Source organism: Mustelus asterias, chromosome 2 (assembly GCF_964213995.1).
Source record: "Mustelus asterias chromosome 2, sMusAst1.hap1.1, whole genome shotgun sequence".
NCBI lineage: Eukaryota > Metazoa > Chordata > Chondrichthyes > Carcharhiniformes > Triakidae > Mustelus > Mustelus asterias.
The window spans coordinates 96343818-96578050 of NC_135802.1; the positions used below are offsets into that span (position 1 = coordinate 96343818).

The 234233-nt window shown below is 41.9% G+C and overlaps 1 protein-coding gene, 1 non-coding gene and 1 pseudogene across 5 annotated transcripts; all 3 read left to right on the forward strand.

The window, feature by feature from the left end:
• The first annotated feature begins 28395 nt into the window (after positions 1 to 28395).
• LOC144482022 (U2 spliceosomal RNA) lies at positions 28396 to 28581 on the forward strand. Its single transcript, XR_013495842.1, has one exon. It is a non-coding gene; the product is annotated as a U2 spliceosomal RNA (small nuclear RNA).
• A 57497-nt stretch (positions 28582 to 86078) lies between these two features.
• On the forward strand, positions 86079 to 222168 carry LOC144509870 (protein PALS2-like). 4 transcript variants are annotated; one of them, XM_078238808.1, is made up of 13 exons: positions 86079 to 86287; positions 117073 to 117157; positions 176949 to 177067; positions 180866 to 181018; positions 188190 to 188342; positions 190642 to 190869; positions 195884 to 196015; positions 204721 to 204829; positions 204942 to 205010; positions 213200 to 213361; positions 217223 to 217425; positions 218434 to 218562; positions 218928 to 222168. In XM_078238808.1, the coding sequence occupies exons 2-13, from the start codon at positions 117154 to 117156 to the stop codon at positions 219102 to 219104; spliced, it is 1638 nt and encodes a 545-aa protein (XP_078094934.1). In that variant the 5' UTR covers positions 86079 to 86287; positions 117073 to 117153; the 3' UTR covers positions 219105 to 222168. The 4 variants fall into 4 exon arrangements, with proteins under 4 accessions (XP_078094934.1, XP_078094953.1, XP_078094924.1 ...); XM_078238798.1 differs by having other exon boundaries at positions 86175 to 86287; positions 176946 to 177067; XM_078238827.1 differs by lacking the exon at positions 117073 to 117157 and having other exon boundaries at positions 86088 to 86287.
• LOC144482244 (U2 spliceosomal RNA) lies at positions 93152 to 93330 on the forward strand (annotated as a pseudogene).
• Positions 222169 to 234233: the final 12065 nt, after the last annotated feature.

Sequence of the window (234233 nt, forward strand, 5' to 3'; positions counted from 1 at the left end):
TCCAAAGATGCGTAGGTTAGGTGGATTGGCCAGGATAAATTGTCCTTTAGTGTCCAAAGGTGTGCAGGTTAAGTGGATTAGCCGTTAGATACGTGTGTTTTTTTTCACAAATGTTCATTTTTAGAGGTCACAATTCTCACATACTTGCTAAATAAATGCCGCCTGTTAACACCTTCTGTCAATTTGACATCACTTTTATACACACTTCCACTTTTTCACTAAAATTATTGAAAAGAAAATGTGATGCAACTATTTAAATGAATAAGCATCCTTACCACCCTCCCACAATGCCTCCAAAACAGGTAAAATAGATAAACTTCTTATCCGCAGGCGAGTAAATTAAAGGAATATATTAAAGATACAAATCACAATAAAAATTCTATGATAATACTACTCTGCTATCTGCTCCACACTGAATGCTTTATCTGTCTCTCCCAGACCTCCTATTCAAATAATGTTGCATACACAGTGTTGAGCTTCCTCCTCTAGTCTGTTATTCAATATTTATTCAGCTTATAAATTTCCACATTAAAACAAAAATTGAAGGTTGAAACAAATTCACTATTCCATCACATGTTCATGTTGCATACTAGTAGTCAATGATCCTGATATAAAAATTCCAGAATTACTTTGATAGAGCAAAAATGTATGATTCTTAAAATTAAACTTTTAGTTCCATGTCAAAATTAAAACAAGAGGTTTGATGTATTATAAAGCATCAGCTCTCACAACTGTTCAAGCCCTAATCTTATGTTCTTCCTCCGTATTGGTGTCTATGACAGTATAGCCATGTGCAAGACTGATGGAAAGGAGCCATTCTGAAAATTTCTCTTACTATAACTTACAAATATGAACAGACGAATTAGGTGCAGGAGTAGGCCACTCGGCCCTTTGAGCCTGCTTCACCTTTCAATAAGATCAGGGCTGAGCTCCACATTTGTGTGCCTACCCTAAATAAACTCCGCCCCCCCCCCCCCCCCCCCCCCCCCCAATGCTTATCAGGAATCTATCTACCTCTGCTTTAAAAGTATTAAAAGACTGCTTTCACCTTTTGAGGATCTAAAGACTCACAACCTTCTGAGAGAAAAGTATTTCTTCTCATCTGTTTCCTAAATGGGTGACCTCTGATTTTTAAACAGTGGCCCCTAGTACTCTAGTACATCTCCACATCGATCCTGTCAAGACCCCTCAGGATCTTATATATGTTTCAATCAAGTTGCCTCTTACACTGCTAACTCCAGCGGATTAGTACAAGCCTAGCCCATCCAACATTTCCTCATAAGACAGTCCACCCAACCAAGTACTAATTTAGTAAACCTTCTCTGAGCTGCTTCCAAAGCATTTACATTCTTCGTTAAATATGGAGATTAATACTATACACAGTACACCAGATGTAGTCTCATCAATGCCCTGTATAACTGAAGCACAATCTCCCTACTTTTATATTCAATTCCCCTCACAATAAATAATCACATTCTATTAGCTTTCCTAATTACTTGCTGAACATGCATACTGGCCTTTTGTGATTCATGCACTAGGACACCTAGATCCCTCTACACCTCAAAGCTCTACAATCTCTCACCATTTAGATCATGTATTGCATTTTTATTCTTCCTGTCAAAATGGACAATTTCACATTTATCCAAATTACTCCTGTCCCATTCACAATTTATTATCCTACCTATATATGTGTCATCAGCAAAATTAACAAGCATGGGTGTGATCTTACCGGCTCGCCGCACCAGTCAATAAGGGAAAATAATGTGGGAGGACAAAAGTTTTTATCTTCCTGGCCCTTCTTTATCAGTGAGAACAGCTTCGCGTCCAGAAAGGATTTAAAAGAACTTACCTGGTTCGGCATAGCTGCTTCTGCCCTCCCCGGATGCTTCCGCCCTACTATCCTGCAGTAGTGAGGACTAGGCACCATGGCCATGCCAGGGGATTGGAGGTCATTGAAGCCCCCAGGCAGTATGCCAAGAGGGTGGGGCCTGAATGAGGGTGGAGCTTTGATGGGGGCTATGCATAAAGAAGAGGGGTTTATGTGGGAGGAGCTCTGAAAGGGAGGTGGTTGTGCAGGAGTGCGAGCAGGTACGGCGTGCAGGGGTGAACCATGGAGGGGATCATGATGGGCGGGGGTATGTCAGGGGTCCACCAGGGGACTCATCAGGTGGGTCGTGATGCCCTGATTCTAATGGTGTAGGTGTGGAGGGTAGCAATACTGCTGGCGATGGTGCGGGGAGTGGGGGCAGGGTGGTCTGATGTCTGTGGAGGGGATGTTGGGAGGAGGTCTCCAGGTTCAGTAGGTGATTGGGGCGTCCTGCGCAATGGTGCCCAAGCATTCTGAATCTGGCTTCCCCGGTGCACTCAGGCTCCGCTCCCTACCCCTGCCGACGCAAAGCTGTCAGAAAAACTGACAGAGTGCCAGAAGATTGCAGCGCCAAGCTTGCCTGAAAGACCGGCCTGGATCACTCCTGTTTTCACACTGTTGTGGCACTTAGGCCACAATATTACTGGTGCAATGCGCCTGTCGAGCAGCGTGGCGAATCGCTAGGATCATGTGCAGAGTGAGAAATCACGCTCGTGTCCGTTCTCACACCGCACGCAGAGTTACCGGCACTGTTTTGTCGCTGAGAACGGCTTCCCGCACAAAAAGGGCACAAAGTCGATTTGCATATTAATGACATGCTTGGCGGCCATTGAAGCCCCTCAGGGGCATGGCCAGGCAGTGCCCACCGAGCACCATAACCGTGCTGGGGCAGTGCCAAAGGGGCGAGGGCTGAGTGGGATTGGAGCCTGTGGGGGTGGGGCTATGACCGGGGTGAAGCAAATGGTGGAGGTGAGGGGGAACTCTGCGGGGGGCAGAGGGTGGGCAAGCGGGGAGGTCTGCAGGGGGGCAAGGGGTGATTGACGGGGACGTGTGCAAGGGAGGGTGATCAGCAGTGGGGGGTGGGGCGATCAGCAAACAGGTGTGCAGGATAGGCTGCAGGTCTCATGCGGAGGCCGTTTAGCGGGCTCCCCACTGGGTGTCACGGCCTCCGTGAGTCTCCAGCGCTATCAGTTCCGTGCCAGAAATTGGCACAGAAATTGGGCTGCACCAGTGGGAATCTGCCCTGCCCCCCGCTTTTCACCACGAGTCACGCTGGGGCACTCTGCAGTGCACAGAGTGTGGGAGATTCATTCTGAAAATCCTGCTGAAAAATCCAGCTGGACCTACTCCAGTTTTTACGTGTATTCAACACTTAGAATTTTTTTGGGAGAATCTCACCCGTGATTTTTGTAGACCTGCTGAACATCGATGTGGTGGCATTCCTTTCAGTTGATGATGAGTCCTGGGTAAGGTGAGGGTGCCTTGATTGCCATATGTGTGCAATCTATGATTCCCTGGAGCTGTGGGAAGATAGCCAGAGCAGCAAATCTAAGGGTCCTCAGTTCGGACTGAATTCATCCGTAGCAAAATGCATATAAATGTTGGTCCTGTTAAACACGGCTTCCATCACCTGTAAAATACATCTAAGGCCATCAAATGATGAGATTTGACATAGGTCATTCACAGATCCCTGGAAAATGGCAGTGATGATGAAATAAGGGCTATGATGAATTTGACCATCACTGGCAACGTGGGACACTTGGACTATGACACCTGCGACAGGAAGCCTTCTTCCAGGAGGATGCTACCTGAAAGGAAAATCTGAGCTTCCAGAGGCACTTATGCTCAGAAAGATTATCCTTTGTCTGTACAACCTGTGTTGCAGCAATCAGCTTCTGCAAACTGGAGCTGTGTATTCATTCATTCTGTCTTGTGGAGAGGCAGGCGGTTTGGGGGAAAAGCAGCTGCTGTTCCCATTGGTGCTGTTTCTGCTATTGGGATTGCTGCTGCTTGCCTTGTTCCTCAGAGGTTCAAGGTAGTGGTGCATAAGTGCCTCCCATGCTGCTGTGAATGTTGATAGCCGGGAATTACAGAACAAGGAAAGAAAAGCTCCAAGGAAACAAAACAGCTGTCAGATGTCAGTATTTAAAACTTCTTTCGCCTGTCAATTGTCGTCCCACGTCTTGATTTATCTGGAGAGCTCCAGGAATCCTGAGACACTTGGTGCTAGACACCCAGCAGCCCCTATGGGACCCTCCAAACATTTTCTTGAGTTGGCTAGCCTGACTGCAACCCACACCCATACGCCGCCCCCCCCCCCCCCCGCCCCACCCCCCATCCCCACCACTACAATGAATATCCTGTCCTTGTGGGCACATTTTTTTCTCCCAAGGTGGGTGGGATGGGCCGAGAATTTTCCTGCCTCTCACTATCCACCTCGAGGATGAAAATCCAGTCCCAGTATTTCTGACATCAAGGCCTGGATAAATCAAATGTCCTCAAGCTCAATGTCATAAAAATGGATGCCATCACAGGTTATCCAACACTGCTATTTGTTTTGACCCTACTCCAGCTCTGCTGGCCACTGGATCTGCCACTGCACATGTCTACCTTCTGGAAAGCCAAGTCCATAAATTGGTTTATCTTAGCATGGTATTGTCCCATAGTTAAATGGCCCAATTCCAACACGTCACTTGTTTTTTTAAAATTCATTCAGGGGACATGGGCATCGCTGGCCGTGCCAGCATTTATTGCCCATCCCTGATTGCCCATTGCTGTGGATCTGGAATCACATGTAGGCCAGACCAGGTAAGGATGGCCAATTTATTTCCCTATAGGAAATTAGTGCACCAGGTGGGGTTTTACAACAATTGACAATGGTTTTATGGCCATCATTAGATTTAATTCCAGATTTTTTTAAATAAATTTAAATTTCATCATCTGCAATGGCAAGATTTGAACCTGGATCCCCAGAGCATTGCCCTAGGTCTCTGGATTACTGATCCAGTGACAATACCACTATGCCACAACCTTCCCTGTATTAATAATAAATATTAAATGTAATGGGGTGGGGGGGTGTGAAGAACAGTATTAATAGCAGGAATGTATTTCTGAGGGTACCCTGTTTCCGTGACAATAATCTTCCCAATTTACAATATGACCTACCATTGTTCTTGTGATAATTCCTGTGAAAAGCTGGATCCCTCTAAATAATTAAACACAAAACATGTCATATTAGGACTACACTTCACATTTTTTCAGAATATCATTATGATGCAAGGTCATTACTCATGAATGGAATGAGCAATTATAATAAAGTGATAACCAGTGATGCATTGAAGAATTGAATGAGACTTACAGGCTGCTGACACACCACAAATGAGCTATTTATTGTCTTTCATCTAAGAGTAAATGAAGGGCTTTACGCTAGTACCCAATTACCATAACATAAATTGCAGATTTATATAGCTTACATTCGTTATCATGGGACATTAAAAGATTTTTTTTGTCTCAATTAGCTCTAACTCACATTGCAGTTTAACTTTACTGAAATATCAGATTCTTTGTATGAATCCAGTGAATCATTCTCTAGAACTAGGAGCTGTAACTTTTAATTGTGTAACCTCTCATAAAGGGAAAGAAATAAATGACTCAGTATGCACACGTAAATGCTTGTGCACTTTTTATTTTAAACAAAATGCTGCACAGAATGAACCCAGTGTCTCAGAGTGAGCTAATCTTGAGGAGCCTGTACATTTCCAGCATATACTGAACCTTGGAGGAGCTAAAGCAGATTTAAAACAATTCAAGTGATGCCTTTAATCAGTTTTTAACCAGGTTATTGATGTGGCTTCACACTCTTTCCTCAGACCTCATTGCAGCTACTCGATCATACATCAATGTGCCTATATGGTGAAGTGATGTCGCGTGATGTAACACAGCCAGCTTCCTTTCTTCCTTATTGCTTATCTGGATAGACCCTATGAACTTGCAAAGCCAGTACGTTGACCCACAGGAAATAATTTAGACTTTAAATGATTCTCTAGAGGCTGGCCAAAAGGTGCTTTAAAAATATTGGACAATAAGATGTACAGTTCAAAGCAAAACAGGGGATAGCCTACTTAAAACAGGGACAGTTTACCTAAAATCCGGACTGTCCAGTATAAAACCAAAACCTATTTAGTTCCCCAGCCATGCAATCTGCCTTCATGTGAAAATCTCCTTTTTGGTCCCCAGTCAGCCCATTCTTACCACCCTTTCAGAATTTAAAAGCCTATAGAAGACTTTTGGATTCCCTTTCATGTTAGCAGCCAATCGTTTCTCATTCTACCCCTTTGCTCCTGTTATTTATTTTTTTCTCTTCCCATCCAAGCACTCTAGATTTGACTTGGTTCTTACTTGTATTATGAACCAGGTATCTGTGAAATTCACTTTTTTGCTGCTAGATCTGACTCTCTTTCATCATCTAGGAAGTTCTGGTTTTGTTTGTCCTACCTTTCCCCCTTCTTGGGAATGTACCTTGACTGTTCCCTAATCATCTCTTTATAGGCAGCCCTTTGACCCGAATTCTCTTCTCTCATCCCATTTTTCTCTCATCCACAATCTCTCAATCCTCAACTGACAAGGTGCTGATTGTTTAGGCATCGTCTCTCCTCCACCTCAGCACAACCCAATTCTAGTCCTTTTCTCATTTTGGATTCTCAAGAACTGGAACCTGCTCAGGCAGTGGAGGAAGAGCCAGAAGGACAGTCAAGATGAAGAGATACCTTGACTCAGTTTCAGGACTGTTGTGCCTTGCCACACAATGTGTTTTTAACCCTTATAAGGTTGGGCAAAGAACTGCAAGTCGACTTCTTATTAATACAATAACATTTATTCATTCACACAATTTAATATTAGTTACGGTAGTTATTTTTACAGAATAATCAGAAGTTTCAAACTTAACGTTGGACTTTGACTTAACTTTGAGTGACTGACAAGTACCCAAGCAGATATTGGCCTGTATCCACGCGTTGGTCTCTGCAGTCACCTCAGTATGGTCAGGTCTTTGGTCTAGTCTGATTCTCTTCTTCTGCGTCTGGTCTGTTCTTCCTTCTTCTCCTCTGGATGGTCCAGAGTCGTCCTTCATGGTGGTTGGTTTCTACAGTCGCTGCTGCTGCTAGTATGTTGCATAGCACCTTATCCTTGGATTATTTTGTGCCCTTCAGGGCGGGCCCTCGATCAACCATGATTGAATGGTGGAGTGGACTCGATGGGCCGAATGGCCTTACTTCCGCTCCTATGTCTTATGGTCTTATTATCGATCAATCGGTCAGGGCTCAATTACCCTGATCAATGGAGTCCAATCAGGTGCTGCCACACCGATTTTGGGTTGTGTACCAAGCAGCCATGCCTGTAGGTGCTGGAGGCATGTACCTCCCTTCCAAATAAGGGGTTAAGGCGCCCCTTTGTCTGGTAAACAAGTATGTTTAACCAGAGTGTCCATTGTCTTTGGGATGGCCTACTTCCTATGTATTCCCGATGTCTAAGGTTGTGGCCCGCTTCTCTCAGTCCAATATTCATTTAGGGCTGCAGCCTGTTTGTCTCAGTCTTTACACACACTTGGCCAACCTATCCCGTTATGCTTTGCAATCACCATCTTTGGTGGCTTGTTTGGCCACGGGATGCAGCCACCAGCTCGGACACATTGAGGAAGCTCTCCCTTGAACTTTTATGCCATAGAATCCCGATAGTGCAGAAGGAGGCAATTCAACGCATCAATCTTCCCAACTGTCCGAAAGAGCATCTTATCCAGCACCCTCCCCCACCCTATACCCACTTACTAATCCACCTAAGCTATACATCTTTGGACTGCGTGCCTACCTAGTGCCAGGGTATTGTCTCCTTTCAGCTGGAACTCCCTGTCCATCTACTCTACCCTATGGAGCAACATGTAGCTGCTGAGAAGGCAGCTGCTGCTACTGCTGGAGTTACTGCTCTGTCATTGCTATAGCTGCTGGGATCCTTTGAGGTCCAAGCTACTAAATAAAGACTCCAAGGATCTTGGAAGCAAGTTCACAAAGTTATAATTGCCTCTGAAACTAGTGAGTTTAGGATGACAGACCTAATCCTGACAGCACCAACATTCCACTGTGTGGGACCTCAGGCTTGTCAATTTCACAGTTTGTAACCTGGTCAATTTCAATCAACAATCACTCTGTGCTGTTCACTCGCTTCCTGCAACCTGGAGAGATGCAGAGAGGTCATGAAACCTGTGTGCTGACTGTTCAAACCATGATGCAAAGTTAAGGGCAGACTTAATTGACCATTTCCATATTTTAATTAGTTTCCCAACAGCTGGATAGGATCTCCCCACTCACCTCCAAATACGTCCCATTGAAACCCAGAAGATGAGATGATGTCCCAATCCAATGTCACTTTTGGGAGAATTGCCTTCCTGTCCACACTCAAAGCTGCCTCTCCTTGCCAGGGAAAACTGCCCCCTCTGCGTGTGTGCACAGTTTGCAGAATGCCACAGCTGTGAAAAGTTTTTTATTCGTGTCACAAGTCGACTTACCTTAACACTGCAATGAAGTTACTGTGAAAATCTCCTAGTCGCCGTACTCCAACGTTCGGGTTCACTGAGGGAGAATTTAGCATGGCCAAATGCACCAAACCAGCACGGCTTTCCGACTATGAGAGGAAACCGGAGCACCCGGAGGAAACCCATGCAGACACAGGGAGAACGTACAGACTCCGCACAGTCACCCAAGCCAGGAATCGAACCCAGGTCCCTGGTGCTGTGAGGCAGCAGTGCTAACCCTGTGCCACCATGCTGCCCCATTTGAAAACACATCTTCTTTCTTTCCTAAAACACACAACTGTACCTGAGAATGCAGCTCGGATATTTGCTCCTGGGTCTGATGCACAGAGCCAAGAAAATTCCTGGCTCTGCAAACTTGATCATTAAAACTGGCACCCCGCAGTTGTGATTTTCATTCAGTGAGGGGCGGCCTGGATTAGAAGTCAGGTCCACCAGCCCCAGAATGTGTGTAGAGCGGGCTGGGCAGAAGGCCTGTCTCTGTGCTCTAGCACTTTGTTGAATTTAATTTTTAAAATGCTACAACAAAAATCAGTCCTCAACTCCCTCATGCCCCATCCTTTGCCACCTCATGCTCGCCATGGTCCTTTGCGGCTCTTATACCAACTTAATGTCAACTCAAGCCTCTTCACCCACCACCCTTTACCCTTACCACCTCCATGCCAACTCAATCAGTATCCACCATGGACAAACTTCAGGAACTATGCCGACATTGAATAAAGTTATGTATCTATTGATGTCATAGAGTCATACAGCACTGAAACAGGCTCTTTGGCCCACCGTGTCTATGCCAACCATCAAATACCAATCTATACTAATCTCAGGTACCAGCACTTGGTCCATAGCCTACTATGCCTCGGTGATTTAAGCGCTCGTCCAGATGCTTCTTAAATGTTGCGAGAGTACCTGCCTCCACCGCCTCTCAGGCAGCGTGTTCCATATTTCCACCATCCTCTGGGTGAAAAATAAATTCCTCAGATCCCCTCTAAACCATTTAGTCCTCACTTAAACCTATGCTCTCAGGTCTTAGACATCTCTGCCATGGGGAAAAGATTCTTATGATCTCGTCTATCTCTGCCTCTCATAAATTTATATACCGCTATCAGATCCAGCCCCTTCAGCCTCCTCTGCTCGAGGGTAAACAAACCCACCCTATCCAGTCTCTCCTCATAGCTGAAACTTTCCATCCCAGACAACATCTTAGTGAATCTCCTCTGCATCCTCTTCAGTACAATCACTTCCTTCTGATAGTGTGGCAACTAAAATTGCACACAATACTCCATCCGTGGTCTAACCAATGTTTAATAAAGTTACACTAAGACCTCCCTTCTCCTATAGTCTATGCCCCGGCTAACAGAGGCAAGCATTCTGTATGCCTTCTTTATCACCCTTTCTGCCTGTGCTGCCACCTTCATGGATTTATGGACCTGTACAATGTTGCATTGGAAGAAATTTCTGCTCATCCAGCAATGTATGTTGGACAGGCATTGTGACAAATTGGAAGCAGTGGATCGATTGAGGACGGCGGCGTTGAGGTAAAGCTGGGTATTGTCAGGATAAATGTAGAACCTGACTCTGTGTTCTCAGATGGTGTCCTCAAAGAGCAGCATGGAAATCAGAAGCTGAAGGGGATCAAGGATAGATCCTTGAAGGGTTCCAGAGATAAGGGTATCCCTGAGACCCACACAATGGGCAGGATTTTACGGGCTCGCTCATCCCAAAACCATAAAATCCTGCCTGAGGTTAATGGACCTTTCTATGGTCCGCCCCTCTGATTCCACTCTGATTCCCACAGTGAACAGGACGGTAAAATTCAGGCCAATGTAGCTTAGAGGTCACCTTGTATATGCTGTATTTTAGCATTTACCTTATAATGCACACTCTGGATGCTACAATTCATTTGCTAATAGCCAAGCTGTAGCATTATTCTTTTATGGGATCTTCAAGTCTACAAAATAATTTCTGCATGGTCCTGTTGGATTTCATTCTAGGATCTTAAAAGAAGTGGTTAGTAAGATAGTTGATAGATTGGTTTTAATTTTCCAAAATTCCCTAGATTCAGGGAAAGTTCACTTAGATTGGAAAAGAGCAAATGTAACTCCTTCATCAAAAAGGGAGGGTCGGAAAGCAGGAAACTATAGGGCAGATAGTTTAGCATCTGTCATTCCGAAAATGTTAGAAGCTATTATTGAGAAAAAAAATCACGGTTATCAGGCAGAGACAACATGGTTTTGTGAAAGGGAAATAATGTTTAACCAATTTATTGGAGTTCTTTGAAGATGTAACAGATGCTGTGGACAAAGGGACCTGATGGATTTTCAGAACGCATCTGAAATGGTGCCTCATCAAATATTATTGCAGAAAATAAAAGCTCAAGGTGTAGCGGGTAACATATTGGCATGGATAGAAGATTGGTTGGCTAACAGGAAACAGAATAGGCATAAATGAATTATTTTCTGGTTGGCAAGATGTAACGAGTGGCATGTCACAGGGATCAGAGCTGGGGCCTCTACTTTTTTCAATTTATATAAATGACATGGACAAAGGGATTGAAGGTAAGGTTGCTAAATTTGCTGATGACACAAAGATAGGCAGGAAAGGATTTGTGAAGAGGACAAAAGGAGGCCACAAAGGGACAGATTTAGGTTAAGTCAGTGGGCAAAGATCTAACAAATTGAGTATAATGCGGAAACTTGCTAAATTGTCCATTTTGATGGAGAATAAAAAAGAAATATTATCTAAATGGTGAGCGATTGCAGAGCTCTGAGATGAAGAAGGATCTGGGTGTCCTCGTGCATGAGTCACAAAAGGTTAGTATGCACTTTACAGCAAGTAATTAGGAGAGCTAATAGAATGTTATTATTTATTACAAGGGGAATTGAATACAAAATAGAGGTTATGTTTCAGTTATACATGGTATTGGTGTGATTGCATCTGGAATATTGTGTACAGTATTGGTCTCTTTATTTAAGGAAGGATGTAAATGTGTTGGAAGCAGTTCAGAGAAGATCCACTAGACTAATACCAGGAAAGGAAGCAGAAAGATTGAACAAGCTAGGCTTGTATCTGCTGGAGTAAGTGCCGATTTGATTAAAACATAAGATCCTGAGGAGTCTTAACAGGGGAATGTGGAAAGGATGTTTCCTTTTGTGGGAGAATCTTGATCAGGGGGGGTGGGGGGTGTTCGCTGTTTAAAAATAAACAGAGATGAGGATTTTTTTTTCTCTGAGTGTTATGAGTCCTTGGAACTCTTCTTCAAAAGGCGTTGGAAGCAAAATTTTTCAATCTTTTTAAGGCATAGATCGATAGATTCTTGTTAAGAAAGAAGGTGAAAGGCAATAGGGGCAGTAGAAATGTAGAGAGGAGGTTACAATTAGATCAACCATATTCCTATTTAATAGCAGAGCAAACACAAGGGGCCGAGTGGCCTACTGCTAATTTGTATGTTATCAGTTCGCATGTTCGCATTATACTCAATTTGTTAGATCTTTGCCCACTGACTTAACCTAAATCTGTCCCTTTGTGGCCTCCTTTTGTCCTCTTCACAATACTGCATTTGTGATGCAATCTTTAAAGTAATTCACTGTGTGTGAGATCCTTATTTTGTTATTAGATGCTTCATAAATGCATGTTTTTCCGAGTCATGACCTGCAGACTGTTGAAAATCAGTAGAATGTGTCAATACATAAGATCAGTGATATTTCTGAAATAATTATGATTGATGTGAGAACAATTAGACAATGACATTAATACAGGTATGATCATTATGCCATTAATGTGAGGCAGACAGTCAAATAAAACACTAGACTGCTCACCAAGGCTGTTAAATGACTGCTTGTCCTCCATTCCATGGTTTCCATACTAAAATCTTTACTATTATTTTCTAACTTCTTCAATGTGCTTGAAAAAAATGAAGGTTTGGCTGCAGAAACCAGCAAAACAGATGTTGTGCCTGAGATTCAAATACAGTCTATTTATGCTGAAGAGTAGTGTCTTACACAAGTTAAGGTATCCTTAATCTGGTGAAATGAAGGTCAGGTCCTACCAGAATGCTCAATTATTAACTTGGATAATTGAATTTCTTTTAATGATGAGGAGTTTTAATTAAGCTTCTATATTTTGTGTTGACTTTCCTTTGTACTAGATTGGATTGGAAAATTGCCAATGTCACTCTATTATGTAAGAACTGTAGGAGAGATAAACCAGAAAAATAATAAGCCTATTAGTTTAGTGTCTGCCGTGGAGAAGTTGGAGAAATCTATCATTAGGGACAGGGTGACACAGCACTTGGACAAACATGAGCTTATCAGAGAGAGTCAGCATGAATTTTTAAAGGGTTACATCACATCTGACTAACAGGGCTGATTTTTTTGAGGAGCTCACTGAAGGGGTAGAGTGGAATCTTCCATTCTAGAGTCAGGAAGATTGGTGCGATTCCTGCTGGGCAGCCAGACGGCTGAACGTGAGCCATCTTCCTCTGTTCACCTCATTAAATGTGCATCCATGAGGAGCACGGTGAATCTCATGCAGGGTAGGCAGAAAGTCACTCACATCGCCATTACCTCATGGGGTCAAAGGTCCTGGTGCCATGACTCAGTGCCAGGAGCTCTGCGCTACTTCTCCAGAGTCCTTGTAGCTGCAGATCACGCTGGAGAAGCTGGCAGTGATAAGCAACTGCACCCAGGGATCACACGAAGATGCTCCAGCATTGCCTTTTGCTCATTTCCAGATAAGAACACTGCCAGTGATACACACACGGTCAGGCCAATGCCCACCATTGCAGTTGTCCATGTTCTTAAGCATCTTGACCCTCTTGAGATCCCACTGCATTTTGCTGTACAGCCCTTGCTCTTCCTGGCCCTGTGCCATATTGCGAAGGGCCTTACTTCTCCTTATCTGGATGAGAGCCATTACCAAGGTAAGGTTGCTGCAACCTGCATCATCGACATCTCAGTGAATGTGTGAATGAATTTAACTGATACATTTAGTGAGCATGTCCTTCACAGGTTTCCCTCTATCTCAAAGCCAGCAGGCAATTGCTAAGCCCTTCACCTAGCTTCTTTCTAAACATGGCATTTCCATCCCACCACTTCCAGATGAAAGACATCTTGGAGGACCAGAGGTGGATGTTCTTCCCATACGTACATGACCGTACATGGTAACAGAAACACCAAGTAGCGTGCCTCAATGACTATCGTCCAGTGGCTCTGACATTCATCATTATGAAGTGCTTCGAAAGGCTAGTCATGGCACGAATCAATTCCAGCCTCTCAGACTGCCTGGATCCACTACAGTTTGCCTACCACTACAACAGGTCCACAGCAGACACCATCTCCCTGGCCCTGCACTCAACCCGGGAACACCTAGGTAACAAAGACACCTATGTCAGACTCCTATTTATTGACTACAGATATGCCGTCAACACTATTATTCCCACGAAACTCATCTCCAAACTCCATGGCCTGGGCCTCGGCACCTCCCTCTGCAACTAGATCCTGAACTTCCTAACTCACAGACCACAATCAGTAAGGATAGGCAACAACACCTCCTCCATGATCACCCCCAACACCGGTGCCCCACAAGGCTGTGTTCTCAGCCTCCTACTATACTCCTTATACACCTATGACTGTGTAGCCAAATTCCCCTCCAATTCGATTTTCAAGTTTGCTGACAACACCACCGTAGTGGGTCAAATCTCAAACATTGACGAGACAGAGAACAGGAATGAGACAGAGAATCTGGTGAACTGGTGCAGTGACAATAATCTCTCCCTCAATGTCAACAAAACAAAGGAGATTGTCATCAACTTCAGGAAGTGTAGAGGAGAACATGCCCCTGTCTACATCAACGGGACAAAGTAGTAAGGGTCAAGAGCTTCAGATTTTTTAGGTGTCCAGATTACCAACAACCTGTCCTGGTCCCCCCATGCCGACACTATAGTTAAGAAAGCCTACTTTCTCAGAAGGCTAAGGAAATTTGGCATGTCAGCTACGACTCTCACCAACTTCTACAGATGCGCCATAGAAAGCCTTCTTTCTGGTTGTATCACAGCTCCTGCTCTGCCCAAGACCGCAAGAAACTACAAAAGGTCATGAATGTAGCCCAATCCATCATGCAAACCAGCCTCCCATCCGTTGACTCTGTCTACACTTCCCGCTGCCTCGGCAAAGCAGCCAGCATAATTAAGGACCCCATGCAACTCGAACATTCTCTCTTCCACCTTCTTCCGTCGGGAAAAAAATACTAAAGTCTGAGGTCATGTACCAAGCGACTCAAGAACAGCTTCTTCCCTGCTGCCATCAGACTTTTGAATGGATCTACCTTGCATTAATTTGATCTTTCTCTACACCCCAGCTATGACTGTAACACTACATTCTGCACTCTCTAGTTTCCTTCTCTATGAATGGTATGCTTTGTCTGTATAGCGAGCAAAAAACAATACTTTTCACTGTATCTTAATACATGTGACAATAATAAATCAAATCAAACATCTTTGCCCAGGGTGATGAGAGCCATGTGTGGGAACTCTCACTCTCATACTATTCCGCTTGCCTCCACTAACCGCAAGACTCTATAGGGAGACCATTGCCTTGGCAACTTAGAAAGGCTAACCACATGAGTCCCTGTCAGCTATGACCATTCACCCAGGAGGGTGGAGGTTTGGAGTAGGCAGTTGGCTGCTGTCTGCCAGTTATACCCCTGGGAGGCTTCCACCTCCCCCATCTCTCTTCATTCATGCCTCTGACAGCAGCGGATGACAAATGACACTGAATGAATGGCAGCACCACATCTTGCTGGGATCTTCATGTTGTGAGGCCCATGAGTTGGGAATAAACCTGCTGCCATGGGATTCAACATAGACAGGAGAACACAACTGAGCATGGTTGACATCAAGTTGCCTCAAAGTTATTAGCATGTCCCTTTAGCTGATCTTGAACTCCACCCACCAGAAAAACCCTCCACCCACTTTGAGTGATCTCACTCACTAACAGCATTAGAGTCATAGAACGCTACAGTGCAGAAAGAGGCCATTCAGCCAATCAAGTCTGCACCGACCACAATCCCACCTATCCCCTTAACCCCATGTATTTACACTTGCTAGTCCCCATGACACTAAGGGGCAATTTAGCATGGCCAATCCATCTAACTCGCACATTTTTGGACTGTGGGAGGAAACCGGAGCACCTGGAGGAAACCCACGCAGACACGACACGGAGAGGACGTGCAAACTCCACACAGACAGTCACCCAAGCCGGGAATTGAACCCGGGTCTCTGGCGCTGTGAGGCAGCAGTGCTAACCATTGTGCCACCGTGCCACCAGCTTTGTCAGGATCAGATTTTTTTAAAGTGGCACATGTCACCTTCCAGACTCAGTCCACCACTTTCTACTCTCCTTCTGTTACCCACTAAATTCCCCCATCATTCTTGGTACACCCAATATCACCATTCCTCTCCCCTCCGTCACCATTGAAGCTTCCTATGTTACTCTCAATCCTATTATGATCTACCACCAAATGCCTTCCCTGCCTTCAGAGCCAGCAGCCGTTACCATCCTCATATCCAACCTGATGCTGCACCACTGCAGCCCCCAAATTAGATCTTCACCTAATGGACACTCAGCCAGGATCAGCCACCCTACCACCTCTGACTGTGGCTGTTACCCCCTAATGCCAATACCAATAGGTGAAGCTTGCCAAATGCACGTCACTTTTACACATTTCTAAATTCTCGCTAGTAGGGTACTTAATTTTGAGGACAAACTTAATTCTGGAGAGGTGGCCTTTTAATGAGCATGTATGAGATGCTAGTGAATGCAAAAGTGGTTCCTGATGTTGTTCGTCAGGAAATTCGATCCAACCTTAACCTGCCTTGAGAGTCAGGAGAACAAAATTCACACTAACTGTACATTTATTTTTTAATGTCATTGTTACACTTATCCTCTTTCCATTCTGTTGTGATTATATTCTGAGTGGTTAACAGGACGCAATATGGGAAATTGTGATTTGAGCCTTCATTGACCAAAAGTTTTATTTATTATGAGGTGAAAAAGGGGCCAAACTTCAGCAGGAATCTAGTAAAGCTGAGAACAGATGACATTCAATGTGGGAACAGCTCCCAGAAGGCACAGAAAACAAGAACCTGAGTTTTTTTGCCCATTTGACATGCACAGTTGGTGTGCCTGGAAATGGCTGTGTAACACATTCCTGGTGGCAGTCAGTCCCAGAGTGCAAGTTCACACTGGTTGGCCTATTAATGGGCAGTCAGCGTGAAATGCGCTCTGTGAAAGGCTGAGCACTGCCGTGGAGGCCAAGTGTCAAGAAAAGGGAGTCTGCGCCCTGGCACTTCCAGTGTGCTCCTTCAGGGGACAACAATGGCAGAGCTATCTCAGGGAGCTGCTGACCTGTGAAATATAAATAGTGATGGAAAAACTATGCAAAGACACTTCAAAACAAATCGCAGTCTCCAGGGATGTGGAGTGGACTTTCCCCGTCCCGCCTGCCACAGGAATTGTAGTTGGCAGGGGAGGACCATGCAAAGGTCCGTTGACCTTGGATAGGAATTTCCGGCCTTGGGCCAGCATGGTCGGAAAATCTCACCCGTAAAGGCTGCTAGGCCAATCAGCCTACCCGCCAAACATAAAAGCAGATGGGCCACATAAAATGCATTCAATTGACCCTTCAATGGGCTAAGTTGCCTGTTTGATTGTTGACGGCCGTGCTTCCGACTCTCGCATGCGCCTGTGTGTGATGACATCGGGACACGCACCCGACATCTTATCGCATGATTTCGCGCACTTCTGGGTCGTGATATTCGGAAGGGAGTTCCAGGATTTTGATCTAGCTACAGTAAGGGAATGGTGATATCGTTCCAAGTCAGGATGGTGTATGACTTGGAGGGGAACTTAGAAGTGGTGGTGTTCTCATGCACCAGCTGCCCTTGTCTGTCTCATGGTAGAAGTTGTGAATTTGGAAAATGCTGTTTAAGGAGATTTGGTTGAGTTGTGTGGTGCATCATGTACATGATGGTACATGCTGCTCCCATTATACATCATTGTTAGAGGGAATGAATGTTTAATGTGGTGGATTGGGTGCTAATCAAACAGGCTCATTTATCCTGGATGGTGTTGAGCTTCTGAGTATTGTTGGAGCAGCATTCAGCCTGAAAGTGGTGAGTATTCCATCGCACTCCTGACTTGTGCCTTCAAAATTGTTTAAAGACTTTGAGCGGTCAGGAGGTGATTTTCACCTCAGAATGCCTGGACTCTGGGTCTGCACGTATAACCACTGTAATTATGTGGCTGGTCCAACTACATTTCTGCCCAATGGCCCCGGATGTTGATTGTGGGTAATCAGCTATTGAACATAATTGGCCAAATGGAGTGGTGGAGAAGCGATTCATCAGCAGAATGGGATGGTAGTTGGTAATCAGCAGGAGGTTTGCTTGCCAACGTTTGGCCTGGTGCTCTGAGATTCACGGTGTACAGAGCCAAAGTTGAGAGCTCCCAAGATCATTCCCTCCTAACCAAGGTTCCTCTATCTGCTGTTTGCTATGAGCAGCCACTTTGCTGTACTGCATGGTCCCATTAAGCCTGATGTGTAGCTGCTTATGCACAAATCTTAAAGGAAACATTGCTTGTGTTTGGGCTGTTTGTTCCCTGCACAGTATATCCCTGATGGCTGCATGGCCATGAACATGCACGGCTTAGTGGGAACATTGCCCCAAAGCACTTTTCAATCAATGAAGTAGTCACTGTTGCAATGTGAGAAACATGGCCACCAATTTACATACAGCAAGCTCTCCCAAAAAGCATCTGATCATGTTTTTCTGATGTTGACTGAGGGATAACCGTTGGCCTGGACACCAGGGATAACACTACTGCTTTTCTTTGAAACATTACCATGGAATCTTTCACATTCACTTGAACAAGTGGATAGGGTCTTGGTTTAACATCTTACCCAAAAGACAGCACCAGTGACTACAAAGCATTACCCCCTACAGTAGAATTGAAGTCCGTGATCTCTGAATTTAACTGAATTTAAATTAACTGGCTGCAGTGGTAGAATTTGAACTGAGACCTCCAGGTCACTAATCCACATCTCTGGATCACTGGGCAACTAAACATAACCACCGCACTACCACACCCCTAAAACTCAGTCCTTCAAACAGCTGTTTGAGTTTGGTCAGTTGAAAATTTTAAAACTGCGATTGATAGATTTCCATTTGGCAATTAAGGAATATGGAACCAAGACTGGTAAGAACGGGCTCGAGGAGCTGAATGACTTCCTCCTGTTGCAATGTTCCAACCTGAATTTGAAAGCTTTGCTTTTATAGAAAATCCTTAAAGTAATTCATAAAATGTGTGACTGCTGTTATGCAAACACAACAGTCATTCTATGCAAAGCAAGATCTGCCAAATAAGTGTTGAATACGTAGTTTAATCCATATGTTGGTTGTGGGTGAAATGTTGGTTGCAACAGTGGAGGACTAAGGCTGATCATATAATATTACATGTTTTAATGAGGTCTTAAAGATGCAGTAACTGGACTACAGTTACTGAGTTAACTCTCAGGCCTCTCAGTTTATCATTTATGTTTTAAAATTGATGATCAAAGAGAGTCTAGGAACAGACATTTTCCTTTTTAATTACATTGAATCCTTATGAAGGGATGAATTGGGTGAATGGGTTCTCTTCAACTCTGGTCATAACTTTGACAAAGGAGTGACAAAATTCTTGGAAAAATGGTGCCAATAATCATTTTTGACTGTTTATACTGCTCTCCCCACCAGACTAACCCCACTGAAATTCCAAATGATTACTCTTTTAATTTTCCAAAATTATCAGAGCTTTTTGACACATCTTTCCTGATATTCAAAACCTCAGCTCGACTGGAGTTGTTTCTAACTATGTTATTTTTGTTGCCTAAAGACCTGACTCCAATTGTGATCTACTGCTGCTGAAAGAGTAAAACATAATGGAACTAGAAAAGACTCTTAAGAATCATTTCAAAGTAATGTCATTTCCTTGCTGTTTCATTTATTGTTTTAGCTTTATTTCCTTTCTTCATGGTGAGCTTGTCTTAGCCAGGCTGCCTGAGGCACTAACAATACATGGAAATGAGCTGCAGCAACACAGAAGGGAGCTAAGAAGAGCTAGCTAACCTGGCTCTTGGGTATATCCTAGTGTCTGATTAGGGAATAGCACTGACAGAGATCTGGGAAGACTTACTGGGTAAAAAAACAAATAAACTTTATAAAGGAATGAAATTAATATTCTACTACAGAAAAAAGATGATTGTAGTTTGTAGTTTGCTCTTCTGCATAGGCAATATCTCAATTAATAAAACATAATGTTGAATTGTGCCGGGTACAGTACTGGATAAATTTATCAATAATTGCTGAACTGAATTGGATATATGTCTAGTGTGGAAAACAATATCAGATGAACCATGGACAAATTTTACATCCCACCCACAGGTGGGAAAACAGAAAGGTGAGTGCATAAATTAGAACACCATGCCATCAGCGACATACCCACCATTGGTCTGTCCACCTCTATCCCAACATGATTTTATGGGCAGCAGGGGGTTGGATCGTGTGTAGAATTGGTATTGTGTTTAATGGTACAGATTCAGAGCAGTTCAAAATTAGACATCCATGACACATTTTGGGCCACCCAGAAAGTAGAACTATGTCCAATCACAATCTGTAACCTCATTGTTTGGCATATCCCTCACTCTATCATTATCCTTAAGCCAGGGGACCAATCCTGGTTCAATGATGGGATAGGAATGCAAACATATCTCAAACTCAGGTGCCAATCTGATTAAGCTGCAACTTGGGTCTACATGCATGCTAAACAGCAGCAGGGATAAACAATCCCACAACAAATTACTGTTGTTTCTCTTCCCACACCTAGTGGTGCAGGAGGCAGACTTTCACCGTAGCGAGGTTTTTCCTGGGACAGGTCGTTAGTCTGTTGCCAGAGGCTTATAGCTTGATGAGCTCCTTATCAAGCATGACTGACCAAGAGTCTGTCCCACTCTTACCACCTGCTCTCTTGGTGTGTGTTGAAAGGATTTTGTAGGTTAATACACAACCTGTTTGGCTGTATTATGACGCACCTTCCTTGGCCATTAGTCCTGCAGTAGGAACTTCTGGCTCAGAGGCAGTAACACTACTCACTGTGCCATAAGACCTCCCCTCCACAAATCAAATCTCTTCAATCCTACCACATCTAGTTGTAAATGATAGTGAAACTCAAACAACCAATGGGAAGAAGAGGCTCCATGAACATCCCCATCTTGCATGATGGCAGAGCCCAACATGTGAATGTAAATCACATGAGAGCATGCTCCTCCTGCCAGATGTGGGAGATTAGGGAGCTTTCTAGCATCCCTGACGGCTATGTCTATGGGAAGTGTGACCAGCTGCAGCTCCTTATAGACCGTATGGTTCAGGTGCAGCAGTAGCTGGACACACTGTGAAACATACAGGAGGCTGAGAGTGTGATAGACACTAGCTTCAAGGAGTTGGTCACACCACAGGACCAGAGAGGTAGATGGGTGACTGCCAGAAGAGGCAGGCAGGTGAGGCAGGAGTCTCCTGTGGCTATTCCCCCTCAAACAGGTATATCGTTTTGGATACTGTTGCAGGGATAGCCTCTCAGGGGAAGATACCAACAGCAGCCAGGCCTGTGGCACCACAACTGGTTCTGCTGTAGAGCAGGGTCTGGCTAAATCCAAGCGAGTGATAATAGTAGGAGACTCGATAGTCAGGGGCACAGACAGGCATTTCTGTGACCACAAATGAGACTCTTGGATGGTGTGTTGCCTCTCTGGTGCCAGGATCCTGGACATCTCTGAGCAGGTAGAGGGCATCCTGAAATGGGAGGGTAAACAGACAGCTGTCGTTGTCCACAATGACATTGGCAGGAAGAGGGAAGAAATCCTGCAAAGACAATTCAGGGATTTAGGCAGGGAGTTAAAAAGCAGGACCTCTAGGGTAGTAATCTCAGGATTACTCCCCGTGCTGGTGAGGTTTGGAACAGGGAGATAGTACAGTTGAACACGTGGCTAAAAAGCTGGTGTAGGAGAGAGGGCTCTAGATACATGGATCACTGGGGTGTCTCCTGGGGCAGGTGGGACCTGTACAAGAAGGATGGGTTGCACCTGAACTGGAGGGGCACCAATATCCTGGGTGGGAGGTTTGCTACCGCTGTTTGGGAGGGTTTAAACTAGTGTGGCAGGGGGTTGGGAACCGGAACAGCAGGTCCGTAAATATCGAAACTGGAGGCAAAAGTGAGACTGAGATAAACATAGCACAGAGTAAGAGGCAGGGGGAAGCTGCGGGACTCGACGGGACTGGAGGTCTGGAGTGCATTTGCTTCAATGCAAGAAGAAGTATAACAGGCAGCGGCGGATTAACCATTAGGCTGAGTAGACTTAAGCCTAGGGGCCCGGAAGGGAGGGGGGCCCGAGAGCAAATAAAATCACTAACTGTTCAGGTGAGCGTTCATTTTCGGCACTGAAGAGGATCAAAATCTATTTGCGCTCAACAATGAGCGATGAGAAATTTAGTCATCTGGCACTCATGCACATTGAATCAGACATGCTTCGATCTGTTGACTTACATGCTGTTATTGACACTTTTGTAAACCAAAAAACAGGGAAGCTTTTTAAAGTACAAATGTAAAGAAAATGAAAAATAAATGAATAAAAGGGCTGTAATTGATTCATATAACTTTATGATATTATACATGTAGTACATTATACATAGTACAACGATATAAGTTATCTAACGTCACTTTATGATATTATACATGTAGTACATTATACATAGTACAACGATATAAGTTATATAACGTCACTTAACCTCACTTTATTCTATTCAACGAAGGGTGGGGCAGGGGGCAGGGGGCAAGGTCAGGGGGCCTTACTAAAGCTCAGCCTCTGGGTCTGGGTGGTAGTTAATCCGCCACTGATAACAGGTAAAACAGATGAACTAAGAGCCTGGATTACTGCATGGAATTTAAATGGTATTGCAATTACAGAGACATGATTAAAGTAGGGACAGGATTGGCAGCTTAACAGTCCAGGATATCACTGTTTTAGATGGGACAGAAGGAGAAACAAAAGGGGTCAGGGAGTTGCATTGCTGATCAATGAGCACATCACAGCTGTGTTGAGGGAGGAGACATTGGAGGTCTTGTAGTGAGGCAATATGGGTGGTGCTCAGGACTAAGAAGGGTGAAATCATAATGTTGGGGGTGTACTACAGACATCCCAACAGCCTGCAGGAGACAGAGGAGCAGTTCTGTAGACAGATACTGGAAAGGTATGAAAAAAAGCAGGGTAGTTGCGGTGGGTAACTTTAACTTCCCCCATGTTGACTGGGACTCCCTTACAGCCAAGGGCACGGATGGAGAGCAATTTGTTAGATGTGTTCAGGAAGGCTTTTTGATACAGTATGTTGACAATCCAACCAGGGAGGGGGTCAAACTAGACTTGGTATTGGTGAATGAAGCGGGCCAGGTGAGCGATGTTTCAGTGGGGGAGCATTTTGGGTTTAGCAACCATAATTCCATAAGATTTTGGATAGTCATGGATAAGGACAACAGTGGCCCTCAGGTGAGGGTGCTTAATTGGGTGAGGGCCAGTTACATCCAAATTAGACAGGAACTGGGGAATATGGATTGGGAGCGGCTCTTCGAGGGCAAATCCACATCTGGCATTTGGGAGGCTTTTAAAGGCTAGCCAATTGAAGTGCAGGATAGGCATGTCCCTGCAAAAATGAAGGATAGAAATGGCAGGATTCGGAACCATGGATGACAGGGGAAATGTGAGATTAGTCAAAAGGAAAAAGGAAGCATACAATGGGTCTTGGCATCCTTGAGGAATACAATGAAAGTAGGAAGGAACTTAAACGTGTAATTAGGAGGGCTAAAAGGGGCTATGAAATGGCTTTAGCCAACATGGTCAAGGAGAATCCCAACGCTTTTTATGCATATATTAGGAGCAAGAGGTTGGCAAGCGAGTTGCAAGAGAAAGAGTAGGCCCACTCAAGGACAATGGAGGGAAGTGGATGAGATCCTTAATGAGTACTTTGTATCGGTATTCACCAAGGAGAAGGACATGACAGATGTAGGGGTCAGGGATAAGTGTGTGAACGCTCTAGAGAATGTCAATATATCGAATGAGGAAGTGTTGAGTATCCTAAATTGCATTAAGTAGACAAGCCCCTGGGGCCAGGTGGGATCTATCTCAAGTTACTGCGGGAGGCAAGGGGAGAAATAGTTGGGGCCTTAACAGATATCTTCACATCCTCTTTGACCACAGGTGAGGTTCCAGAGGACTGGAGAATAGCCAATGTTGTTCCCTTGTTTAAGAAAGGAAGCAGGGATAATCCAGGAAATTATAGGCCAGTGAACCTGACATCAGTGAAAGGGAAGCTTTTGGAGAAGATACTGAGGGTCAGGATATATGCACATTTGGAGGAAAATGGACTAGTTAGTGACAGGCAGCATGGTTTTGTACAGGAAAGGTCATGTCTCACCAACTTGATTGGGTTTTTTGATGAGGTGACAAAGATAATTGATGAGGGAAGGGATGTGGATGTGGTTTATATAACCTTTAGTAAGGCATTTGACAAGGTCCCACAAGGCAGACTGGTACAAAAACTAAAATCACATGGGATTCGGGAAGGCTGGCTAGATGGATACAGAACTGACTTGGTCATAGAAGACAGAGTGTAGCGGTGGAAGGGTGTTTTTCAGAATGGAGATCTGTAGCTCATGGTGTTCCGCAGGGATCAGTGCTGGGACTTCTGATGTTTGTAGTATATATAAATGATCTGGAGGAAAATGTGGGTGGTCTGATTGGTAGGTTTGCGGATGACACGAAGATTGGTGGAGTTGCTGATAGTGCCGGGGATTGTCAGAGGATACAACAGAATATAGATAGATTGGCGACTTGGGCACGGAAATGGCAGATGGAGTTTAATCCGGACAAATGCGAGGTGATGCATTTTGGAGGATCAAATTTAGGTGTAAATTTTACTGTAAATGGCAGAACCCTTAGGAACATTAACATACAGAGGTCTCGGGGTGTGCAGGTCCAAAGTTCCCTAAAAGTGGCAAAACAGGTGGAAAAGGTGATTAAGAAGGCATATGGCATGCTTGCCTTTATCGACCGAGGCATTGAGTACAAGAGTTGGGAAATCATTTGCAGCTATATAAAACCTTGGTTAAACTGCATTTGTACTATTGCATGCAGTTCTGGTCACCACACTACCAGAAGGACGTGGAAGCTTTGGAGAGAGTGCAAAGAAGGTTCATCAGGATGTTGCCTGGTCTTGAGGGTATTGGCTATGAGGAGCGGTTGATTAAACTAAGATTGTTTTTACTGGAAAAATGGAGGCTGAGGGGAGACCTAATAGAGGTCTACAAAATTATGAGAGGCATAGACAGGATGGATATTCGAGGCTTTCTTCAAGGGTGGAAGTGTCAATAACAAGGGGGCACAGGTTCAAGGTGAGAGGGGAAAGTTTAAGGGAGATGTGCAGGGAAAGTTTTTCATGCGGAGAGTGGTGGGTGCCTGGAATGCGCTGCCAGAGGAGGTGATGGAAGCAGGTACATTAGCAACATTTAAGAGGCATCTGGATGGGTACGTGAATAAGGAAGGAATGGAGGGATGCGGACCAAATAAGGGCAGAAGATTATTTTTCGTTTAGTTAGGGCATCATGATTGGCAAAGGTTTAGAGGGTCAAAGGGCCTGTTACTGTGCTGTATTTTTCTTGTTCTTTGTTCTTGATCTAAGTGACGGACTGGAACATTTACATCCAGTTTCAGCCAGAGTTTCAAGTGAATGATCCATCTTGGCCTCCTTGGTCTTCAGCCAATTTAATTCGCTCTGAGAATCAGCTAAGTGCACTGGATATGACAAAAGCTATGGACTATGAGAATATCTTAACTGTAGCACGTAAGACTGGAACCCCTCCCAGCGGCCAGTAATTGGTTAATTGTCATGTTATACAGCAGATGACAATGGAGAGGGGCGGGAGTCAACAAGCCACCCGTTTTCCAGACTGATTCCTGCCCACAAAAATGCTACATTTCATTTGGCCCCATATTTATTTTCCTCCAGATATTCAGAGTTTTTGCTTTGTTAGGATTAACCTAGTTCCTGAAGTCAAGAAGTACTGATGTCCAACTCCTTTTTTGGACGTTTCTCTGTATTTCTCCTAGAATGTGAAAAAATTTCGATAAGCAAACCTCCTAGTTTGTGATTTAGTTCTTTCCCTATCATTTGTATATATGTAAATGTTTGCAAGTTACATTGCCATCCGGAATCAGCTTAGACATCATTCAGGCCAGAGGAAGCAAAGCCAAATTTTGGAATGCGACACCACAAGCTGCAATCTGTGCGATACACTGGGCCCTTACTGACACTAACTCAAAATATTCAGGCTTCCCGTTGTTTACAGCATTATCTGTTCACAGACCGGAGAGCTCGGAGAGAAGCAGAGAAAAGTCAAAAGAGAGCATGCTGAGAAAGAATTCAGCCTAGCCTTCTGAGTGCTCCCACTGTTTTCTGGTTGAGATCTCCAACATCTGCATTAATTTTCTCTGTTAATTTATCGGAAGTGTTTTGCTCTGACAGGTCTATGTAATTTTATCCAGGCTATGCTTGTATTAAGCATTTCACAAGTTAATGCTCAGGCACTGCCGACTTATACCTTCAATGGATTGAATAACCCTTCATTAAAGAAAGTCAAGATGTTACATTATTGAATCAGTTAACAAATTAATCATCAGTATATTCATCTTGCTTTGTGCTTCACCCTACATTTCACTTGCTGACATCTGGCTTAATTGTAACCTACTGACGGCTGCTTGGGTAAAACACTTCACAATTTCAACGGCATTTCTTCAAATTATTCCTGATTAGTTACTTGCAGAAACACAATCATGTCTATGAATTATTTCATGCTAAACATCATTACAGATTTATTAATTGTCCCTACTCAAAAACTTCATCCTGTTTTCTTACTGATTTAAGGCTCTTAATCACTTGACTGCCCAAGATCTCGCTTCTCCAGTCTGAAGGTTATAGCTTTTCACATCTATGATATTAGTGTACCTTTAAGAAAGCCTTTTTTAAAATCATGATTTCTGCAGCTCTCACAGCTTCAGTGATGTCATTGTTCCCAGCTTGACTGTAAATATCCTTTTATTGCTACTTAAGTGGCTTAAATGGGGTTGTTTGTGTTTAGTCTGGGATTAGTTTTATGATGCTGTATTGTTAGGAGGATGGTTATCTGTTTTGGGACAGTGTTTTTTTCATTTTCAGTTTGGAGCTACAGTCTTAGTTTCTAGAAGGGACAGCAAGCTAAAAAGAAGTGTTTTCCCTCTCTCCCTGTTGATTTGGAAATTCTGCTGGTGATCTTAAAGCAAGATTTTGCCTTCCTGAAGGAAATAATCTGCTGTTAGGCAAAAGTCTAAAGCCTAAAGTCCCTGATGTTCTTTCTGGGAAGCTGTTCTGACTTCAACCTGTTCTGAGTATATCAAGACTGAGAGCTTTCAATTCTCCAACCAAAGGACTCAATTTCCAGTATCACATGAGCATTAGTCTGTGCTGTGTTAAACCTGTGAAAAGGAGTTTTTTTTTCTTTATGGAATTGGTTTGATTGGGACATTGTAGATATCTTTGTTAAGGGTGATAGATTATCATGATTGATATAAGCTCTTGCCAATTTTTTTACTATATGTGTTAACTATATTCTTAAGTAAACTTTGTCACTTGAATCACACTTGAAGTGAAACATCTCATGCTTATCCTAGCCAACTTCAAGATGCAAAATTTATGATTCAGGCAGGCTCCATAAAACACTTTGAACCATAACACACCCTGCCCATCCACAAGAGACCACATGCCTTTATTTTCAAATCCTTGCTTTATAGACAGCTGATTATGTAGTATTTACCACAAGTAATATACAGTTGTTTACAATCAACAGAAATAACATAACCTCTTCTGGATTAAAGTCAATTGAGTTGTAGCTTCATTCATCCTATGAAACACCTCAGTTAAATAAACGTAGCATAGTAGTTTCTTTGGTCAAACTAAATATTCTGTGAACCACCGACCAGGTTCATTATTGTGATCCTGGAACCAATAGCTTTATATCTTGTTTACTAGCAGAAATTCATACAGTTTTCTATTTAATTTGCACTCTGTTCCACAATCCGCATCAGTAATCTGTACTACATTTCTATCACCTTGTTCCTAAACATTATGCCAACAATTTTTATTTTCCTTTGGCAATATTCTTAACTCGAATCTGTGCTCATTAGTCCTTGAATCTTATACTCGACAAGAGATTTTCTTGAAGCGAGACCTCCACGTGCATCTGGCAGTAGGGATACTCCAGTTGCAAGCAATAAAGGAACTAACTTCACAAAATAAATCAAAGAAAAATTTTAATAAACTTCAATATATCACCGCCTGGGCCACAAATACTCCCCACAATCTCCATCTGCTTTCTCGTTTTACTGGGTCAGCTGACCACCACATTATGTTGCCATTGGTTACATTGTCTACCTGGTCAGCTGACCCTCACAGCACATTACCATTGGTTACATTGTCTACCTGGTCAGCTGACCCTCACAGCACATTACCATTGGTTACATTATAACACTTCATACCAATGAATTTCTAAAGATCTCCATCAATCCATCATCCTTTTGCCTTCTCTCCATTTAGTGAAGACACAGATAGATAAACTTTCTTCCTAACTCAACCTTTTAAGTTCAGGAATAAGTCACCTCTCTGCTCAGTGATTCACACTGTCCAAATGACCAAAAAGCACGTTTTCTCAACTCTCAATTGGCCAATGCTCCGTGGGAGAGCAAAGAGAGTGCTTCAAAGAAACTGCAAAGCTCTTCTTGAAACACTTCTCTGCCTTTTGGCTAAGATCAAGTGTAGTATCTGTTCTTATCAGTTGCGTCTTGGCCTTTTGGCTAAGATCAAGTGTAGCATGGAGAGGATGCTGCACTTGGTTGAGGACATTAGGTTACGCTGAGGCTTCATATGTTTCATATGAAGCAATTTTTAAAAGCGGCATCTCGGCCTTTTGGCTAAGATGCAAATGAGCCCAAGTCTTGGAGGAGGAACCTCCCCCTTCTCCAATCAGCTTGGCTTATGTAGATCAGGCCCAGGACAGGGTGGCTTAGTCACCCGTCCTGTCTTGTCAGCCTGGATCGGAAGTGTCTCAACTTGTTGAGACTCTGAATTGGATTTGATTTGATTGAATTGGAAAAGTATTAAAAAAAAATCTCTTCTTGAAACACAGCAGCATTGACATGACTGATTTGGGAGGAGCTTGCTACTAATTGTTTAGAATGGCAACAACTTTTCCATCAAGCTGCTTCACGCTTTGAGTCACAATGCCTTAATAAGTTCAAGCAGTGGCAGAGAAGAAAACAAATATCTTCGTTTGGATCCCACTACCTTGTGGGACATCCTGACCCATGTGCCCAAAGATCTGCTGGTTGAGAATGGATCTGCTCGGCCACATGAAGATCCATGGCAACCCTGAGTAAATGCTATTCTCAAACCAAGGGTTAGCCGACGATGACTTGTTTGTAATGTCCAGGATTCCAAATGCTTTTTTAATTGCTTTCTCAACCTGCCCTGCCACCGTCAACAATTTGAATACATATAACCCAGATCAATTTGTTCTTGCACTCCCTTTAGAGTACCCTTTAACTTCCTGCCAAAAAGCATCACACTGTTTCCTTCACTCAGTTTTAAGTTGGTAGCATTGACTATCATGTAGCAAAGAAACTTTAGGATGTTTTTGCTAAGCTACCCACACTGATGACAGTATATTGGCCCAAAGCGGGTAGGGGATGGCATGAGAGTGGAGTGGGGGGAGGGGGGGTCATACAAGGTGCTCAAAGCCAGCTGCAGAATATACCTTCGAGTACAACACCACAACATAAAAGGCAAGAGTTGCTCTAGTAACTTTTGAGCAATCCTAAACAAAAAGTGGACATTTGTGGTCTGTCCAGACAACGATTCCTTCTAGATGCACTGACTCTAGCACTCCTGTTTTATATGGCAGGAAGTCAATTCAAGGGTAGTATTAGTGGGATTTGTGGTGGATAGGGTCATCCTACCACTTCCATGGGATCACCATTCTGGAGGTAGCTGCTACTTCAACCAAATTTTTTGCTGGAATGCAAAAGGGGCAGAATTGTGCTTTGGTTGAGTCCTGCCCCATTTTTCTGCCCTCCGCTGCCAGAAATCTGTTATATTTAAACAATTCCAATCATCTTAATTCTGAGTGAATAACTCTAATCATTTCCCATAAACCTGCACATTCACACTGAAACCACCAGAGGTCAGCAGTGTAGCACTATATAATGCAGTAAGAAGTTTAACAACACCAGGTTAAAGTCCAACAGGTTTATTTGGTAGCAAAAGCCACACAAGCTTTCGGAGCTGCAAGCCCCTTCTTCAGGTGAGTGGGAATTCTGTTCCAAGGGGCTTGCAGCTCCGAAAGCTTGTGTGGCTTTTGCTACCAAATAAACCTGTTGGACTTTAACCTGGTGTTGTTAAACTTCTTACTGTGTTTACCCCAGTCCAACGCCGGCATCTCCACATCAGCACTATATAATATCAGACTATATGACGGATTCCATTCTTCAATGCTTAAATATTCTGATTAAGATTGCCAGTGTAGTGGTGTTGATATATTAACATGTCAACTGAGAAGCACTTTGTATTAAGCATCTAGTAATTCAATGCAATTCAATCCAAAATAAGAACCTTCTCAATGGAGCATCAGAATAGAGATGTCTTAAGATAGGAATTGGGTAATGTGGAAATGTACCATTCCAACAAGTAAAAACTAATGTTCAATATTAAGAACATGCAACCTTCAGGCCATCTTTTTATCAGTAATTGACCCCTCTAGGCTGATTTACTGTCGTCAGCTGATTCAAGGATGATGTCTATGAGGGTGGCTGTGCTTTAGCCATGGATCTTCATATGACTGAACAGGCCAAATCCCAAACCCACAGTTCTTTTAAGCACATGGGACAGGACATCACATGTTGTAGAGCGCAGGAATTGCTTCCTTTGTTTTCCTTGTCAGTCTGCCTCTTGATTTACCATCCTCCCCTTGTCAGCTGGAACCTTCTTATGGGCCAGAAAGGGACAAGTTTAATTGGTTTTACCAGAAGTGACCTGGGTTGCATTGTCCAGGACATACCCACCCCCAAATAGTGCGTCAATATTGTCCTCCGGTCTGGCTGAAGAAATATCTTTGCTCCTAGAATTATGGTTCACTGGGTGAGATGCCTGATGTGGAGATGCCGGTGTTGGACTGGGGTAAACACAGTAAGAGTTTTAACAACACCAGGTTAAGTCTGGAGACAATACACATCTCTTTAACCTGTGCTTAATGCTCCCTCCACTCACATTGTCTGTATCTTTAAAACCTGGTTGGTTGTAGAGATTCGCATTCTAATCAGTATTCTGTAACTTGATTTTGTGTCTTTGTGCCCTGTTTGAGAGCAGATTTCCACTCCATCTGACGAAGGAGCAGCGCTCCGAAAGCTAAAGGCATTTGCTGCCAAATAAACCTGTTGGACTTTAACCTGGTGTTGTTAAAACTCTTACTGAGATGCCTGAGGCAGAAGGTCGATAATTCAGACACAACCCTCGACTGCACACCCAACTTGTGATTGGGATTTTTGTGCCAAAATGGCACAGATACACAGGTCTTCAAAGATAGAGGACAGGAGAATATAGCTGTAAAAAGGGAAGATGCAATTTCTAGATTTTCTGGTCCCACCTGCCCTGTATTGGAAATTCCTACCCGAGGCCAATGGAACTTTCAATGGTCCGTTAAATTGTCCATCCCGCCTGCGAGGATTCCCGCAGCAGGAGGATTGGAAAATCTACTCGCAGAAGTGCTGGCGAATGAGTACAAAGCATTGTTTAAGACATACACAGAGTATCAGGTGGCAGATTAAGCTGCGATGTTACAGAAAGGATTTAGAGTCACCAAAAGGGTGCAGCATAGGATGGCATTGAGGATGACAGAAGGTTGTTATGATGGGAAAGTGGGAATATGTAATTTTTGAAGAAAAAAAGGTTAAAATGTATAAAAATGAAAAGAACAGAGAAATAGACTAGATAGCTTGAATTGCTCACAAGCAAAGATATAAATCAAATGGTCTCCAACTGTGGCAACATTTATATTGTCGAGAATTGACTAATATTCACCTTGCTGGCCTCCCATGTTCTACAGTCTGTAAACCTGAGTCCATCCAAAACTATGCTGCCCCTATCCTAATTTACACAAAGTCACACTCACTCACTGCTCCTGTTCCCACTGACCCACATTGGCTCCTTATGAAGCAAAGTCTTGATATTAAAATTCTTACCCTCACTTTTAAAACCCTCCATGGCCCTTCCCTATCTCTGTGATCTCTTCTCGTCCTACAACCCCCACGATATCTGTAATTCTCTAATTCTGGACTCTTGAGCAGCCCTGATATTAATTGCTCCACTCACTGGTGAGTGTGCCTTCAGCTACTAAAGTCCTGAATCTGGAATTCCCTCCCTGAATTTCTTCACCTTTCCATCTCTCTTTCCTCCTTTCAGATATTCCTTACAACCAACCTCTCTGACCGAATTATTGGTCATCTGTCCTAATGTCACTTTACGTGGCTCCATGTGAAATAATGGGGGCGATTCTCCCATCGCGACCTGCAGCTTTTCTGGCAGTCAGTGGGGCTGGGGGGTCCCGCTGCCACTCTGCATAGTGATCGGTCTGGAATGGAGGGAGGGCAGTGATTGGGGCGGACTGGGGTGAGGGGTGGTCTGCCATGGTGGGGGTCTGCCGGGGTAAGGGCGGTGGGGGGATTGCCACTGCTGGGTACGGGACATTGGGGTGCTCTGTGGCAGGGATGTCAGGGCTGGCCTGGGAATTGTTGTGGGGGCCGCGATCGGGCTGTCGGGGTAGGGTGGGGGGGGGGGGCGGGGGGGGCTAGAGGGGCAGCACTGTGTTAGTCCCGGGCTGGCCAGCGATCGAGCTGGCCAGCAAATGGGGAGTCTGACAGATAGGGGCCACTGCGCATGCGCAGAGTTCCAGGCCCCGCCCCCCTGGGTTTTTAATGAGATTCACGACTGGGACCTCTGCATTGCACAGAGTGCAGAGATTCAGGTCTGAAGTTGAACTGAGAAAACAGTCGTGATCTAGAACAGTTTTCCCACCAATTCAGCACTTTTGGGAGAATCGCCCCCAATGTTTGTAAATGTCCCTGTGAAGCACCTAGGGGCACCTTACTATGTTAAAGCCACGATATAAATATAAGTTGTTATTGTCATGTTGTTGTCGATATGATGGAAGTATGGCTCTGGCTTACTTCAATGTATAAAATTTCATGACCCCCGTACTTTGGCAGGCTGTCATCTGGTTCTTACCTCACGATTGTACCTGTCAGTATCTTCCAGTACTGACATCGTCTACATATACAGATGGGGGGAGCATAACATTGACCAGACAGGTGCAAGCATCAATACATGTATCTTGGGTACTCACATGCTACAAGCTGTCAGGTTTTACAGCCTTGCTGCCAGATCTGGAGAGGAGGATGGAGAGGGAATATTGTTGCACCTCCCTCTCCTCCCCCCCGCCCTCCCCTCAGTACTGAAAATTTGCTTCTGCTGAAAGGAAGCCAATTGGCTGGCTGAGTCTACGATTATTGAGAATCTGGCTGAATTTCATCCAGGGAACTGCTGGAACAGCCGTCAAATGTTGCCACCTTTCCACATGAAAGTTTAGATTGGTCATTACAACTTATTAAGATAAACTTATTAAGGTACTTAAGCAATTGGGGCTCGTACTGGGGAAGGTGTGACCTCTATGAGAAGGATGGTCTACACCTTAATCAGAAGGGGACCAATATCCTGGGGGGTAAATTTGCTAAGGCCATGCAGGGAGGTTTAAACTGATTCGGGGGGGGGGAGGGATCCTGAGTAGTGGGGCTGAAAGTGAGGGATGCATGGATGGGGACTGCAATGCACGGCATTGCAGAGGTGGGGTGGAGCAGGGTTTGAAATGTGTATACTTCAATGCCAGGAGTATTCGCAATAAAGTGGGTGAACTTGCAGCGTGGATCAGTACCTGGGACTTCGATGTTGTGGCTATTTCAGAGACATGGATAGAGCAGGGGCAGGAATGGATGCTGCAGGTCCCGGGGTTCAAATGTTTTAGTCGAAGTAGGGAAGGAGGTAGAAGAGGGGGAGGGGTAGCATTATTGGTCAGAGATTGTATCACAGTGTCAGAGAGGAGGTTTGATGAGGACTTATCTGTTGAGGTAGTATGGGCGGAGATTAGAAATAGGAGAGGAGAGGTCACCCTGTTGGGAGTCTTTTATAGACCTCCTAAAAGTTCTAGAGAGGTTGAGGAAAGGATTGCGGAGTCAATCCTGCTTAGGAGTGAAAGTAATAGGGCAATTGTTATGGGGGATTTTAACTTGACTAATATTGACTGGAATTGTTATAGCTCTAGCTCGTTAGAGGGGTCAGTTTTTGTTCAAAGCGTGCAGGAAGGTTTTTTGACTCAGTATGTAGACAGGCCAACTAGAGGTGAGGCTATATTGGATCTGGTGCTGGGAAATGAGCCAGACCAGGTGCTAGACTTGGAAGTTGGTGTGCATTTTGGTGATAGTGACCACAATTCGGTTACGTTCACCTTAGTGATGGAAAGGGATAGGCATGAACCTCGGGCCAGTGGTTTTAGCTGGGGGAAGGGTAATTATGAGGCTATTAGGAGAGAATTAGGAAACATAGGTTGGACTAGGAGATTACAGGGACTGGGAACGTCCGACATGTGGAGTTTTTTCAAGGAGCAGCTACTGCGAGTCTGTGATAGGTATGTCCCTGTCAGGCAAGGAGGAATTGGTAGGGCTAGGGAACCGTGGTGCACCAAAAAAGTTTCTTTGTTGGTTAAAAAGAAAAAGGAGGCTTATGTTCGGATGAGACGTGAGCACTCGGGTAGTGCACTAGAAAGCTTTAGATTGGCTAAGAGGGAGTTGAAGAGCGAGCTTAGAAGGGCTAAAAGGGGACATGAGAAGACTTTGGCGGATAGGGTTAAAGAGAATCCTAAGGCGTTCTATAGGTATGTCAAGAACAGAAGGTTGGTTAGGGCAAGTTTAGGGCCAGTTATAGATGGTAGAGGGAAGTTATGTGTGGAACCGGAGGAGATTGGTGAAGCATTGAACCAATATTTCTCTTCGGTGTTCACGCAAGGGGACATGAATATAGCTGAGGAGGACACTGGGTTGCAGGGGAGTAGAATAGACAGTATTACAGTTGATAAGGAGGATGTGCAGGATATTCTGGAGGGTCTGAAAATAGATAAATCCCCTGGTCCGGATGGGATTTATCCAAGGATTCTCTGGGAGGCAAGAGAAGTGATTGCAGAGCCTCTGGCTCTGATCTTCAGGTCGTCGTTGGCCTCTGGTATAGTACCAGAAGATTGGAGGGTAGCGAATGTTGTCCCATTGTTTAAGAAGGGGAACAGAGACTTCCCCGGGAATTATAGACCGGTGAGTCTCACTTCTGTTGTCGGCAAGATGTTGGAAAAAATTATAAGGGATAGGATTTATAGTTATTTGGAGAGTAATGAATTGATAGGTGATAGTCAGCATGGTTTTGTGGCAGGTAGGTCGTGCCTTACTAACCTTATTGAGTTTTTTGAGAAAGTGACCAAGGAGGTGGATGGGGGCAAGGCAGTGGACGTGGTATATATGGATTTTAGTAAGGCGTTTGATAAGGTTCACCATGGTAGGCTTCTGCAGAAAATGCAGATGTATGGGATTGGGGGTGATCTAGGAAATTGGATCAGGAATTGGCTAGCGGATAGGAAACAGAGGGTGGTGGTTGATAGTAAATATTCATCATGGAGTGCGGTTACAAGTGGTGTACCTCAGGGATCTGTTTTGGGGCCACTGCTGTTTGTAATATTTATTAATGATCTGGATGAGGGTATAGTTGGGTGGATTAGCAAATTTGCTGATGACACCAAAGTCGGTGGTGTGGTAGACAGTGAGGAAGGGTGTCGTAGTTTGCAGGAAGACTTAGACAGGTTGCAAAGTTGGGCCGAGAGGTGGCGGATGGAGTTTAATGCGGAGAAGTGTGAGGTAATTCACTTTGGTAGGAATAACAGATGTGTTGAGTATAGGGCTAACGGGAGGACTTTGAATAGTGTGGAGGAGCAGAGGGATCTAGGTGTATGTGTGCATAGATCCCTGAAAGTTGGGAATCAAGTAGATAAGGTTGTTAAGAAGGCATATGGGGTCTTGGCGTTTATTGGTAGGGGGATTGAATTTAGGAGTCGTAGCGTTATGTTGCAACTGTACACAACTCTGGTGCGGCCGCACTTGGAGTACTGTGTGCAGTTCTGGTCCCCACATTACAGGAAGGATGTGGAGGCTTTGGAGAGGGTGCAGAGGAGGTTTACCAGGATGTTGCCTGGTATGGAGGGGAGATCCTATGAGGAGAGGCTGAGGGATTTGGGATTGTTTTCGCTGGAAAGGCGGCGGCTAAGAGGGGATCTTATTGAAACATATAAGATGATTAGAGGTTTAGATAGGGTGGATAGTGATAGCCTTTTTCCTCTGATGGAGAAATCCAGCACGAGGGGGCATGGCTTTAAATTGAGGGGGGGTAGTTATAGAACCGATGTCAGGGGTAGGTTCTTTACCCAGAGGGTGGTGAGGGATTGGAATGCCCTGCCAGCATCAGTTGTAAATGCGCCTAGTTTGGGGGCGTTTAAGAGATCCGTAGATAGGTTCATGGACGAAAAGAAATTGGTTTAGGTTGGAGGGTCACAGTTTTTTTTTAACTGGTCGGTGCAACATCGTGGGCCGAAGGGCCTGTTCTGCGCTGTAATGTTCTATGTTCTATGTTCTATGTAAAAGTGAAATACTGCAGATGCTGGAATCTGAAACAAAAACAGAAAATGCTGGAAAATCTCAGCAGGTCTGACAGCATCTGTGGAGAGAGAATAGAGCCAACGTTTCAGTGTTATCCAGACTCGAAACGTTGGCTCTATTCTCTCTCAACAGATGCTGTCAGACCAGCAGAGATTTTCCAGCATTTTCCGGTTTTATTTGCAAATCAAGTTGTTGTGTGAGACAGCTTTTAATTTTAATGGTGGGCATTTACCTCAGTTAGCAAGGCTCATTATCATTTAGGATCTTATTTCAGGATCAGGATCAAATTTCCTGGGCTCCAATCGCAAATTGTTGAAGTTATATAGTGTGTAATTTTGCTCTGGTGGAAGTTGGTGGAACTCATTGATTTGTTAGAACTATTCAGGATGTGGCCAACTGTTAGCTTCTCCTGCAAAAGGCCATCACAGACTATCCTTTTGGGAGAAATGTCAGTGTTGTTGCCTAATCATGTGTGTACTGAACCAGTGAAAGCATGGATTGGATTTTCAAGGTGCAATGATGGAGATAGCATTGTCTTGCTACCACTACCTGGTACAGATGTTATGTAGTCATGTAGTTAGCTGCCAAGACTCAGCCGGCGAATGAATGATGAACAGTTACATGCTCATTATCCCATCCACGTGCGATCTGGCCGCCCATCTATCAGGATATGCCCACACAGTGGACTCTTGGCCAAGTCCCTCGTATTTGCATACTGTCAGGGCATAACAGTATGACTAAGAGGATGTAAAGCAGTAGGGCTGTTGGTGGTCCCAGAGAACATCATGCTACCTTGGAATGTCAGCCAGCACACACACGACACCAAGCACTTGTGCAGAGCTATTCTCTCCATCACACTTTGAACAGTAATCATTGATAAGGTGAAATTGATTAGTGTATGTAAGCAAACAAAAGTGAATGAGAACAACATAATCTGAATTGCTCATGAGCCTTTTCACCTTACATTTTAATTCATAGAATGTCTATAGAATAGAATAGAATCCCTACAATGAAGAAGGAGGTCATTCAGCCCATCGGATCTCCACCAACTCTCTGACAGTGTATCGTAACCAGGCCATCTCCCCCATCCCTATCCCTGTTTACTATGGCTAATCCATCTAACCTACACATCTTGAGGTGCAGAGGAGGACATCAGTCCTTTACCCTGCTGGTTGGTGTGATGTCTATGCAGCAGCCAAGAGGCTTGAATACAAATTTTCTTTTGGGAGCACAGCAAGAGACCACTGTTCATGGAGTCAGTGGCAGAAAAGGTTCAGTGAGCTGCTGTGTTACAACTAGGTGAGTAGCTTGGCTCATCCACACAGAACAACATGAGCAGAGTCATGCTGCAGCTAAGGTGAAAGACCTGGCACAAACCTCTGCCTCAGCTTGTATGTTTAAGCAGCTCATACAAGTGCACACAGAACACACGAATGAACAAGCACTGTGATGCACAGACTCTGTGAAGAGCAATATCCCTCCATGCACTATATATCCAACTAACATAAATTCATATTGTCATTTCAGACCAAATGGACAAAGAACATTAAAGAGCTGATTCGGACGGGGGTGTGGGTTAGCCTGGCTGAGATGCATCCATCCTGTGGAACAGATGGCCATGGAGAATGCCAGGGTGCTTGATGAGTTGTCCATTAGTGATATTGAATTGCTGGAAGCAGGTGATAAAGACATTGTTGAAATCACTTTGGCACATGGTGCCACTTCACTGAGCACAATGTTGGCATAAGAGGGAGTGCAAGGATGGGGTTGCATCTGGGGCAGTGTGAGCATAATGAAACACAACGCTGTGCTTCAGAGCATGAGAATGGTTGTACCTAAATAACTCCTTTTGTGTCTCACACAGGTCCCAGCTCTGCTCCATCATGAGACTGCCTCCACCACCACCACGCCACCCCCCACCCAACCCCCAGTCCCCCCCACCCAACCCCCAGTCCCCCCCCCCACCCCCAGTGCTAGATTATTCCTTAGGTATCAGATCTAGCAGATACACCAGCTCAGATACTAGCATATCCAGGGGATGTAGTGCACATGTAGATGAAAGGGCACAGGATGAAAGTCACCATATCAGTGAACAGGAGGAGTTGTCAGAGTCAGTGATATCAGTGCATAGTATCAGTGCAGTGCAGAGGAGGAAGGAAAGTCATGATGATGTTCCAGTGGACAGGAACGTGGAGCTTTGGGAGCCACCTTTTGAGGTCAGTATTTCATAGAAATTTCATAGAATTTCATAGAAATTTCATAGAAGAATTTCATAGAAACCCTACAGTACAGAAAGAGGCCATTCGGCCCATCGAGTCTGCACCGACCACAATCCCACCCAGGCCCTACCCCCATATCCCTACATATTTTACCCGCTAATCCCTCTAACCTACGCACCTCAGGTCACTAAGGGCAATTTTTTTTTAGCATGGCCAATCAACCTAACCCGCACATCTTTGGACTGTGGGAGGAAACCAGAGCACCCGGAGGAAACCCACGCAGACACAAGGAGAATGTGCAAACTCCACACAGACAGTGACCCAAGCCGGGAATCGAACCCAGGTCCCTGGAGCTGTGAAGCAGCAGTGCTAACCACTGTGCTACTGTGCCGCCCCCAGTATTTGGATAATCAGTTGCAGATGCGTGGACATCCAGCAGAGTTCCCTGAGGCAGTGAAAACTCTTGGACTATGAATGGAGGAGCCAGTGCTATCAAGAGATCCACATTGTCCTCAGGGCTCAACCACATGACACTGGCCAATCCAATGGAGAGATGCTTGCACTAACACTTGGAATGGATATATGAGCAACATATTGGCCTGGATAGGGTTCAAGCCTTCCTCAGTAGACTAAATAAGTGCGCTCAGAGTATGAGTGCTGACATCCAATATATGAGGTGCTGCATATCCTTAACAGAACAATCACACTGTTAACACAGCGGTTTCTGGAATACACAAGTGCTGAACACCAGCAACCAGCCCTATCAACCTCAGCTGAAGATCAATCAGGGCTGCATAGGTCACTGAGGAGGGTAAAGCACCAAGAGCTCATCAGCATCCCCATCTCCCTCCATCTCCCAAGTCCTTCCCTCAGAGCACTCATCTGCTCCACATGTGTCAGTGACGACTGCTAACCAAGGAGGTACCTGAACAATGAGGCAGGCCACCACAATCCTCAATGCCATTTAGACAGAGAAATGAACAGCTTGCCTCCATCTCATCCAAGGCTGCGCAGGGGCCATTTTATAAGAGTGTGCTTGAAGGCAGGGTGCCATCTTGCCGAGGGCACGAATGGATTCACCATGGTTGCACTTTATACACGGTATATATCACATCTGAGCACTTCATGAATATTTTTGTTTCTGCTTGAACATGACTCAATGTGTGTTTATATATTAGAGAGCTCAAAAAGAATGGTAAAATTATGAAGGCAGTTCTTACAAGTGGCATGCTGAGATCCATCTCGATGTGTCAACAATAAGAGCAAAGATTTCAACTGATTTGTGATGCTTTGGAGGGTTTGTTCCTTCTCTGCTGCATCATGTAAGATTCCAGGGTTCAAATGCTCTAGCACTGAGATGCTCCTGAAATCTTGCATTGTCCATCCAAGTTTGACTTTAAGGGAGACTCAGTGATCAGACTCCACAAACAGATGCTGGGAAGCAGGTACATCTCAAAGCATTCATCACTCAGCAATGTTTCACATTGACCTAGGTGTAGCCATCACATTGTCATATATTGTCCAGGTAATACCTGCTGTGCCCACTACTTAGGCTGCATTTGCATTCCAGGTGTCACAGGATGTACAGGAAGAAGAGGTATGTGGGGGCTCGCAATATTGCATGTGGCACCCAAATCAGAAACTGAACCATTGTCGGAATGGGTGATGTGCAAATTCTTTCAGAGCGGCTGTTGGACTGTTGTGGGTTGATAATGCACTATATATCTTATCTGCATGTATTCAACATACAATTCTATCACAATGTTTAGGGTTGTCACTCTCAGCATTGTGGGCATGATTGTGGGTTAGGTTATAGGCAATTTACTGACATGGGCCCTTCAGTCATAGTCACTGGTGTTGATGTGAGGGAGTCATGCTATGAATGACTTACTACCATGTATGTTTGCATTATGATTAAGCACATGGTGATAATGGTGAGGGTTTCAGCTATATAAATGTGACTGAGTCAAATTTATTGATGTTGACTCTCTGTCTCTCTCATGGGGGATGGGAAGTAATTGTGGAGTCAATGTACAAGGTTCTTTAGGTGGAAGTATATCACCAGGGATTGGCTGATGATAATTCTGATGTGGGAGAACCTTATGAGAAACTGTTTTGCACAAGGGCCTGTCTGGCGATGATCTTCTCCTGCACAGAGCCAGCCCTGGCTACATGGCCATGCCTCCCAGCTGCTCGGTCATTAGTGGCCTCTCCATTTTGGAATCAATCTTTAGAATGGACAAAGACTTCCTATTCCTCATCGTCCTTCTCCTCATCGTCCTTCTCTTCATCGTCCTTCTCCTCATCGTCCTTCTCTTCATCGTCCTTCTCCTCATTGTCCTTCTCCTCATCATCCTCCTCCTGAGGTTGGAGCTCTGCCCATGGTGTCATTATCATCAATTAGTATGCCCCTCCACTGCGCAATGTGGTATAGCATGCATCTCACCATTACTTTTCCTGATACTCTTGCTAGGTCATATTACAGAGATCCACCTGAATGATCGAGGCACTGGAAACACATCTGTCAAATGCCAATTGCCTGTTGATGGTACTTCTGGCGATGACATGGCTGTTGTTCTACTTGTACCCTGTCTCCATTTGTGGTCTCCTAAAGGGAGTCATTATCAAATTCTTAGGTGGTAGCTTTTGTCCCCAGAAGATAACCACAGATCAGCATTAGTGGCTGAAATAACTGAAGGAATTGGGAACTCCTTAGTATGAAGGAGCCAAGGCAGCTGTCGAGGAATATTACACACATATGAAGGACAATCTTGCTGTGGTCAAAAACCACCTAGACATTGCTGGAGTGAAAGGAGCTCCAGTTGACGCACATGGAGTTGGGGCCTTTAACATAGAACATAGAACATAGAACATAGAACATTACAGCGCAGAACAGGCCCTTCGGCCCACGATGTTGCACCGACCAGTTAAAAAAAAACTGTGACCCTCCAACCTAAACCAATTTCTTTTCGTCCATGAAGGCAACATTGGTTCAACCAATGACACCCTGCACCTGAGGGAAGTCTGCTAATTTGGCAAAGGCTGTGCTTCTCTGTGTCTGAGACATTAAATCTATAGGGAAATTGATGTGATCCCCCAAAAGAGCAAACAGGCCATTAGTTATGGCCTTAATGCAGTTGTGTGCTGCTAACTGGGATATACCAGTAGAGGTCTCCTGATGGTCCCTGGAAAGATCCTAAGGAAAAGAAGTTGAGAGTGATGATTGCCTTCATGGCCACTGGCAGGTCATGGGGGTGGATGGATTGTGGCTCAAATTGCTGCTGCATCATGTGACATGTGCCTGTCATCACCTCACTGCTTAGCCCTTGTTGCCTTCAGCGCTGATTCTCCAGCATAAAGTTCTTCCTGGCACGTGGGTGCATGAGTCAATAGGGGCAAGAAAAAATATTGTCCAAATATTGAAAAAATATTGGCGGGTGTGCAGCAGACCCGCCTTCCTGCACACTTGGATAAAGGGAATACAATCGAAATTGATTTTGTGCCACTTCTGAGGCAGTGCATAAAAGTTTAAAGTTAATTCCACGGGGTACCTTACATCTCCTAGCTTTCCGGACAAATAGACCAAATTCAGATCTGTTCCTATAGGCCTGCTGTGCATACTTCGGCCGAATGTTATCACTATTCATGCCGGCGGGATTTTCCCATCCCACAGCAGTGAACGGAGATTTGGCTGGCTGTCAAATTATCCAACCTTGCTGCAGCGGGAGTGTGGCATGAACAGCCGGGTAGATCGTGCCCTTTAAGTTTCACACTTCTGGGCTACCAAAATCCAACTTGAGTGAAAGCAGCTGATGACTGAAATGGCCATCTGCCTCCATGAAACAGCATGGACGGACTGCAAACTACCCCCATTCCTGCCTCCACAGAAATGGGAAATGCCATGTTCATGGGCAGGATTTACAATTGTCTGGCAGATCCACCATTTTTATCATGATGGAGGGTGGCACAGTGGTTAACACTGCTGCCTCACAGCGTCAGGGACCTGGGTTCAATTCCCGGCTTGAGTCACTGTCTGTGCGGAGTTTGTACATTCTCCACGTGTCTGCATGGGTTTCCTCCGGGTGCTCTGGTTTCCTCCCACAGTCTGAAAGATGTGCTGGTTAGGTGCATTGACCATGCTATATTCTCCCTCAGTGTACCCGAACAGGCGATTAGGGGAGTTTCACAGTAACTTCATTGCAGTGTTAATGTAAGCCTACTTGTGACAAATAAATAAACTTTAACTTTAAGCTCTCCACTGTGGCAAAAATATGACCTAATACTCAAATTAGGAGCCTATTAAGAAAGAGAACAGGTCAACCAAAAGGAAATATGCCTAGTGTAGGAGAATTGTATTGAACTGAGTATCAGAAGATGCCTTTAAACAACAGATGAACTGTTAGTTTTCTCTCTCCTGGCATTTCTCCATTTCTGCCGATTGTTTGCACACTGCACTACAGGATGGAAAAATATGCTCATGTTACGAATTTTAATGACTCAGATCCTTCTAAGGCTTTGGATATTTTATTGTTTTTCAGACAGTTCAAGTATTTTCTAAGTCCAGCATTGTGTAATTAATCATGTGTGGTTGAACTAAATCCAAACATCTGAACTAATGATTCAGAGAATATGAGTTCAGTTCCCACCATTGCAATTTGAAATTTAAAGTTCAGTTTTAAAGAACAATCTCAAAATTTTAAAAAGTACCAATAAAATGTGATAATCAAATTGTCAGATTATTGTAAAAGAAATCCAACGGGTCTATTGGTGAAGGAAATCAGCCATATTTGCCCCATACCAATGTGCAGACACTAAACAGTCTGAAAGACGTGCTGGTTAGGTGCATTGGCCATGCTAAGTTCTCCCTCAGTATACCCGAACAGGCGCTGGAGTGTGGCGACTAGGGGATTTTCATTGCACTGTTAATGTAAGCCTACTTGTGACTAATAAATTAAAAAAAACTAAAAACACTAAACTGCCCTTGGAAGTAACCTGGCCAGATATGTAGTTGTAACAAACCACTACAGAAGAGGGCCGACAATCACCTTGTCATGAAAACTGGTGATGAACAACAAATGCCGGTCTTGCCAGCAACTGTCCATATCCCAAAAATAAATAAACAAATGATCTGTTATATGCCACTGGCATCTATGTACTTAAAAATTATGTGAATGATTGATATAATTTGTTTAGAATTAACAAGAAACAAGGTATATGGCAGGCAGCCTGTGGAAAATGAATCCCTTTGCACTTTCTCTCTTCTACATAGTAAAGGTAGGATGTAAACCCTGCATCATAAATGATGAAGAATGGAAACTGGGTCCTGTATGAACAAAGAGAACTGAGAGAAGCTCAAATTGCAGCAACATGATTCACAAGAGTATGTGCAATTCTGATGTGTTGAATCAGCCTTAACACCATTATGAAGCATAATGTCAGTTATATTGTTTTTAGATTTTCAACACTTCCAGATACTACAGGGATTCTTTTTTACACAAGATTCTTTTTTACACACAAAATCCTCCTCCCTTTGGTTTACATAAAGTCTCTCCATTTCAAACTAATGATGTTCATTTAGTGTGCAGGGTAAGGATTTTTCATGATAAAATAGTTATGAGTATCCATCAAATTATGAAGCAAATATCCTAAATTCTCTTTTCCTATTAGTCTATGCCATAGCAAGTTGCAATACCATCGTGCAATTCAAAAACTCACATGTACCTCACTCTTACAATGTATGAAGAGACAATGCAAGACTACTTGTGTGCCAAACAGCATAAGCAGCAAATGGTAGACAGAGCTAAGCAATCCCACAACCAACAGTTCAGATCTAAGCTCCGCAATCCTGTCACATTCAGCTGTGAATGGTAGTGGGCAATTAAACAACTCACCTGGAGGAGGAGGGTCTACAAATATCCCCATCCTCCATGACAGGGGATTCTAGCGCATCAATGTAAAAGATAAGGCTGAGGCATTTGCTACAATCTTGAACCAGAAGAGATGAGCAGATGATCCATCTCGGCCTCCTCTGGAGATCCCCAGCACCACAGAGACCAGTCATCAACCAATGTGATTCACTCCAGGTGATATCAAGAAATGACTGAAAGTACTGGATATGGCAAAGACGATAGGCCCTGACAATATTTCAGCAATAGTACTGAAGACTTGTACTTCAGAACATGCTGCTCCCCTAGCCAAGCTGTTCCAGTACAGTTACAACACTGGCATCTGCCTGGCAATGTGGAAAATTGCCCAGGTATTTCCTGTACACAAAAAGCAGGACAAATCCAATAACCACCCTATCAGTCTACTCTCAATCATTTGTAAAGGGATGAATGGGGTCATTAACAGTGCTATCAAGTGGCATTTTTGCTTCGCAATAACGTGCTCAATGATGCCCAGTTGGGTTTTGCCAGGGTCACTCAGCTCCTGACCTCATTACAGCCTTGATTCAAGCATGGTCAAAAGGGCTGAACTCCAGAAGTGAGGTGTGAGTGACTCCCCTTGGTATCAAGGTTGCATTTCACCAGGTAAGGCATCAAGAAGCCCAAGCAAACTGTAGTCAATGGGAATCAGGGGGGAAAACTCTCCAATGGTTGGAGTCACACCTAGCACAAAGGAAGATAATTGTGGTTGTTGGAGGTCAGTCATCTCAATTCCAGGAAATAATTGCAGGAGATCCTCAGTGTAGTGTCCTAGGCCCAACCATCTTCAGCTGCTTCACCAATGACCTTCCTTCAATCATAAGATCAGAAGTGGCAATGTTCACTGATGACTGCACAATGTTCAGTACCATTTGTGACTCCTCAGATACTGGCACTGTCCATGTCCAAGTAGGAACTTGCAATGGGAACTGAGTCATGACCTGTTGTGGGGTGGGAGTAGAAAGGCACCAATGTTTTTTTATTTAGCTATGGTGGTGGACAGAGAATGAGCTTGTCTTCTTTATTACAAACCATCAGCAGAAAAGAATACCTCCCTGAGTTTGAATGGAGATCAGGTGAGTCCATGGCATGGGTTACAGAGATAGACTTTTCTGCTGCTGTCACACCTTAACTTTACAGTAGGGAACATACGCGTCCTGTAAATCAGAAACATTGGATTCAGTTACTTAAAACACAGCCTCAACTTTTATAGCTGGATTAAATAGATCCCACCCTGGAAGGGTGAGACCTTCCAGGGCTGCTTCTTTTGCTAAATTGTTAGTTTGGTTGTTACCTTGCATGTGTTGCAAGGAATCTTTTCTTTCCCTGATACCTTAATCCCAATTCATGGATCATATTCCTAGCCTGTGTCATAGTTTTCATGTCGTAAAATTTTGCCATTTGATGAACAGTACCGATGTTTGTGATCTAGTGGTAATGCCAAGATTGCATTACATACATATCCATTATCAGACCAGATGTTAGTTGAATTTGATGAGATATAGTGGGTGGCAGAGGTGACTGTAGTTCATTCAGCCAAATTGACCAGTAGACAGGAACTTGGAATACCATAGATTGATCAAGATTCGCCATATCCACTATTGCACATCTGTTTTCAGTGTTCCATAAGCATGACATGATGGTCCATCGACATAAATATCTCAGGCTTTTGGAATGGGATTCCCTGCTGTTGGCCTCAGTTCCATCTCTAAACATGGTAGTGGACACTGATGAGGACTCCCATTATAAGCCAGCATAAGAGGTAGTAATGTCATTCATTTGGGGGTTATATCTAAGTCACTCTGTAACAGCTCGAGTGTCCATTTACCAATTCGCTGAGAGGACAATGGCATGTCTCCTGGCCTCATCAGGAAGTTAAGTGGAGTTTGTGTGGAGAGTGGAAGTCGCTGGTTGAATAGGTATTCTCTGCCCCCTGTAGGAACCAGGAGACATATGCAGTAAAAACAGAAAATGCTGGGTAAACTCAGCAGGTCTGGCATCATCTATGGAGAGAGAAACATATCAAGTCCCTATGACCCTTCAGCAGAACTACATATGCATTAGTCTCAGGGATTCTCTTTCACAGGTTTAAGAGATCTTTGAGACTGGATCCCGTGTAGCCTACTGTCGGTTGTCTGGGTCTGCTGTAGCCTGCATAGTCACTCTTCCCAAGTTCTCTACAGTTTATACCTGTTCTCCGCAACTGGGTTGGACATTCTCTCCTCGGTTTTCTTTCAACAGTTCATGCAAAGGTTTAGCCATCTCCAAGAAATTAGATATAAAATTTCTCTCATTCCCCACTAACCCTAAAAGGGATCATAATTTCTTTTTGAGATACAGGTAGAGAAAGCCAGAGTGGCTACTTTTTGCCGATCAGGTATGAGTCCGATGACTGAAATCTTAATGCCTTAAAAGGTAACTATGTCCCGCACCAAATGTGCAATTTTCAGATTCACTTTCAGTCCTGCCCACTTTAGTAAAGCAAACTGTTCATTTAAGAGGATAAAGTGCTCTTCCACGTTCCTGGTAGCCAATAATAGATCATCTTGGTATTGCAGACTGCCTCTGTCTTACAGAAAGTCTTAATTGCTTGTGCTATACCTTGATGCCGTATGGAGATAGAATTATGAAATTGTTGTGGGAGACAGGTCCATGTCCATCCCTGACCCTCAAACATAAAGGTGAGTTTATACTGGTCTGCCCAAGCTACTGGAATGCTCCAAAAATCATTCGCTATGTCAAATGTGAAAAGGATAATGGCACATGATGGGATCGCTGACAATAAATGAGGGACCTGACTGATCATTGGGATTTGTTTAGGTTTTACTTTGTTAAGAGCTTTGAAAGCAGAAGTCAGGTGCCAGGAACCATCTGCCTTCCCAATGGGCCCTATTGGGAACTTAGTTGCAAAGGACCCTGCTCTTTATTGCATTAATGAGGCAGATCCACAGGCAAGGAACACTTTCCCGTGATACAGGATACTACTTAACAGGATTGTGTGGGTCTCCGTTTATTCAAACCTCAGTATCTATTGTCCACAATCAAGTTTAGTAAAACCCACAACATTGTGTTGGAATAGGGTTCAAACTGCCGGCAGCCAGTGATCAGAGACAGGCAATGCAAAAACTGAATGGACATCCAAAATCTGAACCACACCCTCTTTGAGAGTATTAGTCACAAACAACTTTGGGTGCAATCAATAATAACTCCTGCCTCCTGTAAAGCATAGCTTCCGAGGATTGTTTTGTGTCAGGTGCAGCCAAAAACAGCAAATATTGGAAAATTTCATCAGGAATTCCAGAGATCTCAGAAATAGCTTTTTAAAAGAAGCAGACCACACCTGTTCATTGTGGTCAGCCTGGTCTCCCTGCAGAACATTAAAGACTGGATACAATCTTTCTGCAAAAGTTGTCGGGCTCTCGTGTAGGCTTGGTGTAATTCTTTTAAATCCTCCGTCATGGCTAACTCTTCTCAGCTCAAGGTCCTTTGTAGTCCTGTGTTAAAATCTTTCGATTGCCCCTCAGGAAGTTAGCTCATTCCTCCCGCACACCACTTTAGCATGCTGACAGAGTGACTCAGAGTGACTCAGAGTGACTCATCAGTCAACTAGAGTAATAGTTCTTAAAGGTCATTAAATGCAGTGCTAATTCCAAACCACACGATTTGGTTGTGATTGACCCAATGGATGAATTAATTCTTTTAAATCCTCATAGAAAAGGACACGAAAGTGGTGGACTCAGTAACGTCCACCTCAGCGGGAATAGATGGGTCTGTCCTCTTTGCCCCTTCTCTAGGGTCTGTCCCATCTCCTCCGTGTTGTTGTTAACTTAGCAGGACAGACTGGCCAAGGCTTCCCTTTCCTGTCGTCCACCTCTCTGAGAACTCCTGTCCTGTCTCAATATACGTGATACTCTGTTTTCAGGCGTGAGGCTGCTACAACAACCTGCTGTCTCCCCATGTGGTTCCACAGCAACTGAATGGTGCACCTGTGTTGTGTATGGCCTGCCCTTGGTGTACACTAGTACTGTGCATGATGTGTGCCTCGGTGTACACTTATACTGTGCACAATCTGCCTTTCAATGCACACTTGTACTGTGCACAGTCAATCCCTTGGTGTTCACTTGTACTGTACACGATCTGCCCCTCAGTGTACACTTGTACTGTGCACCGTCTGTCCTTCGGTCTACACTTGTATTGTGCACCGTCTGCCCCTCGATGTACACTTATACTGTGTGCCGTCTGCCCTCGGTGTTCAATTGTACTATGCACCATCTGTCCCTCAGTGTACACTTTTACTGTGCATGGTTTGCCCCTTGGTATACACTTGTACTGTGCACTGTCTGTCCCTACTGTGTACAGTCTGCCTCTCAGTGTACACTGCATGGTCTGCCTCTTAGTGGGGTAGCTCCTGTAGCTCCCAAGGGCATCCTGCAAGTCCCTTAACTTCTAGATAAATTGGGCCTTTTCCTGCGTGTGTGTGACAATATGTCTGTTTGCCAACTCTGACCACTGCTGAGCTGCACCAGCCACTTTTATTCTTTCATAGTATGTGGGCATCACCAGTAAGACCAGTATTTGTTGCCCATCCCTGATTGCTCCTTGGACTCAGTGACTCGCTCGGCCATTTCAAAAGGCAGTTAAGAGTCAATCATGTTGCTATGGGTCTGGAGTCACATGTAGGCCAGACCAGGTATGGATGGCAGATTTCCTTCCCTAAAGGATATTAGTGAACGGCATTAAGTGCATGTTACTGGATAATGGCAGTAGAAGATGTTGGCCGATTGTATAACTGTGTGCATGGCTGCTGGCTCTCTTCACTTTGAGCTACCATCTGTTTCACCTGTGACTGTATCATTTCCTCACTGCACTGTGCATAGTATGATGCTGAATATGCGATTAGATTTAAAACCTTCTTCTCGCATTTATCCTGCGCCTGGATTAACCCTCTTTGAACAAAATGTGCTCATGCGTCCTAACACACTCTTATAACAGGGACTGGATATTGTTCATATTACATTTAGTGTTTAACTTTCCCTCATGTTTCCCAGAGACCCTTCATTACACCATTCCTTAGACACATACCTTGTAATTTAAAGAGACTCCACTGGGCCAGTATAATCTGCCTCCCCCTCAAAGAGGTTATTCCCCACAGGAATTATCACTAGCCAAACACAGTACCTACATTCAGGAAATCTGCTTCAACACACTCGATTTTAGTACTAGTCAAAGTCCCAGGTTTCAGAATCACTTGTAAGGTCTGAGATTTGCTTTAATTGTTAGACTTGGATCAATTATAATTACAATTACAATACAGACTAAGCTGGGACAGCTGACCTCCAGTTCAGACTGGCTACAGGTCATGTTAGGTACGAGTGTGATTTCATAAACTTCACAGACTTTACATGTATCACAATAAGTACAAATCATGATATTTAGCAAAAGGCAGTGATAAGCAATTGTACTCACAGTGGAACACCGGTCCTCGACGTTTGGTTGACTGCAGCGTTGGTCTCTTGGGTTGATGTCTACTGTTATGATGGCCATGAGGGATCATCAATAGATTGCCCCATGGGTCCCATAGGATATGAGTGGAGGCTCGCCCAACAGGGAGGGAACAGTGCAGCAGGGTGGTGGTTTAAGGACAGAAAAAAAGTTCAAAACTGGCAACCCTGTCCACATGAGCAACTTTGGAGACAGCCTCAGTTTGTATCTTGAACCAGGTGACACACTTATTCTGAAAAAGAGAAAATAAGCAGTCCTCAGCTTGTTTGCTATTGACTTTCTTGACACAGCTTGTGTCACTTGCAATCTCTCTCGTCACTGGCAGCCCTGCATTGAAATAATTCACCCATTGTGTATTTCAAAGATGTTTTGGGTGTGTCTGTCAGTGGCAGCCATTGTTTGAGTGGTAATCTGCATTTTTAATGTCTCTTCCTGAGACAGTTATTAGTTTCAATGGGTTTCTGGATTTTAGGGATTATAGGAAGCACATTCCCCCGAGGGTGATTTACTGGTATCTTACCTGCACCTTGAAATGTTGCCTTGCGTTTTAAGCAGTTTGCTCTGTCTCAGTTCAAAATCTAAAATTTCTATCTGTTGAAAGTTGAAAACTCACAACACCAGGTTAAAGTCCAACAGGTTTATTTGGTAGCATGAGCTTTCGGAGCGCTGCTCAGGAGCAGGGCTACAAAAACTTGTGCGACCAAATAAACCTGTTGGACTTTAACCTGGTGTTATGAGACTTCTTACTGTGCCCACCCCAGTCCAACGCTGGCATCTCCACATCATGGAAGTTGAAAAAGCATGGGTGGGATACTCCCAAAAAAATTCGAAGTGTCGAATTCATGTAAAAACTGGAGTAAATCCTGCTGGGTTTTTTTCAGCGGGATTTTCAAAATGAATTTCCCACACTGTGCATCACAGAGAGCCCTAATGTGAATCGTGCTAAAAATCAGTGGTCAGGGCCTATTCCCACTGGAGAGGCTGGCAGCATAGCGCTGAGTTACTGCACATGCGCTAATCTGTCAGCGCTGGGATTGGCACATGCGCAGTAGCCCCGCACAGCCGGCTGCCCAATCACTGGCCAGCCCGATCGCTGGCCAGCAGAGCAACCCCCCAACGGTGGCTGTGCGACCCCCGCCCCCCCCCCCCCCCCCACACCCCAATCACTGGCCAGCCCGATCGCTGGCCATCCCTGTGACCCTGCAATGTTGGCTTGCAGAGCCCCCCACCCCCTGATCACTGGCCACCCAGACGTGTCCAGGCCAGTCCCAACCACCCCTCTCCCCCCCAATTGGCTCACCTCAATACCACCCTTCCCGCCCCCCCCCCAATCCCGGCAATTCCGATCTTCCAATCCTCCCCTCCCCCCACCCCCACCCCCCCCCCCCCCCCCACCCACTGGCAGCCCTGACCCCCCACCGCAGTCCTGACCACACACCCCCACAACTCCTCCCCCTCCCCTGCAGACTGACCACTCCTCCCCGTGATATCCAGTCCCAATTGCTGGCCTTCCTTGTTCTGTCACTGATCCCAAAGTGCAGAGTGGCAGCGGAACCCCCACCACCCCCACCGATCTCCCCCTAGGAGGCCCTGCTGTCTATAGGCCCTGCCCCTCTGGCGTGGCCCCCTTGGCCCAATCCCCAATCGGCAGTGCGAAGGTATCCCCTGGGCATTGCCACTTTGCCCCTTGGGCAGTGTGAGGGGGCCAGGCTGGCAATGCCAAGCTGGCAATGCCTAGGGGGCACCCCCCTTATCCCCAACCCTCTGGGGGACCTCCATGGCCTCCCTTCACTCCAGTAAGGTCAGGCTGCCAGCTCCCTGCAAATGACATACAATGTACAGTGCAGAAGGAGACCATTCAGCCCATCGAGTCTGCACCGACCACAATCCCACCCAAGCCCTATTCCCATAACCCCTCATATTTACCCTGCTAATCCCCCTAACACTAGGGGTAATTTAGCATGGCCAATCAACCTAACCCACACATCTTTGGACTGTGGGAGGAAACCAGAGCGCCCAGAGGAAACCCACACAGACATGGGGAGAATGTGCAAACTCCACAATCACCTGAGGCCAGAATTGAACCCAGGTCCCTGGCACTGTGAGGCAGCAGCTCTAACCACTGTGCCACCATGCTGCTACATATGCCATGGCACCATATGCCATGGTGTTTTTATTCCAAGGAAAAATGTGCAACATCTTCATACATTCACAGGTATATGACACAAGACAGATAGATATCAGTCCCAGTAACAACAACTTTCATTCATACAGCACCTTCAACCTAAGAAAATATCCCAAGAATTTCACTGGAACATTATCAAAGAGAATTTGACATCAGGTCATAAAAGGAGATACTAGGCCAAAAAAACTGAAAGCTTGGTCAAAGAAGTAGAATTTAGGAGTGTCTAAAATGAAAAAAGCAAGGTAGAGTGAGGATGGATTTGAGGAGGGAATTCTGGAACACGGGGCATAAGCAGCAAGTGGCCTGGCTGACAATGGTGGTGAGATTAAAATTGTGGATGCTCTGGGGTGTGGGGGGGGTGGGGGGGGGGGGGGGGGGGGGCGCGGGGGGCGGAGAGGGTGGAGCATGGAGTTGGTGCTGAGGTGGTTGCAGAGATAGGCAGGGATGGGGCCATTGAGGAATTTGAAAACAAGGTTGCACATTATAGAGACATAGAACTAGAAGCAGGAGTAGGCCATTCGGCTCTTCAAGCCTGCTCCGCCATTCATTTTGATCATGGCTGATCATCGAATTCAATATTCTGATCCCCCCTTCCCTCCATATCCCTTTAACCCCAAGAGCTATATCTCATTTCTTCTTGAAATCCCACAATGTTTTGGCCTCAACTACATTCTGTGGTAATGAATTCCATACATTCACCACCCTCTGGGTGAAAACATTTCTCCTCACCTCAATTCTAAAAGGTATATCCCTTATCCTCAAACTATGACCCCTAGTTCTGGACTCCCCCACCATTGAGCAATTCTTTCTGAATCTACCCTGTCTAACCCTGTTAGAATTTTATAAGTTTCTATGAGATCCCCTCTCACTCTTCCAAACTCCAGTGAATATAATCCTAACCGACTTAATCTCTCCTCATATGACAGAGCTGCCATCCCAGGAATCAGCCTAGTAAATCTTCGCTGTGCTCCCTCTATAGCAAGGACATCCTTCCTCAAATAAGGACACCAAAACTGCACACAGTACTCACCAACAACCTATACAATTGAAGCAAAACATCCCTATCCCTATATTCAAATCCTCTCGCTATGAAGGCCAACAAACCATTTGCCTTCTTTACTGCCTGTTGTACCTGCGAGCTTACTTTCAGCAACTGATGCACAAAGACACATGTCTCACTGAGTATCCATCTCTCCTAATTTACACCCTTTCAAGTAATAATCTGTCTTCCTACTATTGTTACCAAAGTGGATGACCTCACATTTATCCACATTATACTGCATCTGCCATGCATATGCCCACACACTCAGCCTGTCCAAACCATGCTGAAGAACCTCTACATCCTCCTCACAGCTCACCCTCCCACCCAACTTCGTATCATCTGAAAATTTGGAGATAATACATTCAGTTCCCTCTTCCAAATCATTAATATATGTGAACAGTTAGGGTCCTAGCACAGATCCCTGCAGAACCCCACTTGTCACTGACTTGCCAATCAGAAAAAGACCCATTTATGCCAACTCTTTGCTTCTTATCTGCTAACCAGCTTTCTATCCATCTCAAGACAATACCTGCAATTCCATGTGCTTTAACTTTACATAGTGATCTGTTATGTGAGACCTTGTCAAAAACCTTCTGAAAGTCTAAATAAACCACGTCCACTGGTTCTCCTCAGTCAACTCTACTAATTACATCCTCAAAAAATTCCAATAGATTCGTCAAGCATGATTTCCCTTTTGTAAATCCATGCTGACTTTGTCTGATTATACCACTGCTTTCCAAATGCTGAGTTATGAAATCCTTGATAATGGACTCTAGCAACTTTCCCAGTATCGATGTTAGGCTCACTGGTCTATAGTTCCCTGTTTTCTCTCTACCTCCATTTTTGAATAGCAGGTTTACATTAACTACTCTCCAATCTGTAGGAACCAGTCCAGAGTGCAAAGAAGTTTGTAAAATAACCAACAATGGATCTACTATTTCCAGGGCCACTTCATTAAGTACTCTGGGATGAAGATTATCAGGATACAGAGATTTATCCACCTTCAATCCCATCAGTTTCCCCAAAACCATTTCTCTACTAATGCTGATTTCCTTCAGCTCCTTACTGAAAATTGTTTCTCTCAGACCTTCTGGCACATTATTCATGTCCCCCTCTGTAAAGACTGAAGCGAAGTACGAATTTAATTCCTCAGCCATTTCATTATTTCTCGTTATGAATTCTCCCAATTCTGACTGTAAGGGGCCTACATTCGTTTTTGTCAATCTTTTTCTCTTTACATCCCTATAGAAACTTTTACAGTCAGTTTTTATGTTCCCCACTAGCTTACTTTCATACTCTATTTTTCCCTTCGTAATCAATGTCTTGGTCCTCCTTTGCTGAATTTTAAACTTTTCCTGATTATCAAGCTGATTGCTTTGTCTTGCCAATTTGAATGCTTCTTCCTTGAATCTGATACTATCTGTAATTTCCCTTGTATACCATGGTTTGGTCACAATTCCCTGACCACTCCTACACCAAACAGGAATAAACAACTTCTGGAGTTCACCTATATGGTCTTTAAATGCCTGCCATTGTCTATCCACTGTCTTTCCTTTCAGTAATGTTTCCCAGTCCATAATGGCCAATTCATGCCTCATATCATCGTAGTTACCTTTATTGAGATTCAGGACCCTGTTCTCAGAATGAACTACATCATTATCCACCTTGACAAAGAATTTTACCATATTATGGTCACTTGTCCCCAAGGGTTCTCTCACAATTAGATTGCCAACTAATCCTTTCTCATTGCACAACACCCAGTCTAAGATGGCCTGTTCTCTTGTTGGTTCCTCAATGTATTGCTCCATCACATATGCATTCCAGAAATTCCTCTTCTATTGTACTGTGATTAATTTGACTCTCCCAATCTATATGCAGATTAAAGTCACCCATAATCACAGACGTTTCTTTAACACATGCATCTCTGCTTTGCTCAACATTACCACTACAGTTTGGTGGTCTGTATACCATTCCCACCAATGTTTTTTGCCCCTTATTGTTTCTTAACTCAACCCATAGAGATTCCACATCACCTATGCTAATATCTTTCCTCAATATCGTATCAATATCATCCTTAATCAACAATGCAACTGCACCACCTTTTCCTTTCCGTCTGTCCTTCCTAAACATCGAATAGCCCTCAATGTTTAGTTCCCATCCTTGGTCACCTTGGAGCAATGTCTCTGTAACGCAACTATACCATTACCCTTTAACACTATCTGTGCAACTAATTCATTCATTTTGTTTCAACATGTGGCCTCTCATGCGATTCTCCGTGTTCCTTTGCCATCTTGCCCGTTCCAGCAGACTCCACAAAATCTGGTTCATGGGAGCCAAAAATGTCTCAAGCAGGAATTAATGAGATTTGAGTGAGGGAAGAATTAGGCTCATTTGTGATGCTTCCCAGTGCTCAATAGGCTGACACTCAGACATAATGAGAAATAATGAAATGGCTGAGGAATTAAATTCGTACATCGCTTCAGTCTTTACAGAGGAAGACACGAATAATGTGCCAGAAGGTCTGAGAGAAACAATTTTTAGTGAGGAGCTGAAAGTCAAAGCGTAACATCAGAGAGTGACTCCTTCTTAAACTACATCTTGGCAAGTGTCAGCATATTCAGGAAAGCAACAGGGGAAGGAAGAAGCTGTTGTGAAATCAAATAGGCACAAAAACATTGCTTAGCTCCTTGAATTTGACTGAAGTGAACTTAGTTGTTGATCTCATATGAAATATTTTATAAGGTATTGATTAATAACAATTGTGAAAGCAATTCATAGTACCAGTATAATTTTTGCACATGGTAGAAATGTGCAAAGAAAATCTAATCCTGCCCTTGTAAAAACAGGAGACAGTTATTGTTTATAAAATAATGAACAGGTTTACATTCTGAATTTCTTAGAATTGTTCATCTGTACTATTGTTGGAATTCTTTTGGATGTGCAGATATTAGAGGGGGTGTAGAAAAGATTTACAAGAATCATTCCGGGATAAGGATCTTCACTTATGAGGATAAATTAGAGAAATGGGGGTTGCTCCCCTTTGAGAAGTGATGGTTGTGAGGAGATTTGATAGAGGTGTTCAAAATTATGAAGGTCTGGACAGAGTAGATAGGGAGAAACTGTTCCCATTGGCAGAAGAGTTGAGAGGATTTAAGATGAATGGCAAGAGAATCATAGGCAGGATGAGGAAAAATCTTTTTACACAGCATTTGGTTGGATTTGGCATGCTCTGCCTGAATGGTTGCTGGAGGTAGGTTCATTGGTGGCTTCAAATGGGTAGAAAAAAAATGCATGGCTATGGGGAAAAGATGGGGGAGTGAAATTACCTGGATAGCAGAGAGCCAACACAGTTACAATGGCCTGAATGGCCTCATTTTATGCTGTAACCATTCAATAATTTTATAAAACTAAACAGAATTTCAGAATCGTTAAAATGAAATTGTAGACAATACACATCGATAATTGCCTTCCACATTCCACTCGGTATTGATTTTTAATACACAGTGGCAAGGTAATTCTATAGAAAACAATACTTCTTCCTGCATGTTTTATGTTTCACATTCTGTTTTTCTGCAGTTACACAAACACAGTTGGCTTGCATAAAGCAGCCCTGTGCATCTGTTTAATCCAATTAACAAATTGACCCAGTTTTTTTACAGCACTGCAAAGCTGTCACAGTGTTTTAAAATGAGCAAGGAGTTCAAAACAAAAACATTCTCAGTTTAAAGGTTTGATTGCTGCCTCTGCGTAGGCAGGAATATGTGCTTGTTTTCTACAGCATACATGAATATATCACGCTGTTCAGTGTCCTCCTTCCCTGAATTTATTTATTTTCCACAAATTCTTCTCATGCATTACATTTATAATATGCTGCTTCATTGTATTTCTTCTGAAAGCAATGTGGCAATGAACTCATCAAAATATTTACACATTAATTTTATCTCTTTACATAATTATGAATGTCATTTAAAAATTCTGCACAAAAATAAACATTTATTTCATGTAAAAGATTGTTTTTGTATTTAAAATCAAACCCCTTGATCTCAGATGAGGTCCAAAGATGTGCGGGTTAGGTTGATTGGCCAGGTTAAAAATTGCCCCTTAGAGTCCCAAGATGCATAAGTGAGAGGGATTAGCGGGTAAAATATGTGGGGGTAGGGCCTGGGTGGGATTATGGTCGGTGCAGACTCGATGGGCCGAATGGCCTCCTTCTGCACTGTAGGGTTTCTATGATTCTATGATTCTATGAGCAGCATCAGGAGCCCTGGGCTTGAACAACGCTGAAATCCTGACCATTTGGACACAGTAGGTCAGGAGAAAGTTGACATACTGCCAAAATTCAGAAGCTGCATGATGACAATTGAAGGCAGCTAACCAAAAACAGTAAGAGATTGTTGCGAGGGTAATTCACAAACAGGGATTGCAACAGATGAATGGGAAACAGCAGAAAGATACAAATAGAAAATATTTTCACTTGTGCATTTTTTTCATGCTCTATTGGAAAAGGAAAGCAATTTTTAAAAAAACAAGGTGCCTACTCTTGGAATTAGATTTTTGGGAAACCATGAGAGTTGTTATCTGCAAAAACTGACTCAAGTTTCTTGGAAAATGAGCTAATACCTCAGTATTGAGTTCCATGCTGTAAGAAATATACTGTGGCTTTAGGGAGGGTACAATGCAGATTCACTGGGATGCTGCCTCGTATAAATAAATACAATGTGAAGGAAGCATTTAAAACAATTCAATTATAAGAACACAATGCCATGCCAATATAGATGTATGTGTATCAACCTGGCTACTCCATAAAACTTTTATTATTTTTTAAATATACTGGACAAAGGCTTTACACTGACCGAATCCATGACTGGCTGCCTTTCACACAAAAGGAATTTCTAGCCCTCGGAAAACCACAGCAACATTGTTATTTCTAAAATTGCACTAACGCCCCCTGCTACTGCAGAAACCAATTTCCAAGGAAATGCACAAGGGCCCATTTACATTTCTGAGGCAAAGCCCTGGCCAATGGAGATGATGGGCCGGATTTTACGCCCTTGCTTGGGCGAGACCGGAAATTCCCACCTGAGGTCAATGGAGCTTTTTGTTATTGGACCCTTGCCTGCGCCAATTCTGTGGCGGGCGTGGTGGCAGAGTTCCGACCGATCTGTCTGTGAGGACAAAGGACCGTAAAACCTCTGGTAAACTATCTACATCGTGGGGGTTACCATTGACCAGTAACTGAACTGGACAAGCCATATAAATACTGTGGCTCCAAGAGCAGGGCAGAGGCTAGGAATCTTGCAGCGAGTAACTCACCTCTTGACTCTCCAAATCTACAAGACACAAATCAGGAGTGTGATGGAATGGATGAATGCAGCTCCAACAAGACTGAAGAAGCTTGACATCATCCAGGACAAAGCAGCCCGCTTGACTGACACCCCATCCACAAACATTTACTTCCTCCATCACCGACGAAAATTAGCAACAATGTATATCGTCTACATGATGCGCTGTAGCAATGCACCAAGGCTTCTTAAACAGCACTTTCCAAACTCATCACCACTGCCATCTAGAAGGAAAAGATCATCAGATACATGGAAACACCGCCATCTGGAAATTCTTCTTTAAACCTTTAAGCCACTCACCATCCTGACTTGGAAATATATCGTTGCTGCTTCTTCATTGTCTCTGTGTCAAAATCCTGGAACACCCTCCCTAACAGAACTGTGGGTGTATCTACACTACATGGACTGTAGTGGTTCAAGAAGGTGGCTCACCACCATCTTCTCAAGGGCAATTAGGGATGGGCAATAGGATGGGCAATAAACTCTGGTCCAGCCAGTGACACCCACATCCTGTAAATTATTTTTTTTAAAAAGTAGTTTAGGCACTCATGTATAAATCTGATAACCAAGGGCCAGTGAAACCTCTTTACAGTAATTTGGGCAATTAGTTTCCAGTGTTAGTTGTTGAAGTCAGTTGGACGAAAAAAGCTATAAAGAAAAGTAAGATGGATTATGAGAGAAAACTAGCTCAGAACGGTGTTACAGGTAATAAGAACATAAGAACATAAGAAATAGGAGCAGGAGTAGGCCATCTAGCCCCTCGAGCCTTCCCCGCCATTCAATACGATCATGGCTGATCTGAAGTGGATCAGTTCCACTTACCCGCCTGATCCCTATAACCCCTAATTCCCTTACCGATCAGGAATCCATCTATCCGTGATTTAAACATATTCAACGAGGTAGCCTCCACCACTTCAATGGGCAGAGAATTCCAGAGATTCACCACCCTCTGAGAGAAGAAGTTCCTCCTCAACTCTGTCCTAAACTGGCCCCCCTTTATTTTGAGGCTGTGCCCTCTAGTTCTAGCTTCCTTTCTAAGTGGAAAGAATCTCTCCACCTCTACCCTATCCAGCCCCTTCATTATCTTATAGGTCTCTATAAGATCTCCCCTCAGCCTTCTAAATTCCAATGAGTACAAACCCAATCTGCTCAGTCTCTCCTCATAATCAACACCCCTCATCTCTGGTATCAACCTGGTGAACCTTCTCTGCACTCCCTCCAACCACTATATCCTTCCGCAAATAAGGGGACCAGTACTGCACAGAGTATTCCAGCTGTGGCCTCATCAATGCCCTGTACAGATGCAGCAAGACATCTCTGCTTTTATATTCTATCCCCCTTGCGATATAGGCCAACATCCCATTTGCCTTCTTGAGCACCTGTTGCACCTGCAGTCTGGGTTTTTGCGTCTCATGCACAAGGACCCCCAGGTCCCTTTGCACAGTAGCATGCTGTAATTTTTTTCCATTTAGATAATAATCCAATTTGCTATTATTTCCTCCAAAGTGAATAACCTCGCATTTGTCAACGTTATACTCCATCTGCCAGATCCTCGCCCACTCAGTCAGCCTGTCCAAATCTCTCTGCAGACCTTCTACGCCCTCCACACGACTCACTTTTCCACTTATCTTTGTGTCGTCTGCAAACTTTGTTACCCTACACTCAGTCCCCTCCTCCAGATCGTCTATATAAATGGTAAATAGTTGAGGCCCCAGTACCGATCCCTGCAGCACGCCACTAGTTACCATCTGCTAACCAGAAAAGCACCCATTTATTCCGACTCTCTGCTTCCTGTCGGATAGCCAATCCCCAATCCACGCTAACACCCTACCCCCAACTCCGTGTGACCCAATCTTCTTCAGCAACCTTTTGTGAGGCACCTTATCAAATGCCTTTTGGAAATCCAAAAACACTGCATCCACCGGTTCCCCTCCGTCAACCGCACTAGTCACATCTTCATAAAAATCCAACAAGTTCGTCAAGCACGACTTTCCCCTCATGAATCCATGCTGCGTCTGCTTAATCGAACCATTCTTATCCAGATGGCCTGCTATTTCTTGTTTAATGATGGATTCCAGCATTTTCCCAACTACAGACCTTAAGCTAACTGGCCTGTAGTTACCGCCTTTTGTCTATTTCCTTTTTTAAACAGCGGCGTAACATTAGCCGTTTTCCAATCCGCCGGCACTCCCCCAGAATCCAACGAATTTTGATAAATAACCACTAACGTATCCGCTATTACCTCTGACATTTCTTTCAGTACCCTGGGATGCATTCCATCCGGGCCCGGGGACTTGTCCACCTTCAGTCCCGTTAGTCTACCAAGCACTGCCTCCCTGGTAACATTAATTGTATTGAGTACCTCTCCTCCTACCAACCCTCTATCGTTAATATTCGGTATTTGTGTCTTCCACCGTGAAGACCGACACAAAAAACTTATTTAAAGTTTCAGCCATTTCCTCATTTCCCACTATTAAATCCCCCCTCTCATCCTCCAAGGGTCCAACATTCACTCTTGCCACTCTATTCCTTTTTATATATTTGTAAAACCTTTTACTCTCATTTTTTATATTTAGAGCTAGCCTAGCTTCATAACCTATCTTTCCTTTCTTTATCGCTTTCTTAGTTGTTCTTTGTTGTTTCTTAAAGTTTTCCCAATTTTCCGATTCTCCACTATTTTTGGCCACTCTGTACGCATCGGTCTTTAATTTAATACTCTCCTTAATTTCCTTCGTTATCCACGGTGGGTTATCCCTTTTCTTACAGTCCTTCTTTATCACCGGAATATATTGTTGCTGAGTACTGAAAAGGATCTCCTTAAAAATCCTCCACTGTTCCTCAGCTGTCCTACCTACCAGTCTGCTCTCCCAGTCCACCTTAGCCAATTCAGCCCTCATCCTATCGTACTTCCCTCTGTTCAAACAGAGGACAGTGGTATGGGACCCTACTTTTTCCTCTTCCATTTGTACCAGAAATTTGACCATATAGTGATCACTTGACCCAAGAGGGTCCTTCACAAGAACATCCTTAATTCTACCTACCTCGTTACACATTACCAGATCTAAGATAACTCGTTCCCTCGTCGGTTCTATAACTTACTGTTCAAGGTAACTATCAAAGAACAAAGAACAAAGAACAACACAGCACAGGAACAGGCCCTTCGGCCCTCCAAGCCCGCGCCGCTCCCCGGTCCAGGATTGAATCCTGAATCCAGGATCCCCGCCCAATTTTCCAGCCTATCTACATCCTAATATCCTATCCACCGAGCTGTCCCTCACAGCAACGATGCTTTGTTCATCACAACTATTAACTCACCCCCACCCCCCCATTCCAGACCATGTGATCTCCAGGGAGAGGCGAAAACCCAGAGTGAAAACCCCAGGGCCAATATGGGGAAAAAAAAATCTGGGAAATTCCTCTCCGACCCCCTGTGGCGATCGAAACGAGTCCAGGAGATCACACTGGCCCTGATCAGAAAATGCTTCCCAACCCTATTCATTTCCACTTCTGCTTTACGAACACCATCTGAATTCCCTGCCCCCGAGACAGGTTCCCAACTATCCGCAGTCTCGCTCTGTACTGGCCCCAGCAAGATGATCATAGAATGAAGCCTTGAAATGAGAAACAAAGAACAATTAGCCCGCGCTGCTCCCTGGTCCAAACTAGACCACTCTTTTGTATCCCTCCATTCCCACTCCGTTCATATAGCTGTCTAGATAAGTCTTAAACGTTCCCAGTGTGTCCGCCTCCACCACCTTGCCCGGCAACACATTCCAGGCCCCCACGACCCTCTGTGTGAAATATGTCCTTCTGATATCTGTGTTAAACCTCCCCCCCTTCACCTTGAACCTATGACCCCTCGTGAACGTCACCACCGACCCGGGGAAAAGCTTCCCACCGTTCACCCTATCTATGCCTTTCATAATTTTATATGCCTCTATTAGGTCACCCCTCATCCTCCGTCTTTCCAAGGAGACAGCATTCTAAGAACTCTTCCTCCATCCCACCCCTTCCAACTTGAGTCAGCCAATCAATATGCAGGTTGAAGTCCCCCATGATTATTGCCGTTCCGTTTTTGCACGCATCCATTATTTGCTTGTTTATAGCCCTCCCCACCTCAACATTATTATTTGGGGGTCTATAGACCACACCTACTAGTGTCTTTCTCCCCCTACTATTCCTTACCTCGACCCATAACGATTCCAAATTTTGTTCCTTAGAGCCTATGTCATCCCTCACTACTACCCTGATATTATCTTTTATTAACAGAGCTACCCCACCACCTTTTCCTTCCTGTCTATTCTTCCTAAATGCCTGATACCCCTGGATATTCATCTCCCAGTCCTGGTCTCCCTGCAGCCACGTTTCTGTAATGGCCACTAGATCATACCCATTTGTGCTGATTTGCACCATCAACTCATTAACTTTGTTCCGAATGCTTCGTGCATTCAGGCAAAGTGTCTTTATTCCAGCTTTTATCTGGACCCGATTTGATGAAACGCTATCAACCTCTCCCTCACCCTCTATTCCTTTAACTACTTGAATGCCCTCATTCACTTGCACTCGCTCCCGCTCCTCTACCATTGATTTCGTAATTCCTCTTACCTCTGCACCCTCCCCCCCATAAATTAGTTTAAAGCACTATCTACAGCCCTAGTGATACGATTCGCTAGGACTCTGGTCCCAGCACGGAGACCATCCCATCTATACAGGTCCCATCTGCCCAAATACTGGTGCCAATGCCCCATGAATTTGAACCCATTCCTCCCACACCAATCCTTGAGCCACGCATTCGTCTCCTTAATCCTATTAACCCTGCGCCAATTCGTGCGTGGCTCAGGTAGTCATCCAGAAATTACCACCTTGTTGGTTCTGCTTTTTAATTTGTTCCCCAGCTCTTCGTACTCCCTCTGCAGAACCTTAGTTCCTGTTTTGTCTATGTCATTGGCACCTACATGGACCACGACAACTGGATTTTCACCCTCCCACTCCAAATTCCTCTGCAGCCCAGATGATACATCCTGGACCCGAGCACCAGGCAGGCAACACAACCTACGGTATTCCTTATCCTGGTCACAGAGAACAGTGTCTATGCCCTTAACTACACTGTCACCAATTACTACTACATTTCTCTTTGATTCTCCGTTGCAGCAGCACCCTGCACCCTGGTACTGCCGACAGTTTGCTCGTCCTTCTCGCAGTCATTTTTCCCATCTAAACTGGAGGTAAGAACCTCAAATCTGTTGCACAGATTTAAGAGCTGAGGTTCTTGGGACTTTACCTCCCGCAAACTAATTCCTTTCTTCCCCCCACTGCCCGCCTCACCCGCAGCCACTCCCTGTTGTCCCTGACCCCCAGCTAAGTTAGTCAGTCTAAGGGGCGTGACTTTCTCTTTATACACATTATCCAGATAGCTCTCTCCTTCCCTGATAAGCCTCAGTGTCTGTAGCTCAGAGTCCAGTTCATCTACCTTGAGCTGGAGATCCTCCAGCAACCAGCACTTACTGCAGACATGGTCCCTGGGATCCACCTTGGGGTCCACTTGCTCCGACATCATGCAGAAACAGCACATTACATATCCCTCCATACCAATTTACCTTGTATAAGTTGGTGTAATTTAAAAGTGAAACCCTACCCTGCCTCTGCCTGTCCTCGCCAAAGCCCTGTGAGCCAAAGCCCTTACAGTTCACACTCTACTCCCCACTCACTCTGCTGCCCACTCCCGACGCTACCCGCTCAAAACTGCGGCCTGCTTTTAAACCCTCCAAAAACCTTCCCAGGCTTCTCCTGGGCCTACTTCCTGTTTTGGAGAAAAAAAACCTCCGATTTTTAACACACATATAACTGAAATATAAATAAATCAAATGCAGAAACACACTCCCTTACCCTCAGCCTGCTCCTGTAATGTATTAGCATGGATAGAGGATTGGTTAACTAACAGAAAGCAAAGAGTGGGGATAAATGGGTGTTTTTCTGGTTGGCGATCAATGACTAGTGGTGTGCCTCAGGGATCAGTGTTGGGACCACAATTGTTTACGATTTACATAGATGATTTGGAGTTGGGGACCAAGTGTAGTGTGTCAAAATTCACAGATGACACTAAGATGGGTGGAAGAGCGAAGTGTGCAGAGGACGCTGAAAGTCTGCAAAGGGATATAGATAGTCTAAGTGAGTGGGCGAGGGTCTGGCAGATGGAGTACAATGTTGGTAAATGTGAGTTCATCCATTTTGGTAGGAATAACAGCAAAATGGACTATTATTTAAATGGTAAAAAATTGCAGCATGCTGCTGTGCAGAGGGACCTGGGTGTCCTTGTGCAGGAATCTCAAGGAGTTGGTTTGTAGGTGCAGCAGATAATTAAGAAGGCAAATGGAATTTTGTCCTTTATTGCTAGAGGGATGGAGTTTAAAAACAGCGAGGTTATGTTGCAGCTGTATAAGGTGCTGGTGAGGGCATACCTGGAGTACTGTGTACAGTTTTGGTCTCCTTACTTGAGAAAGGATATACTGGCACTGGAGGGGTTGCAGAGAAGATTCACTCAGTTGATTCTGGAGTTGAGAGTTGGCTTATGAGGAGAGACTGAGTAGACTGGGGCTATACTCATTGGAATTCAGAAGAATGAGGGGAGATCTTATAGAAACATATAAGATTATGAAGGGAATAAAGATAGAAGCAGGGAAGTTGTTTCCACTGGCGGGTGAAACTAAAATTAGGGGGCAGAGCCTCAAAATAAAGGGAAGCAGATTTAGGACTGAGTTGAGGAGGAACTTCTTCACACAAAGGGTTGTGAATCTGTGGAATTCCCTGCCCAGTGAAGCAGTTGAGGCTACCTCATTGAATGTTTTTAAGGCAAGGATAGATAAATTTTTGAACAGTAAAGGAATTAAGGGTTATGGTGAGCGGGCGGGTAAGTGGAGCTGAATCCACAAAAAGATCAGCCATAATCTTATTGAATAGCGGAGCACGCTCGAGGGGCCAGATGGCCAACTCCTGCTCCTAGTTCTTATGTTCTTATTATGTTCTTATGAAGGTAAAGGGCTGAAGGGAGAATGGCATAAGGTGCATAGAAATACATGCACACCTGGAGTGTAAATGCTGACAGGCTTGCTGGATTGAATGGCTTGCTCTTATATATATAAAGAAACAGAGGTGAAGGTGTCAAACTTTGTGAAGTGTTCAAAGAAGGAAATAGTGCCAGTGGAGCAAGAGGAAAAGGTGTTCCTTGGTGATCAGGACCATACTAACACCACAATGGTGCAAAGTAAAACAATGTGTCAAGACTTTTAGTACTGGAGTCAGGAGCCAAGTTTCATTCAAAACCAGGATGTCAATCTCTAATAGGGTGTTGAATGGACAGGATGTCGTTCATTGAACATTCTGGTGTGGATGGAAATTCAAAAAGAACAGTAATTGTTCATTATTTGGCAGTCTGAATGGGTAATGGTGGATGAGATCTGTCCAAGGCAAGCATACTTTTCCCTATGCACATACCATTCTAAGCCATTATAGTGGATGAATGAGTAGCAAAGGGGGAGAGGCGGTTATGGATGAAGGAGTGAAGCAGTCTTTGAGGATGGATCTTGTCAGATATTCCTTACATACTAACCTGCACCCTCCAAAAAATGGGTTGCTAGGTTTCTCACTGCAGGAAAATATTGAGACCATAGGCCTGTAACAACCTTGAGTGAGATGTGCATTAGTAGTGTGCTTGAACAAATAGTCAATAGGGGAGCTGGGCCATCTGTTGCTTGAAGATCTGTAGCCAATCATCTGCTTTGGCTGTGCAGATGATCACTGTACTTAGCCTTTATGGCACAAGGTCATTTCACACACCATTGGTGATGTCTGTAATAACAACCAGGCTCTGGCACAGGCACACATCAGTCAGCTGGCTCCAGAACCTTACGGGAGATTGAGATAGTTAATAGATATTGACCCAGTTTAACAAAGATCCTGCATTTCACAAGGTCCAAGGTGAAATACCCAGCCCACATATTTTTTTCAAGCTTTTACAGCTAACTGCCTTGACAAGAAGGGCTTCACTCCCTGAATGGATAGTTCTGCAAGCAAAAGATCTTGTATGTCAATGTCAGGGTTTTTTAAAAATTTGTTCTTTAGATGTGAGCATTACTAGCAAGGCTAGCATTTATTGCTCATCCCTAATTGACCCTCTGAAAAGCTGGTGAGCTGCCTTCACGAAGCATTGCAGTCACGGGGTGTTCATACACCACAGTGCTTTCTATGATGGTTTGATACAACTGAGTAGCTTGCTGGGCCATTTCGGAGGGCAGTTAAGAGTCAATCACATTGTTGTGGATCTGGACTTTAATGTAGCTCAAACTGGGGAAGGATGGCAGATTTCCTCCCCTGAAAGGCCTTAGTGAACCAGATCATTTTTATGATAATCCAGCAGTTTCATGACCATTATTAAGGAGTCTAGCATTCGATTCCAAATTTCCTAATTAATTTAATTTTAATTTCCCCAACTGTCATAGTGGGATTTGAACTCATATTTTTAGAGCTTTAGTTCAGGCCTTTGGGTTACTAGTCTGATAACATTACAACAACAGTAACAATTTAAATTTATGTAGTAACTTTAACATAATGAAACATCCCAAGGAGCTTCACAGGTGTCATAGAGTATTGACTTGTTCATTGAAACTTCAACTCCAAATGTATTATGCTACCTAAAGTGAAAAGAATTGGCTATAATTTGGAAGTCGGGGTGTAGTTACAATCATTTCTCCAAGCACCCTCCTCCAATCTCTGATATATTTTAGTTTTGTTGCCACTGTACTAAAGAGCAATTCATTTGCTATCAACATTTTAATTGGCTGACTGCCATACAAGATGGCATAACCTAATGGTACAGCTCCCAGTTCTTGGGTAAAAGCACACATCATGCTCTGGCATCAGTATCAGTATTTGAAATCCTTGAGCATCACATCATAAATGTGGATATTTATTGGCAATCAATAATAACAACATATTTTGCACCGTTGTCTTTTCAGATAGTTCTTTTTAATCTTTTTTAAAACTTTGAAATGACATACAGCAAAGTAAACTTATTTCAGTAAAATAGATTTTTAGTTGAGTTTGAATTTTTAAGCTTACTTTATCTGCCTAAATGTTTAAGAACTTAATTTCATTGGTATAAGTCTGTACTTAAATTTGAACAAGCAGCATTATCGCTTAACAGTTGGATTGTTACTTTCAATTTCTGTTACTTTGGATTTTTGACAAATCACGAATTATGTTCTTATGGCATTTTGTGAATTAGGTGCAGTTCATTAAAAAAACTAGCTAAGTTTTCAGACCATTTTATTCTTCAAGCATCTTTCAGTGAACAAAATGCTCTGGCAAAGGGCTGAAGCTTCTTACTTCTTGGTTGTGGTTGAACCCTTTCAGACGCTGCACAATAATGGCTAGTGTATGTACTGGTATGCAGCTCTTCATCAAAATAGTGGTTTATCAATTATAAACTTAGCTGCTCATTGCCAATTGAAAGATCCAAAAGATCAAATATTTATGAATAATTTCAGTTCAAAACAATTGTGTCAACTGATTATTCTCCATATGTTTTGGTCTGAATAATAACTTTTGACAAAATAAGTAATTTTAAAAGTTGTTTGGAAATAGGACTATTTCTTCAGAATTTAGAATCATGAAGATAAGACTCTCTAAGGTTAGTTTTTGAGGTATGTCAACAACTGATAAAAATTTATAAAATGACTAGATGACAAAATAATGCTAAAACAACTTAGAATACATAATGGTGGATGCAGCACAGCAGGAAGCCATGCATCCTATTATAAATTGCCGGTTCTTTGGTAAAGCTATCCAATTAATTCCAAACCCCATTTTTTCCCCGAGAGCTTTCAGCCTTTGCATCCTAGACTATCACAACTTGCTACACTAATAAACTCTGCATTTCTATTAACAAAACCAAAGGCTCCATTTGGGTACATGCATCCCCTTTAAAATTGCTCCAGTTAGTCGTCATTCTTCCTGCCAATGTCTCACTTCACACTTCTCTGCATTAAATGTCATCTACCCATTTGAATCACTCAATGTATCTCAAATAGGACTTTATTTAATGCCATGAAATTTATAATTCCCAATATTACTTTGAAAGGTAAACGCAAATATCCAAAGTAGGTGTGCTAAGGGACTTTTGCCATGCAATTTAGTTTAATTTTTTGATTCCTTCCCCAAATAATTGGCAGGCAAGATGACTTAATTAGGGGGGGAAGAGTGGCATGTACAATTGGAGGGTAGCCATGATGTGGAGATGCCGGCGTTGGACTGGGGTAAACACAGTAAGAAGTCTCACAACACCAGGTTAAAGTCCAACAGGTTTATTTGGTAGTAAAAGCCATTAGCGTTCGGAGCGCTGCTCCTTCATCAGGTGAGTGGGATTTCAGTTCACAAACAGGGCATATAAAGACACAAATTCAATTTACAAAATAACGGTTGGAATGCAAGTCTTTACAGGTAATCAAGTCTTAAAGGTACAGACAATGTGAGTGGAAAGAGCGTTAAGCACAGGTTAAAGAGATGTGTATTGTCTCCAGCCAGGACAGTTAGTGAGATTTTGCAAGCCCAGGCAAGTCATGGTGGTTACAGATAGTGTGACATGAACCCAAGATCCTGGCTGAAGCCGTCCTCATGTGTGCGGAACTTGGCTATCAGTCTCTGCTCAGCGACTCTGCGTTGTCGTGTGTCGTGAAGGCCGCCTTGAAGAACGCTTACCCAAAGATCAGAGGCCAAATGCCCGTGACCGCTGAAGTGTTCCTCACAGGAAGAGAACACTCTTGCCTGGTGATTGTCGAGCGATGTTCATTCATCTGTATATTCAAATACTCATACGGATGTGGTGGGTGGAGTTTTAGTTGTTGACAATGGAAGAAGTTGAAAATCTCACTGCTCATCATCACTTCTATGGGTGAAATCCATGAACACATGTTTCGATCACATCAGGGGAAAGTTTGGGGGAGTTAGGAGTTGCTGTGGGAGGTTGAGATGGAAGGGCTGGGATAAGGGGAGGTTGGGGGTGTGGGGTGGGGGTGTTATGGGGTGAGGGTGTCACTTTTAAGCTTTAGTACTAGAAAACAAAGTACTGTATAGTCTTTAAAATTCTCCTTTGAATTTAAACCATGTAAATAGTAGTCTAAATTTTCATCATGCCCTGAAGTAGGTACAGTTCTGATGACAAGCTATGTTGATGTACCGGAGGTTTGAAAATCCTGGGCCTCATCAAAACAAATGTAAGAAACTGAAAACCCGAAAGATGCAAAACATAGCTTGTTGATGCATTATTATGCCTGCTTTATTACCCTTGTAAAATCTGGGAATGAAACACCTATTTGTCACTAAGAAATGGTTTAAATAAGGATTTACCAATGCCTACTCCAGCTAGGTTCACCCCTCCTTGCACCATCCTGTTTAAAATCTAGCAGAAGATGGTCACACTTTTGCCAGAGTTGCAATCAATGATGGGGGCATTCCCAGTCATCCATTGCAACTTTGGCAAAAAAAACAATTAAAATCTCAGCGAAACAGCATAAAGGTCTTTTACCATGAAAACCTTTATAGAAACCCAATCCTATGATTTATTGATTTTAGAAATGATTTATCTTAGGACATTGCTATCACACATTTTTTGGCAGAGGAGTTTCTTAATTATTAATTACATTTTTCTTTTGTAGGCTGTAAATTCACAGTGTACAACACAATTTGTATGACAGCTTCTGGGGGAAGGGAAAACAATCCAGTTCTTGAGTTAAGGCTGCACTGAGCTTTTGTACCATGCATCATTCTTCTCTGAAAATTCAGATCAACAATTCAATCTGCACTTTTCCTGAGCCACTGGTTGATGTCTGAATGACAAATCTTGGGGATAGTGTCACTAGAATAAAAGGGGCAGATGCCATTTATGGCACATTCTGGGTTGGCACCAGAGAAGTCAGAATGGTAAAGTTGTACTGGCTACAGGGTAGAATTGTTTTGTAAATGTAGTGATTTATTTGTAGCCATTTCCCTAACATTAGTTGATTGTGATTAATTATTACTAGAGAATCAGCATTAGGCCTTCAAAGTCACCATTGCTACAGCCACCCTGCCTACTGCATGCAGGTGTAATGAAAGAAAGACAAAATATGCAATTAAACAGCACCTTGTGCAATTTCCCAAATCACTTTATAGCCAATTAAATACTTTTGAGCTGTATTCAGTGGTAGAGTGTAGCAATGTTATCAAATGGTGGTGCAGGCTCAAGGGGCCGAATGGCCTACTCCTGCTACTAATACATATGTTCACATGTCATCCTGGAATGGATGAGATGAACTGGACTCGACAGCCTTTGTCATCCATAATTATCTTATGAACAGGGGGTGCAATCGTGGCTAGAGTTCTGTTTATTTTGTTGCTAATGGAAGTTTACTGTGAGTGTGCTTTGTGGGGTGAGATTGCCAGGACACAAGTGTGTAATAGGCTCACAGTGAATCAGTAACCTATTTCATGCACTTGATCCACAAATCTTTTCCATTGACTTCAATCTTGTGCTTTTGTCTATTTGCCTATTATCCGACCTTATCTTTGTGCTTTTATGAGGTTTTTGAGGAATGAAATATTGTGATAAAGTTGTGGCATTGTAGATATTGAAAATATGTTGAAGTGAGAAACAGCAATCAGCAGAATCTTCAGACTTGCCGATCAAGAAAACACAGATAAATTTATGAATCATTCAGTCTTTGTCTTCTGGCCTCTTAAAAGTTGTGTCACGCAGAGACACCTGAGAGCTCCAATGCTTCTCACTGAAAGTGAAAACCCATGTTGTTCAATCATTCCACTTCATTGCGTAGGAATAATTTCATCTTTTACCCCGTGATATTACTGATAAAATAGAACTCAATTACACCCCTTCTATGAAATAATTATATTGAATAAATATCATGCCCACAGGCAGGAGAAATCTTCTAATTCTTCCACAAAATGGAAAAGATCTTGTGCAGGATTTCTAGGTTGCAAGTATTAACTCTTTCCCCCAAATATGAATTTACTGTCAGCGTGTTCATTTGATGGAATGTGCAGAGCATGTTAATGATGCAGTCAATGAAATCAGTGTTATCAGTCTGCACATTGTTTTAAATAACTAATGGGATATTTTTCTGTCAAATTAACAATATTGCACAATGCTTATCTAAGGAAGGATGTTCTTGCTCTTGAGGGAGTGGAGAGAAGGCTTACCAGACTGATTCCTGGGATGGCAGGACTGACATATGAGAAGGGATTGAGTCGGTTAGGATTGTATTTGCTGGAGTGCAGATGAAGGCAGGGATATCTCATAGAAACCTATAAAATTCTAACAGGACTAGATAGGGCAGATGCAAGACAGATGTTCCTGATGGTGGGGTGTCCAGAATCAGGGGTCACAGTCTAAAGATACAGGGTAAAGCTGTTTAGGGCAGAGTTGAAGAGAAATTTCTTCACCCAGAGATTGGTCAGCCTGTGGAATTCACTACCACAGAAAGTAGGTGAGGCCAAAACATTGTAAGAAACAGTTAGACATAGCACTTGTGGCGAAGGGGATCAAAGAATATGGGGTAAAGGCGGGATCAGTCTATTGAGTTGGATGATCAGTCATGATCAAAATGAATGGTGGAGCAAGCCTGAAGGTCCTCCTCCTGCTCCTATTTTCTATGGTTTCTATCTATACACTGGAGCAGCTTCCAAAGGGCAATTAAAATCACTAAGTTAAAGGCTTTTGTGAGATCAAAGAAAGCCATGTACAAAGGGATATTCTGCTCTCTGTACTTTTCCTGAAGTTGGCAAGCTGTGAAGATCACATCAGTTGTTCCCCTGCTGAGTCAAAAGTTGCTCTAGCACCAGAGAAGGGCTACCTCTAGAATTAGCAAAGGCAATTAAGAAATAACCTAGTCAGGAGTTTGCCAACAGTTGAGAGCAATGCTGTGCTCTTGTGATTAATCTCCTTTCTTGATGATTGTGACCATCATTGTATCTCTAAGGTCACTTGAAATTTCACAAATAGGTTGCGTATCTGAGAGAACAGTATGTCTCCTCTATGTTTAAGTACTTCTACAGAGGTATTGTCTGGATTAGAAGTTTTACAGTTTTCCATCTGGTTGACAGCAGTCATCACTTTGTTGAGCATTAGTTCATTGTCTCGTTCTCTTTTGATTGCTTGTTGTGGGAGGTTCTCCAACAGGTACATACCCACCATTGCGGCACGGTAGCACAGTGGTTAGCACTGCTGCTTCACAGCTCCAGGGTCCCGGGTTCGATTCCCAGCTCGGGTCACTGTCTGTGTGGAGTTTGCACATTCTCCTCGTGTCTGCGTGGGTTTCCTCCGGGTGCTCCGGTTTCCTCCCACAGTCCAAAGATGTGCGGGTTAGGTTGATTGGCCAGGTTAGAAATTGCCCCTTAGAGTCCTGGGATGTGTAGGTTAGAGGGATTAGTGGGTAAATATGTGGGGGTATGGCCTGGGTGGGATTGTGGTCGGTGCAGACTCGATGGGCCGAATGGCCTCCTTCTGCACTGTAGGGTTTCTATGGTTTCTATGATTGCTGATTCATCTTCAAAGCTGATGCCTAGGCCTTCCAATAAACAACAGCCACTGAAAGAGAACAGCAAGAGACACTGAAAGAGAGGTCATCTGATTAAGCCAATAATTTACCACCACCTCTACCCTCTGACAACCAATGTCCTCACTATGGGAGAACCATAGGCGAAGATTGGACCCATAAGCCATCTTCTTAGCCATGCCTAACACTGATACCTCACTCACAGCCGGCCAGCTACAAGAAGTAATCATCCTTAACATGAGAGATTACAGATAGATAGATTTGTAATTAATTGCGTTTTCAGTAAGGACTGTTAGGAAATGTATGTCACTGTAGACATTGTAGCATTTAATGTACAGAATGTTCCAAAACTTTTAAAGTGGTTCCTGCCTAGTTACAAGGGTAGGACCCACAGTGAGTAAGTTGATAGGTTTCCCAGATCAGTTCAAGGGTCAGTCAGAAGGGCAGTTTGAGACAGTCAATATCAGGGAGCCAGCCTGCAAGTGTCACAGACAGAAATCCCAGTTAAGTTAAAGAAAGTGCTGTGAACTGGCTTAGCAGTTGGGACTGAGGAGAAGACCCAGTAGCTGCTTGGTGGCTCAATGCGGTGGAAAAGGTTTAGGCTAAAAAAAACCCTGGGAGCCACTGATTTTTTAAAACTACTTTTCCAATTCAATCAAATCAAGTCCAATTCAGTCTCAACAAGTTGAGACATTCCCGATCCAAGCTGACAAGACAGGGTCTGAAACCCCTGTCTTGGGCCTGATCTACATGAGCCAAGCTGATTGGTCTTCCTCCTCCAAGGCTTGATCTCATTTGCATCTTAGCCAAAAGGCCGAGATGCCGCTTTTAAAAATTGCTTCATATGAAAATGAAGCTTAAATGTAACCTAATGACCTCAACCAAGTGCAGCATCCTATCCATACTACACTTGATTTTAGACAAAAGGCCGACGGAACCACTGATTTTTAAAAATACTTTTCCAATTCAATCAAATCAAGTCCAATTCAGAGTCTCAACAAGTTGAGACATTTCCGATCCAAGCTGACAAGACAGGGCATGCAATCCTCTACCCTGTCTTGGGCCTGATCTACATGAGCCAAGTTGATTGGAGTAGGCGGAGATTTCCTCCTCCAAGGCTTGATCTCATTTGCATCTCAGCCAAAAGGCCGAGACGCCGCTTTTAAAAATTGCTTCATATGAAAATGAAGCTTAAATGCAACCTAATGACCTCAACCAAGTGCAGCATCCGCATAACTACACTTGATCTTAGCCAAAAGGCCGACGGAACCACTGATAGTTCAGTGCAGCTGAGAGTGGAGTAAAGGAAGCTCACAAGTGTGTTTGTGTGTGCCTAGGGAACTGTGGTGAGTGTCCCTTTAAGGGTGACATGACCCAGGAAATGAATCAGGGACCAAGTTGGGGGTTCATCCCAGAAAAGATGGTTTCTGAAAAATACAATTAATTACAAATCTATCTATCTGTAATCTCTCATGTTAAGGATTATTACTTCTTGTAGATGGTCGGCTGTGACTGAGATATCCAGAAACATCTTGGGAACTGGCTACAGCCATAAGGCTGCAAGTCTCTGTATAGGCTTTACCTGTAAATAAATGTGTTGTTTTTCTCTTAACTGGTGAACCAGAATTATTACATTGGCGATGATGGGTAAAAGCGAGCATTTAACTGTGAGTATACAGTTTCAGCTGAGTGAAGTTGAGACAAAGAAAAGTAATTATGAAAATGCCCCTATTTTGATGGATGGATCCTTTAATGCCACCACGGAGGACTGGACACAATACATAGAGAGGTTGGACTATTACTTTTAGACCAACAGAATAGAGGAGGGGAAGAGAAAGGCAATAATTCTGAGTGTGTGTGGCATCCAGGTTTACAATTTGATTTGCAGTCTCACAACCCCAAGCACGCCTGACTCCAAGTCATTCCGTGAGATAATTGAATTGGTAAAGTCACATTTCCATCTGAAACCATTGGTTATATTGCAAAGCTTGAAGTTTAATTCAAGGGGCAGAGCCTCAGGGGAAACTATTCTGAGTTATATCACCAAACACTGCGACTTTGGTACCATTTTGAATGATATGCCATGGGGCAGATTAGTCTGTGGGGCGAATAATGAGGCATTCAATAGAAGTTATTAGCAGAGGCAGATTCAATTTTAAGTGAGTGTTGGAGATATTGCTAGCAATGAAGAGTACTGAAAAGGGTACACAAGAGTTACAAGGCACACAAAATGGTGATGTTCACCAGTTAGGGCAACAACCTGCAGTCAACAATGGCACTAAAAATGAAGATGTAGTATTGAAATGGGAAACAATTCAGCCACAAATAAAACAAGAAAATTTAGAAGAGGAAGTCAATCGGCAAAGATTGAAGCAGAATGTTATCATTGTGGGGGTAACTTCTTCCCTGAATCCTGCAGATTTAAAGAGGTGGAGTGTTTTTCTGTTATAAAAGGGTGCAAAAGCAGGTCCAATCTACCCAGTAGCTGATTAAGTAGAGTGCCACAAGTATACAATGTGGAAGAAGCTAGCACCAACGATTTAGGTGTTCACTCCCTGTTTAACGGAACACGTGAAGTCAGTGTCTGATAATGGAACAGCCTTCACAAGTTGTCAAGATGGCATCATACTTTAGGGTGGAAGTGTAGTTTCCCTGTACCTGAAGAAAGTTGCTCCTAGCTGAATTACACAGCGCCCATCCGGGTATATCTAAGATGAAGATGCTCCCTGTTTAAAAAGCGGGCGGAATACCCCCCATTACTGTAATGCTCCTGGTAAATAGGAAGCCTCTTAAGATAGAAATAGACACTAAGACATCTGCTACTGCCAAAGGTCACCAGATGTTTTGGTACTTGAGAGAAGGAGCCCACCCAATTTAAAAGAGCACTGCAGCAAAGTTAACAACTTACACAGGAGATGCCATAAAAAATAATGGGTACAATAGAATCTATAAGCTATGGGCAACTGTCTGCCCAGCTCCCAGTAATAATAGTGTCAGGTAAAGGATAAAGCCTTCTGGGGCACAATTGGCTTAAGGAAATCAAGTTAGATTAGACCTAGATTTTCCAAGTGCAGGAAGGAGGACTGCTCGAGCTGACAAAATAATGTGAGAGCATCTTCAGTGACGAGTTAGGCAAGATAAAAGTCCTGCAGGCAAAGATCTATGTGAATCCCGAGGTGACTCCTCAATTATTTCAGGGAGAGACCAGTACCATATGCCATTCAAGAAAAGGTGGATGCTGATTTTAAAAGATTGGAAAAACTGGGCATTATCCAGGCAGTTGATTTCATGGAATGGGGAGAGCCTATAGTCTCCGTGTTGAAGCCAGACAAGACATCAGCAGTTGTGGGGACTACATGTTATCAGTTATTCAGGCTGTCAAGTTGGATAAATATTCAATCCTGAAGATGGAAGACCCTTATGCAAAGCTGGCTGCAGGTGTTTCCACGCATGGAACACGTGAAGTCAGTGTCTGATAATGGAACAGCCTTCACATGTTGTCAAGATGGCATCATACTTTAGGGTGGAAGTGTAGTTTCCCTGTACCTGAAGAAAGTTGCTCCTAGCTGAATTACACAGCGCCCATCCGGGTATATCTAAGATGAAGATGCCTGCCAGAAGTTATGTCTGTGGCCTGGCAATGATGTCAACATTGAGAACCTAGTCAAGCACTGTGAACAGTGCCAAATGCAACAAAGGTTGCCTACTGCAGCCCCATTGCACCCTTGGGAGTGGCCTGGCCACCCATGGGTATGAGTCCATATTGATTATGTTAGTCCATTCATGGGCACAATGTTTTTGTTTCTTGTCGATGCACATTCAAAGTGGACGGAAGCGTTTGAGGTGAAGTTTCTGACATCGCACGACACAAAATTATGCCAATGTGTTTTCACGCATGGAATACGTGAAGTCAGTGTCTGATAATGGAGCAGCCTTCATGACTGCTAAGTTTCAGAACTTCACTGCCCTCAACGGTATCAAGCACATTAGAACTGTACCTTACCACTCAGCATCCAACAGACTAGCTGAGCAAGCCATCCAAACCTTTAAATCTGGCCTAAAAAAGCAATCTGGAGGGACCCTGGAATCCAAAATTTCATGATTCCTTCTGGGTTATAGGACCACTCTAAATGTAAAAACAGGAGTCCTGCCAGAAGTTGTTAATGAACCATCGTCTCAGAATGAAACTGAGCCTCGTGTTTCCAAATTTGCTGAGCTAACCAAAAGTCAAAAGACAAGCCATGGTCTATGCAAGTCAATGTGGTCATTTTCAGTGGATGAAGGTGTGTATGTGAGAAATTTTGGGAATGGGTCGAGTTGGGTCCCTGGATTCGTTATCTCCAAAACTGGGCCCCTGTCTTATCAAATAGACGTAGAAGGAAGGATCATCTGGAAACATGTAGACCATATGAGAGAGTGAGAGTTCCCTAGCAGCCAGTACTGCCATCAAGAGTTATATTCCCATCTGGAATGTTGGCGACTATCTAAGTATTGAAGTACCAGGTCATCCTGTTACAGGAACAACTGATATTCCCATGGAAACAGATGGAACTGAGATACCTGTACCTGAAGAGACACCTGTGATTGTGCTATTGACAGCACTCCAGTGGAAACACTCTTTTCTTTTTATTTTATTCCAGTGGAAGCACCCCGGACAGTGGAATCATACCACTCCAATAGGAATCGGAAACCATCTGAAAGACTTAATTTATAATTGACTGGATTCATGTGTTAAATGTTGAATTATCAGGAACTGAGAAAATTAATTAGTGTTACTTGTATAAAAGAACTTAGAGGGGAGAGATGTGGTGATTGTCCCTTTAAGGGTCACAGAACCCAGGAAACCAATCAGGGACCAGGTGACAGGGGTTTCTGTTCCAGAACCATCTTGGGAGCTGGCTGCAGTCACGAGACTGCTAGCCTCCATCTATAAATAAACATGCTATTGTTTTTCCCTTAACTGGTGAACAAAGAATTATTACAGGAACAAACTGTGAAGGAAGGCTGCTTCTCTCTCTCTCTTTCCCTCCCCCTGTATTTCCTACAGCCCAGCAAGGAATGTTCACCTTCATCTGTATCTTGAAAGCCAATGAAGCTGCAACAAGCAAGAGTTAACAAAGACCATGTTTCAGTGAAGATCCACCTCAAAAGACTCTCAGTCAACTATTGTGACCAGTCCTGTCAGATCGACAGCGTCAAGACCTTTGTGAACTTTATTATTTTAATAGTGTTCCTTTCACCAATCTCTGCAGAGACCGTATTTGTCTTGTCCTTTGTTTTGTGTTTGTGTTTTGGGATTTTTAAAGTGGTTAAATTGTTATTCTTCCTGATAAATTGTATGTTAACCAGTTTTGAAACATCTTTAAAAAGTTTTGTTTCATAATAAATGAGTTATTCTGAGTTTATTCAAAGAAACCTGTTAAAGTCTCATTTATTCTGGGTATAAGAGTAGAGAAGGTACACAATTGGCCATTTCAATGAGTAAATTAAACACTTACACAATTGCTGTACTGCAACCTGTGAGTAGTGAGGCTGGAGAATCTGTGCACTTAATTAAAAGATATTCGATCACCATTTTTGTAAATGATGAAGTCCATAATGACACATTTGATGAGTTTATACTTGTTATAACGTTTGCAGTAAAACTGAAACATTTTAATTTTGAATCTAAAGAAACAATTAAAAAATACAAAGAAGTACCACCATCAACATATTTTGAAATGAACATTAATTCCTTAACAAGGTAACATTAAGCAATTAGGAGAAGTGAAAACTCTTGCATGCAAATAGTTTGAAGTGAGCGTGCATAAATTAGCAATCATTCTGTCACTACTACTATGAGCAACATACAAAGATATAAAAGTAAAATGAACAACATTGATGTAAAGAAAATGGAAATGCTATACAGGCTAAATGGGCTCAAAATAAATAAATCCCCAATATTTTAGAATTATTCTCATTGAGAAAACTGATGTATATAACTACAGAAATAATTTCCCATTTCAATTAATTACCAGGAGTAAACTTGATTTTCTGTACAACAATAACTTAGCTGCAGCAGTCACTTAGCATTTGGAAGAGGAAGATCCTGTCTAGTCACTTTCACTTTTTTGAGGGAGTGACAACCAAGGTGGCCTGTGGCAAACCCTATGATATTGTGCCCCAGAATTCCCTGAAGGCATGTTTTGCATGAAGGGCTATAATCCAACCTCAAGGCTAAAATGTGCGAATGGACAAGAAACTGGCTAAAATTTAGGAAACTTGTGTGCATCAGAGAAATATGAGTGGGGTAACTCATGACTCAGTGCGAGATAGGACGACTATTTCTATTTCACATAAATTCAGGACTTCAGTGCAAAGTACCTAACATGCAGTTGGTACAAAACTAAAAGGGCAGTGGAATTAGATGAGGCTCATCAGATTGCACATTGGATACTACATTCAATTTTTGTCACCATGGTTCATTCAATCATTGTAGGGAATGCAGAGAAGAACCATGAAGCAGATCACTTGAGTCTGTGTTATGAATAAGATGGAAAAAAATTGGGTTTTCCATCTTTAAAAAAGGCTACCATGGTGATCTTGTAGCAGTTTGAGGTTCTTAAAATTATGGCAAATGTTAGGTAAGAACATCATCTTACCTCAAATGGAATTGGGCAATACCAATTTAAACTGAGAATGGATGAATATCGGAACTTCTTTTTGCAAAGTGATCAACATGTAGAACTGACGTCTAGATAGAGGCAAAAAACCTTGGATTAATTTAAGACACTACAATGAAAAATGTTTAAAGCTCTTTGGAAGAAATTTATTATAAGTTTAAGTTTAATTTAAGTTTTAAGTTTATTTATTAGTATCACAGGTAGGCTTACATTAACAATGCAGTGAAGTTACTGTGAAAATCCCGTAGTCGCCACACTCCGGCGCCTGTTTGGGTACACTGAGGAAGAATTTAGCATAGCCAATGCACCTAACCAGCACGTCTTTCAGACTGTGGGAGGAAACTGGAGCACCCGGAGGAAACCCACGCAGACACGGAGAGAAGATGCAGACTCCACAAGACAGTGACCCAAGCCTTTCTAATTCATAATTGTATCATTACTTTAACATATTTATTAGACAGCAGTTAAAGTTAATAAAGCTGTTAGTAATATGGAATAACAATGTCTTTTGTAAAATCCTTTGTGCTTCTTCTGAAAACATTTCATTTTGGATCTTTACAGATTTATTTGTCGAGTCAAAATAATAATTTTCTAATTTGCTAAAACCACATCTTACAATTGTATATATTGCCTTTCATATTATAAATATTCAAGATGCTTGACAGGAAACCAAGCAGGGAATGGGACGAGAGTACATGGGGATGGATGAAAGCATGGTCAAAAGGATATGTTTTAGAATAGAATAGAATCCCTACAGTGCAGAAGGAGGCCATTCGACCCATCGAGTCTGCACTGACCACAATCCCACCCAGGCTTAATCCCCATAACTCTACTTATTTACCCTACTAACCCCTTGACACTAAGGGGCAATTTAGCATGGCCAATCAACCTAACCCGCACATCTTTGGAGTTTTGAAGGTAAGTGGCTCAAGGCTGAAAGCTAAGGGACTTCAGTGTGCAAAAGATTACTGTGCGGTGAAATGAGAGGTGAAGAAGACAATGACCAGGAGCAGAATGTTGAAAGGCGTGTATCAGGGTGGAACAGGCTATGAGGGATCTGAAGAGGACATTTAAAGTTGATGTGTTTAACCAGCAATGGTATTAATAAGTGCTGGATCTATTACATGGTAAAGAACTTTCCTGGCGTAGAATATAAATGTTATACTTTGAGCTGAGTTGGAACTTGAAAAGCACCAGCAGAGTGTTGGAGAAATCAGGCAGCAAAGTAAGAAACCATGGATAAAGGTTTCAGTCATGGTGAGAGTGAGATCAGAATGTGGATGTGTTAAAGGTCAAAATTCCATTAGCTTTTAAAATATTCTTTGTACCTACCCATAGCTATCCGTGATGTCAGAACTTGAACCTCAAAATCTCTCTGCTTAACTACAGTTCTTGGCTTTTTGCCATTCAGAAAATACTCTATCTTTATGAGATAGTTATTACAACAGAGTGAATATGAACTCTGGTGTTCGCCTTAAATATTTGCAAATAAAGAATGCAAATAATATTACTCTATCTGAACTGAAAATACTGGAAATAGGAACATCAGTGATTATCTGTCTCACTTAAAACTTTTAACATTTTGAGTTTTTTCAGTTTCTGGTATCTTGAAATCTATAATGAACGTGGACTTTTCACATTTTAATTTAAAAAGGAAGAGATGATTATTATATTTTATTGAAAACTATTCCCTAAGTGTCATTTGGAAATCAAATATTTTTTTTAAAGGAACTTTTTACTCCCAGTGCCAACAGATAATTTATTACTATGAGTGTCTATTTAAGTTATTGAATAGCAAGGAGATTTAAACTCAATCTGGTTACTTCCAGACCAAAATACTTGAATGTGTCTGCATACTGTGTGTGAAATGAAATTCCAGATCTTGGGGTGAAATTTTCTGTTCTGCCCGCCACAGTAATCATAGTGGACAAGGGGCGGACCACGGAAAGGTTCATTGACATCGTGCAGGATTTTACGTTTTCGGGACAAATGCGGCCGTAAAATCCCGTCCTTTGAGTCATTCCCACCATATCAGTTGCTTTCAGAGTAGCAATAGTCATAGGAATAGGAGTACGACATTCATCTCAGTAAGCCTGTTCTGTCATTCATTTAGATCATGCATGATCAGCAGTCTAACTCCCTCTATCTGCCTTGGTTTCGGAAACCTTAATGCCTTTGCTAACAAAGTTCTATCAATCTCAGTTTCAAGATTTCCAATTCACCTAACTTCAACAATTTTTTGGAGGAGAGTTCGATTTCCGCTACTCTTTGTGTGAAAAATTGCTCTCTGACATTGGTCTAGCTCCAATTTTAAGGCCATGCACCTTTGTTCTGTACTCTCCACCAGCGGAAATTGATTCTCTTTATCTAATCCTTTAATCATCTTAAACGCCGAGATTACATTACGTCTTAATCTTCTGTTTTTAAGAGAATATAAACAATCTCTCTTCAACCTGTTCTCTTAATTTAACCCTTTCAGCCCTGGGGTTTATCGTCCTGGTGAACCTACACTGTGACTCCTTCCAAAGCTAATATATTATTTCTGATGTGCAGTGTCCAGATCTGAACATATTCCTCCAAACAATCTCTAACCAGAGCTCTGTACAGCTATAATGTAACTCTCAACCCTTTGCATTAAAGCCTGCTTGATACAAAAGCTAATGTTCCATTGGCCTTTTAAATGATTTTTTGTACTTATTCACTAGCTTTTAGTGATTTCTGTACTTGGATCTTGAAATATTTTTATTCATCCAATTTCTAACTTCTTTCCACTTAGAAAATACTGTTACATTCTATCTTGCCACTCAGAGAGCACCCTATGCAGGTGCCCTTCCTATTCCTTTGGGGATCGGGCATGCAGAGTCCAAGGCTGCCTGCAATTTTTGTGATCTGCATGAGTCCATGTTACATGCGGTTTGGAAGGACGCAGTTCCCCCATGCAGTATTTGAATGAGTTGCTAATCAACAGCTGTCTGCATTTCAGTCTCACGCTCCTGATCTTTGGTCATTCAGTGTGAAGTGGGGCAGGCAACTTAGAGGAGCTCTTTGTGGTACTATTCCAAGGTCTGGTCATCCATAGGTCGTCAAAGTAAGAAGTTTAACAACACCAGGTTAAAGTCCAACAGGTTTATTTGGTAGCAAAAGCCACACAAGCTTTCGGAGCTCTAAGAGGTCCATAGTAATAAATTCATATCATCACTCATAGTAATAAATTATCTGTTGGCACTGGGAGTAAAAAGTTCCTTTAAAAAAAATATTTGATTTCCAAATGACACTTAGGGAATAGTTTTCAATAAAATATAATAATCATCTCTTCCTTTTTAAATTAAAATGTGAAAAGTCCACGTTCATTATAGATTTCAAGATACCAGAAACTGAAAAAACTCAAAATGTTAAAAGTTTTAAGTGAGACAGATAATCACTGATGATTAGGTCCAGGCAGCATTCAGTTGAGGAGGGGTTTGATCAATATGGATGCCAGCTGTGCCCATGGAGAAGTTGTAGGCATTGCATGCTTGAGTCCTTGTGCGCCCAGTGAGCACTAAAGGGACAGGAATGCAGAATTGACAAAACTAATAACTTTTTAAAAAATTTGGCAAGTTTGCTTTTGTTTCACTTATAATTTGGGGTTTATGGGTTGTCTTCCATTAAAAAGGGGGCAATTTTGTTAATTTGATTTCTTTTGGCAATGCCTGGCCACTCATGGCTTCCTATATTGAACTTCGTCTGGCACAGGTTTTCCCACTCAATTGATCAATGTTGCTTTGTAACTTTTTGCTCCCATCTACAGTATTTATGTTGTATCTAACTTTGTCAGTGACCGATATAGGTGTTCAGTTCTCTGTTCTTCATCTGGGTTATTTATAAATATAGTGTAAAGCTGCAGCCCCAGTACAGATCCCTAGAGGACATCATGGTTCTGATTTTTTGTTTGTCTGATATGGCGGGACAAGTGACGGAGAACACTGCAATTTCATGTCCCAAGTATCGTGTCAGCTTTCCAAAGCAGTCCCACCTCTCAGTAATTTTGGAGAGCTCTTTGAGGTCTTAATTAAAGACCCTGACCAGATTTTCAACCCAGCACACGGAGTACCAATAGCATCAGGGTGGCTGCCTGTGAATCCATGATGGTCTCCCAGCAGCAGGGTGGGTAGACATTGGAGACGGAGGCACTGCTCTGAAAATTGGCTGCAACCATTGCAGCACCTATTGCATTGGGGGGGGGGGGGGGGGGGAGAGGGGAGAGAGGCTTCCCTAGATGTCCAAAGACCCTAACCTTCCTGACCCTCTTACTTATCTAATTTGTAACCCAGGATCAGGAATGTAGGCACCTCACTGGGAAATCCAGAGATGAAGGTTAAAATAGTTGACAATGAGCTTCTTTATGACCACTTTATCTACTACTTTTTAATTACTTACCCAGCTTCCCCTCTCTCCAATCCCAACCTCAGGAAAAGCCAGAAGAGGATCACATTGTAATCCTAACACAACATTAGTTTCTGTGACCTTTCCAGCTTGTTCACTTTTGAACCTGTCCCCACTGTATTGGGAAAATTCTGCCCAACATTTTGGGGTTGATGACCTTGAATCCAGACCGGGCAAAGTTAGAGACGTAACAAGTTTTTAAGCAGTTACAGAGTCAAGGAAAGAAAAAAAAGGGAAGAATCTATGATGGTGTGGAATACAGGATAAATTAAAGAAAATGGAAGGGATGATAGTGCAAGAGAAAAAGAGATGTCAGCGGAACAGCTAAAGCAGCAAATAATGAGTCTGGAGGATATGCAAATAGGAGTAAAATCAGTAACAGCAGCTGACAAAAAAGGGGCAGAGGTTATGATCTGAAATTGTTAAATTTGGAAGTCTGTAAAATGTCTCTGTCCTTTCTTTGTCAGCTGCTACTGCTGCTTCTACTCCTATTTGCATATCCTCCAGACTCATTATTTGCTTCTTTGGCTGTTCCATTGCCATTTCTTTCTCTTGCACCATCACCCCTTCCATTTTCTTTAATTTATCCTGCCTTTCACTCCATCATAGACCTTCAATTTTGTTCTTCCCTCTTCCTCCTAAAATGCCTATGATGAGATGCTGTTCTGAGTTTATGTTGAGTTTCATTGGAACCATGGAGTTTGAAAACTGTTGGGAGTGGGGTGGAGAACTGTAATGACAACCAATCTGAAGCTCAGGGTTATGCCTGTGGTCTGAAAAAAGGTGTTTCTCAAAGTGATCAACCAACTTCTGTTTGATCACCTTCAGTAAATTCAGTAAACGAAATTGAAGTACAAATTGCTGTTTGAGCTGTTGGCTGATGTTTGGGACCCTGGGAAGGAGTTAAAAGGGCGGATTTTTAGAGCAGGGCAAAATGCATTGCCACAATGAGATAATAACTTTATTATTGATTGTACAATTATCAAAATGGTCAAAGTTGAACTAGGTGAACCTTAGAACAAAAGCAAAACGTGCTGGAAATTCACAGCAGCTCTGTCAGCATTTGTGGAGAGAGAAAAAGAGTGAACGTTTAGAAAGAGTCTGATCGAGCCGAACTTTTCTTGAACTCTGGAGTGAAATAAAATATGGCAATTGGTAATTTATAGCTGGAAACACCCCAAACAGGTCAGACCCTCTACGCTGTTTCATCTCCTTCAGGCGGTCTAAGTTCCATCATCAACAACGACTAACTCACCCAAGCGCTAAACAGACACTCCCCTTACTCCTGACAAGATTCAACCCCTCCTTCAGGATAAGAGAGATTCAGTACCGGCGGGAAACCTGTCGGCAAGGGGGGTTGTACCAGAATGAAGATGCGAATGTGAAAGCGGGCTCTCTGTTGGAAGGTCATTGACCTTAACTCCCGCCTCTCTCTCTCCACAACTGCTGCCTGACCTGTTGAGCGCACTCACACCACCTCATGTTTTTTTAAAAAAATAAAGTAAACCGGTGCAAGGTGTCTGGGTGACACATTGACCCCCATTTCTGACAGTGACATACCTCACTTTATAAAGTCAGCCCAGCAGGAGCAGACTCAGCAGCTGCTCCGGGGAGGAGGGGGTGTTTGACGCATGCGCGCTGCGCACTCGGCGCTGGCCGCCACGTGACTGTGCCAGTTGCCCCCGCGCGCGCGCGCGCCGCTGCCTCCTCCTCCTCCATCTTCTGTCAAACGAAAGCCGAGTGCAATTCCGCCGCCTGCGCGAGGGGAGGCGAAGCGCGGCGCGAGCTGCGGATTGGAACGCGCCGATTGTCTCACCCGTTGGACCAGCGGTTCGCGCGCGTCCTATTGACAAGCCGCGCGCGCACGCACGCACGCACACGCACCGCACGGGGCGAGAAAGGGAGCCGCTCGCGCACAGGTTAGTGCTTTCTACACTCGCGACTTTCACCCCCCCCCCCCCCCATCATCATCCCCACCACCCCCAACCGACATCTCATCATCGCCTGTCTTTTACATTTTGATGTATGGATTGTAAGACGATATTTTTTTAAATTGAAAACACAACCCAGAAAAAAAATTACCGCAGCTCGTGTTTCTGATACGAAAGTTTGTCAGCACGTCTCTGGGGGTAATGTCTGCTGTTCTGAATCGCGATTCGTCCGAATATGTTTCAACTGCGTTCTTTAATGGTCTTACAATCATTGTGTGCAATGTACAGTTAGTAATACTGGTGTCCGTCACTAGGGCAGTGAAGGGGGTGTAAATGGCCAATTGCTAGGCGGGCTTCTTCATTGAGGAAATAGATTGCACTGTATCTCCGGACATAATCCGTGTGCAGGGGATTTATACACGTGTAAAACCAACGCTGGTGTTAATTCGTCTTGCCCGCCTTTTATACTTCTCGCCCTATTGTATGAAGTGGCCAGGCCGTGCCTTTGCCGGTGTGCTTGCTGAATGTGTCTTTGTGATTTCACAGTAATAGAGTATTTAGAGATGTCGCCAAAATATGATCCGAACACCTCCTTGGTCGCTTTGCAGGGTGGCCACATGTAGTCAGATTGCTTTCTGTGAAGAGAATCTTGCAGGTTTTGTTGATGGTGAGGTGTTGTGGCATCAGCTGTTTAGCGATAGTAGTAACATTTCTCCTGAACTCGTGAAATGTCTAACTGTTTTGTTTGTAATCTGTGGTGCTGCATGTTGGATGATATCCTTGTCCTGTTGCATGTAGTAGAATGTGAAAAAGAAAATTCGCCTTTGCCTTTGAATGGCCGTTTAACTCGAACACTTTAACCGGTAATTCGATAACACTAATAACCACATTTTACAGTAGTCAAATTACTCTTGAGGCTTCTTCTCTTTCTCTTCTAGAAACCTAGACAGCTCAATTCGATATGAACTTACCTCCTTTGGCTTGTCCTGTTTAAATTTTTGAGGACCTGATTTATTTGAAAATGTCACTGCTGACATTGTAACACGCAGTCTGCCATGTGGGACTTTGCTAAAGCCTTACTATATAGACTATATCAAGTGAATTATTTCATTGACCCCCCTCCTTCCTTCCTCAAAAAATCCAATCAAGCTCGTCAGGCAAGACATTCATCTAGTATCCATGCTGGCTGCCCTTAACTAGAGTCATAGACTCTAGTGTTTCTAAATGACAACTAATATTGTCCTCCTTCAAATTTTTTTTACTCATTCACCTACCACAAATTAAGCTGACTGGCCTGTGATTGCTAAATCTATACTGTTCTCCATTTTTAGACAATGGTACAACAATAGTAGCTGCAAGTCCTCTGTAACCAAACCTGTAGCCAGCTATGATTTGAAAATGGTAGTCTCTTTTATTTCCTCTCTTGCTTCTCTGAATTGCCTGGGATACCTGACATTTTGTTCTTTGTCACCTGATAATTGGGTCCGATAAATGGAGGTTGGTTTTATTGAGGGTGCCACTTCCCAATGAAAGATGCGTCCACTTTACAAAGTTTGACTTGTGTGCAGGAGCGGACTCAGTTTTGGATGTAAAGATAGTTTTATGTTTTCTTTATATGTAAAAACTCCCTTTTTTGGGTAAAGGGGGATGCTGAAATTTTCTTAGCTGCAATTATAGATTGTACTCTGAACTCTTTGTCAGATGATACGCAGCTTGACTGTTTCCAGATCTTTCCATTACCACCGTTAGCATGATGCTGAAGGTGTCCAAGAGTGACATCCCTGTCTGTGCACATTTTAGTTTGCCCCATTTAAAGCTACAGCCTTTACACAACAGTTGCCTAGTTGGCAATGGTTAGGAATGACGAGTCAGGCAATAAAATGATCTGTGTACTGTCGTGCTCTCTATTAATGCTTCAAATACAATGCAAACCAGTTGGATATTTCATAAATGACAAGTTGGTTATTTTGAAAGAGTGGAAATTGCATTAGTGAACTGATGGGATCGTGCTTTAAAACAATTTTTTAAAAAGGTCCGATTTATAATTAAGTCTACAGGTTGCATGAGAGCAGTGTTGTCCAGTGCACTTACCAATTGGCTACAAGCTTGCGATGAATTGATGCAGTTTACTTTTAGAGCCACACAATATTGAATTGTGTTAAAGTTACAGTGATGGGTATGGGTGTCACTCATTGGACATCTATTTGTCTGTCCCTAATTGAGCAAGGATGGATCAACCATGTTGCTGTTAGAGAGAAGTCACAAATCTGTCAGACCGCAACTTTGTTTATCAGCGTATAGTTCAGGTTTTATATAGTTGTAATTCCGAACCTGAACATAGTTTGAGTTTTTAGTGACCTGGAAGCTGAAGGACTATTTGCTCACCGAAATAAGAAAAATAGTTTACTGTTTGTTACCACCTTTGTTCATGTGCTCACTGAGTCCCTCTAAATGACGATACATTTAGATCTGCTGGACTGCTATGTGTAGCTGTGAAAACAGGAATGGCCTTTGGAAGGAAAACAATCTAATTGCTCTTGAAATTTTCTAGGAGAAATCTAGTTACACAGGGGATGTTAACTGAAGTGCTTGGTTTGGTTTAGTTGATAGTTGGCAGCTTTTGCAAAACAGTTGGGGTGCATGAGTGACGGGCAACACTGCATGCTGAAATATGTAATTATGGAAAGCTTGGTGCAGCACCATCCAAGTGTGTTCATCCTTCATCTTGATAGATCTATTGAAAGGATAGGGTGCTGTTCATGTTACTGGATGTTGGCCGTGAGCCAAAGATGTGTTAAATGTCTGGACACTGTATTTGGCAATGACAGGTGACAGAGTGTAAGCAAGCTAAGCATCTAGAGCGCAGAAGCCAATGTGTAGAGATTTGTTGATTCTTTTCTCTTCCTGCGTCTCCTAATATGTCAATTCTGATGAAATAGAGACAGTCTGCACTTGAAGCAAACTGTCAGAAAAGAGAGCACTCAGTTAACAGATGTTATGACCCTTCTTGAAAGTTTATACAGTGGACTTCATTTTGTGGAACAGTTGGATTGCAAAACCTGTTTGAAGTTGTTCTGGCTCTGGCAGTGGTGTATTGGTCTTGATAGTTTTAAAACGTCAAACCTGTTTTCAGAGAATTGTTCATTTTTACTATTTGTTGCACATATTTAATAATGCATTTTCTTGTATCATGTGGTAAACATGGTGACTAGATCATCACAAGTTTGGTTTTGACATCCTATTGAACAGCATTCTGCTCGATGTATGAAAGTTGCACTTATGCCCTTGTATTGGAGTTGGAAGATTGTTCGCATCTATGTGCGAATGTTATCCTATAGTGGTCATTTAAAGGTTTGTGTAAGTTTATACGTGCAGTAGGTTGAATGACATTTGTTTTAAGACAAATGTTTCGTTCTAACATAATGATAAAGCTTGTATGCCAAATGGGTTAATTTAATGTTGGAAAGACTATAGTTTATCCCAACCTGTGGAAATATAATCAGTCATTAGAAATACTAATGATTTTCATTCTTTAAAAAAAATTAATGGAGTTACAGAATGAGCTTCCCAAATATTTAAAATCTTAGTATCCCTATAGTGCAGATGGAGGCAATTTGGCCTATCAGACCTGCACCGACACCAGGCCCTATCCCCGTAACCCTGCTAATCTCCCTGACACTAAGGGGGAATTTATCATGGCCAATCCACCTAACCTGAACATCTTTGGACTGTGGGAGGAAACCCACGCAGACATGAGGAGAATGTGCAAACTTCACGCAGACATGAGGAGAATGTGCAAACTTCACGCAGACATGAGGAGAATGTGGAAACTTCACACAGACATTCACCTGAGGCCAGAATTGGACCTGGGTTCCTGGTGCTGTGATCCTGGTGCTGTGAGGCAACAGTGCTAACCACTGTGCCATCGTACCGCCCTCAAATCCATTCTCTTGTATTCAATATTGTACTAAATGTTGTTCTCAATGGACATCAGATTGATGGAGTAGAATATTAATTTTATGTAATATATACTTGTAATTATTTTATTCCATACCATGGAATCTCTTAAAGATTTAGGAAGGCAGAAGTGATGACCAGGAATAGTGGGGCAGTTTCAAACTGTCCCTATTATTGTGTCTATAATGGCAAGTCCTTCACTCTTCATTTTGTGGTCTCTGAAATGCTCCTTCTAAACATTTCTGCCTACTACTTATCTCCACTTTCAAAACCCATGCCTTTTGTGACCTCTTCAATTTTTCTTCCATTTGTGTTTTGGCGTCTTTCCTTAAACTATTGAGTTCCTTAAAATATTTTGCCACATAAATGCTATTGCTCAAACTTGGGCCATGGATTTTATTTTTCTTACTTTCTGTTGCATTATTAGGTATTTTAATGAGGTGACCAGACTTGTTCCCTGCTCTTTTGCAGAGATGCTGTATAATTGTGAAGTAGGGCTTATTCAAGAGCGTTGTGTGTTGATGGGCTTGGGAATTTTCTTCTGCCCACCCAATCCCATAACCTTGCTGTCTGTTTTCTATAGGAAAAGATCCCACAAGCTCTCAATTGCCCATTATTTAAATTTTTACTTAATTGCTCTTTTTTTCCTGAATTGTGACAATGATTCACATAGTAGTTAAATCAAATGTCTTTGTCTTTCCCAAAGCCCAGCCTTTTTTGTTTGTCAATCTTGAATATATTATTGAAATTCAGTTTCCATTCTTAAGTAGTTTTGAATAATGTTTACTGAGCTTTCTCTGCAGTGTAAATAATTTAGCTCTTAGTTTTTCCTCATAGCTCAGGTGCTTAAACTGCTCTCCCTTTTCTGCACAGCCTGCCTTACACACCACATGACCATCTCTCGGGACTTGCTCAGTCTCTCTGCTTGCTTGCCTCCAGTTAATTTTCCACTCTCTTGCATGTTGATTTGTGAAGTACCCACCACTACCCTCAAGCCCCATAAATCTGACCAATTGGTTTATTCGCTCACTTTATTTTGTTCTCTTGTACTTTTTCCTTCCGATATCAAAGACCATTTGCACGCACCAACCTACTTTATCAACCTATCTACCTGTCCCTCATTGCTTGACACCCAAGATATTCAAGGTCTCCATGCTTGGTTAGGAATTGCATCTCGCAATGAAAGATATGTTTTGCTGTGGTTGAGGGAAATCTTTGACTAGCCTGGACAAAAGGATAATCAGCCAAAGAATAAATGTGATTTGGTAATTAAATAATTCTAAATGAATTATTTGTCTTCCTCTTTACACAAGATCTGCTCCTACTATAATCCCAATTTCTGGCTCATAAAAACATTAAAAAATAATTCCAGTTTGTTTGAATAGTACTAAGTCTACTTTATCACTTTCACCTTCTTCAAGGACCACCCTGTGATGACACCCTGCCCATCTGACAGGAAACCATACATTTTTCAGGTGGAACACGTATCTCAGTCGGTACCATTGCGTCAATTCCATCTTCTTCCTTTGGTATTCACTTGGGCTCAACTAACTGCTGTGTAGCTTTAACCCTGAACTGAACTTCAAACCCAATGTTCAATCCATAACATATCTGCCTCCCCAGCTAGCTGACTGCCAACACTTCTGAACTCTTATCCATAATTCTGTTACTTTATCCTTGACTTCACTGTTGCCCTCTTCACTAACTTCCCAAGGCACACTTATTTTTCTGCACTGACTCTCTGACGGGAGAGTCCTTTCCCAGGCCCTTTCCCCCACCCTATCCCTGTAGCCCCACACGTTTACCATGACTAATCCATCTAACATGCATATCTAAAGACATCCCTACAATACTGCTTATACACCTTTGACTGTGTGGCCAAAATCTCTTCCAAATTGATTTTCAAGTTTGCTGAAGACACCACCGTAGTGGGTCGGATCTCAAACAATGATGAGACAGAGTACAGGAATGAGATAGAGAATCTGGTGAACTGGTGCGGCAACAATATTCTCTCCCTCAATGTCAACAAAACGAAGGAGATTGTCATTGACTTCAGGAAGCGTAAAAGAGAACATGCCCCTTCCTAAATCAATGGGGATGAAGTAGATAGGGTCAAAAGCTTACGTTTTTAGGTGTCCAGATCACCAACAACCTGTCCTGGTCCCCCCATGCCGACACTGTAGTTAAGAAAGCTCACCAACGCCTCTACTTTCTCAGAAGACCAAGGAAATTTGTCTTGTCAGCTACGACTCTCACCAACTTTTACAGATGCACCATAGAAAGCATTCTTTCAGTTGTATCACAGCTTGGTATGGCTCCTGCTCTGCCCAAGACCGCAAGAAACTACAAAAGGTCGTGAATGTAGCCCAATCCATCACGCAAACCAGCCTCCCATCCATTGACTCTGTCTATTTTCCGTTGTCTCGGCAAAGCAGCCCACGCACCCCGGACATTCTCTCTTCCACCTTCTTCCGTCGGGAAAAAGATACAAAAGCCTGACGTCACGTACCAACCGACTCAAGAACAGCTTCTTCCCGGCTGCTGTCAGGCATTTGAATGGACTTACCTTGCATTAAGTTGATCTTTCTCTACACCCTAGCTATGACTGCAACACTATATTCTGCATTCTCTCATTTCCTTCTCTATGAACAGTGTGCTTTGTCTGTGTAGCATGCAAGAAACAATACTTTTCATTGTATGTTAATTCATGTGACAATAATAAATCAAGTCAAATGTTTGGACTGTGGGAGGAAACTGGAGCACTCGAAAGAAACCCACCAGACACAGGAGAATGTGCAAAACTCCACACAGACTTAAACTGTACCCCATTGTTTCCTGAGTTTTATAGATTTGAATGGGCAATATTTTTAGGATTTGGCTAAGATCAAGTGTAGTATCGCTTCTTGGCCTTTTGGCTAAGATCAAGCGTAGTATCGATGTGCTGCAGTTGTAAGAAGTCATGATGTTACACTGAGGCTTCATTTGAAGCAATTTTTAAAAGCGGCATCTCAGCCTTTTGGCTAAGATGCAAATGAGATTGAGCCTTGGAGAAGGTGCAATGCCTGTTTCAATCAGCTTGGATCATGTAGATCAAGCCCAGGACAGGAAGTGAGAGCCCTGTCTTGTCAGCTTGGATCTGGAATGTCTCACTTGCAGAGACTCTGAATTGGACTTTGATTGGATTGAATTGGATATACAGGACCTTGGTGAGACCACATTTGGAATATTGTGTGCAGTTCTGGTCACCTCACCATAAGAAGGATGTGGAAGCACTGGAAAGAGTGCAAAGGAGATTTACCAGGATGCTGCCTGGTTTGGAGGGTAGGTCTTATGAGCAAAGGTTGAGGGAGCTAGGGCTTTTCTCTTTAGAGCTGAGGAGGATGAGAGGCGACTTAATAGAGGTTTATAAGATGATGAGGGGGATAGATAGAGTGGACGTTCAGAGACTATTTCCTCGGGTGGATGTAGCTGTTACTAGGGGGCATAACTATAAGGTTCATGGTGGAAGATATAGGAGGGATGTCCGAGGTAGGTTCTTTACTCAGAGAGTGGTTGGGGTGTGGAATGGACTGCCTGCTGTGATAGTGGAGTGGGACACTTTAGGAACTTTCAAGCGGTTATTGGATAGGCACATGGAGCACACTAGAATGATAGGGAGTGGGATAGCTTGACCTTCGTTTCGGAAAAGGTTCGGCACAACATCGAGGGCCGAAGGGCCTGTACTGTACTGTACTGTTCTATGTTCTATATAAACAAAAAAAATGACATTCTAGATAATACGATGGAGGATGATCTGAAACTTGAAACATCGTGAATTGTGAGGAGGATGGTATAGAACTTCAACAAGACAAATTGATGGAAGGGGCTGATAAGTGGCAGATGAAGTTCAATTTGGAGAACATAGAGAGATAATATGAAACACTGCACAATTCTAAAGTGGGTGCAGGAACAGAGGGATCTGGGTGTATATAAGTCATTGATATCGCTAGGACAGGTTTATTTGTTCTTATGATGTGGGCATTACTGGGAAGACCAGCATTTGTTGCACATCGCTAATTGCCCTTGGACTGAGTGGCTTGCTTGGCCATTTCAGAGGGCCAGTAAGAGTCAACTGTATTGGTGCCGGTCTGGAGCCTCATCGAGTCCAGATCAGAAAAGGATGGCAGATTTCCTCCCCAAAAGGACATCGGTAAGCCAGATGGATTTTTGCAACAATTAATGATGATTTTATTATTGAGACGGGCTTTCAATTCCAGATTTATTAATTGAATTCAAATTCTACCAGCCACCCGGTCCCCAGAGTATAACCTGGGCCTCTATACTACTAGTCCAGTGACATTACCGCTATGCCACCATCTCCATGAAGAGAGAACAGTAAATAAAACAAGTTATGTCTATAATCAACCAAAGAATAACTGTGGTTTGGTAATGCAATTATTCTCAATGAATTATTTTTCTTCACCTTTACACAGGATCTGCTGCTGCTATAATCCCAACCTCTGGCTCATAAAAGCATTAAAATATTTCCAGTTAGTTTGAACAATACTAAGTCTACTAGGATACAGTATCCTAGGCTTTATTAATGGGGGCATAAAGTAAGGAAGTTATGTCAAACTTGGATAAGGCGCCAGTTATTTGGTTGGAATACTACATTTGTTCTGGATGCTGCACTTTAGGAACGATATGAAGCCATTAGAGAGAGTTCCAGGAATGAGAATCTTCAGGTCAATTAAAAAAAAAAGCAAATTACATGATATGTTTCTAAATGTGTGGGTCCACAGTTAAGTAGGTTTTGCAGTCTATAATTTGCAGTCTTTTTGTTCTCATTGATTGAAAGGAAAGCTTATAGTTTTACGTTAATTAAGTACAGAAGATCGTGTTCCTGGAGGGGCGGATGTGCCAGGATTACAACAGAGAAGCTATCACCTCAATAGCACACTTTTGGGTTATTTCTCTCTAGTTATTGGGTAACCAACTTATGGCAGTGGGAGTTTCTGCTCTGAGGAACTGAATTCAAGCAGTTTGTCTCCCATTTGTTTTTCCCGCTTATAAAAAATAGAATGGAATTATATTCAAGGCCTTTGGATAGAGAATGTCTTTCGGTCTTGATATTACTCAGCAGGGGTTTGCTTATTCAGCTGAATGAATACTCTTTTCCTGCATCATGTTGCTATAAACATTGAATAACATGAGTCACAATTCTACTGCAATAAAAATGCTGAAATGCACAGACTGAATAACTGTCTATTCTTTTTGAAGTAACACCTCTGCTTTCTTTAGTTTGGGATAAAAACAGAAAAAGCTGGCAAAACTCAGCGGATTTGGCAGCATCTGTGGAGAGAGAAACATTTCAAGTCTGTGTGACTCTTGTTCACAGCTGCTGCCAAATGTACTGAGTTTTTCCAGCATTTTCTATTTTATTTCAGATTTCCAGCATCTGCAGTATTTTGCTTTTATTTTATTTCTTCAGTTTGGAGGCAAGTGGATTTTAAACTCAGTATCAGAGATTAAAAAAAGTGCTATGTATGGGTCGTGATCCACCAGCTTTGCCTTGTGTTCAAAATCAAACACTTAAAAATGCATTGTTCAGCTATATATCACGCTAAAGAAAATAAAGCTATTCAATAGTGAATTATGTAAACTCATTAGTACAAATGCAAAGTATGGCAGATGTTGGAAATCTGAAATAAAAACAGAAAATGCTGAAAATGCTCAGGCCTGGCATCTGTATTTCTCGAGTTAGCAATTTAAATAATTTCCTGATTTCACATGCTGGTTATTTGGATGATGAAATAGTGAGAGATTGAGGTCATGCAAATTGTGAGCAGTGCTTCCAAAATTACTTGGAAACAAAATCCTCTAATTTGAGCCAGTCAAAATGGCTTTAGGTGACTAGTCCCTTCTGTTTCCTCTTCTCCTTTCTCTTCTCTCCACTCCACAATTTTTGGGTGCACCAGATGCCCTTTTAATCTGTAAAGCACGATTTTAGCATTAACCAAGCTGGGTCATTACATTGCCTATGTTTTTGATGAAGATTGGATGATGCATCAGAGTTGTTATTAATTAATGCATGTTCTTTGTTATTATTAAACCACAAAGATGCATTGTGTGCTATTATATATCGGTCTTCTAAAGGCATTTTTCAGGAACAAAGTGTCCAGCTAGAAGCCAATTAATTATTTTAAAAGAAGAATTATGTTTTCTATTGGACAGATGGAATTTGTTCTTTATCACAAGCTGCATGGTGTTCAGTAGGGCTGCTGCACAACCATAATTATATTTTTGCGTATTTCGCAGGCTGCGTGCATGCAGGGCGCATATAACTGCAAGTCTGTTTTTTCTTGGGTCTAAATTAGTCTTGCTCTGAAGCTTATTGCTGAGGTGCGATTACTGGAATGTCCAAAGTGTAGAACTTGGGGATATGAAAGTTGCTCTTTGAGGGTTTTATTTCCAGTTTGATACAGAATCTTAGAATCCTTCACTGCAGAAGGAGGCCATTCGGCCCATCGAGTCTGCATCAACCATAATCTCACCCAGGCCCTATTCCCCATAACCCCATGCATTTACCCTAGCTAGTCCCCCTGATACTAAGGGGCAATTTAGCATGTCCAATCTACCTAACCTGCACATCATTGGACTGTGGGAGAAAACCAGAGCACCCGGAGGAAACGCACGCAGACAGAGGGAGAATGTGTAAACTCCACACAGACAGAGTGACCCAAGCCGGGAATCAAACCTGGGTCCTTGGTGTTGTGAGGCAGCAGTGTTAACCACTGTGTCAACCGTGCCGCCCCAATATATTTCTGGTGAGCAGTATAGTTGGGTGTGATTGGAATTAAAGGACTGATTATAATCATTGTACAATGAATCATTCTGAAGACTTGTCATTACAAATGGAAATGTGGTTGCAAATTTGTACACACTAAGAGGTAGATACTCATCTTGGTTAGTAGTGCAAAGCAGGGAAGACATGGATAGTCCATTTTACACTGCCTAATTTTCTTTATTGCATCCAGGCCAAGTGTAAAATGAGCTGCCGATTTGCTGATACCTGATTTGCATTACTGCCCAAGATGAATTTGTATACCCAAGATCCCACAATCAGAAATTGAGTGAATGGTTAATTAACTAAGTGATTATTGAGGAAAGAAAATTCACTGACCAGGAACTCCTTACAACTCTTCATAGTAGTGTTTCTATGATACCTGGATTACAACACTTACCCAGAATTTTTATTTTTTTGGCGCTTTTACCTGCAACTTGTCCCCTTTTTTTCATAAACTGCAAATAGAAAAATAAATTGGTGGCCTTGGTTCAGGTCAACCCTGCATCTTCTGTACCACTGCTTGATTAGAGCTGCACTTGAAGTGCAATTGCTGTCATGATAAAACTGGGCTTGTCTACAAATGTGTATAGACTGTCTTTGTGCAGAATGACATACATAAGTTAATGAATTTGTAGTGCCGAGGTTGTTTTTGCACACCTGTGAAGCTGCTTTCTAAGAAAGGGGTTTGCACTTTCATGGTTTGATGGATCAAAATTGAAGGATTGAAAGGAGTTTGAGGAAAAATGTAAGCAGAGGTATGGGGAAAATACACAACATGTTGGGATGCCATCTATTTTGGTGGGTATCTTGACCAATAAAGGCAGTTCCTGTTGGAGGTATATTTTGATGTACCTTTTTACAAATCTGTTTTTAACAAATATTATGTGCTGCTGGAGGTTCACCATTTCCCTTTAAACAACACTTGACAATAGGATTTGAAACATTAATTTTCTTCTCTTTCCTTCCGCCACCCACAGCACCCTGCGGTGTGTAGTTATTTTAGAAATTAATTGAAGTACATTGCGTACATATTTCTATTTGCCGTAGACTGCTACTCCTGAAGCGAAATGCTCTCAAATTGGCTAGACTTACTGGCTCTTTCAAGTTGCTTATTAATGGGAGATTAAAGTATTCAACTGTCAGGGGAAGTTTTGGCAAGATTTGTTAATAACTGGACTCAAAAGTTGGGTTTTGTAGGGACAATAATTTGAAGTGAAGGCGAGTTTAAAGCTTTTTATTATTTCTTTAATTGACAAAGTAAGCAAGTGTTAATATCCCACTAGTTTTTCGAGTGAAAGGTGCATGAATGAGTTCACTAATATTTTCCGAAGTCCATCCACATTAATCAGCTCTTGAATTGTGTAGCTTTCACAAAGTATAGAGATTTGAATTTTTCATCAAAACTAGGATTGATAATGCTTAGTCTATTCTTGACGCCTACTGTTCTAGGAATTTTAAAATATAGAATGGGGCATTCTCCAGGATGCAAATGATTATTTAAAAGAAAATTGTTTGTTGTTTGCAGAAGAATAGTGAAAGCAGATGTGACTGATATGATGTACATGTGATATGATGTTTTCAATAAAAAGTTGTTCTTTCCATGCTTTCATAACACAAATTTATGTCTGCCACAGTGGTAATGAACTTCTAGTTAGACATGATCACAGAATTGTTGCAGCACTGCAAGGCGGCCATTGTGTCTGCACTGTTTCTCCAAATGAATAATTCACTTAGTGCCATTCCCTGCCTTCTCCCCTTAAACCCTGCACATTGTTCCTTTTCAAATAATAACCCAGTTCCCTCTTGAATAGCTCGATTGAACCTGCCTCCACCCTTGGGCAAGAAATTCCAGGTCTTAACTATTTGCTGCATGAAAATGTTTCTTCTCATGTCTCCATCATTTTGCCAATTACTTGAAACCTGTGCCCTCTCATTCTTGATCCTTCCACCAATGGCAACAGTTTCTTCCTATCTACCCTTCATGATTTTGAATACCTTGAACGAATCTCCTCTTAACCTTCTTCTCCAATGAAACAGTCCCAACCTCTCCACTCTATCTGTGTAACTGAGCTTCCTCATCCCTGGAACCATTCTCTGAATATGTCCTGCGCACACTCTGTCTACACATCTTTCCTAACATGCGGTGCCCAGAACCAGTCACAATACTCCAGCTAAGGCCGAACTAATATTTTATACAAGTTTAACATAACCTCCTTGCTTTTTTACTTTATACCCCTATGAGTAGAGCCTAGGGTACTGTATGCTTTATTAACTGCTCTCAACGTGTCCTGCCACCTTCAATGACTTATGCACATATACACCCAGATCCCTCTACTCCCCCATCCGCTTTAGAATTCTACCCTTTATATTGTCTCTTCATGTTCTTCCCCTCAAAATGAATCATTTACACTTCTCTGTATTGAACTTCATCTGTCACTTGTCTGTCCCTTCTACCATATTATCAATAGTCTTTTTTGAAGTTCTGCATTATCCTCCTCACAGTTCACAAAGCTTCCAATTTTCCTATCATCCGCAAATTTTGTGCCCTGTACATTGAGGTCTAGTTCATGACTATATATCAAAAAGAGCAAGGGTCCCACCATCTTGGAAAACTCCACTACAAACTTTTCTCCTGTCCAAAAAACACCCTTTAACAACTCCTGGTTCCTGTCATTCACCCAATTTTGAATTTATTTTGCTACTGTCCTTTTTATTCTGATAGAATCCCTACAGTGCAGAAGGAAGCCATTCGGCCCATCGAGTCTGCACCGACCAAAATCCCACCCAGGACCTAATCCGTAACCCTCATTTACCCTGCTAATCCACTGATGCTAGGGTCAATTTAGTGTGGCCAATCAACCTAACCTGCACATCTTTGGACTGTGGGAGGAAACCGGAGCACCAGAGGAAACCCACGCAGACACGGGGAGAATGTGCAAACTCCACGCACAGTGACCTGAAGCCGGAATTGAACCTGGGTCCCTGGCACTGTGAGGCAGCAGTGCTAACCACCGTGCATCCCATTCTATGAGCTCTAACTTTGTTCACAAGTCTGCACGGCACTGTATCAAATACCTTTTGGAAGTTCTTGTACACCACATCAAGAGCATTATTTTCAACCCTTTGTACCTCCCTAAAATCTCCAGCAGGTTAGTTAAACACACTTTTCTCTTGATCATACTGCTTTCCTTAATTAACCTGAATTTGCCCAAGTGACTATTAATTTTGTCCTGAATTATTGTTTCTAAAAGCTTCCCCACCACGAAAGTTAAATTTGCTGGTCTGTAATTGCCTAGCTTATCTATGCACCATTTTCAGAACAACGGTGTAACATTACAATTCTCCAGATCTCTGACATACCCGAATCTAAGGAATACTGGGAAATTCATGACTAGTGGCTCCACAATTTCAACTCTCACTCATCTCTGTATGTGTGATCTATCCCATCAGTCCTGGTACCTTATCAACCGACCCAATACCACCCCCTCATCAATTTAAAACTCTGTTAAGTGACCGAATTACCTCCTCTTCCACCATTACCAAAGAAGAAAATGTTCCCAGGTAAAGATGAATACAAAATATTAATTTAATACTTCAACCCTTACCACCATGGATAAATCCCCTTTTTGGTCCCTAATTGATCCCACTCCTCCTATCACCCTTTAACTATATTATATATTCAGATAATATCATGAGGGGTCTTGACAGGGCGGATGTGGAGAGATTGCTTCCTCAGTCTAGAATTGGCAGTCATGGGTTAAAAAAATAAGGGGTTGTCCATTTAAGACTGAAATGAGGAGAATTTTTTCTCCTGTTATATATTTTTTTCTTTGTTTTATTCACTTCCCCTCAGAGCCTTCTATATTTGCCTGGTTCCTCATATTGTCCATCTGACGTCATATTTTTCACCTTAATCTTTATCTCTTTTGTCATCCAGGGAGCTCCGAATATGTTTGTTGTACCTTTTCCCTTTATGGGAATATGCCGTGATTATGCCTGAATTATCTTCTTTAAAGGTAGCCCATTGTTCAGTTTGCATTTTTGCTGCCAGTCTTTGATTCCAAATTGATCTGGTCCTGATCCATTTTTACCCCGTTGAAGTTGGCTTTCCCCTAGTTAATTATTCTTAATCTGGATTGTTGTTTGTCCTTTTCCAAAACCAACCTAAACCTTATGATATATAAAACACAGTCTCCTAAATGTTTCCCTCCTGACAATTGATACACTTGGCTCACTTCATTCCCAAGAACCAGGTAAGCAGTCCCTCCCTTCTTGTCGGACTGGAAGCATACTGATATAGAAACCTTTCCTGAACACGTTAGGAACTTTTTCCTCTTTCTGACCTTTATTAGTATCCCAGTCTATTTTGGATAATTAAAATCCCTATTATAACTACGTTTGCACCTCTCTGCAATTTCCTAGCAAATTTGTTACTGCATCTGTGTTCTGAGAGCCTTTTGCATTTCCCATCTTAGTAGTAGGAATAATTCATAGAGCAGGACACAAAGTGATGCCCCAACATGTGCATAGCCATAACTAATATAAAAATAGGGCAGAAAGCATATGTCCAATTGTTCCTTATTCTTGAAAGTAAGATTCAAAATGAATGGGTGAAATGCCAGTGGATGCTCAGGAAGTATTAATCAGATAAATAAAATGCCTCAGCAAAGTTAGTTTTGCCTGAATGTGCTGGCAGATGCAGGCTGCACAAAATGTTCTTTAATATTTGTCAATGTTTGCCATGTAGTGACTTATAATTTCAATGCTTAAACTAGCATTGGTGCTTAAGTCCTAGTTACAATCCTTGCAGTGTTGTCAAAAAGCCAATAAGCAATCAGGATCAGACTATTTTTACTTCTGGTAGTTTCATCAATTCAGGTAGAACCTGAATTGAATTTTACAGGGTGCTGCAGTCCCCACCTCTCTTCTGTTGGCCCCAGCTAAAAGTGGCTGGGTAGCAGAATTAATTGATTTTAGGTGAACTTCAGCCCCTTTCTCATGTGGAAGTCCAGCAGTTACAGCACTCGAGATAACAGCTGGGACTCCAGTCAGTCCCACCATGCTGAGGAGCTCCATGTAAGTTGAGGGATGGGCTCTCGGCAAGAAGGAGGGCTAGAGGAAGAAGGGGTAGCGAAGGGGAAGACCTGGTTGAGGGTGCCTCAGAGCCTGACACATTCTTCTCTTCCCCTGCCCCCCAACCATAAACTTACAGACAATAAGAAAATGGGTATGTGGGAAAGTCACCTGCTGCATTTTACAAGCTCCATGTTGTTGAAGTTTTTTGGGCAAAAAATAAGACCTTCCAATCTCAATAGTGATAAACACTGAGACCTTTGCTGCGATTGAACTATGGACTACATCATAGACTACTCTCCAGAATTAGTTGCATTCTTGGACACACACATGTCCATCAAGGACGGTCACCTCAACACTTCACTGTACCTCAAGCCCACGGATAACCTTACGATGCTCCACTTCTCCAACTTCCACCCTAAACACGTTAAAGAAGCCATCCCCTACGGACAAGCCCTCCATATACACAGGATCTGCTCAGATGAGGAGGATCGCAACAGACACCTATAGATGCTGAAAGACGCCCTCATAAGAACAGGCTATGGCGCTTGACTCATCGATCGACAGTTCCGATGTGCCACAGTGAAAAACCGCACCGATCTCCTCAGAAGACAAACATGGGACACGGTGGACAGAGTACCCTTCGTCATCCAGTACTTTCCCGGAGCAGAGAAGCTACGACAACTTCTCCAGAGCCTTCAACATGTCATCGATGAAGATGAACATCTCGCCAAGGCCATCCCCACACCCCTACTTCTTGCCTTCAAACAACTGCACAACCTCAAACAGACCATTGTCCGCAGCAAATTACCCAGCCTTCAGAACAGTGACCACGACAGCACACAACCCTGCCACAGCAACCTCTGCAAGACATGCCGGATCATCAACACGGATGCCATCATCTCACGTGAGAACATCATCCACCAGGTACACGGTACATACCCTTGCGACTCGGCCAACGTTGTCTACCTGATACGCTGCCGGAAAGGATGTCCCGAGGCATGGTACATTGGGGAGACTATGCAGACGCTACGACAACGAATGAAGGAACACCGCTCGACAATCACCAGGCAGGAGTGTTCCCTTTCAGTTGGGGAACACTTCAGCAGTCACGAGCATTCAGCCTCTGATCTTCGGGTAAGCGTTCTCAAAGGCGGCCTTCACAACACACGACAACGCAGATTCGCTGAGCAGAAACTGATAGCCAAGTTCCGCACACATGAGGACGGCCTCAACCGGGATCTTGGGTTCATGTCACACTATCTGTAACCTCCACGACTTGCTTGGGCTTGCAAAATCTCGCTAACTGTCTTGGCTGGAGACAATACACACCTCTTTAACCTGTGCTTGGCCCTCTCTCCACTCACGTTGTCTGTATCTTTAAGACTTGATTACCTGTAAAGACTAGCATTCCAACCATTATCTTGTAAATTGAGTTTCTGTCTGTATACGACCTGTTTGAGAACACAAGTCCTCACTCACCTGATGAAGGAGCCTGAGACTCCGAAAGCTAGTGCTGCCAAATAAACCTGTTGGACTTTAACCTGGTGCTGTGAGACTTCTTATTGTGCTTATCCCAGTCCAACGCCGGCATCTCCACATCATGGCGATTGAAGGTTGCAGTGGCATTGGAAGTTCCTAAGAGCTGATTTACATTGAAAACAGGAACTTTGGATCCATCAGAAATGGGAAGTCCTCTGGAGCTGGACCACGCGTGCAAATGTGGGCAGCTTTCCCTGTACTTAGCCTGGTTTTTGCACTTATTGACTCAGAGCTGCTCCTCGCAGGTGTAAAGCCTGCTCAGGAGCGCAGTTCCAAGTAAGTCAGGTGGAATGTCAGGCACCACAGTACAACCACAACCCCAATATTGTTCACTCCTTCTCCCCAAGTCCCTCCACCACTGCTAATCACCCCCTTCCCCCACCACCCTGCATTGCTCACTGACTCCCATGTCTCTCGGCACTAAGTACTCCTGGCTTAACCCTCAGAAGTGCTCACCATTCTTCCTGCAGGCACTGTTCACCACTGTCTCATGATCCCCCCCCCCCCCCCCACTTCCTAGCATTGCTTACCACCTGGGGCCTGGAGTTTAGCAGGTCTTGCCTGTTTGATAACACAAGTCAGAATTTGCAGTTAAGTGTTAGGCAGCTTTCATATCAGGGATTTTGTTTCCATTCAGCTGATTCCGTTTATTTTTTCTAAATGTAGTAATGATCCATGTATAGTGATCTTTGGTCAGTGTCATCAGAAACTCATTAGTGGGGTAGATTTCTGGGCTTTGGTAAAACCTCAAATTTGAGCTCTATCTTTTAGTCTCTTTTCATTGCAAATTATGCTTAAACCGAATGCAGCACTGGCTGAAACTTATTAGTTTTGAGTGTCTGCTGTGGCTGAGTGGTAGAACTCTCCTCTTGAATTACTGCAGAGATTTGAGCACATAACCTAGGCTGACACTTCAGTGCAGCACTGAGGGAGGTCTGCACGATTGGAGGTGTTTTCTTACCGATGAGCTGTTAAACCAAGGCACTGTCTTAATTGGATGTGAAAAATCTAGTGGCATTATTTGACGAACAGTAGGTGAGTTCGCCCTGATGTCCAGGTTAACGTTTACCCCTCAACCAACATGGCTAATTGATCATTATCTCCTAGCTCCTTTTGGGATCTTGCTGTTTGCAAATTAGCATCCTGTATTTCCTATATTCCAACTGTAACTACACTTCATTGTAGTTCATTGAACGTCTCACAATATTTTCCAGACGGTGGTCATGAAAAGTGCTGTATAAATGCGAGTCAAAGCTCCTCCCAACCTAACTAGCCTGATGCCTCTCTTGTTGGTGATGAAGCAGTTATGATATCATGTTATCAGTTTGAAGCTTTCCCAGAGAATGGGAAGGTTACTGGAGGAGCTAATTTTATCTTTTCTAAATAACTGCTATAACGTGTGGGAAATTGGTGGATTGTTACTAAGTCTCTCTTTGTTGCCAATAGTGACCCATTTTCTGGGGAAGTTCTATCCTTGTGAGTCATATTAACAAGGTAGTGGAGTATGGAGTGGAGCAGAAATTCAGTACTCTGAAAATGATGTTATAATCCAAATCTAGTTTATACTGGTCAAAAATGTAGTTCAGTTGAACTAGTTTTAGTCCGAGTAATGCTACTCGTTTTACAGAAGGCTGTTTTTAACTAATGCGTCAGACAAGCTTCTTATAATTCCATTTAATGCCAAATTTTAATTCTTTGAAAGAAACTACAATGAAGTAAAAGAAGATGCATTTATGTAGCAGTTTGTGCATGCTTAGGACATCAAAAAGACTTCGCAACTAACGGTTGTTGCCATTATAACTGTAGAATGATAAAATGGTTACGCACAGAAGGAAGCCTTTAACCAGTCATGCCACTGTCTGCTCTCTGCGAGAGTAACTCTGCTAGTCTCACTCGCCTGTACTTTTCTCTGTAGCCCTGCAAATTTGTTCTCCCCGGATGTTTATCCAATTCCCTTGTGAAATCAACACTTGAGAAACTGTCTTCGTGCTCTTTGGTGTGCATTCCAGATCCTGCAACGTGCAGTGTAGTTTTTCATCATGTCACCATTGCTTCTTTTGTCAGTCACCTTGAAAAATAGTCACCAAATTTGTGAACAGCAATCTCGCCAAGGAAACAAATGACCAGATTATTGTTTTGACGCTGTTGGTTGAAGGCCAGGTAGTAGCCAGGCTAACAATGAATTTGCCTGCTCTGCATCGAGTGATGCCATTGAGTTTAATGCACCAACCTAAGTAGGTAGATGGGATGGATCTCTGTTTAATGTCTTATCTGCAAGATGTCATCTCCCAGTATTGCAGTGCTACCGTGCAAACTGAGAATTGCATTCAGTAAATTTTGAAGATTCTATATTTGTCAGGTGTAGAAAGTATTTTGAAGGAGTTGGAGTCCAGTGATATGAGGAACTGCATAACTAAAGCAACATTGCTTAATTGGGTGTTAATTCAGTCTCCTCATTTAGAATCCCTAAATAGCTGAATACCAGTGACGCTGGTCTGTATTTTAGTCTTGTATGTACTATTTCTGTAAGTGTCACACTTCCTGTAACATTATTTGGATATGTTACTTATGTCATGCATGCCTTTTGTGCTTAAACATGTAATACACTTGCTGCCAATGCGTCTACAGCATCACTCATTCCTGCCTACTAACATTGGACTGGTCACATCATGATTTCATGCTGTCTGTCCCCGTCTCTCTCTGCCGTAGCCTACGATTTGTCGCAAGGGACCCATCTTCATTTTGCTACGTTCTTGGAATGACCTTTAAACACTATTAAATATATCATATCCAACTCCCAGCACTCCCTTGTCTGAACATCTCCCCAAGAACATCTACTAACCAGCTATTCATAGATTCTGGAAATGAAATGTTTGTGATGGTCTTTGACTTGGAAGCAGTGCGGTAAGGAACATTTGTGGAATCTGTAATTGTTTTTAACAATAGAAATTTATGCCCCCCCCCACCCCCTCCAAGGTGGATTCGCGGGTGGGGGAGGAGTATGAAATTGAATGGATGGGATTCTCCCTGGGAACACTCCTGTCCTGACCCAGATAAATTTCACAGTTGGATGGACAGATCTTCAGGCAGGAATCACACCCTTTCATCTATAAGGCCCTTATATCATCACTTAATGGCCTTTGCCCATCTATCCTCACTTTTTATGCTGGTGGGTGTGGATAGGGTGGGAGTGTGACAATACAACATTCCCCCATCTCGAGCGGGAAGGTGGGGGAATGCCTGACCATAAAGGCCCCCTCAAAGTTGGGGTGTCCTCCCCTCAGGATATTGGAGCACTGCCCCCCCCCCCCCACGCCTTTATTCCCCCCCTCCCCCGCTCCTGAATCCCCAGGGCATCTCCTGCTCTGCCAGCCCCAGGACTCTGGGATTTAATTGAAGGTACAACACTGCAGTACTATTTCTGACGTGGAGATGGCCGGCGTTGGACTGGGGTAAACACAGTAAGAAGTCTCACAACACCAGGTTATAGTCCCACAGGTTTATTTGGTAGCAAAAGCCACTAGCTTTCAGAGCGCTGCTCCTTCGTCAGGTAAGTGGGAGTTCTGCTCACAAACGTTCATCTCGCCAAGGCCATCCCCACACCCCCACTTCTTGCCTTCAAACAACCGCACAACCTCAAACAGACCACCGTCCGCAGCAAACTACCCAGCCTTCAGGAGAATAGTGACCACAACACCGCACAACCCTGCTGCAGCAACCTCTGCAAGACGTGCCGGATCATCAACACGGATGCCATCATCTCACGTGAGAACACCATCCACCAGGTACACGGTACATACTCTTGCAACTCGGCCAACGTTGTCTACTTGATACGCTGCAGGAAAGGATGTCCCGAGGCATGGTACATTGGGGAGACCATGCAGACACTACTACAACGGATGAATGAACACTGCTCGACAATCACCAGGTAAGAGTGTTCTCTTCCTGTCAGGGAACACTTCAGCGGTCACGGGCATTTGGCCTCTGATTTTCGGGTAAGCATTCTCCAAGGCGGCCTTCACGACACACAACGCAGAATCGCTGAGCAGAAACTGATAGCCAAGTTCCGCACACATGAGGACAGTCTCAACCGGGATTTTGGGTTCATGTCACACTATCTGTAACCCCCACGACTTGACTTGGCTTGCAAAATCTCACTAACTGTCCTGTGTGGAGACAATACACATCTCTTTAACCTGTGCTTAACGCTCTCTCCACTCACATTGTCTGTACCTTTAAGACTTGATTACCTGTAAAGACTCGCATTCCAACCATTATTTTGTAAATTGAGTTTGTGTCTTTATATGCCCTGTTTGTGAACAGAATTCCCACTTACCTGACGAAGGAGCAGCGCTCTGAAAGCTAGTGGCTTGTGCTACCAAATAAACTTGTTGGACTTTAACCTGGTGTTGTGAGACTTCTTACTGTACTATTTCTGGCCACTGCAGTGCTGTATGTGGCTGGGTTGGAGAGCTGCCAACCATTCAGATTGGCTGACAGCTCTCATGGGCAAAACTTCCTTTTATGGGTTGACTGAAGTCCTGCCCACTGCCAGTCAATGCTTAAATGAGCGTTAAATGGCAGTGAGAGTTCCAGAATTGGCAGATGTGCACTACGCGCCGACGCTCAGGATGGCGAGAGTCAATTGCTTGCCATCCTTAACGTCCTACCCTAAGAATATTTGAAAAGGATTTTTCTTCAATTGTAAGGAGATAAATTGTAATTTTCTTGGATATTAATAAATAGTGGTGCATATGACATGGCGACTGTTTACCTGAAATCAGTAGCGAGAAGAGAGTGATTAAGATGAGAAGCTGTGTGGCTGGCTGACAAAAAGCAGCAGTAGAGGTGAGAACAGAAAAAGCACTTTAACAAGGACCTGCTTGTGTGTAATACTGTTAACCAGGATAGAAAACCAAAGATGTTGTTACATAGAAAATAGAATTTGAGCCTGCTCCACCAACCATTTTGATCATGGCAGATCATCAAATTCAATATCCTGATCCTGCCTTCCCCGATTATGAATTATGAAGTGTGAATTCTGTTCACAAACAGGGCATATAAAGACACAAACTCAATTTACAAATTATGAATTGGATAATTTTACTTTTGCTATAGTTTTGCCAGAGCAGGTCAGACTGTTAACAGGGCTTATTAAAGGGATGGATAAAGGAGTCTTTGGGAACCTGTGTTATCAAGATTGTTGTGAACCTAGCTGAGGAAGTTTGGCAGGAATGTGCTGTTTAGGTGAAGACAGTCTCCAGGTACCTCTAATGGAATATGGCTCTTAGTAAATGTGACTTGAAGATGAATTGAGTGAAATTAAGAGATCCTAGAAAGCAGAGGCCAAGTTAGAGAACTTTGGAATTGCTGAGGTGCCACAGCTCTGCAGGGAGTGACGTGCTGTTGTGTAAAATGTATCATCAATTTAAAGTGAAATTTACCTTTTTTATTTGAAATATCATTTGCCTGTTAATTCATGTTTATTGTTGGTTCTGATTTGTGTCAAAGTCATAAAAAGCGAGATTTTCGTAATTTATTTGGGGGGCGGTGGTCATTCAATAAATTTTGTTATTTTGGTTTATGGCCCCTCACACTGGGATTGTGACACGTTTCATTATTGAGCTAAACTCGAACAGTGAGTTGCTGATTCACAATTTCTAGAAACATCTGGGCACAATTGCATCATCCTAAATCTACAAATACTGGTGCAAAACTTTGAAATAAAAACACATTTTCACTTAGTAAGTTTCCACTAGTCTGTCTCTGTTGTGCTTGACCGGGACGGACAATAAATATGGGTCTTGCTGGCAAAGCCCACATCTCATTTTAAAAAAAAATCAAACCGGGGAGCCTGCTATGGCGGGATCTGCTGTATAACATTACAAATGTTGCACTTTTCCTTCTTTTGGGAAGTTTCTCAATCCGAGTTACTTTGAGGGCATTGAGTCAAATGCATCGCGTGGGATTGAAGTGATGAGTAGGAATGGGGTTTGAACTCTCAATGCCTGGGTTTCTAGTCCAGGATCAGTACTACTAGGTGATCATACCCATTAAGCACTTTGCCTCCCTGTTACAATTCATGATCATCCGATATCTGACTCCGTCTTTTATTTGGCAGCAATTAGGTTTCTTGGTCTTTAGGGACGCAAGCAGTTTAGCAGAAGAATAATAGTGCTGCAGTATGCAGTGGGTGTCAGCAAGTCAATTAGCTGATCTATTCCAGGATTAAGGAGTGTTCACGGCAACAAAGGGATCGTAAAATCAATTCATGGGAGCATTTAATTCTCCTTCCATGTGGTCAGGTAGATTTTCTGTGGGCAGGTCTAAAAAATGTAGTAAGTGTTGGCAGCTGAACTGATTGACTGATTATTGAAAATTGGAAAGATTCTGGTAGTGCTACCGATCATATTGTTGCATATATGACATGGTATGTCAGCTTCAGTCATCCTTGCCATATTTGCATGTGCCCAGCAGGATCCCTGTGTTGATGACTGGTATAATGCCCAGAAAAACCAGTTCAGGGCTTCATATTCCCATATTTGTTCCTTTTGATAAATGTGAGCATCCTCTTAATGCTAACATCATTTGAAGTCTTTCAGATTATGTTTTTCCCTGTCACTTTTGCATGACTTAGGGAAGTCATCCCAATGCGCTTGGGGAGGAAGCCTAAGTTGGCAGTTTAATTTTGTGCTTTTATACTAATAAGAAAAATCTATGACCGTGTAACGTTTTCCTCTCTCTCAAACAAATTCACATGAGATCAAGGCTACAATGCCAGCAAGCAGACCTCCCCTGCAGCCGTTCTTTTCCGGATTTTTGGAAAATCAACATGATTATAAGACATTTCAGGCATATTGAAAAGAAAACTTGATGTATATAGCTCCTTCAATATTCTCATGACCTCAAAAAGTGCTTCACAGCCAATAAAGTATTCTGTTTTAACGAAGGCAAATGAGGTGACAATTTGTGCAGAGCAAGATCCAATGAGCATATGTGAAAAATGGCCATGGCCATTTTTAAGTGGTAGTGAAGAATAAATATTGGCTGAATCATAGGTGAACTCTTCAGGTAGTGCTGTGAGATCTTTTATGGCAATCTGAGACGGCAGATGTGGCCTCAGTTTAATATCTTATTTGAAAGGATAGCACCTCAAACAGTGTAACTGTCCCTCTGTACTGCGCTGAGGTATCCTTTAGATTAAGCGCTCAAATCTTTGGAATGAGTCTGCTGACAGAGCTGTAGAAGAATGGGCCTCGGAGAGAATACAGACACTGGAGAGAGCTAGGAAGGAGTGGACATGGGAGAGAGCGCAGAGATTGTCATCGACTTCAGAAAGCATAGTGGACAACATGCCCCTGTCTACATCAATGGAGACAAAGTAGAAATGGTCGAGAGCTTCAAGTTTTTAGGTGTCCAGATCACCACCAACCTGTCCTGGTCTCCCCATGCCGACACTATAATTAAGAAAGCCCACCAATGCCTCTACTTTCTCAGAAGACTAAGGAAATTTGGCATGTCCGCTACAACTCTCTCCAACTTTTGCAGATGCACCATAGAAAGCATTCTTTTTGGTTGTATCACAGCTTGGTATGGCTCCTGCTCTACCCAAGTCCGCAAGAAACTACAAAAGGCCGTGAATGTAGCCCAATCCATCACGCAAATCAGCCTCCCATCCATTGACACTGTCTACACTTCACGCTGCCTTGGAAAAACAGCCAGCATAATTAAGGACCCCACGCACCTGGACATTCTCTCTTCCACCTTCTTTCGTCGGGAAAAAGATACAAATGTCTGAGGTCATGTACCAACCGACTCAAGAACAGCGTCTTCCCTGTGCCATCAGACATTTGAATGGACCTACCTCTTATTAAGTTGATCTTTCTTTATACCCTAGCTATGACTGTAACACTATGGGCCTGATTTTACCAAAGCTTCGCGCCCGATAACGGGCCCGCACCCGAATCGGGTGGCCCGACGATTTAAATGCATTTGCATGCATTTAAATCGACTTAATGAATCACGCGCCCAACTCTACCGCCAAATCCCACTTTACCGTCTTCTGGCCCGATCCGCGCCTGCGCTGTTACCGACCTGCAAAATAAAAGTCTGAAGTTGCTGCTGCAGCTTCCGAAGAGCGGGATCAGAGACTGCAACGGCTCTTTGACCCAGGTCATCCTCTGGTCAGGAGGGGGGGGGGGGGGGGGCAGGGAAAGGGGGTGTGTCGTCTCATCCTCTTGGGGGGGTAGGTAGGTGAGGGGGTGTGACGTCTCATCCCCGGGGGGGAGGGGGGGGTGACGTTTCATCCTCTGGTCGGTGGGGGGAATCGGCTGCCTGCCTGCGGCCGATCTCTCCTGCCGGAGTGGACGTGCGGCCGTGCCACCCCACGAAACCTTCAGGATGAAGCGATTCCTCGCTAAGAAGATGAAGCAGAACCGGCCGATTCCACAGTGTAAAGGGATACACCATCACTGGTACACTACCAGCCACAGATTACACTTCCCTGCAGGGGCAAGAGAGTGGGAGAGATGGCTGTGGCTGATAGTGTACCAGTGATGGTGTATCCCTTTACACTGTGGAATCGGCCGGTTCCACTTCATTATCTTAGCGAGGAATCGCTTCGTCCTGAAGGTTTCGTGGGATGGCATGGCTGCACGTCCACTCCGGCAGGAGGGATCGGCTGCAGACTGGCAGCCGATCCCCCCCACCCCGACCAGAGGATGAACGTCAGAGAGCCGCTCTCCGCTTTCTGTTTTTTTTTTCGCGCCCGGGCGAGCTCTGTCAGATTTTTTTCGAACTGCGCATGCGCAGTTCAGAGCTCCGATCGGTCCACCAGCACTAAGGCACGGTGCAGATCGGGCTGGAGCCAGCAAAACGCGTATGGGCGTGCTGCAAAGAGGATTCCGGGCGCGCTGCAAAGAGGATTCCAGGCGCGGGTCTATTTGACGCCCAGATTCGGCACTTAGGCTCAAAATGGTAAAATTCTCCCCTATATCTTGCACTCTCTTCTTTCCTTCTCTATGAACGGTATGTTTTGTCTGTATTGCTTGCAAGAAGCAATACTTTTCACTGTATACTAATACATGTGAAAATAAATCAAATCAAAGAGAGACGAGAGCTATGAAGGAGTAGGATGGGAGAGAGTACAGTGACCAGCGACAGCTGTGATGGAACGGGACTGGAGAGAGCACAGGGGCTGATCACAGCTATGAAGGATCAGGCTGGGAAATAGCATAATGAAACAATCAGAGGATTCAAAGTATTTGTAGGGGGAAGGGTGTGAGCCAGAAATTGTGGTACACATTGCTATTGAGGTCCTAAGGTCTTATTTTCAGGAGGGAGAGTGTAAGTTTAAAAAGTAGAACCTTGAGGGTAGTAATCTCTGGATTACTCCTGTGCCATGTAGAGATAGGAAGATAAGGAGGATCAATGTTTATTTGAAGTATGGTGCAGGAGGGAGGGCTTCAGGTTCATGAGAAATTGGAACCAATTTTGGGATAGAAGGCACCTGCTCAAAAGGAACAGGTTGCACCTTAACAAGACTGGTGCCAATGTCCTTGTGTGCATGTTCACTAAAGTGCTTGGGAGGGTTTAAACTCAGTAAGTTTTAACAACACCAGGTTAAAGTCCTACAGGTTTATTGGGTAGCAAATGCCATAAAAATGAATGTTTGACAGTCCTAGAGAAGGAAGTAGGAACATCTACATGATGTGCTGCAGGAGCTCACCAAGGTTCCTTTGGTATCACCTTCCAAACCCACGACCACTACCATCTAGAAGAAAAGGCAGCCGATACTTGGGAACACCACGACCTTGAGGTTCCTCTCCAAGTCACTCATCATCCTGACTTGGAAATATATTGCCATTCCTTCATTGCCGCTGGGTTCAAAATCCTGAAATTCTCTCCCGAGCAACACTGTACATGTACTTGCACCTCACGGACTGCAGCGGTTCAAGAAGGCAGCTCACTACTACCTTCTCATGGGCAACTAGGGATGGGCAATAAATGCTGGCCAGACAATGATGCCCACATTCCGTAAATGAATTGTAAAAAATAGATAGGAGGGGACTGAAAAGAACTACGAGGAATGCAAAAGACAGGACTAGAATACATGAATGCAAACACAGTGTGGTGAATAAGGTTGGTGAGTCGCATGCAGCCGTGGGGGAATATGATGTATTGGCAATAACGGAAACGGGAATTAAAAATGGTGAGGACTGGGCAATTCATATACAAGGACATAAAATGTTCAGAAAATATAGAGAAGGGAAAAAAGGAAGTGGACATGACAGTAATGATTAGAGAAGTCATTGGTTTTGGAAAGAGGATTTCCTTGAGGGGACAAGGACAGAATCTATTTGGTTAGAGTTGGGGAGCAAATCACTCTATTTGTGATATTCTATAGGCTTTCAAGTAGTGAGAGAGAGATTGAGGAATAAATCTACAGGGAAGTCAGGGATGTCCAAGATCTATATAGTGATGATACTGGGGAACTTTAATTACTGCAATATGATTGGGATAGGAATAAAGGGCAAGGAGTGGGGAGGATCTTCCGTGATCATCGTGTTCTTGGGCCAGCTAGAAGGGAGATGTGGTTAGATCTGATGTCTGTGGGGAAACATTTGAATAAGAGTGATCATTGTATAATAAGGTTTAGATTAGTAATGGAGAATAGCAAGGAACAATCTAAAATAGAGTTGCTAAATTGGAAGAGAGCGAAGTTTAATGTGACTAAAAGCGATCTAGCCAGGATAAAATGGAACCAGAGGCTGACAGGAAAAAGTGTAACAGAACAATGAATGATCTTTAAGGAAGAGATGCTTTGGGTAGAGGCTAGGTGCACTCCAACAAGGGCAAAAATTAAGTGAGTCAAAATTGGGGCTGCTTGAATGACAAAGGAGATTGGGGGATGATGAAACAAAGAAAGGAGGGTATAAATCTTCAGCTGAAAACCAGGTCAAATATAGTAGGTTGAGAGGGAAGATGACAAGGAAAATAACACTGGCAAAGAGAGAGTTTGAGATTAGATTGGCAGTCAACAAAAAAGGGAACCCAAAAATTGTCTACGAGCATGTAAATAGTAAGAGGTACAGTGGGTCCTATTGAGAAAGAAGGCAATTATATGCTTAGAAGTGTGGGCGAGGTCACAATAGTTGATAAGTTCTTTGCATCGGTGTTTACTAAGGAAGAGGGACCTTCCAATAAATACTTTGGAAGTGGAGGCAATGGATAGTGTGAAGATTGAAAGGGAGGTGTTACTGCAAAGGCAGGCTGTACTTGGGGTAAATAAGTCGCCTGGTCTGGATAGCTTGCATCCCAGATTGCCAAATGAAGTTGGGGTAGAGTTAGCAGCAAGGTGGATTTTAATTTTTCAAACCATCCCTAGATATGGGGTAGGTGCCAGAGGATTGGAGAGTGGCAAATGTGACACGTTTATTGAAGAAAGGGTGTAAGGACAGTCCTAACAACTACAATTAGTCTAACATCAATGATTTTTACAGTTCTAGAATCCTTAATCGGGGGAATGTAATCAAAAGGTGCTTGGAGAGGTTTGAGCTAATTAAGGAGAACTGATTTTTACAGGGGTTAGGGGATATAGATTTATGATTTTGGGCAAGAGGTACATATAGGGGGGAATATGATGACCTTTTTAATGCAGTGACTGGTAATGACCTCGAACTCGCTGTCTGCGAAGGTGGTAGATACTGAAACAATCAGTGCTTTCAAAAGGAAATAAGATGATAAACTTGTAGGGCTATGGGGACCAAGCATGGGAATGGGACTGACTGGATCACTGCGGGAAGCCGGCATAGACTTGATGGGCGGAAGGAACAGCCTCCTCCTTTGCCGTGAATGACTCTGAGGTACGAGGTCCATCATTGAGCCAGGGCTGGCACTTCCTGAACTAAAATACATCATCTCATCTCCCAGGGGAACGATCATGCCTCAAAGATGAAAATCATATCAATCCTTGTTCTCAATATAATTAAAACCAGGTTGGTATCACAATTTTTCTGTCCAATATGGTAAAATTAATGTAGCACTTTATTCCACATGGATTAAGCAGAATTACCTTTATAGTCTCAGCTGTGAGTGGGAGATGAGGTTATAAAATTAAATTGTACTTAATAGATTTAACGAGGCACTAGCATCTTCCAGCTAGAGCATTGACATTTAAATACAGTTAAAGTTCTCCTGTGGTGATGAGACAAGTAATAACTATGTCAGATGATTGCTGTGCAGGGAGTACACTTGGAGTACATGTGCACATCCAGAGAGTTTCATTTCATCTAGAAGCTTGTGATTTTACTTCAAAGAGGAATTGGAAATTTTTGATAGTGCGTAAGTTTTGGCAAATATTTGATTGTGGATAAGGTGGTTCCCAAGCTTAGGTTTGTTCTGAGACAGTGGCTGAGATAGCTAAATGAGATGTCAAAATTATTCATTATGATTTCAATTAAAACACAAAATTAAAGCACAGATAAATCATTTGGATTAGTTGTCTTGTGTTGGTGCAAATTCGAATCATAGAATGGTTACCGCACAAGAGGAGGCCATTCAGCCTGTTGTCTATGCTGGTTCCCTGCATGAACTACTCAGCTGGTTCCATTCCCTTTCCCTACTTCATAACGTTACAATTTTTTAATCTCTTCAGGTAATTGTCCAATTCCCTTTTGAAAGCCACAATTGAATCGGTTTCTATCATACTGACAGTCGATACATTCCAGTTCCTGACCGCACAATGACCCAACAGTCCATACAGCTTTCACCCCACCAGTTTTTGACTAATTAGAGAAGCGTACAAATAGCTTCTTCATTCTCTGGGACAATAACTTAATTTAGTATGTTAATTGCCTCTTGTTATGTCTTTTTTAAAACTTGAATACTTTTGTGCTTTCTTTAAAAAAATTATGACTCTGATTTTCAAATCTATTATGACAAAATGAACAAAAACATCTTAATGTGGAAACCTCTAGGTTGAAATCTCCCTTTTGTTTTAGACTTTTGTACCTGCACTGAGTCCTGGATCTTGTTCCTTCACTTTGGAAATTATAGGAAATCTATATTGTACATTAAGACAATGGAATGAATACACTGAACATTCGCCAGAGTAGTTATACTTCCTTCATGTTTTTGACATTGTAATTATTTCCTATTCTCTGGTGAGCAGTAACTGTTGTTCTCCTGCATTCTTCCCCTCTTTGCTATGATGCCGAATTTTGGTATCTGAAGTTTTCTGTGTCTTGTGTCCAAATAATTTAAATGAATAAAGTTTGAAAAGTCCCAACACAGGTGACACCTACCTGATCACTGCCTACATGGAGCAAGTGCTGAACGCCATTTTCTTTTGTCTTTTCTGCCTTCCTCAATAAAGGTGGATGAAATTGTGAAACAGTCTGAATTTGGAGTGCATTTTGGAAATCCACAAGTGTAGGCACATCAACCAAGAACACAAATGGGTAAGTGCCTTGTATTGGGAGTGTGCTACGGATTCCCTTTTGGAAGTCTTTTAAGATCAGAAATTTTCTGTTTGATACTGTATAGTGAAAGTGTATGTGAGAAGCAATTATGGGTTGATGTGGGGTTGCATTTGGATTAACATTCGTGTTTAACACTCAAGACTGCTTTGCTACTGTACCCACTCTGGCATTGTTTAGACTCAAAAAGCCTCATGCCACTGTGTTTTAGATAGAGTATCCTTTTTCCTATTTTAGCAGAAATTTTCATTGGGCCTTTTACAATTTTTGCTGAATGTAACAGCTCCTTAAGAATGTGGGGTTGGGGGGGGTGGGGGAACAACAGGTATGTAAAAATCAAATGCAAGATGTTTATAAACTTTACCTGGTTCTGGGCGCTGTGTGCCATTTATTCAGTCTTCTGGCTAGAATGCTTTTCACACATTTGTTTTTCCAATTTTCTCTATTTTCCTGAAGGTGTTGACTTATGCTGGATAGCGTGTCACTGGTAGCAAAATTCTGTACTGCTTTACCCAAGTGGTCATTTATTTTGTGCTTAATGTTGAATGACTGGCGTGGGCAGGGGCAGTGTTCTGTGTAGATGTTGAGTGAGGAAAAGGTCTTAATGGATAGCAATGTGCATTAGGAATCTTTTGTCCCTCCAGCCCAGGGTATTGAGGTAAGTTGTAGTACCTCACCAATTCTATTATCTCCCAGGCCACTGTCTGAGACAGTTAGCAACCTTGGAATTCTGTTTGACAATAGGATGAGCTTTTCACCATATATTTGCTCCATCACTAAAGCTGCTTACTTCCACCTTCGTAGCACTACAATCTCTGGCCCCACCTGAGGTCAATTGGTGGTGAAACCCTCACCTATGCCTTTGGTTTCCTCGAGATGTGACTGCTCTAATACACTCCAGGCCAACATCCCATTTTCCACTGACCATAAACATTATTTTGCTCAGAACGTCCATTCTCCTATCGCCCCTGTGCTCACAGAAAAAAAATGGTTCCTAGTTTGGAAAAGCCACAATGTAAAAAATTCTCATTCTTGTATTCAAAACCATCCATGACCTCAGCTTTCTCGATTTCTGTAACCACCCTCTGGGACCTTGTGCCTCTCCAATTCTGCCCTCCTGCAAATTTCCAATTTGAATTGCTCTACTATTTACTGGCTGTGCCTTTAGCTGTCATGGCACTAAGGTTTGGAATTTTCTCCCCAAATCTCTCTGCCTCTCTAGAACTCTCTCCTCATAGAAACTAGAAGCAGGAGTAGGCCATTTGGCCCTTCGAGCCTGCTCCACCATTCATCTTGATCATGGCTGATCATCGAATTCAAGATCCTGAACCCTTCTTCCTCCCATATCCCTTGATCCTTTTAGCTCCAAGAGCGAAATCTAATTTCTTCATGAAATCAGACAATGTTTTGGCCTCAGCGACATTTGATGGTAGTGAATTCTGCACATTCACCACCCTCTGGATGAAGAAATTTCTCCTCGCCTCAGTTCTAAAAGGTTTATCCCTTATTCTCAAACTATGACCCCTAGTTCTGGACTCCCCACCATTGGGAACATTCTTTCTGAATCTGTCTAACCTTGTTTGAATTTTATAAGTTTCTATGAGATCCCCTCTGACTCTTCTAAATTCCAGTGAATATAATCCTAACCGACTTAGTTTGTCCTCAATTGACAGACCTGCCATCCCAGGAATCAGCCTGGTGAACCTTTGCTGTACTCCCTCTATAGCAAGTACATCTTTCCTCAGATAAGGACACCAAAACTGCACACCATACCCCAGGTGTGGCCTCACTGATGCCCTGTATGATTGCAGCAAAACATCCCTATCCCTATACTCAAATCCTCTTGCTATGAAGGCCAACACACCATTTGTCGCCTTTACTGCCTGCTGTACCTGCATGCTTACTTTCGGCGACTGATGCACAAGGACTTCAAGGTCTCGTTGAGTATCCATCTCTCTCAATTTACACCTATTCAAGTAATAATCTGTCTTCCTAATATTGCTACCAAACTGGATAACCTCACATTTATCCACATTATACTGCATCAGCCATGCAGATGCCCACACGCTCAGTCTGTCCAAATCACGCTGAAGCATCTCTGCATCCTCTTCACAGCTCATCCTCCCACCCAACTTCGTATCATCTGCAAATTTGGAGATAGTACATTCGGTTCCCGCTTCCAAATCACTAATATATAGTGTGAACAGTTGGGGTCCTAGCACAGATCCTTGTGGAACCCCACTAGTCACTGACTGCCAACCAGAAAAAGACCCATTTATGCTAAATCTTTGCTTTCTATCCATCTCAAGACGTTACCTGCAATCCCATGTGATTTAACTTTACATAGTAGTCTGTTAAGTGAGACCTTGTCAAAAGCCTTCTGAAAGTCTAAATAAACCACATTCGCTGGTTCTCCTCGGTCATCTCTACTAGTTACATCCTCAAAGAATTCCAATAGATTCATCAAAGATGATTCCCTCTTGTAAATCTATGCTGACTTTGTCTGATTATACCTCTGCCTTCCAAATGCTGAGTTATGAAATAATTGTTAATGGACTTCTGCAACTTTCCCAGTATCGACATTAGGCTCACTGGTCTATAGTTCCCTGTTTTCTCTCTCCTCCATTTTTGAATAGCGGGCTTACATTACCTACTCTCCAATCTGTAGGAACCAGCCCAGAGTGCAAAGAATCTTGTAAAATAACCAACAATGGATCTACTATTTCCAGGGCCACTTCCTTAAGTACTCTGGGATGAAGATTATCAGGATCCAGAGATTTATCCACCTTCAATCCCATCAATTTCCCCAATACCATTTCTCTACTAATGCTGATTTCCTTCAGCTCCTTACTGAAAATTGTTTCTCTCAGACCTTCTGGCACATTATTCATGTCTTCCTCTGTAAAGACTGAAGCAAAGTACAAATTTAATTCCTCAGCCATTTCATTATTTCTCATTATGAATTCTCCCAATTCTGACTGTAAGGGGCCTACATTCATTTTTGTCAATCATTTTCTTTTTACATATCTATAGAAACTTTTACAGTCAGTTTTTATGTTCCCTGCTAGCTTACTTTCATACTCTATTTTTCCCTTCTTAATCCTTTGGGCCTCCTTTGTTGAATTTTAAACTGCTCCCAATCCTCAGGCCTATTGCTTTTTCTTGCCAATTTGTTTGCTTCATCCTTGAATCTGATACTATCTCTAATTTCCCTTGTAAGCCATGGTTTGGCCACAATTCCCTTACCACTCTTGCGCCGAACAGGAATAAACAACCTCTGGTGTTCACCTATTCGTTCTTTAAATACTTGCCATTGCCTGTCCACTGTCTTTCCTTTCAGAAATGTTTCCGAGTCCATCATGGCCAATTTATGTCTCATACCATCATAGTTACCTTTATTGCGATTCAGGACTCTGGTTTCAGAATCAACCCCATCATTATCCATCTTGACAAAGAATTCTGCCAAATATTATGGTCACTCATCCCCAAGGGTTCTCTTTCAACTAAATTGCCAACTAATCCTTTCTCATTGCACAGCACGCAGTCCAATATGGCCTGATCCTTTGTTGGTTCCTCAACATATTGCTTCAGAAAACCATCCTGTATGCGTTCCAGTAATTCCTCCTCTATTGTACTGTGACTAATTTGACTCCCAATGTACATGCAAATTAAAGATGCCCATAATCACAGATGTTCCATTAATACATGCATCTCTGATTTCCTGTCTATTGCTTTTCCCAAAATTACCACTACAATTTGGTGGTCTGTATACCGCCCCCACCAATGTATTTTGCCCCTTGTTGTTTCTTAACTCGACCCATGCAGATTCCATATCATCAAACTTTCATCAATAGCGTATCAAGATCATCTTTAATCAACAATGCAACTGCACCAGCTTTTCCTTTCCGTCTGTCCTTCCTAAACACTCAATAGCCCTCAATGTTTATTTCCCATCCTTGCTCACCTTGGAGGCACGCCTCTGTAATGCCAACTATATCATACTCCTTTACATCTATCTGTGCAACTAATTCATCTATTTTGTTTTGAAGGCTCCGAGCATTCAAGTACAAAACCTTAAGGTGGGCACTTTTAACTTTCTTTTCCCTTTCCTACTATTTTTTATTTGGTCCTTATCTGACTCTGGTCCTTGATGGTCCTAATGCACTAGGAATCTGAAACCCTCCCCCTTACACCATCTTTTCAGCCACATATTCATCCTATGTATCCTGCTATTTCTACTCTGACTAGCAGACGGCGCAGATAGTAATCCTGAGATTACCACCTTTTGAGGTCCTACTTTTCAGCTTGTTTCCTAGTTCTCTATATTCTGCTTTGAGGACCTCATCCCTTTTTTTAACCTTTGTCATTTGTACCAACATGTACTACGACCACTGGCTGTTCGCCCTCCCCCTTAAGAATGTCCTGTAGCTGCTCCGAGACGTCCTTGACCGTACCACCAGGGAGACAACATACCATCCTGGAGTCTCGTTTGCGGCCACAGAAACGCCTATCTATTCCCCTTACAATTGAATCATCTATAACTACTGCATTCCTGCACATTTTACTCCTCCTCTCTGCAGGAGAACCAACCATGGTGCAACGGATTTGGCTGTCGCTGTTTTCCTCTGACAGGCCATTCCCCCCAAGAGTATCCAAAACTGTTTTGCAGGGGAATAGCCATAGGAGATTCCTGCACTTAGCTCTCTTGCTGTGCCTGGTGGTTACCCATTCCCTTCCTGCCTGTGGAGTCTGAGCCTGCAGTGTGACCACCTCTCTATACATACTACCCATGATACTCTCTGCCTCGTGGATGTCCACAGTGTCCCCAGCCGGCGCTCCAGTTCCAGGCCCTGCAGCTGGAGACACTTCCTGCACATATGCTGGCCCGGGCACTGGAACGTTCCCGGCCTTCCACATGGAGCACAAAGAGCGGAACACAGCTTGGAACTCTCCTGTCGTATCTTACCCCTTTAAATTAAACTTTTGAAAGATGTTTTGTTTGAGAATATATTCAATTCTCCTGCTCCTCGTTACACCGAAAATAACGTTTACAAACTATAAACCACTGAAATGCTTGAAGATGCTCCTTAAAACCTACCTGACCTAATGTCTCCATCAATGGCTTAGTGTCCGATTTCGTTTGATGAAACACCTTGGGATGTTTTATTATATTAAAGAAGATGTTTAAAAGCATGTCACTGTTACTGTAGCTGGGCTGAGTTAAATCAGCACAGACATAAAACGCTTGATCTCCCTAGTCTGTGGCTCAACATTGTGCCAGTCATTACACTCAACAATTAGTTGAGCTGTGATGAGTATTAAATTCACTTTATCCATCTTTTAATTCAGGTAATGGGCATTGTGCTGAAATCTAAGTCATGTCCATTTTTAAAATGATAAAACTGAGCTTTCAATTTAATTTTATAACAAAATATGAAAGGGGAAATCTGAATAATTCTGAACTAGGGTTAAGATGGAAACTTTATTTCCCCGTAAGGTTTGAGCTGAAAATAATGTTAGCCTATCTATGAGAAAGTAGAACAGATATGTGTTTAGATCATCTGACGAAGCAGATGATCAAGCACACATCAGCATTTGTGAGAGAGCAAATTAATATTTCAAGTGAAAAATCTTTCTTCAAAATTGAAAAATGAAAACATATATTTTTCTCAGCATTTCGCAGTTCTTGGGCATGAGGCCTGATTTTGTGCCTCTGTTCTCCAGTCGCTCATTGATTTGAGCCACCATTTTGTATCGGGAAATGCATCTGGCTGAGTTAAATATGAAAATGTTTGCAGATTTTGCAGATCACGGAGATCAACCATGTTATGGTGAGCACAAAAGGGTGTGCTTACATAAAAAGTTCATGGGAGGAAGACTTTTTTCCAAAAAAAATTGTTGCATTGCAGTCAGAAATTTATTGCATAGGTGTCAAATGTCCAGGAGCGTGGGACCAGATCCGTGTGTTAGAACCTGAACAAGCTGTGCGTGAAAATATATTTTAATTTCCTTGTGTGACTCTCCAGTATTGAACAAAACATTCTGAAAGATCCCAAGTTGGAATCTTTAACATTCCCTGTGCTGTTCTTTGACACCTATAAATTTGACAGAAATATCCAATGCCCATCCTGCCTACTTGCTCATTTCTTCCTATTTAAGCTGGTTAGTGTTCCTGGTTCTCTAGACTTTATGTCAATTGCTACTCTGTCCCTCTGCTCTCTACACTGCTCACTGCTGCTGCGTTTTGTGCCACCTTAAAATGCTGTGCCGCCTTCCTGTATAACCGTTTAATCCACTGATATAATTTATCTGGATGTTAACCTTATAAGTTAACCTGAAATATGTGGTCAGACTGCTCATTTTAGCCAGTGGCGCAACTGAAGTACTGTACACCGTGGGCTGCCCATACTTATCTGCATTTTTACCCATGGGTTATAGTATATCCCCGTTCAAGAGATCTTTTCGTTACACATGAACAGTAAGTTTTGAGTTATCAAAGTTCTGCTTAAGAAAAGTTAAATTTTTAAGTGGCAGCTTGAATTATAAAAAGCTACTCCAAAGATGGCACTAATAATTTTGCTATTCAAAGAGGAGGAAGTGTGGGAAATGGTTAGTTTTGTCACCAAAGCTGGTGACTGCATGAAGCTTTCAGTGCTCAGACGTGGTGTCATGGAACAACTGGAAACAAGGATGCAATCAGTCTGGGAGAGCTTAAATGGCTGGGTGAATAATAAATTGTCCAAGGTGGACGGACTGGAGTAGCTAAAAATAGGTTTTAAAAATGAATTCAACTGTTTGATTTGTGGAATTAGTGGTGAGCATGGATTAATCAACATTGTTAACCACATTACAGACTTATAATGCAACAGCCAGATTTTTGATTTATGCATACATCTGCACCAAAACTGCTTGATGCTGGGAAAGCCTAGCTGCAGGAAACTGACCTGTTCTTCCAGAAAATAACTGATTGTATGACTGCAATGACCTTGAAGGGAACATTTTGCTTCCAGCACATTATTAAGACTTGCAGTGAAGCAGGAGTGTAAAATTATACAACTGTGGAAGTGCTTTTTAGTTTCCATTGTATTAAGAAGGAATATGGATTTTCTGACACTGAACCTTGCTGAATTAGGTGATTTTATTTGTATTCAGCAGGTCTTTATTGGCTTTGGCACTAGTAACGTTGATGAACTAAAACTATCCTTTTAGACTGGTTGAATGTATATATGGGTGATGGTCACAGCTGCTGAACAACTAATTAAAAAGAGAGGAGCAGTTTTCAAGATGACTTGCAATTTCTGGAATCTGGATTTGAATCCAGCTTAGCCTGATGGGATGTAGATCTCTCTCATGTGATTGTGTAATGCATATGTGGATAACTAGTATTAAAAAACTTTAAAGATCATCCTTTTGAGCTCCATGGGTGCCCTGTTACTGAGGCAGAGTAAAGGGAGCTTAATCCTGCATCTGTCTATTCTGTATTTCAGATGAGATATTGCTGACAAAGCATTCCCAAAAGTGGGAAAGCTTCCCAGTATTGCTGTTTACCAAGAGCACTCAAGAACATCAAAATGGTGGGCTTAGTAAGCATTTAAGTGAGCTGTCTTACATTGTGTTTCTGCATGGTTTCATATTTTTAATAAACCTACAATTAAAAATAGTACTGCAAGCTCTAACAAAACTTTGTTTGCCTGAAAAGTTGCCATCTGCCACAAAAATGTCCTGTAACACTCATAATTTACTATTTTTAAACTTAAGTCCTGCCCTTTATGAATGCAGTTTTTTTTAACTAAGCAGTAGAATGTTTTCACACTCCTTCTTTCTTCCTGAAGGAGATTCACATACTTAGCAAACTTGCATCTGGAAATAGAATAAATGGCTCAAAGGATTGGTCAGCCAAACAGTATTGACAGAGGTGGTTTCAGTTTGGAATGGTACAGTTTCAAATTCATTACAAGCAGTGTTAACCACAGCCTTGGTTGATTTAGCCAGGTACAGAACAAAGTGCTCTACTGTGCTTGAGCAATGTGCCTTATTTCCAGCTTAAAAGGATCCATTTTCATACCAGTCATTATTGCATCCTCAGAAAGTCTGCCTCAAACATGGAATTCAGTCAAGATTCTTTTTTTTAACCTGTCATGAGAGCAGTATAAAGCTTTGTTCATAGCATCCCTACAGTGCAGAAGGAGGCTGTTTGGCCCATTGAATCTGCATCGACCACAATCCCACCCAGGTACTATCCCCATAGCCTCACATATTTATCCTGCCAATCTCCATGAAACAAAGGGGCAATTTATCATGGTCAATCCACCTAACCCGCACATCTTTGGACTGTGGGAGGAAACTGGAGCACCCAGAGGAAACACAGACACAGGGAGAATGTGCAGACTCCACACAGACAGTGACCCAAGCCAGGAATCGAACTTGGGTCCCTGGCGCTGTGAGGCAGCAGTGCTAACCACTGTACCGCCTATGAGTACTAAACCTTTTTTAAAAGTCATGTAGTAGTCCTGAATGTTGAAAGCTGAGAATCCTCTAATATATCAGTAATATTTCCTTTACACTAAACTTGATTTCTGGTTTCTGGAGCTGTTAAGATGTTCCATTGTCTTTTCCCACTAAAAGTTCTACTAAATTCAGTAAAAGCTTTTGCACTTGTAGGTTTGTGACAAATTATGCATTGCTGTTGTTGTAACATTTGTCATTACATATGACCTAGGTTTCAAACTCATTGTTATTTTTATAATGTAACCAGTGATAACATGCTGGGAGCGTCAGCTGACCGGTAGACAATGTAACCAATGGCAAAATGATGTGATGGTCTGCTGACCCAGTATAAAAATAGAAAGCAGATGGGGATTACGGAGAGCATTTGTGCCCCAGGGTGTGGTCTAAGTGGTGCTGTAGTGAAGTTTCTTTATTAAACCTTTTCGTTGATTTACTTTGTGAAGTTAGTTTTTTTTCTTGCACCTGGAATATCCTTACTGCCGGATGAACTATCTGTGGTCTTTGTACCTTGGATGGCCCATGATGTGTAATGTCCTTTCATTTCTGCCTGGAGTTGAGAATTTGTTTACAACATTAGTAGTGTGTTTGTGTTTATATTTTGTACTGTTTTCCTTTGGGTAACTCACTATCTTTTAGCAGCTGCAAATTTCCAGGCAGTCTTCTGCAGGTTGAAATCACTGTTCTACAATGCAGGTCTTGGAAGTTTAATAAGTCTCACAACACCAGGTTAAAGTCCAACAGGTTTATTTGGAATAATGAGCTTTTGGAGCGCTACTCCTTTATCAGGTGAGTCACTCACCTGATGAAGGAGCAGTGCTCCGAAAGCTTGTGATTCCAAATAAACCTGTTGGGCTTTAACCTGATGTTGTGAGACTTCTTACTGTGCCTACCCCAGTCCAACGCCAGCATTTCCACATCTTGAAAGTTCAAGGTATTTTATAAGTGGAACCATCAAGTGAGTTTTTTCATCTCATAAAAGGAAGCTTGGAGCCTGCAAGGCTGGTGACTTGGGGTTGCTGAGCACCAGTTGAGGACTTGAGTCTAGCCAGTGGACAGTTATTTGGAATGTTGGGGGAAGAGGCTGCTAATCATGAGAGGTTAGTTGTCTCATTGCCAAGCTAGTTCTTGGAGCCCTCCCTTTTTGAAATTGGACAGAGAGCTGGGGGCAAGGCCTTTCTAAAGCTGCCCAATCTCCTTTTGTATTAATATGGGAAGACTTCCCATTCTGTATCATTTATAAAACAAAATAATTTACTTTTCAATTTGTGCCAGGCTAGAAAATGTCATTATTTGGTATAATCACTTTTAGCTATTATGGAACATCTGTTGGAGATGCAGCAGATCTTCCTCTTGATGGAAATTCAGCCAACTCTTAATTATATCCAGAGAAATGCTTAAATACTATTGGTGGTAAAACAGTCACTATTGATAGAGACTGCTCTGATACCATGGGGCGATCTTGAGCCCGTGCTCTCCATCCACGGAAATGGTGGCAGGGGCTCAAGATCTGGTGAAACTCAGAAGTTGCAAACCTCGCTGGCGAGATCATGATCTCTGATCTTCGCTGCCGCTCACCATGTGAACCTGATTTTAATACCTTTAAATATTATCAAAGATTCTCCTTGCCATATATTTTCCCCCATAGGCTTATTTTCAAAAGAGATGCTGGCTCTGATCATGGGGGAAGGTTAATTTTTGCTTTGATTCGGGCGCCATTTTAAAAAAGGCGCCCCGATCTCACTCCAGTCAGGCTTTGCTGCCGTGTTTAGACCCCGTCTCTCAACATACAGCATAAAACACTTTTTTTTAACAAAGTATCATAAGATATGGAAAGAGAACCTGCCTCACATTAGTTTTCAGTCAGACCTTTAAACTGCCATTTATTGGTAAGTTTTCACCCAGTCTCTTGAAGCAGCATTTTTAAATTGCTTTGTTGTATTGCTTAATATATTGACCAATTTATCCTTGTTCATGAAAATAATCTGGAGTTATTTGAGGAAAAATAGTAGAACCATACTATTAGTATTTCTAGCTAATATTTTCTGGACCTTATGACAAACGTTTTCGCTTTTTTTGATCTCTGGTTATAGGTGACACCAGTGGAACTGCATTTACTGTCCATGCCTAGTTGCTCTAAGAAAATGGCAGAGACTTTTTTCTTAAACCATTCTATTCTTGTAGTGATGATGCCTTGCGATGGTAGAGAATTCCACGTTTTTGAGCCAGTAACTATGAAGGGATGGTGGTCTGTATACAGCTGGGCAGTGATCGTGTTTTCTACAAGTGCAGGGCTGTGAGGTACAGTTGAAGTAAGTTTGGCAAGTTTCTTGCACGTAGTGTAGATGCAGTACAGTTGTAGTGGTTATCATCTAGTGAATGGGAAGAGGTTAAATGGCCTGACTAGCTGCATAATTGGTGAGTCTTCTGAGGGAATTATGAGCAATTGCTCAGTAGATCCGTTTTAGAGTACCCAACCTCTATCCTGTTTTACAGCCATTGGGCGGGATTTTACGGCCTCACTCGAGCGAGACTGGAAATTGCCGCCCGAAGTCAATGGATATTTCCATTGTCCACCCTTTGCCCACTCCGATTCCGTGGCGGGCGGGGTGATAGAATTGCGGCTATGATAATTTGATTAATCCAGTTTCCAAGATGTTCATAATGGTGTATTGACATTGGTGCTATTAGCTCATTAATTTATTTTTTGTAAACTTACAATGGTTATGATGAGGAAGAGATTTTAGTAACCTTTGGTGTTGCTGTTTGCAAATGTGTTTATTCAATCAAAATCATCAAATTTGGGTAATTTTACTTATTGTCCATTCAATATTACTTTCCATGGAAAGCTTTACTAATGAAGGAAAAAAGCTTGTTGAGAGAATTGCTATTAAAATCCTACGGCAAAACATTCGAACAATTACTTTTAAAAATGGCCTTTGGTAAAATAATTAAATGTTGTGTTTGTAAAGTTTACATCATAGCATAATCTGTGCAAAAACTAGTAAGACATTGCTTGTAGAAGTTGTGACTGCCTGCGGGGGTCAGCAATCATAGAACCCCTACAGTGCAGAAGGAGGCCATTCAGCCCATCAAGTCTGCACCGACTCTCCGACAAAGCTCCCACCCCGGCCTTATCTCGTAACCTCATGTTTTTATTGAGCAAGGGCGCTCTCTGAGCAAACGTGGACTGCAGAAGCTGTCGCCGGTTTCAAAAATGACAGCGATTACTTTTGTTTTGTGTTGCTAAACGATGTGTTCCACAGCTATAATTTTGGTTAAATTGAAATACCTCTAAGAAAGCTGCCTACAAAGATCGACTGATGGATTTCTCCTTCTCCCAGTGACAGTTTAGATCAGGCAGCAAGCGAAGGGGATGTCTTAGTGTGCAGCAGCAGCAGCAGCAGCAGAGGTCAGCAAGTAGATAAGCAGCTAGTCACATTAATAAATTCACGCATAGCAGAGCAAACCAGGAAATCAAAAGCACTTAATTCCAGTTAAAACTGAAGGATATTTTCAAACACTGAAATAAATGAGCATGATTGAGGTAAGTTATAAGCTAAAACAAAGATTAAAGTAGAAACTAAGCTTATTTTAAAAAATGGGGAACTTCTAATAATTTATGGCGAAATTTGACATTCTGCAAATATAAAATTAGCTTTACAGGGCCAGTTAGGATATTTAGCAGTAATTATGAAGTGAGTATGCTGTTTTAAAATCTAGTTACTTTTACAGCAAGACTACCAACATGAAAATGGAAGTTCTCATCGATTTAGTTAATTTCCATTGATTGCAGTCTGGAGGGGCTGCAGCAGCAGACACTCTGGAGAAGAGTAGAATCACTGATAGCAATTCCATGTTCCAGTTATTCCTGGATTTCCACATTATCCTGAGCATTTGTGGACTCCAGAAATTGCTGCCTGTTTCAGTGGAGTAACGGCAGCGAATGCTGATGGTTTCGGTGCAACTAACATTTTGCTTTTTTATTGATGATAAATGGCGTGTTCCACAGCTATAATTTTGGTTGCGTTAAAACACCTGCTGTTTAACCACCGAAGAGAAACAAAATGCAGAAAACGTGGGTTTTGGATGTTTGCAGTTGAGAGTCCATGAAGACTCAAATATAGTTGTTAAAAGCCTTTTTATGTTTGCTGAATACAATGCATTTGAATAGCACCTGATCTGATGACCCTCCCCGTTTTCTTTTACAGGAAATTATATCTCTGTTTTGCTCAACTCACCAAATCGGATCTAATTTGTTACTTGCATGCAAGAACTTTGTCTGTGATCTCTACTTCTTTCTGAAATGTTATTAGTTGTTTCTGTAAAATGCAGCAAGGGAAATAGAGGATAGTGGTTGACACCTGAAAGGATTGTCAGGAATAAACCAAATTTCTTTTTGATCATTTAAAACTAATCAGATGCAACTTGTTGATGTCTGGAACAATATCATTTTAAATTAAAACTTGACAGCATTTCTGATGAAGGTAACAATTTTACATCGATTTAATTTGTTTGGAGAGATCTGTCTGTCTCTATTTTGAGATTGATATTTTTTGATAGGTATCATGTTAATGGCTCATTTTACAGGCTGACTTTCCATTTGCCCATCTGAGACTGTGGATCATAGATAAGTAGAATAAGTACTCTTGAGCAGATGTTCACCTTTATTCAAGCAGTTTATTTTTAGAAAGTTTGGTGTGATATATGTTTCTTCAGAAATGCTTCTGTATAAAGTTAGATTTAGACCATCGTTTTCAAATTGTAATCAGCACTGGCCAAAAATTACAAATTACTGTAGGTACTCATATAAAAAATGATCTTGCTTAAAAGTGGCCCCATAATGTTTGGTTTAATAATGTCATTTTTCATATACCTAATGTGAAAGTCCACCCTAGTTTTTCAGGAATCGGGCTATGTTTTGATTACCAGTTACTTACCAGTAATTACTACAGTCATTAATTTAAAGGCACATGTAGGCACGTTTTCTCTGCCAATTCTAACAGCAGTTTCCCAGTCAGACTAATGTGTACCACATGATCTATCACGATGTCTTCAAGAAAGAATAAGAAGTACGTAGCTCAGTTTGAACTGGAGAAAAAAAGTGGCAGAATGGGTTAGAGTGGCAGCAACGGCAAAATAGTCACATCACCCACGAAACCATCTGACTTCTTGTGTTCAGAGAAGTGAAGAAAGGTTGGATTTCAGAATTCCAGGTCAGTGCCAGGTGTTAAATAAGATTCATGAAAAGGTGGAGCTTAGTATTTGTTAGAAAACACAAATTTCACAGTGTCCGTCATTTGAACTTGACAATAACAAAATGGTGGAATTTGATTGTTTTATCTGACATCAAGAGCAAAATGTGTGATTGCCCTGCATTGGAAATCTGGGTGAAGCACCACTTGACATTGACATCCCAGCAAGCAAGACAGTTACCAAGATTTGTGGAAAAACCATCCTTGCAAAGATGACTGGCCATGAGGTGCGCTCCACAGTGGTTTTACCTTGTATGGCGGATGGCACAAAATTAAAGCTGGTGGTGAAATTCAAGTGCAAAGCTCTCCCCAACGAGAAATTTCAGAAAGGTGGTGATCGTCCATAGACTGGATGGATGAAGTTGGTTGCAAGAAATGAATCAAAGAAGTTTGGAATTTGAGACCGGGGCACAATAACATAGTGTAACATAATAATTACCCCAAAAAATCAATGTTCAAACCATACACTCTTGTGTATTCAAATTCAGACTATGCATCTTCAGAAGTATTTTCTGTGCTGTGAGTGTTACCTCAAGTTTCCTAAGGGTTTCTCGCTCTCTACCACCTCTTTTGCATCTTTGCGCTGCCCCTCCACAACATGTACAGGCACATGGTCAGCTTTTATATGTATTGTGGATGGCACACACATCTACTCCTGCACCATCCCTTAATCATATGCTGTCAGACTTTCTGTCTAGCCCAGACCTTCTGGTCAGTGGCAGAGTGGCTACACCACTCACTTACCACTTAATGTTGGAGCCTTTGCACCTCCTGGTCCTGGCTCCAGTTTAAATCCAGCAATGAACAGAATAGGGAGGCCAAGTGGCAAGCTTAATTCCAGCGAAGCAAAGCGCCACTTTTTTGTCATAAACTGAAGGCATGGTCCTTTAAAGTCAATCTTTAGTTCATTGACTTGCATTGTCTTTAGATGAACCTGTTGACCTCAAACTGCATAATATCACCACCACCCCTCCATCCCGACAATGCTCATCTCCTCCCTTAGTCCAGGTGAGGTATGACTGGCAATTGAAAGATTAAACTTCCCAGATAAGTATTGTGCGTGTGCGCGTGTTGGGACTCCTCACGTTTCCAAGGCACATTCACAACTTATGCTAAGTGATGAATGACCCAACCCCCAACTTATCGGAAGAGTCAGGCTCTATCACATCTTAATGGATGAACCACGGCTTCCTCCAAATCAGCATTGTGAAGATTGGCACTAATACTTTTGTCCTTCACTATATAATTCAAATCCTTTTCCACTTTGTTTGTTGTTGGAGCTGCACTCATCCTGGCTAGTGGAGAGTATCACAACCATTATTTTGTAAATTGAGTTTGTGTCTTTATATGCCCCGTTTGTGAACAGAACTCCCACTCACCTGACGAAGGAGCAGTGCTCCGAAAGCTAGTGGCTTGTGCTACCAAATAAACCTGTTGGACTTTAACCTGGTGTTGTGAGACTTCTTACTGTGTTTACCACATTACAGGAGAGGTCCCAGAGGGTTGGAGAATAACCAATGTTGTTCCTTTGTTTAAGAAGGGTAGCAAGGATAATCCAGGTCATTACAGGCCGGTGAGCCTTACGTCAGTGGTAGGGAAATTATTGGAGAGGATTCTTCGAGACAGGATTTACTCCCACTCAGAAAGAAGTGGATGTATTAGCGAGAGGCAACACGGTTTTGTGAAGGGGAGGTTGTGTCTCACTAACTTGATTGAGTTTTTTGAGGAAGTTATGAAAATGATTGATGAGGGTAGGGCAGTGGATGTTATCTACATGGACTTCAGTAAGGCCTTTGACAAGGTCCCTCATGGCAGACTGGTATGGAAGGTGAAGTCGTAGGGGATCAGAGGTGAGCTGGCAAGATGGATACAGAACTGGCTCAATCATAGAACAGTAAGAAGTCTCACAACACCAGGTTAAAGTCCAACAGGTTTATTTGGTAGCACAAGCCACAAGCTTTCAGAGCGCTGCTCCTTCATCAGGTGAGTGGGAGTTCTGTTCACAAACAGGGCATATAAAGATACAAACTAAATTTACAAAATAATGGTTGGAATGCGAGTCTTTACAGGCTTAAAGGTACAGACAATGTGAGTGGAGAGAGGGTTAAGCAAAGTTTAAAGAGAGGTGTATTGTCTCCAGCCAGGATAGTTAGTGAGATTTTGCAAGCCCAGGCAAGTCGTGGGGTTACAAATAGTGTGACATGAACCCAAGATCCCGGAGATCCAAGAACCCAAGATTAGTCATAGAAAACAGAAGGTAGCAGTGGAAGGGTGCATTTCTGAATGGAGGGCTGAGACAAGTGGCTTTCCTCAGGGATCAGTACTGGGACCGTTGCTGTTTATAATATATATAAATGATTTGGAAGAAAATGTAACTGATTTGATTAGTAAGTTTGCAGACGACACAAATGTTGGTGGAATTGTGGATAGCGATGAGGACCGTCCGAGGATACCACAGGATATAGATCAGTTGGAGACTTGGATAGAAAGATGGCAGATGGAGTTTAATCCAAACAAATGTGAGGTAATGCATTTTGGAAAGTCTAACACAGATGGGAAATATACAGTAAATGGCAGAATCCTTAAGAGTATTCATAGGCAGAAGGATCTGGGTGTACAGGTACACAGGCCACTGAAAGTGGCAATGCAGCTGGAGAATGTAGTCAAGAAGGCATTTGGCATGCTAGCCTTCATCGGCCGGGGCATTGAGTTTAAAAATTGGCAAGTCATGTTACAGCTTTATAGAACCTTAGTTAGGCCGCACTTGAAACATAGTGTTCAATTCTGGTTGCCACACTACCAGAAGGATGTAGAAGCTTTGGAGAGGGTACAGAAAAAATCTACCAAGGCATTGCCTGTTATGGAAGGCATTAGCTATGAAGAGAGGTTGGAGAAACTTTGTTTGTTCTCACTGGAGTGATGGAGGTTGAGGGACGACCTGATAGAAGTATACAGGATTATGAGGGGCATGGACAGAATGGATAGACAGAAGCTTTTTCCCAGGGTGGAAGAGTCAACTACTCAGGGCATAGTTTAAGGTGTGAGGGGCAAGGTTTAAAGGAGACATACAAAGCAAGTTTTTTACACAGATGGTAGTGAGTACCTGGAACTCACTGTCAAGGACGTAATGGAAGCAGATACGATAGTGACTTTTAAGGGGCGTCTTGACAAATACATGAATAGGATGGGAATAGAGGGATATGGTCCCCGTAAGGGGAGAGGGTTTTAGTTCAGTTGGGCAGCATGGTCGGTGCAGACTTGGAGGGCTAAAGTGCCTGTTCCTATGCTGTGTCTTTGTTCTTTGTCCAGCTACTCATTCAGGTTCATAGGATCATCTAGCACAAGGAGACTATTCGGACCATTATGTCAATGCTGACTTTTTGCTGGAACTATCCAATTAGTTTCCCTCCCCTGATTTTTTTTTTCCTATCGCTCTAAATCTACTTCAAAGTATGTAAATTATTTCCCTTTTGGTACACTCGGGAAACTGTTGATGGATGATGTTTTAGTGCATGGAATTAATTTTACTACATCAATTTTTTTTACTATTGATAAATACTTTGTTGATATAGTCATCGAGCAATTGCAGTGGAGCCCTTACCATAATGTTAAAAATATGATTTCAGCATTTGAAATTATTGTACTAGATGTATCATAGCAACTCAAACTCTGCTTTCGGAGCTAATGTGTCGAATGAGCCATTCGCGCATAGTAGTCCCAGCCATTTTATTAATCATTAGTAACAAATAATATATTTTCTGCTTATGACTTGAGCTATTATTTAAAAAAAACAACCTTATTGTGACAAGCTAATTTTTGTTAAATAACTTAGGAGATCTGCCTAGTTTGATTTAGTTTCGTCATCACCTTTCAGTTCAATTCTCCAGCCACAGCAATAGCTTTTCAGTACTCAACAGCTATTGGATTAGAACTGAAGAATCTAGAAGTGTTGGTATAAAGGGCAACAGGATTGCAGATTTTGGATGTCGAATGAATCAACTAATGCTTGCAGTGCATAAATCCATGTGTGCATATACTACACTTTCAATAAAAACTTTGTCTGGATGTTTAAAATTATTTCTATGCATGCAGTACAAAAATGAAATCTGTTGTACTTCTAAATGGAACAAATTGTTATCAATGTCACTGTAGTTGGGACTAGTGAAAAATGTGTTCATCTGGAAAGCTGGTTGCATCAAAGTAAATTTTATTGCATTAAAATAATTCTTCTGTACTTGTATGTATTAAATGTCTAATAGATCTCTTTGCACAGTTTGATGAAAGATATTCATAGTATTCCAGATCCTGCCTGTGAGCATTTATGCCGAGTTACTCTTAAGGGCTTTGTGAATTTTGTTTCAGCTTGGTATTGTGATGTTGATAGAATATCCATAATTTAGTAGGGCACGTTGCTGTTGAAAGAGTTGGACTTTGTCCAATCTTTTGCAAACAATGTAGGATGGCTCTATTGATACTTTTAACTAATGCTTTGCTGTGGGAGTTTTTTTTTTGTTCATTAATGGGATGTGGGCATCGCTGGTTGGGCCAACATTTATTGCCCATCCCTAATGCCCTCTGTTACAGAGGGCATTTGGGAGTCAACCACATTCTTTGTTATACTTTAACCAATCCTTTTCATGTTTTGGTTATTGGATCGTTTATCTGCTTCTGTGTTTAATGTTTTTTCCTTAATTTGCTTTAGGGGAAGAATGATTGGGAGCAGTCATGTGCACTTGTGTATAGCTCTACAGGTAGTAGTAGCCATAGTCTTGTACCACCTATCAAGTTCATGGCAGCTTTCTGTAGAGGAATCTAATCAGCTCTATCCCTATAGACCCACAAGTTTATTTATCTTCGGTACCCACCCCATTTCCTTTTGAAATCATTCATCATTTCTGCTTCCACCACCCTCAAGGTACACTGTCTGCATTAAAAATATATTCTTCCTCACATGCCCCCTCTATCTCTTGCCCAAAACCTTAAATTTGTAACATAAACTAATGCGAACAGCTTTTCTTTTTCTACTTTATCCAAACCCCTCATAGATTTGTGCACTTCCATTAAATCTCTTCACAGCCTCCTATGCTTCAAGGTGATAACCCTAGTTTCTCCAACCTAACGTTGTAGGTGAATTCTTTTATCCCTGAAACAATTCTGGTAAATCTCTGCACCTCTTGAGGACCGTCACATTTTTCTTAAAATGTGGTAATCAGAAATGGATGCAATACTCGGCCTAATTAGAGTTTTATAAATGTTCAGCTTGACTTTCTTGATTTTGTTCTCATGACCTCTATGAAGCCCAAGATCCCACACACTTTGCTAACTACTCTCTCAATATGTTCTACTACCTTCAAAGATCTATACATGTGAACCCACAGGTTTCTCTGCCCCGGCATACCTTTTAAAACTGTGCCAATAAGTTAAAATAGCCTCTCCCTATCCCTTCTGCCAAATGCATCACCTCACTCTTCCTCTGCGTTAACTTCCATCTGCTTTTAGTCCAGTTGCAGTTGAATTTTGTCATGCTTACTTTAGCTACATCTTCAAATTTGGTAACATTAGTAAATTTTACTCCAGTTCAATATCCAAGTTATTTATATTTACATCAAAAAAGACTGACCCTTGAGGGAACTCCACTGTCTACCATCCTCCGATCTGTTTTCTGTCTGTAAGGTCAATTCTTTTTTACAAGTTGTCACTGGTTATCCTGTTCCAAGTTTGTGGACTAGCCTTTGTCAAATGTCATCTTAAAAATTTGTACAGATAAAATTCATATCGATAACATTATCTTCCTTGACTTACTTCATTGAAAAATGCAGTTAGATTTGTGTCATAAAGCAGAGGTGGATCCCCCCTCCGAAAACTAACATCTAACCACCCAGAGGAGTACCTCGCCCAATAATCTGTAAAAGTGAGTGTGAAGTGATATGATCTGCTCTTTTAGTGATTAAATCAAAATAAAGCCCTGACACTGTATCTCTCTAAAATCAACAAGTAACAATTTACTTATCTAATTAACAGTGAACAAGTTAACTAAATTATTAACAAACTGAATAAAACATGATTCTAATGGAATGCTGTTCAGATAAATACAATTCCCACTTCTTAACAAAAAAATTAGAATTTTAATGACTTTCTAAATTACAACCAGGTATTGTCTTTTGGAATATTCTGGGCCTTCTCTGTTGATTCTTCTTTCTTTGGCACCTTCGCTATAGAGATGGCGCTTTCTCTTAAGACATAAATGAAGCTAAGAGCTGTTACTTTGGCAGTTGCTCTCTGCTTTTGTGTCTCTGCCCTCTTCTTTTTATACCTGTGATGACATATCAATATCCCCCACAATAGGATTGGTCCTCAGTTTCCAAAACCAACAGATTTAAATTTAATAGATTCTTGGTATCTTAGTGCATAATTCAAATTGGCTGAATTCAAAATAATTCAAAAGCTTGTTGCCTTGGTAACACTGTTGCTTGGCCTTTTGATACAAATGTTTCATTTTGGGCATTCTATATGTACTTGCATTTTTTAAACTTTCCAAGAACAGAAAAAGCACCATCTTTTTAAAGGGACCATGCAATGCTTTTTCCCTAGCATTTTACAATTTTACAAATACCAATCTACAATTAATCTATTCAACTTCGCAACAATTAGTAAAGCATGATCTGCCTTTTACAAATCCGTGTAGGTTCTCCTTAATTAACTCCCAAATGCCTGTTGAATTTTTTTTTAATACCTTGATTATTGTTTCTAAAGCCTTACCCCCCACTTATGTTGAATTAACTTACCTGTGGTTACCAGGATTGTCCTTGCACTTTTTCTTGAGTAAGGCTGTCCACTTACTGCTTTCCAATTCTTTGGCACCTTTCCTGTATCTAGGGAAGATTGTAAAATGATGGCAGCCCCTCTCATGACCTTCACTCCCACTCTCACCAGCAACTTGTAATGCAAGCCGTAAAGTAATTAATCAACAAGTTTGCCATTTCTGTTTCTGTATTTGCAATATTAATCTCTTTTTTTCTCCCTGATTTTAAAGGGCTTCCATTGCCCTCAAGTTCTCTAGCAGACTCCAGCAGGGAGTGGCACCCACAAGGTCAAGACACCTCCTTGGTCAACTCCGTCATCACCTTCCTGTGATATCTACCGCCCTGCAGTAGATGGGGATTGGTGCTGTTCTAGCCAGCAACACCCACATTCTGTGAAAGAATAATAAAAAAAAATACTTTAGCCGAGAGGCCGGTCAGCTGTAACTTGCTGAGATGGGGTTTGGATTTAAACTCTGGGCTTGGACTCGCCACTCTGTTGTCCCACTTCAGATTTTGATCCAAAAGTAAGGTGCATCCATTTGGAACAAGCCTTGTTTTGTCCCTGTACACCTTAGCCAGCCCTGATGTTAACCGTGTGGCCGGTTTTTGTGTGGGGGCTTGTGAATGGTTGGAGCATTGGAGATAAATTGAGACAATTCCACCTAGGGTCTATCCCTGTAACCCCACGTATTTGCCCTGCTAATTCCCCTAAAGCTAAGGCAATTTAGCATTACCAATCAACCTAACCTGCAAATCTTTGGACTGAGGGGAACCGGAGTACCCGGAGGAAACCCATGCAGACATGGGGAGAATGTGCAAACTCCACATAGACAGTGACCTAAGGCCAGAATTGAAACCGGGTCCCTGGCACTGAGACAACAGTGCAAACCACTATGCCACCATGCCGCCCTGTTCTATTCTGTTTTTTTGCAGGTATTTGGAATAGATTGAGTCAAGCTACTTCATTCAAATGCAATCATCCTGCGAAACAGTTGACAGTAATTTCTTGTTTTTCACGTCTGTTTGCGCCAGTAAGTTGTTTAGAATCATATGAATGCTTTGCAGTTTTAGTGTCACAAAAATTTGGAGATATATCTTGGCTGGTTCTGCACTTGGCTGGTTTTGCATCAAGACAGTGGCAAGCCTGAAGCCATTTGAGTGACAGGTTAGGCCAGTGATTGCAGGGTGGATTATAGCCAAAATGGTGTATAAAAACCAGATTTTAAAGGCCATTTTACTATGGGGTGTTGCTGAAGGATTTGTTTTTGACAATATGAGATATTTCAGAATAATCGTTCCTGCTATAAAGAAAAAATCTAAAAGGAGAAGCCACCGCCCCTGGTTAATAAAATGGATTAAGGAAAGCATCAAACTAAAGGAAAAAGCATACGAGTGTAAAGATGAGGGGCAGGTCAGATGATTGGTTAGAATATAAAGAACAGTAGAGAATAGTTAAAAGGTTAATCAGGAGAAAGAAATTAGAGTATGAGAGGAAGTTAGCTCGGAATGTAACAACAGATAACAAGAATTTCTACAGGTATTTAAACAGAAAAAGAGTAAGTAAAGTGAGTGTTGGTCCTCTAAAGAGTGAGAATGAGGTGTTAATAGTAAATAATAAGGAAATGGTGGATGAAATGAATAAATATTTGGCTTCTGTCTACTGTAGAGGATACGAGAAACATTTCAATAATAGTTGTAAATCGGGAGGTGGAAGGGAGAGAGGAACTTGGTGAAGTTACAATCACTAGGAAAGTGGTATTGAGCAAGGTGATGGAGCTCCGGATGACAAGTCTCTGGGTTCTGATGGACTTCATCCTCGGGTCTTAAGAGATAACTAATGAGACAGTAGATGCATCGGTGTTAATTTACCAAAATTCGCTAGATTCTGTAAAGGTTCCATCAGATTGGCAAATAGCAAATGTAACTCTTTAATTCAAGAAGGGAAGGAGGCAGGAAACTATAGGCCAGTTAGCATGATATTTGTCATGGGGAAGGTGCTAGAATTGATTATTAAAGCAGTATTAGATGGGCACCTCAACAAATTCAAGGTAATTGGGAAAACTCAGCATGGTTTCATGAAAGGAAAATAGTGTTTAATAAATTTATTAGAGTTCTTTTAAGGAGCAGCATGTGCTGTGGATAGAGGGGAGCATGTAGATGTACAGTACTTGGATCTCCAAAAGGCATTTCAAAGGTTGTGTAAAATAAAAGCTCTTAATGTAGTGGGGGGGGGGGGGGTGGAATAGAAGATTGGTTGTCAGCATGTATGCATAAATGGATTTTTGTCTAATTGTCAGGATATGATGAATGGATTCCCGCAGGGTCTCAACATTTTACAACTTCTATTAAAGAGTTAGATGAGAGGAGTGTAGGCATAGTAACTAAATATGCAGATGACACAAAGTTAGATAAGAAAATATGTTGTGATTTGATTTATTATTATTGTCACATGTATAAGTATACAGTGAAAAGTATTGTTTCGTGTGCGCTTTACAGACAAAGCATACCATTCCTGGAGAAGGAAAGGAGAAGGTGCAGAATGTAGCTAGGGTGTAGAGAAAGATCAATTTAATGTGAGGTAGGTCCCTTCAAAAGTCTGATGGCAGCAGGGAAGAAGCTGTTCTTGAGTAGATTGGTACGTGACCTCAGATTTCTGTATCTTTTTCCCAACGGAAAACGGTGTTAGAGAGTACATCCGGGGTGCGTGGGATCTTGATTATTATGGCTGTTTTTCCAAGGCAGCAGGATATGTAGACAGAGTTAATGGATGGGAGGCTGGTTTGCATGATGGACTGGGCTTCGTTCACGACCCTTTGTCATTTCCTGCGGTCTTGGACAGAGCAGGAGACAAAGCAAGCTGTGATGCAACCAGAAAGAATGCTTTCTCTTGTGCATCTGTAAAAGTTGGTGAGAGTCGTAGCGGGCATGACAAATTTCCTTAGCCTTTTGAGAAAATAGAGGCGTTGGTGGGCTTTCCTAACCATAGCGTGGTGTGGAGGGGCCAGGGCAGGTTGTTGGTGATCTGGACACCTGGAAACCACCAGAGCTCTGGCAAAGGGTCATCTAAACTCGAAACGTTGGCTCTATTCTCTCCCCACAGATGCTGTCAGACCTGCTGAGATTTACCAGCAGTTTTGTTTCAGATTCCAGCATCTGCAGTATTTTGCTTTTAATTTGAAAAGGAACCCCTGATCCCCACTCGCTGTTCCCTGCCCATTAGCCAATTCTCTATCCATGCCAATATATTACTTCCACGCCATGGACTGTTATTTTATGACTTAACCTTTTGTGAGGTACCTTGTTGAACACCTTCTGGAAGTCTAAATACAAAACATCTACTGGTTCCCCTCAATCCACTCTGGTTGAGACTTCCTCAAAAAAGTATTCAGACACGATTTTCCTTTCATGAAATCATGCTGACTCAGCTTGATTAGATTATGATTTTCCAAATGTGCTATCATTACTTCCTTAATAATTGATTCCCACATGTTTCCAACAATAGATGTTAGGTTAAACAGCCTATAGTTAACCGCTTTTTCCCTTCCTCCCTTTTCTCCGAGAGTTGTGTGACTTTGGAACTCTGTGTCAGAACGTGGTGGAAGTGTGATCACTGAATATTTTTAAGGCGGAGGTCTAAAGATTTTAGTTGGGCAAGGGAATCAAAGCTTATTGGGGGGGTAGATGGGAATGTGGAACTCAACACAAATAGATCAGCCATGATTATATTGAATGGTGGAGCAGGCTCAAGAGGCTGAATGGCCTACTTCTCCTATTTCGTACGTTCAACACCTACATTGAACAGCATTTTATCTGCTAAATACCAGGCAGATCATGGTCAATTTCCAAGAGCAATTCTACATCCATGGAGAAATTTAGTGTAAAAATCCACAAAAAACAGGATAGTATTCTGATTCATGTGGCTTTTTAACAACAGCACCCATGTCATTATAGGATATTTTGATTTTGTAAAAAATGTTTTTGGTTTGAATTTCAAATTTACATCCAACTGCCGCTTTGTGGAAAACTATCTGTGATGAATTAGTGCTGTAAATGATTTTCATCTCTTAAACTTGAGGCGTCTCAATCCAATCACCAGAAAAGTCATATAGTCATTGTTTGTGGGAACCTGTTGTGTTTACCTGCAAAGCAAGTGACTATCTTAGAAAACAAATACATTAGTGTAAAGTGCTTAGGGATATCCTAAAGATGTGAATGACAGTATATAAATATACTTTTAATGGAAAAACCTGGAGCTGGTATCATAATTAAAACAAAAAATGCTGGATAAACTCAGCAGGTCAGGCAGCATCTGAGGAGAGAGAAACAGATTTAATGTTTCAAGTCCGTATAACTCTTCTTCAGAGCTGAAGAGAGGTGGAAATGTGATGGATTATATAGTTGAAAGGGGAGGGGTTGTGGAGGAGGTGGAGCAAAATTGAAGGTCGGGATAGGTGGGAGCTAAAGAGAGATTGACAAAAATGTAATGGATACGACCAAGGGAGTGTTAAGGGTAGCATTAAGAGCTAAAGAAGGTGCTGATAATGGCATAAAAGTAAGATAGCAGAGCAAAGGTCAGTGCTCAGTAAAAGTAAAACTAAAGAACAAGCGACAGGGCGGCACGGTGGCATAGTGGTTAGCACTGCTGCCTCTCAGCACCAGGGACCACGTTTGATTCCTGGCTGGGTCACTGCCTGTGCAGAGTCTGCATGTTCTCCCCATGTCTGCGTGGGTTTCCTCTGGGTACTCCGGTTTCCTCCCACAGTCCAAAGATGTGCGGGGTTAGGTGGCTTGGTCATGCTAAATTGCCTCTTAGTGTCAGGGGGATTAGCAGGGTAAATACATGGGGTTATGGAAATAGGGCCTGGGTGAGATTGTTGTTGGTGCAAGCTCGATGGACCAAATGGCCTCCTTCTGCACTGTAGAGATTCCATGATTCTGTGACAGATGGCCCTGTGGGAGAGGAGGAAGATAGATAGGTTCTTGATTAATAAGGGGATCAGGGATTATGGCAAAAAGGCAGGAGAATGGGGATGAGAAAAATATCAACCATGATTGAATGGCGGAGCAGACTCGATGGGCCGAGTGGCCTAATTCTGCTCCTATGTCTTATGGTCTAATTTGCATTTGGAAAAACAAAGAAAACAAAAAGGGGTCAAGATGGAGGGGCAAAGTTCACAGTCTAAAGTTGTTGAACTCAGTGTTGAGTCTAGTGCTTAATTGGAAGAAGTGGTGATGCTCCCCCTGTTTGCTTAAGACTTTCACTGGAGCCTTCCACCAGGCCAAGGACAGATGTAGGTTTGAGAGCAAAATGGTGAGTTGAAATGGCAGTAGACAGGAAGTTTGGGGTTATCCTTTTGGACTGAGCAAAGGTGTTCTGCAACAGGTGTTCAGCTGTACCTGTAGTGTGATTCATCTTTTTAATATCTTGTTTCCTTTTACAAGGCAAACAACATGTAATTAAGACATTGGGTATGATTGCCAATCTGTTTCCAAACTTGGATTTATCTGCAGGCTGTAAACCATGACCTTTTGTCATGTATTTGAAAACTATTTTTTCAGTATAATTTAATTGTTAGCTGTAAGATCAAAGATGTTAATTTTGTCTTTGCTCTGTTCTGTAGTAGATTTTTTAAAATTCCTGAACCAATGAAAGCAATGTATTACAAAATGTCCAATCCCTTCAAACCAAGTTATAAATCTGGCCCATACTAATCTAATTCTTCTTGCTATTGAGGAAACTCCTGGGAATCATTAATTCATCTTGTTTTGGTGGACTTGCTATGGCATAGCAAAGGTCCACTGCAAGACGTGTATAGAGTCAAGAGAATATAGGCTATGGTTTATTATGTTCGGTTCTTTAGCTTAATAGATATGATATTAAAAGCCACATTCTTTATAGCACAAGCTGGATTTCAACCAATAACCAAATAATTTTTCTATTTAAAATCTTTTTGAGCTCTATAACTTACTGAGGTTGCAGAAGTATTGTTGTAGGCCTTCACAAACTGAAAATCTTTTCAGAACCTTCCAATACGATTAATTTTTTAAAATGCCTGTGGACAATTTCTGTTCAACCTATGGGTATGTTCTGGAAGTGAAAACAATTGGCTGGCATTATATTTTGTGAATGAATAGGTTACTCAAACATACGCCACAGCAGAATATTTTGCAGGACAGAAGAATATTTACTTATCAACATTTTATTCAATTGTAGCTGAATTATCACCAAAAATGTAAAACAAAACCATTCTGGGAGGGGAGATGCTAAATTTGCTATGCAAAGATAAGTAAATAAGTTTTGGAGGCATCATAAGGAGGAACATGGGAACCTAGTAAGTGAGCAAAGATCTGGAAAATGGGACAATGTAAGAAAATGCTAAATTGCCTATTTTGACAGGAACCATAAAAAAGAATCATATACAATGTGAATTAAACTATTATAAGAACTTGAAACTTAGAAACTAACCGAGGACAAGTAACCTGGCTCTTCAATCAAAGTGGTTGTCATCACTGTATTCATTAATGCTTAAATGTTTAATACTCTTCCACATAGTTGTGTGATGAGCAAAACAATTTGAAAAGGTACAAGAACAGTTGCCTTCAGATCACCTGGGTGTTTGGTAAATAATTGAATGATGCAGCTTCTCCTGCCTGCCCACTTGTGGGATGTTTTCAAGATGCACACAGTCCATGGTTTTTCAGATTTGGAATTATTTCAGCTGACCTTTCTGTTTTGAATAAATTGATACTATAAAAATATTGAGTGATAACCTGAAGAGGTGTTTCTTTGTTTTGCCATCAGGTTAATTTGCATTTGTTATATTAATAAGTACGCTGTTGGATATAAACTGTTTTATCAAAAATGAGAAGGAAAAAACATTATTTAGACTTTTTGTTGCTAATGCTGAAGTTCAAACTTTGCTGCTTCATCTCTTGGCTACATACATTGAGCAGTGGTTTTCTCTAACTTGTGTGGAGGTGTGAGTGACCCAAATAACTTCATTTTAAAATTACTTTCCCGTGGGTGAAAGTCAGGCCTCTGTTTGGTACCTTTTCCTGACATCTTTAATAAGGGACAGAAATTTTCCATTGGAGGTGAGAAGCTGGAGTGGGGATTAATCCCAATGTCGCAATCCTGCCTCCGAGTAGTGCTGGCAGGAGGATTTTCATTTCTTGGAGGCGCTGGGCTGAGGCGTGCTGATGTATAAGCACCAGGTCAAAAGGCTTACTACTGTTCCCAAAACATTGGCCTAGTTATTTAGATTAGTGCAAAGCCACTGTCACCCCTCCAAACCCTCTTTCACCATCCTACCCGTCTTCACTCCCCAACTCACTCAACAAGTATCTACTTCCACAGAACATAAGCCCTAGAATAACATTTGGAAGTTATTAAAAAACTCAAACCTGTCAGAATAGAGGCCATTTAAAAAGGCATTTGGAAAACCATTATTTTCTTCAAAATCTCACAAATCTTCAAAGCCATGAAATGTACATTCTGAGGGACAGTGTCTCGACAGTGCTGAAGGAGGCCATTTGGCCCATCAAATCTGCACTGCCATCAATCCCACTGAGCTCTATCCCCGTAGCCCCAAACACTTACCCTGCTAATCCTCCAGCTACTAAGGATTTAGCATGGACAATCCACCTAACCTGCACACCTTTGGAGTGTGGGAGGAAACCGGAGGAAACCCACTCAGACACAGGGTGAATGTACAAACTCCACACAGTCACCCAAGGCTGGAATTGAACCCATGACCCTGGTGCTGTGAATCAGCAGTGCTAACCACTGTGCCACTGACACCTGAACGAACACAATTTGCACTTCCGGATCCATCAGTGCTTTTGAAGGTAACCGTGCCATCAGTCGCATATTCCCCAGGGGCAGTTGTAAAAACAAACTCTTCACTTAAGTATCCATGCGTGTTTGTACATTTGTCAAAGCATGCAAACAGATGGTTAAGCTGATCAGCATAGAATGAATGAAAGTTGATACAACTGAAATGATTTCCAAACCATTAAACAAATAACTGTGCTGATTGCAAAGAATGAAAAAACCATGGGGAGAGTTTATACGTTAGTTCTGGATCTTATACTGGGCTTCCCTTTCAATAGTGTACAATGGAGATTAGCACTTTATTCGATGTCACATCTATTGCCATATCTCCCTCAACCTCTTGGCCTTGCAGGATAAATGGATGCACAACAGTTGTGATATGGAGCAGACTAGGGGTGGGAGACACTTCTGTGGGCTGGCAAGCCTGTGGAAGACAGTGCCATGGAAATGGCAAGGGTCCCATTGCAAGAGTGCGTTGTTAAAGACAAGGGCCCCAGTTCACATGCACATATCTATGAAAGAGGCTTGTGTGAGAATGGAGTGTAGGTGAGGTCTTTAGTAGTTGCAAAGTGTCGGTGGTGTGGTGGAGGGTGTGGAATGGTTTTGTGCTGCACCTTGTCCAACAGCATGCCAAGAACTGACTGGTGTGGTAGGCCTCACCCTTACAACGTCTTCAGGTTCTCTTAAGGCTAACTCTCATGAATTATTTGTGTCTGAGTTCCCAGTAGTGTGAGGCCACTCCTACGAGCTGAGTAATTCCTCAGACATCAGTAGGAGGAAGTGTTGTCCGAGGGTGCAGTGTCACTTCATGCTCATGCATCATCCAGCTCTGTAGATACTTGACCTCGGTCCGTGCAGAGTTGGTGGCACTGGGTGAGGAGCACAGTATTAGCGTGCAGGAGGAGATATCTTGAGGTGGAGAAGTCTATAGACATTTCCCCTTGGAGGAACGAGGACTGTCGCAGCGATGCTTGATTGGGCAATGAGGAAGGATCTCAGGGATTGTATGAGAGGTGATCTCATTGAAACATGTAGGATTCTTAAGGGGCTTGAGAGGGACTGTCCTCCACAGGCTTGCTGGCCCACAGAAGGGCCTCCCACCCAAGTTTGCTCCATACTACAGCTGGTGTGCACCCATTTATCCTGCAAGGGCAAGAGGTTGAGGGAGACATTGCAGTCGATGTGGAAGTATATGTGACACCAGATAAAGTACTAAAGTGAGAGGATATTTCCCCTCATGGGGGAGGGTAGGACCAGCGAGCATAGCCTCAGAATAAAGGGACGCTAATGTAAGATCGAGATAAGGAGGAATATCCGATGAAGTTTGAGAGTGTTTGCAACTCCCCGCCACAGAGAACTGTGGAGTTAAGGTCCTTGTGTATATTTAAGGCTGAGATAGATTCTTGGTCAATAAGGGGATCGAGGGTTATAGGGAACGGGCAGGAATGTGAACGTGAGGAATGTCGGATCAGCCATGATCCTATTAAATGGCAGAGCAGGCTCAAGGGATCGAATGGCCTACACCTATTCCTATTTCTTATGGTCTTGTGCTGGGTCTCGGTATTTAGATCTACAAATATGTGGCCACATGTCGGAGTTTCCTAAGGCTGTGTAAGCTCACACCCTGTGATGGAGTCCATTGGGCAATGACTGTGACTATGCCTAGGGACTTGGAGTTCATGAGCTCATGGAAAGCACATGCAGCAGTTCCTGGAGAGTATATTAAAGCAACGTCATGTCCTGTGGTGCACAGTGCTCCCAGTCAGGTCTGGCTCTGGGGCAGATGACCATGGAGTACATGAGCTAAGGATATTGAACAGGGTATGTGCCTGTGGCCCAGCAGTGGCTGGAGGGGAGACCAGCTACACCCCAGCAGAAGACTTCCTCAAGCCAGCAAGAAAAACCACAAAGGGCTAAGGGTGTTCAAGAGGAGGATGCAGGTTCCATGCAGCTTGTGGTACCCACATTTTGCTTGGTTTCCCCACTCCTTTGACAGAGGGGACATCTGTGATGTAGGTCCCTGAAAAGTATAGGAAGTGCAGTCAGGGGAGAGGCCCTTATGGGTCCCTGCATGATGAGACTGATGCGGTGGTCCTCATAGCTGCAGAGCCAAAATGTGAGCAGGCTTCTTCCACCCCCTCCCAGGCAACATTGGAGCACTGAGTGTCAAAGTTGTGTAGAGCAACAACTGGGTCACTGTGGTGTCTTCTCTATGTTGAATGTAAGTAATTTCAATGACAATGTAAATAAGCCACTTTTTTATAATGGTTAACATACTCTTTATAGCTCAATATCAAACAGCATTTATAATGTGCATAGATATCAACAGATTCTCACTGGTGCTAGTGGAAACTGCAACCATCTGTCTGACAGAAAGGTTGTAAAGACAACGCATGGTTGAGCTCCTAATGCAAGCTCGGGCATAGTGTTTTGCCTGGCATATGTTCTGTTATTTGGTCAGCAGGGTCCCTCAGCTAAATCTTCGCTGAATCAGTAGAATCCTTCCAACAGTGGCACCAGAAAGAGATGCTGGCCAACACCTTGCCTCTCCAGTCCACCCTACTCATCTGAAGACTCTCCCACTGATTCCCAGGCCTTTCATTTTTTTTGTCCTGCTCTTCTCAACCTCAAATGATATGGGGCCCTCCTGGCACTCTGCCTCTTCACTTCCCTTTGCCATGCCGTGTTGTGCAGCATGTGACAATCATGTCAGAATCCAACTGTGTACTTTGGGGATTGGGTGAAAGAGCTGTGAAAGGTTTAACTGATGTAATATGAATGAGTTGTGGCAGCTGCCAGGAAAATGTGCACAGATATGGAGCAAGTTATCCCTGTGGTCATATGCCAGCTGTACATTGAGTGAATGGTATGTCTTCGTGTTTATGAATCTGTCATGTCTATTAGTTGGTGCCCTGATGGCCAGATGAATGCAGTCAATAATACCCTATGCTTGAGGGAATCCACTGATGGCAACAAATCCTATGATCCTCTGTGATTGGAAGGCTGTATTTGTGCTGAACTTGATGTGGTTGCCTAATTTCACAAACAGGGTATCTATAACTGGGAGGATACGTTGATGTGCGGCCGACTGTGAGATCCCTCAGAGGTCAGCAGCTGAGCCCTAGAAGGATCCTGACATGAAGAAATTCAGTGTTACTGGCAGGGCTTGTCTGTGAGTGGTGCCAGGTGACAGCCTATCATTGAAGGCATGGATGTCCATTACCAACTACCAGGAGAATCACAATCTCCCTCTGCATTGATTGACACCTGTACCCAAGTCCAACGCCGGCATCTCCACATCTTGATTGACACTTGATCAGGTCCAAGTAACTGCACCTGTTGCAGTCTATCTTGTACTCTATGGTCCTCCTCTTTGGCTCTTGTGCATGCCCACTGCCCAGGTAACCGATTATGCGTCACCTGTGGTTGCTGTGCTACCTTGATGCTTGAATGTATGAGGGAGCTGGGCCCATTTCCAACTGCAGTCTTTTTGTTGGTTGTTTTACTGGCAGGGAGGCTGGATGAGTGCCATAATGCCCTTTTGGAGGCATTTTGTACACCGCCTTTGAGGTAATAAGGACTTTACTCCTGCCTGTTTTCCCCCAATCTCCCCCCCACCCCCCGCCCTGCATCTTCCTTGTCAAGCTCCTGCATTCAAGCAATATTCTGAAGATTTAAAGACATTACAGTGATTGATGTTAAAGTTGCACAAATTTTGCCCTTCTGACATGCCACCCGTAATGTTCACAACTCAGCTGTGCTAATGTTATTGAAAAGTAAAGTTTATTTATTAGTCATAAGTAGGCTTACATTAACACTGCAATGAAGTATTGTGAAAATCCCCTAGTCGCCACATTCCTGTGCCTGTTCGGGTACACAGAGGAGGAATTTAGCATGGCCAATCCATCTAACCAGCACATCTTTGCACTGTGGGAGGAAACCAGAGCACCCAGAGGAAACCCACATAGACACATGGAGAATGTGCAAACTCCACACGCTCCCAAGCTGGGAATCGAACCCGGGTCCCTGGCACTGTGAGGCAGCAGTGCTAGCCATTGTGCCACCGTGCCACCTCTGATTTTGCAGGGCTTTGACGACATGGCAGAATTTCTAAACTTTAACATGGTGCTTTTGACTTACAAAGCAGAGCATGTCGGGTGTCCACCTACTCCCTTTCCAGCTCAGCTGAAGATGGCCGGATATGGAAACAGGCAGGATTTCAGATGCCATGTTTTCTAAACCCTCACTCCACGCAGTCCTGTTTTTAGGACTGAAAAATTACAACCCCAAAATGTTTTATCCTAATGTTGCACCATCTCCAATGGAGCACAGATCTTATAGTTTCATTTAAATTTTGTTAGATTTACTTTTTTCCTAATCATGCCTGATTGGTAGCAGAAAGTCTTAAACCTTTGAGGACTATGTCTAGGATGGTTGATGGATTTCAGGCCAGCTCTGTGTACCTGCTGGTTGGAGCTGAGAAGATGGCTTATGTTTGCCTAGCATTTTAATGGAGAACTTTGGGAGCCCTCCTGGTTTTTCTTTTATTTGTATACTTATTCCGACTCATCATCAAACGGCAGCACTAAACCAATTGTCTGCTCATTTTCTTTCATTGTGGCTAGGGGAACCTTGTAGTATGTAAACACATGTATTTGCATACATTGCAACAGTTTGTTGGCTGTACCTCACTTTGGATCCTGAGGATGTAAAAACATTGCTATGTAAATGCACGTTTGTTTCTTCCTTCCCAATTTTGAAGCAGACATTTGGAGATGCAAATATTTCAAACAGAAAACAAAATACTGGTACTGGAACTCTGAAACAAAAACATAAAATTTGTAAACACGTTTGTGGAAAGGCCAAATGTTTAGAGTGTGTGTAAAGAGCAGTTCATCATGCTTCATTCATAGAAGAACTGTAGGAAAGGTTGGCTAATTTGCATTTTGGTTTACTTCACAGATGATGTTTTACCCAACTGAGTTTTCTAGAATTTTTTGAAAAAAATGGTTTGATATCTGAACTGTTTTTATTCTGTTTTCCCTTCTCTCCACCACTATCACCCCAGAGGGTTGCCAGTTCTGTTGAAATGTATTCATGGAAGTTTTATCACATAACATCCTTGCTTTAATTATCCTGCCCAGTCAAACAGCCTCCCCTCACTCATCCTCCACATCTCTTAACACATTGTTAGTAAGTTTACGTGTTTCAGAGAAAATATTAATTTTTTTAATGCCCTAATTTTCTTTTCACTCTGGTTGCCCATAGCTGTATCCAGGATCTTAATGTTTAATTGCTAGAGACTCCAGGGCAATCCTGGAGAGTTGGCAATTCTACTCTTATGCTGCATCCCACCCTGCTCCCTACAGTATTTCTCTTCTATCCATGGTCATCTATCTCCCAGTTATTATCTCTTGTCTGGCACAGTATTTGTCTCATTCTAATGAACATATGGGTATTTTCTGCACTATCTACTTGAGTTGCATCAAAGATTCCAATTTGATGCTACGAGTAGTAAATAACAGCATGATCTGAAATGAATGATCACAACTTTACTTCACACTGTTACATTGTTGTGATAAACAGGAAGCTAAGCTTTAAGAATACTTGGCAGCAGTGAAAATTCACTGGGTCTTTCTGCGTGGGAATCCTCTGAACTGCTGGTCAGTTGTATTGTAATGGTTACTGGGTAGTGCTTTGGTCATGACTGAGCTGCTGTGAAGATTGTCTAAAGTACAGGTTGGAGATTTCCTTTCCAGAGATTCTCAGTGGATTTTCATTACAGCTCTGTCAGCGTTGATGACAAGTGCCTATTACTATTTGAGCTGCTAAGTTCCTCCTTGGCCCGTTGCACCAGAATAGTGGAGCCATTCAGATTTTCTACCCATACAGGCCTCCCACAGAATTCTCAATGTTGTTTTAAATCCTATTTCATTCGTGTTGAAATTGCTAAAATCTTGGTGAATTAATGAGATTAAACAATTATGCTTCTTTATTACCAGATTATAGGTGGCTTTCCATATGTAATTTAACTTTCATCTTGTGTGTAATCATTGAAGCAAACCAATGAATCTAGGTAGCAGTTTATGCTTGCCCTTGAGAATGGAAGTTACTTTAAAAGCTTCCTTAGCTGTTGCAACAAAGACAGTACAACAAGGTTCAACTCTTGAACTGCTGTTCTTGCCGCATCTTAAGATGCATGCTTAATGCCATGTACCATGACATGCACAGCTCTTAATCTCTTTAAGCAACACCAACTCACCTTATCTCCAAGGTGGCCTGGTCCACAGTTCCATTTCATACTTAGATGATAGAACTTTTTATCATCTTTTTCAGGTGTGAAAGATTGCAGGCTTTACTAACTTGAGGGTACCAACAACCACCTGGTTCCTTCCTCCCCTCCTACCCCATCTCTTGAATTTCACCCCTTGTTGGATATTCATGATACCTTCTGACCATGTGCTTCTGACTATGAATGTGCTGTTGTTAACAAAGGCTTTAGCTTCATCCCCTTGCATCCCCACTAAAATGAATTTTGAGCTCAGCATGATGCTGAATTGTTCTTCCACCATTCTTGCTTCTGTGCCCACTTTTTTGACCATAAGTCTTTCACCCACTTAACAGACCCTTGCACCTATTTCCAATATTCTCCCTCCACCTGGATTCCTCCACCTGGTGTCTTGCCCTCTCTTGATCTTTTCATTTAGAAGTATTGGCATGACATTGGCCATCTTAATTTCCCTGTTCCCCTCACTCACTCTAACCTGTTTCCCTCTCCTTGGAATTTTTCCTTTCTCATTGGAATTTCTCTATTGTGTGTATTCTGAAATATCCTTTTAAAAGTCTGCCACTGCATCGCTTATTGACTTCATTTGCCAGTTCATTTTAGCTAGTCTGCTTTCATGCCCACATAATTGGGGGGGGAAGAGAGAAAGTAGGACTTGAATAATGAACATTGCATATATCCCACAAAAAGGCAGCTATGAACTGGAACCTCACCTCTGAGTATCCGTAGCAGCACCTTTTATTTGAAAGGAGTGAGTGAAGTTGAAGGGGAAGTTATTCAGAGTAAGAATAAGCTCAGCCTGGCGGGGAAGGGTGGTGATGGACAGGAACTGGCTGGGCCTATTTCATGAAGGAGCGAGAGCTTTGAGACCTTTCTTGTGGGAGATGAAGGTGTAGAGGAATTGGACACGCACAATGATGAGGTGGTGGTTCAGGGCAGATAACTGGAAACTGGAGTGATGTGGGGAATCAAAAGAGTCACAGATGCTGGTAGGAAGAGGCTTTATAAGGGGAGGCATCAACTTTTACAATTTGTCTAAATGATTTGGATGAAGGGACCAAATGTATGATTGCTAAATTTGTTGATGACACAAAGATGAGTAGGAAAGTAAGTTATGAAGAGGACATAAGGCAGCTACAAAGGGGCATTGGCTAAGTGAATGGGCAAAGATCTGGCAATTGGAATATAATGTGGGCAAATATGAAATTGTCCTCTTCCCTCCCCACTATCCAAGTCCCCAAACACTCCTTCCAGGTGAAGCTGCAATTTACTTGCACTACTTTCAATTTCCTATACTGTATTCGCTGTTCACAATGTGGCCTCCTGTGCAGTGAGACCAAATGCAGACTGGGGCACATTTGTGGAACACCTTTGTTCAGTCTGCAAGCACGATCCTGAACCTCCTGTCAATTGTCATTTTAATTCTCCACCTTGCTCTCACTCTGACCTTTCTGTCCATGACTTGTTACATTGTTCCAATGAAGATCAACGCAAGCTCAAAGAACAGCATCGTTATCTTTTGACTCGTCAATCTGCAGCCTTCTGGATTCAACATTAAAGTTTATTTATTAGTGTCACAAGTAGGCTTACATTAACACTGCAATGAAGCTATTGTTAAAACCCCTAGTTGCCACACTCCAGCACCTGTTCAGGTACACTGAGGGAGAATTTAGCATGGCCAATCCACCTAACCAGCACGTCTTTTGAACGTTCAACAACTTTAGATCATAACCTTTGCTTCCATCTTGTACTATTGTTTCTTTTGTTTTGCTGGGTTAATCTTGTCTGGTTTCTTTTATTATCCCTTAAAATTTCATTTAGATGTTTTTTAGGTAGTAACTTGTGCCTCATTTGGACGTAACATTTGCTTCTTTACTATATCTAATACCACTTCCTTTGGCTGTTGTTATTTAATGTCCCCTGGTCTCCACCCTGTCACAGACCCTCTCCTTTGTTATTCCTACCCACTCTTCCCCCCACCCCACCCCCGCCTGCCTGCCCGAACTCTTAGATTTCTATCTTCCATTCTGATGGAAGGTCATTGACTTGAACAACATTGTTTCTCTCCATAGTTGCTGCCAGACCTGCTAAGTTTTTCCAGCACTTTTTGATCTTGGTACAAGGTTTGCCCTCTGTAAAGAATAGGGCTTTTAAGCATTTGGTTTATTTAGATTAAAAGAAGACTTTTTCCCCCCCAATCTTCAACTGAAATACTTGGTGTAAATGTCTAAAATGAAACCTTCAAACCAGTTTTTTATGATAGAAATCTAATTAGAAAGCGGAGGATCCAGGAAAGATTTTCTTGGTGGCACAGTGGTTAGCGCTGCTGCCCCTCAGCACCAAGGATCCAGGTTTGATTCCCGGCTTGGGTCACTGTCTGTGAAGAGTCTGCACGTTCTCCCGTGTCTATGTGGGTTTTCTCTGGATGCTCCGGTTTCCTCCCACAGTCCGAAAGACGTGCTAGTTAGGTGCATTGGCCATGCTAAATTCACCCTCAGTGTACCTGAACAGTGGAGTGTGGCGACTAGGGAATTTTCACAGTTCCCTCATTGCAGTGTTAATGTAAGCCTACTTGTGACACTAATAAACAAATAAAAAGAAATCTTCATACATTGTGTAACAAAAGTCCTAAATCTGTTCTTTACACAATGCTTCTAACTTTATCGTGAACATTGCTCCCAAGAGCTAATCCTCTGGTCCAATTACATTTGTTTTCAAGGACTTGATGTTCAAATTGTTTTAAAAAAAAAATAAAATGTGTACCCTGATTACTTCCTATAAAAACTCATGACTTGGATTGAGAAGAATTCTCAGCTTACCTGATAGCACAATATAAAATTACAAATCTCAAACTTGAAGGCAGTTGTTTAAAGCCGAATTGAAGACATTTCAGTCATTCATGTTAGAGCCATAGTCAGGGCATGGTATATTTGGAGAAGTTTAAGAACAAGTTGAGACAGTCGACCATTCAGAAGCTGATTGGAGCGTAGCAGTTAGCCCTTCAGCCTTTGAGCCTGTTCTACCATTCACGGAGATTGTGACTCATCTGTACCTTAACTCCATCCACCTGCCCTTGGTTCCATAATCCTTTCAAATCCTAGTTTAGTGAAATTCTATCTAACTTGGAATTACAATTATTAATTGAGTTAGTGTCGACGCTTTTTGTGGGGGTGTGTTCCATACTTGGGGCTTCTTTCCTGAAATAGTCTTGATCTGAACAGAGATTATGTCCCCTTGTCCTAGACTCTCCCACCAGTGGGGGAAAAAAAATACCATATCTTCCTGATTTATTTCTTTTAAATCCTAAAAACTTAAATCAAATTATCAACTAATCTTTATCTAACTTTGACATGCACATCGTTACTTTGTCTCAGGAATTCTAAAACACCTCATATTGATGTAATACCCTTTGCACCTACTATATTGGGACAATTTTTGTTCCCTCCCTTGGCTGTGAACTGAGATATATATATAGAAGCTGGAATGCAGATTGACATAGAAACGTTTTGAAACACGATGCACTGTGAAACTTTAAATGAGAAAGCTGCAATGGCAAGAGACCAAAGTCAGAAATATTGAAGGAGCAGTGTGAAGTGACATGTTCTTAATTCTTGTATTTCACAGTCCGTTGAAATCTGACCATAAATGTTGTGTTGTACTTTTAGCTGTCTCGCCAAGCGCTTGCTCAGTTTCCAGTAAAATTTTAAAAAATACACATGTAAAAGACACATTAAAGTGGCCCAAAGATATGTTGCACAATTCTGCAGCAATCAGGAAATACACCAGTTAGTGTCACATCCTTGTTCAAAGATTTGGAATGGGAATCACTAAAGCAAAGGAGGGAAAAATGGACTGACCATGTTCTATGTAATGGACTGGTGTGAATTGACTGAAACAAGCACCCGGTGTTCTCCAGCAATGGCAAAATACAAGGCAGTTATACACACAAACTGCAAAGATCATTTGTTTTCAAGACAGTGCATCAACACCTTTCTTCCACAATGGAATAAGTTGCCATAGGAAATAGTCACAGCCCCATTACTTGAAATCTTCAAGACCTATATTTATATTATTTGCATTTGAAAGTTTTCATTAGCATGATTACCATCTCAGCAGGTCATGCCTGGTTTAGTTAGCGATACCCATATACATGTTGGCAGAATACCGTTATTAGTCTGTGATGCCGACACAACTAAAGCAGAAGCAGCAGGCAATTAAGGGTTATTTTTGGCTATTTAGCTTTCTTAGCCTTGCTAGAATTTGCCATACTAATTTATGAACTGTGTATACTGTACTTACATACAGTCTCAGGTTCAGATTTTTAACTATCAGATATTGAGGATAGAAAATTGGCTCTGGAGGTTGAATCATCTTCAGTTCAAGCCAAATCTCTTTTTGTGTTTCTGTGGCACCAGGCTACATTTTGTTCTTAAGCCCTCCTTCATATAGAAAAAAAGAAAATGGGAGCAGGAGTCGGCCATTTAACCCTTTGAGCCTGCTCCGCCATTCCGGTATGATCATGGCTGATCCTTTATCTCAACGCCATACCACTGCTGTCTCCCCATGCCCCTTGACACCTTTTAGAGTCTACAAATCTTAAATTTATTCAATGACTTGGCTTCCATAGCCTTTTGTGGTAGAGAATTCCACAGCCTCACCGCCCTCAGTGAAGAAATTTTTTCTCATCTCAGTCCTCAACGGCCAACCCTATATCCTGAGACTGAGGCCTTGTTCTAGACCCCAGCTCCAGCCATGGGGAAGTCATTTCTCCATTCAGTCCATCCAGCCTTGTCATAATTTTATATGTTTCAATGAGATCCCTTCCCATTTATCTAAGTTCCAGTGCCTTTGAAGTGGCCTCTCCAGACTCATCTGCTTTGTCGCCTCTATCTCTCTCCTCAACAAGTGTGTTTTCGGGAACCAGATTAGCATATGGAAATATGCTCTACCATTTGTAATGGGCAGATGCTTCTATTCAAAATGATGTATTAAATTAATTGTTGCCTGTGGCGTGGATTGGGAAGGTGGTCACCTCAGCTCATGGTACTTTTAGGATCAGCTGTTATCCCCTTTGATAGTTTAATGTAACTGAGTGTTGTAATGATAGTTGAAAAACAGTTTGCTAATGTGTGAATATAGAATTTCTGATCTGGTAGCTTTTGGGGAGAAAGATCATGTTGAACTTGTAAATCTACGGTCAGGGTAAGTCTGATCTATCCTGCTGTAGTGGCTTGTGTTCATGTCCTGTATATTATTACAATATGTAAACAGTCGCTAGTAGATTGTGACAAATATCATTTTATATTATGCATATTGTGTAAACTCTGTAATCTTTCGGAATGTTATGTCCAATTTAAAACTTTTTTTTTAGACCAAGTTGAGGCCAGGCAGTTTCAAAGTTCTTTTGTTTTATTCTCACCAGAAAGATTGGCACAGGATGCCTGTCCTTGCTCATAGAATGAGCAATTGGACTTTGTTCTGTGCAGTAGTTTAAATGCTAAATTCTACTCCTAACCTTCAAAAGGTTTTGTACTTGGAGAAATTTGTAATATGTTTTATATTATAGTACCGCTTTATGGAGAACATGTTGATTTGTCACAGATATGATGTAGCTGACCTTGTTGAGAGAATTAAACAGATGACAAATTGCAACTGAAGCAGAAGCTAATGACAATCTTCTCAGGAAAAATACTCTCGAGTTAATCAGCTTCCAGATGAAATGGAATTGTGATGTCTCAGCATTATATCGGCTCCCCACAGTAATAACACATGTCACTATCTGGCTGGTTGTAACAGCGATTGTACAAGTAGTTACATAGGTGGTTGCAGTAGGACTTCTCATCATTGAAAATAGTTGGTTCATTTTACACGTTGTGTTTCAGGCCCTGCAGTGCAATCCGGCAGGAAATAATATTCAGAAATTGATGTTGCAAGAATTACTGATCATAAACTTGATCTGTTAAGTTTAAGATTGTTCTTTCTTTGCTACTTTCTGAATCCAGGAGTGCAATTTAAATCACATGCAGTCAATTCATTTTGTCACTCTTGTCTAACTTGCCCTCTTCCTCTTGGTGGGTGGCCATCTTTTCTTCTGATTGAGGTATCTCTGTCTTTTGGTCAGAGAGTGTCTTAACTTTTTGTATCTCAGAATTTCTCTTTTGTGCAGTCTTTCCTATGCGTTTCTGTTAACCACTCATTCCTTGAATGTATTCTTGTGCACAAGATGTTGCTGCATTTGAAAAGACTTGAAAAATATTCCCAATTCAATGAGAGGCTTCTGGTGTGTGGATGTGACAATTCAAGACCTACAGCCTTTGTGCATTTCTTTCACCAACTCTCAACCCACAACGTTTCTGATATCATCAACAGTACTACCTCCCAATTCTTTCTGACTGTCTTGTCTATTGTTCCAAATTCTCTAACCCTTCACTATTCTCTTATAGTTATGATCCCGCCATCACTGGCTGCAGGCTTCAGCCTGGCATCCATTTTTGTTCTTCCTCAACTCTACTGTCCATCTTCCGTAGTGCTCAGATTCTCCGACATGCTACTCTCATTTCCCCAGACCCCACAAACTTCTTCCTACAGTTGCCGTCACTAAAAACCTCCTCCTAATACTCGCACCAAATAGCTTTCTCTCCTTGAGCCCTCATTTGTTTTTACACCCCAAGATTCTTCTCACAACTGCTACATCCCAGGACCTCATGTCCCCCACATCTGCAGCTCCACAACTCCCTCTCATTACAGCCAAGAATTTCTCTCCTATTCCAGCTCCTCAAATCTTTCTTTTCTCAACCATGGGTTAACCATCCAACATTACCAAGCCAAATTATTCTTTCTACCTCGCCCCAGTACTTAAATATGCTTTCTTGTTTGTAACCAAGAACGTTTTCCCACTATTTCTTTGTGGGTGTTAGACCAGTTTTTTGAAAAGTTGACAAGTAAAATTGAATACAAAAAAAGCCATTTATTTTTAATTTTCACAAGTATAAGAGAGATATATTGAACATAAAAATAATACTTATAATACTGCTTTTGCATTAAAATTATTTAGATCAAATGTGATGGTTCATATACTTTTGGGGAAAAACCTATATTTTGTTTTGAGATGATGGTCCCTTTAAGAACTAAGTTTCTCTGGAAGTTTCTTGTATAAGGCAACTTGCTTCCAGTAGGTCAGTATGTGATAAACCATTGAGAGATTAATCTTAAAAGTGAGTAAACAAGAATTCTGGGTGTGGTTCTGTTTTCAAGCAGAGTTCTGTTTGGAACAAGCTGACGGCAGGGAACATTTCTTACCAGCAGAATTCAGTTGAAATTCTGTGTGCTCGTTTAAACTTTTGGTAACTGAAGGATTCTCCAATAGTCAGTTGAACTTTGGCTACGATCAAGCCCAAGATCAGGTGCAATGCCTTTTCTTGTCAGCTTTGATCTTGTAAGCCTCTCTTGTGGGGAACAGTTTGAATTTGCATTGGTTTTTGGAGCAAGCAAGAAGGTGGATTAAGGGTTTGCCCCCTTCAGTCTGCAATTTTGCTTTGTAACTTTATAAAAAGATATAAAAACAATCTGGGATAGCTAAGCTGAGAAGACTCTGTGGGAGAGTGTTCCTAGAATCAAGGCTCTATGGCTAAAGAACATTAGAACCAGGACAACTTTGACCTCCGGTGCCTACATTGTGATGGAGTCTTGGCAAAGCTTCTATTTTTTGAGACAGATCCTAATTGAAAAGGGAAAATGAGAAAGAGAAACTGACCCTCTGAGATTTGGAAGAAATGAAGACTGGAACTGAGAATTCAAAACCAATAACTGTAAGTTTAAAAATATGTTCATGAGGCAGAGGTATCAGATGATGTGTCCAGTAGATAGCAAGTCCAGTGGTGCAATATTGCCAGGCTAAAGAAGACTACTAGATCCAGAAGCTGAGAGTAAGCAAAGATAATAGTTGCTGCAGCTGTTTCTATTACTTGAAGGTAATGTTGGTGGAGCTATGCCATTCAGACCATTATGAGCAGAGTTGAGGAAGTTCTACAGATGTGTGGTAAAGGCCATGCCTGTGGAATTCTGGCTGTGCTCTGCAATCGGCTGAGGATCAAGTTAAATCATAGAAGAGGAGCTAAAATTCAAGAAGACGAGCTTTGAAGGACTTTGTGAATGAGATGGATGATTTATATGATGACTGGACTGCTGAACCAATTCACAAGATCTGGCTTAGCTGTATCTACCATTTGGTTTGTAATTTATAGTTTATAATTGACAGTATTTTGCCTGTTAATACATGTTTAAATTGAGTTGATTCAGGGTTTTTGAATATAATAGGCTACCTAAAACAATATTTTATGTTTGGCTTAAAAAAAACTTTTGTTTTAAACTGTGAAATCTTCTGGCTTCATTCTTTCAGTAAATAACTGGGTTTTCAGATTTCTTCTATTTAACATAAAAGTTCCTGGTCTTATCTGGGATTGTAACAATCTTTAAGATACTAGCGATACCTGTGTTGAACTGGGCATCTGACCATGGGATGGTTGGATGTAAATGGAAGGCCCAAGAAATCTCAACCCTTATATAAATCTTTGAAACAGTATTCTGTGGTTACTCTTCCAATTTCTGATGATCAGAGATTTTTGGAGGTTAAGGCAAATGAATGTAGAAGGAAATTCGAGAGTATAAATAACTGTGATCATTGTACTTTTAACATCTTTTAACATAACTGACAAGATATAGTTATTAGTATTCTTGTTCTTTGATTTTGTGCAGCAAAATTCTTTTGATTTAGACACCAAACCTTGTGGAACGTATCACAAAAAGACTAGCATGCAGGTACGGCAGTAAGTAGCAAAGATAATAGAATGTTATCATTTATTGCGAGGGGAGTTGAATACGAAAGTAGGGAGATTATGCTTCAGTTGTACAGGGCGCTAGTGAAACCATATTCTGAATACTGGGTGTTGGAATGGATACTTTGTTTAAGGAAGGAAGTAAATTCTTAGAAGCAGTTTAGAGAAGGTTTACCAGATTAATCCCTGGATTGGGTAGGTTGCGTTATGAGGAAACATTGGAATAGCTAGGCTTGTATCAGCTGAAGTTGAGAAGAGGTGAATTGATTGAAACATATAAGATCCTGAAGGGTCTTGACAGGGTGGATGTGGAGAGAATGTTTTAGCTTGTGGGGGAATCTAGTTCTAGGAGTCACTGTTTAATTTTCTCTGGTTGTGAGCCTTGGATCTCTCTTCCTGAAACGATGGTGGAAGCAGAGTCTTTGAATATTTTTAAGCCTGAAGTGTATGGATTCTTGGTAAGCAAGTGGTTGATAGATATCTGGCATTGGCGGGTTGCAGATTTGAGGTTACTATCAAATCAGGCTTGAGGGGCTGAAGGACCTACTCCTGTTCCTTGTTTGTATGTTCATTCTTTTAGTAAAAACCTGGGTTTTTGGATTTCCAAAAATATTAAAACATTACTGGTCTCTCTACCAAGAGCATAATACTAAATCTTTATAGGAATATTTGTAGGGCCAACAACTATTGATGTGATGCATTCACAGAAAACTGAGGAAATATTATAATCAAGTACTTATCCAATATCCTTTGTTTTATTTTCTGCTAAAACAAGAGTATTTCCGATAAATATTTCAAGCTGCCCTGTTGCTACACAAAAATCAATATCCTTGAAATTATGATGTGTTAAAAACCTGTTCTTGATACTGAGATTATTCTCACTTAGTTATTTTTGGATACTTTGCGACAACATTTCCATATTCATTCTTTGGATTTGGGTCGGCTCTTAACTCGTACAGGTCGGTTGGAATAGTCGCACACTCCAATATCTCAGCAGACAATAATAAGGCTCTTGGCAACATATTTTATCATCTTAAGGGAATTAAGTTGATGCAACTTGTCTTCCTACATCCCAGTTTTTAATTTTAATGGAGATGAGAGGTGTGTCTTCATTGGCAAGCGAGTATATTCATTGGATAAAAGCAAATTACTGCGGATGCTGGAATCTGAAACCAAAAGAGAAAATGCTGGAAAATCTCAGCAGGTCTGGCAGCATCTGTAAGGAGAGAAAAGAGCTGATGTTTCAAGTCCAGATGACCCATTATCAAAGCTGAAAATTTAACTCAAATTATTTTTCAGTAAATTCCGTTTTAATCAGATTTTCAACCTAAGTATTCCTGTGATTTCATTTTTAATTTTTCTTCACTACAGCCTTTTGTTGTTTCTCTACTTTCCCCAAATGGCTTTGCTTGCTTTCAGGTATAGGAATTAATTATAACTATAAACCATACAAAGTCAGTAATTCTTTTGCATTGTTTCTGCAACATCAGCTCACACGTTAAATAGTTATTTAATGTAGAGAAACATCTTAAAGCACTTTAGAAGCAAAATCAGATTAGGGGAATGGAGATATTTGAGGGAGGTTCTAGGAGGAGCGCAAGGTGGAAGGGCTTAGATAAATAATTCCTGAATATATGATAACTGAAGGCTTGGCTCCCAAGGGCATAGTGAAGAAATTGGCTTGTACAAAAGGTCAGAATTGGATGATCAGAGTTTGAGAGAGGGACTGTAGCTAAAGAGCAGGTGAAGGATGAGAATTGTAAGCTAAAGGACTGGTAGAATGGAAGTTAATGTAGGGCTGTAGTGACTGGTAATAGATGAGCAGGGTTTGATGCAGGATAGGGTACAGATGTTGGAGACCAGCTGGGACATGAGGAAGAAAATATGGCATCTTTCATGACCTTGGGATGTTGCAAAGCACTCTACACTTCAAGTGTTTTGTTTATAATCACATTATAATGTAGAGAAAGTGCTTTACCATTTGTACATGAATGAAGTTCCACAAAGAGCAATAAAATAATTAACAGATCATCTATGTTAGATGTTGGTTGAGAGATGAATTTTGGCCAAAACACGGGGAAAGACCCCCGTCCCACCCCCTCCACTGCGCTTTAAATAATGCCATGAAATGTTTTACATCTATCTGGAGGTCAAATGAGGCTTTGATTTAACGTCTCATCGAAAAGACAGCACCTTCGACAGAGTACCGTTCACTCGGTAATGCACAATGCAAGTCTAGATTTAGTCTTCAAGTTGCTAGAGTGGAGTTTGAATTCAGTCTTCTGATTTGAAGTTGCAAGAGTGCTACCATTTAGTTATAGCTGACAGTATTCTAGTCTGAAGATAAAAATACATGCGTTGGGGTTTTGGTGACAGAAAAATTGAAATAAGGGTGGAGGAGGAGGGTTCATAATTGGAAGTAGGTGGATTTTGTCATGGAGGTAATATGGGGTTGAAAGTTTAGCTCTGGGTTGAATTAGTCAGCTAGATTGTGAAGATTCATGCTTCACGTTGAGTAGTGGTTAGGGAAGAGAATGGGCTAGCTGATAAGTGAGGCAATGTAGGGGTTGCGGTAAAGAGGTTAGTTTGGTGTATTTATGGGAGATGTAATAATGTTGCCCAGTGGCAGTTTGTAAATGAGTGGAAGGAAGAGACCAAGGGTAGATCCTTGATCAACTCTGGAGATAACAGCAGTAAGAAGCTTTTGCAGTGCTCAAGTAAACAAGTGAGGGAAATCCCACGAAACTGGAAATGGCGGCAAACTGTTGAAAAAGGATGGTATGGTCAGCCTCGTCAAAAGTTGCAGTGAAATCGAGGAGGGCAAGTAGGGAGGAAGCATCTTAATTATAATGGTGGAGGATATTGTATGTGCCACTTACCGATATTAGTGCTATTTTGATGCTGTAACAGGAGCAGAATCTTGATTGAGTAATTCATATTTGGAGTTGCAGGAAAGATGGGAACAGATTATGGGAGGTGGCATGTTCAAGAGCTTGGAATGGAAATGGAGGTTGGAGATGAGGATGTAAGAACAGTAGAGCTTCTGAGAATGGGGGGGGGCGGTTATGTTAATGGCAGGGGTATATTAATGGAGGAGAGGCCTTTGTTTAGAATGCCCAACTAGCATTGATTTTCTTTTATTGAAAATAACTTAAAATTAACGTGACAGAAGCAAAAGAAAGTGAACTTGATGACTGGATTCTAAGCCAGTCCCTCTAATCTAAGAACTGAACGGAACACTCTAAAACCAAAATATATTTTCACCCTTATCTCATTATTGGAAGTGTTTTTCGCATGCTGTCTCCATCTAGAAAAACAGTCCTTGCAGCTACTGTTATGGGAAATTATTGCTTGCCTGCATTGTGTACCCTTTAGAAATGCAGTCAATTTTTAGCTAACCCATCATGTCTACATGTAAGTTAGCTACAATTGTTTAGCTTAGCAGAGTTAGTTAATCCCTACAGTGTAGCATTTAAATGTAATTGTGCATAGGCACAATTTTTCATAGAATGAAGCAAACAGGGCTACGCATGCACAGGATCCCTCAGTCACTTCCCTTGTTGCCTGTTTTGCTGATCAGCCAAAGAGATTTGTGTCAGTGGGGCAAGCTCCTTAAAGCTACTGAGAGCTCCTTGTTTTCTCCAGGAGTACTTTATCCCTTGCTGTCTATTTGGAAACCCTTTGGTCTTTCCTTTTTCATTTGATGTTCTTGCATCATAAAATATTACAGTTCAGAAGGAGACTATTTGGTATTTGCCCGTACATGCTCTTTGATTCATTTTTTTGTATGATCAGACATACCCGCGTTTTACATGCAGGAAGAAACCTGTGGAAGAAATGGGCAATCTTGCACTTAGCGATGCAACACACATCAGACAACCTTAACATTGATGGTTGTTAGTGCCTAATTGATCAAATCTGCTTCGGCTGAACTCTTTGAAAGGACAGTAGATATATAGCAAAGTTCTCTCCATTGCAGAGTTCCATCAGCCCAGCCGAAAATAGCCTGTTTGACCAGGCTATCCATTTTACACAATTTTCACAATTTAACTACAATGTTATATCCAACATTTTGAACTCTGTTAAACATCAGATAAGAAATTTGATTGCTGGTCTTGATTTGAAATATAAATGAACTACCCAAAGACTGACCTGCTATGTAACTGATTTGTTTTCTCTCCACATTTGGGATAATGGGGAAACATATCTTAGGCAATTGGTAAAGATGGTTTTCAGTCAGTGTTGATAGGCAACTGTTCTAACTTAACCGAGCAATGAAAAACAGTTTTTCAAGGGTAGGTTTAACTGTAACCCTCAGTGATTAACAACTCAAAGGGAAAGTACACCAAACTCCATTAATGCAGTCGTGAGAGCTTTCCCCATTTTCGTGCCCCTCCCAATCATTCCAGAAAGAGTTCTGATGAAAAGTCACCAACCTGAGCAGTTTCAGTTTTTAATTTAGCTTTTTTTTTGCATCAGCAGTATTTTGCTTAAAAAAATGTGTTGGAATCGGAGCAGATTTAGCAAAAATGAATGGGCCAATTAACTTTGTGAAATATAGCTTGAGTGTGGGCTTTGGCATGGATGGGCAGTCGGGTTATGTCTTTATTGCTTTTCATAGAATGTGGGATGATAGGAAATTGTGTGGTGAGTTCAGTTCTGTAGGACTAGCATGCAGAACTGTGGTACACTAGTGCCATTGTTTATTCTGGCTGCATCCCTTGTCGGTGATGAGTTGTGTGATCTTATCACTGGTGTGTTAATGTTCTCTGGCAACACATTTATCTATCCAACACTCTAAATGTGGCCAGTATGCTTCCCCACTATCCTTATTAAAATCCCAGCAGTGAAATTAAATGAAGTTGCCAAAGTCTCAGAAAACCATAGGCTGCTCTCCCCTTTTTGAGAGAGAGAGAGCTGACTGGTATGATTTTATCTGAAGATCACCACAGCTTAGGCAAGGGGCAAGATTGAGGAGGTGGGCCTTCATGGATAACCTCAGCTGGTGCAGGAATTGAACTGTGCTGTTGGTGTCACTCCACATCACAAACCAGACACCCAGCCAACTGAGCAAACTGACCCATTGGTACACAATTCTGAGCCGGCTCTCGTTAGTTTATAACTTCTCCTTAAAGACCCCTCCCCAGGTTTATTCCACTGAATTTCAGGTTTATTCAAATAGCATATAATTGGTTTCCATTTTGCTTCGTTTAAATAATTCATATTTTATTCTAGTGTCAATTATTTTCCTTGCTGTTGCAGATTCCACCCACATAATCTTCCTCCGTTTTGGGTTAAATTCTCATTCTGTCAGATGTGCTCATTATCATTGCTAACCCTCCCACAGTTCTCATAAATGTTTATTATTCCTTTTTGATACCAATCACATTCCTCCACTTTCCTGAAGTTGCTGACCTTACTAGGTGTGGTTTTGTGGGGACAAGCTGCTCTCCAGTAAACAAGCATGCGTTTATATAATGCTTCAAATGATGTCTGATGCCCTAATGCTCTTTAGTCAATGAAGCAACTTGACCAGAGACTTACTTGGACCAGCCATATGAATGTTCTTGAGCAGAGAGCCGATCAGAATTCTGCAGTGAGTAACTCACCTCCTGACTCCCCAAAGTCTGCTCATCCACAAGGTACAAGTCAGGAGCGCAACAGAATATGCTACACTTGCCTGGATGAGTGCAGCTCCAACATCACTCAAGGCTTGACACTATCTAGGACGCTTGACTGGCACATCAGCCACGTGAAACATTCACTCCCTTCACACTGCTACACAAACCCTCAACCTCTGGCATCTAGAAGGACAAGGGCAGGAGACACATGGGGACACCATCACCAGCAGATTCCCTTTAAAAGCCACACACCTTCCTGACTGAACTGCATCACTGTTCCGTCACTGTCGCTGGGTCAACCCTTAAAAGCACTGGGTGTATGTACATCAGATGAGCTGCAGTAGTTTAATAAGGCAGCTCACTACTACCTTCTCAAGGGCAACCTGCATTCTATAAACATATTTTTAAAAAGTCTTGCACTTTCACTGCCTTCCTGTTCATATCTAGGGCCCCAAACACCCATTCAATATGAATGCAGTAATATACTTATTTTCAATTTCATTCTGACATTGTAAACAACCAATATAATATTGTGGAGATTGGGTGATTGCTTTACTGAACACCTCTGTTCAGTCTGAAAATGTGATCATGAACCTCTCTTAATTCTAGTTGACCACTCTTTTTTTAAAAAAAAATGCATTCCTTTCTCAGAATTACAAACCCAGCGCAGAGTCGACAGGGCACACCCTTAATCATTCTCCTTGCTTGCTCCATAAACCAATTCAAATTCAATCCATTTTATGGTCCTCACAAAAGAAACAAACTAGATCCAAGCTGAGGAGCATAAACATTGCACCTGATTTCATGCTTGATCTTAGCCACTCTGTCCTTGACCTCCAACTACATAAGCTCAAGGAACAGTATCTCTTCTTCCAATTCTGCATGTGGCAACCTTTGTCATTCAACATTTGAGTTTAACATACACCCTGCTTTCATTTTTCACACAACAGGCACTTGTCATTTATACCTCCCCCAGGTTCACCTTTTTGCTTCTTTACTTCCATTACCATCCTCTTTTGTCTATCATCATCATTCTATTAGTCATTCAATCACTTCTGTTTTCCACTCCATCGCAGACCTTCTCTTGTGTTCTCCGTGTCCTCCCCTCCCCCTACCTGCCCACTTTCTCTGCCTCTGTACTGGCTTAAAAAGGGGTACAAAGACAGTGGTCCCTATTTTACCATTTTGATTTTAAGTGCTGGGCGGACTTGAGACTGGGAGTGTTTCAGATCCGACTTTCAGACCTGTTCTCAGGCGCCCCCATACGCACTCTACCTGAAAAAATATCAGCAATTCCGAATCATGCCACAGAAGCCTGTGGGCGGGGCTTAACGTGCCAAAATTCCTACAACTCCGATCGGCGCCCCCAACCGCACATGCGCAGAAAAATGCGGCTGCCCTTCCTCATCACTCCCGGGCCAGAAAATGCCTTCCCCTGGCCTCCACAGACATTGCTCCACCCCCACAACATTACTGACCCCCTTATCCCCCCACCCTGTCCCGCCACCCAGACTAGTCGCGGGCATTTAAATGGCCGTCGCGCCCATTTTGGACGTGGTCCCGATCGCAGCCATTTTCGGGCCTTGGTAAAGGGGGAACTGGCGCAGAAGCGGGCGCGGACCGCGCTACTCGCCTCCACCCGACTTTACCAAGCTTCTGCGCAACTTGATGGTAAAATCGGGCCCATTGAATTGAAATGTTTACTCTCTGCAGATAATGCCAGGCCTACTGAATAAATGCAGCATTTTCTGTTGTCATTACAATGTTTTGTTTTTGTATTTTTGGATCTTTGTTGCTTTCCCCATTTCCTTGCTTGCTGAAGTTTGAGCTGTGAGAGGGTGAAAGGTTGCGAGTGGGTGGGAGTGGAACACTTTGATTTATACAGCTCATTGTGCAACTAGTATTTGCTGTAGTGTTGGGTGCATTTATTGTGTACACATCACATGTTCAGTCCCAAATCCATCAAAGTATATGAAATGGAAAGCAGTTTTGTGCTAATGGCATTTGAAAAAATTCAGACTACTGTCTAAGTAAGGACTACAATCCACTGGTCACATTTTCTTCAATATTAAAGTTTTCTATTGCAACATTAGTCACCAGCCATACAATTCAGTTCAGGAAAGTTTGGTTCCTGTTTCAGATGCAGAACTGATGCCTGTTATTTTAACTGCGACTTTTTAAGATTTGGGAAACCAGTGTAGATATGGACTCTGAGCCACCTTATTTTTTTTCCACTGTCTTGTTCTTGACAACACTATAATTACGTTTGAAAAGTAGCGCACGTTGTGCAATTTATTAGATATTGCATTGCACATAGAGACAATAAAGGTTCTGAGTCATTTTAATTGCATATTGTGGAGCATGAGTAATAGCACATGCACATACACAGGAATAACTTAAGCTTGTCCTTAACGATGCAAGAGATTTAATTGTGTGCAACCATTAATGAGAGATTTTGCAGACTTAAATCAAGATGTGGAAGTTTAGCTGTATATGCTTGTTATTTTTGGAATTGTTTCCAGTATCACTGGATCCAACATAATTAATTCTGAAACTCTATTGCTTCCCTGAATGGAATTCTACATTAATCAGAAATTTGAGGAAAGTAGGGTTATGACAATTTATGTAGCCATTGGATAGGGTTGTCAGCCTTTCCAGAATGGCTGAGAGTCTCCTGGAATTAGCATTAATCTCCGGGAGGTCAAAGAAGGCCAGGAGATTTTAAGTCGCAACTAGCAGTGGCGAAGGGAGCAGATGGGCATACCGGATTTGTCATCTGTGTTTGTTGGTCTTGTGCCATCTTTAATGTAGCTATCTGACACTGATGTGCATGTGTGGGGCCTGCGGCTGAGCCCTCTGTGCTTGTTGAACGTCTAAACACTCCAGCTGATTAGATGCGGCCACTTTGCTTCTGAAAGTGCAACATTGAAGTGCTGCGATTCTGGTTACAACAGCGGTCCAACCAAGAACCAAGTCAGCTGGAGCTGGCAGTTGAGGTTGGATCTTCTTTTACCCAGGACATCTCAAAACCAGGGGAAGGGAGCTTACCTGAATAATGTGCATTTATCATGTTAACTTCTTTAGGCAGTGAGATATTTTAGACAGAGATGATTTTAGGAATGAGTTGTTATCTTTAAACGTTCTAAGACCTGTGCCCAACATGTCACTGGCTTTCCGTAATATCACCTTCCACCAATGTCTCCCAGAATATGTCCACCTTTGGACTGAAACTTAAAGGACTATCTTGGTGTAGGGACAATAGGATATTGTTAACCTGGATAAGCAAATACTTCCACCGATTTAGTTTTTTTTCCCCATTTGAGAGGGCATACAGTACAATATGTTGGGTTCATTTGGATCACATATTTCTCCTGAGATGAGATTATGGGGATAAGACTTTTGGGCATCTGCTAAAACCATTCTTAGACCCATTGCTGTGAGGTGTAAACCGTACAATTTACTGGGTGGTCACATGCACATTAGGATGATGGCGACATGTTGGTAGTGTGGGAGTTTTCCCCCAGCATGGACGGATACGCAGCATGTAAGAGCTGCTAAGATTGTTGAGTAAACCTTTCTGCTTGTCATCTCCCGTCATCAGTCTATATAACCCAGCAACTCCTACATGGTGTCAGAAGCTGGCCAAGAGGGCACAGGTACTTGGCTGGATTGATCTGCTCGTCTTCAATGAAAACGTTATGGATAACAGGAGCAAGTTCAAAAAGGAACAGCGCACCTACTGTGTAGCCAGCCTCTCTGATAAATCAAAAACGGAACAAGCGTACACACTGTTAAACTTAGTGGGCCACAAGGTGGTTGAAAAATTTGAATTATTTTTCTTCCAAAGGTGGAAGAGAAAGAGGACCTGGAAGTATTGTTATAGACATTTGAACAGATATGCATGCTGGTGAAAAATATTGCATTGGACAGATATGTATTTAAGCGACTAAAAACCCGAATCTTCATGATGCCAATGTCCTCCTCGAGTACTGTCATCCCGTGGAATTGACAAACTCATAGCTCCCTATGGGTGGATCTCACATGCAGGCAGCTCCATGGTGTCACTTTGAAAGGCTGGCCCGAGTTAGCAAAGGAACTTCCCCATGAGCCCCACACCTTTGTCGCTATGAAAGGGGAGAGTTAACTGTGCAACTGTGCAAGACAGGCTGATTCTGCCAGTGATTTGTCATTCCCACCTCTCTGTAGAAGTACTATATGATGTGGAGATGCCGGCGTTGGACTGGGGTAAGCACAGTAAGAAGTCTCACAACACCAGGTTAAAGTCCAACAGGTTTATTTGGTAGCAAATACCATAAGCTTTCGGAGCACAGCTCCTTCGTCAGATGGAGTGGATATTTGTTCTCCAACAGTGCACAGACACAGAAATCAAGTTACAGAATACTAATTAGAATGCAAATCTGAGGTGACCGTCCTTAATGGAGATGCGTGTGTCCAAGAATGCAACCGATTCCGGAGAGTAGTCCATGGTGAGTCTGATGGTGGGATGGAACTTGTTGATGTCATCATATAGTTGTTTCAGTGATTGCTCACCATGACTCCAAAGGAAGAAAATGTCATCGATGTACCTCAGCACCTCACTGTACCGCAAGCCCACGGATAACCTCATGATGCTCCACTTCTCCAGCTTCCACCCTAAACACGTAAAAGAAGCCATCCCCTATGGACAAGCCCTCCGAATACACAGGATCTGCTCAGATGAGGAGGATCGCAACAGACACCTCCAGACGCTGAAAGATGCCCTCATAAGAACAGGATATGGCGCTCGACTCATCGATCAACAGTTCCGACGCGCCACAGCGAAAAACCGCACCGACCTCCTCAGAAGACAAACACGGGACATGGTGGACAGAGTACCCTTCGTCGTCCAGTACTTCCCCGGAGCGGAGAAGCTACGACATCTCCTCCGGAGCCTTCAACAGGTCATTGATGAAGACGAACATCTCGCCAAGGCCATCCCCACACCCCCACTTCTTGCCTTCAAACAACCACGCAACCTCAAACAGACCATTGTCCGCAGCAAACTACCCAGCCTTCAGGAGAACAGTGACCACGACACCACACAACCCTGCCACAGCAACCTCTGCAAGACGTGCCGGATCATCGACACGGATGCCATCATCTCACGTGAGAACACCATCTACCAGGTACACGGTACCTACTCTTGCAACTCGGCCAACGTTGTCTACCTGATACGCTGCAGGAAAGGATGTCCCGAGGCATGGCACATTGGGGAAACCATGCAGACGCTACGACAACGGATGAATGAACACCGCTCGACAATCACCAGGCAAAACTGTTCTCTTCCTGTGGGGGAGCACTTCAGCAGTCACGGGCATTCAGCCTTGGATCTTCAGGTAAGCGTTCTCCAAGGCGGCCTTCACGACACACGACAGCGCAGAGTCGCTGAGCAGAAACTGATAGCCAAGTTCCGCACACATGAGGACAGCCTAAACCGGGGTGTTGGATTTATGTCACATTATCAGTAACCCCCACAGCTTGCCTCCTGGGCTTGTAGAATCTCACTAGCTGTTCTGTCTGGAGACAATACACATCTCTTTAACCTGTGTTGAATGCTCTCTCCACCCACATTATCTGTACCTTTAAGACCTGGCTGGCTGTAGAGATCAGCATTCTAATCAGTATTCTGTAACTTGATTTCTGTGTCTGTGCACTGTTGGAGAACAAATATCCACTCCATCTGACGAAGGAGCTGTGCTCCGAAAGCTTACGGTATTTGCTACCAAATAAACCTGTTGGACTTTAACCTGGTGTTGTGAGACTTCTTACTAGAAGTACTATACCCAGCAACTCCACTAAGGGCACCCAGAGTTGGAAGCAATGTGATATAGGGAAAAGGAACCCTTGTACTGGCTCTATGTATGCAGACATAGAGAAGGATGTGTCCAAATGTGCACTGTGCAATGCGCTCGAGCCTCATGAAACCAAAGAACCACTGCATCTACAAGAGGTCCTGGACCTCCTATGGTTGCTCACGACAGCAGACATATTTGAATGGAATGAAAAACAGCACTTGGTCCTGGTTGACTCGTACTCCAGTTGGTATGAAATCGACCGATATGAAAAGTAACAGTCATCAGTTTGTCTCCAGGCAGTTCATGGACTTTGTGCAAACATGGGACTTTGAGCACATCACAAGTAGCCCCCTCTACCGACAATCTCTCGGACTAGCAAAATGGACAGTATAGTATGGTCAGCAAAGCATCCCCCTGAGGAATGTGCCTGAGATAAGACCGACTTTAATGCTGAACTACTGAACCTGCAAAATATGCCAAGACAGGATCGCCCTTGTAAGCACATAGAATGTTTACCAGGTATACCAGAACCATGAATCCTGTCACCAAGGACCTTGTGCTACCAAAAGTGGGAGAAAATGTTGGTGCCAGTCTCATGAAGTGGCAACAGAGATAAAAAGTACTATGACCACAATGCCCGCAGACTCTGTTCTCTAGAACCAGGCTAAATGGTCTGTTATCTATAGAAAAAATATTATTGATTCCTAGCATAATGAATGGACTTCGTTCTGGATGATTAAAAGAGCTTTAGCTAAGCAAATGAATAGAGCCAGAAAGAACTTGTTGATAATGTAATTAGAATTCCTCTGACCAATTAATGAAGCATGTTGGTGTTCTCTCTTTCTCGTTCCCACTCTGACACTTACTAATAAATTAATATCTTAATTCTGAACTAATGGTCTGCAGCTATGAACCCACAGGATAACCCATATCCAAATGTGTAAAAGGTAGATACCAAATGTTGATTAGTTTATGGTGGTCTCTGTCCATATTTATGAAGTACAATATGCAAAACTTGTCAGCGTTTAAACCTTCTCTAAAAGTGGCTGCTGTAATACTCCTCTTGTTGCTTTGGTAACATGCAATGTTTATATTGTAGAAGCTGAATAAGATGCAGATAAATATGCAGTAAATTAATAAAAGGATTAAACTGGAACATGCAAGGGAAAAAGGCATTTTTAAAATAATTTTTGTATTTGTCATTTTTATTCAATAGAAACTAAATGGTTCAATCTGATTGAAATGAACTGTATATTAATGACAAATTAGTTTGAATTTGGTATTTTAAAACAGTGATAACTGAAAAAAGACACTGCATGGTTCACATTTAATAAAATTGCACTGGCCAGCTATTTTCAAGATATTCTGAGAAATATTTAAGCCAAAAAGCAAACAGAACTGGATGGTATAGTGGGCTAGATGAGGTCTTTCAGCTTCAGGAGAGTAACTTGTAAAACTTGGCTACAATTCCGAAGGGGGAGAATAATTGCAGAGCTATGGGGTTAGAAAAGGGCAGTGAGACTAATTAAATAGCTGTTTCAAAGAGCTGGCACAGGTACAATGGGTCAAATGGCCACCTCCTGTGATGTGTGATTCTACGATACAAAGGAGATCCGAAGGCTGCAGTGGAAAGTCACATTGGTGCAGTAGAGGGTACTTTTTTGAAGGGGCTACGTTGGGACATGTAAAGCAGAGAGAAAGGAGCTCGACATTGCATTTGGATATGCTGTACCTGATTTGAATGTGCTTGCTGGTGACAATGGGTATCTGCAATGTGAACAGTTAATTTCCTAGCTTCATCTTGATGAATACAATTTTTTTTAAAACCATGGATATTTAACCATACCTCGCACTGTAAAAATGTTATAACTAGTGATGATATAGTTATCCAGTTTTTAATCAGATGATGTATTTCATCACATTAGAGGTGATATTTAATGCTCAGCCAGGTGTAGAGTTGAAATTACCCCTAATGTAGAGATGAAATTGCATTGGAGCATTTCCAACCCTGTTCCAATGTACGATCATCTTAAATGCACAAATTTTATTTTGGATGACTGAAGCAGTATGCGCAACAGGTAGGAACCTTGTTGCCACATGTGTAATGTAAATTGTAACATTATGATCCTGTTACAGTTATAGCTGGGTCCACTCAGCGAAATCTAATGAAATTAGATGCTAATTGACCCTCCACTGATTGTGCTTGTCTTGCTTACACAGTGGCCATCTTATCCTATAGAAAGAGGGAGAGTTGGTGAGCGACTTTTAAAAAGGGATGTGCATATGTGTGGGGCTTCCATGCAATGTTTGAGAATATAAAGTGGAAATTTGCAAACAGGAAGCGGAGGTGCGCAGTGGAAACGTAGAAGCCAAACTGTGAAATGAGGGTATTTATCAGAGGAGTGCAGTGTTCAGCATTTACACTCAAGTGACGACAGAATGCTGCTTGAGCCTGTTTTGAAGATGGCAAGCACCAGGTGTGTGTCATCTTGTGAGTGGTGGAGTGGATTTGGTGCAGGGAGGTATTCTCAGTGGTGGATGAGAGAGTTTGCATGGATTTGGTTATCCTTCTTAGTTTTTTATCTCAAACTTTATTTTTCCAGTTCTCTTGCTGTACATTCTTCTTTACTCACAGATTTTGTTGCAGTACATTTTTATACGTGAATAGGATGGGAATAGAAGGATATGGTCTCCGGAAGGGTAGGGGTTTTAGTTCAGTCAGGCAACATGGTCAATGCAGGCTTGGAGGGCCAAAGGGCCTATTCCTGTGCTGTAATTTTCTTTGTTCTTTGTACAGCTTATTTGCAGTACATTAACACCTCCAGCTAAACTGTTCAAGTAAGTTTAATTTATGTTGGAATTTTTTTGAAGATGACATTGAGTATAGCTAATTGAGGCAATTTCTGAATTCTAATATCATTAAAGACTGCATGATTTGAAATTTGCACTGAAGCTTAATTTCATATGTACTGTGGTAGATTGACATTTACTTGTTTCCAACATCTTTCATGTATTGCGGGTGGTTAATGTAGAAAATTCCAGTTTTGTGCATGCCTCCACGTGACCCCTTTTCTTGAATTATATTGATGCACTGCCCAGGGCAGATGGGAGATGTAACTGGCCACCAGACACTTTTCTAAAAAAGGTTGTTTTCCTATGCACCAAAGCATCAAATGACTGTAAGTCTTTGATACTGCAAATGCATGTTCTCAAGATACGGTTTAGGACTCCCATTGGTGAACGTGTGCATTAGGGTAATCTCCATGGCTACAAAACATAGTATGGAGTCTAGGGAGAATTGATCCTTGCCACACTTGATGAATCCAGCGCAACAGGTTCTGTTAGGCGCATAGCTGTGTGACTTTGTCAAGGATTATTGCCAATAAGGCAAGCACCCATTATTGTTCTCTGTATAACTGGCTCAGTGTCAACTTTACAATCCAGTTGGTACTCATTTTGTCCATGAAGGTGATTGCAGTAGATCCCATGGTACCTGAAAGAGCAGGGAGCTCTGCATCTTAACCAATATTTCTTTCTCAGCCCTTGTCCAAAACAGATTAACTGCTTTTTCACCTTTATTGCTTTTATGTGAGATCTTCCTGTGTGTAAGTTGGCTATAACCAATTTTAGAATAATTATTTTGCCATGAAGAGATTTGCGATGTTCTGACAAGAAAGACCCAACACAAATGCAAATTTTCTTGTTAAATTTTGGGAATTGTATACTTACTGTAGGGTAGAAACAAATAAGGATTTGATGGTGGAGTGGCATTGGGTTGGGAAAGAGGGAGAAAATGCCCCAGAGATAAATGTTTATACGTTACGTCAGTGATGTTTAATTAAGAAACACTAAGCATGCAGTTTAATACATCCAGTAAATGTGCCTTTGTGATGGGTAAAAGTAATGCGATTGATATCTTAACAGCAAGATTTAGGGTGGTGGGTGAAGAATTGTGAAGGAGTCTGTTATGTTCTCATTCTGGACACGCTGCATGTGCCGCCATTAGACTCTCCTCATGTTCCCTTCCCTCTTCCACTCAGAATAATTAATGCAAAGTTGATAATTTTGCACTAAAAATACATATAATCCAATAATTCATGTTAAACTATTGAAATAAAATGGCATTGGAAGCATTCAACTTTTTCTATAGTTTAAATTATGTGACTCATGGACTGTATCCTGCTTTATAATCTTTGACTTTTCTCTTCTCTGGGCTGCTCAGTCTTGTTTGAGTCCAATTCAGTTATATTTTCTCCTCTCTATGTCAATGCCACGGTTAATCAGAGTCAACTTGCCAACCAGTCAGTAGTACCCTTTTCTCCTGCAGTATAAATTGGGATAGTTTGAAATTTGGCATTCTTGAATTTGTCCTGATGAAAAACTTCGGCAACATGTCTCCGTTTTCAGCAGAATTCAATTTCTCATCTGGTTACTTTTACCATTTTCTCCCCCTGCTTTTCTGTCCAATGCAGGATGCTGAATATGTAGTAACTTCATGCTTCTCTTGTCCGTGGGTTTCCATTTGTAGGCTGAATATGTGTGAGACTTTGCACTTGTATTGAACCTGTGAAGCAGTGCAATTATAATTAATCAGAAAAGAATGTGTTTTGGGAATCTCCTTGTGGTTGTGGATAATTAGAATCAATTTTGAATTTTTAAAAAGCCTGTCATCCACTAATGAAGCCTGATATCTGTATAAAACAATGTGAATAAATACAAGGTTTAAAATTGTAATCGTAACTGTGGTTGCTTATGGCAGCTTCATAAATTGGTGCTGATTATTTTCCTATTTCCTCAGCAGCAATGCAGCAAGTATTGGACAACCTCAATGAGTTGCCCATCTCTACAGGAGCTAAGGAGATAGACCTCATCTTCCTCAAAGGAATAATGGAAAGTCCTATAGTCAGATCTCTTGCCAAGGTACTGTGCTTGCGGTTCTTTTAACTGTTTTATCTTCATGGTTTTGTATTTCATTAGGATGTATTCGCTGCAGTGACATTAATTTATGTAATCAACATAAAAATATCCATTAATTTATATAATCATAAAATATATCCACAGGTGCTTCACAGCCATTGTAGGAAAAACTGACAGGAAAGGCGATAGCAGAGGTGATGAAAGGCTCTCTTGAAGAGATGAATTGCGTTAATTTTTTAAAGGAGAAATTTGGGGGACAGATATGAGAATAGGCTCTGCTGCAAGCGATGAGTGGAGAAAAAGATACAAAAGGGGTCAGTGTTAATGAATGGGTTTAGGAGTTTTAAAGAGGGTGGGGCAAAGCCTTTTGGAGGGGTTTAAAGCTGAAGATGGAGAATTCTACATGTATAATTTTTAAAGATTTATTAATTCCTGGGATGTAGGCATTGCTGATAAGACCAGTATTTATTTCCCATCTGAAAGATGTTGCTGAGCTACTTCATGGTTACAACTAAGTGGCTTGCTCATCTATTTCAGAGGTGAAATAACTCCTCGGAGGCCAGTGCCCCTTCATCAAATTCCCTTTATTTACAAACTTATCTCTACTCCTAAGAGTGCTTCAGGTACAAAGTTAGAATCTGGAGTGGCAGTAGACACGATACTCCTTATTATGTATGCAGGTGAGACTCCCTGATTGAGCAGGCAATCATTACCTCAATCAGGGAGCTCATACTTCAAGAGGCCCACCATGGGCATCATTGAGGTCATTATACCCTTCCCCATTAAATCTAAGGAACCTCGGCAGCTCACGCCAATCACTGGTCTCTTGTGACATTTCGGTGCCAGTTTCTCCAACGCTGCGTCCAACATGGACGGGATTTGTCAAAGAGGCACTCGTCTTTTATGATGTGAACAGAGTTCTGGTTCACTCCAATCCTCGAGAGGCAAAGGAGTAGCCGCAGCTTTGACCACAGTGTCCATTTCAGGTTCTAGGGTCCTCACTACCAGTGACAGAGAGCCGGGAGAGGCTTGCCTGGTGAACTCCTGACTGGCAAAAGACATCCCATTGTTAGAGACCAGCACTTCCGGGATCTCGTGTGTCAAAAAGGTGGTGCGAAGCTTCTCTACCGTTATTGTTGTGGTTGCCGAATGCACCCTATGGACATGCATCCACTATGACTAGAAACATTGAGCCCATAAATGGGCTTGCATAATCCATGTGCAGCCGAGTCCATGGTCCACCAGGTCATTCCCACGGGTATGAGAGCTGCTGGTGACTGCCTGCTCAAGGCATTTACGTTTGCCATGTGGCCTCCTGGCCGGTGTTCCAACTGATAGTTGTAGGCAACCAGCCGGTCCACCATAGGATGTAGACGTGACTTGTCCACTTTGTAGGCCAGATAGTTCACTTGAGGCACCAGGAAGATGCAGTTCTCTCTTCTTAGGCGCATTCTGACCCTTGAAAAATGACAACTTCCTCCAGGTTCTGTAGGTGTTCCGCCTTTGTTTTACCTGTAATCCACATAAATGGCCACCTAGGGTAAACCTTGTAACATATTTTCGTCGTTCTCTGGAAGATCGAGCAGGATGACATACCCAAAGGGTAACCTTGGGTATTGCTAGGGGCCCTTCAGAGTATTGATCGTGGAATATTTCTGTGAATCCTCTTCCAGTTGCAACTGCAAGTAAGCATGACTCGTATCTAATTTCAAGAATAAGAGTCCCCCTGCCAACTTTGCATATAAATACTCGATCTGAGGAATTGGGTACTTGTCCAGCTGTGAATAACAGTTTATTGTTTGCAAAGATGGACTGAACCGCCTGGCTTCAAAATGGGCATAACCAGTGCTGTCCATTGTGCAAATTGGACAGGTTTTATAATACCTTCTCTTCACAGTCTTCTAATTTCTGTTTCCATTTCTTCCCTTAAAGCAAATGGTACTGGGCAGGCCTTGCAAAATCGTGGGACTGCTTCCTAATCAACATGCAGTCTTGTCGAAGTCTTGATTAAATTTAAGGGTTGGGGTCCAGTGCGTATTTTATTGAACACTGATTCTCTGACCATCGATACGACCACACCTGTATCGACGCCATTAATACTGGATATCCATTTAATCTTACGGTTATCTTAATTGGGTCCGATTTGGACATTGCTATACAATTTAATTGTTCCACATTGGATGTAGGTGGAACTTCCAAGGAGTGCACTCTCCCGGACACTGGTCGTTTTCTTAAATCTAGGTCTTGAAGGCTTGCTTTGCTGTTCCGACTCCACATACCGGCAACAATCACAATGTCTTGCCAGGCTCGATTCTGAAGGGACTGTTGACTGGTCAAAGCTTGGCTTTGCTTTGGGGCTGCATTGCGGGCAGACCTGGGTTTACTTGTATCTGGATACCGCCTGAGGGAGCCTATATAATCATCCGTGCTCAAGTGGTTGGCCCAAGCTCAGTTGAACTGGCATGGGTGTCCACTTCCATTGGGTTACCTTGCAACTCGTATGCTTTATTTGCAGCATTTTCCAATGGTAAGGCCAACTGTAGCATCTGTTTGAAGTCTAATTGGGCTTCAGCAAACGGGCATTTTTGGATAGTTACATTATTTATCCTGCAAACCAAATGGTCTCTAACCATCTCATTACGCGTCGACATGAATTCACATGCTTCCGTTTGTTGTCTCAACCTTGTTAGGAAACCCATAACAGACTCCCCCATCTCCCGGAGTGCTGAGTTAAACCAGCACCTTCTCGGGATCAGAGGTGACTTAGGGTCATATGTTCCCTCATTAGGTCCGCCAATTCCTGGAAGGGTTTGATATCCGGGAAAGTTAAGCAAATGCTGATGGTCCACAAGCGGTCAGAAGAATGACCATTGCTTTTCGTCTGCCACAGTTCGTTAGCCCTAAAAAAAGTAACTGACAATATTTGGCTCAGTCCTCAACAGCAGGGCCAAAAGAGTCCAGTTTCCCGAACAGAGGCATGATGCTTGAAAATAACTTGCCCCAAGTGAAGCTGGCTGTTAGCGAGCAGGTTCCTCAGGGTCGTTCTTTTTCCTTGTCGCCACTGAAATAACTCCTCAGAGGCTAGTGTCCCTTCACCAGATTTCCTTTATTTACAAAGTTATCTCCACTCCCAAGAGTGCTTCGGGTACAAAGTCAGAATCTGGGACACTCCTGTTTATATACACAGGTGAGACTTCCAGATTGGGCAGGCAATCATTACCCCAACCAGGGAGCTCATACTCCAAGAGGCCCACCTTATGGCCTCATTGTGGTCATTACAAGCGGTCATTTAAGAATCTTGACATTGCTGTGGATCTGGAATCACATATATGCTCGCATGAGTAAAGAGGGCACATTTCTTGTCCTAAAGGGACAATAGTGAATCAGATAGTTTTTTTTTTAACCGCAATTCGGTCGTTCCATAGTCACTGTTTACTGATATCTTTTTCCCTTCTAAACATTGGAAAGGACGTTGTACATGAGAGAGAAGAGAGTAGGATGAGGTTAGATGAAGAGAGGTAAGAGGAGATTCACGAGGACATAAACAATGGTGTAGACCAATTAAAATAGCTTGATAGATTTTATGATTAATACTGTGACTTGGGGTTTATTTCAATATTTCAAGTTATATCTATTGCTTATCTAAAACTTGTCTCCAGAATAATTCTGAGTTTGTTCTTGTGATCAAATGAGATCCTTTATCTGCTTGAACTTTGTGTATGATTACCCTGTAGGGTACAGGTATAGTGGCAGTAATGTGCCAAGACAAATTACATGTATCACTTTGTCTGCCTAATGCAGGCTCATGAGCGACTTGAAGAAACCAAGCTGGAAGCTGTGAGAGAGAATAACGTCGACCTTGTGAAGCAAATTCTTGAAGACATCAGCTGCATAGTTCATCACAATGAGACTGCTACAGAGTTGGCCAAAATCCTGAAGGAGCCACACTTTCAGGTACAGGCTACATTTGTACGGTTTTTCCTTTGTTTTGGATACAAACAAAATCGAACAATAATAAAACTGCCAATAGATGCTAACAATTGTTGCAATGAAGAAAGACTAAACGGAGATTGGTAGCTAAAGGAAAACATGGAAAGATGCTGGCAAGAACAGCTCATTCTGATAGAACAATTAATAGCTAAAGCAGAGCCTTTTGCAAGAAAACACTATTAGCCATAAATTCTTATGAAGCCCCCAACATATTTAGTTAAAATTTTCAACTTTAACAAAAATTAGGCCAAGGTCTTCTTTGCATTTTTCTTTTGGTATTTGCCCTCTGCTATTAAATGAAGGGGATGTTCCATATTTACTTGTTTTTTTTCTCTCCCAGTCCTTTTTAATTCCTTTGCTTTGGTTTCCGTCATGTGACTTTTTATAATGATTATATCCTCCACAAAATTTATTTAAAAAGAATCATTAGCTTCCTTCCCTGCAACATTTGTTCATGTATCTTTTGGGTGGATTCTAATTTCATTAATACTTGCAGCACTTAGACTTTGAGGCTTTAGAGTGTTCAATGACAGATGAAGCAAACAAATCACATGCCAGTACCTGTTTCCATGGCTTGTTTTGCCTGGAACAGGTTTCCAGCTTGCCACCAGAGGCTTTAGTTTGAGGGGCACCACTCCACATCAACCGTGGTTGACCAGGAGACTCTCCCACTCTTATTGCCTGCCTGGCGTAGATGTATTCAAAAGGTTTACTGAAATTTGGCTATGCTATGAATGAATGAATAAGGAGTGATACTTGAACCTGGAGCTTCTGGTTCAGAGGCAGGGGCCCAACCCACTGCACCAGAAGACCACTATCACTTGCAGAATAGCTTGATGTGTTTTAATAAAAGCAGAGCAGCTTATTGCATTAGTTGTCTTGGATTACTGAATCATGTCTCTCTCTGTGTAAGTGTATTCTATCTTCTCTGTAAGAACAGTTGGGAAGGAGAAACTTTACTTTTGATACTTTAGTCTGTCAATCCTCAGTGTGCATTGGTTTATTATTGGTAAACAAATTGGTAATTCAAAACCAGAAGCGAACCTGTCTTTCACTTGTAGCATAGTCTCCTAACCATTACACCAAAGTGGATTCGAGAAAAGAGTTGAAGAAAAGAGTGGCTGCAGAAGTTTTGTTTTTTCACAACATCTTTCCGATGCTTTGAGGAATAATTTTAAGATGATACATTGAGCAGCTACGGTGTTCCACTTATAAGAAGACTCGGTGAAGGTAAATCTTTTGTCCAAATTCGCAAAAGGAATTTGAGAAGAATTTACTACTTAAGACCTAGTGCACAAATTTGAAGTTTTCCCAAATTAATTTGAGGTTTATTAGTTTCATTGAATACTGTTAAATCCTAGAATAGTGTCTTAACACAACTTTCCTTTGAACAATCATATTTCATGTTTGAGTTGACTCATGTTTAATAGTAGTAATATAGCATTGACAGAAGCAGGATTTGCCAAAAGTGTCTCACTAAATGATACGTTGTTAATGTGTTGTTTATGCAGTGGATATTTGGCTAATATTGCAGAATATCAGATAAATTTTAAATAATATAAATGTTGCGTTTTATATAGGCTAACAAACTTGCTGGGAGTTTTATAATCGGACTTGTGATCATTTTCCAAATAGTCAGGATATGAGTTTCATTTTAAAGTCCTATGGTCCACTGAGGAGCGACCAACTTCATTAAATCCTACAAACATAAAGATCTAGCTATGGGGCTTCAAAATCCCCTGTGTTTGAAATTTAGGACTTAAAAAAAAATTAAGATGCTATTGTACATATTAAGCATTTGGCTATTTACCAAAGATGTATAGACAAGAAGCTTCAACTAAATTTTACTGAACCTGTTTTGATTATTATCACTACTTCCAGTTTAAAATCTCTTGATGAGACATCTGTGTGAAAGATTTTAGCAGCGTAATCTTTATAATCCTCTGCTGTGATTGCTGCAGTGCCAGGCAAGCTTAATAAAGCAGTTTTATTTAAAGCTGTAACCTAGTTTTTATTCTCATCTAACGTTTCATATTTTAAGGCACTCTGAGTGGAGTTAATGACTTCTGTTAGATTTTATTCTTATAATGGTGATATGAGAGAGAGTCCATTGCCAAGATTCTATATTTTATCTGGCACTCAGTTTTGAATGTGAGAGATGATCGTAGTCTTGTCGCTGTAGCTGTGCTAAGCGTCTTGCTTTTGACATATGGTCTTAACAAATTACAACTTAAATCCGCATTTGAATTGCTGTTGTAGTGTGTATGGTGTGCATACAATGATGTTGAGTGTGTACTGTCCATTTAGAATAATTTTCTAATGGCTATAATCCTTTAGGGTTTTCTGATGAAAGTTGAGTTAAGCAGCTAATGGAAATGATTTAATTTGAACTGGGCTCTGGTGTGACCTCCTTGTTTTTGATTAATGTTTTTGCAGTGGGATATGACTTTTTTCAATTTTATTTCCATTAAACAGTAAACATTAAAAATAGGTGATATTAGAAATATGGTTATGCCTGTTGTGCATTATCCAATACACTCTGGTGTTGGAAGTGTTAAACTGGATTGAGTTGTAGATTTAAAACAAAATCCTACCTCGTGTTCTCCTACTTCCCAAAATTCATTTTAAAAAAACTATGCATTTTGTCTGATAGAGATTGAATTCTTAATTGCAAATATTGAATATGATCCAGATGTGACAAATATTGGAAAACCTGAGGTTGTTGGCTTTTTGTCTTAGGATCTCAGTGATAGTTCATGCTGGATCAAGTACTAATAAATTGAGTTTCCTTTTTCTTGCTTCTTCTCCCACTACATGCTGCACCACTACAATCACACCTACACATCCAAATGAGCTTCTATTTGAGCTCCAAAATTGTCTTAGTTTTAACATTCTTTTATTTATGCTCCGAAGACTGACACTTTCAACCTATGTCTCATGCCTTTTAGAATGATAAAGAAGTTCAATAAGCAAGGAGCAAATATTCCCATTATGGATGTGACTTGTAAACACACTGGACTTTGTTTGGACTTTAGAGGGGAAACACCCCACAATTTTACAAGCATTAGAGTTACTGAATGGAAGGTCATGCCATGCCACATGTACATGAATTCCCGATGCAAGCACCTGGCAGGCAATACTTTAAAGCTGGGAACATAGCTTTGTACAATGTACAATGTATCCCTTAATTGTCTTTGTCCTTCAACACATTGATTTATTGGTTCCCTCCCTAAAGGGATAATACTATGCTTGATATTGAACACAATTTAATCAATAACGTTTGTTCCTTTTTGCAGTTTGATATCTTAACCCCTTCATTGGGTCTATTGCATTTTAAACATTCTCGGTTGTCTTTCAGTGTTTCTGACGAGCAAGATCGCAATTCACAAAATGCTTCTTAACCTCAAAACTGTTCTGTGTTAACATTTAAATTACAATAGGATGGGGGTCCAGGTAGTGGGTGGCGTTTGCAAACTTTGCATTAAATCTGTTTTGGCATTGTTTTCTATTTGTGTGGAGAAGCCAAGAGTCTAATTGCTGCTTGCAGAAGGGAATTAGAACGGAGGTTCTGATGATGTGAAACATTCACTCTTGCTCTCTCCACAGATGCTGCCAGAGATGCTGAGTAGTTCCTCCCTCCTGTTTTTAATTTAGAAGGACAGTAGAGTTTTAGCTTGTATGTGCTTCTTTGCCATTGATTACTTCAATATGACTTATATATGTGGGAACAACAAAAATGTAATTTATTATTCAAGCCCTACAACCCTCCATCAATCATATTGGTCCAATGGTCGTGACCTTTGGTGCATTCCTCATGCCTTTGCTTGCCATCGGCTTTTTGTGCTATCAAGGTCAGCTGTCTGCCATCGCCTCTTCCATTTAAGACATTCCTTGAAACCTATCTCTGACCAAGCGTTTGGCCACCCTTTGTAATATTTTCTCCTTTGGCTTGACACCCATTTTTGTCTGATAACATTCTTAATGTTACATAATATTTTGGAGCACAAAGAGAGGCCTCTTGGCCCAACAGATTTATTTCAGTGTCTATGCTTTATGTAAGTCTCCTCCTATCCTCTTCATCTGACACCAATAGTCACTGCTGCCTGGTAAACCATGACCTTAGCTTTGGGTTTGAGATGCTGGTCCTCAAATATTCTTTTTGTTAGTTGGCTGAGCTGGCACATTGCAGTCACTAATGAATTCCTTTGTCTATGTTTGCCTTTGTTGAGAGGAGGCTCCCAAGATAGGGGAAACATTTTCCAGGAACTCGCTATTGATCTTAATTGATGGGGAGAGGTGTAGTGCTGTGGGAGCTAGTTGAAAGAGGACCTTGGTTTTCCAGGTGCTTAGTGAAAGGCCCATTTTCTCAGGTGCTTTGGAGAAGGAGTTGAGAGTGATGTGGAGCTCTGTTTTTGAGTGAGTGGGCACACAAACAACATCTGCATACTGAAACTCTACGACTGAAGTTGGTGTGCCTTGGGTTTTTGTTTGGTTGAACAGTTTCCTGTCTGTTCTGTGGATTATCTCCTCCATGCATGTGTGCAAAATGCAGGAGGTGAGATACCGCACTGCAGCGAGAGAAATGAAGAGAATTAGTGCAATGGCACATCCTTGCTTGGCTCTGGCCTTCACTGAGATAGGGTTTGTGGTTGTTCCTTTGGTGAGGAATATGAATTGTATGTTTTCATAGAGTAGGCGGAAGATGGTGACAAATTTTGGAGGGCGGCCCAATTTCAGGCAGACATTGCTTAAGCATTCACAGTTGACATGAACTACATGTCTTGCATAGCAGAGCTGGTTTTGAATGATTAGCACCTGGATACTGGGGGAGTGCTTGGGAGAGAATGTTGCTGTTGGACTGTCTTTCTTCCCACTGGATTTGGAGAATCTTGTGGAGGCAGCGCTGTTGGTACTTCCAGTGCTTTGAAGTGTCTGTTATAGTTTGACAAAATCTCCATATGGCTGACACCAGATTCTCAAAGTGACTCCTTTACCCAGAGCTTAGTTGTGGCAGGAGACCTCCAGGAAGACAGCAGAAACACTTTCGGGATGTCTTCAAAGCATCCCTGAAGAAGTCACGTAGCCCCATTGACTCCTCAGGAGTCCCTGGCTTGTGACTGATCAAAATGGGAAAGGTTCATTTGGAGAGGCACTATACACTTTGAAAGACTTCAACAGGAGCATGCAGAGGCACAATCAAGGTGTTAGAGCAAAAACACAACACCCCCCCCCCCCCCCCACCCCAACCAAAAACCCATTTACTCAACCCTTCAAACACCATCTGCCTCACATGCGGCAGACTGCCATTGGACTTAGCAGCCATTTCAGAGCTCATCAAGCCAGAGTAGAAACAAGACGTCTTCTCTCCCATGGGACAACTAAGGAGAGACCCTTTTTAATAGTCCATGGGTGGTCTATTTAAGGTTATATGCAAATTTAACATCACTTCTCTGAATTGCAATTCTGTCTCAGAAGCCCAGTGCTTGATTTGCCTTTTCGTTAATGGCCATATGAACCAATGTTGCTTTTAGTAGTTTGTTTACTGAGTACCCAGATCGCACTACTACTCGATCTTATTTAAGACCCTTCTTTTCCAAGAAGAATGTGGCCTTATTGTACCAAAATGGACCATCTCACATTTATCTGTACTAAAAATAATTTGCCAATTGCATGCCTGTTCTTTTAGTTCATTCACACCTTCCTGTATTTTGTCACAGTCTGCCTGTATTAATTATACCCAAATTTTGAAGCTGTATTTCTGGTTCCCGAGTCTGATTGGTGAATAGCAGTGATTCCAGGATTGATCTTTGTGGAACACCATTTCCTACATTCTACTAATCCGAGTCTACCTTTAACACCAACTCTCTGTTCTGTTATTTTGCCACACCAAGATGGTATTCATCTTGCTAATTGACTCCTGACTCTTGACCTTGGTCACGAGTCTACTATCCAGTGAAGGCAGTTTGGAAATCCAAATGATTATTCCAGTGTGAAGCACTTGCGGGTGTTTTCTACATTCATGCTTTATATAAATGCAAATTATTGTTACAAGGCCTGCTGTACCCATCTGTGATTTTTTTTATCTTAATAAGATTTACTCAATCAGATTAATTTTGTAAGCCATCAAACTGTCAATTTTGCATTTCATCCATGGTGGAGCTACCAACAACTCATGTTTATTTTATGAAAGCTTTGTGAGGTGGAGTGATGATAACAGTCAAAACAAAAAGGTGGTGTTTAGGGAGAGAAATCCATAAGTGTTCTGAAAATTCTGATAGTCACCTTACAAAAAACATCCTTATAATCTACCAGTGTGCGTAGGTCGATTTTACTTATTTCACTAGGCGTTAATGGGTAATTAATCGTCTCCGAGCAGGGCTCAGTATCCTTACTGCCCCATTAACCTTGGTGTACCGCTGCCATTGCTTTGAAAATGGCCTGTCTTTTAGGCAGCCTGCTCATTTCAACATGCAAGTCATGATCCTAGGACCTTGATGCCTGAACATTGTGGCTGCCTTTGCTGTGGATATGAGCAACAAGCCAGAGTGTTCTACCTTTTGATCGCTCAAAAGACAAAATCAACTTCATGCATTTGGTGTTGAGTTCGAAATTGCTGATTAACAAAGAAATGCCCTAAGTACAACCATGTTGCCATTTTCCGTCCCTGCTCCTCTGCTCCCATCTTGTTTAAATCATGACCACCTTTAACCATCAAAATGCCTCAGTGTGTCTTTTTTCAAACAAATGTAATTGTTGCTTATTCTGAACTTTGAGGCAATATTATAATTTAAATGATGAAAAAATCTGGAAAAAAAATTTTGCTTTACGAAGTGGCGCCACTTGTTAGTTAATATATGTGATGTGTCCATGTATGTGAGTCTACATGTCATGGGTTCAAAAGAATTATAGTATGGGAGAGAACCACTGAATATTGAGAAGCAGAAGTAGATACATAATTGATGGTATATGTAGTCAATGTTACAAATGTTATATTAATACGGCAATGAGGTTTATGGTGTGATTACAATGAAGAGATCCTTTCTAGTCAAATGTGTGGATGTTATTGGGGATCACTTTGTTCAATAGATTCTGCATCAATGTTTAGGAAATAATGGTTGTTTCTTGATGTTTGCAGTCACTTTTGGAAGCTCATGATTTGGTTGCATCGAAATGTTATGAAACACCACCCTCAAGCCCCAGTCTGCTAAACGAAATCTTGAGTAACCAGACAGCATCAGGAGATGCTGTTCGCATGATTGGAATTCAAAAGAAGGCCATGGAGCCCTTGGTAAGCAGTTAATTTTCATCTGAGAGTTCGCGATTGACTCATCTTGGGTATTTGTTTATTTATAAATTGGATTCTTGTGTTTGTAGTGTTGCAGCGTTCCAGCAATCAACAGTCACATTAGATTACTCCAACCATAGAACTGCTACCTGGGCAACTCCCCATTCCTGAGTACTCGTGGGTCTGAACTAGGCAGCATTTGGGCACAGGCTTGAGTGTTTGTAATCTGAACCAGGGCTTGATGGGCTTAGAATACTGATGTAAAAGAAAAAAAGCTTTAAAGGTGAATGCAAGAGGTTTTTTTTTCCCTTTTTCTATCAGTTTTCTCTCTTCCTTTGCTAACATCTTGCCGGGTTGCAGCTCTATAATTGCCAATAATTGTGTGATACCTCATGCCAATTTGCCTTTTTGCCACGTGAACCTGAACTACTACATAGCTATCTAGCTATTTGACTCAGCTTGTCTGCAATGAACACTCATCACCTGCACATTTCCAGTCGGGCATGTTGCATAATCAGAATGTGGAGATGCCGGCGTTGGACTGGGGTAAACACAGTAAGAAGTTTAACAACACCAGGTTAAAGTCCAACAGGTTTATTTGGTAGCAAAAGGACTTTAACCTGGTGTTGTTAAACTTCTTACTGCATAATCAGAAACCATTGTTGATTTTTGCTCTCAATAACACTGATGCAGAAGCCAATTTTGCTGTCACCACCACTGTTCCAGCTGAGATTAACTTACTCAACACAGGTAGAGGAATGCAGCTGTGTTCACCTTTTCTCTATGTGGTTTGTACTGTTAATTGATATGATTATTTCAGCCATCAGTATAGTAGAGATGGCATTCCATACAAAAGTACTCCTACGTTTTAAATTTTTGAACCCTTCATTGTGTTTGGCACAAGTGAACATACTGAGATATTTTCAGGTGAGAATAGCTAGGAACCTGTTGGCTTCATGGAATTGGTGTTGAGACTCGTCATGAATCATTCTGTGGAAGGGAAGGATTCCTCCCTTTTCTCTTTCTAAATTGTTTTCTAAGTATTAAAAATGGAAGACAAATAGTTTTGACATTCGCAGATGAAACTTTGCAAATATTGTGAATTGAGGAAGATAGTGATAGACATCAAGGAGGACGTAAGTTGACGGAATAGGTAGACAGATGAAATTCAATGCAGAGAGGTGTGAAGTAATACACTTGGGGAGGAAGAACAAACAGGCAATGTAAAATACAAGATACAATTCTAAAAGAGGTGCAGAGGGGGTTTATGTGCATTGGCAGTTTGAGAAGGTGGTTAAAAAATCATATCAGACCCTGGACTTTATAAATGGAGGCATTGAGTGCAAAAGCACTGAAATTATGATAAAACCTGTATAAAGCTCTGGCTTGATCTTAGCCAGAATATAGTGTCCAATTCTGTGCATCAAACTTTAGGAAGGGTGCAAAATCATTAGAGTGGGTACAGAAAAGATTTAGGAGAATGGTTCCAGGGGTAAAGTGCTTCATTATGCTGGCAGATTGGAGAAGCTGGGCTTCTCTTTGGGGGAAAAAATGATTGAGAGGGGTTTTAATAGGTGTTCAAAATCAGTGAGATATAGACAGTTTGGACAGGGAGAGATTGCCTCCGTCTGACAGGACGATCGAGAATCGGAGGACACTGATTTTAAGGAGCTTGGCAAAAGAACACTTAGTGACATAAGTGATTAGGATTTGAATGCACTGTCTGAGAGTGTGATGAAGGCGGATTCAGTTATGATTTTCAAAAGAATTGGTTGAGGGAAGTTTTCAGAGCTGTGGGAAAAAGGCAGAGAAATGGGATTAGTTAAATTACTCTTGTACAGAGCTGACATGGTTAAGATCAGCTGAATGGCCTCCTATGCTGTGCGTGATATTTAGTCTATTCTATGGTAATTATTAAATGTTTATAGAGTTTTTTGTTTTGAAGATTGCCTCTAATAATGGTTGGCAGGCAGACTTTTTTTAAAAAAGTACTAAGTTGAAAAAGCAACCCTGTTCTGAAGTACAGTCTCAGTTACCATTGTATTGTATTATGAATATATTGTGAAGCAAAATTATTTTCATATTTACAGAAAGAAAAGCTGGTCTTGTACTATCACGAGGCAACTTAACTTCACGCAGTAGAGGAAAGAGAAATGTTTACCATTTCCTTGTTTGCAGTGATAAAATTTCTAACCGATTTTCACACTTGACTCCAATTGCTTAAATGGTTGCATTTCTTCTGATTTTGTTGGGGAAGCATAAACGTCAAATGAGTTTAAATTATCTTATTTTATTTTTATAGGGTGTTACCTTTAGGGTGGAGAATAATGAACTGGTAATTGCAAGGATTCTCCACGGTGGTATGATTGACCGGCAAGGTCTTCTCCATGCAGGTGATATCATTAAAGAAGTAAATGGCAGAGAAGTTGGGTCTGACCCAAAAGTACTGCAAGAAATATTAAAGGATTGCAGTGGTGGCATCACATTTAAGATCTTGCCCAGCTACAGAGATACTCCATTGCCCCTGCAGGTAAGAGATAATTGCAGAGGTGCTAATTAGCAACTATTTAACATAATGGTTTATTCTATAACAATGGATCAGTAAAACTTTTTTACCCCAGTGCTCAGATTGGACCGGGGAAACACATCCATTCCTTGCCTATTCCAAAAACCTAATTCAAAATCCAATTGAATCCAATTCATGGTCCCCACACGGGAGACAAACAAGATCCAAGATGACAAGATAAGGCATTGCAGCCCAACTTGGGCTGGATTTCGCGCTTGATCTTGGCTAAAAGGCAAAGTAGAACTTATACTTCATTGAACATGCACATCATCAGAAAAGGTATTTTCTGTTGAGCATCATGTTATATGTTTAATCCTGGAACCTGTTGTACTTTTGATTATCCTATTGCTGTTTAATGTTGACTATTTGAATAGCTACATAATTGCTATCCATTATAATATCTATAATGAATAATCAATTAATTCCACAATTTACGTGTGTTCAAATTATCAATGGATTATTTGATAATTGAAATGTCGCAATTGCTTTGAGCTTTGATTCAGTCAGGAAATTATTTGGAAAGTACTGGTGACTTGGATGGCAAGCTGGCAGATGGCCACATGGGATAGTTCATACTGCACTGATATGGCATAAGATTTGCATAGTTTTGAAGTTGAAGTAGTTTTATATTGATTCTAAACTTCAGGGTATAAATTAAGGATGAAAGCCCAAAACTAAGCAGAGCAACAGTCCTCACCCAGAGAGTATTGCTCTGCTTCATAGTATCTGGTCAGATTCTGTCACCAGATTCGGGTTGCATTCATGCTATAGCTCTAATACAGACATATAAAATCGGAGCAGAATTAGGCCATTTGGCCCTCGAACCTGCATTGTCTTTCAATAAGATCATGGTTGGTCTGTTTCCGTTTTCAATCCCTGATAACTTTTGATTCCCTTGCCTAACGAGAATCGTATTTATCTCCGCCTTAAAAATATCCAATCCCCTCGCCTCCACTGCCTTCTGAGGCAAATAGTTCCAAATTTGCACAACCCTCAGAGAAAATGTCTCCTCCTCTCTGTCCTAAAGGTGCAAACCCTAATTTTAAAACAGTGCTCCTAATTCTGAATTTGCCCACAAGAGGAATCATCCTTTCCACAGCTTCAAGATCTTAAGTCACTGTTCAATCTTCTAAATTTCAGTAGAAACAAGCCCAGTCTGTCCAACCCCTCCTCATAAGACAACCCGCTTATTCCAGGTATCAATCTGGTACTCGTCCTCTGAACCTCCTCCAATGCGTTTACATTATTCCATAAATAAGGAGGCAAAAACTGCATATATCCATACTTTTGTGTTCAATTCCTAATTAGATTGTGAGTTGTATGTGGTGTTTAGTCATGATTCTGCCTGACTCAATAACTTAATCATATGTAGCTCATTTACTGGTGTGACATGGATCCTGCTCCCTGTTTCAAAAGGTGAGACATACTTGGCTTAGGCCATTAGCTGACATGCTGCAATTTAAATAAACCTAGCATCATTTATTCTGATGTCATGGTGTGTTTAATCTTTTGGCATTCTTTGTCAATGCGAATGTTTGTTTTATTTCCCTGCATGGACCATTTTCAGAATGTACTTTGTGGCATTAGATAGCACCCTTGACCAGCACATGGTGGGGCTCTGACTTGAGCAATATTGAAATAATCTTCTATGAACGTCTTGACAATGATTATCAGTTAAACCTGGGATTCCAGTTTCCAACATCAGAATGTATCATTATGGTGTTAAACAATTTATTTAATTAACTGTTACTTAATTAAACTTATTTAATTGTGTTTCTGCTATATTTGAATCACAGCCACTGATTAGATTGAGATATAATATATAAAATTGAAATATGGTGGTTAATTTGGAAGATGTAATCTATCTAATTGAATCATAGAATGGTTAAAGCCCTTGTGGCCCTGCAAAATTTCTTGCGAGTTGCTTCTCCAATACCCCTTAGAAAGCCAAGATTGAATCTGCCTCTACCACACTCTTAGGCAATGCATTCCAGCTGCATAAAAATGGTTTTCCCTCAAGTTGACTCTTTTTTGCCATTCGCCTTATATTGGCGTCCTTTGGTTCCTGATCCTTTTGGCAAAAGGAACAGTTGCTCTCTATCTATTCTGTCTAGACCCCTCATGATTTTGAACACTTTTCTCATATCCCCTCTTAATCTTCTTTTCTCTAAGAACAGCCCAGGTATCCCAATCTACCGAAATTGAACTCCCTCACTCTTAGGGACGTTCTTGTGGATCGTCCCTGCACCCTCTCTAAGGCCTTCAGATTCTTGTACAATGCAGTGCCCAGGATTGGAGACACTGTTCCAGTCCAGGCTGAAATGTGTTTTATAACATTTCCCTATAACTAACTTGTATCCTGTATCTCTATTTATAAAGCTTAGGATCCTGTACGCTTGTGAAAAACATTTTCAACCTGCTCTGCCAGCTTTAATGTCTATACCCCAGGTCTCTCTGTATTTCTGCACCCCAATTAGGTTTTCAATCTTTATTTTAAAATGCCTCTCCTTATTCTTTGTACCGAAATATATCACTTTACACTTCTGTTCAATAAACTTCATCTGCTATGTGTCTGCTCATTCCACCAACCGTTTCCAAAGCTAACCTAAACCTTATGATACAATGATCACTTGCCCCTGAATATTCTCCTCCTGACATCTGATCCACTTGACTTGCCTCAGTCCCCAGAACCAGATGTAACACGGTCTACTTCCTCTTTGGGCTGGAAACATAAGGTTGGATTTTACACTCCCCTGCTGGTGAGCTTGAAGTGGAGATGCCGGCGTTGGACTGGGGTAAACACAGTAAGAAGTTTAACAACACCAGGTTAAAGTCCAACAGGTTTATTTGGTAGCAAAAGCCACACAAGCGTTCGGAGCTCCGAAAGCTTGTGTGGCTTTTGCTACCAAATAAACCTGTTGGACTTTAACCTGGTGTTGTTAAACTTCTTACGGTGAGCTTGAAGGCAGTTGTGGGATAGAGACGCACAAAATCCAGTGGGTGGCCTTTCTACCATCTACCTGCCTGCTCTTGACTTGTCTGAAATTTTACAGGGACAAGAATGCATCAGGGAGTCTGCCTTTGCCCCTTTAGAGAGCTTTTAAAGTGGCGAGTTAATTGCCACTTAAGGGCCTGCTTCCATCCCTGCTGCTATTTTACCCACAGCAGGATGAGGCCAATGCCATGCAGGAAGCCTGGTGTTTTAACTGGGTGGGGGTTGGGGACAGTCTTCTTTTCTGAGCCCTTGGGGATACCGTTCCCACCTTTAACCTTTCCCCGGTCTCTTGAAACTGGCCTCAACCCTCCTCACTGAAACCCCTGACCTCAGACTTGCCTGGGCTCCTTGATGTGATAGGGCTGTCTTTCAACCCAGCAGTGGCCATCACTGCTGGCTGGTGCGGCAGGAACTACAGAGTTGCCGGCCATCCTATTAGTGGGCAGAACCATCCTGAGAAAGGGATGGAAGTCTTGCCTTGAAGCAGTTAATGCTCCTTTCAGCATTAAATTGCTGTGGGACAGCTGTTGAGGTCACGGGCAGACTCCCATTGATTTTTCAGCCAGGAATATGCTGTACCTTAAATATAGCCCACACTCTTTTAGAAAATTCTGCTGGACACATTTCAAAAACCTCTTCCCTTCTCTACCCTTTATACTATTACTTTCCCAGTTTGTATTTGAATTGAAGACCCCAATATCACTACCGTATGGTTTTTGCATCTCTGTAATTTCCATGCAAATTTACTCTATATCTTTTCCACAATACACCAAGTAGCCTGCTGGTTCCTCTGTCATTTCCTACTTTTGTTACTACTTAATCTTATGCTATCTGTGTCTCCCAGTCCATTTTGTAACTCGTTTCTCCTTTCTAATGCTGCATTCCCGTTCCCAACCTCTGCCAAGTTATTTATTTTTCCCAACAGCAGTAGCAAACTGCCGCATGAGGTGCAACACAGCTGACCTCTACAAGTCCCACCTCCCCCAGAACTACTCCCAATGTCCCAAAAACCTACAAACCCTCCTATGTGCCCGATCTTTCCAGCCATGCATTCATCTGCTCAATCCTCCTGTTCCTCCAGATTTGATGCATTAGTGCGTAATCTGGAGATTCACTACCATTTTGAAGTCCAGCTTGCTAGTTTCTTTTCCTAGTTTCCTAAAGCCTAACTGCAGGACCTCTTCCTTCTTTCTACCCATGTCGTTCGTACCATTACCAACCTGGGTTCAAGTCTGAGATTAAAGAGATACCTGCTCTAACTGTAGAATCTGCTTTCTCTATTACTTACTACATCTTCTTCCTGGACCATTCCCCCTCAACCCCAGCCACTGTACAGTTAACCTATCTGCTGACTTGGCTTTGACTCCTTCGATGAACCATCATCCTTGCCAGTATTCAGAACTGAATACTGACTGGAGATCAAGATGTACTTGGGGGATTCTTGCACCACCTTCTTGGTCCCCTTTGATTGCCCGGAAGTCACTCATTGTCCCTCTGCTGCCATGCTCAATCAGCTTTGGGGTGACCACATCCAGTAGTGTGTTATTGATGTAGCTCTCCGCTTTGCAGTACACTACAGTGATGCGAGCTGTTGCTCAAGCTCTGAAGTTCGGAGCTCGAGCTGCTCCAACTGATGACATTTCCTGTGTATTTGGTTGCCTAGTACAAGTAGTGTCGTGAAGTTCTTGCATGGAACAGATTGTGCACTACATGGGAGTTCAGTATTCAGTATGTATCTCTGATAAATATTTCTTGGTCAGAGCGGAAGAAATGTTTATTTCTCTTTTTTTTTTGAATAGTGATATAATATTAGCAACCCCTCTAATCCTGTGGCACTACTTTTGTATCCAATGAGTTATTTCTACAGTTACTTCTTTGAGCAATCTAGGATGCATTACATCCAGATCTGGTGCCTTATCAACTTTCAGTAAGGTTAATCTTTTTAGTATGACTGTGTTTTAATGTGCTCCAATCTGTTTGCAGGTGTTTGTGAAATGTCATTTTGATTATAATCCAGCCAATGACAGTTTAATTCCCTGCAAAGAGGCAGGATTGAAATTTTCCAGAGGGGACATTCTTCAAGTTGTGAATCGAGAAGATCTCAATTGGTGGCAGGTTGGTTCGACTTTACTGCATTGCAGTTGAGTTTTTTTTATTGCTTGCATTTGTCCTAATGAGTGCAAGACAAAAATATTTGACAATATTTCTTTTCATCTGTGTTCAAGCTTTCTATTCCAGATAATTCTAAGACAGTTTGATTTTTTTAATTCTTTCATGGGATCTGGGCTTCACTGGCTAGGCTAGCGTTTACTGTCCTTGAGAAGGTGGCGGTGAGCCACCTTGAACCTCTGCTGTCCAGGTGGTGTAGGTGCACCCATAGTACTGTTAGGGAGGAAATTCCAGGATTTTGTTCCAACCATAGTGAAGGAACAGTGATACATTTCCAAGTCAGGATGGTGTGTGGCTTGGAGGGGAAATTGCAGGTGCTGGACAATGAGGACAAATAAATACATTTTGAATAATACTTAACAAAATATTCACTTAAAACAAATGCACTGTCTTAGATGTTTCAGGAAAATTAAGTGTTGGCTGTCTAGTTTTAAGTGATAGAAGTCACATAACCATTTGTTGACCCATATTGAGCCTATGGACTCTTGGGTTCTGAAATAACACAGATGGAAAGGTGGGGCAACATGCATTCAGGCTTTCTGGCAGGCCCTGTACAATTTCATATTGCCAAGCGCATGGCACTATGCTGCAGGATTTACAATAGGTGTCCCTAGAGTGGAGCCGTTATCATTCACAATGTCAATGTACAAGATTTCCAGATATTGTGGCAATTTTTGGTGTTTGCAAGATTTGAGTCTACATTTGTAGATGCAGAGGGAGTAACATTTTGTGATTCTTTTTTATCTTGCTGAGGAGAGAGAATAAAGACGTGGGTACTTCTGCCGTGGAATTTGAAGTATTGTTTTTCAGGTTAAGATTTGAGGAGAAAAATAAATGTTTTCTCTTTCTGCCCAATTGATTTTCATTTGATTTTAGGCTTTGAAAACTGATAAAATTAAAAACAAAGTTTCATCCAGTTGGTTTCTCTCCAACCACCAAGTGGTTATTTGGGGTAGCACAATGGTGCAGTGGTTAGCACTGCTGCCTCACAGCACCAGGGATCCGGGTTTGATTCCCAGCTTAGTTTATTGTCTGTGCAGAGTTTGCATGTTCTCCCCGTGTCTGCGTGGGTTTCAACCAGGTGCTCCGGTTCCCTCCCACAGTCCGAAAGACATGCTGGTTAGGTGCATTGGCCATGTTAAATTCTCCCTCAGTATATCCGAACAGGCGCCAGAGTGTAGCGACTGGGGGATTTTCACAGTAACTTAATTGCAGCGTTAATGTAAGCCTACTAGTGACATCAACAAATAAACTTTTTAATAAACTTCATTTTCACGTACTGCATGTGGTTGTATGTATTCTGCAGGGAAGAAAATTTAGAATGCAATAATAAAATGCTTTGTGAATAGATTTCATGTTTTGAGATTACATAACTACTTGCACTGGTATTTCTCTAAAATTGTGTTTGAAAATTGATTACATAAATACCCAGACTTTGGAACAACACAAGTACATTTATTGCCTCTAGATAGAATGGAGAAGAAAAATAATGAAAATAAACAGGATTTTCAAAATTGACTCATGCAAATAGTTCACTATCCTAAATGATTAAAATAACAAAGGATGCCGTTTAGCAAATTGAAACTATCGAGGGCAACTTTGAAATATGACTTGTGATCACCAAAATAGGCCACTGAAGTAAGCAGTGTAAGTGCTAACTTACATCTCGATTGGAGTTCGAGAAATCCAGAAGGAACAAGAGTATTGACCCAAATTAACTTTTTGTTCTTATGTTCTAAATGTGGTCACAAAATTTGAATGGCTTTTTATCTCATCTGGTAAGAATGTAGTCAATTTATATAGCAACATTGTGAAAATTCGGGGCATATAATTATTTTTGTTTTCTAGTCTTGACTAGAATTCATTTATGATACATTTTCCCATGGTAGATTTCCTGATGGCATGGTCAACGAGAAACACAAATGGCCATTGATTTTGGTGGAACCAGAAGATCTTGCCGGCAGGGCAGGGTGCTAAGTTAAAGATGTTTTTAATATGAAGGAAAGTGATCCCACACTTGTAAATGTTAATTTTCAGTACCAGAGGGGTTGCTTTGCAGTAACTAAGACATTTTTGTGTCAATGTGAATCAGGCAGAGAAAAAGGTGACAAGTATGAGAAGGGAGGTGGTCAATGCAGGACTGAGGGTATTGTACCTAAATGCACGCAGTATATGGAACAAGGTAAATGAGCTTGTTGCACACATTGAAATTGGCCGGTACGATGTTGTGGGCATCACAGACATGTGGCTGCAAGGGGATCAGGGCTGGGATCTAATTATCTGAGGATATGTGTCCTATCGAAAGGACAGGCAGTTGGGCAAAGGGGGCGGGGTTGCATTGTTAGTAAGGAATGAAGTTAAATCGATAGCAAGAAATGATATAGGATCAGAAGACATAGATTCTCTGTGGGTGGAGTTGAGGAATTGCAAAGATAGAAAGATAGGAGTTATGTACAGGCACTCTAGCAGTAGTTAGGATGTGAGACAGAAAATAAATCAGGAGATAGAAAAGGCATATAAAAAGGCAATATTACAATAATCATGGGGGACTTCAATATGCAGGTGGACGGGGAAAATCAGGTAGGTAGTGGATCCCAAGAAAAGGAATTTGTGGAATGTTTAAAAGAAGGTTTTTTTGGAGCAGCTTGTGACAGAGCCTACTAAGGAACAGGCAGTTCTGGATTTGGTGATGTGTAATGAGGCAGACTTGATTAGGGAACTTAAGTGTGAGGTGATGCACTTTGGAGGAGGAATGGAGGTATAGACTATTTTCTAAATGGGGAAATGCTTAGGAAATCAGAAGCACAAAGAGACTTGGGAGTCTTTGCTCAAGATCCTCTTAACGTTAACGTGCAGGTTCAGTCGACAGTTAGGAAGGCAAATGCAATGTCGATGCAATGCAATCGAGAGGGCTAGAATACAAGGGCAGGGATGTACTTCTGAGGCTGTATAAGGCTCTAGTCAAACCCCATTTGGAGTATTGTAAACAGTTCTGGGCCCCGTATCTCAGGAAGGATATGCTGGCCTTGGAAAGGGTCCAGAGGAGGTTCACAAGAATGATCCCTGGAATGAAGAGCTTGTTGTATGATGAACAGTTGAGGACTCTGGGTCTGTACCCGTTGGAGTTTAGAAGGATGAGGGAGGATCTTATTGAAATTTACAGGATACTGCTGGGCCTGGATAGAGTGGACATGGAGAGGATGTTTCCACTAGTAGGAAAAACTCTAAAACAAAGGCACAACCTCAGGCTAAAGGGACGATCCTTTAAAACCGAGATGAGGAAGAATTTCTTCAACCAGAGAGGGGTGAATCTTGGAACTTTTTGCTGCAGAAATTGAATGTCTTTAAGACAGAGATAGGTTCTTGATTAATAAGGGGATCAGGGGTTATGGGGAAAAGGCAGGAGAATGGGGATGAGAAAAATATCAGCCATGATTGAATGGCAAGAGCAGACTCGATGGGTCGAGTGGCCTAATTCTGCTCCTATGTCTTATGGTCTTATCAAACATTTACTTGAGCTGGAATGGACAACCCCTGTTTAGAAAGTGCAAGAATAGTAATGTTGCATCATTCCTTGTTCTGAGCAGCATTCTGATGCTGAGTTCTTTGGCGAGATACCGTTATAGCAAAGCTTCTGGAAGAGTAGAGCAACTCAGAAAAACAATTTTCTGATTTCTACAATAAAAACTAGAAAATGGTGGAAATATCGGGCAGCATCTGTTGAGAGAAAAATAAGAGTTTTGACCTTTTATCAGCTATTTCCAGCATTTTCTGTTTTTATTTCAGATTTCCATCATCTGCAATATTTTGCTTCTATATTTCTGATGTTTGCATTTGATTGCGCTTGTACAAAAGCCAGAAGTTATGCTTGATTCACACTTGATTAATTGTGAGCACTTTTAGCTTCACCATTCGGCCAGATTTTGCTTAGAAACATTGTTCAATTTTCATGTTGTCCTTTTAATTCACTTCATGCTCTAAATGTGCTCAAAGTACTGTTAACAGTTTGTAGACGTTGAGAATCAAGCAATTTAAATGAATACATTTGTGCAGGTTTGTCATGATGTTGCTTTTTAGATTGATTATACTAGTGGATTTCTTGTGGTATTGTGCAAAAGGTCAAAAAAGATTACGCTGTGTTTTTAGCCGAGCTGTTATGGGTTTTCTTGCACAGCAGCCTCATTGCAATCAGAGAACTTGCCTGCTCCTTTTCTCAAACTGGAATTTTATTGGACATGACCACTAACTCCACCTGTTGTCCTTCCATGGAAGCACCTTCAGATACTTTCCAAGATGCAAAGTTGCTCCACAGTGAACAGCAATTTCTGCATTGAACACACCAAAGAGCACAAAACCATAGTTCTCTTCCACATTCCCTCCAAGCAGCATTGCCCCCTTATTTGTACCAGTTTCTCTCTCTCTCTCTGCCACTACTTTGTTCAAAAGCCTGTATTTCTGGCATGAAATAATTTCACGGTACAGGGGTTCTATGTAATTTTTTTGTGGTTTTATTCAAATTTGAATTTTTTTAATGCTGTCTTGAGCTGCTTATGCTTAAAATGTGCGTTGCCCAATTTCATTTGATGTTTGTGCTGTGGTTGATGGATGACTTAAGTAATTACTATAATTTTGGCAAAAAAATGGCAATCAATATCCAAAGATTACTTCATACTTCTAGTTGATTATAGAAACATAAACTAGCAGCAGGAGTTGGTCATTCTGCCCTTTGAGACTGTTCCGCCATTCATCTTGACCATCAAATTCAATATCCTGATTTCCCCTTTTCCTGCATTTCCCTTGATCCCTTTAGCCCCAAGAGCTATATCTAATTTCTTCTTGAAATCAGACAACGTTTTGGCCTCAACTACATTCTGTTGTAGTGATTTCCACACATTTGCTACTTTCTGGGTGAAGAAATTTCTCTTCACCTCAGTTCTAAAAGGTTTACCCTTTATCCTCAAACTATGACCCCTAGCTCTGGACTCCCCCACCATTGGGAATATTCTTTCTGCATCTACCCTGTCTAACCCTGTCAGAATTTTATGTTTCTAATGAGATCCCCTCTCACTCTTCTAAACTCCAGTGAATATAATCCTAACCGACTTAGTCTCTTCTCATATGACAGACCTGCCATCCCAGGAATCAGCCTGGTCAACCTTCATTGTACTCCCTCAATAGCAAGGACATCCTTCCTCAGAAAGGACACCAAAGCTGCACAAAATACTCAAGGTCTGGCCTCACCAACGCCCTGTACAATTGCAGCAAAACATTCCTAACCCTATATTCAAATTCACTCGTTATGAAGGCCAACATACCATTTGAATTTGTTACTGCCTGCTGTACCTGCGTGCTTACTTTCAGCGACTGATGCAGGAGGACTCCAAGGTCTCGTTGAGTATCCACCTCTCTCAATTTACACCTATTCAAGTAATAATCTGTCTTCCTAGTATTGCTACCAAAGTGGATAATCTCACATTTATCCATATTATACTGCATCTGCCATTCGGATGCTCACACACTCAGCCTGTCCAAATCACCATGAAGCACCTCTGCATCCTCCTCACCGCTCACCCTCCCTCCCAACTTTGTATCATCTGCAAATTTAGAGATAATACATTCAGCTCCCTCTTCCAAATCACGCAGATTACTGCGGAACCCCACTAGTCATTGACTGCCAATCATTTATGCCAACGTTTTGCTTCCTATCTGCTGATCTATCCATCTCAAGACATTACCTGTAATCCCATGTGCTTTAACTTTACATAGTCTGTTATGTGAGTCCTTGTCAAAAGCCTTCTGGAAGTCTAAATAAACCACATCCACTGGTTCTCCTCAGTCAACTCTACTAGTTACATCCTCAAAAAATTCCAATAGATTCGTCAAGCATGATTTCCCTTTTGTATCCATGTTAACTTTGTCTGATTATACCACTGCCTTCCAAATGCTGAGTTATGAAATCCTTGATAATAGACTCTAGCAACATCCCCAGTACCAACGTCAGGCTCACTGGTCTATAGCTCCCTGTTTTCTCTCTCCCTTTTTGAATCGCGGGCTTACATTAGCTACCCTTCAATCTGTAGGAACTATTCCAGAGTCCAAAGAATTTTGGAAAATAACCGCCAATGGATCTACTATTTCCAGGGCCACTTCCTAAGTACTCTGGGATGAAGATTATCAGGACCCGGAGATTTATCCACCGTAAATCCCAAAAATTTCCCCAAAACCATTTCTCTACTATTGCTGATTTCCTTCAACTCCTCACTAAAGCACGTTTCTCTCAGCACTTCTGGTACATTATTCATGTCTTCCTTTGTGAAGACTGAAACAAAGTACAAATTTAGTTCCTCAGCCATTTCTTTATTCCCCATTATGAATTCTCCCGTTTCTGACTGTAAGGGGACTGTAAGTGGTTTGTATACCACCTCTACCAATATTTTTGCCCCTTGTTGTTTCATAACTCGACCCATAGAGGTTCCACATCATCAAACTAGCATCTTTCATCAATAGCGTGTCAAGATCACCTTTAATCAACAATGCAACTGCACCACCTTTTCCTTTCCATCTGTCATAGAATCATACAGTGCAGAAGAAGGCCATTTGGCCCATCAAGTCTGCACCGACCACAATCCCAGCCAGGCCCTATCCCCATAACGCCATGCATTTACTCTAGCTAGTCCTCCTGACAAAGGGGCAATTTAGCATGGCCAATCCACCAAACCCGCATATCTTTGGACTGTGGGAGGAAACCCATGCAGACACAGGGAGAACGTGCAAACTCCACACAGTGACCCAGGCCGGGAATCGAACCCAGGCCCCTGGCGCGGCAGCAGTGGTTGCCACTGTGCTGCCCTTCCTAAACACTGAATAGCCCTCAATGTTTATTTCCCATCCTTACTCACCTTGGAGTCACGTGTCCGTAATGCCAACTATATCATATTCCTTTACATCTATCTGTGCAACTAATTCATCCATTTTGTTTTGAATGCTCCAAGCATTCAGATACAAATCCTTTCGGTCCTTATCTGACTCTGACCCTTGATTTCTCTGCCTATCACTTTCCTTATTCCCCTTACTGTCTTCTCCTCTTGTTCTTAATTCCCCCTGCTCTGAATCCTTGCAACGGTTCCCATCCCCCTGCCATATTAATTTAAACCCTCCCCAACCACTCTAGCAAGTTAGCCCCCCCCCCCCCCCTCTCAAGGACATCAGTCCTGACCCTGTCCAGGTGTAACCCGTCCAATTTGTACAGGTCCCATCTCCCCCAGAATCGATTCTAATGCCCTAGGAATTTGAAACCCTCCCCCTCGCAACATCTTTTCAGCCACGTAATCATCCTTTGTATCCTGCTGTTTCTACTCTGACTAGCATGTGGCACAGGTAGTAATCCTGAGATCACTACCTTCGAGATCCTACTTTTCAGCTTGCTTCCTAGCTCCCTATATTCTGTTTTGAGGTCCTCATCCCTTTTTAACCTATGTTGTTTGTACCAACCCGTAGTACGACCACTGGCTGTTTGCTTTCTTCCTTCAGCAAGTCATGGTTTGGATGTCATGGATACTTCCATGGCAACTTACAAATCTTCCTCCCCATCCTTGTTTATTCATTGTACTGAGAAGTGCAGATTTAGCACACAAAGGGTGTTATAATCGAAAGGTGATTGAATGAAGGCTGCAGTAAGTCAGGAAGAGTGGATAGGGTTGAGTGATGACTAATAAACCACCAATATGAAGGAAGTGCAGAATGGAAGAGCCTCCTCCAGAAGCCATGAGTTAATGGAAAATGAGTCACAGGATGAGTCTTCAATTACTGATCAAACGGATCAAGCTGAAGTGAAACTGGATTGCAGCAAATGCAGCTTTTGGCTGTAGGTCATCTGGCAGCCTATATAAAAATGTATCATGCCAGATCTGATCAAAAAAACAATAACAGATGATTCTCAAGTGTTCAACAGTACTGTTGGGGTTTAGCTTTAGTTAAAATCCTGAGGGAAACCATCATACTGAAAATCATATTTGCAACCCTGGATTAGGCCTGATCTCTCAAGACTTTCTGTGAATTAATGAACAGGTATCAGTGTAATGCAATAATATGCTGCACTTGGAAAGATAAAAGGCAGGATATATTTTTTAAAATGGCCAAGTGACAGCTTCTGATTGAAAACTGGTGTGTTTCTCTCCAAAAACACGAATTTTCACTCCAGATCTTATGACACATTGTCAAAAACAGGGATGTTTTGCACTATCATTCTGTGCCCCAGGACCTGAGGGCTATACTCGCCTCCGCGCTCCTGGTGTGATCATCATCACGACTGGTTTCCGATTTTGGAAACCAATAATGATTCCCACCGTCGTGATGTCACACTGGCAGGGGGAGCATCTGACTTTTTCCTGAAGTAACGGTATAAAGCCATTTAATGACATCAAAATTCATTCTAAACTGACGCATCATCAGGGAGGCCTGGGAACATTGCACCAGCATAAATCCCATTATGGCCCTCTTTTGAGATTTAATGGCCATAATGGGATTTGTGTGCATGGTGAATGGGTTGGAGAATCGAACCCAAATGTATTGCCCTTTCCTAAAGATAGCGTGTACTCCAGCAAATGTCATGACTAGCGAGAGATAATTGGAGTAGTTATGTTTAATTTCAGGCTTATCAAATGAAGGGTGGAGGAAATGCAGGTCTAATTCCCAGTCAGATGTTAGAAGAAAAGAGAAAAGCTTTCGTTAAACGGGACTGGGATCTTTCAGGCTCATCTGGTAAGATGATGTTCAGTATTTTTTTAATTGTTATAGCTTGCTTAAAGGAAATTGTGAGTGGAATACAAAATATATATTTATTGTCTCATATTCTGCTTTGTTATTTGATCAGTACCATTTTGTGGAACATTAATCGGTAAAAAGAAGAAAAAAATGATGTACCTCACAACGAAAAATGCAGGTAAAGTGCATCTAATAGTTACATTGTTCTCTCTCAGATCAAAAACTCAAGTATTTCACCTTTTCCACTTTGGAAATTTAACTGATCTAATTATTGCTAAATTAGCTGATAATGCCATCTAATGTTTCTAAATATTCATGGACAAACTGCCAAAATAAGTGCAAACAAGTGGCAAAATACTAGTTGCGGTGGTAGTGAAAAAGATGGTTGTTGAGGAAACATTTAAAGGTGAAGGGATTTAGTGAGGGAGATAATATTAAGACTGAGAAGGGTGAATGCTCTGCCACCGCGATGATGGATAAACAGCTCAAAATGAGTCATCTGTAGTCTAATGGCCTACCTTTGGATGTCAGCAAGCGGGGTTTTGGAGGAGGTGAGTTTAAGGTTTTCAATGCAGCAAGATTTAATAGGGTGAAAGTGGAAATTGATTGAAGAGGGGGAATCGAGAGTAGGTGGTGTAAATCTGGTGAGGTTGGAAGAGAGGTGAGGATAAAATCATTGGGTTGAAGCCTGGGAGTATGAGAGCACAGAAGAGTAGATTATTCTTAGATTTGGGGCAAAGTAAGGATGGAGTGCTAGGTATTTAGACAAAACCGATTCAAGCAACTATAAAACAAATTAATATAAAATATTTGATAAGTTCAAATCAATCATTGAGAGTAAACCTGAGGATTATCTGTACAATATTTTAAAAAATTTATTCATGGAATGTAGGCATCGCTGGCTAGGCCAGGATTTATTCCTAATAATCCTTAATTGCCCTTGGGAAGATGGTGGTGAGCCACTGCCTTCAACAGCTGCAATCCATGTGGTGTAGGTACATCCATATTGCTGTTGGGAAGGGAGTTCCTGGATTTGACCCAGCAACAGTGAAGGAATGGCAATATATTTCAATGTCAGGATGGTAACATCGTAAACAGCTGCCAATATGGATTCCAAAGAAGAAGAAATAAAAACCAAGTGCTGGGAAAACTCAGCAGGTCTGGCAGCATCTGTGGAGAGAGAAAAACAGTTAATGTTTCAAGTCAAATATGACTCTTTTCAGAATGCTCTTATTTTGGATTTCTAGCATCCACAATATTTTGGTTTTTTTTCAGAAGACCCTGTCTGATCAGCCTTCTTGAACAGTTGGTGACATATAATTTTCTTTGACTAGCTCAATAATATAACGTACATATAATTCCAAAATTCATTCAGTACACTAAGCCAAGTGGTGGATGGGGTTATTTACAGGTGATGTGCTAAATTAGATGTGCAGTGCACTCTGAGGGAACAGCTCAGAAATGAGCTAGACAAACTATGTAAATTCACACACCTGTCTCTGATTAAATTTATTCTCAATAAATATAAAGCACTGCACGAGGGAAATAAGTGAGACACACTCATGCATTACAAAACTTCTTGAAAAAGATATGGATGAAACTGGTTCAACTTTTGAGCTTTGTTGAAGAATTTGTCACAAGATGTGGATGAAGTGTTGTTTTCCAATATTAGGATTTTAAGGCAAGATGCTTTTGCATATTTTGAAAAGTGGGTAGATGACACAGGTTAATGGAATTGTTATTTCCAATGATGATAGCGACAAGAACTTTTATTTGTATAGCATCATTAACAGAATAAAACATCCTGAGGAGCATTACAAAGCAAAGTTAGAAAACAAGCTGCATAAAAAGATACTAGGGCAGGTAAGCCAAAAGCCTTGTCAAAGAAGGTGGTTTCAGACCACAAATGAAGATGGAGAGGTAGAAAGATGAGAGGTGTAAGGGGGGAATTCCAGAACTCGGGGGCCAAAGCAGCTGAAGGCAACGCCACAAATGATGCAGTAATTGAAACCAGGAATATTCTCAAAAGGCTAGAATTACATGGGCGCTGATGTCTCAAACCATTGCTGGCTGGAGGAGATTGCAGAGAAATGGAAGGGCAAGGTCATGGAGGAGTTTGAAAACAAGGATGTGAATTTTAAAGTTAAGATATTGCCTGACTAGATCAGCAAACACGGTGATAACAAAACAGGACTTGCTCCAAGTAAAGACACAAGCAGCATTGGAATAGTCAAATCTCAAAGGTAATAAAGGCATGCATGAGAGTTCCAGCACCAGGTTGACCCGGAAGCAATAATAACGAGGAAAATTTGTAATTACTTCAGAATCTTTTGGGAAGTCATAAACCTTTTTTTGTATGTTTGAAAAAGGTATCAGTTGTAAAGGGATCACTTATAATTTTGGATAATGAAAAATACTGGTCCATGTGACTAGAAGATCCTTGACCTGAAGGATCAACGTCTGTGAAACAGGGAGGAGGTTAAAATACGGAAGCTGTGTAGTGGCTAGGCAAGAAAGAAGAAAGGGAAAAGATAGAGAGAGAAGAAGTGGTCAACAAGCTAAGTAGGAGAGCTGGATTTCTGAGCAGTTGGGAAGTGCATTTAGGACCGCTATCGCTCTTTCTTTCACTTCCAAGTGATTGAATGCCCAGAATCAGCCATACTGCATAAAGGTCAAATCAGTTCTGGTAGCAATCACAACCAACAGGAGCTGAGAGTTGAGAAGAAGGTTCCAGGAAGAAGTGTGCTTTATGGGGAAGATAGCATAGGCAGGGCCTTGTTTATGCAAAAGCTACTTCCTGCATAAAATCGGTCAAGTCCTTGAAGGAAAGGGACTGTAATTCTGCTTGGAGATGTGTGGTGGAAATCCCACACCATGTTTCGGCACACTTTCCACAGAATTGCATTCTTTATAGGAAGCAATCCACTGTCACTCCCGGCTTCCAATGGGTTCACTTCTCCCTATTCCTTCAAGTTGTAACATTGAGGGAGGGATTTTTCGGCTGTGCTCGCCTCAAAAACGGAAAATCCTGCCGAGGTCGACAGACCTTTGTTGTTCCCATGGTGGGAAAATTCTCCCCAGAGTGCCTGTTGAAGGTGCTCTCCCTTAGTTTTCAGAGAAGTCCTGGACTGACTACCAGCTGTTGGCCCACTCTGGCAATTTTTCCTCTTAGCTTTGCCTGGACAAATCTCAAGTGTTTAGAATGACATGGGATGCATCTCTTCCCTATTCTGCCTGATGTTGACAGACAACTCATAGCCTTCTCCTCTCTGCTGATCTTATTAATTGCAGACTTCTGTCTCTGAGACATCTTTCTCCAAAAGCCCAGGCAGAATATTTGTCCACAAGTCAGCCCTGCCTGTGTGAGCATTTTGCATTTCGTTCTCAACAAGTCTCAACCTGGGCCCTCAGTCTATATGATAACCAGGTTTCCCAAGCTTCTTGTGAGGCAGAATTCATAGCAGATGACTGACTCTCTTCATTGCTCTCTCTCTACCTTAAATTAAACAGACTGTTTAAAACATAAACTCATACACTTTGCATTTATAACATGATTCTGATTCATGTTAAAATAAAAATCGCAACAAGTGAAAACCTGTTTGTAATGTCTTCATTTCGTTTGTGGGGGTGGGGGGGGGCTCATTTGGTAAATTTGGTTATTTTGGTTTATGGAAATTGTAACATTAGATAAGAATGGAATCGGGTGAATGCAGTCCCATGCAACTGGACGATAGTGGAGAGACTTTGGAGGAAGGTGGTGAAGTCAGTTATGTCAAAGGTTGCTGCAGACTGGTCACGAAGGGCAACTAATTAATGTTGACATTTGCCACATCATGTTGAATGTCATTTGTGACTTTGATAAGAGCTGTTTCTGTATAGTTGTAATGGCAGAAACCAGATTGAAGGGATGGGACTTCAGTCAAAATGGTCACAGATTTGGGAAGTTCAAGGATTTAAGAGAGCAGAGAGAGGTTGGAGATGGGTAGCAGTTTGCAAGGACAGTGAGGTTGAGGCTCTTTTTGAGAGGGGTGATGACAGCAGATCTAAAGAGAGAGGCAGCTAAAGAGGAGAGAACTTCTAGCAATATCAGCTAAGTTGGGGATTAGGAGGGGAAGTTGGGTGGTTGGCAGTTTAGTGAGAATAGGATCAAGGGAACAAGAGCTGGGTCTCGTATGGTGTAGACCATAAGCAGTTTTTAAAAATGTATTCATGGGATAATGGTGTTTCTGGCATTTGTTTCTCATTCCTAATTGTCCTAGAGAAGGTGGTGATGAGCTGTCTTCTTGAACCGCTGCAGTTTGACTGCTGCTGGGGAGTGTGTGTCAGGATTTTGACCGAGCGACAGTTTCTAAACAATCTTTTTTTTTCATTCTGCTAGGATTTCCTCATTCCAGGTTGTTTGCAGTTTTGTCTGGGCCAGGCTGTACTCTTTGGCTGGAATGAGAAAAAAGACATTTGGAATCATAAGCACGTAGTCCAATTCTAGAAAATACTTTAAAGCAATCTGATGTTTAAACAGAAACCTCAAAAGGGATAAACATTGGGAGCTGAAGAGGCATGTAGAAGGCTAGTCAGAACTTATTTTGTTTGACAAATACTGTGACTAATTAATCTTGGGAAGCATGATGTGTGCATTATCTCATACTTTGAAGAAAAATTGTAAGGTTTGAGTCGATTGAATCTGATCATAATTGCGACTCATTTTAACTATTTGTTTTTGATTTTTATTCTTTGAATTTCACTATTGCAATTCCACAATACTGTATCAAACTGCTACAAATAAGAAACATAGAAACAGAGAGCAGGAATAGGTCCTTTGGCCCCTCGAGCTTGCGCCATCATTATGATCATGGCTGATCATCCAACTCAATAGCCTGATCCTGCCTTCCCCCCTATTCTTTGAACCTCTTCTCCCCAGGAGCTATATCTAACTCCATCTTGAACACTTACAAAGTTTTGGCCTTAACTGCTTTCTGTGGTAGTGAATCACAGGACCACTCTCTGGGTGAAGAAATTTCTCATCTCAGTCCCAAAAGGTTTACCCCATATCCTTAGACCATGATCCCTGATTCTAGACATCCCCACCATCAGGAACATCCTTCCTGCATCTACTCTGTCTAGCCCTGTTAGAATTTTATAGGTTTCTATAAAACTTCCTCACCTGTTTGATAAACCTGAATGACTTGCTGGACTGCTTCGGAGGGCACATTGGTGTGGAACTGGGGTTACATGTAATGCTGGGTAAGGACAGCAGTTTTCCTTCCCAAACAAAAACTGGTGAACTAGTTGACCTATCAAAATAATTCAATTAGCTTGTTCTTTTTTCTTTTGTGAAACCAGCTTTTTACATCCTGATTTTTAAAATTTTTTTAAAATTGGGTACAAATTGCTGAAGTCATGGTGGGATGTTCTACTGATTTGTTAGTCTAAGCCTTTTGGATTACTAGTCCAGTAAGATAACCATTACGTTATTTTCCCAGCCCAGCTCCAGAGATTGAAGTAGCATGTGCAAAAGTACATGAATATCTAGTTTAGATCACAAGGAAATACTACTGTTGCACTATCAGGTTATGCTGCATATCGTTTGATATTGGACAGCATAGGCATACTCTTAAACGCAAGCGAGTTAGACTGCTTTCAGGAGCATCCAGTGTACCTATGACTATTAGTCTATTAGAGTATCTAAGGGGAGACCAAAACTTGGAACAGAGACATTGTCATTTGACGTTCAACATGCCCAAATTTAGGTATTTCCTATTTAAAGCACATTTTAATAACGCGTTTCTGTTTTACAGCAGTTTTAAAATGAATTAACTTTCTGAAGTAGCACTGCCAGACCAACCTCAATTTTTGATTTTGTGCGGTTACTGCACATGGTCAAGAAGTGTGCCAATATTCTGTGTACATGCTCTTCTTAAGTTAAGACCCAACCCACACAGGCAGTAAGGAACTAGTTACTAGGAGTGACGTTATTGATGGCAAGTGAGACCTGAGCCATAAAAGGAGATGCACTTCCTTTTCACAGGTCACAGTCTGCTGCCCCCTTCTTGCCTCCAACCCCAAACCTATGGATTTTCTTTGCTGTGCAAGAAGGATTTGCCAAGCAGTGTGTGGATTAATCACAATGTACAATTTATTAGGAACCAAAGTCTGACTATTAATGGTTATATGCCTGACTGTAGAGTTTCACAGGCAATGGGTTACTTTGCAACTGTATTCACAGGTAAAGTTGAAGTTGAAGGATAAATATTGACTAGGAAGCTGGGTGATCCCTCCAGTTACTCTTTCAAAACTGCTGTGGGATCTTTTACAATCTGAAAGGACAGCACTTCAGTGCTGCACCAGTGTCAACCTGAATTGTGTTCAAGACTTTTGTGTGCAACTTGAAAGCATCATCTTCTGATTTGCAGGCAAGGATGCTACCACTGAGCTGAGACTTATACTTTAGACTATTTCAGAGTATATTTGAAGTACAATATCACTGAAACATAAGCCAAACATTCAGGACTCTGAGGCAGTTCTGGGAAGAATCCCAATATTGATCTCCCATCAAAGAATTGAGTTACGAGAAGTTACAAGGAAAGACTGATTATATTTAGTTTTACACCAATACTGAGGACTGGAGGGACCTTAGGGTGCATGTCTAAAGATCACTGAAGACAGCAAGTAGATAAGGTGATTAAGGTGTAAGGGATACTTGTGTTTATTAGCCAAGATAGAGAATATAAGAGCAGGGAGGTTATGATGGAGCTGTATAAAATGCTCGTTAGGCCACAGCTAGACTACTGTGTGCAGTTCTATTCATCACACTAATAGGAAGGATGTGATTACACTGGAAAGGCTGAAGAGGAGATTCACCAGAACATTGCTTGGGTTGGAGTGTTTCAGCTATGAAGAGATGCTGACTAGGTTGGATTGTTTTCCTTAAAGCACAGAAGGCTGAGGGTGGACCTGACTGAGGTGTACAAAATTATTAAGTACATAGATAGGGTAGATAGGAAGAAACTTTTCCCCTTAGTAGAGAGGCCAATAATCAGGGGACATGGATTTGTGGTAAGGGGCAAGAGATTTAGAGGAGATTTGAAGAAAAATCATTTTGACCCAGAGGGTGGTGGGAATCTGGAACTCACAGCCTGAAAAGGTGGGAGAGGTCGGAACACTCACAACATTAAGAAGCATTTGGATGAACACTTGAAATGCCATCGCGTACAAGGCTGCGGACCTATGGGCCAAGTGTTGGAAAATGAGATTAGAATAGATAGATGCTTGATTGCAGGTGTAGACATGATTGGCTGAAGGACCTCTTTCTGTGCTTAAAACACTGTGAGGGTGATCTTACCGGCTCATCATGCCGGTCGATCGGTGTGGTGAGCCGGTAAGATCGCGAGAGATGCGATAAACCAGGTGTGCGCCAAGTTTCTCGCCTCTCGCGATCTTACCAGCCCTGGATTGCCAGTGTTTCCTGGGCATGAGGCTGATTTTGACATTTAAATTCTTATTTAAATATTACTAGTGAGCCTGGGACGGAATCATCCGAGGCTCACTTGTCTTAATGGCCTCGCTGGAGGGGGTCCTCACCGGCGAGCATTAGACCTGGTGTGATGGCCTTACCAGTGGGACTTGAAGCCCTCCTGGGTGGTTGGGGGCAGGGGCAGGCACTGCCAGTCTTGCACCCTGGCAGTGTCTGCTGGGTACCCTGGCACTGCTCACTGGGCAGTGCCAAGGGGTGGGGCAATGACAGGGAGGTGAGGGGTACTCTGTATCGGGGATTGGCCGGTGGTGGGGAGCCATGACAGATCTGTGTTCTATGTACACGTACAGGCGAGAATAGACTCTGTCCACTCCCCCTAATGCTGTGAACCACACTTTTGCCTCTTTTTTTGCAATAATGCCATACAATTGCATCTGAGAGCTCACCCACAAAATGGGTGCGATTCTGTCCCACAAAATGGGTGCAATTCTCTCCCATTTTCATGCTCGTTTGGCCTTAAAATTTTGATATCTCATCTAAAGGATGGTATCTCTGGCAATGCAGTACTCTTTCAGTGCTGCACTGATGTGCTAGCCTCAGTTACATGCTTGAGCTCTGATGTATGGTTAAACCCACAGCGTTCTGATCAACTGAGGCAGGCTAATATAAATTGGATGATTTTATTGAGTCTTTAGTTTCACAAGACTTCAAGAACAAGTTGTTAAGTTCAACATCAAATCAGTGTAATTTTCATGGCATAAAGTGTTTTGTTTTGAATTTTATTTCTAGTTGCTGACTAAACTTGACTGATTAAAATTAAAATATCTTCCATATTAATAGAATTGTACATTGTGAAGAATATTTGTTTCTAATATTTTTACTGGATTCACACCAAGAGTTTGATCGACATGAAATCATGATCTATGAGGAAGTAGCAAGGATGCCACCTTTTCAGAGGAAGACGCTGGTGTTGATAGGAGCTCAAGGTGTGGGACGACGGAGTTTAAAAAACAGGCTCATCGTACTGAATCCCATGCGATTTGGAACGACAGTACCATGTAAGTTTGTTTAAACTGATAGAAATTATGTTTTGTTTGGGATGAAAATTGTTCTTTTCCTTCCTACTGCAGTTAAACGTGCACAATCAACAGTTTGCAGGGCAATATTGTTGGGGAACTATCTACCAAGTGAACTGTAAGCATTCAACAGAGTGACTAAGATACTGTAGTCTTTGCCAAGAGCTGCACCCCAATCTTTTGCCTGAGATCTCAAAGTCAGCAACAACTGAATCTCTGGCAATCTACATCCTACTACTTGGTGTAATATGTTGGAGCTGAGACAGTCCCTGTCAGCTTCCAGTTCGCAGGTCCTAACTGCCTCCTATTCACCATGGATGTGTAATCTCTCTACTCCTACATCCCACCCCAGGACGGCCTGAGAGCTCTTCGTTTCTTTCTTAAAAAGAGGCCTGAATAATTCCCATCCACCACCACTCTCCTCTGCTTGGCTGAACTTGTTCGATCTCTTAACAACTTCTCCTTTAACTCATCCCACTTTCTCCAAATCAAAGGAGTAGCAATGGGTACCCGCATGGGTCCTAGCTACGCTTGTCTTTTTATGGGGTATGTGGAACATTCCTTGTTCCAGGCCTATCCAGTCCCCTCCCACAACTCCTTTACCAGTACATTGATGACTGTTTTGGTGCTGCTTCATGCTCTCGTCCAGACCTCAAAGAATTCATCAACTTCGCTTCCAGTTTCCACCTCTCCATCTCAGACACTTTCTTTCCCTTCCTTGATCTTTCTGTCTCCATTTCCCGCAACAGACTATCTACCAATATCCACAGCGATCTGGACTCCCACAGCGATCTGGAGCTATCACACCCTACATCCTGTAAAGACTCCATCCATTTCTCTCAGCTCCTTCGCCTCCGTCATATTTGTTCCGATGATGCCACTTTCCAAAGTGGTGCTTCTAATATGTGTTCCTTTTTCCTCAACCATGGATTCCCACCTACAGTTGTCGACAGGGCCCTCAACAGCGTGCAGTCCATCTCCCGCCATGACCCTCACCCCCTCCCCTCCCTCCCAGAAGAAGGATAGAGTCCTGGTTCTCACATTTCACCCCACCAGCCTCTGCATGCAAAGCATAATCCTCCGCCATTTTCGCCAACTCCAGCATGATGCCACCACCAAACACATCTTCCCTTCATTCTCTCTGTCAGCATTCTGCAGAGACCGTTCCCTCCGGGATAACCTAGTCCACTCCACTATACCCAACGCCTGTCCCATCACTCATGGTACCTTCCCATGCAATCGCAGAAGGTGCAACACCTGTCCCTTTACCTCTTCTATGTTTACCATCCAAGATCCAAAACATTCATTCCAGGTTAAGCAAAGTTTCACTTGCACCACTTTCAATTTGGTCTATTGCATTCGCTGCTCCCAATGTGGTCTCCTCTATATCGGAGGGACCAAGCGTAGACTGGGTGATCGCTTTGCTGAGCACCTTCAGTCTGTGCGTTAATCAGGACCCTGACCTTCCGGTTGCTTTCCATTTTAACACACGATCCTGCTCCCATGCCTACATGTCTGTCCTTGGCATGCTGCAATGTTCCAGTGAAGCTCAACGCAAACTGGAGGAACAGCATCTCATCTTCTGGCTATGCATTTTACAGCCTTCCGGTCTCAACATCGAATTCAACAGCTTCAGATGATTTGTCCTACCCCTCCTTGGCCCCCTTTGTTTTCATTCTATTTTATTTTTTACTGTTCTCTACCTTTTATTTCTTTACTGTCTTTCTTCATTTCCCCCCCCCCCCCAACTCTTTCCCCCTACTTTATCCCCCTTCCCTTTTCTCCCCCTTTGCTTCCCCTTTTCTAAATTTTACCTGTCCCATCTAACCCCCCCTCCCCCCCCCCCCCCCCCCCCCCAGCCAACATCTTCATCTGTCACAGCTCACAGCTTCTCTGCTGTTTGGCCATTCACACCCTTTATTCTCTCTGTGGACAGCCATTAGCAGCCTTTTCTCCTGGTTTCTGTGGCTATGACTCACCTTTCATTCCTTCACCCTGTAGTATAAATATCTCCCACTTTCTGTGCCTTTTAGTTTTGACAAAGGGTAATCTGGACTCGAAACATCAGCTCTTTTCTCTCCTTACAGATGCCAGACCTGCTGAGATGTTCCAGCAATTTCTCTTTTGGTTTCAGTCCCTTTCAGCCCTCATTCAGCATCCCCACTTCCGGGCAGTTAATGAGAAAGATAACACCTCTCCCAAATCTGGGCTCATGATGATCCACCGCTCAATCTAACCACTTCCATTTCTGTTTTGAAGATCAATTAACCCCACTTGGACCACAGATTGAACCTGGGATCATCCTGGTTGTATACTTATTAAAATGGGTCAATTAACCAACATCTTCAGGTTTTAATATATAGGCAACAGTTGGGAGATCAGTCCTATACATTATTCTGACCCACCCAATAGGAAGCAGTTACAAAGTTACAGAAATCAAAGTTTATCTTGGAAATGCAAAGATTAGAAAAGTTATATTTTCAGAATCATTTATTCTGGGTTATTTTCTCATATTCCCACATAATCTTTCACAACATGGCAGACTTGGTACTGGAATGGTCTAACACCTACAAAAATCTTCAGATTAGGCAAGGTCAATTTTGGATTTATCATGAATTGTAATCTAACAAGATTGAACTTTTGGACTATTCTGGTTTTCATGAATCTGAATAGTTTAATAAATGTGAGAAGACTGTATTTTCTGTCTGCGATTATGTTAGTGACTTGGAATTTGACAACAAAAACTTGCATTTATATAGTGTCTCTCAACATTAAAATGTTCCAAAAGAGATGTGAAGTGGTACATTTTAGTAGGAAGAGTGAGGAGAAGGGGTATAAACTAAAGGGGGCTCTAACGGGGATGCAGGAACAGGGAGTCTTTGGGCACAAATTGTTGAAGGTGGCAGGGCAAGTTGAGAAAATGATTAAAAGGGCATAGAGAATCCTAGGTTTTATAAATAGGGTCGTAGAGTACAAAAGGAAGCAGTAATGAACTGTTATGAAATACTAGTTTGGCCTTGACTGGAATTTTGTGTCACACTTTAGGAAGGAATTAAGACATAGATGGTGCAGAAAGGATTTACAAGAATGGTTGTGCGGTTGAGGAGCTTAATTTGCATGGAAGTATTGAAGAAGTGGGGTTGTTCTTGGAGAAAGGAAGGTTGAGAGGAGATTTGATAGACATATTCAAAATCATGAAGGGACCAGACAGAATAGATTGGAAGAAACAGTTCCCATTGGTGGTAGGATCAAGTGGGTGCTGATTTAAGGTAACCAACAAAAGGACCAATGCCAGCCTACAACAAAATACTTTTACTCAGTAACTGATTAGGATCTGGAATGCATTGCGTTAGAATGTGGTGGAGGTAGATTAAATTGTTGCATTCAGAAATGAATGGGATTGGACCTGAGAAGAGAAAATTGCATGAGAAGGGCAGGGGAATGGGACTAGCTGAATTACTCTTGCAACAAGTCGGTTTAGTGGATTAAAAGGGGAGAAGCAGTTGAATCTATTATCTCAAGATAATCTTGATGAAGGTATCTAAATGAGTTCATCAAATGAGTTATACTGCTGCTTTTGAAGTAGTCTTTGAACATTAAGAAATCAGGAATGCAAGCCAGTTAGAATATATAGTCATTGGAAAAATGTTTTGAGATTTGGTGGTTGTAGGATTGTTAAACATTGAACCTCTTTGTTAATTTTCCTTTCTTTCCATCTTCGGCAAATTTGTCAAGGCTGTTTATGGATCATCGATATTAACAAAAAGTTGCCGTCAGGAAAAAGATAGAAATAATGAATTGAAGAATTTAAAAACGTGTAGACTATTTTTGTATTTATTGCAGTTACTTCAAGGAAACCAAGAGATGATGAACTGGACGGGCACGCCTACAGATTTGTGTCAAGGGTGGAAATGGAAATGGACATAAAGGGCAGCAGATACCTGGAACATGGGGAATATGAAGGAAATCTCTATGGGACAAAGATTGACTCAATCCATGAAGTTGTTAGTACAGGAAGAATGTGCATTTTGGATATTAATCCACAGGTAAAGAAATATCGGGTAATGAATAAGACAATTTGGTAACAAGATTAATTGCATAGTATGAGAGCTGCATAGTAAACCAAGGAATTTTAATTGAATATAATACAATGACATTTTAGGATTTTTAGAACCTAAACCTTTGTGCAGCATTTTTTGTTGTATTATTCTTGATGCAAAATCAACATCTCAATTGGATGTCCAAACTGCAACTTCGCTTAACTTAGCAGTCCATCTTTTCATTCCCATCCACATTAATCAGTTGTTCTACTCACACAGATTCAGTCAATTGTGCATTTTTGAATGATAAGTAATAGATTCGGTAACAAATTGGAACAGGAAAATGTTCTTTTAAGGGGGTTTTTGAGGTAGAAGAGTGTAACATTGGTTAGAAATTCTGTTATATTGCATTTGCTTAGGAAGAAATTGTTTCAGACTTTTCCTCTAGAATTGAAATGCATTGCAATCAGTTCATGAGCAGAAGGGTAAGGGATTATGTAAATGGATGTGGAATTGGTGGGGCAGAAAGATCTTTTTCTCAACTCAGTGCTTCAGCCTTTTTTTAATTGTCCCCCTTCTTTCCATCTGAAGCCATTGCTACTGCAAGAGTTTTTTATTGGCACCAGTATCTCTCCCAAATAGCTGCTCTTCACGTGGGAACCTAGCCAATGAGTACTGGCAGGCTGTTTGAAAATGGAAGGCAGATATTAATCACAGTTGATGCAGATCTTGTTCTCCTGGGTAGCAATTTGGAACAATATCCTTGGCTGATTTTCTCTTTTCTCCCTGCTCCCCCCTTTCCCTAGTACAGGGATTTTGGAAGCAAATTGTATTATCCCTCTTGCCACATCTCTTGAAATCAACTAATTCGGCTAAAACAGGATATTTAGAGCGGAGGCCTCTAGTTTGTGTGGCTCAGATGTCATTGATTTGTGCTTTACTATCTATCTTGTGTGTTTTTAATACTTATGCCCTGCTGCCAGTACATTATTGCTTAGTATCTATGTCTTACAGGCACTGAAGATACTGAGGACTGCTGAATTTATGCCGTATATTGTGTTTGTTGCTGCTCCTGAATTAGAAACACTACGTGCCATGCACAAAGCTGTCATTGATGCTGGAATTACAACTAAACTTCTAACAGTAAGGAGCCCTTAAATTTTCACAGCTTTACATTTTAGAATACTGGTCTTAATTATTTAATCATTAACTATCTTCACATTTTTGGCGAAACCAGAAAGTACTGTTTGCTACCACTCCATAATGGATTGCAATCAGTATAAATAAAATAACACTATTAATATAACAAAGTGGTACTCTGTGTTAACTTTCTCGTCACCAGCTAGCTATAACAATTTATTAATTATTGAGTTATGCAGCCATGTTTTTCCCTCACTTCCTGTCTTTGTCTGTGCCTTTTCATCCAATCAATTCTCATGTACAGTTAACATGTCAACATGTCAATTATTCATTTTCCATGCATTAATTTTCTATTCATTTATCTACAGGATACAGACTTGAAAAAGACAGTTGATGAAAGTGCTCGAATCCAACGAGCGTACAGCCACTACTTTGATTTGACTATTGTCAATGATAACTTGGACAAAGCTTTTCAGAAGTTACAGACTGCAATAGAGAAGCTCTTTATAGAGCCACAGTGGGTCCCAGTTAATTGGGTATACTAGTAATTTGAAGATTAAACCATATTTTGGCATGTGAATAAGTAAAATAATTGAATAACAATGTCAAATTTGGCAGAACAGATGCAGAAGCAGGAAAGCTCTGTTATATCTCATGCCTTTATATTCTTTGTAGGTTCTGTTTATAGTATACTATTTTGGCTTTTTATATAAATAACTGAAGGGAAAGTGTTCTTATAAATGTAATTTATTTTAATTTTTCTAACTTTTTACAAATGGTCTTTGTATCCATACATATCAAGTGAAGGAAAACAAGTTGCAAGAAAAACCTTTTTTCCATTTTCTTTTCATTTTTGCCTTCAATTACCTAGTTTAAAGACACACATTCAAGTTCTAAGCATTTTGATGCAAAGTGAAGTTTCTTTTTTCATATTCCAAAGTGGTAACTTGTTAACTAAGCCTCCACTGTACACTTCAACTGAAGTTTTGCATCAGGATGATGTATAATGTATTGTTTCTATAATAGATACAGAGTAATAGAACATGGTCTTCAGGAGTTTAGCATGACTATACTACATTGTTGAAAGGGTTAGCATAAAGCTTCAGTCTATTCCTAAAGTGTATAGTGCCATTACACATTTGACAATGTATAAACTTGATATCTCTGGCTCCATCCAACCAACCTGTAATTTTATTTTTTACATTCCAGCTTTGCACTACATCTTTCTGCTTTAAGTTGGGTTTGGGTATCTCCTGCAGGGAGAGTAATTGAAATGGACATCCTCAAGTATACCATGTTATATGGCTGGTTATATTTTCTATGATAGGGATGTATCATTCACTTTATCCCTACTTTGTCAACAACAACTTAATTTACATAGCACGTTTAATGTAGTAAAAGGCCCCAAGTTGTTTTATAAGCACCTCTTATGCTAGTTATGAAATGCACTCAGAGATTTGTTTTAAAAGTGTATGCAGTAATCACCAAGTCAGGAAATACCTTCCTCAGTGGCTGAAACAGCTCTCTGAGTCATCTGCTGAATTTTGTCAGGGGGCAATCTTCACTGTGAGTCATTGATTGGGGTGCACCATAGCTGCAGTCTGGGTTCCCTCCAAGGCCCCCTGTGCCAATTTCCTGAGCAAAAGCCTAGGCCAGGCTAGGAGGAGAGTGACCGCTAACATTTCCACAGTTATGTTAAAGCTACTCAGTAAAAATTCATAGAAAGAAATCATAGAAACCCTACAGTGCAGAAGGAGGCCATTCGGCCCATCGAGTCTGCACCGACCACAATCCCACCCAGGCCCTACCCCCACATATTTACCCGCTAATCCCTCTAACCTACGCATCTCAGGGGCAATTTTAACCTGGCCAATCAACCTAACCCGCACATCTTTGGACTGTGGGAGGAAACCGGAGCACCCGGAGGAAACCCACGCAAACACGAGGAGAATGTGCAAACTCCACACAGACAGTGACCCGAGCCGGGAATCGAACCCGGGACCCTGGAGCTGTGAAGCAGCAGTGCTAACCACTGTGCTACCGTGTTAATAAATGTTAATTGATGTTAATAAAATTATTAACATCAATCCCAGCTGAGCTCCTAGCATATCTTTAATTTCTCAATTTTCCTTGGATCTATGATGGGTAACGTGATTGAAAATGATGACGCCTGGTTGTTTGCCTGGATGGAAGTCAAAATCATGTGAGATTTGAAGCCAGGCCTTTATTCATTCCCACAGTGTACACTGAGCTTCTTTATTACTATAATCATTTTCACAATTATGATCCAGAATTTCCTCACATGTAACATATAATACAGTGGCCATTTGTGCCCATGCAGCACTAAAATTAAAACCAGTACTTGCCCACTGTACTAGTTATTTAAATTACCCTGCCCCAATGCCTGATACTGTATATCACAAAAATAGAATTTTTAGAGCCTGTCCTAGCTGCTCTCACCAATCTATTCTTCCATTTAATTCATTAGTTTCTGTCACAGTTCCCAGCTCCCTGTAGGATTATAAACTGGGCTTTGGGGCTGGATCCCACTTGCAAGATCTTCTGGTTGCGCTGAAGTCAAACCCCTCACCCCTAGCACAGCAGGCGAGCTATGCAAAAGCCTGTAGACTTTGGCGGAGCTGGAGATCCTGCTGGTTGCATATGGCACGCTGCAAGAGCCGTGGGAAAACCCACCGGGGTGGGTAGGGGGGCAGAAAATCTTGGCCCTAGTCTCCACTCTGCTTCACATGTGGTGTGACTTTGAGGTCTTTAATGTTGCAGCAAGGCTGGAGTTGCTATTTTATTACTAATAATGGTATTGCATTTTTGACGATGTATAAACTTCTCCATAGAGTAAGGTTTCTGAGTTAATTTAGAAAAGAATTCTAGCTATCCAGTCAGGACTGGCCAACAACTACCTCTTATGGTGCCCAGTCTTTAAATAATTTTGGTTTATTTTTAGTGAAATTTGGACTTCTGAAATGGAATGGAATGATAGACTGTAACTTTATCTGTTCTCCATCAACTCTGCTCTTTTTGGCTGACTCCACTCAACTGAAGACTGTATACAAGAACTTGCATCCCTATAATCAATTTAATAAGGTTATTCGACCGTCTTTGGGCTCCACTGATTGCCCTTAATATTTATAGTTGTATTACACTTCTTTTGCCAGACTGTTCCTGTTGATTTTTTTAAAAAAAGGTTTTGCAACTGCAGATTTGTTGTAACATGAACCTTTTGTACATTCTCTGTTGCTACTAGAACTGTTATGTAACTTATTGCCCATTGCTAGATCTTTAAATATTTGACCTGAAACATGGAAACAAGTGAAAGGAGGAAATGGAAAGCTTTCACTCTTCCTATAAAGTTTACACAGAGAAATATTTTAGTATTTCAAGAATTCCAGTATTTGTATTTTGTTTGTTTAGTTGTGGTGATATTAAGCATATTTTGAATGTGTGATTGAGATAAGGATGTTCATTTTAGCTGCAGTTCCTTTAAAATATGTTGTCAATGAATTGTGCTGGTAATTATGTTATGGATGAGTTTGTTCTGTGTTGAGGCATATTTGCTAATCTATCTTTTTAAATTGTAAAGTTGTTCTTTTTATATTTTATCTGAAGTGTTGTTTTCTGTCTGAGTGTTTGTATGTTTTTCTCGTTCTCCATCTTGCCCCTTCCCCACTTCCTCATAGGTATTGTTTAGATGAGAATGCAGGATTCTTTGTTTATATGCATTCACCACATTTCTTTCCCCTTAACACTAAAAGAAAAGCTTGTGAATTAAGTTAGGATGACTTATGTCTTCTGCTGCAGGGAGAGTAAAAAACGGCAAATAAATTGCAATTGTTAACATATGTGCAGTTAACATTGAGGTTCATGAAATTTACATTCAGTAGTCTTGTACATTTAGTGGAAAGATTATTTTGGGCTGAATGCTTGTAAGAATGTGAATGAAGGTGAAGGCTTGGGCACAAACAAACAGTTACTTCATGTGTGTTAACTAATAATCTGATTTGCAAGTACTAAAATAACATGGGGTAGGTACAAATTATTTTGGAGAAGGAAGGAGTTAAATTGTGGTTGTTTGAGTGAATCAAGATCCTACAAAGTAATTTCAGCAGATTGGGAGGTAATGCTTAACACTGATCTTTAGACTATTTGCAGTGTGACGCACTGATCAGACAAATAGTAAGAAAAAGGAAAGATGATGCAAGAGGGAAGGATTCTTATTTCTGGGCTATTGGGACCAGTTCTGGAAAATATTATCTTGTACAGGATGGACAAGTTTATTCTGAGCAGGATTTTGTCCTTCATTGGGTGAGTAGCCATTGTTATGAGCGAAGATTTAAACTAATGATGGTGGAGAACAGACAAGTTGAGATATATAGAAAAGATGAAAGAAAAACAAGAAATTTATCAAGAACAAGTCGGGACAAGGATCAAAATGAGAGACACTGATGGGCTTACTATGTGTGTGCATGTGCGCGCGTGTGCGTGAAAGCACAGAGGAGATGGTGTAAAATGTAATATTTAGTTTCAGGTAATAAATCAAAAGAATGGTAGTCATAGAGATGTACAACATCTGGAGAAACATTGGATTGCCCAACAGGAGAGCATTGGTGATGTTACTGAACTAGACAAAGCTCACCATGGCATTTGTAGATTTTGAATTCAGTTTAATAAGAAATAAAAGCCTGGTATCAGTAAAAATGACCACGAAGCTGTTAAAATCAACTGTTTCACTTCTATCCTTTTAGTGAAGGAAATCTTCCATTCTTGCCACCTCTGGCACATCTTGACGTCAATCCCAATATAGTTGACGTAAATATTCTCTGCAGAACCAGAAGAAAGACACACAAGGAGAAGTAGTGTTGTGATCCAATTAGGGACTGTTAACCTCTAAAGAAAAATCCAAATACCCAATTATTTGAGCAATAAAACTATGCCACAAAATGTCATGTTTTTAAAGAAAACAAACTTTATTGGAACAAAATGGAATAAAATAAACACCATAGCTAATACAGGCAAATGCCATGCACTTAGATTTACATCTTATATCTACCCCAACCCCCAAGAATTCTCTGGTACCTAAAGTACATCCTAAAGTCAGTTACTTCTGTGGGGGTCAACCAAACATAAGCTACAATCCTCTGGAAATTAATTCTCCTCACTTTGAGCTTTCCTCAGAAGAAAATGTTAATTTATTATCTCTTGCCTGTGGACCCTGCAATCCCTTGTTCTGGTTTCTTTTTTCAATATTTCCAAGCTAATGTGCTTGTTATTTTCTTTTGCCACAAGACTCTTTGAGGATTATTGTCAATTTTTCCAATAGCTTCAAACTAGGCAATGTTCCAACTTCTTTTCGCTCATGGAATCCAAACTGAACATAAGCCCTACCTGCATTCCATGCAGCAGATGAAGAAGTTAGCTTTTCTTTTGCTTACAGTGCAGATCTAACCAACTGCTGTTTACTTTGGCTGTCTTCTCTCAGTGAGCTGCAAACTGCACATACCAGGTCCAAGTTGCAGTTAAAACTAAAAACAAAAACATCACTTTGGACTGCCTTTCTGAAAATATTACAGATGTTGTGTCTCCAATTCTTTAACGAAGTAAGCTCATCAGCTACTTCATGATCTTACCCCTCAAACTGTTAACCGCTTAAGAGCCTCAACCGTTTATAGGTAATGAACTCCACGTTTATCAGTTTCTCAACCAGAAACCCCAATTTCCTGCAGTTAAAACATTAATTCCTTAAACTGAGAGTTATATTCTAAAACACTTGAACTATGAACTTGATGGTCATAACTATAGAATAACTTGAGGTTTGGAGACATGACAAAGGTAATTTTTGTTTTAGATAGTAAGAGGCATAAGATAAATCATACATTTATTGGATAAAGCATGTAAATTGCTGAAGAAGTTGGACAGGTAAAAATGAAAGCAGGAAAAACGAGTAGGCTTCAACAGTTCTGGAACCTAGGAAAAGATGAAAATAGCAGGTTGACCCTGATTTTGATGGGGCAGGTGGTGGGCTGTATTCTTCCTGAAATACTAGTAAACCAATCCCACATTGTTAGCACATGCTGTCAAAGACAAGGTTAAGGTCTGAAGTTAGTTTATTCAACGTTGAGGTCTGAGGGCTGCACAGCGAGAGCGTCAGGTACAGTCAAAGAAATTGGGTAAATAGGCAATGTAGGTGTTGGGGGAATGGCAATGAAAACAGTGACCATGATGATTAGTTTCAACATTAAAAAATTAAGAAATATGCAAAAATTAAGACACTTGGTTGGGAAAAGCTATTTTTAGTGAGCTGGAAAGGGAACCAATCCAGATAAAAGATTGGCAAATAAAACAGGCCAAAAACAATAGGCAACTTTCAAGCAACAATTAGTTAGACATTGACTGGTGTGTCTCCAAAAGGTGAAAAGACAGAAGATAAAGGATAGAAATATCATTGTATTTGGATCAGTTTTTAGGTGCTAAATTTGCATTCTGCATACCAATCACATGATAGAATGACCCACACTAGATGGTGTGAAGTTGAATACAGTAAATATCCATAGAGACTTGGGGGTTCAGGTGCATAGATCTTTAAAATGCAACAAGCAGATGCAGAAAATAATCAAGAGGCTAATGGAATGCTGGCCTTTAGATAACTGGAATATAAGAATGCAGAGGTTATGCTGCAACTATACTAAACCCTGGTTAGACTTCACTTGTACTGTGAACACATCTGGACATGACACCTTACAAAGGATATATTGGCCTTGGAGAGAGTGCAGTGTAGGTTTACAAGAATGGTACCTGGACTTCAGGGGTTAAGTTATGAGGAGAGATTATACAAATTAGGCCTGTTTTCTCTAGAATTTAGAAAGTTATGGGGTGATCTGATCGAAGATTTCAAGATACTAACAAGTCAAGACAGAGTAAGATAGATGAAGATAAACTATTTCCACTAGTTGGAGATTTTAGAACTAAGGGACATAGTCTAAAAATTAGGGCCAGACCATTCAGGAGAGATGCTAGGAAGCACTTCTACACGCAAAGGGTGGTAGAGGTTCGGAGTTCTCTTCCACAGTTGGCAGTAGCTCAGTTGCTATCTTTAAATATTTTAATAAAGGCCCTGCAATTGTGTTTGAACTATTTTGTCAAATTGGTGCCAGAGTGTTTGATTCACTCTCTCTTCATGCCCAGCACAAACCTGTCAAGAATATGAAAGAAAAAGGCTGAAACAACAACATGCTGCATATCACAATGACAGCCTTAAACTACTTGTTTGTAATCTTCCTCAGAAAAAAAAGCATGAAAAAAGACCATTCCTTTCTGAGAATCTTCCGTCTTCAACTCAATCTCAGTTAATTGAGAATTCCAGCAGAATATTTTTTGTACCTTGCTGTGATCAAATATCTTGGTTTGAATAATTGACCCTTGGTGCTGGATGGAAGCCTGCTGGTGAAACAGGGACAGGAGCAGACTGCTCTGCTCCTTGAATCTGTTCAGTCATTTATTTTGATTACAGTTTATCTGCACCTCAACTCTAGCTGTTGAATGTAGAATATTTCACCGTTTTGTGCAGGAGAGCGAGTTGAATAATATAGAAGCGTGGTTTGGGAGGGAAAACATTGTGTTGCTGGGGGTACACTTTGGGTCAGAACTCAGAACTGCTGTGCTTCTAGCGTTTGCAATTTTCCCAGTAATTTGGTTTTGAGGTAATATAGCAATAGTAGAGATGGAATAGCTATCACTGTTCATCCAAATATTTAAAAGATTCCCACTCAGGAATGTGGGAAGAGATCAATTGCTGGACAATTTGGCATGCAGAAATTCTACTTTAATTCACTTCTACCCCCTCCAGTGGTGATATGGAAACTTTGCCATCCACTACGTCAAGGACAAACAGGCACATGGGAACATAACCATCTGCAAGTTGCCTTGCAAATCACCAACCTAACTTGGAAATATATTGCTGTTCTTTCATCAGCACTTGGTCAAAATCCTGGAACTCCCTCCCTTATGGCACTGTGGGAAGACCTTCATCGCACAGTGTGCATCAGTTTTAAAAAGTGGCTTACTCATCACTTTCTCGAGGGAAATTGGGAATTAGTAATAAATAATGACCTTGTTGGCAATGCTCTCATTATATGAATGAATAAGACAATAACACAAAATCTTGTTGGACATCGGTTTTATGACAACAATTACAGTAAATTCTGGAGTCAAATTCCAAGGAAACTGCCAACAAATTTGTTTAAAGCACAGATTTATGACATTCCCACTCAAGTGCATCTCTAACCTCACAGATCCTCAAGTGCACTGTCTGTCAAAACTACAGATTCAAATGCCAAATGAAAATAGTAAAGCAGTAAATGTATGAATTTATTCACACCTTACAGTGGGCTGACCTTGCAAAAGGCTTTGCATTGAAAAGTGTTGGGAATTTGGTCCAGACAAACTCTGGAATGGTAGAATTCTTTGCTAAGGTGGATAGTGATGCAGTTGGCTCTGAGATCAGGGTCCTGAATCTCAATAAAGGTAACTATGATGGTATGAGGCATGAATTGGCCATGATGGACTGGGAAACATTACTGAAAGGAGAGACAGTGGACAGGCAATGGCAGGCATTTAAAGATAAAATAGGAAAACTCCAGAAGTTGTTCCTGTTTGACGCAAGAGTGGTAAGGGAATTGTGGCCAAACCATGGCATACAAGGGAAATTAGAGGTAGTATCAGATTCAAGGAAGAAGCATACAAATTGGCAAGAAAAAGCAATAGGCCTGAGGATTGGGAGCAGTTTAAAATTCAGCAAAGGAGGACCAAGGGATTGATTAAGAAGGGAAAAATAGAGCATGAAAGTAAGCTAGCAGGGTACATAAAAACTGACTGTAAAAGTTTCTGTAGATATATGAAGAGAGAAAGATTGACAAAATAGTCAGAAATGGGAGAATTCATAACGGGGAATAAGGAAATGGCTGAGGAATTAAGTTTGTACTTTGCTTCAGTCTTCTCAAAGAAAGACATGAATAATATGCCAGAAGTGCTGATAGTCTAAGTGAGTGGGCGAGGGTCTGGCAGATGGAGTGCAATGTTGGTAAATGTGAGTTCATCCATTTTGGTAGGAATAACAGCAAAATGGACTATTATTTAAATGGTAAAAAATTGCAGAGGGACCTGGGTGTCCTTGTGCAGGAATCTCAAGGAGTTGGTTTGCAGGTGCAGCAGGTAATTAAGAAGGCAAATGGAATTTTGTCCTTCATTGCTAGAGGGATGGAGTTTAAAACAGTGAGGTTATGTTGCAGCTGCATAAGGTAGTGAGGCTGCACCTGGAATACTGTGTACAGTTTTGGTCTCCTTACTTGAGAAAGGATACTGGAGGGGGTGCAGAGGAGATTCACTAGGTTGATTCCGGAGTTGAGAGGGTTGGCTTATGGGGAGAGACTGAGTAGATTGGGGCTATACTCATTGGAATTCAGAAGAATGAGGGGAGATCTTATAGAAACATATAAGATTATGAAGGGAATAAAGATAGAAGCAGGGAAGTTGTTTCCACTGAAAATAGAACGAGGGGGCATAGGCTCAAAATAAAGGGAAGCAGATTTAGGACTGAGTTGAGGAGGAACTTCTTCATACAGAGGGTTGTGAATCTGGAATTCCCTGCCCAGTGAAGCAGTTGAGGCTACCTCATTGAATGTTTTTAAGGCAAGGATAGATAAATTTTTGAACAGTAAAGGAATTAAGGGTTATGGTGAGCAGGCGAGTAAGTGGAGCTGAGTCCACGAAAAGATCAGCCATAATCTTATTGAATGACGGAGCAGGCTAGATGGCCTACTCCTGCTCCTAGTTCTTATGTTCTTAGAAACATGTTTTCGTGATGAACTGAAGGAAATCAGCATTAGTCGAGAAATGGTTTTGGGGAAATTAGGATTGAAGGTGGATAAATCTCGAGGCCCTGATAATCTTCATCCCAGAGTACTTCAGGAAGTGGCCCTGGAAATAGTAGATCCACTGGTGGTTATTTTCCAAAATTCTTTGGACTCTGGAATAGTTCCTACAGATTGGAGGGTAGCTAATGTAAGCCCACTATTCAAAAAGGGAGGTAGAGAGAAAACAAGAAACAATAGACCAGTGAGCCTAACATCGGTATTAGGGAAGTTGCTAGAGTCCATTATCAAAGATTTCATAACTTGGCATTTAGAAGGCAGTAAATCAGGTATAATCAGACAAAGTCAGCATAGAGTTACAAAAGGGAAATCACGCTTGACGAATCTATTGGAATTTTTTGAGGATGTAACTAGTAGAGTTGACCAAGGAGAACCAGTGGATGTGGTTTATTTAGACTTTTGGAAGGCTTTTGACAAGGTCTCAAAACAGACTATTAAGTAAAGTTAAAGCACATGGGATTGCAGGTAATGTCCTGAAATGGATAGAAAGCCAGTTGGCAGATAGGAAACAAAGAGTTGGCATAAATGGGTCTTTCTGATTGGCAGTCAGTGACTAGTGGGGTTCCGTAGGGATCTGTGCTAGGACCCCAACTGCTCACATTATATATTAATGATTTGGAAGAGGGAACTGAATGTATTATCTCCAAATTTGCAGATGATACAAAATTGGGTGGGAGGGTGAGCTGTGAAGAGGATGCAGAGATGCTTCAATGTGGTTTGGACAGGCTAAATGGGCATGTGCATGGCAGATGCAGTATAATATGGATAAATGTGAGGTTATCCACTTTGGTAGCAATAACAGGAAGACATTACTTGAATGGATGCAAAGTGAGAGGTGGATAATCAACGAGACCTTGGAGTCCTCGTACATCAGTCGCTGAAAGTAAGTGCGCAGGTACAGCAGGTTGTAAGGAAGGCAATGGTATGTTGGCCTTCATAATACCAGGATTTGAGTATTGGGATAGGAATGTTTTGTTACAATTGTGTAGGGCATTGGTGAGGCCACATCTGGAGTATTGTGTGCAGTTTTAGTGTCCTTATCTGAAGGAGGATGTCCTTGCTATAGAGGCAGAGCAGCAAAGGTTTACCAGGCTGATTCCTGGAATGGCAGGTCTGTCAAATGAGGAGAGATTAAGTCAGCTTGGATTATATTCACTGGAATTCGGAAGAGTGAGAGGGGATCTCATAGAAACTTATAAAATTCTAATAGGATTAGACAGGGTAGATTCAGAAAGAATGTTCCCAATGGTGGGGAGTCCAGAATTAGACATCATAGTTTGAGGATAATGGGTAAACATTTTAGGACTGAGGTGAGGAGAAACTTCTTCACCCAGAGAGTGATGAATTTGTGGAATGCACTATCACAGAATGTAGAGGCCAAAGGGTTCTCTGATTTCAAGAAGAAATTAGATATAGCTCTTGTAGTTAAAGGGATATGGGGGGAAGGGGGGATCAGGATATTGAATTTGATGATCAGCCATGATCAAAATGAATGATGAAGCAGGCTCAAAAATTCGAATGGGCTATTTCTGCTTCTAGTTTCAATGTTTCTAATCTTTCTCTGCTTAGCACGTTATCTTCAGATGTGTGAGATACAGTCCACCGTGTCATTAATGCGGTCAAACATGTTTTTTGTGCTGCTATGTGAAATGCAGGGGCATTGCAACAACCTTCATGACATTGGCTAGGAAACAGGCAGGTAAGCAGCCGAGCATTCATTGGACTCTTCAGGGTCATGGGGCCCCTTGGCTGCATCTATGATTACATCATCTGTCAGTTCCATTGTGTAGTGTATGGCCACATCCCTCTGTGTAGGTTTCCATGGTTGCCTCTGCTAGAATTTTGATGGTGGCCTCCCACCATCACGTCAGTGGGTTGGTTGACTTCCCCCTGCTCCTCCTCAATGTCTTGTACAGTCATTGATTGTTTAAATCCAATACAGTAGAAGCAGTTGGAAATTGTGGTTTCCATCACCATTTTTCATGCCTCCTTAATCATGATTAGTTGGATTGTACTTCTTTTTGTTGATGGCCTTGATAAACTGTGAGATAAGCTGCCAGCGGTAGTGGGTTTTCAGGTTCTTAATCACCCATGAACCAATGGCTGTAGCTTAGCCATAGTGTTGAGAGAAAAAACATCAGCTTGGCACTCTTGAGACCAGTTGTCTATAATGACAATCTTTTCTTTCCTGATGCATAAGGTGGAATTTTCCTGTCCCACCTGCCACGAGAATCGTGGCGGGGGCGGGACCATGCAAAGCTCCGTTGACCTCAGGTGGGATTTTTCAGTCTTGGGGTGAGCGTGGCCAGAAAATCCCACCCATTGTGTCAACTTTCCTGATCCACTCCTCCAAAATGCTGGAGGTCATTCAGATAGTTTTGTTAGTCTCGTACTGCATGGCTAGTGTCTTGACATTAGTGAAGCAACGTGGTTTCCTGACTTCCCTAGCTCTTGCACAGAGCCAGTACAGGTATGATGCGCCAAATGATTACCTTCTGCACTGTAAGCACTCTATAATTTAAAAGAAGCAGCAGCTTTTCTCGTTCCAGGCTTGTTAGCCAGAAAGACCCTTATTCATTTTGGAAAGAGCAGGAGGGGTGATTCTCCCAGCCCCGTGCTGTGTTTTTAGCGCAGCGGGCCGGGACAGTCTAACGGGGGCCGTTTCAGTGGCTCCCCGCTGGGCGCCACAGCCTCTGCATGTCTCCGGCAGCCGGATTTCCGGCGTCAGATTTGCGCATTTTGCTGCATAATTCATGCAAATATGAATACACATTCTATTTCAATCTCATTAGCGGGCCTGGGACTGAAATCTGCGGGCCCGCTGATCTCTTCCCGCCAGCAATGGTTCAGCAAGGTTTAGTATAGTTCCCCAATTGTGGGAAGCTGGTGGCCTGACCCCGCTGGAGGGAAGGGGGGTGGGGGGGGGGGGGCAATCAAGGCCCCTCAGAGGTCAGAGGATTGGGTGCTGGGGAGTGCCCCTGAGCATTGCTACCTTGATGTGGAGATGCCGGTGTTGGACTGGGGTAAGAGTTTTAACAACACCAGGTTAAAGTCCAACAGGTTTATTTGGTAGCAAATGCCATTAGCTTTCGGAGCGCTGCTCCTTCGTCAGATGGAGTGGAATTGCTAGTCAGATGGATTGCTACCTTGGCAGTGCCAGCCTGGTCCCCCTGGCACTGCCAAAGGAGCAAGATGCCAATGCCCAGGGAGCATCTTGGCACCTCCCACTGGGCATCAAGCAGTGCCAAGGGAGGTGGAGGCCTGATGGGACAGGGCCTACGGGGGCAATCAATGAGGATGGGGGAGGGGGTCCTGCTGCCACTCTGCATTTGAGCTGCCTGAGGGAGTGACTGACAGTGCGGCCGGGGAATTGGGGCTGCAGGGGACCATCAAGGCAGGCTGGGGGCCAGTGATCGGGCTATGGGGGAGGGCAGGGTGGGTCGCACAGCAGACGATGTGGGGGTCACCAGCAATCAGGAATCCAACAGTGCGGGACCACTGCACATGCACTAATCTTGGTGCATGCACAGTAGCCCGCTCAGCGCTATGCTGCCAGCCTCTCTGATGGGACTACGCCCTGCCCCCGATTCACACCGAGGCACTGCACTGAGTATTGGAGAATTATTTTGAAACTCACACTGAAAAACCAGCATGATTTACTCCAGTTTTTACATGAATCCAACACTCAGTATTCTTTTGGGAGAATCACCCTCCAGATGTTTTCTTTGAATGCACCATCATGTGAATGAGATCACTGATTGGGGAAAGAGACAAGAACTTTCCTACTGGAGGGTAAACAAAGATAGGCATATCAGTTAGTTTGGTCTGGGAAGGAAGACTTAATTATAATGAGTAAACACATTCACTTAAACTCAGACTCAGAAGCGGGACTAACAAAAGCTAATATGCTAATAGGGTGTGCCACCTGAGTTGGCTCAAGTTCCACTCGAGACTTGAATACCTTAATCATGGCTGAGACTTGTGTGTAGTACTAAGAGAATGCTATCCAGTCGGAGGTGCTGTCTTTCAAGTGAGGCTCTGTTAAGCTCCTTGGATGGTTACAATACTCCACAACATCAAACAACATCAGTGGTACTTCATTTTATCGTTTGTGTGACCTGCTGTGTGCAAAATGGCTGCCATATTTCCTACAGTACAATGATGACACTACTTCACTGGCTGACGTGCTTTGGAATGTCCTAAGATGTGAAAGACACTATAGAAATTGCAACCTTTGTATGATACATTTTTATTTTTCTTGTTCTTGAGAATTTTGGTAGTTTGTTAAGATTGGAGTCAATCAGTTAATCTGTTCCTGAATTTTGTATCAGTAAGATAAAGCAATTCTTATTTGGCCCTGCCTCAAAGATTAGAGGGCAATGGCAAAAGACATAGGGGTAGAGTTTCTATCTGCACACAATTGGCAATCCAAAGTTTTCACAAGCTCTTTTTGCTTATGTTTCTGCTGTCATTTGCATAATCACCAAACAAAATGTTCCCATGAATTTCTAATTAGGCAGCCTTTTAGAACTTGAACTTTTAGGATGTGACCTTTTTGGCATATTTAAAAGTGGTATTCTGGTGTGGTTTCATTAATACAGTTGAAAATTGATTTTTTCACAAAGCATTTTTAATATGTCAACTCCAGCCCTCATGTAACCTTATTTTAAAGTCACTGGAAATGACTAGGTTTGAAACAGAATTAGTTTCTGGTGTAGTCCTTTCTCGGTAAATTTCACCTAAAATAACTGTCAAAAGGCAAAAAAAACTTGTCAAAAGGCGTGCAAATAGGTGGAGTTAGAGGAAATTTGGAACAGTGATTAATTGAATCTGTCTGGCCAGTTTCATGGATGGGACCATCTTCCAGACTAGCTCAAAAGATTAGAGATTATTTGCATTTTTAACCAATCATTTGTTGTATTTTGCTGGATTTCAGGTGAATTGGAAGGGTGAAAAAGAGAGAGAGGACCGAGCAGAAACTACAGGCCACTATATCCAGTTCACATTGAAGGAGTTCCAACTGGTACTCTGCTAGGTTTGAATATAAATTAGATACTGGTAGTATTCTTAAGAAGTGCTGATGTAACCAAGCAATTACAGCAGATTCAAACAATTTAAATCATTAAAATTCTCAGAATACCACTTTGTGGTTCTTGCCATAACGAGTTGAGCTGTATTTTCTATTACACTAAATAAATAACTGCCGAAACATTTTTCTACTATACTCGATAAATGTTAGAATTTTGCTGTAAACAGAATAATTCCAACCGTCACTGAAAATCTATGTCCAGATAACAAGTGTTGAAATTATCCAGGAAAGACGAGAATGGCAGGAAATAGTGACACACGATGGTTTCCAATAGTAAAAACAGATGGCAATCTGTCAAGGACAAATGAATAAAATGATACACATTTGAAATATGAAAAATATTCCTCATAGACTGCTCTAAAATTTCCACTTGGGCTTAGTTTAGTTTCACAGCAATATTTATAAAATTAGAAAAACTTAGATGCAGTTATCTCTTGGGCCAAGCTTTACACATTTCCTGATCGATTCTAATTACAGAATACATAATTAAGTTCTTCTCCGCTCAGTACCTTGGTGGCTTGGAGACACCTCATAGTACCACATAGGGCTTTTCTTAAAGATGTCTTAGCGTGTTCCTTCTCAGCAAAATATTTCCCAGACTGAGGATATAAAACCACAAAGCAACATTGTTCCGTGGCTAATTT

Bases quoted from the DNA above. Each gene is read 5' to 3' on its own strand.
- LOC144509870 (XM_078238798.1), top strand. The intron at 196,016-204,720 runs GTTGGTTCGACT...GTTTAATTTCAG, and splicing joins AAGATCTCAATTGGTGGCAG to GCTTATCAAATGAAGGGTGG. The intron at 217,426-218,433 runs GTAAAGAAATAT...TATGTCTTACAG, and splicing joins TTTTGGATATTAATCCACAG to GCACTGAAGATACTGAGGAC.